This window comes from Eptesicus fuscus, chromosome 17 (assembly GCF_027574615.1).
Source record: "Eptesicus fuscus isolate TK198812 chromosome 17, DD_ASM_mEF_20220401, whole genome shotgun sequence".
NCBI classification, from domain to species: Eukaryota; Metazoa; Chordata; class Mammalia; order Chiroptera; family Vespertilionidae; genus Eptesicus; species Eptesicus fuscus.
Window position 1 is genome coordinate 17,357,499 of NC_072489.1, and position 288,358 is coordinate 17,645,856.

General features: G+C 44.0%; 4 protein-coding genes, 3 long non-coding RNA genes, 1 other non-coding gene and 3 pseudogenes across 17 annotated transcripts in view; 8 read left to right on the forward strand and 3 right to left on the reverse strand.

Annotated features, from left to right (window-relative positions):
* The first annotated feature begins 668 nt into the window (after positions 1-668).
* Positions 669-182,597, forward strand: MICU1 (mitochondrial calcium uptake 1). Of its 3 annotated transcripts, none has more exons than XM_028151351.2 (13): positions 669-810; positions 44,958-45,119; positions 61,447-61,621; positions 66,753-66,915; positions 69,179-69,222; positions 69,799-69,960; positions 85,026-85,140; positions 102,066-102,148; positions 105,679-105,876; positions 137,715-137,852; positions 149,309-149,417; positions 176,830-176,919; positions 181,654-182,597. In XM_028151351.2, exons 2-13 carry the CDS (start codon positions 44,959-44,961, stop codon positions 181,812-181,814), a joined length of 1,599 nt encoding a protein of 532 aa, XP_028007152.1. In that variant the 5' UTR covers positions 669-810; position 44,958; the 3' UTR covers positions 181,815-182,597. The 3 variants fall into 3 exon arrangements, with proteins under 3 accessions (XP_028007152.1, XP_028007161.1, XP_054584667.1); XM_054728692.1 differs by lacking the exon at positions 669-810 and adding an exon at positions 1,070-1,174; XM_028151360.2 differs by lacking the exon at positions 69,799-69,960 and having other exon boundaries at positions 671-810.
* On the forward strand, positions 22,128-24,023 carry LOC103289586 (PC4 and SFRS1-interacting protein-like; annotated as a pseudogene).
* LOC129152076 (SPRY domain-containing protein 4-like) lies at positions 106,063-107,765 on the forward strand (annotated as a pseudogene).
* A 16,128-nt stretch (positions 182,598-198,725) lies between the features above and the next one.
* On the forward strand, positions 198,726-215,092 carry DNAJB12 (DnaJ heat shock protein family (Hsp40) member B12). 3 transcript variants are annotated; one of them, XM_008145402.3, is made up of 9 exons: positions 198,726-198,933; positions 205,887-206,070; positions 207,218-207,363; positions 208,583-208,768; positions 208,884-208,963; positions 209,880-209,989; positions 211,347-211,519; positions 212,046-212,143; positions 213,331-215,092. In XM_008145402.3, the coding sequence occupies exons 1-9, from the start codon at positions 198,801-198,803 to the stop codon at positions 213,358-213,360; spliced, it is 1,140 nt and encodes a 379-aa protein (XP_008143624.3). In that variant the 5' UTR covers positions 198,726-198,800; the 3' UTR covers positions 213,361-215,092. The 3 variants fall into 3 exon arrangements, with proteins under 3 accessions (XP_008143624.3, XP_008143625.1, XP_028007164.1); XM_008145403.3 differs by having other exon boundaries at positions 212,046-212,197; positions 213,331-213,395; XM_028151363.2 differs by having other exon boundaries at positions 212,046-212,191; positions 213,331-213,392.
* A 5,169-nt stretch (positions 215,093-220,261) lies between these two features.
* On the forward strand, positions 220,262-231,533 carry LOC114232898 (uncharacterized). 3 transcript variants are annotated; one of them, XR_008558720.1, is made up of 4 exons: positions 225,997-226,165; positions 227,019-227,159; positions 229,105-229,261; positions 230,534-231,533. It is a non-coding gene; the product is annotated as an uncharacterized LOC114232898 (long non-coding RNA). The 3 variants fall into 3 exon arrangements; XR_008558721.1 differs by lacking the exons at positions 225,997-226,165; positions 227,019-227,159 and adding an exon at positions 220,262-220,302; XR_003619011.2 differs by lacking the exons at positions 225,997-226,165; positions 227,019-227,159 and adding an exon at positions 227,489-227,617.
* An 11,073-nt stretch (positions 231,534-242,606) lies between these two features.
* On the forward strand, positions 242,607-253,700 carry LOC114232899 (uncharacterized). 2 transcript variants are annotated; one of them, XR_008558733.1, is made up of 4 exons: positions 242,607-242,732; positions 246,123-246,269; positions 250,347-250,519; positions 253,484-253,700. It is a non-coding gene; the product is annotated as an uncharacterized LOC114232899 (long non-coding RNA). The 2 variants fall into 2 exon arrangements; XR_003619013.2 differs by lacking the exon at positions 250,347-250,519.
* LOC103289587 (60S ribosomal protein L13a-like) lies at positions 250,950-251,659 on the reverse strand (annotated as a pseudogene).
* Positions 253,701-256,365: 2,665 nt separating the features above from the next.
* Positions 256,366-258,555, reverse strand: DDIT4 (DNA damage inducible transcript 4). Its single transcript, XM_008145404.3, has 3 exons — positions 258,396-258,555; positions 258,001-258,263; positions 256,366-257,710 (listed from the first exon to the last, which is right to left on the reverse strand). Exons 2-3 carry the CDS (start codon positions 258,200-258,202, stop codon positions 257,217-257,219), a joined length of 696 nt encoding a protein of 231 aa, XP_008143626.1. The 5' UTR covers positions 258,203-258,263; positions 258,396-258,555; the 3' UTR covers positions 256,366-257,216.
* A 4,961-nt stretch (positions 258,556-263,516) lies between these two features.
* Positions 263,517-263,623, forward strand: LOC114232942 (U6 spliceosomal RNA). The gene has a single exon (XR_003619056.2). It is a non-coding gene; the product is annotated as a U6 spliceosomal RNA (small nuclear RNA).
* A 3,867-nt stretch (positions 263,624-267,490) lies between these two features.
* The window catches only part of LOC114232901 (uncharacterized), a 25,173-nt gene continuing 4,305 nt past the window's right edge, over positions 267,491-288,358 (forward strand). The window contains exons 1-3 of the long non-coding RNA XR_008558808.1: positions 267,491-267,545; positions 274,268-274,450; positions 276,010-276,097. This is a non-coding gene — a long non-coding RNA (uncharacterized LOC114232901). The remainder of the gene's footprint in view (positions 267,546-274,267; positions 274,451-276,009; positions 276,098-288,358) is intronic.
* ANAPC16 (anaphase promoting complex subunit 16) overlaps positions 285,788-288,358 on the reverse strand; it is an 11,717-nt gene continuing 9,146 nt past the window's right edge. For all 3 annotated transcript variants that reach the window (XM_054729226.1, XM_008145405.3, XM_054729227.1), the window contains 2 exons: positions 287,300-287,374; positions 285,788-286,581 (listed from right to left, as the gene is read on the reverse strand). In XM_054729226.1, the coding sequence (XP_054585201.1) occupies positions 286,466-286,581; positions 287,300-287,374 (191 nt within the window). In that variant the 3' untranslated portion in view covers positions 285,788-286,465. The remainder of the gene's footprint in view (positions 286,582-287,299; positions 287,375-288,358) is intronic.

Genomic DNA, 288,358 nt, shown 5'->3' on the forward strand with positions numbered 1-288,358 from the left:
CCACCCTCACTTCTCATATCAACAATAGAGAAAAACATATTAGCTTAGGGCCTGGCCAGCATGACTCAGTGGTTGAGCATGGGCCTGTGACCCAGGAGTCACAGTTCTATTCTCAGTCGGGGCACATGCCTGGGGGGTGCGCAGGGACTAAGCGCTCCAATATACTAGTTTGCAAAGAGAACACTTGAAAAAACCGTACAGTAGAGGAAAGGATGAGGTTTCTAAATTGAAAAAAAGTTTCAAGGTCAGGAAATGAAATTTCTACCCGAAGCCTAAAACCTAAATGTAGTTCAAAAGGAACAATTCTCAACTCACTGTGGTCAGTTTTCTTTTTCACGGACTCCTTTTCCCTTAGTCAAACGGCACCAACGAGGTGACAGAGGACACAGTACAACTCTTAGATTTCTATAAACTCTGTGTGTGTGTGTGTGTGTGTGTGTGTGTGTGTGAGTGTGTGTGTGTGTGTGTGTCTTTCCCGCCTAAACACTGAGGGGGCGGGGCCGGGGCCGAGACAGGGGCGGGGCCAGAGAGCGGGGCGGGGCCAAGGCTGGGGCGGGGCCTGAGGGCGGGGCGGGGCCGGGCCGAGGCAGGGGCGAGGCGGGTTGTTTCCGCGTCCCCCGCCTCCCCCTCCTTCCCTCCGGGCCCCGCCCACACGCATTTCGCCACTGTCCCGACAGGCCCAGCGGCTAGGGGAGTCACCTGGAGGTGGGCGGTGGTGGAGGCTCGTCTCGGCTGCTTCTTCGTCTCTATGGTTCTCTGAGGTGGGAGGAGGATTTGACGCAGAAGCAACTGGCGCTTCAGCGTGGACGGGTGAGTGCTGAGCTCTGACGGGTGTGAGGAGACAGACGTTATTTATGGAAGGCAAAGTGGAAGGGGGTGCAAAACGGCTTTGGGGACCTGGTGTCCGGGGCCGGCCGTTTGTCTGCTCTGGGCTCAGGCGACTTCTCAGATCGGGCGGGGGTCGCCGTCTCTCCGCGAGGCGCCCGTTCGGGGGCTGGAGAGGAGTCCTTAGTCTTCCCTGCTTCGCGTCGGCCGCTTCTCTGGACTTCGCCCGTCCCCGCTCCTCCGTCCCGGGAGAAGTTCTCCGGGTGCCGAGTTCCCTCCCGGCCGCTGGGTCCACTCGGGCGCCGGCGTCCGTCTCCCCACGGGCGACCCGGAGACGCCGGTAGACTGGGTGGGTTCCCTGGTGTGTGTGGGTGTGGTTGGAAGAGGGTGGGGAGTTTACAGTTAGATCTCGGGTGGGGGGAAGTGTCAGTCATTGAAAGGAAACAAGTGGAAAGTCAGTGGGGACCCGAAGGAGCAACACCAAGTGCCGGCTTCTTGGACCGTTGAGTTTTGTTTTCTCCAGTGCCTTCCCGGTCCCGCTCTCTCCCAGGTTTCCTGCTCGCCATCCTATCCTCACCCACCGCACGGTGTTGCGAGAATGAGCCAGGTGTTAGCGACTCTGTGTGAATGTGGGCAGAGAGTTGAAAACGGACTGCTAAGCTGCTGTCTCTGTGATCTTCATGTGTAGGGTTTCTTTGCCTTCTCTTTCAGGTGCCTCACATATGTTGTAGGCATTTGAAATATTAGTTAGAATAGCCATTGTATAGCTAACGGGCTAAAGTAAAATGTTTTATTCTCCCTGTGGTACCTGGAAAGACCCATTTTCTTTCCATTATGTTATAAATAGATGTGACTATCACAGTGTTTTTGGGTGGGTTCTTGGATATATACCTTTTGTTTATGTTAAAGCATCCCTTTGGGTCATGTGTGCAAGTGACCTTACCGTGGAAGAAAGGAGTGTGCAGGTAAAGTGAAACCGTTTTGAGTTGATAGCAGTAGGAGACTTTAGATTTCATTAAAACCACATGACCAATTAGTAAAATGTCAGCATCTTAAAAGCATAGATGTTGACCAGGATGGTCCACCTGCTGTCTTACTGGTGGTGTTGGACAAGGTGATGAGCTTGTTGATTATCACCTTATCTTAAGAACTTTTAAGAACCTTCTACCTCTTGTGTGAGGGAAGGTGGCTTTGGCCTCCAGCCACTCTTCAGTGTCACCCTTCATAGGTCCCTGATTATCTCTTCCACTTAAGAACATCACTCTGGCTACCTAATTATGGCAAGAAAGTGTCATTAACACCTTCTAAGTGTCCTTAATTACTGAGCATTATAAAACACAGAGTAATACTGGCAATAAGCATAGGTTCAGGAGTGGGTTGTATGTCTTGGGAGAAAGAATTAGTTAATAAAAACTAATAAGCAAGAGTAAAAAAGTGTGTATTGCTGTCTTTATAATCTATAGAATATTTACTGTATTTAGTAAGTAGACTTTTTACATTCTCAAGGGGTTCATCTTGAGACTGACTTTCCTATGGTATCCTATATAATAAAAGGCTAATACGCAAATCCACCTAATGGCGGAATGACCAGTCGCTATGATGTGCACTGACCACCGGGGGTCAGACGCTCAATGCAGGAGCTGCCCCCTGGTGGTCAGTGTGCACCCACAGGGGGAGCACTGCTCAGCCAGAAGCGGGGCTCACCGCTGGCGAGCGCAGTGGCGGTGGCGGGAGCCTCTCCTGTCTCCATGGCAGCACTAAGGATGTCCAACTGCCAGCTTAGGCCCACTCCCAGGACATCCCCTGAGGGCTCCCAGACTTCGAGAGAGTGCAGGCCAGGCTGAGGGATCCCCTGCCAAGTGCACGAATTTTGTGCACTGGGCCTCTAGTTTAAGAATAAAACAATAGTATGTAATGTCTCCCATAATGCAATATTATGCAAAATAATTATAACTGAAAGATTTGACCCTCCAGACCTTATATTATTTAACATTATAGGACTAAAGTAATTGATAGTTATTAAACCTAATGTGGCCACTTTTAATCTTTCCTTTTACCTCTTTTATAAAAAAATTATCTTTATTGTTGCAAGTATTACAGATGTTTCCCCCCCCCCCTCGATTAGCCCCCTTCACTCTGCACCTGTCCCCCATCCTCCAGGCCTTCATCACACTATTATCTGTGTGCATGGGTTATGCATATATTCTATCAGTTCTTTGGTTAATCTCTATTCCCGCCTGCCTTCCCTCTGAGATTCATCAGTCTATTTCATGCTTCTATGGCTCTAGATGTATTTTGTTCATCAGTTTATTTTTTCATTAGATTCCACATATGAGTGAGATCATGTGATACTTGTCTTTCTCTGACTGGCCTATTTAACTTAGCATAATACTCTCCAGGTCCCTCCGTGCTGTCTGAAGGGTAAGAGATCCTTCTTTTTTATCGTTGCATAGTATTCCATGGTGTAAATGTACCACAGCTTTTTTTATCCACTCACCTACTGATGGGCACTTAGGCTGTTTCCAGATCTTAGCTATTGTAAATAACGCTGTTATGAACATAGGAGTGCATATATTTTTTTTCTGATTGGTGTTTCAGGTTTCTGATTGGTGTTTGAGGCATATAATTCTTCAAAGTGGGCTCACTAGGTCAAATGGCAGTTCCATATTTAATTTTTTGAGGAAACTCCATAGTGTTTTCCATAGTGGCTGCACCAATCTGCATTCCCACCAGCAGTATATGAGGGTTCCCTTTTTCCACACCTTCACCATCACTTGCCATTTGTTGATTTGTTGATGGTAGCCATTCTGACAGAGAGATTTGATTAGTGACTTTGAGCATTTTTTCATGTCTTAACCAGCTGTATGTCCCCTTTGGAGAAATGTCTATTTAGGTCCTTTGCCTATTTTTAATTGGATTGTCTTTCTTTTGTTAAGTTGTCTGAGTTCCTTATATATTTTGGATATTAACCCCTCATCAGATGTATCATTGGCAAATATGTTCTCCCATACAGTGGGCTCCCTTTTCATTGTTGATGGTTTCTTTTGCTGTGTGGAAGCTTTTTATTTTTATGCAGTCCCATTTGTTTATTTTTTCCTTTGTTTTCCTTTTGAGCAATTTTTACAATGGCTATAGCACTTGCTGAACATTAGCCATTTCTTCCCCATATAGAATTGTTTAATATATCCCTTTTTAAAAGAGAATCAGTTTTTAAAAAGTTTACTCACAACTTTTTCCCCCCTCAGAATAAAAATAGTTTGCTTTTGTGCCAAGAGGAAAAGTTAATTCTTTTAAAATAGATTTTCTACACACTTTGGTAAGTTATGAGAAAATTGTTAATGCTTTTAAGGTATTAAATATTGATTTCTGAGCATATATGAGAGGAAGACACATGGGCATATTTCCCATGTTCCATATTTCCTGTTATAAAAGTAATAGGTGTCTATTTTGGAAAATAGAAGTTATAGAAAATATAACATTGAAAGTCAAAAATCGTAATTTATCTTTTCCTCTGCCACAGCTAACCATTAGTTTCCTTGCATCTTTGGGAATCAGTGTGAAAAAGCAAAGAGTCTAAAGTCAGACTCTGTGGGAAAGATGGTACTAACAGCACTAGCCTTACTTCCTCTAACCTTAGAAACCCCAGAAGAGAAAGAACTTTCCTTTTTCTACTGTATGGGAGGGAGTCTCATTGGCTTGACTTGGGTCATTGTCCATCCTAGAGGCAATCTCTGTAGCTAGAGTGATAGAATGCTTTGTGTGGCCAGGATTGGCTCTTGTTCCTACCCTAGAGTGGGTTGTAGGGGGTATACAGTTTCAAACCACATGAATTAAGGGTAGGAGGCATATAATTGCTAAAGGAAAATTGAGGTGTTATTTCCCAGAGATGGGAGAGTTGCTGGAAAGGCAAAAATAACACATGTTATGTATTTGTTTTTTAATTAAGAGAACTTGCTTTCCTTTCCCAGTATAAATTAAATTATATTTTACAGTGTATATGTTGATTCCCCCCACCCTTTTTAAAAATATATTTTTATTGATTTCAGAGAGGGAGGGAGAGGGAGAGAGAGATAGAAACATCAATGATGAGAGAGAATCACTGATCGGCTGCCTCCTGCACACCCCCCACTGGGGATCGAGCTTACAACCTGGGCATGTGCCCTTGACTGGAATCGAACCTGGGACCCTTCAATCTGCAGGCCGACGCTCTATTCACTGAGCCAAATCAGCAGGGCTCCCCTCCCCCCCTTTTTTAAATCCTTACCCAAGGATATGTTTTTATTGATTTTTAGAAAGAGGAAGGGAAGATGAACATTAATGTGAGAGAGAAACATAGATCAGTTGTCTCCTGTGTGTGCCCCGACTGGGGATCAAACCCTCCTCCAGCTGACTGAGCCACATGGCCAGGATGATTTTTTCGTTTTTAATATCTGTTATTTTATTAATTTATAGAACTTAAACTCTTCAAGTGCCTGAGTTGGGTGCTCAATCCCCAGTGTGAGGCATGGTGATAGATGATTCTCTCATCATTGATGTTTCTGTCTCTATCTCCCGCTCCCTTTCTCTCTGAAATCAATAAAAACATATTTAAAAAATAAACAAGTACGCCCTAACCGGTTTGGCTCAGTGAATAGAGTGTCGGCCTGCGGACTCAAGGGTCAGGTTTGATTCCAGTCAAGGGTATGTAACTTGGTTGCGGGCACATACCCAGTAGGGAGTGTGTAGGAGGCAGCTGATCGATGTTTCTCTCTCATCGATGTTTCTAACTCTCTATCCCTCTCTTCCTCTCTGTAAAAAATCAATAAAATATATTAAAAAATAAATAAACAAGTAAACTCTTCAAGTGCATGTATTTTTACTCTTACTGTATCCTTAACTCTGGAGGATTCAAATTTTCTAACTTTAATATTATGCTTATTTGGCAGTTTGTTAAAATTGATTTTTGATAAATATTTTTACTACAGTGGATTAATTTGATTAACAAACTACAACTTATAAATAGTAAATTAACATGTTCTAAGTATTTAAGTATATGTAGGTAATATGGTTAGATACTTGATTCTCTTCAATTATTTCATGTGTTTATTTGTTTTAAATATATTTTCACTTATTTCAAAGAGGAAGGAAGAGGGAGAGAGAGATAGAAACATCAATGATGAAAGAGAATCATTGACCGGCTGCCTCCTGCACACTCGCTACTGGGGATCAAGCCCACAACCTGGGCATGTGCCCTTGACCAGAATCGAACCTGGGACTCTTCAGTCTACAGGCTGACGCTCTATACACTGAGCCAAACTGGCTGGGGCCGTGGTCGACAAACTGTGGCTCGCGAGCCACATGTGGCTCTTAGGCCCCTTGAGTGTGGCTCTTACACAAAATACCACGGCCTGGGCGAGTCTATTTTGAAGAAGTGGTGTTAGAAGAAGTTTAAGTTTAAAAAATTTGGCTCTCAAAAGAAATTTCAATCGTTGTACTGTTGATATTTGGCTCTGTTGACTAATGAGTTTGCCTACCACTGGGCTAGGGCAATTATTTCATGTTTTAAAAAGTGTAGAAACCACTTCACTTGTGTATTATATGAAAAATATATCACTATAATTGTCACTAATTGCTGTCACTGGGTATTAACTTTAAAACTGTAGTTAAGCCCTGGCCGGGTGGCTGGGTTGGTTGTATCATTGTCCTTTTGGTTCCAGTCAGGATACATACCCAGATTGTATGTTGGATCTCTGTGGTCAGGGCATGTGCGGGAGGCAACCAATTGATATTTCTCTGCCACATTTCTCTCTCTCTCAAATCAATTTTTTAAAAAAAACTGTAGTTAACATTAATGTCTGGTTTTGTATCTTTATGTATTATTCTGATGATTCATTGTATTTTTAGAGAAAATATAATTGAAGCAACATTGTTTACTCCACTGTCTTGTCTTTGTTGGAAAGAAATGTTAACAGTTCATTTCAATGAACATTGGAACTTTAATTGTTAACATTGGTGGCACATGCTTTAGTTTAGACAGATCTGTATTCTAAAACCCAACTCCATCATTTCTGGGTGTTGTGAAAATTACTTAATTTCTCTGAATTTGAGTTTACTCCATTTGCAAAATTGAAATGATAATACCTATCTTTGGGGTTTTTGCGAGGATTAACTTAATGTATGCCAAGTGTCTTGGATATAGTAGGTTCTCATTAAATATCCTAATATATAAAAACCCTGGGTTGTAACGACCAGTAATGACCAAGGCTCGACCAACCGGAAGTCAGTCCTGCAGTCAGCGCTTACTGCTTCCACTGCAGGTGTGGTGCTCCAGCACTGACTGCTGAGGAGCTGTGAATCAGGGTCAGAGAGAGGCCTGAAGAGAGAAGCAGGGACTGATCCATTGCCTCTGTGGCAGCTTTTGATTAGCACTTGCCTCTCTCTCTCCCAGTCTGGCCAGCAGCTGCGCCTCTATTTCTCTCCAGGCCTCCACCGGGGCTTCTGATCAGCCCCGACTTTCTGATCAGGCCCCATTGATAGGCCCAGAGACGCTGACTGGCATAGAAACCGACCAATCAGAACCAAATTGGCCGGCAGAGGAGGGCAGTTGGGGGCGAGATCAGGCCAGCAGAGGAGGGCAGTGGGGGCGAGATCAGGCAGGCAGGCAGAGGCAGTTAGGGGTAATCAGGCAGGCAGGCAGAGGGGTTAGGGGCAATCAGGCAGGCAGGCTGAGGCAGTTAGGGGTGATAAGGCAGGCAAGCAGGTGAGCAGTTAGGAGCCAGCAGTCCCAGATTGTGAGAGGGATGTCCGACTGCCGGGATGTCACTGGCTCTTGGATTTCCAAGGAGGTGCTAATTTAGCCTCTGCCTGAGGCCACCCAGCAGGAGCTATGGAGAGATCTGCAGATTCCTCTTCTTTGTTTGGGTTTTGGAGGTGCCCAGATGAGTCCCAACTGTGAAGCAATGCAAGCTGCTGTGGGGCCTTTGTCCTTATTTTGGATGTTCTGGGTCTCTCTGACCCAGCTGCAGTTTGTTAGGTAAGTTTAGAATTCAAAGGACCAGGCCATTCATATGCAAAAGCCTCTTCGCTTAGCTTGAATGGGGCAGAGTCTCAGGGTGGAGCAAACAGCAATGGCTTCCCGTCAGCCCTGCCCTAATAGGCCCCTGAGTCTCAGTGTCCCTTGGTAATCGCTGCAAGCACCTCTGAGAGAAAGCCGCCCTTGAGTTCTGCCAGCTGCCAGACAGTCCAATTTCTCCCCATATGAGTCTGGGTCCCCAGAGCCTCACCCAGAACTGGAGTTCAGAGCAGTCAGGAGCTTTTGTCTCCCTCCTGCTTGAAAAAGCCAGCCGCGTACTCAGTTGGCAGCCCTCTCCGCGCGTGCACGCCTCTGTACCTCTGCCTTCCGCAGCTCCTGTGAGTCTCAGTGTGCTTTTCTCTTTCCTTCTAGTTGTAGAATTTCCACTCAGCCAGTCTTCCTGTGGTTCTGGATGATGTCCATTTTGTCTTTTAGTTATAGTTTTGAAATTTTTGTGCAAGGCAGCAGTTTAGGTGTTTACCTATGCCGCCATCTTGGTTTCTCCAACTATATTGTTCTTCATTCAGTCTGTCTTGATATTGGCAGGTGTTACATTACATATTGCATATCTATATAATAAAGAGCTAATATGCAAATTGACCATCCCTCCAACACACAAGATGGCCACCCCCATGTGGTCAAAGATGGCTGCTACAAAATGGCCGGCAGGGGAGGGCAGTTGTGGGTGATCAGGCCAGCAGGGGAGGGCAGTTGTGAGGGACCAGACCTGCAGGGGAGGGCAGTTGGGGGAGACCAGGCCTGCAGGGGAGGGCAGTTGGAGGTGACCAGGCCTGTAGGGGAAGGCAGTTAGGGGTGACCAGGCTGGCAGGGGAGAGCAGTTTGGGGCAAGTGAGCCAGCAGGGGAGCAGTTAGGCGTGGATCAGGCTGGCAGGGGAGTGGTTCGGGGGTGATCAGGCTGGCAGGCAGAAGTGGTTAGGGGCAATTAGGCAGGCAGGCAGGTGAGCGGTTGGAAGTCAGCAGTCCTGGATTGTGAGAGGGATGTCTGACTGCCCGTTTAGGCCCGATCCCACCGAGGGACCCCAGATTGGAGAGGGTGCAGGCTGGTCTGAGGGACACCCCCCCCCCATGCATGAATTTCATGCACTGGGCCTCTAGTATAGCAATAAACTAGAAAACTTTGTTTAAACAAAATATTTATTAGTGTACTGCCAAAGTATTTGCAGATTGCCTAATTTAAGTACGGTAACTTTCATGCTAAGGGAATGTATTGAGAGGATTTTACACAAACTCTGAGCTCAGTATAGTTTAGTATTAAGTGGAAGATACACTATACGAGGATAACTAGGTGTTGGACATCTCAGGAATTCAGATTAGAATTTATGGTGACTTTTGGTAATAGAAATTATAAAAATGGATTTGTTTTTATTTTGAAGGATAAGTTCAGTGTTGAACTCCTGTGAAGAAGTAATGCTTTGAGAATATGATATGTTAGATACCTGCAGGTGGAAGAGAGAACAGTTTAGAATGTTTCTTGAAAAACAAAAAAAAAAGCAACTGTGTAATTGAAAAACTTGTGAGAAGTGATTGACATTAAATACAATTAATGATCTGGCATTGGGAAATTAAATATTGCTGCATTAGGATGAGAGGTGTTTTAGCCTTGTTTATGAGAAAAGAAACAACTAGAAATGGGTTAATCTTTATTTCCCCAAACTAAGAGTAATCAGGTTTTTGTTTGTTTGTTTTTTCAAATTGTAAACATTTTATGCCAACTTCAAGGTGGGTTTTACTGATTATGAGAAAATTGAAACTTTAGTATAATCTTTGAAAAATAGATCCTCATCATTCATGTTAGCTACACAAATAATAGTTGCATTTTTCTTCAAAGTGATTTAATGGTGGTTATTAAACTTAAAATGCCTACCCTAATAGCATTGCTTATTCAGACTTAAACAGTTACTTGATGTCTATTTCTAATCCCCAAGTTTTCAAGTATAATTTAAGTTTTGCTTTTTAAAGTTTGTTTCTTGAGTATTGGAATTAAATCAGCAAGCTATTTTTTTTCCTTTAAAAAATAAACATTATTTTGATTGTCTACTATCCAATTAGGATTAAGTGAGCATTTTATACCATAGCATAGAGAGGGCTTTAGAATTTAAGCTGTAATACATCTTTCTAATGTAGCTCTTATGTCTCTACCTTCCCTTCCTATTCCTTCCCCCATGTTCTAGTCACAGTGAACTACTTTTTGCTCTCCCTACAAGCCATGTCTTTTTGTGTCTTTATGCCTTTCATAGGCTGTTTGTTGTACTTTGAAAGCCTCTCCACCATCCTGACATCCTCCAAGTGGTGAGATACTATTTATCTTTAAACTAGGTTAATGAGTTCTCCAATTCATAAAACTTCCCTCCACTTGATAGTGGTTATTTTCCTTTGTGGTCCCCATAATAATTATTTTTACCTTTAAAAACTATTCTTTTTCTTTTGTGGAGCAATTGTATGTATTTTCTATGAGACTGGGTGTTTCTTGATGCCAGGAACTGAGTCTTATTCACCATCATATCCTGAACATCTGTCACACAGACAAGCTTAGTACATGTTTGGTGAACAAATGCGTAAATAAGATATTTCATCTGCTTTAAAAATCAGAGTAGAAACAGGATATAATCCAGTAGATTAAGATTGCATTCTGTAACCTTTATCAATCTGAGACATTCATATAACTTACTTGGACACATCTAGAAAATTCCATCTACACATCCTACCACACATCAATAAACATGTTTTATCTGTACGAAAGCACTGGAGAGAGAGAGGAAAATCATATTTCATCCCTCAAGGAGCTCATAGTCTAATGGTGGGAACAGACCAATGAATTGGTTATTACAATTAAATTTATGCTAAGTAAAATTTTAAATTAAGTTTATCAGTTTCACTAGACATATTCTAGGTGCTCAGTAACCACATATGGCTAGTGGTCACTGTATTGAACAGTGCAGATATAAAACCTTCTGTCATTATAGCACATTCTACTTGACAGAAGTGTTGTAGAACATTATAAATAGACGAGTCTATATTCTCTAGTTTCACATGATACTAGAGAATTTCAACCACATTCCTTTCTTGTTAAAATAAAACTTGCTTTTAGATTTGGAAATTATCAAGTAGATTATATTGCAATTCAAATAAAGTAGCATTGCTAATTTTTTCAGGTCTTTGATTTGTAATAGCATTTAAATTAAGTGGTTTTAGAATTTGATTTTCAACTTTAGTATTGATATCATCTAACTTTCCATCCTAATAATTCTCGAGATGGTAATGAAACATAATGGTTAGAGCAATAACTTTGGGATTGTAGAAATTTTCCTCTGCCATCTGCAGGCTATGACCTCTGGCAGATTTCTTAGAAGCATTGAGCTTTGGTGTCCTTCTCAGTTTTATTGGAGTAATAATAATACTTACCTCAAGGATCATTGATGATAAAAAAAGATAATGGATATCAGGCACTTGGCATAGTACCCCTCACAGATTAGTGTTCATTAAATGCTAGTATTAAAGGGAACTCGAACAACCAGTTGTATAAATGAAAAAACACTTTTTAGAGAGTTGGGGAGATTGGAATATGGACTGCATATTAGATCATATTAAGAAATATTATTAAATTTGTTTAGTGTAACAGTGACATGATTATGCAGAAAGAAAGTCCAGATTTTTAGTGACATACTAAATACTAAAATATATAGCTGTGAAATGATTTGATGTCTGAGGGTTGCTTTAAAATAATTCACAAAGAGAAAGAGGAATAAAAGGGAGGCCAAGGCAGCTGGAGTTTTCAATGCAGAATCCTCGACATTAGAGAGCTGAAAGGAGGGAGAACTCCTGAGATCTGCAAAGGCTTCCCCTCAAATATTCACATCTGATCATCGATGTGAGGAAACTACCCAAGGCTAGAAAAGTAACCAGTTGAAAAGATAAGAGATAACTATACTCAGAGTTCTTGTAGAGGCAGGAATAGTGTTTTTTTCCAATCAACCGGAGTAGAAATGTCTTAACAGGTCATCATGTAGATGTCGAGTCTTCAGAAGGGTTTTCTTTAGTAGTGCCATAAATTAACCTTAAACTATATGCTGCTCTGGCACAGCCTGAAAAGCTTAAAAGCAAGACCTGAAAGTGTCAAACTGTTTCCAGGTTACTGAATTGTGTCCTAGAACTAAGCTCAAGAATAGTTACAGGAATACAAAAGCATTCAGCACTCAACAAAGTAAAATTCACAGTGTCTGGCATCCCATCAGAAATTACTAGACATGCAAAGGAGCTGTAAAATATGATCCATAATCATGAGGAAAAAAATCAATAAAAACTGAAACAGAATAGAATTAGTAGAAAGATATGTTAAAACATTTTTATAGCCCTCTGGTTTGGCTCAGTGGGTAGAGTGTTGGCCTGAGGACTGAAGGGTCCCAGGTTCAATTCCGGTCAAGGGTACATGCCTGGGTTTTGGGCTCAATCCCCAGTAGGGGGTGTGTAGGAGGCAGCCAATCATTGATTCTCTCTCATCATTGATATTTCTATCTCTCCCTCTCTGAGATCAATAAAAATATATTTAAAAAATTTTTATAATTATATTCCATATGCTCAGAAACTAGAAGATTGAATATGTTAAATAGAAACACAGAAGATCTAGAAAAAACAAACAAAAAACAAACAAAAAAAATTGAACGGAACCTCCAGAGATGGAAACTACAATGTCTGAGTCTTAAAAAAACAAAAACAAAACATTGATGAGATTAATAGCAAATTAAACATTGAAGAATAAGACAAATCAAGGCTCGTGAAATAATCTATGAAGAGTTTTTGCTAAAAGTACTTAATTTGACTCCAATCAAGCTTTTAAATATAACTTCCAGATTACAGGAAATGAACGGATTAGAGAAACAATTTAAACCATGCTATAAGGAAGCAATTAGATAAATTTAGAATTTAAGAAATGCTATAATACATTGTTGCTCTGTTCTTTTAAAAAATTTAGGGTTGTGCTGTGATTGTACAACATGGTGAATAGACTAAATGTAACTGACTTGTATGCTTAAAGATGGTTAAAATGGTAAATTTTATGTATATTAACAACAATTTAAAAATATAACTATTTTTACCATTTTTAAGTATGCACTTAGGAGGCATTAAGTACATTTGTGTTGTTGTACAAACATTACCACCATTCATTTTCAGAACTTTTATTTCCTTTTCAAACAGAAAATTCTATACCCATTAAACAATAATTCCTCCTCCCAATCTTACTTTCAGTTTCTATGAATTTTATTCCTGTAAGTACCTCATATGAGTCAAATCATAAAATATTTGTCTTTGTGCCTGGCTTATTTTACTTAACATATGTCTTTAAGGTTCATCCATGTTGTAGGATATATCAGAATTAATTTTTTAAAAATTTTTATTATGCTAGAATACAAATATAAAACTTAACATCCTAACCATTTAAAGTGTATAGTTCAGTGGTATTAAGTACATTCAAATTCTTGTAAAGTCATCACCATCATTCATCTCTAGAACTCTTTTTATTATGCAGAAGTGAAATTCTACATCCATTAAACAACAACTCTTCATTACTCTTTTCCACCAGTTCCTGGCATCTGCTATTCTACTTTCTGTCTCTATGATTTTGAGGTGCTCTAGGCATCTCATATAATGTAGAATCATACAATTTGCCTTTTTGTGATTGACTTATTTCACTTAGCATATTGTCCTCAAGATTAATCCATGGTGTAGCATGTCTCAGAATTTCTTTCCTATTTATAGCTGGGTAATATTTCTTTGTATGTATAAACCACATTTTTTAAATTCATTCATCTGTTGACAGACACTTGGGTTGCTTCCACCTTTTGGCTATTGTGAATAACACTGCTATGAGCATGGGTGTTTTAAAATATGTTTGCTAGTTAAGCTTTTTGGACTGGATAGTTTTTTTAATTATAGTAAAATACACATAACAAATTTTGCCATTAAAATTACTTTTTAGTGTACTATTCCATGGCATTAAATACATTCACATTGTTGTGCAACCATTTCCAGAACTTTTTCATCATGCCAAACAGAAACTCTGTACCCATTAAACAATACTTCTTTTTAAAAAAAAAAAAATGTTTGGTTTGGATCAACAACTATGCATTTTTTAAAATAAATCTTTATTGTTCAGATTATTACAGTTATTCCTCTGTTTTCCCCCCATAACTCCCCTCCACCCGGTTCCCACCCCACCCTCTGTGTTTACCCCCCTCCCCACTGTCCTCATCCATAGGTGTACGATTTTTGTCCAGTCTCCTCCCGCACCCCCCACACCCCTTTCCCCCCGAGAATTGTCAGTCCACTCCCTTTCTATTCCCCTGATTCTATTATATTCCTAGTTTATTCTGTTCATCAGATTTTTTATTCACTGGATTTTTAGATTCACTTGTTGATAGATATGTATTTGTTTTCATAATTTTTATCTTTACCTTCTTCTTCTTCCTCTTCTTAAAGGATACCTTTCAGCATTTCATATAATACTGGTTTGGGAGTGATGAACTCCTTTAGCTTTTTCTTATCTGTGAAGCTCCTTATCTGACCTTCAATTATGAATGATAGCTTTGCTGGGTAAAGTAATCTTGGTTGTTGGTTCTTGCTATTCATCACTTTGAATATTTCTTGCACTCCCTTCTGGCCTGCATAGTTTCTGTTGAGAAATCAGCTGACAATTGTATAGGTACTCCCTTGTAGGTAATTAACTGGTTTTCTCTTGCTGCTTTTAATATTCTCTCTTTGTCTTTTGCTCTTGGCATTTTAATTATGATGTGTCTTGGTGTGGTCCTCTTTGGATTCCTTTAGTTTGGGGTTCTGTGCGCTTCCTGAACTTGTAAGTCTATTTCTTTCACTAGGTGGGGGAAGTTTTCTGTCATTATTTCTTCAAATAGGTTTTCAATATCTTGCTCTCTTCTTCTGGCACCCCCATAATTCTCATGTTGGTACGCTTGAAGTTGTCCCAGAGGCTCCTTACACTATCTTCATATTTTTTTATTCTTTTTGCTTTTCCAGTTGAGTGTTTTTTGCTTCTTTGTATTTCAAATCTTTGACTTGATTCTTGTGATCCTCTAATCTGCTGTTGGATCTCTGTATATTATTTTTTATTTTAGTTAGTGTATGCTTAATTTCTAGTTGGTCCTTTTTCATATCCTCTAGGGTCTTAATTTATCGGCAGTTTCTAGAAAATTCTTGAAAAACCTTATAACTGTGGTTTTGAACTCTATATCTAGTAGTTTGCTTTCCTCCATATCTGTCATTTGTGACCTGTTTCTTTGTCTCCACATTTTGGCTGCTTCCCTGTGTTGATAGAGTGGCTTTGTGTGCTAGGTGTCCTATAGGGCCCAGTGGCCCAGTAGTTAAGCCTTGATTGTTGTTGGTATCACTGGGAGGAATTGGCCTCCAGGCCAGTTGGCTGTGAGAATCAGCTGTGTCTACGATGGGAGAACTTCTGTGCTGGAGACACCCTTATGGGGCAAGACTTGCTTCAGTGGGGCTTTGGTGCTCACTGAATCTGCCCTTGAGTGTTTCCCTTATGGATCTGAGTAGTTGTGATCTGAATGTTCCCACTCTGACCACTGGGTACACTGGCTCTTGGATCTCTAAGGTGGTGCTAATGTAGCCTCTGCCTGAGGCCACCCAGCAGGAGATACAGAGAGATCTTCAGATTCTTCTTCTTTGTTTGGGGTTTGGAGGTGCCCAGATGAGGCCCAGCTGTGAAGCAATGCAAGCTGCTGTGGGGCCTGGGGCCTTCTTTTGGATGTTCTGGGTCTCTCTGACCCAGTTGCAGTTTGTTAGGTAATTTTAGAGTGCAAAGGGCCAGGCCATTCATATGCAAAAGCCTCTGCACACAGCTTGGGTGGGCGGGGTCTCCAGGAATTAACAGGGTGGAGTAAACAGCCTTGGCTGATCCTCAGCCCTGTCCTAAAAGGCCCCCTGGTCTCAGTGACCCTCAGTAATTACTGCAAGCACCTCTGAGAGAAAGCCACCTTCGAGTTCCGCCTGCTGCCGGACAGTCCAGTTTCTCCCTGTATGAGTCTGGGTCCCCAGAGTCTCACCCGGAACTGGAGTTCAGAGCAGTCAGGAGCTTGTGTCTCCCTCCTGATTGAAAAAGACAACCGCGTACTCAGCTGCCAGCCCTTTCCATGTGCGCGCCTCCGTACCTTGGCACTTTACTTCTGCACCTCCTGTGAGTCTCAGTGTGCTTTTCTCTTTCCTTCTAGTTGTAGAATTTCCACTCAGCCAGCCTTTCTGTGGTTCTGGATGATGTCCGTTTTGTCTTTTAGTTGTAGTTTTGAAGTGGTTGTGCGAGGCAGCAAGTTCAGGTGTTTACCTATGCCGCCATCTTGGTTTCTCCCCAACAACTGTGCATTTTTAAATTTGGTTTTAAAGAGAGGAAGGAGCGGGGAGAAACATCGATGTGAGAGAGAAACATCAGTGGGTTACCTCCTACATATGCTCTGACTGAGGATCAAACCTGAAATCTGGGTGTGTGTCTGACCAGAATTGAACCCGCCACTTTTTGGTGTAAGGGAGGATGCTTCAACCAACTAAGCCACACTGGCCAGGGCAAACAATTTTATTCTCTCCTCTCTTCAGTCCCTGGTTCCCTATTAACCTCTATTCTATTTTATATCTCAAAAACTTTGCCTATTTTAAACACCTCCTATAAGTAGAATCATACAATTTTGTTCTGTTGTGTCTGGTTTATTTCACTTAACATAATGTCTTCAAGCTTCATCCTTGTTATAAGATGTATCAGAATTTCATTCCTTTTAAAATCTGGGCACCTTATTTTTAGTATTTTTTATTTTTATTAAATCTATTTAGGTGACATTGGTTAATAAAATTATATAGGTTTTAAGTGTATGTTTCTATGATATATAATTTGTATATTGCATGGTGTGCCCACCACCCAAAGTTAAATTTTCTGTCACCATATATTTGGCCCCCTTTATGCTTCTCTAGCTCTAACCCCCCTTCCCTGTGGTAAGTACCATACTGTTGTCTGTGTCTATTAGTTTTTGTTTGTTTTTCTTGTTTGTTCATTTGTTACTTTCAGTTTTATATCCCAATATGAGTGAAATCATATGGTTCTTAACCTTTTCTGACTGACTTATTTCACTTAGCATGATATTCTCAAGGTCCATCCATGTTGTCGAAAATGGCAGTATTTCATCTTTTCTTATGGCCGAATAGTATGCCATTGAATATAGGTACCACATCTTCTTTATCCAATCATCTATCAAAGGACACTCATTGTTATGTCTTGGACACCACTAATAATGCTGCAATGAAATAAAGGTACATATATCTTTGTGAATAAATGCTTTCAATTTTTTGGGGTAGGTACTCAGAAGAGGGGTTGCTGGGTCACATGGTAGGTAACTATTCTTAATTTTTTTAGGAATTGCCATACAGTTTTCATCAGTTTACATTCCCACCAGCAGTGAATTTCCTTTTTAAGGCTGAATAATATTCCATTATGTATGCATGCACACATTTTTTTATCCACTTTTCTATTGATGGACATTTCAGCTATTCTACCTATGGCTATTGTGAATAATGCTGCTATGAACACTGGTATGCAAGTATCTACTTGAGTCCCTGCTTTTAATTCTTTTGGATATATATCTAGGAGTGGAATGCTGGATCCTGTTGTAATTCTATGTTTAACTGTTTTCCATAGCAGCTGCACTATTTTACATTCCCACCAGCTGTGCACAAGGGTCCCACATTTTCTCCAACAGTTGTTATTTTCTGCTTAAAAAAAAAGCCATCCTAATGGGTGTGAGGTGGTATCTCATTGTGGTTTTGATTTGCATTCCCCTAAAGTTGAGCATCTTGTATTTATTTGTATATCTTCCTTGGAGAAATGTCTAATCAACTCTTTTGACCATTTTTAATTGTATTTTTGTTGTTGTTGTTGTTGGACTAGATAGCTTTTAAATCAAAATATAAGATTTCTTAAAAATGGCAAATTGATTCCATGGATTTGAAATGCTATTTAGGTTAGAAGAAAAGGAACAAAAATGTCCATTTCCATGATTAGAATAGCAAGGATAGATAATAGATATGTTTATGATTAGAGTATTACTTTGCATTTTAATGAAATGTTTGCATTAAAAGGAAGCATTTAAACATTTTATATTTATGTAATATTTTAGTGAAATTTATATTATATTGTACAGTTTTTATTTGAATTATCACCATCACCAGAATCCTCTTATATTACCTCCCCAGCAAACATTTATTCATAATTTATTGTGTGTAGGCACTGTGCTCAGCATTTTACAAGCATTTTCTTATTTAATTCTCTTTATAGTCATTTGCAGTGTTATTATTCCTGTTTTATGGAAGCTCTAAGTTGCCAAGTCTGGAATCACAGGTTTGACTGATTTCAAAATTAATAGCCACTAAAGTCAAGTTAGTAAGGTCTGGTATCTAGATTAATTAACTAGATTACCTTGAGTAAGACACTTAACTTTCTGGGTCTCAGTTTACTAAAACAAAACAAAATGTACAACAATATAAACTTAGCTACATGTTTAGTACCACTTTAATTTGTGGTATTCTAATTTTGGCTTTCATTAAATCCTAAAGTTTAAAATATCTTTATGTAAGCAAGGGAAATCTTTTTTAGAAGTACCTAGAAAAATAGAGAACAGACTGACAGCTGTCAGAGGTGAAGGGGTTGTTTGCAGGGGCTGAGTGAAAAGGTGAAGGGATTAAGCAAAAAAAAAAAAAAAAACCTCACAAAAATACACACAACAAATTCGCAGGCACAGACAATAGTGTGGTGATTACCAGAGGGATAGGGGGGTGGGGGCAGATTAGAAGAGGATATAGAGAGGATAAATGGTGATGAAAGGAGATTTGACTTAGAGTGGTGAACACACAATGCAATGTACAAATGGTGTATTATAGAATTGTACACCTGAAACCTATATAATTTTATTAACCACTGTCACTCCAATAAATTCAATAAAAAATAAAAATAAAGAAATAAAAGTACCTGGATAAATAAGTTGGAATAAAGGTTTAAAAGGAAGTAAAACATTCTATGAAATATCTACTCTTGCTGTCAACCTAGTAGGTTTGTTTTTAGAGAAAACATAAATATAGACAGGTTGTTATAAAAGAGTATCTATAAAGATGTACGTTGCTCTGAATGCTAAAAAAAAATTCCACTGAAATTGTTATTAAGGCAGAAAGAGACTTCATTTGCCAGAAATATATGTTATTCTTACAGATTGGCCCATAGTACACTCAATTCTTTGCTGTTGAAGGAGACTGAATAACATGTCATATACCTACGCTTGAGTTCTGACATGGAATTGTTATTATATTTTAATACAAGTGCCCAATTTTCTATATCTGGAAATTGAATATAATGCAAATGAACATTGGAGCACTTATAAAATACAGAATTCTCGGCAAATGCAAGGTGGCATCTTATTAAATATTGATTCCTTCATTCTGTTTTCACATATCATTTCTATATCACAGTAGGATTTAGAGGTTTTAATTTAATAGGGAAGCCCATAAAGTATTCTGTGTTCTACAGTGCATATAATGCATTATTGTTGATCAGTATTTTACATTTTTTTCCTTTTACCCTGAAGTGTGTGTGTGTGTGTGTGTGTGTGTGTGTGTGTGTGTGTTTTAATTTACTCTTTCTAGCTCTGGCTGGTGTGGCTTAGTTAGTTGAGCATCATCCTGTGTACCAAGAGGTTGCTGGTTCAATTCCCCGTCAGGGCACATGCCTGGGTTGCTAGCTCTATTCCTTGTAGGGGACATGCAGGAAGCAGCCAATTAATGATTCTCTCTCATCATTGATGTTTTTTATTTCTTTCTTCGTCTCCCATCCTCTCTGGAATTAAAAAAAAAAAAAGAAAAGAAAAGACTTCTAAGTCCAGTGTACTTTGTTTTTTTACACAGCATTGTTCCCTTCTCTCTTTTTGTGTTAAGAAATACTTTCTCTTTATAGGAAGGGCTGGTGAGGGCTGAATACTAGGGAAAGACAAAAGAAGGCATTTAGATTACCATCTGTGTTGACTTACTGTTAAGCAGAAGTTCTGTATGGGGATAAAGACTGGGCATTTGTGTTTTCTCTGACTTAGAAACTTGACCATGGATGATGGAACAGGAAACCCAATTCTTATTAATAGCTCTCTTTGGTCTTGAGAACTGTCAGGCTAAAAGCACCTTGGAATGACTTGCAAATTTAAGGTATGGATAGAAGAAGAGAAAAAAAAATAAGGAAAGCAATAAAGAGAAAATAAACAGGGAATAAAGTTGCATTTCATGAAGCTGGCAGAATGCTCTGAAACCATTGTTTCAGATCCTAACCTATTTGTAAATAAATTTTTTTAAAATATATATTTTATTGATTTTTTACAGAGAGGAAGGGAGAGGGATAGAGAGCTAGAAACATCGATGAGAGAGAAACATCGACCAGCTGCCTCCTGCACACCCACTACCGGGGATGTGCCCGCAACCAATGTACATGCCCTTGACCGGAATCGAACCTGGGACCCTTCAGTCCGCAGACCGACACTCTATCCACTGAGCCAAACCGGTTTCGGCTGTAAATAAATTTTAAAGTGGTATTATTTTAATACTAGAGGCCCGATGCACGAAAATTCATGCAAGAGTAGGCTTTCCTTCCCCTGGCTTCTAGCACAGGCTTCCCTCTGGCACCCAGGACCCAGGCTGCCGACACCGGCTTTCCTCTGGCACCCAGGACCCGGGTTGGCTTCCGTCCAGCCGCCCACAGGCACCCGGAATCCAGGCTGGCTTCCCCCTGGCCCCGGCTTCGTCAGGAAGGACGCCTGGAAGACGTCCGGTCTAATTAGCATATTACCCTTTTATAATTATAGATTTTATTTTTTAAGAGCTTCTTGTTTTCAATTCTGGTCAGAATAATTCTGGTCTTATATTTCCCTCAGGATTTGAGTATACTCATTTTCTCTTGTGAGGATTATATACTTATCAGGAAACTATTAATGGTTATGATGCATTTGATCTGTAGAGTTTAGCAGAAGCAGCTTAAGAATATATTTTGAAAGATTAAGTTAAAGTAGTTTCTTTACAGGTCTTACCCAGTGTTACATATATGTTTTTGTTTTGTTAGCTTCTCTTGTCTGTACAAAATAGGAATGAGATTACTGAGTATTAGCTACTCTTAATGTTGTAAGTTAGTTTTGGTTAGTTTTCCATATCTCTAACATCTTTCTCAACAGGGTTTCTCATCTGAACCACAGAATTATATATATATTTCAGTGATTACTTTCTCAATTTTCCTCCTATTTGGCACAAAACCACTACCATTCTAGACATGTAGGATAACAGTTAGTTCATTGCCCAGTAGATGTCTTTGTTCTCTCATGGAACACCTGTTGAGAAAGGCTGCAAGAGTTCCGTAACTGTTTTGTCCTTAACTCCCCACAGATGCTACATAGGGAAAGAGCAAGTTGTAACCGATGAAAGAGTGCAAGTAAGAAAGACAGCAGGGATTTTTATCTGTTTTATACTGTTTGGAGAAATATTGTGAGCAGTCATATATGTAATTGAGTATTTCCTCAAGGAATATGAGATGTGTAGTCATTGTGATTGAATGTAGGCAAATGATATTTACAAATGGAAAATGCCTTATAGTAGGAAATACTGTTTTAAACTCGACTCTTTTTTAAGGAGTTTTAGGTTCAAAGAAAAAAATTGAGTGAAAAATTCAGAGTTCTGTATACCCCTTCATTCTTTCCCCGTTTCCCCTTTTTTAACATCTTGCTTTAGTGGGACACATTTGTTACAACTGATGAGCCAATATTGATATATTATTAAGTAAAGTACAGAGTTTACATTAGGGTTCACGCTTAGTGTTGTACATTCTATAGTTGTTTTTTATTGTGGTGGAAAACACAGAACATTAAATTTATCATCTTAAATTCAGTAGTGTTAAATATATTCACATTGTTGTATAACAAATCTTTAGAACACTTTATCAGAAATAACTTTTAAAAATGTATCACAGGTGTAATATATATGAGGCTGGTAAAATTATGGGTTTATTTCCTTTTCATTTTTCAAACTTTCAATAACATTAAAAGAAAAAGCCTCTGTAAGAAAGAGCTGGCCAGCGGCTTGCCTGGGAGCCTAGAGGCAACCCCGGATTTTGACCTTTGGGACTTTGAACCCCTGGAATCACCCCTCGAGAAACATGACTCTTAATTTCAAACCTGGAGACCTTATCTTCAAGATGAAAGGTTATCTTCATTTGGTCAGCTCAAGCATATGTGTCATCTGATGTTGAAGTTTCAAAAGAAATAGACTTCCCACAGACAAACTGTCCATTTTCTTTTTTGGAACTCACGAGACTGCTTTTTTTTTTAGGACCAAAGGATATATTCCCTTATTCAGAAAATATGGAAAAGTATGGAAAAACAGATAAATAAAGGGTTTTAATGAAGGTTTATGGGAGATAGATTGTTGTATCGCAAGTTGGCAAGCTAGACAAGACGCCTAATGAGCCAGTTAGTTAGGAGTCATCTTTATTGCGCGCAGGTTCAGAGCATATTACCTCTGTCAAATTCTGAACTAACACAGGAGGGAGTATTTTCTTTTTTATATCCTTCTAGTTCTTTGTGTAAGACAGCTTGTAACCTTGAATACATATTATATCTAATCAACACCTGTAATATCTATACAGACAACTTGCAACTTTGAGTATATATTATATCTAATCAAACACCTGTAACCTTGGATGAACAAACACTTGGCAGAATATGGGAATTAATATAGTGTATCAGCCCCTTTAGACGGCTAGCTTGCAAGGTCAGACAGTTAAGTTTATCTTTTCTATTATTCAAGCTAAAAAACAAAGTTATATTTTATAGAATAAGAGACTATCTAGCCCTAACCGGTTTGGCTCTGTGGATAGAGCGTTGGCCTGTGGACTGAAAGGTCCCAGGTTCAATTCCGGTCAAGGGCATGTACCTTGGTTGCGGGCACATTCCCAATAGGGGTTGAGCAGGAGGCAGCTGATCGATGTTTCTCTCTCGTCGATGTTTCTAACTCTCTATCCCTCTCCCTTCCTCTCTGTAAAAAATCAATAAAATATATTAAAAAAAGAGATTACCTAAAAATAGCAGAGTAGTTCAAACAGCAGTTTTCCAAAGGAGGGACCACCATGCTTCAAGATAACAATCCGAAAGTGAAATTTTCAAGTCAACAGGCATCAGCTAAAGCAGTGGTCGGCAAACTCATTAGTCAACAGAGCCAAATATCAACAGTACAACGATTGAAATTTCTTTTGAGAGCCAAATTTTTTAAACTTAAACTTCTTCTAACACCTCTTCTTCAAAATAGACTCGCCCCGGCCGTGGTATTTTGTGGAAGAGCCACACTCAAGGGGCCAAAGAGCCGCATGTGGCTCGTGAGCCGCGGTTTGCTGACCACTGAGCTGAATGATCAAATGTGTCATCTGATGTTGAAGTTTAAAAAGAAACTAGTGTTTCAAAGAATGATAATGACCATGAAGTAAAAGGCAGCAATGAGGATGTGAGTAAAGCAATTGACATAACCTTTCCTAAATCTACCAGAAGAGGAATGAAGAGAAAGGCAGAGAAGCAATAGAAACCAAGGAGGCAGGAGCAGTGACTGCAGCAACAGCATCTATTAATCTAAAAGTGAGTCCTAAAGGAGGACGACCTGCTGCTACAGAGGTCAAGATTCCAAAACCAAGGGGCAGACCCAAAATGGTAAAACAGACCTGTACTTCAGAGAGCGATACAGTGACTGAAGAAGATAAAAGTAAAAAGGGGCAAGAAGAAAAAACAACCTAAAATGCAGCTTAAAAAGGATGAAGAGCGCCTGAAGGAAGATTAACGAAGGAAAGAGCCAGACAAATAAAGAAGGGAAGGAAAAAGTTGAGTCAAAAGTGAAAACTTTAGCTAAAATGGGTTACATCAACCTCTGATTCTGAAGAGGAAGGAAATGATCAAGGAGGGGAGAAGAGAAAAGGTGGAAGAAACTTTCAGACTGCTCGGGGAAGGAATGTGCTGAAAGTCCAACATGAGAAAAAAACAGCAGGTAGAAAACGCAAGCAAGAATAACAAGTGGAGAGAAAACCAAGATGGCGCCATAGGTTAAACACCTAACCCGCAGCCGGGCACAACAATTTCAAAAATACAACTAGAGGTCAGAACGGTCATCGTCCAGAACCACAGGAAAGCTGGCGGACTGAAATGCCCACAGCTGGGGAGAAGGAGAAGGCCACGGGGACAGTCGGGGGAGCCGCAAAAGCCTGAGGTATGGAGAAACGGACGGAGACACGAGCACGCGCGCCTGCGGGGAGGATAGAGCCGGAGAGGAAGGGGCGGCTGACGGCCTGGCCGGCGTTCACTGGCAGGAAGGAGATAAAGGCTCCGGATTGCGCTGAGCGCCGGCTCCGACTGCACTGAACCCCGTTCCGGGCGAAACCCTGGGAAGCCAGGCGCAGGCTGGGGGAATGAATCTGGGCTGTGGGGCGCAGGCACAGAGGAGCGGGGGAAGGCAGAGCTCCAGAGGCGCGCGCAGGAAGGGGCGCAAAGGACGGACTGTTGCCTGCGCCACTGAACTGCCCTAGCGGGAAGGAGACAAGGGCTCCGGACCGTGCTGAACCCCAGTTCCGACTGCACTGAACCCCAGTTCCGGGCGAAACCCTGGGAAGCCAGGCACAGGCTGGGGGAATGAATTTGGCCTGTGGGGCAGAGGCACAGAGGAGCGGCGGCTCCAGAGGCACACACGGGAGGGCGCGCAGAGGAGGGACTGTTGCCTGCGCCACTGAATGGCCCTGCTGGGAAGGAGACAAAGGCGCCAGACTGCGCTGAGACCCAGTTCCAACTACATTGAAACCCAGTTCCAGGCAGCGGGCGAAACTCCAGGGCGCGTTTCTCTCAGAGGTGTTTGCAAGGAATACAGAGGGACACAGACACAGGAGCCTCATGTCTCCTGCACAGCAACTCTTCCTATATAGACAAAGAGGGTCCTCATGGACAATTGGCCTGGAGGACAATTCCTCCTAGTGACACCAACAACAATCAAGACTTAACTGTAGATACTCACTCAGTTTCGCAACTGCGCCGCCCCCGCAGGCCGCCCGGCCCGGGGCACTGGGGACGCCGCGGCGGCAGCGGCTTCCGGAGCCCGGCGGCCGCCCAGCGCCCATCCCCGCCGCGAGGCCCCCCGCGCGCCTGGTTCCGCGGGCCGCGCGCCCCGCACAACGGACGGAGGCCCGGGCGCCCTCTCCGTGCACCTCCCGGCGCCACTAGACCTCAGTAGAGTTGACTGAATTCAAGGGATTAAGAAGAACAAATTGGGGAATTCGAAAAAGATGACGGCGGAGGTGAAGGCTGATGTGTTGCCTCACATGGCAGTTTCGGAAATACAACTGGAACATGGACTAGTGAGGGTGGCGACTGCTGCTCGCGTCTCCCCAGACCGGGCGGCTGCTCCTCTCAGTCAGCACCGCAGCCGGGGCCATGGGCTCGTGGGCGCCGCAGCAGCTGCTGTGGCGGCGGCCGCGGACTCGGCGCAGCAGCTCTCTGTGAAGGAAGAGACCATCTTTCTGCAGGAGGGGCGCATCCGCGCCACCGACCTGGCCGAACTGCGCAGTGAGATCCTCGAGGCCCCGGAGGCCGCCAACACCGATTTGGAGGATTCTTAGGAGTTCTCATCTTACATTCAAGCCCTTTAAGCCATTTTGACAGAGGAGAATCAAGAAGGCGGCTAAGTTAAACAAAGGAACTGCGAACTCCACCGCGCACAGCAATTTCAGGGGCACGAATGGAGGACAGAGCCTCTGCCATCCAGAACTACAGGAGAGATGGCTGAATGGTAGATTTATAGCTAAGAGGGAAGAGGAAACCAGCGAAATCGGAGGGGATGAGGTGTGGAGGCGCGTGGGTCTGGTTGGTGGCGGGGGAAAGGGGCTTTTGTTCCAAACCTAGGGGAGATTAGCTCTCCATCACACTGAAATCCAGCTTCTGGGGACCCGTGGGAGACCCAGATGCCTGCGGGGAGAGGCGGGACTCTTGCGGAGGTGCCAAGCGCCCCTGGGTCTGGGGGAGGCCGCGCTCCCCTGGGTCCGAGTGAGGCCAGGGGTCAATAGATCCAGTTGAGGCCTCGCGCATCTAGGCCCGGGTGAGCCCAAGTGGCCCTGGGTCTGGGAGAGGCCAAACATCCCTGGGTCCAGGTGAGACCATGTGTCCCTGGATCGGGTGAGGCCTCGTGAACCTAGGCCCGGGTGAGCCCAAGTGGCCCTGGGTCTGGGAGAGGCCAAGCGTCCCTGGGTCCGGGTGAGACCATGTGTCCCTGGATCCGGGTGAGGCCTCGTGCACCTAGGCCCGGGTGAGCCCAAGTGGCCCTGGGTCTGGGAGAGGCCAAGCGTCCCTGTGTCCGGGTGAGACCATGTGTCCCTGGATACGGGTGAGGTCTCGTCCACCTAGGCCCGGGTGAGCCCAAGTGGCCCTGGGTCTGGGAGAGGCCAAGCGTCCCTGGGTCCGGGTGAGACCATGTGTCCCTGGATCCAGATGAGGCCTCGTGCACCTAGGCCCGGGTGAGCCCAAGTGGCCCTGGGTCTGGGAGAGGCCAAGTGTCCCTGGGTCCGGGTGAGACCATGTGTCCCTGGATCCGGGTGAGGCCTCGAGCACCTAGGCCCGGGTGAGGCCACGTGCCCCTGGGTCTGGAAAAGACCAAGCGCCCCTGGGTCCAGGTGAGACCATGTGTCCCTGGATCCGGGTGAGGCCTCGTACACCTAGGCCCGGGTGAGCCCAAGTGGCCCTGGGTCTGGGAGAGGCCAAGCGTCCCTGGGTCCGGGTGAGACCATGCGTCCCTGGATCCGGATGAGGCCTCGTGCACCTGGGCCCGGGTGAGCCCAAGTGGCCCTGGGTCTGGGAGAGGCCAAGCGTCCCTGGGTCCGGGTGAGACCATGTGTCCCTGGATCTGGGTGAGGCCTCGTGCACCTAGGCCCGGGTGAGCCCAAGTGGCCCTGGGTCTGGGAGAGGCCAAGCGTCCCTGGGTCCGGGTGAGACCATGCGTCCCTGGATCCGGATGAGGCCTCGTGCACCTAGGCCCGGGTGAGCCCAAGTGGCCCTGGGTCTGGGAGAGGCCAAGTGTCCCTGGGTCCGGGTGAGACCATGCGTCCCTGGATCCGGGTGAGGCCTCGTGCACCTAGGCCCGGGTGAGCCCAAGTGGCCCTGGGTCTAGGAGAGGCCAAGCGTCCCTGTGTCCGGGTGAGACCATGTGTCCCTGGATCCGGGTGAGGCCTCGTGCACCTAGGCCCGGGTGAGCCCAAGTGGCCCTGGGTCTGGGAGAGGCCAAGCGTCCCTGGGTCCGGGTGCGACCATGTGTCCCTGGATCCAGATGAGGCCTCGTGCACCTAGGTCCGGGTGAGCCCAAGTGGCCCTGGGTCTGGGAGAGGCCAAGCGTCCCTGTGTCCGGGTGAGACCATGTGTCCCTGGATCCGGGTGAGGCCTCGTGCACCTAGGCCCGGGTGAGCCCAAGTGGCCCTGGGTCTGGGAGAGGCCAAGCGTCCCTGGGTCTGGGTGCGACCATGTGTCCCTGGATCCAGATGAGGCCTCGTGCACCTAGGACCGGGTGAGCCCAAGTGGCCCTGGGTCTGGGAGAGGCCAAGCGTCCCTGGGTCCGGGTGCGACCAGGTGTCCCTGGATCCAGATGAGGCCTCGTGCACCTCGGTCCGGGTGAGCCCAAGGGGCCCTGGGTCTGGGAGAGGCCAAGCGTCCCTGGGTCCGGGTGAGACCATGTGTTCCTGGATCCAGATGAGGCCTCGTGCACCTAGGCCCGGGTGAGCCCAAGTGGCCCTGGGTCTGGGAGAGGACAAGCGTCCCTGGGTCCGGGTGCGACCAGGTGTCCCTGGATCCGGATGAGGCCTCGTGCACCTAGGCCCGGGTGAGCCCAAGTGGCCCTGGGTCTGGGAGAGGCCAAGCGTCCCTGTGTCCGGGTGAGACCATGTGTCCCTGGATCCGGGTGAGGCCTCGTGCACCTAGGCCCGGGTGAGCCCAAGTGGCCCTGGGTCTGGGAGAGGCCAAGCGTCCCTGGGTCCGGGTGCGACCATGTGTCCCTGGATCCAGATGAGGCCTCGTGCACCTAGGTCCGGGTGAGCCCAAGTGGCCCTGGGTCTGGGAGAGGCCAAGCGTCCCTGGGTCCGGGTGCGACCATGTGTCCCTGGATCCAGATGAGGCCTCGTGCACCTAGGCCCGGGTGAGCCCAAGTGGCCCTGGGTCTGGGAGAGGCCAAGTGTCCCTGGGTCCGGGTGAAGCCAGAGCCTGGGTCCGGGTGAGGCCGTGTGCCCCTGGATCCATCCGGGTGAGGCTGGGTCCCAGGCCCGGGTGAGACCACGTGCCCCTTGGGTATGGGTGAGGCCACGTGCCCCTTAGTCCGGGTGACGCCGTGCCCCTGGGTTCGGCCGAGACCAAACCAGAGGGAGTCGGACCTCCGTTACCGCCATTTGTCCACCATCCAGAGCTGGGGGGTCAGTGCTGACATGTACACATAAGGAACTACTGGACATTGAAATTGAGTCTCAAAAGAACTGTTGGTCCAGGGGGAAGCTCGCTACAGACTGATTCATTTGCCTGTCAGCATAACTATTATTGCTCGTCTCACATTCAGTGCTTATTAGTATATATCTAGTGACATATGATCTCGCTCATCTAGGGGAAATGATGAACAACATAGACTGAGGAACAAGAACAGAACCAGAAGCAAGGAGGCATCGATCGGACTATCGGGCCTCAGAGGGAGGATAGGGGAGGGTAGGGGGAGGGTGGGGGGAGGGGGAGAGTTCAACCAAAGGACCTGTATGCATGCATATAAGCCTATCCAACGGTTAAGTTCAACAGGGGATTGGGGCATGCGTGGGGAGAGGAGTGAGATGGGAATGGGGGGATGAGGACAAATATGTGACACCTTAATCAATAAAGAAATTTAAAAAAAAAAAAAAAAAAAAAAAAAAAAAAAAAAAATTTGCTTCAAAGACTGAATAAAATTATGCCCACAAAAAAAAAAAAAAAAAAAAAAAAAAAAAAGAATAACAAGTGGAAACTGAGCTCCAAACAGCATGTAATCTACAGTAATGAAAAATACTAATGTTCAAAGCATTAATCCAGCTACTGAATAGAAAATACAAGTAGAGCCAATAAGAGATGAAGATCTTGAGACACACTCGGACTGAATATCATTCCTCCTTTGATGAAAGAATGTTCCAGATTCTAAATTGAGTACTTCATTAATGGCATTATTACTGTGTGTGATTTTCTTTGTTTGTTTGTTTGTTTTTAAATATGTATTTTTATTCTTTTCAGAGAGGGAGGGAGAGGGAAAGAGAGAAACATCAATGATTACAGAGGATCATTGATCGGCTGCCTCTTGCATGCTCCCTACTGAGGATCGAGCATGTGCCCTTGCTCGATCACAACCTGGGCATGTGCCCTTGATGGGAATCGAACCTGGGACTCTTCAGTCCACAGGCTGACGCTCTATCCATTGAGCCAACCGTCCAAGGGTATTACTGTGTTTTGATTGAAATTTCCTGTAAGGTACACACTATATCCTAAGGTTAGTCACTATTCCTGTTGAAAGTTTTTTTCCAAGCTTAAAATTAAGTTTTGTGTTTGAAAATTAGCATAAGCACAGATTAAGATGATGATTGTACATTGTTTCATTTAGAAAATATAAAAAATTAATTTTGTTTTCAAGTTAGGTATTAAACTGGAATAGCTATTATATCCTAGAGCAGGAGTCCTCAAACTTTTTAAACAGGGGGTCAGTTCACTGTCCCTCAGACCATTGGAGGGCCAGACTATAGTTTAAAAAAAACTATGAACAAATTCCTATGCACAATGCACATATCTTATTTTGAAGTAAAAAAACAAAATCGCAAAAAACACCCGCATGTGGCCCGCGGGCCGTAGTTTGAGGACGCCTGTCCTAGAAAATGGGGCAGTTGTTCCCTTCCCTTGACATTGCTTTGTTGTTTAAGTCTTTAGAATTTTATTCTTTTTTTAAAAAAATAAATTTTATTAATTTTCTACAGAGAAGAAGGGAGAGGGATAGAGAGTTAGAAACATTGATCAGCTGCCTCCTGCACACTCCCCACTGGTCATGCGCCTGCAACCAAGGTACATGCCCTTGACCGGAATCGAACCTGGGACCCTCGAGTCCACAGGCCGACACTCTAGCCAGTGAGCCAAACCAGTTAGGGCAGAATTTTATTCTTTTTAATCCTGAGAGACGTAGCCTTGTTAAGAAAACAAAAATGAAACTATAACCAAAATTTTAAAATAAAGCTTTTTTTAAAAAGAAAAGAGCTGACCAGTGGTAGTATGGGAGATCATCTTTTCCAGAAAATGGAACATCTTTCTTGAGCTTGACCAGGCCTGTGTGGCAATCCATGAGTATAGATAAAGATAAGCAAAAAGTTTAATCTCTCTGATAGCAGGAGCAGAGCTTTGTTTTTGTGATGGTAGTGCTTGGAATGTGGAAGAAGTGGTTGTTTAAATTGGTATGGATCAGATAACATTATTATAGCCATTTCTCTACATTCTGCCTATATTTTTGTTGATCATTATGGCATTATTCCTCCAAATACTGCTCTTATCTTAATTATATGGTTTTATGAAATTAGAGTTATAGGCATGATCCATGTCTACAGCTAGCTCCCTATTTTTGGTTTTGACACATGGGAGAATATAGAATCTCAGCTTGAAGAAGAATGCTTATACACTCAACAAAGTGGGTATGCAGGGAGTGTACCTTAACATAATTTAGGCCATATATGACAAGAAGGCCATAGCTAACATCATACACAGTGGTGTAAAGCTGAAAACTTTTCATCCAGGATCAGGAACAAGACAAGGATGCCACTTTATTCAACATAGTATTGCAAGTCCTACCCAGAGCAATTAGGCAAGAAAAAGAAATGAAAGGCATCCAAATTGGAAATCAAGAAGTAAAACTACCACTGTTTGCAAATGGCATATTATATATAGAAAACTCTAAAGACCACCAGTAAACAGAACTAATAAATTCAGTAAAGTTTCAGGATATAAAATCAATATACAAAATCTGTTGCATTTCTCTACACTAACAAACTATGATAAAGAGAAATTAGAAAATAATGTAATTTACAGTTGCATCAAAAATAATAGAATAGCTAGGGTTAAATTTAACCAAGGGGGTGAAAGACCTGTACACTAAAAACTGTAAGACATTGATGAAAGTAATTGAAGAAGACACAAATAAATGGAAAGATATTTTGTGCTCATGGTTTGGAAGAATTAATATTATTAAAATGTCTATATTACCCGAATATAGCAGATTCAATGCCATCTTTATCAGAAGTTCAATGGCATTTTTCACTTAGATAGAACAAATAGTCCTAAAATTTATATCCTACCTAATAAAAAGGGAATATGCTAATTGACCCTCACACCATCGCAAAGATGGCAGCATCCATAGCCAATAAGGAGGGAATATGCTAATTGACTGTCCTGCCCTCAAAGATGGTGGTGCCCACAGCCAATAAGGAGGGAATATGCTAATTGACTGCCCCGCTCTCAAAGATGGTGGTGTCCACAGCCACAATATGGTGGCGCCCAGTCCCCTTAACCCCGCTGGAGTGATAGGCATGCGGCAAGGCCAGGCCCACCCCCAGGCAGGCCTGGCCTTGCCGTGCACCTGCCTCCAGAGTCCCCCAGTCCCCTCAGCCCCCCAGCCTCCCAGGGCAGGCCTGAGGCACAGGCAAGCCTCAGATGGCAGCTGCCCAGCCACCCAGCTGCCCAGGGCTGGCCGAGGCTTGTGCTGTCGGCAATGGAAGCAGCAGAGGTGTGATGGGGGCGTCACCTTCCCCTGATCGCCGGGTCGCCTCCTGACCCTGAGGGCTCCCAGACTGAGAGGGGGCAGGCTGGTTTGAGGGACCTCTCTCCAGTGCATGAATTTTCATGCACCGGGCCTCTAGTAGAACCATAAAAGACCTTGAAAGACAAAGCAATGCTGAGAAAGAAAAAAGAATCTGGAGGCATCATGCTTTCTGATTTTATACTATATTACAAAACTTTAGTACTCAAACAGTGTGGTATTGATATAAAAACAGACATAGATTGCCCTAACTGTTTTGGTTCAGTGGGTAGAGCATTGGCCTGTGGACTCAAGGGTCCCGGGTTCGATTCCGGTCAAGGGCATGTACCTTGGTGCGGGCACATACCCAGTAGGGAGTGTGCAGGAGGCAGCTGATCGATGTTTCTCTCTCATCAATGTTTCTAACTCTATCCCTTTCCCTTCCTCTCTGTACAAAATCAATAAAAATATTTTTTAAAAAACAAACAGACATAGATGAATGGAACAGAATAGAGAGCCCAGAAATCAACCCATCCATATATGGTCAATTAATTTATGACTAAGGAGCCATGAATACACAAAGGAGGAAAGAACAGTCTCTTTAGTAAATTGTGTTGGGGAAACTGGATAGCCATATGCAAAAGAATGAAATTGGGCCACTATCTTACACCATACACAAAAAATAACTTACAAATGGATTAAAGCCCTGGTAGGTGTTTCTCAGTGGTTGGAGCAACATCCACACACTTAAGGGTTGTGGGTTCCATCCCAGGTCAAGGGCGCATACCTGGGTTGCAGGATTCATCTCAGCCTCCAGGTCGGGGGTGTTCGGGAGGCAACTGAAACTCCTAAAAGAAAAACATAGGGAGTAAGCTATTTGATGTATTTCTTGGTAATAATTTTTTTTAATCTGACTCTAAAAGCAAAGGTAACAACAGCAAATATAAGTGTTTGAATTAGTTTTATCATTAATTAGAGGCCCGATGCACGAAATTCTTGCAAGAGTAGGCCTTCTTTCCCTGGCTGCCAGCACCGGCTTCCATCTGGCACCCAGGGCCCGGGCTTCCCTGCAGCCTCAGCTTCGTCCAGAAGGTGGTCTGGAAGGACGTCTGGTCTAATTAGCATATTATGCTTCTATTATTATAGATTATTTAAGGCATTGGTTTTCAACCTAGCTCATTGTATCCTCTATGCAAATTTGTTAATGTCTGAAGACAGTTTAGGCCCTAAACTTTAGGTTGTCATAACTGTGTGAGGAATGTGCTACTGGCATCTAGAGCGTAAAAGCCAGAGATGCTGTTAAAACATCTTACAATGCATGGGACAGCCTCCCCAAAGCAAGAATTATGTCCCCCAAATGTTAATAGAGCCTTGATTTGGGAAACTATGCTCTTTCCAGGTATTCTAACATATAATTTTCAAATACTAATAATTTTACTTCTCTACCAATTCTTTTGTGTAGTTGCATTTTCTTATCTAATTGCACTAACCAATTTCTACTGCACTGTATTGAATAGTATGGATATTCTTACACTAGAAGCCCAGTGCACGAAATTCGTGCATGGAGGGGGGTTGTCCCTCAGCCCAGCCTGTACCCTCTCCAATCTGGGACTCCTGGAGGGATGTCTGACTGCCCACCAGGATCGGGCCTAAACGGGCAGTCGGACATCCCTCTCACAATCCAGGACTGCTGACTCCCAACTGCTTGCTTGCCTGCCTGCCTTCCTGAATGCCCCTAACCGCTTCTGCCTGCCAGCCTGATCACCCCCTAACCACTCCGCTGCCAGCCTGGTTGATGCTTAACTGCTCCCCTGCCAGCCTGTTTGCCCCCAACTTCCCTCCTCTGCTGGTCTGGTCACCCCTAACTGCCCTCTCCTGCAGGGTTGATCACCTCCAACTGCCCTCCCTTGCAAGCCTGGTCCCTCTCAACTGCCCTCCCTTGCAGGCCGGGTGCCTCCCACCTGCCCTCTCCTGTTGGCCATCTTGTAGTGGCCATCATGTGTCCACATGGGGGCAGGATCTTTGACCACATGGGGGCAGCTATATTGTGTGTTGCAGTGATGATCAATCTGCATATTACTCTTTTATTAGATGGGATAGAGGCCTGGTACAGGGGTGGGGGCCAGCTGGTTTGCCCTGAGGGTGTCCCGGATCAGGGTGGGGGTTCCCTTGGGGCGTAGGGCGGCCTGAGCGAGGGGCCTGTGGTGGTTTGCAGGCCGGCCACGCCCCCTGGCAACCTAAGCGGAGGCCCTGGTATCTGGAACTTATTTTCCTTCTACAATTGAAACTTTGTAGCCTGGAGCGGAGCCAAGCCTCCTGCTCCTTCCGGGGTGGCAGCCATTTCTGTTGCAGTTAATTCACCTTCTACAGTTGAAACTTTGTAGCCTTAAGTGGGTGAGCCCGGCCAGGGTGTGCGGAAAGCTTTGCTTCCCCTGTTGCTGCCGGCAACCCTGGCTTGCTCTCTCAAGCTCCGTTCTGCCCATTTCTGTTTGAATTTGTTTACCTTCTATAATTGAAACTTTGTAGCTTGAGTGGAGGCTTAGGCCTGCAACGGCTATCGGAAAGCTTGGCTTGCTCTGTTACCTTGGCTTGCTCTGTTACCAATGATGGCTCTCTGTGGCTGTAGCCATCTTGGCTGGGGTTAATTTGCATACTCGCCCTGATTGGATGGTGGGCTTGGCTTGGCTGGTGGGCGTGGCTTATGTAGTGGAGTGATGGTTAATTTGCATATTACCATTTTATTAGAGAGGATTGTTCCCATTCTTGGTGAAAATACCTCTGGTATTTTCCCATTAGAGAAGATGCTAGCTTTAGGACTGAAGCATATATAGTTTATTTTATTATTAAAGGAGTGACAATTTATATTCTCTTTTGGTGTGTTTTTTGTTTGTTGTTGTTTGTTTTGTTTTTTAATCAACTGAGGTACAGGTGCCCTTGACTGGAACCTAACCTGTAACACTTCAGTCTGAGAGCCCACGCCCTAACGCTGAGCCCAACTGGCCCAGGGGTAGTGGTGCTTTTTTAAATGAGGTAGTTCAGTTGACTTTCTCTATGTAAATTTGCCTGTTTAAGCTTTATTATCCTAATGATGTCAATTTTGTTCATCTTTGTTTTCCCTAGGTAATTTCTACTTTACCAAGGTCTTCAAATTTATGTGCAGCAGAGAGATCTGCAAAGTAGTGTCATGATATTTAAAATTTCTTTTGTTTCAAAGGTTATTTCCCTATTTGTATATTTGTGTCTCCCCACTTTTTCTTAAGCTAGCTAATTGTTTATTTTATTATTTTTTAAACACGGCAGTTTGTTAACCAGAATTACTGCTTTTCTCCTATTTACCTCACTTATGTGGGCTTTTATCTTTATTTCTTTTTTATTCATCTTTTGCCTTTTTTATTGTTCTTTATATGTTTTTTTAGCTTTGCAATTAATTCATTTATTTTCTTTCGGTTCTAACTGATAAAAATATTAAGTTCTTTGCATTTTTTCCAGACCATTGTTTTACATATATCAAGTGGATCCTGATAGTGTATTCATTATTATTTTTAAAGTAAATTCTTTTTAAAATTGAGATATAATTGACATAACATTATATTCATCTTAGGTTCACAGTGTGATGATTTGATATTTGTATATATTGCAAAATGATCACAGTAAGTCTAGTTAACATTCATCAGCACACATAGTTACTAACTTTTTTCTTGTGATGAGAACTTTTTGGATTGACTCTCTTGCCCTTGCCGGATTTGCTCAGTGGATAGGGCATTGGCCGGTGAACTGAAGGGTTCTGAGTTTGATTCTGGTTAAGGACATGTACCTGAGTTGCAGACTCAATACCAGCCCTGGTGGGGGTGCATGCAAGAGACAACCAATCGATGAGACTCTCTCACATCAATATTTCTCTCTGTGTGTCTCTCTTCCTCCCTTCCACTCGCTTTAAAAATTAATGGAAAAATATCCTTACGTGAGGATTAAAAAGAAAAAAAGGTCAACTCTCTTAGCAACTTTCAAATATACAATATAGTATTACTAACTACTAGAAGCCCGATGCACGAAGATTCGTGCCAGAATGGGCCTTCCTTTCCCTGGCTGCCGGCACCGCCTTCGCTCTGGCCAGAGCCGCCTTTCCACCTTCCTACGCTGTTCAGAGGACAGGAGCAGCCACACATGCAAATTAACCCACCATCTTTGTTGGGTTAATTTGCATACTCACTCCTGATTGGCTGGTGGGTGTTGCAAAGGTACGGTCAATTAGCGTGTTGCTCTTTTATTAGGTAGATGTTGCACATTACATCCCCAGGATTTGCTTATTTTAAGACTGAAAATTTGCACCTTTTGGTCACCTTTACCTATTTGCCCACACCTCATCTCCCACCTCTGGCAACTATCAATCTGTTTTCTTGAGCTTTCTTTTTTTTTTTTCTTTTTTTGATTTTACATAGAAGTGATATTTATGATATTTGTCCTTCTGTGAATTAATTCAGTTAGCATAAAGACCTCAAGGCCCATCCATGTTGTTGCAAATGACAAGTTCCCTTTCTTTTTTATGGCCAAATAACATTCCATTGTATCTACCAATAAAAATATACCAAATTTTCTTATCCATTCATCTATTGATAGACATGTAGGTTATTGACATGACTTGATTATCTTCTATAATAATAAAAGGGTAATATGCTAATTAGACCGATGTCTTCCGGACATCATTACGGATATCCTTCCTGACGAAGCCGGGCAGAGGGAAGTTAGCCGGGGTCCCGGGTGCCTGCAGGCGGCCCGAGGGAAGCCAGCCCGGTCTCAGGTGCCTGCTGGCGGCCAGAGGAGAGAAGCCTGGGTCCCAGGTGCCGGAGAGAAGCCAGTGCCAGCAGCCAGGGAAAGGAAGGTCTACTCTTGCACAAATTTTTGTGCATCGGGCCTCTAGTTGTAAATAATGCTGCAGTGAAAATGCAGGTGCCAATATCTCTTTGAGATAGTGATTTTGTTTCTTTTGGATAAATCCCCAGAAGTGAAATTGCTGATCTCAATGCATTAACTCATCCTAGAGGTTTTAGAAAATTTATATTAGTCATCATTGTTTCTGTAGTTTCCTGGGCAGTTTGTTTGTTTTTTGTTTTTTGTTTTAAATAGACTGTTTCTTTCGTTGATTCCCCCCTCTCCCGCTCCTTCTCCTCACTTTGTTTTTCAGTGCAGTATTTGGGAAAGGAAATTGCCACTCTTCATTTCTTCCTTCACCAGCCATAAGTTTCAGGTTTTATTATTGCATTAAAAAGGCTCTATGGTGTGTGTGTGTGTGTGTGTGTGTGTGTGTGTGTGTGTGTGTGTGTGTGTGTTTTGAGAATTTGAACCATGAAGGTATCAGAAAGTTGAGTCCTGTAGGATATTGACATTTCCCATAGCCTATTCATTTAGCACAAATATGTACAAAAGTTCTGTGTCAAGCCCAACATTTCTATGAGATGATTCTTGTTCCTATAGTAATTGTTTTTTACTGTTAAAGACTTATATAACTTAAATTTACATTCTCACCCAGATTATTTTAAAAAGTTCTGAACAGAGTTAGCTAAAGTGTGAGTTTTCCTCATTTGTTCCATCAGTAATGTCACTTTGAAGTATGAAAATGCATCTTTTCTAGATGTGAACATTAATCTTTGCTGTATTTTGGCAGTCATCCTGGTGTCTTCAATGCAGAACTTTCAATCTGATTAATTTCATCTAAAAGAAATGTATAGGGTGTTTTAAAAATTATTTGGCGTAATTAAAGCTTAAGACATTTCCAGTAGCTTCATTCCTCAGAAAAAATGACAAAGCAAAAAAAATGACAAACTCTTCTAAGATAATGTGTTCAGCCAGACTCGTTTGTGAAGAATGCTTAGCTTTTTCCTATCCTAAGTAAATCTTCTTCCTTGGTGTTTTTCTTGAGCCCTTTCCAACTTTCTAACCTAATGTAAGAGTTCCTTTCTTTGAATTCCTGTTAATAAGTTCTTGTAGTTCTTATCTTTTCCCCTGGCTTGCCTTATTGTTATTTGAGTAGTTGTTTTGTGTTCACGATCAAATTATAAGGTGTTTGTAGGTCTCTGTTTTGCTCATATTTGTGCCTCTTGCAGTGTTCTCACAATACCTTGCTCAATAAATAGCTAATTAATGACTTGAATGAAATAATGGCAGTTGTACATTTTGGATTATGTGCAATTTTCTTAAACTAGTGAGGCCAGTGTAGCATGCTATCTCATTGAAGCATTCAGGATGACTGTCTTCTAACAAAAAATGCAAAATATTTTTACATTTTGTTTTTCTGAAATGAACTCTTAAAGCCAGAAAGGACTTAGACATAAGTACCACTTGTGTTTTGTATCTGCCAGAATAGTCTTAGGTAAGGCTTTTACTGGTTACATAGTTGGCTAGTAGTGGAGCTAGAAAGAGAACCTAAGTTTTTTTGTATCTGCTCTAGTGTAATTGAACAGTAATATTTGTTATTGCAGTTAATAATAATTTCAAATTCATTAATTGGCACTGAGGAGACTAAAAAGCCTAAAGCATACTTCTTATTTTTTCATTTGTGATCTCCTTGGCAAGTTGACAGGTATACATTAAAATGATTTAATAAAAAAGTACCATAGTAGTGGCTCAAAATGCTAATTCTATAGGAATTCCGAGGAAGAAATTAAGAGTGCTGATGACTTTATCTAACTCATACGGATGAGTTGGAATTTCATTTGAGCCTTAAGGAAGGGTCAATTTGAGGAATACTACAGTATATTATGCTAAGACACTTCAAAACAATGATAAAACCAAGAGAGAAACTTTACTGTATTTATTTCTAGTGTAATAACCTATCTATTATATAGTCAATTATTTATAATTATTTAGCATTATTCAACTTATGATATAATATTTAAATCAATAAACTTTTGAATGTGTTTAATGCCCAAAGTATTGTGTTAGGCTTTGTATATTGTATTAGACTCAGTACTCATGTTTCAGCTTTCAGGCAGATACTAGTACCTAAGCCCAGTTTAGTGAATCTATGGGGTTTATAAACTATGAATATGAATTATGCCAATGTGTTAATTATAATAATTCTTATAGTCTGCACAAGGAATAACTTGGCCAGCTAATCTATAGCTACTTAAACCTGCTCTCAGAAGTCCATATCTCTTAAATACAGCAATAGCAGGTGCTCATTTTTTTCTATTCTCCTATGTTCTGGAAACTATTGTTTTCATACATTGCACACATTTGGGGGACAACTCACATCCTTTGCAAAAAAAAGCATTGCAAATGTCATGAAATAAACACACTTGTTTATGTTTGTATTACTGCCTACTATGTACTTAATAAGTTGTTCTAGGTTGTAGCCTTGGTAAAATAGATTAAGAAAAAAGTATATTCATCTGTGTTGTGAAACACTGACATAATTAGGTCACTAAACTGCAGTTTAATTGGGCATACTGTAATTTTTCATATGGATTTTTGACATGATTACCATTATAATTCATTTAGAATGTCAAGGTTTTTGGGGGGTTTTTTTGTGTGTGTGTTGTTGTTGTTGTTTTTTCTGTTTTCAGAAGGGTAAATATGATGGCAGAATGACATGTAATCTTGTTTTCCAGTAGTGTATGAAGATGAAACACTTCTGGGATATTTTTGAGAACTTTTTTGCTTTTTAGATTAAATCATTCTTTTCAGTAATAAAATGAATGAATAATCTATTCAAGTCATTAGAAAGCAAAACATTGGATAAAAAACAAAACAAAACTCTTCTTAGTCAACCCAGATAGAGCTCAGTTACTTAATAAGAACATACAAATGTGCATTCTTATTTCTCCTTTTTACATAGGGTAGCACACTATATATGCTATTCCACACCTTGCTATATTTATTATTTTTTAAAAATATATTTTATTGATTTTTTACAGAGAGGAAGAGAGAGGGATAGAGAGTTAGAAACATCGATGAGAGAGAAACATCAATCAGCCGCCTCCTGCCCCCTCCCCACTGGGGATGTGCCCACAACCAAGGTACATGCCCTTGACCAGAATCGAACCTGGGACGTTTCAGTCCACAGGCTGACGCTCTATCCACTGGGCCAAACCAGTTAGGGCCACACCTTGCTATATTTAGATAATAGTATCTCTTGAAATTCTTTTCAAATCTATACATGCTATTGCTACATGGTATTGCCTTGTATATATTTATCATTTAACCAGTCCTCTCTTGATGAACATTGGAATTGGGTTTTTTCTTAGTTTTTTGCTGTTCCAAACCATGATGCAATGAATAACTGTGGCGTGTATATAATTTCACAGGTGTGCAAGTATATCAGCAGGCTATTTTATCAGAAGTGGAATTGCTGGGTCAATGTATGCAGTTTGTATAGGTGCTTTTGGTGGATGTTGCCAACTTATCTCCCATAGAGTGTACCAATTTACACATTCCTCAGCAGTGGCATTTCTACAGCATTGCCAACAAGTATGTTTTCAAACTTTAGGATTTTTGCCAGCTTGATGAGTGGAAGGCAGTATCTCAGTATAGTTTTAATTTGTATTTTCTTATTATGAGTGAGATTAAGTATCTTTTCATAGTTTTTAGAGCCATCCTTATTTTTTCAACTTTTTATATCTTTGTGCCAACTTTCTGTTTGTGAAATAATATTTTAATAGTATTTTAAGATTATCATTTTTTATATTTATCTCACATTGGATTATATTATTATACCATTCTTTATCTTTCTGTAATTGGGCATTTCATCTTTTGGAGTGCGCCTATTACATTTATTTTGCTGAGAAGATTATTAAAATGTTTCCCCTTTAGGTTATTTCTTTGGAAATCAGGAATTCTAAGATTAATTGTACATTTTTGAATTAATTAGCTATGAGTAAACCACATAACTTATCTGGATCTCAGTTCCTTCATCTGTAAAATAAGGATATTGAATTAAATGATTTCCTATTTCTGTGACCCTTTGAAATTTACCAAAAGCAATACATCAAGTTTAATAGCCCTAAAATAATAGATACAGAAACAGGGCAGTAATATACTATTGCAGGTTTTAAAAAACTTATTATAGATAATGCTCTGCTTTAGTAACAAAACTATCTTTCACTTGCCTCCTTGACATTTGTTGGTTAGAAATACCTCTTCATCATTTTCAGCTCACATCAAAGCTATGTTTTAGAGGCATGTGTGTGTGTGTGTGTGTGTGTGTGTGTGTGTGTGTGTGTGTATGTGTGTGTACTGTTAGGGAAGAAAAATACACTGCTTTTGATTTAATTTCATCTACGTCATAAATTTGCATGTTAATCTTCATTATTGCATAACTGCTGCCAATTCACCCATTCAATTTTCTAGATTCAGTTGGAAAGCTGATCATAAATCTGTTTAAGTGGTTTCTCATAAAAAATTAACACATTCAACTACTTACACTATTTCTTCACTACAAAGCTAGGGATCCTACCTAATAATAGAGTAATATGCAAATTGACTGCACCTTTGCTGCGCTTAAGCCACGCCCACCAGCCAATCAGGAGCAAATATGCAAATAAACCCAACCAAGATGGCTACAGCCACCGAGAGCAGGAGGGAGGCTTGGGTTTCTGTGGTAACAAAAGAAGCCATCCTGTTGCCGGCCTAAGCCTCCACTCAAGGCTACAAAGTTTCAATTATAGAAGGTGAATTAACTCCAACAGAAATCGCTGCTGGCCGGGGAGCAAGCAGCAGGCTTGGCTTTGCTCCAGGCTACAAGGTTTCAATTGTAGAAGGTAAATAAATTCCAGATACCAGGGCCTCCTCTTGGGTCGCCAGGGGGCGTGGCCGGCCTGCAAACCACCACAGGCCCCTCGCTCAGGCTGCCCCACGCCCCAAGGGAACCCCCACCCTTCAGGGCAAACCAGTCAGCCCCCACCCATGCACCAGGCCTCTATCCTATCTAATAAAAGAATAATATGCAGATTGACCATCACTGCAACACACAATATAGCTGCCCCCATGTGGTCAAAGATCCTGCCCCCATGTAGACACAAGATGGCCACTACAAGATGGCCAGCAGGGGAGGGCAGTTGGAGGCAATCAACCCTGCAGGGGAGGGCAGTTAGGGGTGACCAGGCCGGCAGAGGAGGGAAGTTGGGGGCAAACAGGCTGGCTGGGGAGCAGTTAGGCATCAATCAGGCTGGCAGCGGAGTGGTTAGGGAGTGATCAGGCTGGCAGGCAGAAGCAGTTAGGGGCAATCAGGAAGGCAGGCAGGTGATCAGTTGGGAAACAGCAGTCCTGGATTGTGAGAGGGATGTCCAACTGCCTGTTTAGGCCTGATCCGGGATCGGGCCTAAACGGGACAGGCCTGATCCGGGATCGGGCCTAAACGGGCAGTCGAACATCCCTTGAGGGGTCCCAGATTGGAGAGGGTGCAGGCTGGGCTGAGGGACATGCCCCCACTCCGTGCACGAATTTCGTGCACCGGGCCTCTAGTTAAATTATAATAGAACCTGTTCTCAGTGGGGTTTTTCAGTTTACTTGGCATCTATAAAAATGGCACTAAAGAAGGCGAATAGAAATAGCTTTTAATGTGTACTTTGGGGGAATGAGATTAGAACAATTGAAGAAATGACATGTATAATGGAATGTAACAGGCCCTGTGCTAGACTATGTGTTTAAAAAGAAGAAAAAACCATACTTTTAACCTTAAAGGAAGCTCAGAGCCAAGTAGGGGAGGAAAACTTATATGTAAACAAATATGTTAATTACCATAAAGATCCCTACTAAGTGCAAAATGATTTAAATTAGAAAGCAATGAATTATGCTTTGAGAAAATCAAATGGGAGGAGCATGGATACTTTGATTTGAAAGTCATGTAACCAGAAAAAAATGCCTCTTTCTCCTTCAGTCTGCCTGGTGGAATAAGAGAATTAGGGACTTTGGCCTCAATATCCTTCTATTAATTCTCTGGACTGAGATACCAGAGATGATCCTAAGTCTTTTGGTATGCCCCTGACATTTCTATCTCTGATCAAAATTCTACACCATTCTGAGGCTCAACACTAAACAAAAGCCTTTGCTGACTGACCCAGTCTTATGCTGGTCTTAATTTGTTTTTTAATTCTCCAACATCTATACTCAATATATTTATATGTATTCAGGATGGAAATGTACCATTTCAGAAATGTTTAATGTGAATCTTGTCCAATTAAAATGTAAAAATTTGGGGACCTTTTAGGTATCATATAGGGCTGAATAATATGAACTTAATTTTGTTGTGTTAGAACTTCCCAGTACTTCTCTTAAATGCTGAATTAGTCAGCTTTTGCTGTGGTAGCAGGCAACCCCAAAATTTTCAGGGCTTACAATAACATTTATTTCTCACCAGCATTTGGTAGGTTGGCTATGCTCAGCTGGCTCAGCTCGTCCTGATGGTGCCTGCCTCTCTGCTGAGATCTGTTCATTATGAAACCCAGGTTGAAGGATTAATGTCTTCCTGGGACATGATCTATTGGGTAGAGTGAAGGGCACAAGAAGGCTAACAGAAATAGCTCTTAAAAGAACTTCATGGAACTGGGCCACATTTCGTTGGTCATAGCAAGGCATTTGGCAAGGTACACACCCCAAACGAAAAGAATGGGGAAGTATTATTTGCCCACCAGATGGAAGAGTGAATGTTTATTGAATAATATGACCTAATATAGATATTTCTGAATTAAAACAAAAAGTTAAAGGAACAGGTGAAGTTATAAGTATGAAACAAAAGAACTTAGTTGGGGAGAGGGCTTCCAAGGCCCTAGGAGTGAGAAAAGATTTACTGTAATTAAAACTTAAATTACTTTAACAAAAGTAATATTAACATTACAGGTAGGGGCAGCAAAGTGTCCTGGTTAAAATCCGGGCTCTGGAGTCAGTCCACTCTTGGTTCAGATTCTGGATCTACCACTTCTAGCTATAGTGACTAGTCTTTAGCAAGTCACTGTATCTCAGTATTCACATATCTGTAAAATGGATGTGCTACTTATCAAACTGTTGATTTTCAGCTCTAAACCCATCTTTCATTATCTTATTTGTGATATTGGAAATTTCTTCCTTTCCAGCTTTTGTTAAGCTTTGTCGGTAGAGGAACTAGAGGGAGACTGGAGAAGGAAGAGGTGCTATTTCCTGATCCTAGTGTGCTCCTTGTATGCTGCAGTGGCCAGCAGCATGTGGGACACCCAGTGGCACTCAGCTCCTAGGGACTTTTAGTGGCAACACTTCTATATGCAGTTTCCAAATGAGTTTCATACTATGGCATCTCCTTCCCATGGACACTTTCTCGAGTTCTACTGACGTGAGCTTTCCTAGTAGATGGCTTTACTGTGAGTTCTGTTGATGTCGCACTTTAGTAATAATTTCTCGGACATCTGTGGCTGTGTCCTCACCACAGGTCTGGAAATTCACCCTGTTAGGAGTAGCCTTTTTATATATTTACTAGAGGCCCAGTGCATGGATTCGTGCACAATGGGGTCCCTCGGCCTGGCCTGCGCCCTCTTGCAATCTGGGACCCCATGGGGGATGTAGGACTGCCGGTTTTGGCCCAGTCCCACAGGCCAGGCCGAGGGACCCCACTGGTCTGTGCACCGGTCCTCTAGTATGCATATAAGGTTTTTGGTTAATCTCTTCCCACCCTCCCTCTCCCTCTTCCCCTCTGAGATTCATCAGTCTGTTCCATGTTACCATGCCTGTGCATTGAGCATCTGCCCCCTGCTGGTCAGTGCGTGTCATAGTTACTGGTCGAAAGGTCAAATAGTCGAATGGTTGCTTAGGCTTTTATATATATAGATTTTCTTGTTGGTCTGCATTGGCCCTTGAAGTAGTGGCTGCCCTCTTTATCTGCTGTCTTTTTTCCCTTTACTATCTAGTCTCCTATTGTAATTAATAATGCTTTATATTAAATTTTCTGTTCCAATTACCACGTGGTTTCTTATCTTCTAATTGTACCTTGACTGATATATCAGGTTTATAAGTCGTACTTTTCTATACAATTGTTCTGAGGATTAAATAAGATAATGCATGGTATTGCAAAGTGTTTAGAATGGTGTCTACCACTAAGTGCTTACTAGTATATTTGTTTGTGGAATTGATGTAATCATCATCACCATCACTACCACTAGTTAGGAGTAACATTTCTACTTTTTGTTCACAGGATGTTTCGTCTTAAGTCACTTTCTGCATTGGCAGGACTAGCCCTGGGCTCTCGATGGTACCATGGAGGATCACAGCCCACCCAGGTCAGGCGGCGACTAATGGTAGTGGCTTTTCTGGGAGCATCTGCAGTAACTGCAAGTACTGGTCTTTTATGGAAGAGGTGAGTGTTAGCTGAGCATCCTGTTCTTACATGTACTTTCATTCTTCCAATTCTAAAAAGAATTGATTTCTGGCTTATCTTTATATCAAAACTTCTTGCACAAATAATTTGGCATTGATATTATTTGTCTATGAAATAAGATGTTTCAGAGAATTCTGCTATCATTTCAAAGCAACCAATAAGAAGCATTCTGTTTCAGTATCTGCCTGTCTCCTTTGCTGAACATTTTTAACTAATTTACCAATTTAATAACTTTAATACACTTATAATAATTAATATAATAAATTTAATAATCTAACAATTTAACATGTAAAATTAAGTGGTTTTAAGTATATTCCCAAAGTTGTGCAGCCATCACCAGTATCTAATTCCCCAAAATTTTCATCACTTCATAAGAAACTCCATACCATTTAGCAGTCACCTTCCACTTTCTCCATATTCTCTGGCCCACGCAACCACTAACCTACTTTCTGCCTATAGATTTGCCTATTCTGGACATTTCACATGAATGCAATCTTATCATCTGTGGTCTTTTGTGATAGGCTTCATTCACCTAGCGTAATGGTTTCAAGGTTCACCTATGTGGTACCATGAATCACTACTTCATTTCTTTTTATGGTCACATCATATTCTGTTGTATGGAGTATACACCACCTTTTATTTACTCACTTACCTATTGATTGCTGTTTAGGTTGTTTCTGGTTTTTAGCTATTTGAGGAACTGATGGACTTTTTTCTAGTCTCGCTAGTGATGCATGAGTGTGTGCACTCGTGAGTGTGCATGTATGTGCTTAGATTTCCTTGTATGTAAAATGGGGATAACCTAGTGAAGGAAGTAGACATACAAGTCCAGGAAGCACAGAGTCCCAAAACGATGAACTTAAGAGGCCTACACCAAACCACATCATAATTAAAATGCCAAATGTTAAGACAGAATCTTAAAAGCAGCAAGAGAAAAGTAGTTAGTTACCTATAGCTCCCATAAGGCTGTCAGCTGATTTCTCAACAGAAGCATTTTAGGCCAGAGGGATTGGCATGAAATATTCAAAGTGATCTACAACCAAGATTACTCTACCCAGCAAAGCTATTATTTAGAATTAAAGAACAAATAAAGAACTTCTCAGACAGAAAAACCTAAGGGAGTTTATCACTATCAAACCAGTATTACAAGAAATGTTAAAGGGTCCTCTTTAAGAAGAAAATGAAAAATATGAATAATAAGAAAACAATAAGTACATATCTATCAACAATTAATTTTTTATTGAGTTTATTGGAGTGACATTGGTTAATAAAATTATATAGGTTTGAGGTATTTAATTCTACATTACCTTATCTATATGTTGTGTTGTATATTTACTACCCCAAGTCAAGTAATCAATAATTACATTATATAAATGTCTAATCACTGGGTTATACACCTGAAACTAATATGATGTTGTACATCAATTATAAGTGAAAAGTAAAATGGATTAAGTACTCCAATCAAAACAAATATGGTGGCTGAATGGGTAAGAAAACAAGATCCTTCAGATTGAAAGACACACAGAATGGAAGTAAAGATATTTCATGAAAATGAAAATATAAGCAAAAACAGGGGGGACAATATTTATACCAGATAAAATAGACTTTAAAACAAAGGTTATAACAAGAGACAAAGAAGGACCTAACAATTCCACTTCTGGCTATTTATATGAAGAAATCCAAAACACAAAATTTTAAAAAATGTATGCATACATTCATATGTTAATTGCAGCATTATGTATAACTAGTGGCCCAGTGCATGAATTCATGCACATTGAAAGGGAATTAATTAGAAGAAATATTTTAATATCACTATTTGCCAAGTCCTGGGGCAGGTATCCAGCTCCCTCCTCCCTCCTGTCAGAGTCTGTGAGGGCGCCCATGGGTACGCAGCATCAAAGTTGGTGCCCCGCGGGGCTGCAGGACCCCCCCAAGTCCCGGAGTCCCGCAGCCCCGCAGCCCTGCAGCCCTGCGGGGCCAGTGCCCCAGGGTACACGGGGCTGGGGAGGGGGATGAGAGTGGTGGCCTGGCTCTAAGAAAACTGCCCTGGGCCTCCCTGGGTTACCTCTGGGTTCCCCGGTGAAAAGGGCCAGAGGTGTTGAGGCTGATTGCGGAGTCAGCAGTGGCAGCGGTGGAAGAAGCTGTTATGGCTGGCTCTTTGCCTATCATGGCAGCGGGACTGTGGCAAACAGCAGAACAGGCCTTGGTGGAAATGTCTCTATCAAATGAGCTGGGTAGGGGCTGTTTTAGAACGTGGCTGCTTGGCTACCAGGGTTCCACGTTCTGTTGGGCTCCATCGTCAAGAAATGAGGTCACTGCTCTTGTCAGGAAATGAAATCACTGCTCTTGTGTGGGGAGAAGCTCAGGGTAGGGAACCAGGCAGTGACCAGGGAGGTTTTCTGTCATGTTCATACCCCAGGTCAAGGCTGGGTGGTGGATGTGGAATGTGGGCAGCTCCCGCTACCCCAGGTTTATCCCAACACTGGAGCTGAATCTCATTTCTCCCGGGTGGAGGTGGAGTGGGGGTGGTGCCCTTTGCCCTGATGTTTAGCCCCCATGGGGCTACGGGACTCCCCCGAGTCCCAGAGTCCCAGAGTCCCGCCCCATGGCCGGTGGCCCGCGGGACTGTCCTGTTGCATCTCCTGGTCAACTTCCCTCCAGCACCCTCACGCTCGCAGCATCAAGCCCAGTCCTGCCCACCTGCTGTGCGTGCAGCCATCTTGTGACAGCGTGAGGGCGTAAGGACCACCTAGGCTTTTATTAGTAAGACTAGAGGCCCGATGCACAAAATTTGTGCACTCAGGGGGAGGGTCCCTCAGCCAGGCCTGCACCCTCTTGCAGTCTGGGAGCCCTCAGGGGATGTCTGACTGCCATGGAGGCGGGAGAGGCTCCCGCCACCGCTGCTGCACTTGCCAGCCATGAGCCCAGCTCAAGGCTTTTGGCTGAGCGGTTCTCCCTCTGTGAGAGAGCACTGACCACTAGGGGGCAGCTCTTGCGTTGAGCATCTGCCCCCTGGTGGTCAGTGCACATCATATGACTGGTAGTTCGTCTGTTCAGTCTCTTTGCATATTAGCCTTTTATTATATAGGATAGCCAAGATATGGAAGCAACCTAGGTGCCCATCAATAGATGAATGGATAAAGAAGTGGTAGATATATACAATGGAATGTCATTCAGACATTAGGAAATGAAATCTTGCCATCTGCAACAACATGGATGGACCTAGAAGGTATTGTGCTGAGTGAAGTGGGTCAGTCAGGGAAAGACAAATGCCAGATGATTTCACTTATATGTGGAAAAAACAACAACAAAATGAACTAACAGGTAGAACGGAAACAGATACCAAGTACATTTTGACAGTTGCCTGATGGAAAGGGGCATGGTGGAATGAGTGAAAAAGGTGGAAGGATTAAGAAGTACAAATTGGTAGTTATGGAATAGTCATGGGGATTAAAGTACAGCATAGGGAATATAGTCAGTAATATTGTAATAACTGTGTATGGTGTCAGATGGATGTTAGATTTATTGGGGTGACCACTTTGTAAGTTATATAATGTCTAATCCCTGGGTTGTACACCTGAAATTAATATAATATTTTACATCAACTATAAATGAAAAATAAAATAATAATTTTTAAAAAAGAAAGAAATGTTCATGGGAGCATAGACTTTAAAAATAATGAGGCCCTAGCTGGTTTGGTTCAGTGGGTAGAGCATCAACCTCTGGACTAAAGGGTCCTGGGTTTTATTCCAGTTAAGGGCATGTACCTCAGTTGCAGATTGATCCCTGGCCCTGCTCAAGCACGTGTGGGAGGCAACCAATCGATGTGTCTCTCTCTCATTGATGTTTCTCTCCCTCCCACTCTCTCTAAAAAAATCCATGGAAACATATCCTCAGGTGAGGATTAATAACAACAACAAAAGTAATGAGACTGTAGGCCAGAAAATAATTTTAATGCCAAGTAGAAGGACCAATTTACTTTGTCATTTTCCTTGCTCTTGCTGTACAAACTTCTTCCTATGACTTTGAGAAAGTGGAAGATACTGGCTGTGTTCTAGAGTGGCTGTCCATATGGGAAAGAGTCCCTCGTATTGATAGCTTGCTCCCAGATATGGGGGAATGTTAGTGTCCTTTAGATCTGGAAGAATATGTGAAACAATAAAATAATTTATATGTGGTTTAAAGAAAAAGGTACTATATAATTGTTCATTTTAAAATTTTCAAACTTTAAAATTCATAAATTTAAATTACAAAAGAACAACATATTTGGTTTAAAATAAAGTCAAACACAGAAGTAAAGAATAAAAATCTCTTTTTTCAGCCCCAATCTCTTTTCCTTAACATAAAATAAATATTATATATTTAGTGTATGTTGTGATAGATACTTTTGAAATATATAGGTCAATAACAGAGTATATAATTTGAAATGTTTGCTGGCAAACAAAAATGAATGTGTTCTAGGATATAGAGTTAAATATATGTAAAGACCAGATATACAGAAACCAAGATGGCGCCATAGGTTAAACACCTAACCCGCAGCCGGGCACAACAATTTCAAAAATACAACTAGAGGTCAGAACGGTCATCGTCCAGAACCACAGGAAAGCTGGCGGACTGAAATGCCCACAGCTGGGGAGAAAGAGAAGGCCACGGGGACAGTCGGGGGAGCCGCAAAAGCCTAAGGTATGGAGAAACGGACGGAGACACGAGCACGCGCGCCTGCGGGGAGGATAGAGCCGGAGAGGAAGGGGCGGCTGACGGCCTGGCCGGCGTTCACTGGCAGGAAGGAGATAAAGGCTCCGGATTGCGCTGAGCGCCGGCTCCGACTGCACTGAACCCCGTTCCGGGCGAAACCCTGGGAAGCCAGGCGCAGGCTGGGGGAATGAATCTGGGCTGTGGGGCGCAGGCACAGAGGAGCGGCGGAAGGCAGAGCTCCAGAGGCGCGCGCAGGAAGGGGCGCAAAGGACGGACTGTTGCCTGCGCCACTGAACTGCCCTAGCGGGAAGGAGACAAGGGCTCCGGACCGTGCTGAACCCCAGTTCTGACTGCACTGAACCCCAGTTCCGGGCGAAACCCTGGGAAGCCAGGCACATGCTGGGGGAATGAATTTGGCCTGTGGGGCAGAAGCACAGAGGAGCGGCGGCTCCAGAGGCGCACACGGGAGGGCGCGCAGAGGAGGGACTGTTCCCTGCGCCACTGAATGGCCCTGCTGGGAAGGAGACAAAGGCGCCAGACTGCGCTGAGACCCACTTCCAACTACATTGAAACCCAGTTCCAGGCAGCGGGCGAAACTCCAGGGCGCGTTTCTCTCAGAGGTGTTTGCAAGGAATACAGAGGGACACAGACACAGGAGCCTCATGTCTCCTGCACAGCAACTCTTCCTATATAGACAAAGAGGGTCCTCATGGACAATTGGCCTGGAGGACAATTCCTCCTAGTGACACCAACAACAATCAAGACTTAACTGTAGATACTCACTCAGTTTCGCAACTGCGCCGCCCCCGCAGGCCGCCCGGCCCGGGGCACTGGGGACGCCGCGGCGGCAGCGGCTTCCGGAGCCCGGCGGCCGCCCAGCGCCCATCCCCGCCGCGAGGCCTCCGCGCGCCTGGTTCCGCGGGCCGCGCGCCCCACACAACGGACGGAGGCCCGGGCGCCCTCTCCGTGCACCTCCCGGCGCCACTAGACCTCAGTAGAGTTGACTGAATTCAAGGGATTAAGAAGAACAAATTGGGGAATTCGAAAAAGATGACGGCGGAGGTGAAGGCTGATGTGTTGCCTCACATGGCAGTTTCGGAAATACAACTGGAACATGGACTAGTGAGGGTGGCGACTGCTGCTCGCGTCTCCCCAGACCGGGCGGCTGCTCCTCTCAGTCAGCACCGCAGCCGGGGCCATGGGCTCGTGGGCGCCGCAGCAGCTGCTGTGGCGGCGGCCGCGGACTCGGCGCAGCAGCTCTCTGTGAAGGAAGAGACCATCTTTCTGCAGGAGGGGCGCATCCGCGCCACCGACCTGGCCGAACTGCGCAGTGAGATCCTCGAGGCCCCGGAGGCCGCCAACACCGATTTGGAGGATTCTTAGGAGTTCTCATCTTACATTCAAGCCCTTTAAGCCATTTTGACAGAGGAGAATCAAGAAGGCGGCTAAGTTAAACAAAGGAACTGCGAACTCCACCGCGCACAGCAATTTCAGGGGCACGAATGGAGGACAGAGCCTCTGCCATCCAGAACTACAGGAGAGATGGCTGAATGGTAGATTTATAGCTAAGAGGGAAGAGGAAACCAGCGAAATCGGAGGGGATGAGGTGTGGAGGCGCGTGGGTCTGGTTGGTGGCGGGGGAAAGGGGCTTTTGTTCCAAACCTAGGGGAGATTAGCTCTCCATCACACTGAAATCCAGCTTCTGGGGACCCGTGGGAGACCCAGATGCCTGCGGGGAGAGGCGGGACTCTTGCGGAGGTGCCAAGCGCCCCTGGGTCTGGGGGAGGCCGCGCGCCCCTGGGTCCGAGTGAGGCCAGGGGTCAATAGATCCAGTTGAGGCCTCGCGCATCTAGGCCCGGGTGAGCCCAAGTGGCCCTGGGTCTGGGAGAGGCCAAACATCCCTGGGTCCAGGTGAGACCATGTGTCCCTGGATCGGGTGAGGCCTCGTGAACCTAGGCCCGGGTGAGCCCAAGTGGCCCTGGGTCTGGGAGAGGCCAAGCGTCCCTGGGTCCGGGTGAGACCATGTGTCCCTGGATCCGGGTGAGGCCTCGTGCACCTAGGCCCGGGTGAGCCCAAGTGGCCCTGGGTCAGGGAGAGGCCAAGCGTCCCTGTGTCCGGGTGAGACCATGTGTCCCTGGATACGGGTGAGGTCTCGTCCACCTAGGCCCGGGTGAGCCCAAGTGGCCCTGGGTCTGGGAGAGGCCAATCGTCCCTGGGTCCGGGTGAGACCATGTGTCCCTGGATCCAGATGAGGCCTCGTGCACCTAGGCCCGGGTGAGCCCAAGTGGCCCTGGGTCTGGGAGAGGCCAAGTGTCCCTGGGTCCGGGTGAGACCATGTGTCCCTGGATCCGGGTGAGGCCTCGAGCACCTAGGCCCGGGTGAGGCCACGTGCCCCTGGGTCTGGAAAAGACCAAGCGCCCCTGGGTCCAGGTGAGACCATGTGTCCCTGGATCCGGGTGAGGCCCCGTACACCTAGGCCCGGGTGAGCCCAAGTGGCCCTGGGTCTGGGAGAGGCCAAGCGTCCCTGGGTCCGGGTGAGACCATGTGTACCTGGATCCGGATGAGGCCTCGTGCACCTGGGCCCGGGTGAGCCCAAGTGGCCCTGGGTCTGGTAGAGGCCAAGCGTCCCTGGGTCCGGGTGAGACCATGTGTCCCTGGATCCGGGTGAGGCCTCGTGCACCTAGGCCCGGGTGAGCCCAAGTGGCCCTGGGTCTGGGAGAGGCCAAGCGTCCCTGGGTCCGGGTGAGACCATGCGTCCCTGGATCCGGATGAGGCCTCGTGCACCTAGGCCCGGGTGAGCCCAAGTGGCCCTGGGTCTGGGAGAGGCCAAGTGTCCCTGGGTCCGGGTGAGACCATGCGTCCCTGGATCCGGGTGAGGCCTCGTGCACCTAGGCCCGGGTGAGCCCAAGTGGCCCTGGGTCTGGGAGAGGCCAAGCGTCCCTGTGTCCGGGTGAGACCATGTGTCCCTGGATCCGGGTGAGGCCTCGTGCACCTAGGCCCGGGTGAGCCCAAGTGGCCCTGGGTCTGGGAGAGGCCAAGCGTCCCTGGGTCCGGGTGAGACCATGTGTCCCTGGATCCAGATGAGGCCTCGTGCACCTAGGCCCGGGTGAGCCCAAGTGGCCCTGGGTCTGGGAGAGGCCAAGCGTCCCTGGGTCCGGGTGCGACCATGTGTCCCTGGATCCAGATGAGGCCTCGTGCACCTAGGTACGGGTGAGCCCAAGTGGCCCTGGGTCTGGGAGAGGCCAAGCGTCCCTGGGTCCGGGTGCGACCATGTGTCCCTGGATCCAGATGAGGCCTCGTGCACCTAGGTCCGGGTGAGCCCAAGTGGCCCTGGGTCTGGGAGAGGCCAAGCGTCCCTGTGTCCGGGTGAGACCATGTGTCCCTGGATCCGGGTGAGGCCTCGTGCACCTAGGCCCGGGTGAGCCCAAGTGGCCCTGGGTCTGGGAGAGGCCAAGCGTCCCTGGGTCCGGGTGCGACCATGTGTCCCTGGATCCAGATGAGGCCTCGTGCACCTAGGTCCAGGTGAGCCCAAGTGGCCCTGGGTCTGGGAGAGGCCAAGCGTCCCTGGGTCCGGGTGCGACCATGTGTCCCTGGATCCAGATGAGGCCTCTTGCACCTAGGTCCGGGTGAGCCCAAGTGGCCCTGGGTCTGGGAGAGGCCAAGCGTCCCTGGGTCCGGGTGAGACCATGTGTTCCTGGATCCAGATGAGGCCTCGTGCACCTAGGCCTGGGTGAGCCCAAGTGGCCCTGGGTCTGGGAGAGGATAAGCGTCCCTGGGTCCGGGTGCGACCATGTGTCCCTGGATCCGGATGAGGCCTCGTGCACCTAGGCCCGGGTGAGCCCAAGTGGCCCTGGGTCTGGGAGAGGCCAAGCGTCCCTGTGTCTGGGTGAGACCATGTGTCCCTGGATCCGGGTGAGGCCTCGTGCACCTAGGCCCGGGTGAGCCCAAGTGGCCCTGGGTCTGGGACAGGCCAAGCGTCCCTGGGTCCGGGTGCGACCATGTGTCCCTGGATCCAGATGAGGCCTCGTGCACCTAGGCCCGGGTGAGCCCAAGTGGCCCTGGGTCTGGGAGAGGCCAAGTGTCCCTGGGTCCGGGTGAAGCCAGAGCCTGGGTCCGGGTGAGGCCGTGTGCCCCTGGATCCATCCGGGTGAGGCTGGGTCCCAGGCCCGGGTGAGACCACGCGCCCCTTGGGTATGGGTGAGGCCACGTGCCCCTTAGTCCGGGTGACGCCGTGCCCCTGGGTTCGGCCGAGACCAAACCAGAGGGAGTCGGACCTCCGTTACCGCCATTTGTCCACCATCCAGAGCTGGGGGGTCAGTGCTGACATGTACACATAAGGAACTACTGGACATTGAAATTGAGTCTCAAAAGAACTGTTGGTCCAGGGGGAAGCTCGCTACAGACTGATTCATTTGCCTGTCAGCATAACTATTATTGCTCGTCTCACATTCAGTGCTTATTAGTATATATCTAGTGACATATGATCTCGCTCATCTAGGGGAAATGATGAACAACATAGACTGAGGAACAAGAACAGAACCAGAAGCAAGGAGGCATCGATCGGACTATCGGGCCTCAGAGGGAGGATAGGGGGGGGTAGGGGGGGGGTGGGGGGGGGGGGGTGAGTTCAACCAAAGGACCTGTATGCATGCATATAAGCCTATCCAACGGTTAAGTTCAACAGGGGATTGGGGCATGCGTGGGGAGAGGGGTGGGATGGGAATGGGGGGATGAGGACAAATATGTGACACCTTAATCAATAAAGAAATTTAAAAAAAAAAAAAAAAAAAAAAAAAAAAAAAAAAAAAAAAAAAAAGACCAGATATACTACCTAAATTCACTAACATGAATTGACTTAAATATAATCCTTAGAAACCATATTAGAGTACTTTTAGAGATCATTTGTGACATTTTTACTTTGTTTTTATTTTCTCAATCTCAAAAAGATAGAGAGATAGTAGTAAGGATTTAGAGTTTGGAATCTGAACATATGGGGTTAAATTGGTTAAATCTAATATTCTTTTTTGGGTTTTTTTTGTTTTGTTTTTTGTTTTTAGTCAATTTCAGAGAGGAAGGGAGAGGGAGAGAGAGAAACATCAATGATGAGAGAGAATCATTGATCGTTTGCCTCCTACACATCCCCTGCTGGGGATGGAGCTGGTAACACAGGCATAAGCCCTGACCAGAAATCGAACTGTGACCTAGTGTTTCATATATTGACACTCAACCACTGAGCCACACCGGTTGGACTCTTAATATCATTCTTGTTCAGCCTAAAGTACTTCATTTGGGATGGATCCTGTCAGCTTTTGTCTAGAAATGCTTAATTTTGCCTTCATTTTTGAAGGTTATTTTCATTGGATATAGAATTCTAGGTTGACTTCGTTCATTCGGGCACTTTAAGTATATATTTTATTGCTTTTAGCTTTATCTTTGATTTTACTTTTTTTAAGTTAGTAGCCTCCTTATATCCAAGTATCCCCTTTATGGTGGTAAAATATACATACCATAAAACATACCATTTTAGACATTTTTAAGTTCTGTGATATTAAATACATTCACATGATTGTGCCACAATCACCACCATCTATCTCCAGAACTTTTTCATCTTTCCAAATTTAAATTCTATACCCATTAAAATAAACTTCCCCATTCCTCTCTCCTCCTTGTCTCTGGCCACCATCTATTTTGTGTCTCTATGAATTTGACTACTCTCTATTCCTTATATAAGTGCAATCATATATTATCCTTTTCTATTTTGCTGATTTCACTTAGTAAAATGTCTTCAAGGTTCATCCATGTTATGGCATATGTCAGAATTTTCTTTTTATATTGTGTATCCAATAACTTATTTTTATAAGTTCTTTTTAAAAAAATATATTTTTATTGATTTCAGAGAGGAAGGGAGAGGGAGAGAGATAGAAACATCAATGAGGAGAGAGAATCATTGATCAGCTGCCTCCTGCATGCCCCCTACTGGGAATTGAGCCTGCAACCTGGACATGTGCCCTTGATCGGAATTGAACCCGGGACCCTTCAGTCCGCAGGCCTATGCTCTGTCCACTGAGCCAAATTGGCTAGGTCTTTAAGTTTCTTTTATACTTGTTCTTTTAACTTCTGTTATAGAATTTAAAATGATTTACATATCACCATTTATACTTGGTCTTTTAACTTCTGTTATAGAATTTAAAGTGATTTATATATCACCATTATACTGTAACTGTATCCTGTATTTGTCTGTTTATTTACTTTCACCAGTACGCTTTATAAACTTTCATCTCTTCTCATATAACAGTGTAGTTTTTTCTTTATTTGTTTGTTTAGCATTTTTTGTAATGCATATTTAGTGGTGATGAACTCCTCCAGCTTTTATTTATCTGGGAATGTCTTTATTTCTCCTTGATTTTTAAAGAATAGTTTTTACCAGGTATAGTATCCTTGGTTGGCAGTTTTTTTTTCTCTGAGCTCTTTCTATATATCATTCCATATTTTATTGGACATCAAGGTTTCAACTGAGAAATCTGATTATAGTCTTATGGAGTCCTTTTGTACATGATGATTTACTTTATTCCTGCTGCTTTAAAAATTCTCCCTTTGTATTTGATTTTTGACAATTTGGTTATAATATGTCTTCATGTGGATTTCTTTGGGTTTCTGCTATTGGGAGTCTGTTGGGCTTCTTCAGTCTGGATGTCTGTAAACTTCCCCAAATTCAGGAATATAATTTCTTTAAATAAACTTTATACCCCTTTATCTCTCTACCTTTTTTTTTTTCCTGGAAGTCCCACAGTGTATACATTGCCCTTCTTTACTTTGTGCCATAAACTTCTCAGGCTTCCTTCGTTTTCTTTTGTATTTTTTCCTCTGAATGGATAATATCAAATGATCTCTTTTTAGTTTCATCAATTCTTTCTTCTGCTTGATCAAGTCTGCTATTGAAACTCTCTAGTGAAATTTTCAGGCCAGTAATTGTATTCAATGCCAGAATTTCTGTATGCTTTTTTACATTTTTATCTCTGTTAATACTCATTTTTTAATGCATTGTTTTCTTGAACTTATAGAGCATCTTCATGATGCTTATTTTTCAGGTAATTAATATTCCTTTTTTGGGGGGATCCATTTCTGGAGATTTATTTTGTTCCTCTATTTAGGCTTTATTTCTTTGGGTTTTTTTTTGTGTGTGTGTGTGTCAAGAATAAGTAACTTTATCTTGAGGTCTGTGTTTTTGAATAATCAACCACATATTACAGTCTTTAAAAACCCTCAGCAATCAACCCAACTATAGATTCTGGGTACTTCTGAAACTTTTTTGGGGAAAATACAGCTTCTCTGGGTTTGGGTGGGCAATTTCTCAATTACAGAGGCTTGCCACTTTCTTTTTCAGGAGTTTGTAATCTCTTGCTCTCTCTGGTCTGTAGCAGAAGCCATCCTACTCTCTGTCTTCTCATTAGCCATGAGGCATTCAAAATATGCCAATTTCCCATCAGCACCCAAAGTCAGGGGGGATACATATCAGTTTTTCATGGAGTACTCTGAAGAGTTAGAAGCAAGACACACATTCCACTTCTTTCCCTCCCATTTGAGGGAGAAACCTCAAGTGGTGTGCCTTTTCCCAGTTACTCCCAGATATGACAGCTGCAGCATGCTACCTCCTGCTCTTCTTTGTTCTCAGTGGCCCCCAGGGATGCAAACTGTACCAATTCTATCAGAACTCTAAGTGAGGTGAGCAGAAACCAGCCCCTTGGGTAGCCTCTGAGTAGACAGAATGTTGGACATCCATTCAATTTTCTTTCCTCCCTGTGGGAGAAGTTGCTAGCTGGGCTGTTTACTCTTAGTGCTCAGCTGTGTCTTGCTTGTAGGAGAGGCTCACATAAGTAAAGTGCAATTGCTCCTCTTACTCATTTCAGTATTTCCATTCTTGGTATTATTCTTTCATGGTGTACAGCAACTGGATTTAGGAAATTTCATAAATGTATTTTGATCATGTATATCAATGTTAAACCTATGTTTCTATGAGTGACAAAGATTGGAATTTTCTAGTCTACCATCTTGTTGACATCTGTATAATTACTATTTTATTGGATATTTTACATTGTGAATGTTACATTGTTGAGTGTCTGAATTTTGTTGTTTTTCTTTAAAAGTATTGATTTTCTTGTTGGCAGGCAGTTAATTTATTGCAAAACCTGCTTGATATTCCAAAGATTTTTTGTAAGCTATTTTTTTTAAGCATTGTTTAGGGTATCTTTTTCTCTAGGGCTAATTTAGCCCCATTAATAAAACATGATCTGCTCTGGCTGGTATGACTTAGTTGGTTGGAGCATTGTCCCATATACTGAAAGGTTGTTGGTTTGAATCCTGATCAGGCACGTACCCATGTTGTGGGTTTGGTCCTTAGCAGCCCATTGATGTTTTTCTCTCATATCGATGTTCCTCTCTGCCTGTCTCTTTCCCTCTCTTTTTTCCTCTCCCTCCCTTTCTCTAATATCTATGAAAAGCATATCCCCAGCGAGGAGGGAAAAAAATGATCCTCCTACAATGTTTACTAAATATCTTGAGTGTTCAATAATTTGTCATAACTTGAACATTTCCCACTTTTGAGTTCTAGAAATTATTTGGCCTACAACTCCTTATTATTTGCCCAAGTTTGTATAGTTTAATCCTAAGAATGCACTTACTTAATGTTAACTCAAGGAGACCCCATGTAGACTTATGGAACTTTTTCTTTGTTAACTTTCTCTCTCTGGTCCTCTATTCCCTACCAATTCCAATCACCTTGGACTCTTCAAACTTTTATCTGTCTTCTCAACTTAGAATAATTACTATATTTTGCTTGGGATCCTGCTTATAATCTAGAAAATGTCTCTAAACGACCTTCATGGCAATTGTATGCCTCACTTTTCTCAGAGAGTTGCTATTTATTGTTCAATATTTGAAGACATTTGTTCCAAATATTTTGTTCAATTTTCTGTATTTTTTCCCTCTGCAGAAAGGCAAGCCTATTGCAGTTACTCCGTTGTGGTTGGAATGTTACAGTATTTGTCTTTTTTGACTGGCTCAATTCACTTAGCATAATGTCCTCAAGGTTGATCCATGTTATAGTATACTAGATCAACCTTGTGCACGAATTCATGCACGGGCGGGGGGTGGGGAATCCCACAGCCCAGCCTGCAGCCTCTCCAATTCGGGATCCCTTTGGGAATGTCCAACTGCCTCTCGCAATCCGGGACCGCTGGCTCCTAACCACTTGCCTGCCTGCCTGCCTGATTTCCCCTAACCCCTCTGCCTGCCTGCCTGATCGCCCCTAACTGCTCCCCTACCGGCCTGATTGCCCCTAACTGCTCCCCTGCTTGCCTGATCGCCCCTAATTGCCTCTGCCTCACTCTGCACCCAGGACCCAGGATTCCCTCCTCCAGCTGGTCGCAGACACCTGGGACCCAGGCTTCCCTCCCTCTAGCTGACCGCAGGCACCCAGGACCCGGGCCGGCTTTGCCAGGGCCACCCGCAGCCACAGGGGACTGTGGGCAGGCGTCTTCGCCCGGGCCACAGCCACAGGTGCCCGAAACTGTGAGGAGGGCGGCTTGTCCCTCTCCCAGGCCGCAGGTGCAACCATAGGCGCCCAGGACTGCGGGCGGCTTGTCCCTCTCCTGGGCCGCAGGTGCCCAGGACCATGGGGTGGGTGGCTTGTCCCTCTCCCAGGCTGCATGCCCAGGTGCAGCTGCTGGCACCCGAGACCACAGGGCATGCAGCTTGTCCCTCTCCCAGGCCGCAGGCACAGCTGCTGGCACCTGGAACTGTGGGGCAGGCGGCTTGTCCCTCTCCCAGGCCCCAGCCCCAGCTGCTGGTGCCTGGGACCGCGGGGCATGCGGCTTGTCCCTCTCCCAGGCCAGGCTGCAGGCGCAGGTGCAGCCGCTGGCGTCTGGGACCGTGGGGCATGCAGCTTGTCCCTCTCTGGGGCCACAGGCACAGCTGCTGGCACCTTGGACTGTGGGGCGGGCAGCTTGTCCCTCTTCTGGGCTGCAGCCTGGCTGGGCTGGTCCCTATTCCTCTCTCCCCAGTGTTGAGTGTCTGAGCTGTTAAGGCGTGACGGCATGAGGGCGTGATGACCATTTGCATGTTAGCTCTTTATTATATAGAATAACAGGATTTCCTTTCCTTTTTTGTATTTTTCAGATTTTCCTTTTTAAAAATTTATATTAAAATTTTTATATAATTAATTCTTACAACTTGATGAGTTGGAGATAAGTATACATCTGTGACCCATCACCACACTCTACTAGTATGTTATAAAAATCTCCCATGGCTTGCAAATCTCCCCTTCCCCATTCCTTAGAAACCACCATTTCACTCTCTGCCTCTTAACATTGGTTGTTTTATATTCATTATAGGTATAAGTGGTATAATGTAGTATTTGTCCTTCTGTATCTGGCTTATTTTACTTAGCATAGTGTTCTCTAGATTCGTCTAAGTTGTCACAAATGACAGGAGTTTCTTCTTTTTTTTAACATGGAATAATATTCCATTGTATATACGTACCACATTTTCTTTATTTGTTGGTTGATAGACATGTCTTGGCTACTGTGAATAATGATGCAATGATCATGAGAATGTAGATCTCTTTGTGATCCTGATTTTAATTTATTTGGCTATATACCTAGAAGTGAGATTGCCGAATCATATGGTTGTTCTATTGTTAGCTTTTTGTGGATCCAACATACTGTTTTCCATAGTATTTGTATTAATTTACATTCTACCTACAGTATATCAAGAATCCTTTTCTCTACATTTTCACCTACACTTGTTATCTGTGGTTTATTTATAAAACTACCCTATAAATTGAGATAATATCTTGTTGCAGTTTTGCTTTGTATTTCTCTGATGATTATTAATGTTGAGCACCTCTTCATGTATATGTCAGCCAATTATGCATCTTTTTTTGAGAAATGTCTATTAGTTCCTTTGCTCATTTTTTAATGAGTTATTTGCTTTTTGTTGTTGTTGTTGTTGTAAAAGCTCCCTATAAATATTTAATATTAACCCTCTATTATAAAGTATATGGTTTGTGAATACTTTCTTCCATTTCGGGTATTGCCTTTTCATTTCGTTGATTGTTTCCTCTGCTGTGCTGAAGCGTTTTAGTTTCACGTAGCCCTGCTTGTCTATTTTTGCTTCCATTCCAGGTGTTGCCTGTGCTTTTGGTGTCATATCCTTTACTTTTAAGGCTGAATATTCTATGTATATACCACATTTTCTTTATCCATTCATCTGTCAGTAAACATTTGGGTTGCTTCCACATTTTAGATATTGTGAGTTATGCTGCTATTAACATGAGTGTGAAAAAAATTTCCTTATTACACTGCTTTCAGTTCTTTTGGATATATAACCAGATTGAGATTTCTGGATCATATGGTAGTTCTATTTTTAATTTTTTGAGGAATTTCTTCATGTAAACTTTTTACAAATTTCATTGCTGTTGCTCCTCCTGAGCTGTATCTGTAAATCTTTATTTGGCTAATATGATGGACCTTCATGATTAATGTGTGTGTGTGTGTGTGTGTGTGTGTGTGTGTGTGTGTATTTATTTATTTATTTATTTATTTATTTAATCTAGAGCCCTTGCAGAATCTCCACCATCTGTAAACAACCTAAAGAATGAAGTTGGTGATAAAGGAAAGAATAAAGATGAAGGGGAAGTTTGTAACCATGAAAAAAAGGCTGAAGATACTTGTCCTGAGCCTCAACCGGAAGAGAAAAAGAAGAAACGCTCTGGATTCAGAGACAGAAAAGTATGAAACACAGTTATATAAATGAATCAGAGCTATAATTAATCCAAGATTCGAATAATGCAGTTGAGTCTCTTTTATGATATATTTCAGATGGTTCATATTTACTTTGAAGTTATTCACCTCTTCACTATTTTCCATCATGTTCTAAGGCAAACATACTCTTAGAATGTAAAGTTAATGGAGTTAGGAAAAGGACCTAAGATTACTAATCAGGATTAGAATATATTTTCTTCATTCTTTCAATTTAGCTACCTAACATTGATCTTGCTTTCTGGATCTTTCTGATGTTGTACGTTCTCATATATGTTAATTGAGTCCTTGTGGTAATACAGATTTATGATGTCAAGTTGTAAAGGTAGAATAAAACATCTTGGGAAATAAACAGATATTTCCAGAAAATCAAATAAATTTGAGGACAGCATAAACTTCAAATGACTTCAACATTCTATATGTTTAATACAACCTGCTATTCTATGCCTTTTCTCAGAAAAGTTTCAGTTTCACTATAATAATGCCTATATATATTGGGCATTTGAATTCAGCAGACATGAGTGATGAAAAGTCAAAAGGGTAAATTTATTAGATATTTTGCATGTTAACATTAAAATACAGGAAATTGCCTTCACTTGCTAAAATATACCTAATCAATGCAAGAAGATAATTTGACTTATTTATGTAGTGTGTGTGTGTGTGTGTGTGTGTGTGTGTGTGTGTGTGAGTGTGTGTGTGTGGTACATATTTGCAAGAGGAATTTCTTTTAGAAATTTGGATTTTCTGTTTGTCTGTTTGGATGAAGTTATTAATAAGTCTTCTCGTTTCCTAAATTCATTTCTTACTGAGGTGAATTTGAACAAAAGCTATGTATCACAAGTTAATTGTCAACTATCCTAGTGTTTCCATGATACATTTATTTAAATCTTTTGCCCTGAGTGAATTCAAGGAAAGTTCAAATTTTTCTTACTCCGGTAGTTTTATTTAGAGTTAAACTTTTACAAAGTAGAGCTAAAATGACCCATATAAGCATTTATTTTGAACCTTCCACTTTCTACTCCCGCTGTCTGCTCAACAGATGACCATATCTCATAAGTCAGAAAAAGTGAAAGCTATCGATGTAATTAATTTTTAACTCCATACCTATAAAAACCTTTCTTGTCTCTGTTTGAAATAATTCTGTTTTCTTTCACTGAAGTCTCAGTGAAAGAGCTATTTTTTTCTGTTCAAGCATAATCATTCCACATGTTATCCTGTCTCACCAAGAACTTTTGTCAACACTTATTCTTTCTTTATGCTGTTTTTTTCCCCAGTTACTCTTTGTGTGTGTGTGTGTTTTTACATAGTCTATCTACATAGTCATATTCAAGATTCTTCTATCTTTAATTAAACAATAAACTGCACTTATGATCAGTTTTTTTCTAGCTACATCTCATTTACATTTTTTCCCTGTAATACCAAATTGCTCCAGTATCTACATGCTGTTTTTGACATCCCCAGTTTTCTTTTAAACTTTTTACTTTTGTTCCTTTATGTTTTCTTGATTTTCATGTAATACTTCAAATAGCCAAGAAAATAAAGACTACTAGAATGAACATACATGTACCCAACACTTGGTTTGTCATTTTAACATTCTTCTATATTTACTTCAGTTGTTGTTTTTAATCCTCACCTAAGGAAGTGTTTTTATTGATTTTCGAGAGAGAGAAAAAACATTGATGAGAGAGAAACATCAATCGGTGACCTCCTGCACACACCCAACTGGGACTCAAACCCACAACGTAGGTTTTATTTAAATTTTAAAAAATTCACAGGTGCAAAGAGTTAGGAAAATCGTATCACTTAATTTGTGGATGCAGTTTTTGTTGGTTTGTGCATGCTTCTTTCATTTTGTTTTGTTTTATTTTTAATTTTCAAAATTTTTTGTCCCTTCTGAAACCTCAAGTCCTCAATTCTGAAAAATTCTCAGACATCGCCTCAATATTGCTTCACTGTCATTTCTTTCTTTTGGAACTCCACTTGGATTTAAAAGAACCTATCCTTTGTATCTTTTAACTGCTCTTTTATGTTTTTCTCATTAGTTGTTTTCCCACTCCTCCAGGGTTTCTCTTTTCTTTCAATTTTTTTTATTGTGATAAAATACATATAACATAATATTTATCATCTAAACCGTTCTTAAGTGTACGGGTTAGTGGTATTCAGTACATATTGAAAAGAGTATATAGCAATGTACAACCATCACCATCATTCATCTCCATAACTGTTTTCATATTATAAAACTGAAAATATACACCTATTAAATAATAACTCCCTACTATCCCTTTCTCCCAGCCTTGGAAACCACCATTTTACTTCCTGTCACTATGATTTTGAATACTAAAATAATGTCATACAAATGGAAGCATACAGTATTTTCATTTTTTGGGGACTGGCTTATTGCGCTTAGTATAATGTTTTCAAGGTTGTTCATGTTGTAGCATATATCTGATTTTTCTTCCTTTTTTAGGGCTGAATAATATTCTGTTGTATATGTATACTACACATTGCTCATCCAGTTATCCCTTCATGGATACTTGGGTTGCTTCCACATTTTAGCTCTTGTCAACAATGCTGCTATGAACATGAGTATATAGATATCTCTTTGATATTCCACTTCCCATTCTATTGTACTAGTATATGTACCCAAAAATAAAACTGCTGGATCATATGGTAATTTTATTTTTGTTTTGTTTTGTTTTTTTGTTGTTGTTAATCTTCACCCAAGGATACTTTTTCCATTGATTTTTAGAAAGAGTGAATGCTGTATTCTGACCCCTTTATTGTTTGTGCTCCTTTTAACATGACCACTTAAAAGGAGGCAATTCCATATAAACTGATATGGAATGATCTCCAAGATAACACTGCTAAGTGGAAAAAAAAACAAAATACATACTATATAGTATGTCTATATGAAACTCTACCAATACAGGAATGCAAAAAGTGTATTACTTTCCTTGACCTGTTGTTTCAAACTAAAACATTAATAACATTAAGCAGCATAATTTAGTAATATTGTAACAACCAAGGAATCTGATTCTCAGTCTGAAAATCATTAACTTTTAAGTTCTCTTTCTACCTTTGTGTATGATTGACTCAACTATTTTTGGTTCACAAAGCCATCTTTAGCGGTAGCTACAACTTATATCTTAAATGTTACAAACTGATTATTGTGTTGTTGTTACTCAGAAGAACAAACATATAGAGGGCCTAAAGAAAGTAGTTTATTCTCTAGCTAGTATTAGCCAGCAGATAGTTGTAGTATAATATAAAATGCCTTTGATTTAAGACTTTTGGCTAAGTCTTAAGGTCACTAAGGGGTCGAAAAGCTCCTTAGTGTGTTTGCCACATGCCAAATCTTTTTATAAAATCTCTGAAATTAGTATTCAGATTTTTATGAAAATTAGCATTAGGAAGACTCTTGTCATGTATAGTTACAAATTAGCAGTCCTTTCATAGTTGCTGAAAGCACATCTGGTAGTGGAATTAAAACCATCGTTAAACAGCTGCTGTCAGTGACCTCAAAGTGGCCATCTAGCCAGGACTGACAGTTATAGTAATAGCTGTGTAAATATGGCAAATTAAAAACATTAACAGTGTTTTTCTTAATATTATGTATTGCTTTTTAGACATTGAACTGATGGGATTTTAGATCGTATCGCCTTGACACATTTTCTAACCAATTATTTATAAGATACTATTTATTGTTGACTATCTCAACATATAAAATTCAGGTCTGAGAGAAATCTCTTTACCAAAGTACTATGTATTTGGTATTTTGATGGAAAAGATTTCTCTCATACCAGAATTTGTAAAAAAAATGCTATGCAGAAGATTTTGTATGTCCCATGCACAGAATGGGGATTGGGATCCCAGACAAGGAAATGAGTTTTCATATTAACATTCTGATCTTTTGTGATTTTGTTCCTTTTCAAATATTTGCTTGTGCTCTTCTGCTCTTTTCTAAATATGCTATAAATAGAGGACCACTGGCAGTTTGCTTAATTTTATAGAAAAAGTAGAAGTCTTATTGTTTGAGACCTGTTAATAATTGAGTTTCCATGGTATGTAACTTTACTATTTTTTGATGCTATCATTTTATGTACTTTGTATTTGAAAGACTATTAGCTGTTCAAACCTATGAAGTCCCAAGTCTGTGTTTTTTTTAGGATTCAGGAAATTTTATAGAACTAAAAACGGGAAATCTATTCCTTTTTAAAGACTTGGTAATTAAGAACCTGTAGGCTACCATATATATGGAATTATACCCTGTTACTGAGATATATGGCATTATACCCTGTTACTGAGATATGGCATTATACCCTGTTACTGAGATGTAGGCTACCATATATATGGCATTATACCCTGTTACTGAGGCATATCTCAGTAACAGGGTATAATGCCATATATATGGTAGCCTACAGGTTCTTAATTACCAATGTTCTTGTATGGTAGCCTACAGGTTCTAATGCCATATATATGGTAGCCTATATGTCATATATATGGTAGCCAAGGTTCTTGTATGGTAGCCTACAGGGTATAATGCCATATATATGGTAGCCTACAGGTTCTTAATTACCAGGTTCTTGTATGACATTTTTCAATTTTGCTAGCATTCAATGATTTAGAAAAATAAGAAAATTCTTCAAAAATTTCTAAACAGACATTACACAAGTATTGCCTCAAATGAAGTATGAAAGGTATATTGGAAGAAAGTGGTTCAAAAGTTTTTGAAATTCAAGTTTATTTCTAACATTTTAAAAATCTAGTAATATGCCGAAACCGGTTTGGCTCAGTGGATAGAGCGTCGGTCTGCGGACTGGAAGGTCCCAGGTTCGATTCCAGTCAAGGGCATGTACATTGGTTGCGGGCATATCCCCAGTAGGGGGTGTGCAGGAGGCAACTGGTCGATGTTTCTCTCTCATCGATGTTTCTAGCTCTCTATCCCTCTCCCTTCCTCTCTGTAAAAAATCAATAAAATATATTTTTTTAAAAATCTAGTAATAGAAAAAAGTGATATAATTTAAAGTTCCCTAAAAATAAGATATAAAATGTATGAAAATGAAAACTGCTTAATAATAACACCCTGGATTTCTAATTTTAGGTAATGGAATATGAGAATAGGATTAGAGCATATTCTACACCAGACAAAATCTTCCGATATTTTGCCACCTTGAAAGTAATCAGTGAGCATGGTGAATCTGAAGTGTTTATGACTCCACAAGATTTTGTGCGATCCATAACACCCAATGAAAAACAACCAGAACGTAAGTTGTTAATGTGAAAAATGAGATTGTGATATTTCTTTTTGTTATATGCTACTTTGTTTCTTTCTGTGTATTGCCTAAACTTTATAGGTCCATGCAATAATTATATATATGTAGCTACTATATGTCTGGCATCATGCTAGGCTTTGGGAGTACAGAAGAGGAGCCTACAGTCTAATGTGGCAATCCTCAGCCAGGTTAAAGGATTGAGAAAAGTGTACTCCTCCGGCTGAGGTTCATTGCCTATAATGAGAATGTTCCTGAAGGCAATGCATTACAATGTGACTGCTATCAAGTTGCTCGTTAGTGAGGGAGATAGAGACAGTAATGAGAAATTTCAAGAATGTAGTGATCTGTTAAAGAAGGATGGTGCTGTGGCAATATAACAAGGAGCACTTAGTTAAATCTGAAAGGTGGGAGAATGATTTCTAGAGAATGCATCTGAGTTTGGATAAAAGCCTATCTAAGCATTGTACTTACTTCACAGAGACATTAAATCAACTATCTTAAATATGCTCAACGAGTAGTGGAAAGGATGTCTCATATAGAGGAAACAGCCTGAACAAACAAGGTGTGATGAAAGAAAATAAGTGGCTTAACACTTTAAGTTAAATGTAACAATTTACAAATATATTTGGGAAACATGGTGGGGAAAATGACAGAGTTGAGAGCTCTAAGAATTCCACTGATGCAACCATTAAGGTTCCAAAATGGACAGAAGTAACTGTAGTGGACCTCTGGAATCTAATAAAAAATGTACAGCAACCAGGGAGTGCTTAATGAAGAAAGAGGCTGCTAAATTTTGGTAAAAAAGTGTTGTGGCCTTTTGCTCCCTGAGGGACCAGCGCAAAGTCTTGCCCTTTCTTTCACTCACCTCAAGCTGGAGTGGTGTTTCCCACTTGTCATCCACTGAAAAAATTTAAAACATATACTACCTGCAGCTCCCAGGCTAAGAGAGGGCAGATGGGACAAGCAGCAGGCAGACTATGAAAAGATAAAATGAAGCATGTTCGCTGTGACTGTGATATCTTTTTGAACATCTGCGAGGTTTCAGATTAGATTTGTTTTTAAATGTTTCCTGACTTATCCTTTCTTTTGCAGTCAGTGGTTCATTTTGTTACGGTGGATGTCTAGAAAGTGAAGCACCTCTATAATAATAAAAGCGTAATATGCTAATTAGATCAGCCGTCCTTCTGGAGGAAACTGCGGGGGCCAAGGCAGAGGTGGCCGCTGTGGCGGGTGGGTGGGGCAGAGGCAGCCACTGTAGCAGCGGGGCGAGCCCCTTGCATGAATTTCGTGCATCGGGCCTCTAGTTTTAGATAGAGAGAATGTATAACCAAATGTGTGGAAGCAGAAGTACAAAAAGTTTCCTCTGGGAGGGATGGTAATAAAATCATTGTTGTGCTCTGGGCATAGGAAGATAAGGCCTGAGCTAGAATGAATGCTGTAAGAACTGAAAGAAAAGAACTAAGTAATTATGCAAGAAAAAGTAAGCATAATTGGGAACCGATTTCTCCCCTCTAAAAACTTCCACAGCACCCTCTTATTGAACCAATTGTATGTTCCCTTGTAATGTTATTATATGCATATGTCTTTCTAAATTTTTTTATTCATTTGTTAATAGACATTTATTGATCAAGCACTATTCCTGAGATAAAGAAGTAGGCAAAGACAAAAAAATACCTGCCCTCAAGGGCACTTAATATATTTACTTATATCTTTCACAGTGCTTAGAACTCAACGCTATGTATTCCCAGGGTAAATATTTATTATTTAACCCAATTTTAAAAGGTAATATTAAGATGGTCTGTTTGTATCTGTTTATATGTGTTACACAAATTCCTTTTGATATTAAACTGACCTTTCTTTAACTTGATCCAAAAAAAGTATTATGTATTCAGATTAATCTAATGTCCCTCAGTTTATTTAGAGGTAATTAGTTCTTTGATGTAATGAAAAGAGCATCACCCTGGGAAGAGTCCTGGATTCTAGTTTGGCTCTGCTGTTGAATAGGTTTTCACATGAACCTTTACCCTCTTTATCCTCTCAGAGCCTCACTTCTCATATGTAAAGTAAAACGTTGGTATCTTATAGCAGTTACACTTTGAGTCTGAAAGTGGGACAAAATTTTCGTTCTTGTTACCTTGGAATAATATTGTAGCTAAACCATCTAGTACATTTAATTGAATGATTGGAAACAAAACTGAGAGCTGTCATTTCATGTTTCATTTGAGTTGATTGAATTGTTTTTTCTCTTTCACAGACTTGGGCCTGGATCAATATATAATAAAACGCTTTGATGGAAAGGTGAGAAAACTATGGCATGTGTATATCCTGTTTACTAAGAATATTTTAAAGTTCCTCCAGTATTATTTGTGAGGGATTTCTGAATACATGCTTATCTTATCAAAAAAGAGTGTTGCTTAGGTTGGGAGGCCTGTAAGTGCCTTCAGATGCTTCTACAGGAAGAGCCAAGCAGAAGTTTCTTCTATCTTTATCCACACAAGGTAATACTCGGGACTGCCTGCTGTTTATATTAAGGCCTAATTCAGTGTATGTTGACATTTGAGCTTTAGTTCAAAAGCCACAAAAGTTAAGCCCCCAATATTGCATTTGTTTTACAAACACCTATCTGATTTGACCTTCCTCAAACTATGATAGTATATAGCAGTAATATTAAGAAAATTAGGGAAGTCCTTCCTAGTGCTTTTATAATAGTTATGAAGACCCCAAATTTACATATGTTTGCATTATACTTACTTTCAATTCTTTATTTTATGCCTGGAATAAATCATTTATAATAAATCATTCTTTAGTATAGAAAATGAAACTTTTAATTTTATTATCTCAAAGCAGTTAGTTAAACATGTTTTTCCCTTTCAGGCTGAATTCTCCAAAAAGAGAAAGAACGTATTACACAGGGTCAGAAAGAAAAGTAAAAGGTCAATTTTAAAGAGGAGGAAGAAAGAAGAAAGAGCCAGGAGTGGTTCTACAAAGCCTAAAGTGAAGGAAATCAGGAGGAAAATCATGCAGTGGCTGGAAAAGGCAGGATCACAAAAGAGGGTCTAGATGGGTAGAGGTCAGGGTTAGTAGCAACTGATCTTGCAGGAAGGTGTCCATCCTGCTTCATTATGTAAACTCCACATACTGGTAAGGTGAAGATATAAGTGCTAAGGTCTTTTGTGCAAGTGGAAATGATGAGTGGCTGACTTAAGAATTGAGAGATCTCAGCCAAGGCTTCCAGCCTAAAAATTACCTTTCTTATTCAGGTGGCACAGTGCCTCCATCTGTATCTTCTTTTTAAAGTCACATAATCTAAGAGAAACAGTGATTTTAAAAAAGAAAAGGCATTGAACTTTTTGTTAGGAGACCTAGGTTCAGAGTCTAGCTCTGCTTTGTGACAGCCACATCTTCCCTCTGATCCTTGGTGTCTGCTTTATGTATAACAAAGTACCATATCCATGTTAGCGGTTATTTGCAGACACTGATGTCATGGTCTGATTTCAGAGTCTCTGGCAAGTTGGGCCCCTGGCTTTTCTGTTTTTGTGTCACTGAGAGTCCAACATATGCATAGCACACAGGAGGTGACCTGTAAATGTTTGATGACTTGGGAAAAATCAACTGGTCAATGCATATTTCTTGGAGGTATGACTCACTAAGTCAGTGATATCTTAAAGCAAAATCAATTTAACAAATCACTGTTTTGGTCACTGAAAGAATCCAGAGTAGTATGAGAATTCAATTCTCTGTTGTATATACGTAAACCTGAAAACATGCAAAGAGTTGAATATGTGCAACTTGAACAGTAAATTTATGAATTATCTTTTATTTCAGATGAAGCTAAGAAAGTAGCTTTGGTACTGTTTTCAAGTCTTAATTATAATGAAGAGTGCAAAATTTATTGTTTAATCACTTTAGAGGTTTTTCCAGGGATTTTTGCCATGCATAAAAGCCTTTGCTTAATAACTATAAGGGTTCGACACTTATTTAACTATCAGTCTTCTTATTTATTTTCCTTTGCATCTTCATGACTCTTTTGTTGTCTCAATCAGGAAATCTTAATTCTTAAGTAGCAGTTTCTAGAGTATATAAATCCTAAAACAATAATTGAATTTTTGAAAAAAAACAACAACACACAAACAGATTTGTGTGGTAATTTTAGTAAATTTCATACATGATAGCCAGAAATTTAGTAGAAATCTAACATTCTAGAGCCATGGTCGGCAAACTGCGGCTCGCGAGCCACATGTGGCTCTTTGGCCCCTTGAGCGTGGCTCTTCCACAAAATACCACGGCCTGGGCGAGTCTGTTTTGAAGAAGTGGCGTTAGAAGAAGTTTAAGTTTTAAAAATTTGGCTCTCAAAAGAAATTTCACTCGTTGTATTGTTGATATTTGGCTCTGTTGACTAGTGAGTTTGCCGACCACTGTCCTAGAGGAATTTCCTTTTAAACTTGCTTTGATTTTTAAATGGATCATTTTCTCTTTTTTTATTTTTTAACTTGGAAGATAAACTAGTTATGAACTGCTTAGAGAAAGAATATTAACTCTCATTCTCTGATTCCCCTTTGTTTTAACTTTTGACCAGTAAGAAGCACTAGCTTCTAATTGAATTGCACTTTAGCCTTTTTGTCATTGAAAGCAGGCAAATGTAGAAGTAGTATTATTTTCCTGGGGTCTCTTCTCATTTATACTTGAATTTCGTACAGTCTCCAAAAGCAAAGTAGAAAAGAATGGTCCAACTGATATGGACAAATAATTGGAGAGTTATTTCTTTAATACTTATCCTCTTTTCTCCTATTCTGTTTGACGAGAAGTAAATAGAATTCCCTTTAGATGTAAATAAAACATTCTGGTTTCAACTGATAGCCATTGAAAGTGAATTTGATAAAGCGGCTTTTGAATTTTGGGGAGGATTATTTTCCAGAGCCCATCACTACCTTATGTTAATGTACCCTTACTCTAAGGATACTGGCAATTTCCTTTGTACAAAAGTCATGAAATACATTATTATTGGTAGTTGCATCATTTATGCTTTTCAAAACTATCTACTAACACAGGCTATGTATAAAGAAGCTATAGTCAATGGCCTTTAGTTTTAAGAATATATTTTGTAGACAAGTGATATTTTTAAAATATTCAGACTAGATTTAAAAGGTTAAAAATCTCAAACCTGGAAAGAGTTCATATTTTATTAAAGGATATTTTAAAATCATTATAAATAGCATATCAACACCATTATGCAGATGCCATACTATAAAATATGGTCTGGCTTTTGTTTTGTTTAGATTTAAAAAAACAAAAAACCCTTCTCCCCCAGCAGTGCACAATGTTCATACATTTTACTTTTGTTAATGCAGTTATTTCATGAATTTTGAATTATTTCTTTAATGATAACTATTTTTTCTGGGTTTAATTTTTATCATCTAATAATTGGCCTGTGAAACAAAGTATATTTCTAAATGGAGCCTTTATATTATGTAATTGTCAAATATTTCTCTCATTTAATCATTTAGTAGCTGTCTTTTATTTGTGTGGTTTATACCCTCCCTTTTCCAGGTTCTCTTACCTCTCCTTTTTTTTTTCAGCATACCAAATATGGAAATTATGTTTTGTATTTTCTATTTCTATTGCATGTAAAAGACAACTCTCCATAACAGATACCACGATGGTTTTTTGTTGTTATTTTTTTAAGTTACAGTAGGAAACTTCACCATCTAGGCAAAATTGTTTCTTTAGCTAATAATACCAATATTCCAGGGTTTTAATGTAATCCTCTCATCTAAAAACAGTAAAGTTTACCCTCTTTTTTTTCAAGTAACAAGTAATTGCTCATTGAAACTAATTGCCCATTATCATTCCACCTTGTATTTCTTTTTCAGAAAGTATATTTTTTATTCTTTCCTCCTTATCAAGTTCCCTTTTTACCCCAGCTCTCCTGAACATTCCAGAAATGATGCCTCCAGATTGAGATTATTTAATATTTGTAATTACAGCCTCCTTAGAATCTCTCCAATTTGGAAGAATTAACTAGTGTTTTATTTTTATCTTCTTTGTGATATATACTAGATTATTTGTTCACAATGGAACAGGAAAACTCTTTATATCAAATTAAAATAAAAATTGTCCACATTTAGGTAAAAGAAATAAAAGTATGGTTATAAAAATCAAAGTTTTAATATAACTGAATGCTTTTAATTGCTTACTAGGTAAAGGTTATTTTTGAAATGTTAATAAATGAACTTTAAAATGCTGTTCCCTTTAGGGGTAAGTCTTGATTCCCGGAGGGGAGTGTGGGCACACATTTTCCTCTTAGTTCGTTATTCAAGTTGTGATTATTTGCTTCATATCACAGATAAAATATGAGTCTGGAATAAGGTAAAGTATAGTATTACTCCTTGACACATATAGTAAGTTATATAAGGGATTTCCTGTCTTCTAAGAGTGAAAACTAGTGCAGATCAAGAAAATGTAAATTAGGAGAGAGTAGACTGAAATTCTCATGAGACAAAATTTGATAAATCTTAACATTTATTTGAACTGCTGCTCAACTTTATATAGGAGGTTATGATGTTCTTATGAATTCTGAAGTGTTAATTAGCTCTCTCTCTCTCTCCTTTAGCTTACAGAGACTTTAAATCAGTCAACTCTAAATTCTAGATGAATTGATATATTTTTTCTGGTTTTCCTATTGCTCATTTTGAATATCTAGGCAGAATTTTATTGTTTTTGCTCCCATTTTTTCATTTGCCCATCAATCCCATTCTACTTATGTTCTCTTTCTTTTATAATAGGGACATTCTTGCTTTAAAAAAAACTGTAACAGATTTCAAGAGAATGGATAAAATACTTCAGTTCCTTGAAGACTAAAGTTCTCCACAATTATTTCATAGTCACGTATTATTTTAGGGGTAATGATTTAGCCAGGTGGTCGGCAAACTGCGGCTCGCGAGCCACATGCGGCTCTTTGGCCCCTTGAGTGTGGCTCTTCCACAAAATACCACGGCCTGGGCGAATCTATTTTGAAGAAGTGGCATTAGAAGAAGTTTAAGTTTAAAAAATTTGGCTCTCAAAAGAAATTTCAATCGTTCTACTGTTGATATTTGGCTCTGTTGACTAATGAGTTTGCTGACCACTGATTTAGCCTTTTTAAAAAACACCATTAACCTCTTCACTCATTGCTGTCAGTGTTTTATTTTGCCAGTTTAAAGTAATCTCAAAATGACAAATGCTTGACTCTATTTGTCTCTTGAGGTGAGTATTACCAATAATAATATGAAAAAGAATAGTTAGGGCTTTTTGAGTGCTTAGTATGTGCCACGCACTGTTCTAAGTGCTTACATGTAATAACTCGTTTAATCTATACAACTATTCTTTTAGGTAGCTTACTATTTTTATTATCATTTTACAAATAAAAGAAGTACAGAAAAGTTAAAAAAATTAACTTAACCTTTTTTTAAAAAAAATAAGATCATACAGCTAGTAAGTGGTAGAGCCAGAATTTCAAACTAGTAGTCTGGCTCCAAAATTCACCATCTTAAGCACTATGCTATGCCATCTTTCATACATCTAAGCTATTTGTTTATATAATCTATTCGTAAATAGAAATTTCTCTTGTCAGATAATCACTTTACTACCTTAATGCTGTTTGGGAAAAAAATAAAACTTATTCTTTTACCTTCTTTTTGCTAAGACTGCTAAAATTAATTTTTCTGCTGTGATAAAGTACAGTTGGAACCCATAATTACTCTGAAAAATCACATAGTTTCATTTTAATGAAAGAAAATAAGAGGTATACAATTTTTAATAGCTAAAAGTAGAAATCAGAATTTCAACTTTACTGTTATTCTGTTATTTGCTCCATTATTTTCTCATATGCCACAAACACCAATTGGCATTTTGAAAAATGCTTTTCATTCTTTTTTTATTTTTATTCTTTTTATTACTAAAGCCATCTCTCTTAAGTAACACTGTCATATGTATTTGAAAAATTGGGTCTTAGCTCATTGTAATCAAGATGGTAGAGAGAATAATGTTTTAGCTATAGCTAAACTATTTGCTCTTTCAAATATTGATTAGTTGTGTGTCAGATGTAGCACCATTTGAATGGTGCTACTCATTAGAGTCGGTGTTTAGACAAGCAGAAGTTTAGAAAGTAATTACATTAACAGTGAATGCAGAAACTGACTCAGCATTTCAAGAAATCCTTTGATACCTGCTGCAATTTTCTCTTTTATTTTTAGTCTCAGATTTTTTCCTCTTCCTCTTTATCATACAAGGTCTTTAAATTATTTTAAAACAGTTTCTCATTTTCTCTCTTCTTACAAATTAGCAATTTTAGTTCTTTTGTACACACCACAGCCCTAAGAAAATCTGGCTTTAGTGTCTGAAATATTTTTTAAGGGATTTCCATTTTGAGAATCTCAGTATTTACTAAATGTAAATGGTTGAGAGATGTTACAGTATGCTGAATTGAGGATGAAAAAATACATTATGGAATGCTGAACTCAGTGGATAGTAAATAGCACAGGGTGAAAACAGTGTGACTTTGGATATAGACCATCCTGTGTTCATATATGGACTCTGCCATATAATTGATGGGTTACCTTCGGCAGGAGACCATTTACTACTCACCCTCTCTCAGTGCCAGTTACCTTCTCACTGAAATCAGGACAATGAGAAAAGTACCTAGCTCTACAAATTATAGCTACTTTGCACGACTTTGAGCATTTTATTCAATCTATGAATGGAGCTGGCTATTTTATATATATATATATATATATATATATATATATATATATAATCTTCTTTCTTGGTTTGTATGAAATGCTGCAGAATAGCATACCCTGTACATAATTACTCTCTCCGTGGTTCTTTCCTTCCCAGTTAGATCGGGTATAAAAAATCTACTTGTGCTATCTCTGTAATGACCAGTTGGCTGGGATTAAGTAGTTAGTCCATGAACTGAAGAGAGACCTCTAGTTTGATTTCTCATATCTGAACTGTCCTGTGTTTACAGTGATTCATCTCACCCCCGTCATACCAAACTTAGCCTTAAGCTTGTAAATTGCTAAAAGCCAATGTTTTTTTAGTCAAGAATTTTTTTCATGCTACTAAGCTTGGTTTAAGAAGTATGATAAGTTTAGGTCAAATTTTATTTCACAGCCAGTGAAGTTTATGTATTGAAAAAAATCTTTAAAATTATTTGATATTTGAAGATATTTTAGAGTGGTACTCAGCTAAATTAGCAAACGTAAACTGCTTCATCAAATCTTCAAGATGGCATGTGAATAGTAATTTATTTAATGCAACATAATTTGCAGGAGATCTGAACTGATCCTTAGGGTAATTACTAATTCTCTGAACTTATTTGAGTTTGGTTGCCTATATGTTAATATGAATGGTAAAGCAATGAATTTGCCATGAAGTTCAAAAATATTATATCCATAAGGTGATAGTGAGACATCCAAATGGAAAACCTTAAAGAAATGGTTTGACTATCCATGAAAAAAAGAAGTGTTTGCTTTCCCTTTTTTTTAAGATACAGGTAATTATTTGTGTGTTTCCTTTTTATAGTAATATGAAGTTTTTCTACAATTGTATGTTTCACTTTTAGGAGGTTATATTAAGTTATTGGGGTTTTTGCTTTTTGTTTTATTGTACCTAGCAGATTGGTCCTCATTTTCTATTTCCAGGTGTTCATTGATTTTATTGCAGTTCTTAATTGGTCCTTTATCTGTTATATTTTGTGATGTTTATATATATAATCAAAATGGGAGTTTGCTCATATAATCAAGCAATGTCAATTTTTTTTCTTTTTCTCATCTTCTGATCAGGATTTCTGGCAGGTACTGACAGCATGTGCTTTAACTTAGTTAATGTTCCAAACCCATAGTAACGCTTCAGGGACAAAGGTTCAGTTCGGTGCATGTTCATGTCCTTTCCCTACTCCCTTCAGAGAATGATTCATTGCTCTCACTTTAAATTTATGTACTTTTTCTTTAATATGCCAGTTCAAACACTGCATAAGTCCTTGAGACTATAGTACCTACTATAATTTAAAAGGAAGTGGTTTTCTCATTTATATTTATAAGATTATTTACATTTATTGTAATAAACTTTATGAGGTTCATTCCAGAGTGTGTACTTACAACTATAAAAACTATAACATCACTCAAAATAATCACAACTTCATAAAACCATTAAAAAAAAAAACCAAGACAGGAAAATTTGGCTAGTCCATTTTAAAAGGAAGTTTTAACATTATGTGTCACACAAAAGGTCAACAAACTATTTTAAACATTATATTATATGAGGGTTATTCAGTATATTGGATCATTTAAATAATCTTAGTTGGGATGCCATGCTCCTAATTGAACTGTAATAGTAACTTCAAGTGAAAAATCAATAGTTTTTTTTCTTTTAAAATTTCTTACATAACAAATATAGATAAGCTGTTGCTTAGTTGCACTTTGCTCAAAATGGCTTCAGGGGAAACAGAACATTTAGAAAGACTTTATTATTTTGTTTTTTTTAAGCTAATCAACAACTTTAACTTTGTAAAAGCTAGAAAATATATGGAGAAAACCATGAAAAAAGGAATATATAGATTGTAGGCTGATAAAAGAGAATTTCAAGGACATGTGTCCTTTTCAAGGACATTTTTAAATTGATCTTTGAAGGTTTAGACTCTTTAATTATAGCTTATAAATTATTAAAATTTATTCATTTTTAAAAAACATTACTCTTGCATTTCTTAATAAAAATATAAACTAAACCGAATTAGAATATCTTTTGGTTTAAAACAATGATATAATTAATGAAGATCATAGGGTGCTCTTTATTTTTATAGAACATTTTTATGTGCTTTCTTGTTTTTAAAATGGGATATATTTTTAATAGTCCCATTACCAAACACCAAACCAGTCATCCTATCATTAATGCATAGACTGTCTTATCTTTTTGCCTTTAACTGCATTGTGAAACAAACCAACACACACTTACATAATTATGTCAAAAAATGTATTAGTAACCCCAGAGATTCTATTTTAGAATAGCTATAGCAAAACCATAGTGCTATGGAGCATAGATCAGATGGAATGCTAACACCTGTGATTGAGGAAATTGACTTCCTGTTCTCTAATTCAGCACAACAGTTTGTAGGAGCAGCTAAAAACTTGACAATTGTATGGTTTAAGGCTTGAAGATTTAAAATGACTTGATTCAGATAGGTATCTTTCCTAGGAAGTTAGAAGAGGGAAGAGATACCTGCTTGGAAGTCTGGAATCTATAGCATTACTAAGTAGTCAGCCACCATAGATGACAAAAGAGCACCAGTCTTCTTTAAACTTTGACTATTGAAAGTAATATTCTTTGTTGATCAAGGATTCAAAATCAAGTGTTACTGTATTCTTAAGGATATCTTATTAGTAAGCTTTATGTATTAAAAATAATGAACTTTTTTCTTAGAATTGGTAGTGGGGGAATTGTTTATCTCTGTTAGGTTCTATAAATATCACTCATTTTGGTGACATTGGTATAAATCCTTTAAGCTTCCAAAGATAATGAGCAGCCACTTCATAGCAGAGGGCTTTCTTGCTTGCTTCCTTACAGGGATTTGTCCTTTGCATGCTAAGTTCTGATTGCCTGTGGGAAGGCTGGATTCCTTTTGTTTTCCTGTTAGCATAGAGTGCCTCTTCAGATGCAGCTTATGAATAGTATCAAATACTTCCTGTATTGCTGCAAGGAGTATGCATAATGTCTCTTTCCAGTCTCTGAGTTCTACCACTAACTTAAGTCTGTTGTTTAACATGTGTTTGATTATTCAGGTTGAAAAAAGAAACAATATGACCATTAAGGGCTCCCAAGAAGGGTATAATTTACTTGGTTGCCCCAAATATTCAGACTTCTTTTATGATGTTTTTTATTACATTTTAATTTTATATTCTATTGTGTTTGAATTTGGGGTCAGCTTAACCCATTTGACTTATCATTATTGATTTGAAAACATGAACATGACTAACCATTGCATTTCTAACACCTTCATATTTTGTTATTTGTCATGAAACAAGATTTGAAATTCACTTTGACATGAGAGGACTTGGTTCCAAGCTAACTTCCTTTTTCTTATTTTAGCAGAAATACTGTAGCATGTTTTAAAGTTACACAAATGAAGTTCTATGAAAGCTTCTCAAAGCAATTTATCCTATTCTGGTAAAAATGGGTTCTCAGCCTAAATATCTACTGATGTGCTTTGGTTGCAGAGAAAGTGTGAGGAGAGTTCTTGCTTTGCATATTTGTCTTTGCCATGATGCATTTTTAAAAGTTTTAAATTTAAATCAAAAGCTTCTCCAATTACAGGTTAATCTAAGATTTGTTAATGAAGAAGAGTATAAAGAGCCATTACATTCTTAAACTGATACTTATTTTGAAAATGATTAGAGTATATATTTGAACAAGTCAAGGCATAAAAATATGATGTGTACCTACATCATTAACTAAACTTTGTTTTTAAGATAACTGAGCTGATACAAGTTAAGCCCCAAAGTTAATATTTTACAATAGTGAACAGTGTTTTGCTCCGAAAATATTCAGTGCCCATTAACAATTTCAGAAATTGCAAACAATGTAGAAACCTGGTCCATTTCTGTGTATTTGATACACTATAACATGTAATGTTTCATGGCCTAGGCTCGGGAGTCAGACCATGATCTGTCCTGCCACTTCATAGCATTTGTCACTTTGAGCTACTTATTTAACTTCTCTAAGCCTCACTTTTCTAATCTGTAAAGTGCTGATAGTGTCTCCTCCCTCATAGAATTGCAGTGAGGACTGAAAAAGCTCATGCAAGTGCTTAGCACAGTGCCTGACATAGAAATGCAAACTATAATTTTTTAATTCTTGGTATATCTTAAAGGTCAGTGGTGTTCAAGGGATATCTATAAACGTTCGATTTCAAAATGATTTAGAAATCTTCAAATAAAGGGTTTCCTGGGGGACAGTAGTTCTAGAACAGTGTGAATCAAGGGTGTGAACGATGATCCTCAGAGTGAAACTTTTTTGTTTTTATTCTTATGATGCATTTTTATAATATTTTTTCCAAATGGGAGAAGATGAAATACTATATTAACATATTTTTCAAAACTGGTCTGAGATTGTGTTTTCATGAAGTGATAGGGAAGCCTTTTGTAAGCCATGTGACTAAAACCATGACTGCTGCTGAGCTCAGGACAGTTCTTTTCAGCACTGATTGATCTGAGTGACCAAAGTTCAAAATTAATTTTTAGATCAGGTAACAGACGATAAATAATGGTAAAACATCAATTCTTTCATCCAGAGAAAGAATGTGCACACTTGGAAGCAAGTGTGCAGGCTTAATGGGTAGAATTGATGACTTTCTCCGTCTAGGGCTTTAATAACACCTCATCAGATACTGAGACCTGGAATAAATCACTTCAATAAAGTTGTATAATTCCCTTGAAGTTAATGCTGTTCCAGTGGACTCTCGAATCTTTATCATAGCTTTAATCAAATCTTCTGCCACTGTTTTTTTTAAGCATCTTCATTTGTATTCATTTTTTTCTATAGCCATGTAGGCAATGAACTAGAAAAGCATTTGCATTCTAGGCATTTGGAACAGTGCTCAGAGCTATGAGAGTGGTTGTAATTGGGACTGAAAAGAGAATGGCTTTCTGGCAGAGGGAGGCTGACAGTATCTTCAGCATTCACCTTCCACATTTTGTTGCACAGTAATTTATGTTTGTTGCTAAAGCAATATTATCTCTGAAAAGATTGGAAACTCTGAGTTAGGAGAAGAAGAAATCATAAACTATTCCAAATTATAAATGTCTTGCTTTAATTTTTATATGACATATCCCCAAATCTACCTTCTTGCTAATTCATATATGTGATGGGGAAGAAGAATAACACATATTAACTGTGCAACATTTTATTTTTTATTTGGAATAGTGTGCTTGTTTAAGATCAGTAGCTTACTAAGGCTTTGGCATCTGTCTATGTACCAACTAAATAATGATGTATGAGCATTAATTGCATGGGAAAACTGTTGAATTTCCTCTTTCTAATATTCTAGCCTTCCCTGCCCCAACTATTTATTATTTGGAAATGATATGCCAAAATTGTATTTTCTGGAAGAATATATTATTCTCATTAATTTGTCTTTGAAGTACAACTTCAAATATTTCTTGAAGGATTTAGAGAGACTTTGGAATGTATTTCAGCAATATAGAGAAATGTTAATATTAAAATAGTCCAATTATTTCAGTCTCATAAAGGATGACCTCTTAATTAAATTATAAAAGTGTGTTCTTTATCAGGTTTTCTGTGTACTAGGAATATTTTAAGGTTCTAGATTATATGGTGGCACCTATTTTAAAGTATGTTTTTATTGATTTTAGAGAGAGAGGAAGGGAGAGGGAGAGAAAGATAGAAATGTCTATGAGAGAGAAACATCATCAATTGGCTGCTTCCTACATGCCCCCTGGGGATCAAGCCCACAATCTGGGCATGTACCCTGACCGGAATCAAACCAGAGACTTCTTGGTGCAAGGGTTAATGCTCAACCACTGAGAACACTGGCCAGGCAGTAGCACCAATTTTACTATCATAGTCTATCAACTTCTATTTGATTGAAAAAGTTTATTTTGGACTATAGAACTTGAAAAGTGGGTCTTATCTAGAATAAATAATGACATTAAACTCCTAGATAAGATTTTTTTTCTCTTTGGCTTCATCCAGTTGAATCCCAGAAGGCAAAATTATTGCCCCTATTTTGATCAACCCTGTAATAGGATTTACTGTTTGAGCACAGTATTCAGGAGTTTGAATCATATCTGGAAATCCCGGTCCCAGAGCTCCTAAAGGCATCTGCAACTTTAAGCAGATGTTTTATAAGTTTATGACCTCCTGGTCTCTCAAGCTGCCTTTTAAAAACCATTTACATAATTCCATGTTTATTTATACTTTGAAAAATAATCATATACTTTGCTAATAATCATAAGACCTTCCAAAGAAAATGGGCCACTCAAATCAGAGAACATCATAGAAGAGTAGATCCATACTTAACCTGTCAATTGATTTTCAGCAAATGGTTTAGAAACGACTGTATGTCCATATTTTTTAAAAAAATAAACCTTACCTCTATGTCACTATACACAAAATTGACTTGAAATGGATTACAGGCCTAAATGTCAAATCTATAACTATAAGTCTTCTAAAAGAAAATCTGAAGTTTAGTGGCTTAAAACAGCAATAATCATTACTTGTCTCCTGTGCTTTCTGTGAATAAGGAGTTTGGCTTGATGGTTCTGGCTCAGGTTTTTATATGAGGTTGCAGTGAAATGTTGGCTAGGACTTTAGTCATTTAGCCTGCCTGAGAGTGCAAGATTCATTTCTAAGGCATATACACCAAATAATTGAAAGCTGATAGTCAAACAAATATTTGTACAATGTGCATTGTAGTCCTAGGTGAAAACAACCCAAATATCCTTCGTTGGATGAATGGATAAACAAATTTGAGAATATATACATATATATATATATATATATATATATATATATATATATATATATATATATATATATGGCAATAAAGAGAAATACTGATTGATGCTACAACATGGATAAACCTAGAAAACATGTTATTTGAAAGAAGCCACACCATCTCATATGGTTAAAATAGTGAATTTTATCACAATAAAAAATAAGCCTCCAAAGGGGAAAAGAAAGAAAGGAAAAGAAAGCTGTTCTGGATTAATGGATATTAAGAAGACATGACAACTAAATGCCATTCATAATAGTGTATTACATCCTGGACTGGGGGAAATAGCTATAAAGGAAATTAATTGGGAGAGTTGACTAAATTTGAAAGTAGACTGCGGATTAGGTAATAGTATGTATTAAGTATCCTGGTTTTATTAAATTTATACTGTGGTATGTAAGAGAATGTCTTTGTTGGAAATATATACTGAAGTATTTAAGTGTTAAGTGTAATATAACTTCAACTTTCAAAATAGTGCAAAAAAATATGTCTGTATAAAATGATAAAACAAATAGGGTAATGTGTAAGCTGTAGGTGAATCTGAGTAAAAAGGATACAGAGTTCCTATATGGGTCTTTCCACTTTTCTGAGTTGAAATTGTATCAAAATTGAAAGTTACCAACAAAACTAGATTTGTCTTTCTGTATCTTCTGAGTAGCAGCATTGTCTAGATGATTTTTAGAAAAATAATGTTAGATATGCTTCTGTGACTTAGCTGCCTCTGCCCTTCGATTTTTGTCTTTGTTTCTCAACTTCTGGATCCCAATATGTTATTTATTTTTGTTTGCTTATAGCATTATCTCCATAAGATTATTACATAATATGAAGTACTCAGCTTCTGTACACTTATTGTTCTGCCTAGTAATGGTATAACTTTGGAATACGATTCTCATTATGTATATTTTTTCTTATTCATATGCTTTGTTTTTGCAGTATCTTGAATATTGTAAAAAAAATTACTTCCTTTATTTTGAGAAATTAAAATATTACCTTCCCGGTGAAAGGCTTTGCTGGTCCTGTTTTCATCCAGCAGTATTTTTTTTTTTTTTACTGTAATTTGTGTTTAATCTCTTGGTAGAAGGTCCAGTGTGGTATGAGATCTAACCTTAATTTGAGCAGATTGGGCTATGTGCTCATTTTTGTTGTTGACTCAAAGAAATAATCTCTAAATGCTGTCAAGCAGGACCATACTTTCTGTCCATCATAAATGGGTCAAAGAAGCCCTTTCCTAAGTGGGATCTGCCATCAAAACCTGGTACTGCTTTGTTGACATTTAACTATGGATTTTAACCTTTCTGTGGTTACTGTTTCATATCAACAAACAAATATTCAGTAAAAGCTATCAGTGGGTTTACTAAGAAGATCATGGTAATTCACTTGGTACTTGTGTTTTCAATTGGTTAACTAGTTTTCTTTCCTTTGTGGTATATGATGGGATCTTCACTAGACAGAGGTAACCTATCGGATAGTGTGTACCTGGATGCTGGTGTGGTGGTGCTTGTTGGTTTAGTTTTCATGGTATTTCTACCAAGGTTATGTTTGCAATGCTGCTTATCATTTTGCACTTGCATGACATTATTACTTTGATCGTACTTTGTTGCTTTGGGTTCTTGAAACCTCGTCTTACTTTTTTTTTTTTTTTTTTTTGCACCAGAATAATTCCTTAAATATCTTTGGTTGGCCCAGAACTTATGGAAATGAGTTTCAAGTCTTAACACTTTATTGGATCCTTTTCAGTTTTTGAAAATATCTCCAATGTTACTACTAAGTTTATAATTCAGCTAGGAATTCAGAAAACGGAGTAGGTTTGCTTAAGCATCCAGGAAGAGACCACTTGCCAGACAGACTATTACTGAAGCTGGTAATCAACTCTCTTTGAATAATAGCTGCGTTTTAGGAGAGTTTCATCAAATAGCTGAAATTAAGAGCTTCTACCAAGGTAACAATAAATATAATGAAATAAACTGATGTCTAAAGCTTGGCGTGCATGTATTTTAGAGATGCTGTTTACTCTGCAAGCTCATCTACATTCCGAAACTAAGATTCTTGGCGGTCATAAGGAAAAATTAAAATTAGTATTTCAGAAATTAATTTTCTGAACATTTATGTCAGGCTTGGTTGCTTACCTCTTCATTTTTAATCACTAATAGTATAGTTTCTTAGTAAATTGAAACTGACTTCACTTTAGTTTTTTAATTTGTTTTGATTTTTTTTTCATATACTTCTATAGAAGAAGATAATTTTTAAAACTAAGAAACAAAATTAGCCCTGAACTGGGTCTGTATATGCTAAATGGCAAAAGTTCATAAAATTGAAATTAATTTGCAATGTTCATATTGAGCCAGTATTGAAACAACAAAATTATCTTTTGTCTTATAATTTTCATCATCTTGAAAACTGTAAAGGATCTATTAATTTGGAATGGCCATCAGAAATATGCTTATGATAAATACCATAAAATTGTCAGATAAATGATGATTCATCTTTAGCTATTTATGTTCTCATTCTACTGTATCTTCTTTTTATCTTTTGCTGGGACCCATATATTTAATAGAAAATTGCCCAGGAACGAGAAAAATTTGCTGATGAAGGCAGTATATTTTACACCCTTGGAGAATGTGGACTCATATCCTTTTCAGACTACATTTTCCTTACAACTGTTCTTTCTAGTAAGTATAAACTTTTCCTTTTGTGTGTGTGTGTGTGTGTGTGTGTGTGTGTGTGTGTGTGTATGTGTGTGTGTTGTGTGTGTTTTGTTTATAGGGAGCACCAGGACTCTAAAAAGAATTAGATTGATTGGAGGGCAGAACAAGACATGTTCATAAAGTTAATTGATTATGTTATATAAAATTCACTTATCTGGAATTCTCTGTAACTTGTATATAGAACCACTCGAAAAAGAAAAAAAACTAAAGTATTCAGGTAAAGTTTAAAAAAAAGGCAATTATGAAATTATAGCTACCTTTAACTGTTTGAAGCTCTGTATTCTGTTGCCTTCTCCTATATAACCTTTGTTAATGTTTCAACTTCCCCAATAAAACACATATTGATCCATTATTTCTCCCACTAAAGAAGAAAATTGGTTCAGTTGTTTTAATTGTGTTTAATATTCTTTTTTAATCTTGGGGGATTACTATTTAAGACACAAAACTCAAGTTTGACTCATTTTGAGCATTGATAAATTTCAGATTTTTTTAAGCTAAACAATTTTGTTGATCAGTATGCTCTCTCTCTCTATATATATATATTTATATATATATTTTTTTATTTCAGAGAGAGGGAGATAGAAACATCAATGATGAGAGAGAATCATCATCCTGCTGCCTCCTGCATGCCCCCTCACTGAGGATCGAGACTGCAACCCGGGCATGTGCTCTAATGGGGAATCAAACCATGACCTCCTGGTTCATGGGTTGGCGCTCAACCACTGAGTCACACTGGCCAGGCTCTATGCATTTCTTAATTTTACTTCCCTTTAGTGTGATTTTTTTTTAACTATTAAGAAAAACTAAACAAAATGTATGTTTCTAGCTCTTTGTGTACACTCTAATAAAATTTACCTAAAATTGAAATTACTTCCCAATGTTCATATTAAGCCAGTGTTGAAACAAACAAACAAACAAACCTAAATTGAACCAAAGAGATCTGGTTTGCATGTTGAAAAGAGGGTATTCCCAGTTTTTTTCCATCTGGGACATATCAAACAAAAATAACTACCCCTTCCTTCCCTTTTCTAAGCTAGTCATCTATAAATATGAAACTATAAGACAGTTTTTAATAAATGACTTGTATAGTTCTTGTCATGCCTGTGACTACTTTTATCCTTTTCCCTCTGATTGACAGGAAAATGAAGAAATATAGACTAGGATACCTTACCCCATCTGTCTGTGGGGTACCAAAGTGTCTGAATAAATTCATGTGGTAGACCAGTGCTCTAGCAATGTAAATATACATTGATTTGTTATGAAGATTCAAAATAGTAAACCCACTAAAAATGCATTGTGATCTTAAATATGTAGTGTTAGTTATTATTTTAAGGGCATGGGTTTTCAAAACAGGCTTCAGTTCAGATCCTGGCCTCACCAGTTCTTAGCTTTGTGATTAGGAGCAAGTCAGTGAACTTGTTCATCTGTTTTGTCTGTAAAATGAAGAGAGCAGTAATACCAAACCCAAATTATTTATTTGAGGATTTGGGGATCATGAATAGAAATAGTACCTAGTTCAGCCCTGGCTGGTATTGCTCAATGGTTATAGCATCAGCCCATGCACCAAAGGGTCTCGGGATTGATGCCCAGTCAAGGGCACGTCCTGGGTTGCAGGTTTCGATCCCCACCTCCATGGGGATATGTGCAGGAGGCAACCAATTGATGTGTCTCTCGCATGGGTGGTTTTTTGTTTTTTTTTTTCTCTCTCTCTACCTCTCTTCCTCCCTTCCACTCTCTAAAAAATCAATGGAAAAAATATCCTCGGGTGAAGATTAACAAAAAACACCAGCAAAAAGTAGTGCCTAGTTCAGTGCATAGTATTTGGTATACTTGCAATTTGTCTGGATTTTTATTCTTGATATCATGTCACAACCTGTTATTTCATATCTAATTTTATTTTATTTTTCCCTTTTTTATTAAATTTATTGGAGTGACACTGGTTAACAAAATTATAAAGGTCTCAGGTGCACAATTCCACAACACATCATCTGTACACTTATTGTGTGTTCACCACCCCAAGTCAAGTCTCCTTCCATCACTATTTATCCCAACTGTACCCTCTCCACCTCCCCATACCCCTTTTCCCCCAACAATCACACTGTAGTTTGTGTCCATGAGGGTTTTTTTCTCTCTCTCTTTTTAAAAATATGTTTTTATTGTTTTTAGAGAGAGAGGAAGGGAGAGGGATAGAGAGATAGAAACATTGATGAGAGATAAACATCAATGGGCTGCCTCCTGCATACCCCCTACATGTGCCCTAACTGGGAATTGAACCAGTGACCTCTTGGTTCATTGGTCAACATTCAACCACTGAGCCACACCAGCTGGGCTTTTCTCTCTCTTTTTTTTTTTTCTTTATTGTTCAATACCTCCAACTCCCTCCACACATTCCCCCCTAAGAAACCTAATCAGCTATCAGCCTGTTCTCTTTCTATGAATCTGTCTTTGCTTTTTAGTTCACTAGATTCCATATATGAGTGAAATCATATGGTACTTGTCTTTTTCTGACTGGCTTATTTCACTTAGCATAATGCTCTCCAGGTTCATCCATGCTGTTGCAAAGGGTAAGATTTCCTTTTTTATTATGGCCAAGTACTATTCCATTGTGTAAATGTACCTCAGCTTTAAAAGATCCAAAAATCTTGTCATTAAAAAAACCTAACAGAGCCCTAGCCAGTGTGGCTCAGTTGGTTGGAACATCATCCCATACACCAAAAGGTCATGGGTTCAATTCCTTTCAGGGCACATACCCAGATTGTGGGTTCAATCCCTGGTCTGAACCCTGATCTGGGCACTACAGGAGGCAACAGATTGATGTTTCATTCCCAAGTCAATGTTTCTCTCTCCCTCTCCCTCTTCTTCTCCCTCTCAAGTCAATAAAAGCATATCCTCAGTTGAGTTTCTTTTAAACAACAACAAAACCTAGCAGAATTGGTAGGGATTTTTAAATCATTTTTATGACTTAAGATAGAATTAAAATTAAATAGGCATGATGTGGCAGAAAGCGACTAACTTGGAAAATTGCATTGCTGTATGATATGTACTGGAATTAGTCCTTGTAAATGTTTGTTGAGCTGAAATGAGATTTTAACTTATACAGAAGGATTACAAAGCAGAACCTTCAGAAAATCTGGCATGTATTATAGCTCCCTTAAATGAACCATTTAAAAGCAGGTTTCAAAAAAAAAAGTCACATTGGCCCGTGAGTTCTGGAAGCCTTACTTTTTGGTTCTTGGGTCCTATCTTAAACATGTTTTATAAACATAGTTGTTTATAAAAGTGCTTAGTATTATGATGTCAAATACTTTGTTTTTGTCAGGAATGAGAAAATATAATAAGGATATGATTTTAAGATTTTCTTTTTATCACTGGTTTTAAGCATTTTAATCATTATGTGCCTTTAGTGTTTCTCAACGTTAGTACTACTAACGTTTGGGCAGGGCAGTTCATTCTTGTGAGAGCTGTCATGTGCATTGTAGCATGTTTAGCACCATTCCTGACCTCTGCGCAGTAGATGCCAGTAGCGGCAACCAAATGTGTCTTCAGGATTTGCCAAATGTGCCCCGGGGGGTGGGGGGGATCATTCTCGGTACACAACCAGTGATGTAGTTTTTGGCACATTGGTTTTTTTGTTTTGTTTTACTATATGCCTTGATGTAGTGTTCTTCATGTTTTTTGTCTTGAAGTTGTTTGAACATTTTGTATCTGTAGGTTTATAGTTTCCATCTAATTTTTAAACATTTCAGCCATTGTCTTCACATACTTCTTTGCTTTTCTGTCCTCTCCTTTGGTGATTCCATTACAATATATTTTCCTTACATCAACCTGATAATGCTTACACTATTATTACCTTCATTTTACAGATGAGGAAATGGAGACATAACAGAGGTTTACATATAAAAAACTTGCCCTGAGTCCCACAGTAAATAGGTGATGCAGGGTTTGAACCCAGGCCAACCACAGTATCTGGGCTCCTGTTGCTTTGTTTTACTGCTGTGGTCACATTTTCAGCAATGATAAGCCATAAATTAGCATAGTGCCTCTAAGGTTGGACTGTGAAGAGACTAGGCATTAACTCTTCTGTAGATAATGGGCATGTTGAATGTTACACACTGCATTGTCCACTTTCTCTAATAAGCCACAGGGGGAAATGTACCACAGAAATTACACTGAGGTCAGTTCCTTCCCATGTCCAAATTGCTGCTAGGATGATAGGAAGTGAGGTACTCAGTGGATCAACTTCCTGTGAATAACAAGGGATCATTACAGTCTAGATGCACTAAATGATTCCCAGGTCATCCTGCAAGAGAGAACGCAATTTTTTAAACACCAAAAGCGTTGTTAAGGAGTGGCTTGAGACTGGTAGAGGTGCATTTGTGTCTTCATTAATCTCTTGTCATGGTGGACAACAGGGTCTGTCCTTGAGATTTCCAACCAGCCAGAGCAATGTGAATGGCATAACCCTGATAATGCAGGACTGTCATATTTCTTCTTAATTTACTTTATTTTTTAATTGATTTTAGAGAGAGGAAGAGAAAGATAGATGTGAGAGAGAAACATCGATCGGTTGCCTCCCTCACATGCCTGGCTGGGGATGGAACCTGCAATGTGGGTTTTTGCCTTGACCAGGAATCAAACTCACCACCTTTTGGTACACGGGACGACATTCCAACCAACTGAGCCACATCAGCCAAGCAGGATTGTCATATTTCTGATTAGCTGTTTTTTTGCAAAATTAATGGACTCAATGTTCAAGAAATTGCCATCATGTTGAAGAATATGAACATTCTGCCCAACTGGATTGACATTTGGAAACTCAAAGTACTTTCAAAACTACACTATATTGTCAAAAATAAAATTTGAGGAATATATATACATGCATATACACACACATATATAGAGTAAATCATTAAATTCCTTTCTTGACTTATAACTACCTCTCCTGAAAATAAAATTAACAAAGCTGCTTCTCTGAAACATTATATATATATATATATAAGCCTAATATGCAAATTGTCCCCTCGGGAGTTTGACCAGGAGACCGAGAGTTCAATTGCTCGCTATGATGTGCGTAGAACACCAGGGGGAGGTGTGGAATGAAGGAAGGCCCTGGCTGGCAGCTGGGGAAGGGAGGCCCTGGCCGGCAGCCAGCAGCCAGGGAAGGGAGGCCCCGGCCGGATCCTACCTGTGCACAAATTTCGTGCACCAGGCCTCTAGTATAATATAATTTCCCCCATTAAATAGAGCTCATTCTTCTCATTTAAACTTTTTAGAAGTTTGATTTTTAGCTAAACAAGAATTTCTTGGACACACATTAAGAAGAACAATCAATTTGGCAACAATGTCTTGTGCTTATAATAAGCAGTGGCATATCATATCACTCTTCTCTGTGTGTGCTTGGGATAATGAGGGCCTTCTTTGAACCTAAAATTTTAAACACCGTCTCACACTCACACACACTTATACATACATATCTCCTAATTCCCTTTCCTGCTTTGTTTTTTCTCCTTGGCAATTATCACTGTTCAACGTTCTATATCACTGATTGATTGACCTTGTTTATTACCTAGAATGTAAACTGCATGACACTGATCACAGGTTTGTGACAATATTCACTACAAACATATCTGGGATATATAAAGCATTGTGGCCAGGTAACAAAGCAAGACTATAATTTTTTTTTCCAATTTTCTCCAAAAGAAACTTTAGCAAACATAAGACTTGACTTTGCTGTTTATATTCCAAATTGAGATATAAGTTGTTGTGTCTGAAGCTGCCACTGGGTATGTTGGTTCTGGGGCCTCTTGGGAAGGACTCTGTTGCAGGCCAAATTTGATGTTTTCAATCTGCAGCCAGTACCAGTGGAGAGAAGAATGTGTTTATTAATTAATATATTTTCAAACAAGCTTGGTTTCTTATAATTCAGAATTTACATATTTGTATCCCCCCTTATTCTTAAGTCATAAATTATATTACTTTATACCTCATCTCCCTGATCAAGTTTGATGGAATAACTTGAAGAATTTTCAACATTGGCCATAGCATTTGTATCAAATAGAATATTAAGTATTTACTAAATAAATACTCATTAATAAAATAAATTCAGATTCATTCTAGGCAAGGTAAAGAAACTGTTAATATAGAGTCTCTAATCCTTAAAGTAATTTTATAGGATTTGACTGAGACTATAGAAGAATGGTTATTAATGACTTAATTCTCAGCACTTACCGACTGCAACATTAGCTGCTGGTCTTAAATCTAATAATAGAAGTCAGAGATTTTTCTCTATAACGTGGTACAGAAAAGGGTCATCAAGATTTATCTAGGATGCTACATATTATTTATTGATTTGCATCTCTTTGCTAATGCTAAGTTTTACTAGATAATTATAATATAATTTAGACTCTGGATTTTGGCCATTGACAATTATGAAATATTTATGTTGTGCTCTTTGTCTTCATATGTGTCCTAACTAATGTTATTAACCCTGTGGGCTAATAACATAAAAACAATCCTAGAGAGAATAATATTCATAATAGATGAATATTAAACATCTTCCTTACTATTTACTATTAATCTTTGAAAAGCTGTTAGAAAAATCTAAAGCAAAAAAATGCTATAGCATGGATTCTGCTCTGATGTTATCTGAAGCTGGCCACTGGGTATGTTGTTTCTGAGCCTCTTGGGAGGAACTCTGGTGCAGGCCAATGTTACACACTGCCTGTGACTGGCCCTGTTTGGAGCTACAAAGCTATCCACAGTTTGTGGCTGCCCCTGCTGGTTTGATTCTAGTCTGCTCTGCTCTGGGCCTGGGTGTGCATGGGAAGGACCAAGCTGTATACCAAGGCCAGCTTTCATCAGCACTGGGCCTGGGAGCAGGTCAGCTAAAGACCCAAGGCATCCCCGATCTGCCTCCCTCTGCCTCTGCCTGCAGGCTGCCTATTAGGCTTAATTAGTGAAAAGGCCTCTGCAGTCCTGGAGTTCATGAGGTAGCTTCTCAGTGAGTCACCAGGTAAGGGCGAATGGTGTTCACCAGATTGACACAGGTTCACACTCAGTGCCAGTGCAGGGTGGGAGTCCACTTAGCAAAAGTCACCAGGTTGACCAAGTCTAGCTGACACCCCCTGGGTACTCATACATCTTTGTGTTGGGGCAGGTTCTCAGGGAGTCATCAGGTGAGGCCAGCAGAGTTTATCAGTCCCAAATAGAGCAAGATTTGGCCATGTGAATGGAGAGCTCTGCTCCAGTCAGGTGTACAAGGAAAAAATGGCCCCATCCTAGAGCCACACAATTCAGTCTGTCTCAGATTCTGCCAGGAGCCAAATCTCAGTAGGGCAGGGCCTCTGGGAGTTGAGAGGGCACTAGTGGCTCTTCCGTGAAGGGTAGGTGCTGGTCAGGCTTAGGCGAATGTGGGATGAATGGCCTCTGTCCCTTGTCCCTGAACCACACAACTCAAATTGTCCCAGATTCTGCCCAGACCTTGGCAGGACGGAGCCACCAGGAGTCAGGAAGGAAGCGGATCTCCCATGAGGGGGAAATGCCAGTCAGGTGTGCAAGGAAAGTAAGAGGAATTGCCCCTGCCCCAAATCCACACAACTCAGTTACTAACACTCCCTGAGTCTGCCCAGGTCTCTACACCCCAGCCTAGGCAGCTCACTCCTCAGCAGGGTACAAGCTCCACAGGGTGGGGTGACAGGGAGTCCAGAGGGTGGAGCTATTGATCCCCCAGGCTGGCGGAGAGTTCTACCCAAGAAAGGTGGCATCTGAAGTGTGGGAGAGGGCTCGGCACTGGGATCCTGGCGGTTGTTCCTTCAACTCTCTCCCCAGAACCACAAACACCAGTTCTCCTGGTGTGATTCTAGTCTGCTCAGCCCTCCCTACAGGAGCCAGGGGGCAGTGGCTGTGAATGTGGTCTTGTATTGGCCCTTTAAGAGGGAACCTATCTCTAGCTGACTCTGGTCTCTTTCTAGTAGACAGACTCCCTGCCTATTTTCACAGCCAGATGTTAACTGGGCACCTCTTCCCGGCTCTGGTGCTCTGGACTGTGGAGCCCAGCTTGGGGTTGAGACCCACTCTTCTTAGAGGGAACCTTTTTGCAGCTGAGATATCCCTCCAGGATCTTAGCCGCCGCCTGTGGGAATGGGGCCGGCCCTTTTTGAGTCTCCACCCTCCAGTCTCAGTGTGGCTTATTCTGTAAATCCTTGGTTATGAGACTTCTCTTCAGCTGGTCTTCAGTTGGTTATTCAGGATGATTGTTCTGTAATTTAGTTGTAATTCTAGTTTGGTCCTGGGAGGAGGTGAAGGTAGATTCCACTTATTCACTGATATCTTGGATTCCCTATAAAGAATTTCTTTTAAAAAATATGCTTTGTATTGATTTTTAAGGAGAGAGGAAAGGAGAGGGATAAAAAGATAGAAACATCGATGAGAGAGAAACTTCAATTGTCTGCCTCCTGCATGCCCCCTACTGAGGATCGAGCCCATAACCTTGGCATGTGCCCTGACTGGGAATCAAACTGGTGACCTCTTGGTTCCTGAGTGGATGTTCAATCACTGACCCACACTGGCTAGGCTATAAACTACCTTGAAGTAGGAATTTTATCGTGTGGTTTTGTATCCCCAAAATATCTGACACCATATCCTACTAATAGTCATTTTTAAAGTATTTGAAAGAAAGGATATTTGAGATGTGGCTTCCCTGAGTTTCTTCTAGTTAGAAAGGAACCTAGTTCATCTCCATATCCTTGACTGCAGTGTCAGAAGAGCCTCAGTTTGCTTGCTGCCACAGTCTTTCCTTCATGTCCCTAGAACAAGTGGTAGAAACTTTCCCAGATTCCAGCCTCCTACAATTCTTCTGGTAGGAATTCAGGCCTCAGTAATTGATGATGTTTCAAGACCTTTGCTTATGGTCTACAAGCCCCATTTTTTTACATCAAATGTATTGGTCCATCTACTAGTATATAGCTTACCTTTCCCTAAAAACCAAAACTTAATAATGTTTGCTTATGCTTAGGCTTCATTATGTGTTGCTTACCTATTCCTGAAACAACGTTAGAAAATTCTTATGTGTTGTCCTAGGGAATTTGAGGTTACAAAAAGGAAGTTAAGGCAAAAAATAGTGATTTTTGATGGAATGGTTTGCCTAATCGCTGCCCCTTCTAGAGAAGATATTCAGCGCAGTATCTGGCACTTAATAAGTATTCCATGTATATATTTGTTTGATAAGTAAATATCCAATAATTTTTCTGAATAATGATTTTAGTATGCATACTAAAATTTTATATTGCTCCAAATATCCTTTGCCTTCTGCCTTGCACTTAAAACGGTTTTGAAGTAGTATTCTCTATGTATATAGACATGATGAAAGGTAGAAAATTTTGACAATACCTACATTTTTCTATTTGAACACTAAACTGAAAAATAGATTTTGGGTGAATGCCAAACCTAGTCACATGTAAAGAGGTGCCTTCAATTTAATGTAGATTAAATAAATATCCAAGCTCTTTATTAAAGTATCTATACAGTAAGTTGTATCTTGGCATAAGCTGTCACTTTGCCTAGTATTGAGCACATGGAATGGAATGAAACTACATAGAATGAAATGAAAGCAGATGATTATGGTTTCAGATCTGTGAAGACAGAGGTGGGGGTCTGTCACAAAGGTATATGTCAATTGGCCATAAAAATAGTAACATGCATTTGAAGAAAATAAATCCTAAAGTAGAACATGACCTTAACGCAAGGGTAAAGCACTGGCATTCCTTTTAGAATTGCTCTCCTGGGAACTCTTGGGGAATCTAAGCTTTTTGACATCTCTGGCATTGAATACTCTTCCTTAGCACAACTGTCAGCAGTGTAAGGAAGAGCAATTTAAATGAAAGACTGTTTCTGGCGGCTCTCAGAAGGTCATCAGTAACTGAGGATGAGATACAGCTCAAAGATGAGTTATGCACTATGGACTAGAAACATCAGCTATATCTATTTCTTTTCTTCAGGTGTTAAATTATAAATCTTTTGAGACTCAGGGCTGAAATGTATTTTCTGGAATACATTTCTGAAATTTCCTTCTAAGTACAGCAGTACTTAGAAGGAATAGTGTTCCGTGAAAACCTTGCTAAACGAATTCAGAAAAATTTCAGTTTTCTTATGAAGTATTTAAACTCAGGTTCTTGACATTTAGTGTTCTATATTATTTAGAAAACTTTGCCAACTGACATTAAGTAAATAAATCACACTGACAGGCAATAAAGAATGGAGCCCTCTTTGTAGCCATTGTAGAGTCTATATGTAATGATAATTAGCTCATAGTACCTGTCTCATATAGTTTCTTTCATTGGCTTAAGATTTTCAAGTAAAAACAAGACTAAGTAACTCTGAATTTTAAATGTGTTCTAAGAAAATACATTTAATTTCTCTGTGCCTTTTTCTTATGGTAAGAATTTGTCAGAGTAGAGACATAGGTCTTCTAACCAGATCCTTCCAGTAAGTGCTGTTAGGAATAGCAGCTGAACTCCTTATTCCCCACCCACACCTGTTCTAATGGGGTCCTGGCTACCCTCTGACTGACCAGTAAATCACAGGTTATGGGTTTGTCTAGGAGCAATACAGAGTGTATGCATCATGGCTGTACCTTGCATTATGGGCAGCTTTACCTACTAGGTCTGCCCTACAGTTATGCTAGCTTAGCTACAGTTAAACTTGGGCTCAAAACTACATGAGGTGATCAAAGTCTTTCCTAAATTTAGATCACTTTCAAAGGTCTTAAAGGACTCTAAGAAACTGGGATAAATATTAGAATCGATGACCTCTTTTAAAGGGACAATTAGCTTTTTCTTCTCTCATTTGACTACCAAATCCATATTGTATCTAAAACCATTTGTGCATCAGAATTAACTATTGGAGCCTAGCTGGCGTGGCTCGATGGTTGAGTGTTGACCTATGAACCAGGAGGTCACGTTTCGATTCCCAGTCAGGGCACATGCCTGGGTTGCAGGCTCAATCCCCAGTGCAGGGCATGTAAGAGGCAGCCGATCAATGATTCTCTCTCACCATTGATGTTTCTGTCTCTCTCTCCCCCTCTCCTTTCCTCTCTGAAATCAATAAAAACATATTTTTTTTAAAATTAACTATTGGAGTAACACAAATTTAATTGCCTAGATAGTATTGGTGAGAGCATATATTGTCATACCTTTTTAGAATCTTGACCATGTTTATCAAACACTTTTGTAAGTGTTTACTCTGGCCCAGCAATTCCATTTCTATAAGTTTAAGCTAATAAAATTATTGTGTGTATAATGATGCTGATGATTAAAAAATAAATTGGAAATAACTCAAATATCAAACAGATGGCTAAACAAATTACAATAAATTTTGCAATGAAATGCAGTGTAGCATTTAATGTATGTAATGCAGAGATTCATTAGCGTAGGGAAATGTTCACATGTATCGATGAGTCAAAACATACATGTCTTATTTCATTTTGGGAAAAGAAAAAGTGTATGTGTCCTGTTATTTGTAGAAAGGATAACTCATTCCACAATTAACTATATTTAGGATACTGTGCTTAGGGGAGTCATTAGTTATCTGAAGTACCCCAAAGGAGGGCTATTAGGATGTTGAAGCCTGGAAATAAGCTCTAAGAAACTTAATAGACACATGAGAATATGTTTTTATGTATTTAGAGAGCTATCAAATAAGTGAGGAAGCAGATATATTTTTTTTATTTCTCTAAAAAATTAAACTATGAGATGTGTAAGAGCTGCACAAGTTTAGATTTGGGCTCTCCATGAGATAAAAAGCTCAATTAATAATCCCAACCATGGTTAGACTTCAGAAGTGATGACCTTCCTCTCATAAATAACCAAAGGCTATGTGATCATCCTTAGAAATTCAGATTGAGGTTGATCATTGACTAGAAGTTCATTATGTTCTAAAGTATTTTTCTAATTCAGAGTTCTCTAATAATGCATATTAATTACCTCATTTGTCCTATAGCATCATTTTAAAACAGGAATGGTGCAGGTAGGAATTCTGTGATGGTGTTACCGGGAAACCCCCAGGTGGGTTCGGGCTGCCTTCGCAATGTCCAATAATGGAGGCAGGGTTGACTCATATATAGTATTTATTGAGAGGGCCAGCCAACCAAGAAGACAGGGAGATTACAAGCATCCAAAGTCTGTTTTACAGCAAGGTGCAGGGGACAGGATTATATAGGGAAAATGGACTGGGGTGAGATTGGGAACAGAATGCAATTACATTCAGTCCTGGGGGCTAGCAGAATTCAACTATTGTTCTTAGTTGTCAGGCAATGAGATGATGTCTTGGCTCCTGTGGGGTTGGCCTGACCATGCTTAACAGTTCTGCTTCCTTGCTGGGTACAGTGTACATTGTCCAGAAATGAATCACCTCCTCAATCACTTTGCTCGTGATTAAAGGGAGTATGCAAGTGCACCAGCCTGAGAAATGAAACTTAGAAAAGAGAAAAACAACCCTCTGTTCCCATATATGAAACTTAACCCTCTATTCCTATATGTATATGTGTTTCAGAATTTCAAAATAATATGACTATCTTTCAGATTAATTCAGATGCTCTATCAGATTATAAGTCTCCCCCCCCCACCACCACCCCCAATCATTGGGAGCATCTAACCAACAGAAAATAAGAATCTAACCTATTCTTTTTTTTTTTTTTTAAATTCTCACCTGAGGACATTTTCATTGATTTTTAGAGAGAAGGGGGAGGGGGAGAGAGTGATAGATGTGAGAGAGAAACATCAATCAACTGCCTCCCACACTTGCTGGGACTGGGGATTTAATCAGCAACCTAGGTATGTGCCCTGACAAGGAATTGAACCTTGACCTTTTGTACAGACGACGCTCCTGCCAACTGAGCCACCCTGGCCAGGGCTAACCTATTCATTCTATCAATACTACCAAAAAAGAATTTAAGACATAATGACTCATTATATTGTTGGAAGAGCCAAAATTAGAGTCCTACTCTGCATTTTCTATTAAAGAGCAAAGTAGAAAAATCTGTGCTTCAAAAAACAGTCTAGAGTTGTTACTGTTGTTAACATAGAGTAATAAAAAAATGACACTTAACTAGAACAGACCCTACTGTATCTCCATTTCCTATAGCAAAGATGGTTGTGGAATTCTGAGTAAAAGCTGTATAGTAATGAACTTTGCATGGAATCTTACTGTTTTAATCAGTTCTTACATAGGTTACGATCATTTTGGGATCACTGCATAGAGGTAGATATGTTGTTAACACGGAGGGGAAAGCTTCACTGTTCTCTCTGTAAGTAGCCTGGGATTCAACAGGATTCCTTTCTCAGTACCTTTCTTTGGAAATAGGTTGTTAGTGTAAACACAAGACACTGAAAGCTCTCCAGAACAGCTGGATTTCAGAGTTATTCTGAAATATTACTAACCAAGAAGGGATTTCAGAATTATCCTAAAGAGGAGATTGGGAAGTTCAAGAGAATTGCCTAACGGGATATTCCTGTGCAGCATATTTCACTTAAAGCAAGCTGGTTTTTTGCTTGTTTATCTTAAAATACTTTGACATGATCAGCAGATGAAGACTGAATAGGCTGAGAGAACTACATTGGGAAGAAGGGTGTTCCCTGATGGCTGGGTAAAGCCTAAATAAGAAGGTGTAAGCTGCTCCCTTGACTTGCCTTATCAGTGACCAGTGCATAGGGGCTCAGCCTCTAGAATGTCAGCACATATACTTTACTAAACACTCTGAGTAGCTCCACATAAAGCAAATACTCTGTTTGAAAGTAGTTAAGCCAGGACAAAAAGATAAAGAAACCTAAAGCAATACAGGGTGTGTTTTTTTTTTTTTTTTTGTAAACTGAATTGTATATAATTATAAGAGGATATATGAACTATGATTTGCTAGAGTAACCCATTCAGTCATTTAAATGATACAGGCACATGCCTTCACAGAACTAATAGGACAATTATGATAAAGCTAAAATTTTAAGTACTCTGTGTAACCTCTGTAATCAGTGGAGATAGGAATGAAAATGCTGCTTTAATTCATAGGTAGCAACATACTGACTGGCTCTTGACAAATTTTTTCCATTTCTATTCATTTGGACTGAATTCTTCCCAATGTTGTGATGCCACCTCCTCTGTCACTCCTTCCTTTCTGTTTTCTTTCAACTGCGTTCTACCCTTTCTTTATCCTCCTCAACCTTCAGTCCTCCTTGGGCAACTCCACTTGAGGCTCTTTGCAGTTCACCACACTTATGCTAATGACTCTCAGCTTTAATCCCTCTCTTCCAACTACCTCCTGAACATTTTCATCTGAATATGCTATTGACCCCTTAAATTCAGCAGGTCTGATCTGAACTCATTTTATTTCTCAAACCTTTTACATCTCTTGTATCTCTTGGTTAATGATGTGCCTAGGCCAGTAGCCTAGGCCAGTCATGCCCTCATCCTTTTTCACTCTCAACTCATCATAACTGATTATAATCAAGTTGTATAATTCCTGCCTTGCTATTTCAAATTTGTTTTCTCCTCTCTACTACCATTGCCATCAGCTCAGAACTATTTTTAACACTTATAAGACTTTCAATGGTCTTCTCTGCAGATGGCTCTTGTTTTCCAACTCATCCTTCACTGTAGCCAGGGAAGTCCTTCAAAAATGCCTGCTTGATTGTGCATGCCTCTGCTTAAAACTTTCAGTGGCTTCATATTGTTTGCAGTTGTTATAGTCTCGGGTATCTGCAAGGATTAAGCAGATAATGTGTGTGAGTGAAGTGGGCCAAATGTGAGACAGTGGGGGAGAATAGGAGAGTGTATTCCTCTCTAAAGAAATTCATATTCAGAATTTTTTGAAACGTTTGACAATCCTGTCTGAGAATCTAATGTTGCCTATAGGTCTCCAGTTAGTGCAGCCAAGTCTAAACTGCTGAGCATGGCATATGCAGTGTTTCTTTGATACCAGGTATATCTTTGAGATGAATAACTTGGAACTCTCAGCTATTGCAGAGAATGATATAACCAGTGAGTCATGTTTGTTGTTTTTTTCTAGGTCAGAACATACCAGAATAAAGAGTGTGTTTGTTATTATAAGTACCACTGTCTTCCTTCATATTGGAAGCCGGGGAGCATAATGAAAAGTCTATGGCCTTTGGAGTCAGCCTTGACCTAGGTTCACTTGCCAATTCCGTCACATATTTGCTGTATGACTTTGAGCTAGTCATTTAATGGCTTGGAGCATCAATTTCCTCCTCTAGTTAAAATATAAAGAAATAAAGCCTTGCAGGATTGAGAGTGCAGTATCAGATTCTCAACCGCTTTAAATTTTCCAGCTCAGTGTTTGGCACATAGTAACTCTTCAGTAAAGGATAGCATCTAGACAGGTAGAGAAAATTTAAGAGGCAGCAGTGAATAATATAAAAATCTAATTCCCCCGGCTGGATCCTTCTTAGTAATTATACTTGTGGCCTAAAGAAGAGCAAACCAGTTGCAGGCCATTATCAGGTGAGGCAGGCAATTGGAAGCAGACAGACACATCATTTACCCATGGAACTAAAAACCAGGAGCTTGCCAGCCTCGCTGGCTATCGAGCTGAAACTGGAATTTAAGACTAGAAGTTCAGTTTTCTGTTGACAAATTCCTAACCAAGATGGGGATGTGGACTTTCTACAACTATGCATAATGTCTTAAGCTCTTTTTCACTTTTTTTGTCTACATATAATCTTTAAATTTTTTAGTGAAAGTTATATTAGCTAAAAATTTACTTCAATAGCATGAGGATATTTTATTTTGGTTTGTTCTCTACAGCTGTATAAATTTGAAGTACCAAAGGAATTTTTCTTTATAAGAACCTTTTTTGTTGTTGTTAATCTTCACCCAAGGATATATTTTCCATTGATTTTTTTATTTTTTTTTTTAGAGTGAATGGAAGGGAGGGGAAGAGAGAGAGAGGGAAACATCCATATACGAGAGATACATGGTTTGGTTGCCTCCTTAAATGGTTGAGTATTAAGCCTGCAACCAAGTTATGTACCCTTGACCAGAATCGAACTCTTGACTCTTCAGTCAGCAGGCCAACGCTCTAACCATTTAGCACCCTGGCTAGGGCTATCAGAACATTTAGCATGGTGAGGAAAGAGGGCTGTTGTATTTACATATTATTCTAATGCTTAAGTACATTATGTTTTCATTGATCTAGGGACAATAAGAAAGTCTTCAAGAGCTTTCATCATTTACTTAAGGGAAAGAAAATACACCATCTTTTCAGGCTCTAAAGTTTAGCATAAATTTAACATTTAAGTATGTTTTACTCAATAATTTGTATACCCGGCTTACATGGTTGAAATAGGGGGCTGAACAACTAACAGTATATTTTTCTGCCTTTCCACCGAGCTATCGTGATAATGAGTAAAGTAGTACAGATAATAACCTGTTGCAGAATGACATCCACTGAACTTCTTGTACTTAAAATGGAGAGGCTAGAAAGCAAGACAAAGAGCATTTCAGCTTCTTTGCAGCCGTATGTCTCACCCAGACAGACTTTCATGCCCAGGCAAATGATACTAAAGTAACAGAGCAACGACATTAGTATTACACAGCTAAGAGGATTGTGTCTAAGGAAGCAAAGCAGAAGTAATTAAGAGAATATTGAAACACAGAGATAGACAAGTGCTGTCTTTACTGGCTATGCTAAAATTCTCTTTTGGTTTTAAGGAGTATCACAAAATGGATGATCTAGATAAATAACGTTGGTATTCTATGACTTGATATTTTTTAGTGTTCATCTGCTTTTCTTAAATGACATTTTTTTTGTCAGTGCCATCTAAATATTGGTTTTTTTTCCTCCCTCTCTCTCTTTTCTTCCTTCCTTTCTTTCTTTCTACTTGCAGCTCCTCAGAGAAATTTTGAAATTGCTTTCAAAATGTTTGACTTGAATGGAGATGGAGAAGTAGACATGGAGGAGTTTGAACAGGCAAGTTGTCTTGGAAAGTTCCTTTAAATACATTCATATTTAACCCAGTTTCATGTGCTTTGGAGTTATTTTGGCCTTGGTCAGTAGATTCAGATGCTACCCAATTTTTGAAGTACCTAATGTATCATTTTTCAAAATTACTAACTTTTAACATGTGGGTTTTCTTCTTTTAACTCTAAACATAACGAATTATTTGAATATACGATTAAGGTCAAGATTGCTCTGATTTCCCAATATGAATTCAACTATAATGCTTAGAGGCTAAGTTATGGATATTCAATCATATATTCAGGCCACATTTATCAAACAGCTACTCTTTGCTAGGCAGTTTCAGAATACAAGGATGAATGGCAAGTAAGAAATGCACAGAGACAAATATTTTAAAATACCTAGAGACATGTATTCAAATTTGCACCCTATGTCCATCATACATTTTTAAAAATAAGTTTTTATTGATTTTTTTAGAGAGAGAGGAAGGGAGAAGGATAGAGAGATAGAAACATCAATAAGAGAGAAACATAGATTGGCTGCCTCCTGCACACCCCCTTCTGGATCGAGCCCCCAGTCCAGGCATATGCTCTGACTAAGAATCGAACCTGTGACCTCTTGGTTCCTGGGTCAGTGCTCAACCACTGAGCCACACCAGCAGAGCAGTCCTACACTCTTATATATACACAGTCTACTTAGAATTCGTATTTTACTATGGCACATAAAATGTAGAAACTTTGCAACTATGTACCATTTACCCCTTCTCCATTCTTTCTGCCATAGTTGTCCTATGTATTATATCTGCACAGAATAGTCCTCCCTTATCCGAGGGAGAAGTGTTCCCAGACCCCAGTGGATGCCTGCTACTTTGGATAGTACCAAACTCTATACATACTGTGATTTTTCCTAAACATACATACACTTTGTGGCTTCTCTTTGGCATATCCAAATTGTCCACACCATACTCTTGTGCTTTGGGACTATTATTAAGTAAAATAAGGACTACTTGAACACAGGCATTGTAATACCGTGACAATAGATCTGATAACTGAGATGGCTACTAAGTGACTAATGGGTGGGTATCAGATATAGCATAGATATGCTGGACAAAGGGATGGTTCACATCCAAGTGGGATGGAGCAGGACGGCAAGAGATTTCATCACACTGCCCAGAATGGCATGCAATTTAAAACTTATGAATTGCTTATTTCTGGATATTTTTCACTTAATATCTCTCTCTCTCTCTCTCTCTCTCTCTCTCTCTCTCTCTCTCTCTCACACTCTCTCTCTCTCACTCACACACACACACACACACACACACAAACACACGAAATCTAGTGATATGTACTTTTCAATAAAGTTTTTAACGAAAGAATACTTATAGTTATTAATAGTTTACACATAAGTGTGACAGTATTTGGACTGTGTTATTGTTAATTATTAATAAAGATGCTATAAGAAAAAGATGCTATAGTATTAGTTAATTTTCCCTAAACACACTTTTTCCCCCAGTCACTTATACAAATACTCTGAGCACCACTTTTGAAGCTAACATACAGTTTCCACAATAGCAGAGCTATAAGCTATAATATTTATAGCCACAACAATCATGGTAGGTCCTAACACTGACTCAATATTGGTTCACTGCTATTGGAAAAGTTCTCACTTAGATAAAATGAATTATATATTGCCTTCAAATAGAAGAAGCACTTTTCTGATTATCCTGTATTTCAATTTAAAGTCTAAAAAACTATGCCCAGCCAGTTGCTCAGTGGTTGAGCATCAACCCATCCACCGATTCACTGGTTCAATTTCTGGTCAGGGCACATGTCCCAGTTGTGGGCTCGATCCCCAGGCGGGGATACGCAGGAGGCAGACAGTGTCTCACTCTCAACATTGTTGTTTCTCTTTTCCTTCCTCTCTGTGAAGTCAATAAAAAACATTTTTAAAAAATAAGAAAGTCTAAAAAACTCCAATTTAAATAATTTTAAAATCTATTACATACCTGGCTTTTAAGTCTCCATGTGCCTGAGAAACAAATGTCAACCAATCTGGGCCCTGGCCAGGTAGCTCAGTTGGTTAGAGCGTCATTCTAATAAAACAAGGTTGTGGGTTTAATGCCCCTTTCTGGACAAAGGAATGAGGGCACATACAAGACTCAGCCTATGAATGCATAAATAAGTGGGACAATAAATTGATGTTTATCTATCTCTCCCTTCCTCTCTATCTAAAATCAGTCAATGAATAAAAATGCCAACCAATCTTATTTACATAAATAAAATATGAACCCAGAAAAAATCATAATCAAAACCATTTATGATATTAACCTAGAGTTAGAAGAAAACAGCAATAATGTGCTCTGCAAACAATGAGAAAAATAAGGCTTAAAGAGGTTAAATGATTTGCATAAATTCTACTCTCACTACAGATTAACAGAACCAGACCCCATGTCTCCTGACTAGTCTTTCCATTATACTCTTCCACCCTTTATAGAGCCTGAGACTTTTAAGTTGTCTTAAATAAATATTTTTATGGTCATAGATAACAAGTAAAATAATTAACATTTAACTAAGGTAAATTTGTTGTTACAAATCTTAAGTTTAAGTATTATGCTTTTCTAATTTGGCTATTTAAACGTCAAGGCTACATATATTGTTTATTTCTGTAACATACTTTATTATTTACCCTTATGTATCCAATTTTAGTTATTCTGAATAGCTGTGTTTTTTAGCTTGTAAAGAGGTAGAAAAAATGGCAGGAACTAGAGGGGGCAAAAAAGCTATAGCAATTACCAACTTGCCTCAAAAAACTCTTTATATGTATCATTAAGCCATAGTGTAGTCCCAAAAGTTATCCTTTCTCAAAAAGCTCTTTTAAAACTTCTCAGAGATTGAACTAATCCCCCATGTTTTCTTGGAGAGTTATTTCATACCAATTTTTCATTTTCACATATCATTCTAATAAATGTTATCTCTCTTAGATGTTAAGTATTTATTTGCCTATAATTGTGCTGTCACTCTTCACAACTAGAGAATCAGTAGTGAAAATTGTGGGATTTTAAAAATTTTCCTGAGAAAAGGAAGGTATTACTGTGAGGTTGATGATTATTTATTGTGAGAGAGGTTTTGAGCCTCAAAACAAATATATACTCTTTTCTGAAGAGAGATTTTTAGGAGGGTCCCAATTATAAAAGTATCAGGCATCTGTGTTAGAATCCTGGTGCTGCTACTTGACTTTGAGCAAATTGTTTAACTCTGTGTGTCCCAAATTTCTCATCTGTGAAATAAGGATACTCATAGGACTTCTCTCATAGGATTGTTGTGAGCATGGGGTGGAGAGCTGGTGTGTGCTAGAAGGGGTCAATGGGGGGGGGAAAGAGAGACATCTATAATACTTTTAATACTAAGTAAAGTAAAACAAAAGAAAGAACTGTAGCACAGTGAAGGCAAAGAGTAAACAATCAATAGGCAGTCATTTTTCTTGCTTTTCTCTAGTTTTTCCCTTTGTAATGTTTTTCTGGATGGGGGTTTGCTTCTCTTTAGGTTCAGAGCATCATTCGCTCCCAAACCAGTATGGGTATGCGTCACAGAGATCGTCCTACTACTGGTAACACCCTCAAGTCTGGCTTGTGTTCAGCCCTCACAACCTACTTTTTTGGAGCTGATCTCAAAGGGAAACTGACCATCAAAAACTTCCTCGAATTTCAGCGTAAACTTCAGCATGATGTTCTGAAGCTAGAGGTAGGTATTTCCTGGTCTTCAGGGGATCAGGCACTGTCCATCCCATGTACACAGAGAGCCGCTGAGGTGGGAGGGCTGCATTATTGGCATTCTTTCCGTCTATCTCCAGCTGTGAGAACTGATTGCTTTGAACCGTGTCAGTGATTTACTGTCTGACAGCAGGTTGGAAATCATGTGTTCTGTGAAATGTCTTGGAGTCAGGTGGTTCTGGGCCTGAAAGCAAAAGTGTCTAAATTGAACATCTCAGTTGTCTTTGGATACTCAGCTTGAGGAAAAAGAAATGCAGGAGTCAGAGGTGCTCTCAACCTGAGCATGTATCCCCACTTTTATATTATTGTGTAGAAGGCAACAGGTAGTGGAGATGAGGGAGCATCCCACTTAACTCAGTTGAGACAGTTTGAAAAATCACAACTGAATTCCCATTATTAACCCTTTGCACTCTCTTGCTTTTTTCTCGATTCCTTTATTCTACTCGGGACTTAATTTTTTAAATACCCCAGATTTTACAAAGCGCGGCAGTAGAATAAAAAACTGGAGTTTCTTTTCATACAAACTTATTTATTTGGATTTTTTTATATTTCAAATTATTGATACATTCAATACAATTCGACATTCGAGCTGCTACCGATGCTAACGATGTCGAGTCACACTCGACATCCGAGTGCAAAAGGTTAATACATGTTAGTTTATTATTATTTTGTTGTTATTAATACTTAACTGAGGGTATTTTTTTCTATTCATTTTTAGAGAGAGTGGAAGGGAGGGGCAGAAGGGGAGAGAGAAATATCAATGTGAGAGAGAGACATCGATTAGTTGCCTCCCCACACTCTAAGCCATGCCAACCAGGGCATTAATAATACATGTTTTAAAAATACATTTTTAAAAAAGAACACTCTTATTAAATATTCATGCTGTAGTAGAAGAGAAGCAGAAGTAGAATAATACTTCTAAAAATCAGATCAAACTTTGAAATGTGTCTGTGTACATGTTTTCTGGGTTTTTTTTATATATTTTATTGATTTTTTACAGAGAGGAAGAGAGAGGGATAGAGAGTTAGAAACATCGATGAGAGAGAAACATCGATCAGCTGCCTCTTGCACACCCCCTACTGGGGATGTGCCCGCAACCAAGGTACATGCCCTTGACCGGAATCGAACCCGGGACCCTTGAGTCCTCAGGCCAACGCTCTATCCACTGAGCCAAACCGGTTTCGGCTGTTTTCTAGAATGGTATAATTGATATTCAAAGAATTTACCTAAAAAAAAAAAAAAGTACCCTTTGCACGTTCGCCTTGCCTGTGCCACTGGGGAGCCAAACGATTGGGGGTTGCTGCCGCAGAAGCCCACAGAGGCGTCCGTTTCAAACTGGAAGAGAAAACTGCCCACAGCAGCCTTGCATTCTTCAAAGATGACACAGGTGTCAAATATGGCATGATGGGATTGGAGCCCACCCAATTGGCCCTGAATGTGGAGCGTTTCCGGGAGTGGGCAGTGGTGTTGGCAGACACAGCGGTCACCAGTGGCAGGCACTATTGGGAGGCAACAGTGAAGCGCTCCCAGCAATTCCGGGTAGGAGTGGCAGACGTGGACATTTCTCGGGATAGCTGCATCGGTGCTGATGACCGTTCTTGGGTGTTAACCTATGCCCAGTACAAGTGGCAAACCAAGTTGGCCAACAAGAAAGCCCCTATTGAGGGCATCAGGCATCCAGAGAAGGTGGGACTGCTGCTGGAGTATGAGGCCCAGAAGCTGAGCTTGGTGCCTGTGAGCTGGGTTGCTGTGGTCCACATGCTACAGACAGATTTCCAGGGTCCAGCGGTGCCTGCCTTTGCCCTTTGGGATGGAGAATTGCTGACCCATTCAGGGCTTGAGGTACCTAAGGGCCTCTAGTGTGTCCATCACTGGAGTTCCCAATAACACTCTTGGCCAGCCTCCTTCTGAAAGTGCCTGGGACCTTTTAACTTTGCCTCAAGCAACCTCTAGCTCCCCCAATTCAGGTCCTCTGTGCAATATCTTAGTCATTTTCTCTCCCCTATCTGTGAAAGCCAGGCTACTGCCCGTTTTCCTAGGCTGCCATGAATGTATTTTCCTTGACTTGCTTCCTTGGGTCCCTCTGTCTTCCTGTGCCCAGGCCTTTCTCAGACTGTATTCAGTCCTGGGGTCTTTCCTTTCAGCTTTGTTTGGATTTATCATCACTATGATACCTTTCTCTCCTTTTGCCCATGTGTAACTTCTGTTTGTTCTTGGTGTTCTAGTGAGTCTCTCCACAGTAAATCTTTTCCACCTCTGGCTGGAGGAGTGGTTCAGTGACTTGGCCCTTTCTCTAAAGCTCATACAGAGCCTGGGCTCTGGCTCCCTCAGGAAATGCTTTACTGACTGTCAGAGTGAGAACAGAGCCCTCCTTCCTTGGTACCTCAAAGCTGGACTCAGCCCCACACAGCTGCAGCTATCCTCACCTGCCTTAATCTGCATACCTCTGACACCTGGTCAATCCCTAGTAATCATCGGGCCAGTTACAACCACTACCAAAGGGAAAGACGCACTTGGGGGATATCAAGGGCATTCGTGCTGGAAACTTTATTCTTGAGAAGTTCTAGCTTCATTTCTGCTACAGTTGGAACTTCCAGAGGGAGGAGAGAGACCCGAGGTCTTACACAATACAGTTTTGGGCCTGCTTAGATCCAAACCCTCACCCTCCCACCCCAACCTTGACAGCAGAATACTCTGAACCTAAAGCAGTATTAGGGGTTGAGGGAAACCTGGTGGGATGAGCATGTATGTGAAATATGTATTTCTCTGTTTGACCCTGTGGCTCCATCTTTTTTTTTTAAAATATATTTTATTGGTTTTTTACAGAGAGGAAGGGAGAGGGATAGAGAGTTAGAAACATCAATCAGCTGCCTCCTGCACACACCCCCCACTGGGGATGTGCCCGCAACCAAGGTACATGCCCTTGACCGGAATCGAACCTGGGACCCTTCAGTCCACAGGCCGACGCTCTATCCACTGAGCCAAACCAGTCAGGGCCCTGTGGCTCCATCTTATTCTATCTTTATGATGGTGATGCAACTGAATGCCTCTAAGGGAGAAAGAGGACTGGGTTTAGCAAAAATAATTATTTGTGTAATTAAAGTTTATTTGAGCACACACACAAAAAGTAATGGGTTTCTACAATTCAGCCTCCTTGAGCACCTATAGTAAGTGATATACATATATACAAAAATCAGATTTTAGATGTGCATGAGAACCCCCACAGGATAATGAAAGACCCAGAGAAGTAGCTAGGCCGAAGTGTTTATATGCTGGGTTAAACAAAGAAGGGCGACCTGCCTTAATGAAGTTTGCATTCTTATCACCAGAGAAGGTGAGTCTAAGTTGAGAGAAATCTGTAAAACAGACCTTGTTAAAATAATTCTTAAGTCCTTTAGTCTCCCCATGTATGTTAGCTATTTTTCTACAGTTGCCATTTTTTGTTTCTTTCCTGCTGGTAGAGGGAGGACATCTTTCACACAGGAATTTTACTCCTGCTTTCAATTTTGAGTTGTTATGAGGCTCAAAACTTCTCTCACAATGAATAATCATCAACCTCACAGTAATACCTTTAATATCTCAGGATAATTTTTAAAATTTCACAATTTTCACTACTGATTCTCTAGTTGTGATAAAAGATAGCACAGTTATAGGCAGAGTTGGTATGTATTAGAATTCTAGACATATGCCTTGGCCCCTGGCATGCATACCTGGAGTGGTCTTCTGTGGAAACGTTATAATCTGGGAATGTAAATTATTTAATTTATTGATTATGTAATTATAATTTAACACAGAGTATAGATCCATAAAATGTAGTTAGAGAATAAAGCACAAACTAAATAGTACTTTAAACAACAATATGGCATCATTCAGAGCATGGAGCAGGTGCCACAATCTGCCTAACATTCATTCCTAGACATCCAAGTGGGAGTCTCAAGAGACAGAGGATGAGGCTTTTGTCTTTCACCCTGAGATGCTATCCAGCTGAAAGCCCACTATAGATTGTATAGATTGCCAATTAGGTAGAATATTATAAAGCAGATCCGGGATTTCACACATATGTACTGACACATAGCCTACACCCAAATGCAGAAGAAAAGAGATCTACTAGACAGCCTTATCTAAAATACTTATTCTAGAAAGCTATTGGCTTAGCCTCATCTGTAGGCTTTGGGCCAAGATGTACCGGGACTGTTATTGTTTGCCAGTCAGCAATTCCCCATGTAAGGAGAGTCAATTGACTCTTTTGTGAAAGAACGCAGCCTAACATGTAATAAATATTCTATAAATGTTTATTAATCCTGAATTAATTCTATAATAGCACAAGTCCAGTGAATAAGTGGCTCCTTATCAATAAAACCCATTATGTCTTCCCAACTAGATTTGTAATTTTTCGAGAAACTGTGAATAGCAAAAAGAGCATAGATTTTGATGTTCTCATAATGAGACCTTGATTAAAATTTTATTTCCACCACTTAATGGCTATGTGACATTTGATGAGTTATTTATTCTCTTAGAGCCTAGCTCCTCAGGACAACATTTAAGTGAGATGATGTTTCTTACTGGCTGGATTACGTTCCCCTAGAATTCCTATGTTGAAGCCCTTAACCCCAGTACCTCAGTATGTGACTATACTTGGAGACAGGCCTTTAAAGAAGTGGTTAAGTTAAAATGAGGCCTTTAGGCTAGGCCCTAATCCAATCCTACTGGAAGAGAAAATTTATACTCACACAGGGAAACACTGGGGGTGAGCATGTACAGAGGGAGAATCATGTGAGAAGACAGCAAGAGGGCAGCCAACTGCAAGCCAAGAAGAGAGGCCTCAGAGAAAACCAACCCTGCTGGCACCTTAGACTTCCAGCTGCCAGAACTGTGAAAAAAACAAATTTCTGTGAAAAAACAAATTTCTGTGAAGTTACCTATTTGGTGGTAGGCAGCCCTAGCAAACTAATATACCACCGGGCATATACTATGCCTTTAATAAATATTCACCTTTTTTTGTATACCCTCTGCCATTTAGTGTGGTAGTTGGCATATAGTGGGCACTTAAACAGGTCTTTTCAGATAAATGACCAAAAGGCCTTACTTTCATTTTGAAAATAGTTTTCTCATAAGACATCTGGAAAATGGAGCAATTTTTGTTTTTATGAAACACTTTTAATTTTACTATTCAAAGTTTAGGTAATTTCTCTCCTCATTAAGTTTGAAGTATGTCATCATCACAGCCAAAAGGAAATTAGAAATGATTACTATTAGCTTTCATATGGGTTTTATCATTTCCTCATTCTTTCTATTTCTTATTGGTTTTATTTCTTTACTTACCTACTTTAAAATTTTAGATCGAGGAGATTTATAGTTTCATTTAATTATTTCTTTTCCTTTCTCACCACAGTAGCTTTGAGAGTGAAAAAAATACCATTTATCTGTCAAATTTAATTTCCAAAGGAGTCAGGAAAGAGGGAAATGTCCATGAACATTTATTGAATGCCTACTACGAGCCAGGCAATTTACATATATATTATATTCCTTCTTTGTTTTAATTCCAGCCAACCCTGTTGGTTTTATACCCATGTCACAACTGTAGAAACTGAAACTCAGAAAGATAAAGTCACAGAGCTATTAAATGGTTCAGTCAGGATTCCAACTTAAATCTTTCAGAATGAATTATTTTCTATTCTTTATCTAATTACTAGTGACCCAGTGCATGGATTCATGCATGTTGAAAGGAAATTAATTAGAAGGTAGCCGACGGGGTGGGATTGGGCGAGACGGACCAGACACGCCCTGGAGCCAACCTCCTGCAATTTCTCCCCGGCATCTGCAGAGTAAGCAGGGTCCCTCCAGCAGGTGTGGTCCCTCGGCCTGGCCTGTGGGGATCAGGCTGAAATTGGCTCTGTGACATTCCCCGAGGAGTCCTGGAGTGGGAGAGGGCACTCTGCAAGGTTATTGTTGTACAGTATGTGGAACGCAAACGCAAGTGTGCAGTAAACCAGATTCGGGGCAACAGTGCCCCAGCAACAACATAGTGATGGCTGAAGGTGGAATCGCACAGCTCTGTGAATCGGGCTCACTAGTCTCTGCTTTCAGGGTGTGTCACCTGAGAACCTCCGCTGCCAAGTCACTGCAGCTTGGCAGCTCCTGTGTTGAGCATCAGCTCCCTGGTGGTCAGTGCATGTCATAGCAACTGGTTGGACAGTAGGAGAGACACTTAGCATATTAGCTTATCTACACTAATAAAAGAGAAAGATCAAAATTGACCGTACCTTCGTGACGCCCACCAGCCAATCAGGAGTGAGTATGCAAATTAACCTAACAAATATGGCAGGTTAATTTGCATACACAGGCGCCCAGCGGCAGGGGGCAGAATGGGAAGGGGGAAAGGTGGCTCCTCCCCAGTTGCTCCGGGCCTCTGGGCAGCATGGGAAGGGGGAAAGGTGGCTCCAGGCCAGAGCAAAGGCTGTGCTGGCAGCCAGGGTAAGGAAGGCCCATTGTGCATGAATCTTTGTGCATCGGGCATCTAGTATATATATAGATTATTACTTTTAGTTTGAGATGAGATTTCTGTGTGTGACTTATTTGGAACTCTAAAGAAAAACAAAATGTTTTGAAATTTAGGAACAGGAAAAGACCAAATTTCTTGAATATCAATAGACTTCTTCAGCATCATTGTTTCTAATTTGTTTGCTCCTCAATTTGAGTGTTATGACTAAGAAGAAATAAACTATCTTTTTGTGTTTAGAAGATACCTAAACCAGCCATTTCTTTTCATAAGAATCATTAGCTTGTTAGATTTTTTAAAAATGTTTTAATGCTCTTAATTCTGGTCAGATTTGTTTAATTCTACCCTTAATTCTCTGTTTGGGAACTCAGAAAACATAAGTTTGAAGGAATAACTTAAGAATACACAGTTGTTTTTTAGAAAATATATTTTGAAGTTATTAAAAACTCCATCTAAGGCTACAAGAACTTGAGTTCTTTGGAGACAGGTGCCATGTCTAATTCTAGTTAATATATTCATTGGTTTCCTGAGGACTACCACAGTAAGATGTCAGTCAAAAATGAAAGGTAATTGAGAACTCTTTGAAAGATTATGATTAATTTTAATTTGGGGGAAAGGGGAAATGACAAAAATGTCATTATGTCAAAGAAAAGCAAAAACTAATTTATACAAGAATGAAGAAGCCAACTCTAGAATACAAAACAAGGAAACTGAAATAGTATCAGCTAACAGAATTCTAGTCTACAGCATGATTTTTTTAATAAGTTTTGGGATTCATATGCTTATTGCATAACCAGATTATCACATTTTAAAAAGGTGTGACTATCAATTATCTGAAGGCAAATTAGATATAATTCAAAGAATAACAGTGATAGTTGTCCAGTCTTCAAGAAAAAAATATTAAGTTAAATAGATTTGTTCAATCAGGAAGAAAGGTAAAAGGGAGACATAAAGAACTATGCTAGAAAAACCAAGATGGCGGCATAAGTAATCACCTATACTTGCTGCCTCTCACAACCACAACTAAACTGCAGACAACTACCACCCAGAACTGCAGGAACGCAGGAAAGCTGGCTGAGTGAAAATTCCACAACTAGAGAGGTGACGAAAGCTCACTGAGACCGGTAAGAGATGCAGAGGTGCGGAAAGTGCTGCACCTGGATGTGCTGCTTTTTAAACCAGGAGGGAGATACAAGCTCCCGCTTGCTCTGAACTCCAGTTCTGGGCGAGACTCTGGGGGACCCAGACACATATGGAGAGAAACAGACTGGCATCGGGACAGGAATGCGAGGGTGGCTTACAATTAGAGGTGCTCTCAGTGATCATTGTTCCTGCATGGGGGGCGTGGGACGTGGAGAACCAGGGACTTCTCTAGTTCAGGGCAACCATTGCTGTTTGCTCTGCCCTGGTGATTCCCAGAGACCCCTCCCCACCCAATTTCCAACCATACCCAAGCTGTAAGCAGTGACTTTTGCATATGAATGGCCTGGTCTTTCGCATAAACAAACTGCAGCTGGGTCAGAGAGCCCCAGAAATTCCAAAAGAAGGCCCACTACTTGGCAGCAGCAGTAGCAGCCTTGCTTCATAGCTGGGCCTCATCTGGGCACTTCCAAACCCCATACAAAGAGGAGGAATCTACAGATGTCTCGATAGCTCCTGCTGGGCAGCCCCAGACAGTGGCTGACCTTGCACCTCCTTGGAGATCCAAGAGCCAGTGTAGCCAGTGGTCAGAGTGAGACCATATTGGATTACATCTCTTCACATCCATAAGAGACACAATCAAGGGGCAGACTCAGTGAGAACCAAAGCCCTACTGAAGCAAGTCCTACCCCATAAGGGTGGCTCCTGCTCAACAGATCTTCCAGTGTAGACACAGCTGATCATCTCAGCCAATTGTCCTGGAGGTCAATTCCTCCCAGTGATACCAACAGAAATCAAGGGCTAACTACAACAAGGCTGTGCAAACAGCCCTCAAAGGGGTGCACCAAGAGCGTCCACCTCAGGTGACTGGGGAGGCTGAGACACTGGGCCATATAGGACATCAACCACACAAGGCCACTCTATCAACTCAAGGAGACTTAGCAGCTACCCAGTACATAGAAACAAATACAGGGAAGCAGCAAAAATGTGGAGACAAAGAAACAAGTCACAAATGAAAGAAATGGATGAAAGCAAAATACTGGTTATAGAGTTCAAAACCACAGTTATAAGGTTACTCAAGAATCTTCTAGAAACCTCCAAGAAATTTAGTGAGACTCTCAAGGATATGAAAAAGGACCAATCAGAAATTAAGCATACACTTACTGAAATAAAGAATAATATACAGAGATTTAACAGCAGACTAGAGGATCCCGAGAATCAAGTCAAAGATTTGAAATACAAAGAAGCAAAAAACACCCAACCAGAAAAGAAAAAAGAATCCAAAAGTATGAAGATAGTTTAAGGAGCCTCTAGGACAACTTCAAGCATACCAACATCCGAATTATAGGGGTGCCAGAAGAAGAGAGAGAGCAAGATATTGAAAACCTATTTGAAGAAATAATGACAGAAAACTTCCCCTACCTGGTGAAAGAAATAGACTTACAAGTCTAGGAAGCGCAGAGAACCCCAAACAAAAGGAATCTAAAGAGGACCACACCAAGACACATCATAATTAAAATGCCAAGAGCAAAAGACAAAGAGAGAATTTTAAAAGCAGCAAAAGAAAAACAGTTAGTTCACCCCTGCTGAAGGAGATCTCCTGCCCCCATGGCTGCTCAGCTTCACATGCTCAGCTCAAATCGGGACCCAGGTAACAGAGACTTGGCCAACAGCAGATGCCCCCTCACCGCAACAAGACTTGATGGAGATGTCTTGCACCCATGATCCGGGGAACTGGGGTCTAGGATATCTAAATCCAGCCTAGCTCCAGGAATGCTCAGGGCCTACTCAAGAAGGCAAATAATCCTCTCCACTAATAATTACAGGGTAAAACAAGGTGGTTGTTAGAGTATTAAATTTGACAGTAAAATAGTAGTCAAGTTTTCAGACTAATTTAAATTGGCCAATCAAAATAAGCAAATACTCTAGAAAAATCAATTGTACTGGACAAAAAAAGCTGTTACTAAAGTATTAACTAAAATTTTTATTGGTAGTTCATCTCATGGTAAAATTGCATAACATATAATGAACCTAAAGCAGTCACATTTTAGTGCAAAAAAGTAAAATTTAAAAGCTATCAAGATTACAGCATAAAATTTCCAAAAGCCTCCCAATATTTAAACCAAAAAAGGGGGGATAGTAGAAGAATATCATGTAAGGAAAAATATCCTGCAAGTAAATTACATCTAGAAAATTTTTACTTTAGAAAATTAACTTTCATTTGTAATGCTAACAGCAAGTCACCCAGGTAAAACATACATGATGTCAAAACAAGCCAAAGGAAAATCATTTGGGCAAAAAAAATGAAAAAGGATCGCAAGTCAAATTGATAGAAAATATTCCTTTATTAACTTTTGGTCGAGAATATGTTTGTATATTTTCAGAAAACAACTCCGAGACATGTGGATTCCTGCAACAGAGAGGAATTGACAGGAGTGCTCCAGCCATGAAGTTAGAAGAGAAATAGTCCAGAGATGGAAGACGCTGACGATGCCTTGCCATACTAGCAGTCAGCAGATATGCGTCACTGCAGATTGCCCAAGACCAAACCAGAGAGGGTCGGACCTGCAATACCACCATTTGTCCACCATCCAGAACTGAAATATCATTGCTGTTATGAACACATAAACAACTGTTGGACATAGAAACCGGGACTCAAAAGAACTGTTGGCCCAGAAAGAAACTCACTATAGACTGATTCATTTGCCTCTCAGCATAACTATTATTGCTTGTCTCATTTTCGGTTCCTATAAGTGTATTCCTAGTATCACATGAGCTCACTCATCTAGGGGAAAAGATGAACAACATAGACTGAAGAACAAGAACAGCATTGATCAGACTGTCAGACCTCAGAGGGAAGGTAGGGGAGGGTGGGGACAAGGGAGATAGATCAACCAAAGGACTTGTGTACTTGCATATGAGCCTAACCAGTGATCACGGACAACAGGGGGAGGGGGAGCATGCGTGTGGGGGGGTTTGGGAAGGGAATGGGGGGAGGGGGTTGATGACAAATATGTGATACCTTAATCAATGAAGTAATTTAAAAAAAAGAAAAACAGTTAGTTACCTATAAGGGAGTACCCATACGACTGTCAGCTGATTTCTCAACAGAAACTATGCAGGCCAGACAGGAGTGGCAAGAAATATACAAAGTGATGAATAGCAAGAACCTACAACCAAGATTACTCTACCCAGCAAAGTTACCATTCAGAATTGAAGGTCAGATAAAGAGCTTCACAGACAAGAAAAAACAAAGGAGCTCATCACCACCAAACCAGTATTATATGAAATGCTGAAGGGTATTCTCTAAGAAGAGGAAGAGAAAGGTAAAGATAAAAATTATGAACAACAAAGTGACAACAAATACATATCTATCAACAAGTGAATCTAAAAATCAAGTGAATAAAAAATCTGAAGAACAGAATAAACTGGTGAATATAATAGAATCAGGGGCATAGAAAGGGAGTGGACTGACAATTCTCGGGGGGAAAGGGGGTGTGGGGAGTGCAGGGAGAGATTGGACAAAAATCTTACACCTATGGACGAGGACAATGGGGGGTAAGGGCATGGGGTGGGGTGGGAACTGGGTGGAGGGGAGCTATGGGAGAAAAAAAGAGGAACAACTATAATAATATGAACAATAATAATATGAACAATAAAGATTTACTTTAAAAAAAGAACTATGCTAATCTCATCTGTCAAGAGTAGAGAAAAAAATAAAAGGATTAATATAAGTTAAATATTAAGGAATTTTAAAAATATTATAACTACACTAGAGGCCCATTGCACAAAGATTTGTGCAAGAATAGGCCTTCCTTCCCCTGGCTTCACTCCTGGCTGCCCGGGAGCCTGCAAGTCCTCACTCTCGGCCACCCAGGAGCCTGCAAGTCTTCGCTCCCTGCCAGAGTGCCGCTCCTGTAGCTCCCTCTGCCTCGCGCCCTCCCCCTCACAGCAGGCGTCCCGTGCCACTCCACGCCTGCATATGCAAATTAACCCACCATATTTGTTGGGTTAATTTGCATACTCGTGATTGGCTGGTGGGTGTCATGGAGGTACGGTTATTTTGCATATTTCCCTTTTATTATTGTAGATGATTAAAGTGCCTATGGAGGCTGGGCCAGTGTGACACAGTGGTTGAGCTTCAACCTGTGAACCAGCAGGTCACAGTTCGATTCCTGATCAGGGCACATGCCCTAGTTACCACTCGTTCCCCAGGAGGGGGTGAGCAGGAGGCAGGCGATCGATGATTCTCTATCATCATTGATGTTTCTCTCTCCCTTCCTCTCTGAAATCAACAAAAATATATATTCAAAATTCCTATGGGTATTCCAGAATCACCTACTCTTTACATCATTAAGCTGACATCTTTGTGCTCATCTCTTTGAAGTCCTTAAAATAGAATTAAATTTTGTCCTGATGCAAAGGACCATATTGAGAAACAACCTCAGCACTTTTTCTGGCTAAAAGATTGTGGGAAAGGAGGCCAGATGACAAAAAGGCTTTCTATCACTTTCTGGAACTAGAATACTCTTGGCAAAACAGATTTCTTTTTACTTTTTAATAACCAATTTGATTTTTTTGAACTGGGAAACTGATTTATATGTAAACTCAAAGAAGACAGTTGATTCTTGATTTAATTAAATCTGCAAAGCAAAACTGAAAATGTTCAATGGGGTTTCCTTTTGTTTATTCTTCCACTTTTGCCTCTACAAAGCAGAATATGTATAGTGACAAATCTATAGTGTTTTATTCCACCTTTAGATGTTTTCAGCTTGAATTTCCAAAAGTCATTAAAAAAAGGGTACCAAAGAATTCTTGTCTCTTTTAAGTATTTATAACTTTAAGGAGCCAAGTATATATATTTAAAGCTGTAAAAAAAAAACACCTTTTTAATCATTGATGTTTCTATTCCTCTCTCCTTCTTTCTTCTGCTCTGAAATCAATAAAAATATTTTTTTAAAATAAATAGAAATATATAAAAATAATAGAATAAAAAAATTTTAAATTTCTTTATTGATTAAGGTATCACATATTTGTCCTCATCCCCCCATTCCCATCCCACACCCCTCCCCACGCATGCCCCCACCCCCCTGTTGCCCTTAACCGCTGGTTAGGCTCATATGCTTGCCTACAAGTCCTTTGGTTGATCTCTCCCCTTTATCCCCACCCTCCTCTACCTTCCCTCTGAGATCCGACAGTCTGATCTATGCTTCCTTGTCTCCGGATCTGTTCTTGTTCATCACTCTATGTTGTTCATCATTTCCCCTAGATGAGTGAGATCATGTGCTACTAGAAATACACTTGTAAGAACCAAAAATGAGACAAGCAATAATGGTTATGTTGAGAGGCAAATGAATCAGTCTGTAGTGAGTTTCTTTCTGGGCCAACTGTTCTTTTGAGTCCCAATTTCAATGTCAAACAGTTCCTTATGTGTACATGTCAGCAATGATATTTCAGTTCTGGATGGTGGACAATTGGTGGTAATGCAGGTCCGACCCTCTCTGGTTTGGTCCTGGCCAACCTGCAGTGATGCACAGCTGCTGACTGCTAGTATGGCAAGGCGTCGTCAGTGTCTTCCATCTCTGGACTGTTTCTCTTCTGTCTTCATGGCTGGGGTAGTCCTGTCAATTCCTCTCCGTTACAGGAATCCACATGGTTTCGGAGTTGTTTAATAGAATAAAATTTCTAATTTCTTCAACAAGTCTTTATATCAGTCACCAATGACTTGATGTCAGTATTTTTACAGCTAATTATATTTTCTCTCTGTACCACACATTGTGAGTTAAGTCTAATATCTTGCCCTGATGAGAACAAGTTAGCTCTCAAGATGAGTTAGTTTAACAAGGAGATATGTAAAATCCAAAGACAAACTCTGATTTAATTTCTTACAAATCCCTTTATGTCCTTTAGTTCAAGTTTGCTATTATTTGTGGCTTAGAGGTTCTCTGACTGTAGAATGAGACTGAAAATACTGTGTAGGGTAGAATTTACATGGTGATAGAAAGCTCTTTTGATGTTGTCAATGCAACCTTGGTAATGATTCTGTAAAAAATATACAAAACAGTTTCATATCTTTTGAAGAATGAAGGAAAAAGTTTTGAGTGATACATTGTTACTCAAAATATTGATGTTGGCATGGTTTCTATTTTATTTTTTTTTAATAATAGTTTATTGATTTTTAGAGAGGAAGGGAGAAGAGAGAAATATCACTGTGAGAGCACAACATCTATTGGCTGCTTCCTGCAAGCCCCTGACTGGGAATTGAACCAGCAACCTTGCAGTACATAGATGACACCCAGCCAACTGAGCCATACCAGCCAGGCCTGGGCATGGTTTTTAAAAGGTGTCAATCAGCACTTCTGAATCTGACCTTTCAGATTGATAATGAAAGCACAGAAAACTGTTAGACATTGATATTTTTCTTTGATTTCCATATGGCTTTGCAATTCCAAAATCAATGATATGTTAGTGATACCTTTGAAATACTTTGCCTTCTCCAGGATTTTCCTATCATCAAATATTTTTAACTTTACATTCTAAGTTAAATTTAAATTGGCCACAAGAAAAAGGAAATCATGAATAAGTCATGAAGATTTTATCTTTCTCCAGTGGAAATTTTTCCTCAATCTATCATTCAGATAGTCTTATCAACCATTCTTTAGTCAAACACAAGTGCTTCTTAACTTATAAATGTGCTGTGTACCAATGTATCAAAAGTTCATTTGGAATTCAGAATGCAGCAATAATTTTTTACTTGAACACACACCAGAATATTTAACATAGAATATAGTTTAATGCAATACAGTAAAGTGAAAAGGATTGTTGGCGAAGATGATTGTGGATTTGTAGTTCAGTGTTTACTGTATACCTACGCTAATAGCTGCAAGCAGTCTGTGAATGTAGACCTCTAGTAGCATCAAGTGTTTTAATGTTTGAGTTCATAATACATAATAAAAAATACTAGTCAACATTCTTGTGAGTTTACCATGAGCCAGACACTATTCTAAGTGCTTTATGTACATTATTTCATTTAATCTTCACAATGCTAGGGGTTGGTATTATAATTATCTACATTTAACAAATGGGAGAACTGAGGCACAGAGAGGTTAAGTAACTTGCCTGTGCTCTCACACATAGTAAAGGAGGAGCTGAGCTGTGATTCTAGGCAGGCTGCCTCTAGATTCTACTCTTAACTATTAACTTACACTAGCTTTCCAGGAGTTGTGCTAAATACTCAAGGTATAAATATGAACAAAACATTGCCCCTGCTTCCAAGAAGCTTATGAAAGTGAGCTGAACAAACCAGAAATTCTTGTACAGTGTTATAAGTACACGAGAGGCACGGTGTACGGATTCGTGCACCAATGGGGTCCCTTGGCCTGGCCTGTGCCCTCTCGCAATCCACGACCCTTCGGGGGATGTCGGACTGCCAGTTTTGGCCCGATCCCCACAAGCCAGGCCGAGGGACCCTGCTGGTGCACAAATCCATGCAACGGACCTCTAGTATGCATATAAGATCTTTGGTTAATCTCTTCCCACCCTCCCTCTTCCCTCTGAGATTCATCAGTCTGTTCCATGCCTGTGCATTGAGTGTCTGCCCCCTGGTGGTCAGTGCGCATCATAGCTACCGGTCAAACAGTCGCTTAGGCTTTTATATATATAGATTACTAGAGATATTCAGATAGTGCAATAAGAATAAATCAGTCTGCAAAGTAGAGGGCAAGAGACTGCTCAGAGGAGTTTTCCCAGAGATAGCAATATTTGGGTCAGCTCTAACTCTGACATTCACTCTATCTGATGAATGTGGTGGTTAATTTTCCTTCGCTCTTTGTTCTGGTTGTAGAGCAGATGAGAAGGGACAGGGAGGCCGTGACTAACACTGGGACTAGAGCCAAGAGAGGGTGACAGAGAAAATGACCTTTGTTCTCAAGTGTGTATGTCCCACACCAGGCTTAAGTTAATGTGTCTCCTAGGTGTTTTCATGTTGTTCTCAATTTTGAACCTGAAGAGTAGAGGGCAGGATAAGAGAAGAGAAACTCCTTAGATTTCTCTTAATAGTTAGCTGTGCCTATAGGCAGATAAAATTTGGCCTCTCAGTCAGACTTAGAATAAAGGTTAATAAATAAATTATATCTAGGATCTCTGAGCCTACTTTTCACTTTTATCCCTCTTATAGCCACTTTTAGCTACAGATGCCTTTCAGAATTATGGTCTGTGGAATTAATGGACATTTTACAATAAAGAAAGGGGGCTTTAAAGAATGACAATTGTGCTAATGAGTGAAAAGAAGCTTGTTTGTCCTTTTTTTTTTCTTCCTTCTTTTAAGTGATTTAGCCTCAACTAACTCTGGTAGATCTATTTTTTCTTTTTCTTTCTTAGGAAAAAAAAAGACTTTAAAAATATCTTTAGCATCTAGCCTGCATACAGCCTTAGGAGTCTAGGAAGTCTAGACAATGTTGTAGGAATCAGAGCCAGCTTTGCACTAATTTGTGAATAAATAATGCATTACAGCCTGTAGAATTCAGACTCTGGGAAGATGTACTTTAGAGGGTCATATATCAAGTTATTATTCTATGAATTCAGTTAACAGCACAATAATGATTTTTTGTCAAGTCTCTCATTACTCGTTATTTTTCTTATAATAATAGAATGCCTCTTCTCTCTTCCCACCCACATTCTCACTATTTGTTTTGTATTAGTCTGCCTCAACATTAGCATAAATGTTTTTTCTTATTTAAGCTATTTGCATTAATGAAATATAAACCACTTCAATAAATTTTTTCCATTAAAAAAGACTTTAAATAAAGTGATGCCAAAAAGTTTGGGGGGTGCCCCTTTTCTTCATCAGTCTTTCTTTAAGATCTGATAGCCTATCTACCTAGCAGAAAAATAAAAGCCAAAAGTATAAAACTTACTCAGTTTTTTGACAGATAAATTAAAATTATTGAGGTTTAGGTATGTGCCAAGCCTGTGTTAGATACTGAATATACAAAGCAAGTAGACCCTGGCTCCTGAACTTAAGGCATTATGGTCAGACTGGGAAGTAGGACAGTTATTACATTACAGAAAGAAAAGTGCTGTGCTGGAGGTGTGCACAGAACGGGTACACAATAAATATTTGTTCAAAGAATAATCAGTATGCAATACTGTTATTTAAATTTTAAATTTTTTTCTGAATTTTAATTTTTCTTCTTTGGCCCTGGGAGCCTTAAACTCCTTGTATGAACAATTGAGACAATAGCTACCTCACAGACTTACAAGGAGGACTTTCTAAGGTAAGAAAGCGCAGTGCCTGGCACCCGTCATGCACTCCAGGAGGGTTTGTTCCTTGGTTCATTCATGATCATCCATGTGTGGTTTCGGCGCTCCGCATTGGACTGCTGCACAGAGCACCTTCCCAGAGAGGTCTGTGTCGCCCGAACTTGTTTCATTATCAGAAGAGGAAGCAAGGGGAGAATCAGGGACCTGTGCTTCCTGACATCTCTGTCCAGGGACCCATCTTGATGTTTTTGGCAGCTTTGAAGCCTTTAATGTTTGAAAGGATTCCAGAATATTGCCAACCTTACAGTCATTATGTTGATTAACTTTTCAATTCCAAATCAGTGATTTCTAGTATATCCAACTAGAAAAATAAGGGAGGTGTGCTGAATTTATTGTGCTAGAAGATGTTGCTCAGTGAAATGTTTGATAATATTTTTCAGATTTCCATGTAGGTATATTTGTGAAGCGTGTTACCAGATATTAAGGAACTGAAGTAGTTTCCTTGACCATAAGATTGGCCACTTTCTCTCTATTCGACATCATATACAGAACTTTTTGATAAAAAGTTACTGCTATCATAATTGCTAAGAATATTAATATACTATTCTTTTCCTTCTAATGTAAAAACACCTTTCTGTGCTATTAAGGTTGGCAGAGTGCAAACAGAAATTCTGGAAGCATCTCATTTGCTGTAGTGGAATTACCTTACCCTCTGGTGGTTTTTATTATGGTGGTGGTAATTGTTTCTCTCTCTGTCTAACAAAATGACACTTGGGATAAATCAATGTTAATAGGGTTAATTTAACAGTTGCTCCTGTCCAAGTTAATGTGTCTTCTGCTGTGCCTCCAGCTCTGCTATTGGTGTTGTTACCACTGCTAGAAAGATCCCAGCTCTTTGAAGCTAGTGGTTCTGCAAAGTAGGAGGATAGTTTCTAACCATTCTCTCCATGGAGCATTGCAACTCTGTATTTGTTAGCTATCTATAATAATAAAAGTGTAATATACTAATTAGACCAGACAGCCAAACGACCTTCCGGACACCCTTCTGGATGACCTACAGCGGCTAGGGCCAAGCCCCTTGTACGAATTTTGTGCATCGGGCCTCTAGTTATTGCATAAAAAATTACCCCAAAATTTAGCAGCTTAAAAAAACAAGCACTTATTATAGCACACAGTTCCTAAAGGACAGGAATCCAGGAGCAGCCTAGCTGGGTGGTGCTGGCTCTCTCGTGAGGCTGTAGTCATGAGGTCAGCCAGCGCCACAGTCCTCAAAGCCTGGACGAGCTGCGGATCCTCTGCACCACTCACTCATGTGGTTGTGGGCAGGAGGGGTTGATCTCACCCTGTACACCTCTTCACAGGACTCTCATGAGACACCAACCGCCTTCCTGTGCAGCAAGTGATCCAAGAGAGAAAGTGTGACCACTGTGGAAGCCACACTGTCTTTTATAACCTAACCTTAGAAATGATACGCCATCACTTCTGCCATATTCTTCTGGCACACAGGCCAGTCCTGGCCCACTGTGGGAGGGACTGCACGAGAGTGTGAATATTGGGAGATTGGGAATATTGGAGGCCGTCTGTATAAGGGTTCTCACCACCTTCACCTGGTGTAAGAGGAATCTTTGGAGGGCTGTGTCAAGAATAGTTCCAGTGACTTGCTATCTCCTGTTAATGCTGTCTCATGGACCAGCACCATCTCTCCCTTTCCCAGACATTGTCTCACTATAGAAGACGTCCCACCACTTTATCTTTCTGCCCTGTGGTGATTTTATTTCAGATGCCTCATTGCCTTTCTGTGTCACCTGGCATTGCTAGAGTCACCACAGCCCTCCCCACATGTTTCATTAGCTTCTAACCTAGTGATTAGACAGTTGCAGCCTCCTTCCCTTCTTCCCAGAAGACACTTGCTTCCTACTAGTATTCAAGGCACTGTGTGTCAGTAGCTTCTCTCTGCCTTCCCAGACACCCATCTGTGCGCTCTTGTGATTCAAACTCTACAGTCCGTTTCATCCCCAGAGAAGTGTGCCAACTCTGCCACTTTTGAACTGAATGAGGAAGACTCTTCTAAATCTCTAGGATATCATTTATTTTTTTCCAATGGGTGGGCCTTAGTTCCTTTTCTGTGATGTATCATGGTTTATTGCTCCCAGTAGTGACAGAAGTATTGGACATTTTAAACAGGTGTCATGTTACATCCAAAACAATATGGTATGTCTTAGTTTCCAAACTTACAATTTGTTCTATCAATTTAAGGAAAATGTTAAGATCGCTTTGAAATTCAGTACCCATTATGAAATGAGTTTGTAGGTTTTTTTCTGTGATATTTTGTAATCAACTTGGCAAATTCCCACTGTGACATAACAATAATGTGTTAAAAAATGTAACAGGTTCCTTTTTTATTCAAGATTTATGGACTTCACTCTCACAGATGCATTGACTATAAACACTTGGATAGTATATCACTTAGTGATGCCTTCTTGGTGTTTGAAAATTTTAATTTCTTTAGTCTAATGAACTTTGAACTTTTAAGCAGAAAGTAGCTACTATTTGGTTATCCGCTTACATAATTTCCAATTTTTCACTTAGATGTGAACTCTTACCATACCCATCTGTGATATTAACTAAGAAATGGGAACAAACTGTTGTACATTAGGAATTCACCTGTCAGCTTAAATTAAATAGGCTTTCTAGAGAACTCCTAGCATTTCTTTTTTTGAAATTTTTTCTTTTTTTTTTAATATGTTTTGATTGATTTCACAGGAAGAGGAAGGGAGAGGGTGAGAGAGATAGAAACATCAGTGAGAGAGAACCATTGATCAGCTGCCTCCTGCACACCCCCTACTATGGATTGAGCCCAAAACCCAGGCATGTGCCCTGACCAGGAATCCAACTGTGACCTCCTGGTTCATGGGTTGACACTTAACCACTGAACCACACTGGTGGGGCACTACTAGTATTTCTTGTTAAGTAAATGTGTGTCAGGCTGAATATGATTGAGACTAGTTTTTAAAGTTGCATCTAAATTATTCCTTATATAAGTTGGTTTACTGATTTTTGTCTTATTTTGACTTCAAAGAGGGCTTTTTCTCTTCTCTCTCTTACCAGGAAAGGTTAATTAAACTTTCCTGATATAAGATCTCCACAGATTGCCTTTAAGGGTATTGTCATATATTCTTGTGCTAACTGGATTTGAATTAAGATTTATTGCTTACTTTTAATATGTATCTTTATTCTCTGACAGGGTTATGGTAGCTTGGGGAACAATCTTTTTGGTTTTCCTCACTTGTGAGTATGAATAACCTCAAATGTGATGTTAATGTGGTTTTGCATTCCATTTGTGCCAAAACAAAATAATAAGTTGTGCAGTTGGTTGATCCGATGAGTATACAAAGTCCATTTATTTGAACATGTAATCATTAGCTCACCAAAGCTAATCAGACTTTATAAATACTTTGTCAACTGTGCCCAGGAGCCTGTTCTGCCTAGTGAACATAATTAATTTCAAACTGACACAATGGGGCATCACCTTCCATTCCTTTCTAAACCTAGTTATAGAGGGCATCCAAAAAGACTCCCCTTCTCACTCAGGTATTTCAGAAGTCACCACATCTGTCTGCCAAAGGGCTCGGCAGAGCAGATCATCAGAGCAAAGTAAAAGCAATGTGATTTTAACAAATTATTATTGCTAGGATGTAATTTGTGTATGTCAACCCTAGTAACTAGATAGCGTCAAGTACTTGAAATACCTTCCTCTACCTGCCAATATTTGCTGGTAAATATGTGACAAAAGTATGTGCAATATTCCTCACTATGTTAACCATGGTGGCATAATTTTAGTGTTGGCTATGATCTAAAATACTGATTAACTTATCTTTGCCTCCATGCTGAAAACTAGTAATATGACCTTGTGTTTATGTGGCAGACTTCCCTGGTATTGCAAAGGCATCTACAGCATATAATCTCCCTAGATAATTTGAGGTTATTGTTGCCTCTGAGCTGCATTATAGCCAGAGGGGAAGAGATGGGTATTTGAATTGTAGTAAAGAGATAGAAATGAAAATGAACAACTAATATTAATGCCTTTGTCTTCGATGTTACATCTAGTTCTTTAAATCAAATTCTGTAAAAGTAGAGGATCTACCTGTTCGTCTTTGGGAGCTGCAGGAGATTATGGGAGCAGCTTTTCTAATAGTTGCCCTGCCGTGTTACCTTGTATTGGCCATTCATATTGATATAGCCAGTGTTGCAAGTCTCCCAGGACCCCAAGAAGTGAAGATATTAAAAGCAATTTAAAGATTTAAGGAAGTATAATTTCAAACATAAACACATTTTGCTGGCCTCAGCAAAACAAAGACCTGCTAGGCCAAAATGACTTGCATTTCAGTAAAGGCTTAGGGTTAGTAGTGAGAAAGCCTATCATCCACAGGCTTTACAAGCAGCTAGAGTCACACTCAGAGAAATGTATGTGAAGCAGAAAAGAACCTGTTAGGCACAGATATCTTCCTCACACCCATTCCACAGTTGTCGTTGTCAGTAACATCTCCTCTGACCACTTCTGCCATCTCTACCGTCACTCTAGTCTAAACTAGTTATCATTTGCCTAGATTACTTTACTTGCCTCCTAACTAATCTTACTATAACCACTCCTGCCTTCCTCATATTGTTCTTAGATAAGGAACTAAACCCATACCCATAGGCTCTGTATAATTTCCTTCAGATTCATCTCATGCCTAAGAGCCCTTGCACTACTGATCATTTGCCTGGAACACTTCTTCCTTTCTCTTCCTCTATTGACCTCCTTCTTACCCCTCAGAGCTCAGTTAACCTCACTTAATCCAAGAAGCCTTCTCTGCCTCACCATCTCCCCACCACAAATTAGACCACATTTTAATGTTACAGATTTCCAAAGTACTATGTAATTTTTCTTCAGATCACTTAATTATATAGCTATGGAGTTGTTTATTTAATGGCTGTTTCCAAACACTCCTTGAGAACGTTTGAGAGAGTATGTTGGGCTCATCATTTTTTTCTTAGTGCCTGGCACAGTACCTGACACAAAACAGATGCTCAGGAAATAGTGTTGAATTAGTAACTACTTCATCAGCTGTAGACAAAAGCCTGATAAAGGCACACACATGCATACACCCTCTCTCTCTGGCATCATTATGGGTTAGTGTGTTAGGCACCTGGTGGCATATCTACTGAACTTCCAATCATTCCCTCTTCTCCAGGATTTGTCCCACTCTACCTCTCAAACACAGGTGTGGCTCCTGGAAGCCATGTTTATACTTTATGCCTCTCCCTTGCTTTCCCTCACATCACCTTTCCCTACCCCTCCATTAGCTAATTGGATCAGGAGTGGACCAGGATTGACCAATCATAATTTTGCCATAGAAAATTTGAAATTTGGACTAGGGACAGTTGGTCTCTTCTGGTAGTTAAATTATTTAACATGTAAACTCCAGAACTCCAGGGTAACTATGTGTGCCCACCGTGTAGACCCATATAGCGTGGAGGAAGAAAGGCTGACAGAAAACAAGGACTGAAACAGCTACACAGAAATGAGAGCAATGCCAGCTTTCAGCCCTGGCTCTCAGTCCTTCCCCACCATGAGCTGCCTTCATCTCCTGGGATCTCTAATTTTCTCTTTTGCTGAAGCTAGCTTGAGTTGATTTCCATTATGTGCAAAAAAAAAAAAAAAAAAAGCCTTAATATAACTAGGAAATCTAAAAATAATCTCAAAACATGCCCAAATTTTATTGAAGAACACCCTGTGATCACTGAACCCATATAGAACATGAACGAATTTCAAGTGATTTTCAGGTGCCTTATAGAGTATTAGTTAGTGGACCCTTCTAAATCATTGCTATGTTGAAGAACCCATATGCTTAAACATGAAACATCTAATTAGCTCTTTTTAAAAACTAAGAGGCTACTACATAATTGAAAAGTATCATCTGTGTCTCTTAAGTTGCACACACAAAAAAAAAGTATCATCTGTATCTCTTAATCTTGAATACAATAGAAATAGAAAGCATATTCTCTTTCCGTCTGTTTTTCACCTATGTCATTACAAAAATCTTAATGACCTTCCTCCATTTTCCTATTCTCAGGGGAAACATATATTTCCTTTCTTTCTTTCTTTTTTTTTTTTTTAAATGAAAGAAGGAATGACGAATGATACTGACATGTGACGTGTTCTTACCCACTAGGTAACTTTGTTTTCACCTGCCTGTGTTTGGACTCATCATTTCTTCCCACTTCCTGTATTAAAGCTTCAGGGAGCTGCATGTTTCTAAAATTCGGTCTCCCAGTCTTTCCTGCATTTATCTTCTGCTTGTTAGTCAGCTTAACCTAAATTCAAATTTCTGTGTATTGTGTTTCACTCTCTAACTCTCTATTTTCTGTTCTAAAAAAAAAAAATGGCAGTTTCCAACGTAATTTTGTGTGTATTGAAAAATATTAACAGTTCCATAGTACCGATTGAGAATGAGCTCATTGCCTGGGCAATGGCTTTCTGAACATCAGAAATAAAATGGGTGATAAGATTAAGTCAGTCAAAGAGGAGTCAGTCAAAGAGGGGTCAGTCATTCTAAGTGAGATAAACTAAGATGTGAGGCCCGAAGATAAAAAATATATATTACTAATTTTAAATATAGTGCCCTCAAACGATGTTTTTTAGTGTTATCTAAATAAGGTAGACATTTGAGAATATGCAACTTTATATTTGTTTCGTTTATTTGGGTAAAAATACATATAACCTTAATTGTTTTGTTGTTCTAGTATAAAAGACCTATGTTTCTCTTAGTTAATCTATCTAGCTTTTGCGGAGTGTAGAGAAAGTTGTCATGATAGATTCCTTGAACACCGCTATTTTTCTAACTGAGCTGTAATTGACTTTTCAGATCTTGAATTTGTGACATTGTTTCTACAGAAAACATCAAGCAATAACTATTTTTAATGATGCTGTCTTCTCTTGGGCATAAACTAATTGTGTAACATAATTACCTAACTACGTTATCTTTTTTTTAGGAATATATATACTTATATGTTCTTAAAGTCAGCCTCTAGTCATGGACTTGTGAAATCATTCATTTGTAGAAATAATATTATGTGAGTTTATCATGACTAAATTATGTCAGGAATACACACCTCAGGCCACCGTTCCTCTGACATGGAATAATTTTTTTAAATTTGATTTTATTTCTTTTTTTAAAGATTTTTCCTGATTTTTAAAGAGAGGAAGGGGGAGAGAGAGAGAGATAGAAATATCAATGATGATTGAACCGGCAACCCCGGGCATGTGTCCTGACTGGAAATCTAACTGTGACCTCATGGTTCATAGGTTGACACTCATCCACTGAGCCACACCGGCTGGGCTCAGCCAACTCTTAATTAGTTTAATCTTGAAATTATCCTGTATTGAATAAAATGAAATTAGTTGCATTTACTTTTTTCTGCTCTTCAAATATGAAAGTAGTATTCTGTAAGCAAAGACTTAGCAAGAACAATGATGAAAAGAGTGAGAAATAGTAATTGAACTTAATTTAAGACTCACTAAGAATGGAATAATCAATTGAGGCTTTTAGCTTCTAGGAAGTGACAACATGGTGGTAAAAGTATTATTATTACATTTATTGAATGTTAACTATGCACCAAACTGTGCTGATTTATATATATATATATATATATATATATATATATATATATATATATATATATATAGATATAGATATATATATATATATATATATAATTTCAGTTAATCCTTACAACACTTTGAGATTGTGAATATCATTTTCATTTTTTGGTGGGAAGATTTTGAAGCCTTAGAGTGAGTAAACCACTTGCCTAGAGTCAGAGCCTCAAGTAGAGGTTCAAGCCAGATTTCAGACCCAGGCCTTACTGTTTCTAAAGCCCATATTGTTGGTCACTTTAATGTATTACCTTCCATGGAATAAAACCAAAATTTATCAAACCTTGAAACCTCTGTTCCAGTTCTAAAGTGTTTTTCTCTGATGCCCTCAGTCAAATATACCCTGATTTATATTATCATGTAATAAGTTCATGCATCATCTTATTATCTTCCTGGTTTTGACTATCAGACTGAAAAGTAAACCTTTTCCTGGTCTAAGTAACTATAGTATTGGTCGCCTGTCATTTAGTAATTTGATTTGATCATCAGCCAGAACTTTCTTAAAAACAGTTTTTAAATGGAAAGTATCCTTGGATTTAAAGTAGAAAAGTCTAGCAGTTTAGTTTGGTCATCTATAATCCTATGGTCCCAGACTCTAATGGATTGTTTTGGCCCTAGCTGAGAAACACTGAACCATGTTATCTCAATTCTAAATTATGAGCCTTTTTCCTTGGCTCACCAGTTAACCAAAAGACAACCATATTAGTGTTGACAGTGAAGATACATCTTTTATTTAGAGATCAAAAAATTTCAGGCTCCAGGCAATTTGGCCTGGTGCTCTCTGATGTCCCCTGCCAATTGAAGACAGAGATTCATATTCAAACTAGTATGTGTATGTCATGCCCACTGGATGGGTTTGCAGTAGAGACCTGCCCCTGTAATCGTTTTTCCTTTTGATTGTCATAACAGACAGTTTCTCTGAGACTCCTGGTAATAGCAGCAGTGGCATAGCTAAGATCTCAAAAGCCAAATACTGTCAGATTGAAAAATAAATAGGTGTTCAGTAATCTCAAGGACTCGAATTGCACAGTTCAGAAACTAGTAAAAACCTATCAAGAAAATTATCATTCTGAAGATGGCGGCATAGGTAAACACCTGAACTTGCTGCCTCGCACAACAACTTCAAAACTACAACTAAAAGATAAAACAGACATCATCCAGAACCACAGGAAGGCTGGCTAAGTGGAAATTCTACAACTAGAAGGAAAGAGAAAAGCACACTGAGACTCAGAGGAGTTGCAGAAGTAAAGTGCAAAGGTACAGAGGTGTGTGCGGGGAGAGGGCTGGCAACTGAGTATGCAGCTGACTTTTTCAATCCAGAGGAGACACAAGCTCCCGACTGCTCTGAACTCCAGTTCTGGGCGAGACTCTGGGGACCCAGACTCATACAGGGAGAAACTGGACTGTCCGGCATCAGGCGGAACTCGAGGGCGGCTTTCTCTCAGAGTTGCTTGCAGAAATTACCCCGGGACACTGAGACCCGGGGGGCCTCTTAGGGCAGGGCTGACGGGAAGCCATTGCTGTTTGCATTGCCCTGAGACTCCACCCCACCCAAGCTGTGCGCAGAGGCTTTTGCATATGAATGGCCTGGTCCTTTGAAATCTAAACTTACCTAACTAACTGCAGCTGAGTCAGAGAGGCCCAGAACATCCAAAAGAAGGTCCAAGGCACCACAGCAGCTTGCATTTTCACAGCTAGGCCTCATCTGGGCACCTCCAAACCCCAAACAAAGAAGAGGAATCTGCAGATCTCTCCATAGCTCCTGCTTGGTGGCCTAAGGCAGAAGCTAAATTAACACCTCCTTGAAGATCCAAGAGCCAGTGTACCCAGGGGACAGAGTAGGATCATCCAGATTACAACTCCTCAGATCCATAAGGGACACACTCAGGGGGCAGACTAAGTGAGCACCAAAGTCCCACTGAAGCAAGTCTTGCCTTATAAGGGTGTCTCCAGCACAGACATTCTCCCATCGTAGACACAGTTGATCCTCACAGCCAGTTGGCCTGGAGGTCAATTCCTCCCAATGATACCAACAACAGTCAAGGCTTAACTACAATAAGACTGTGCACACAGCCCACAAAGGGGCACACCAAGAGTGTCCACCTCAGGTAACTGGAGAGGCTGAGCCACTGGGCCCTATAGAACACACCTAGCACACAAAGCCACTCTGTCAACTAAGGGAAGCAGCCAAAATGCGGAGACAAAGAAACAGGTCACAAATGACAGAAATGGAGGAAAGCAAACTACTGGATATAGAGTTCAAAACGACGGTTATAAGGTTTTTCAAGAATTTCCTAGAAACAGCCGATAAATTTAGTGAGACCCTCGAGGATATGAAAAAGGACCAACTAGAAATTAAGCATACACTGACTGAAATAAAAAATAATATACAGAGATCCAACAGCAGACTAAAGGATCCCAAGAATCAAGTCAAAGATTTGAAATACAAAGAAGCAAAAAGAAAAAAGAATCCAAAAATATGAAGATAGTGTAAGGAGCCTCTGGGACAACTTCAAGCATACCAATATCCGAATTATAGGGGTGCCAGAAGAAGAGAGAGAGCAAGATACTGAAAACCTATTTGAAGAAATAATGACTGAAAGCTTCCCCCACCTGGTGAAAGAAATAGACTTACAAGTCCAGGAAGCGCAGAGAACCCCAAACGAAAGGAATCCAAAGAGGACCACACCAAGACACATCATAATTAAAATGCCAAGAGCAAAAGACAAAGAATCTTACAAGCAGCAAGAGAAAAACAGTTAGTTACCTACAAGGGAGCACCCATACGATTGTCAGTTGATTTCTCAACAGAAACTATGCAGGCCAGAAGGGAGTGGTAAGAAATATTCAAAGTGATGAATAGCAAGAACCTACAACCAAGATTACTCTACCCAGCAAAGCTATCATTCAGAATTGAAGGTCAGATAAAGAGCTTCACAGATAAAAAGCTAAAGGAGTTCATCACCGCCAAACCAGTATTATATGAAATGCTGAAAGGTATTCTTTAAGAAGAGGAAGAAGAAAAAGGTAAAGATAAAAATTATTAACAACAAATACATATCTATCAACAAGTGAATCTAAAAATCAAGTGAATAAAAAATCTGATGAACAGAATAAACTGGTGAATATAATAGAATCAGGGGCATAGAAAGGGAGTGGACTGACAATCCTCGGGGGGAAAGGGATATAGGGGGTGCGGGAAGAGACTGGACAAAAATTATACACCTATGGATGAGGACAGAGGTGGGTGGGGGTAAGGGCAGAGGGTGGGGTGGGAACCGGGTGGAGGGGAGCTATGGGGGGAAAAAAGAGGAACAATTGTAATAATCTGAACAATAAAGATTTATTTTTTTAAAGTAAGCAAAAAAAAGAAAATTATCATTCTGAAATACTTGTATAAGGGCAGGATTTACTAAGAGGGATAGAGAGTCTCCAGAAAAGAAATTGTATAAAAGAGAATACATTTGTTGAAATATATTAACCTCAAAAGTATTTAATAAATCAAGACGTACTTGCAGACACTGATTTTTTTTTTTACTACTTTTCTAATCTTGTTTTGACTTTTTTTAATAATTCATGTTTTTTTTTCTCTTCCTGGTTTCCCATCTTCCTTAAATCATTTCATCTAGATTAGTGATTTTCACCTTTTCGTCTCATGGCACACATAAACTGATTACTAAAATTCTGCAGCACACCAAAAAATGTTATTTTTTTTTTTTTTTGCCGATCTGACCAAAAACTTAGGTATGATTTTGACTCACTAACACGGAGTGTCTATCGTTGTGTTAGCTGTTGTCATTTTTTAAATTTGACAATCTAAGGGAAAAGAGGTCAGTGCCCCTGACTAAATAGTCAGGTATTGCATGTTTTAAAAATTCTTGCGACATACCAGTAAAAAAAAAATGCTGATCTAGATATATGTGGACCATCTGTCCTTCCAAAAGGCAATGTCTTCTCTCAGCAAGGGGCAGGGGTGGGAACAAGAAGCACAATATGGACAGAAAGCCAGGGAAAATCTTGCAGACAGTTTTTTGGCTCCTCTTCCCTGGCCCCCTGTGCCTGCCCTGCAGCTCCCTGGGGAACAACAGCTTGTATCCATTTGAGAAAGTGGCAGGGCTGCAGAAGAGAAAATGCTAGGCTTCTCCTAGACACAGAAAAGCAATGCAAATGGTTAGTGGTGCACTGGAAGGGGGAGTTGCTGTGCCATAGTGTCAGATGGGATAGAGTCTCCTTCATTGCCATTGCAGTGGAACATAAAGAGGCTTTATCAGTGTTCAACTACTTAGAATACAAACCAGTCATTTGAATTGCTTCCAAATATATAATTAGAAGCTTTCTGCATTGTGATAATTTTGTAATAGCATATGTCTTTCCCCAAAGACCCTCTCATGACCTTGGGGATCACATGCATACTGTGCTCCAGGAATACACCCACAGGCTTACGGTACACGCTTCATCTCGAGCCACCCTTGAAAATTTTGCCCTAATGAAGGTCCTTGAAGCTCCCTAGCCTTAGTGTAGTAAGTCCTCAGTTAATAAATGTTGAATGAATAGCACATTAGATCATTTTTCATTAGCAGTTTTGCGGATAAAGAGAAAGAGCTCTCCCTGCCATCCCCAGCCATTTTGAAGACCTCAGAAATAAGGTCAAAAGAGCCTGAAAACCTAAGAGGAGAGGTGCTGCCCCAAATCAAATTACTGGGGAGGTAGTCAACTTTGCAGTGACCCACACTACATGGAGCTGAATTTTATAGTCTTTTTTTTTTCATTGACTTTTTTAGAGAGAACATTGATTTGTTGTTCCACTTAATTATGCATTCATTGTTTGATTCTTGTACCTGCCCTAACTGGGAATTGAACCCACAACCTTAGCATATTGAGACAATGCTCTAAATGAACTAACTGGCCAGGGCTGAATTTTATAGTCTTTAAGCCCTTTCAGGTTCCAACTACATCAAAATAGTAACAACTAACCCTAAGAGAAAAAGACATGTCTGAGTTTTCAAAGAACATTAATAAAAATGCTAACTTGAGTATGGCATTGTTACATGAGCATCTCCACTGCAAATGGTCTTTTCTGTCTTTGAAACACAATAGAGGTGCAATGTTATGCCCCTTTGGAGAACAGAAGAATTCAGGCCTTTATTTCCATAAGCCTTGAGCAAGCTGCTGCTGCTGCCAATGTTATAAACAAGAAACATTTCAACCTGGAATAAAGCTTAAAACGCATCTAATTCAGATATATGGGATTTCTCCTCTGCTGTGACATCTCCAGATAAGGGTGAAATGAGTGCCCTAAATTGTTAGAGCCCAGCCTGGAGGGCGGGACCACAGCCTGGCTCCACTTACCTAAAAGAAGCCCATACAAGACTATGCATCTTCAACTTTTGCCCGGGTATCACATTTCACTAAAATCTGATTTAGACATTGTAGAAAGTATGCCCATTAGCAAAATTAGTCCTCCATTTTGTTTCAAGATGGTAAATTGAATCATAAATCAGACTTCAATTGAATCCTAAAAACTTTTGGTGGTGTCAAAAATTAATCAGCTCTGCAGAAGTGATGCTATGACAAACTTGAAATATTGAGTGGCTGAGTTAAAAAAGAGACTTTCACTTAATATTGATGGTGTTGATTTCCTTGGAAATTGTTTTGCCTCTCACTTTAAATATGACTTAGCTCCCTGGTTGCATAAGTTTTTCCCAAACAACATGGTGCTGTTCTATAGGATGAATATGTGTTACTGCTTAGAAGGATGAAACAGTGTGATATTGAGGTACAGTCTTTGGTTCCAGACAGAGCTGAGTTTGAATCCCAGGCCTTCATGTTTCCTCAGTTTTCTCATCTGTAAAATGGAGCTGATAATATCTACTCCATAGGGTGTTATAATGACTAAGTGAAAGAATATATGGGTAAAGAACCTGGCCCATAGTACATGCTCAGTAAATGGTTGCTATTGTTAAAATGTAGTTCTTGTATATTGCTCACTGAATGTCTCACCAGTGAGGAAACTAATTAAGGTGTCTATCAACTTACAAGCTAACTGAGGAAATGAGGACCAAAAGAGAATTTGACTCTTGACTGTATACTTCCTTATTTTGTGACTCGTCTGTAAATCTTATCTCCCTACTAGATGGGGAAGTCCCTAAGCACAGAAACTGAATCATCTTTCCTTACCCCACAAGGCTAACACAATGCTAGACAACTAGCAGACACTTGGGAAATGTTTGAATGTTTGTTGATATGACCTTACTTAGCAATGTCTCTGTGTATACATACCCCTTTTATGAAAACAGGATTATGTCTCACCACATAGGAATCTGAAAGTTTCCTAGTAACTGTTATTTTCCAATAAATCCATGGGGAAATTTTACCATCTTCAAATCATTTGCTTTCTAAATTGTTTCTGGGCCCATCTTTAGCCAATTTATTATCTGTGCATTCATAAGTATCATTAACACTGCAGCTGGCATTGAGATAACTTTCTGGTCTCTGTTTTTATATTAAAATCTTAGATTTGTGATATTACTTAGATTAGCTGGAGGTCCTTTATACTTAACCTTTCCAGCTGAATATTTAAATACATTCAATAAATTTTCAGTAGCTTTATTGTAAGTAAGCATGTCTAATTAAGATATTCTATACTCTAGACATTTTTTTTTCAAGTTCTATTGATGTCCTAGCATTTGATTGCCATTTGGGGGAAAACTTGAAATTCTTAAAGGCCTGAATACAGACTAAAGAACTGATATGACTTTACATATGTATAATAAATCAAATATATAATAATTATATTTTAAGTCTTCTCTGAGTAGCAAAGATATAGATGGACCAAAGATTTCTTATTACCAATGATATTACTCATGAATTAGAATAGAGTTTTAACATTGTTTTGATCTCTGTAAACATGCTCCTGACCTGTAAGGTATATGAGATGTCACAGCAGCTGTACTTTATCTATGAGGAAATTGAGGCCCAGAGTGGCTGGGTTACTCTCCTGATTACATAAATATTCAGTGGCAGAGTTGGAGAAGAGGCCAGATCTTCTCTTTCTGATTAATTTTTTCAAATCTCAGTGAGAATTGTAGTTCAGAAATACAATCCTGGCCATCAACTATTTTCTGCCATCCAACACCGATGATCATCCCACATTCCATATCAAAATACTTTCCTTTTGACCCCAAGAACACTCTTTCTGTTTCCCGCTCAGTTTGAACGCCATGACCCTGTGGATGGGAGAATTACTGAGAGGCAGTTCGGTGGCATGCTGCTGGCCTACAGTGGGGTGCAGTCCAAGAAGCTGACTGCCATGCAGAAGCAGCTCAAGAAGCACTTCAAAGAGGGAAAGGTAGGTATCTTTGCCTAGAGGAAGAACAAGAGCCAAACCATGGAAACATACGGTGTCATGGACCAAAGGTTATGACTAATTAGTCTCTAGTACCTGAAAACATGAGCAGTGGATGAGGAGAAGGGGAGAGCCCAGAGTGACTGTAGGTTTATTATTTGGACAAAGGGTGACCCCGTGAACTGAGATAGAATTTAAAAAGAGAGGCTGGTTTATAGGGAAGATAAAGAGTTCAGTTGTAGCTATCTTGAGTGTAAGATGCCTATAGACATCCAAGTAGAGTTGTTTAGCAGGCAGTTGGATATTGAAATCTGTTTTAGAGGATGAGCTAGATTTGGGAATCATCAATCCTATATAATAAGAGAGGAATATGCTAATTATCCGTTACGCCGTGAGGCGTAACAACCTGATCACAGATCTGCAGGAGGGTGGGGCAGCGAACTACAAGTGGGTGGCGGAGAGCTACAGGAGAGGGCAGAGCAGCAAGCTATGAGCGGGGGCAAGGGGAAACTGTAGGAGGGCAGCAGTGACCTACTGGCACATGGATTCGTGCGCAGGGCTATTAGTACACAATAAGAGTGAAAGCAAGGAGAACAGATGAGATTACCCAAGGAAAGTATAATATAGAAAAGAACTGTGGGCCAAGAACAAAATCCAGTGAAACACTAACATTTAAGTAGCTCAGAAAGGAAATCTTGAGGAAATATTTAGATAAATACCTGGAGAAAGTAATGAAATCAAAGCCAAGGAAATAGAGGATGTGATGGACATGGCCCAGTAATATAAGATGATAAACATCCATTGGGCCCAGCCAGTGTGGTTCAGTGGTTGAGCATCAACCCATGCACCAAGAGGTCACCAGTTCAATTCCTGGTCAGGGCACGTGCCTGGGTTGTGGACTCCCACCAGGGATCATGTAGGAGGCAGCTGATCACTGTTTCTATCTCTTTCTCCCTCCCCTTCTCTCTAAAACAAATAACATATTTTTTTAAAGTCCATTGGTTTTGGTAAAATAGTAATAGGTGACCTTTGGGAGAGCTGTTTCATTAGAGTGGTCTGTTAGAGGACATATTAGAATGGGAAGTTAGGAAGTAGAGAAAGAGAAGAAGGAAAGGAAGAAGAGGGGAATGGAAGCTCCTAAAAGGAAACAGCATATGTTAAAAACTCTCAGGCACTACAGAAGTCTGCTTGGGCTGCTATAACAAAATACCACAGACTAGGTGGCTTAACCTTTTGCACTCGGATGTCGAGTGTGACTCGACACGGTTAGCATCGATAGCAGCTCGAGAAAAAGCAAGCGAGTGCAAAGGGTTAAACAACAGAAATTAACTTTTCTCACAGTCTGGAGGCTAGAAGTCCATGATCAAGACGCTGGAAAATTGTGTTTCTAATGAGGGCTCTCTTTCCCAGCCTGTAGACACTTCTTCCTGCTGTGTCCTCACATGGCCTTTCCCTGGTGTTTGCACAGAGAGGCAAGGAGCAGGGGAGTGCTCACACTAGCTCTCTGATGTGTCTTATGAGAACACTAATCATTTCAGACCAGGGCTCCACTCCTAGGACCTTATTTAACCTTAATTATTTACTTAGAGGCCCATCTCCTAATAAAACCACACTGAGGGGTAGGCCTTCAATGTATAAGTTTGTGGGAGATACAAACATTCATTCCATAACAGGAAGGAAAGGCAAATCTGGCATGTGTAAGGAACTGAAGAGGACTGTTGTGATTGGAACCTACTAGCAAGGAGAATGGACTGCAATGCGGTCAGAGAGGGAGATGAGGGCCAGAACATGCCGGACCTTCCAGGCATGGCATGAGTTTGGATTTTATTCACAGTGCAATGGGAAGCTATTAAAGGGTTGTGAGCAGTGAAATGGTATGGCTGTATGTATATTTAAAGAGATGATTCTGACTGCTTTATGAAAAATAGTTTGGAAGGAAGCAAGCATAGAAGCAAAAAGACTGATACTAAGATTATTAGAGAATTCAGGAAGAGATGATTGAGCATCTTTTGAGCAGCATTGAGATTGGGGACCATGGATTTCTAGTGGCACTCATCAACCCCACTCTAATGCCTTTCAACACTGGCTACGCCTAGAGCAAGAAGAGGCAGATGGTAGAACTGAGTCAGCATCTGGGGATTTATTTGCCAGGGAGTGGGAAGGACACATTGAAGCAGAAATTAGTTAAGAGGTCAGACCTCTTAAAGATCTCAGACACACACGCAGAGCAATGCCAGCACACCCATGTCTTCTCATTCTCAGCCCAATGCTCATTTCACTGGACAATGATTCCCAGTTTGGCCATGACCAGGAAACTGACCTAGCACTAAAAATGTCCCATGAGAGATTGCCAAGGTAGTGCAGTATGGGAGACATGGAGCTAGAAGACTTGAATTCAGGCCCTGCCTCAGAGGTTTCCATGGCCATTAGACAAATTGTTTAACCTCATTGGCCTCATGAACTGAGAAGCTTGTCCTAGATGTGCATTATAAGGACACTGTGGCTTTAAAGGCTGAATAACTGAAAATAAAAAATAGGATGGCTAGTACTATACTTGTCTGATTTCTTAGTTACTAGTTTTTGTGCAGGAAATATTGCATGAGTAGCATTGCCCCAACTTGGTAGAAAGCAATTCTCATCACCCAGACTTTTTCTTCCTTGTCTTGGATGGCAGGAAGCTGAAAGGACCTCTGAACCAGTCTTTGAGCTGCAACCGAGAGCAGCTGGGCTCTGAGAAAAAGTGTCAGCCTCTCTGAATTCAGTCCAGCCTGTCCCTAGAGCAGGTGTTCCCTTGGCTGGAGGGAAAGACTCATCATTAGTGGAAAGTGACAGATGACAGTACATATACCACTCAGATCTGCTGGAAATTAAAATTTCAGAAAATTGATTGCAAATGTTTAGGTGGATTTTTTAGTGCTGGTCCTGGAAGCATAGTGTTTGCATTAGGAAACACTCCTTTCTTTTAACCAGACTTATTTTTAAGTTTGTTCAGACATTGACTTGGCCTTATAATTATCGGGATAAGCTAATTCATGTTTTATTATAAATTTATATTTAAGAACAATAAATTGGGTGCTGGAGACATCTCCCTTGAAGGAATGGAGTATTTAGCTTTGGCAGGATAAGTTAATTTAGGACCTGAAGACCTTTCAAAAGAGCTCTGAAGTGAGAGGACACATTTTGTCAGATGGTAAAAATTTGGGGTGCCAAATTACTTCTGGCCCAGAATTCCAGCCTGCCCTTGCAAGAAGAATGAGATTTAATGTCCTTTCATGTTGGTTAAATAGTTGAGAACATAGTAATAGGTAACATGAGAGTGAATGAAAGACCTTTGCTCCTGTAGTGACCAGTCCATCTCTCTGGGACCATTTCCCATTAGAGGGGAATAACCATCTTTTCTAATTGCTTTTTTATTTTACTTTAGATAAATTTTTAGCATGAAAATGTGAGTTTTCATTTGGCTCATGTTAATTTTTGTGTGGGGGGAGTCCTGTACAAAATATCAAACCAGACCTAAAAGATTGAAGGTCCTAGTGGTGTATTAAATAAATATCTGTATAATACTGCCTGACCGTGCAGTGCTTCACAGCCATTTTTCTTTTTCTGTGTTTCTAGCAGCCTTGGTAGCTCTCATTTTGCCTTTGAAAATGTAGAAACATAGGGAAAGAGAAATTGATGACCCACCCAGAGTCACTGGAAACCAACACTTCCTATTCCAGATCTGTGGCAGCTCTATTTCTCCGTACTCTTCCTCGAAAGCAATGCTTCTCCACCCTGGTTGCCCAGTAGGATCACTTGGGGAATTTTTAAGAAATGTGATTTTTGAGGCCTGCTTCAAACCAATTAAATCAGAAGCTCAATGGTTGGGTCCAGGCATGAGAGTTTCCTAAAAGGGTTCTCGGGTGATTCTGAAATGAAATTAGGCTTATGAGCCGCTGCTCTAAAGAGGCCATGCTTCATCGGTGGCTCTAGCTGTTTTGTCTCTGAGTAATAGCTTGAAGAATTGGGAACCTGCTTTTCCTGGGAAATTTACTGTGTTCATACCCTGAGTAACCACCATGTTTCTTATTTAACAGAGTTTTCTTTTCTATTTTTAATGGGAAAACATGTTTTGTTTGGGTTTTATTTTAAAGATTACTCCCTATCCTCTACTAGATTTTCCCTGTTCCCCTCAATATTCTTTTTCCTATGAATGCTTCTAGGCCAAATCTGACAGCTCTAAAATTTCCTTTTTGTCCTCTAAATTGTTGTATTCTCCTCATTACAAAACAGCTTCTGAGACTTTATAAATTTGGTTTTTCTATGCTCAAAAGTGCAAAAGCTGCAAACTTTAATAATTTAGCAAATTGCCCTGGCCAGTGTGACTCAGTTGATTGAGCATTGTCCCATGCACATAAGGGTCACCAGTTCGATTCCTGGTCAGGGCACATACCCAAGTTGCGGGCTCGATCCCCCATAGGGGGATGTGCAAAACCAATCAGTGTTTCTCTCTCTCCTCTCCCTTCCTGTCTCTCTCTTCTAAAAAAAAAAATAAAAATGTGTTTTTTAAAAATACCTACTCTCTTTTAGAAACACAGGCCTGTGCCCTGACTGGGAACCAAACCAGACGTGAGCCTGGCTTCTGGCTGAGTAGTGCTCCCTCTGTGGGAGCTCACTGACCACCAGGGGGCAGCTCCTGCATTGAGCAGGCTTGGTCTGAAACCGGCTCTCCGACATCCCCCGAGGGGTCCCAGATTGCAAGAGGGCACAGGCCAGGCCAAGGGACCCCACCGGTGCACAATCAGGGTTGGGGAGGGACGCGGGAGGTTGGCCAGCCAGGGAGGGACCGGGGGAAGGCTCCAGGGCATGTCTGGCCTGTCTCACTCAGTACCAATGGGCCACATCCCAGCAGCAAACTAACCTACCGGTTGACTGTCTGCCCCCTGGTGGTCATTGCCCGTCATAGCGAGCTGTGAGTGGCCTTAGCATATCATTAGCATATTATGCTTTGATTGGTTGAATGGAAGACCAGATGACCAGACACTTAGCATATTAGGCTTTTATTATATAGGATTATAATAAAACTTAAATTATTAATTTCATGCTATCTGTGGATAATATTCACATGGGCTCTCCTATTCATTTATTCTTTTTTTTAATAATATTTTATTGTGTGTTTTTTGTTTGTTTTTTTACAGAGAGGAAGGGAAGAGGGATAGAGAGTTAGAAACATCAATGAGAGAGAAACATCAATTAGCTGCCTCCTGCACACCCCCTACTGGGGATGTGCCCGCAACCAAGGTACATGCCCTTGACCGGAATCGAACCTGGGACCCTTCAGTCCGGCAGACCAATGATCTATTCACTAAACCAAATGAGTTAGGGCAAATATTCACTTATTCTTGCAGATGTTTGAGGATTGAGCCACATGTGGTCATCAGATTCTAGACACATTGCTTGCAAAGCCCTTAAAAAAAAACCTCAGGTGATGGATTAATTAATTCCTGGCAGATGAATTTGCTATGACCAGTTAAAAGACAAGGCGAAGGAATCCATCCATTACAGTGTGTTTATACTCATCCTTGGCCTATCAGCACTAAATATGTGCCTTTATAGCTGACTCCAGATGAAGTCAAATTTTCCTTACCCAGCTTCTCATCTATTACAACTACTTTTTATTTCTTTAAAAGATTTATTGATATACAATTTATACACCAAAAAAATTAACCCATTTTAAGTGTACAGTTCAATGATTTTTAGTAAATTTACAGATATATGCAATCGTCACTGCAACTCAGTTTTAGAACATTCCCATCACTCCAAAAAATATCTCTCATGCCAGTTTACAGTCAATCCCTATTTCCACTCTAGCCACTGACAACCATAAATCTGTTTTTTATCTTTATAGATTTGACTTTTCTGGACATTTCATATAAATGTTTTCATATAATAATGTAGTCTTTTGTGTCTGGCTTCTTTTACATTTTTTAGGTTTATTCATGTTGTTGCTTATATTAATAGTTTGTTACTTTTTTATTGCTGAATAGTAAATAGCATTCTATTGTATGTATACTAGTGTACTGCACTTTGTTTATCCATTCACCAGTTTATGAACATTTAAATTGTTTCCAGTTTGGGGTTATTATAAGTAATACCTCTATGAACATTTGCATACAAGTCTTTATGTAAACCTGTGTTTTTATATCTCTTAAGGAGATTCCTAGGAGTGGAATGGTGGGTTGTATGGTAAAATTATATTTAACTTTTTTTTTTTTTTAAGAAATTGTCAAACTGTTGTTCAAAGTAGCTGTACCATGTTACATTTCCAGAGCAATGTGTGAGAGTTCCAGTTTGTCCACGTCCTCACAAAAAGTTGTTACTGTCTTTTTTTTTTTAAAGATTTTTCTTAATTTTTTTTCTTAATTGATTTTTAGAGAGAGAGAGAAAGAAAAATCAGTTTGTTGTTCCACTTATGGATGCATTCATTGGTTGATTCTTGTATGTGCCCTGACTCAGGATCAAACCTGAAACCTTGGCATATCGGGTGATGCTCTGATCAACTGAGCTACCTGGCCAGGGCCATTACTGTCTTTTTAATGGATGTGTGGTGGTGTCTCATTGTGTTTTAATTTGCATTTCCCAAATGACTGATGATTCTGAACATCATTTCATGTGCTTATTAGACATTCATATATCTTTTTGGTAAGAAGTCTATTCAAATCTTTTTTTTAATTGGGTTATTATTACCATCCATTGGGTTGTAACAGTTCTTTACATAATTCTGGATACAAGTCCTTTATCAGATATATGATTTTTAAATATTTTCTCCTGGTCTATGATTTGTCTCTTTTCTCAGTATTTTGAATCACAACGTTTTTTGGTTGTTGTTGTTTTAATATGTTTTTATTGATTTCACAGAAAGGAAGGGAGAGAGAGAGAAATATAGAAACATCAATAATAGAGAATGTCCCCTACTGGGGATTGAGCCCAAAACCCAGGCCTGTGCCCTGACTGGGAATCAAATCATGCCCTCCTGGTTATGGGTCGATACTCAACCACTGAGCAACACCAGCCAGGCAGGCGAATCACTTTCAGCGTTCGGTCCAGGGGTGCCTTTCAGGCCAGCATGCAGCATCTTTGCTTGTTCACATATCACTGCCTCCCAAATGACTGTCACTGGCTAACTGCTTTTCGTTTATCCAAATCAACAATTTTTCTACCTCTTTAATTGTCTGTAATCATTGTTTCTTTCACACCCTTAGCAACCTTAGCACTCTTGTTTTAAAACTGTGCTAATTGTTGATTTTGCCAGCAACAAAAGCATCTGTCCTTTGTTGCATGAGAGATGCTTTTTGTCATACTGAGGTGTTAGCTTGAAAGGGGTGCCAGACATTTGTTCTGTGATACCTTGGCTGATAACCACATTGTTCGAGATGGGAGACATTCAAGGTTTGACTGTAATGTGATTTGTAGGACACCGTTTTTTCTAAATTATCAAATGAATAGTCACTCAATTCAGATTGTTCTAGCTGTCTGTCCCCAAATGATTCTCAGCATAAGTACTCTGGTCTTGCGCTGTATTTTTTAATGTTTTGTGATAAATAAATTAACAAACATTAAAGGTTGTCAGAGTAGGGAGCATTTTCACTACCAGGCCTTTTCTCTTCTTAGAATTTTATGTTAACCTATTGGCCTTATAAAACCCTTTCAGTAACTCAGGTCCCTAGTGTCCCCCTGTCATAGAAATCCACACCTTAATAAGAAAAGTAAAAAGCTTTAGCAAGCCTTTTTTTAAATATACATAACAAAATTTAACATTAAGTGTACAATTCAGTGGCATTAAGTACATTCACACTGTTGTACAACCATCACCACCATCCATCTCCAGAACTCTTTTTATCTTCTCAGACTGAAACTCTGTACTCATCTATAATAATAAAAGCGTAATATGCTAATTAGACCAGACAACCGGACGACCTTCCTTCCGGACAAAACCTGTGGCTGAGAGGGCCGAGCCCCTTGCACAAACCTGTTGGCAACTGCTGCTCTAAATCAAGGCCAAGAAAATGACCTCAAGTTATGGAAAAATTATTTAGTGTAGGCCTTCCATTTCACTGCCAAATATTATGGAGCTTGGTACATAGTAGGTAGTCCATACATGTTTGAATTAATGCTTAAATACAGAGGCACTATTGTTCATAATTGCCCAAAACTAGAAACAGCCCAAATAGAATGGATAAATAAATTTTGGTATATTTACACAATGGAATAGTTATAGCAGTAAAAATTAATGAACTACATATGTACACAAAAATATGGACAAATCTTAAAGAGAAAAACCATATATACTATAGTCATGTGCCGCTAAACAACAGGGATATGTTCTGAGAAATGAGTAGTTAGGCGATTCATCATTGTGCGAACATTATAGAGTGTACTTACACAGACTTATAGCCTACTGCACAGGTAGCCTATATGGTACATAGTCTGTTACTCCTAGCCTAAGCTGTTATGTACTGAATACTGTAGGCAACTGTAGTACAATGGTAAGTATTTGTATATCAAAATATAACTAACCACAGAAACACATAGTATGTGCTATGCTATGCTTTCATACAATTGACAGCTGGCAGCCCAATAGGTTTGTTTACACCAGCATCACCACAAACATGTGAGTAATGCATAGCACTATGATGTTACCAAGGCTACATGGGATAGGGATTTTTCAGCTCCATTGTAATGTTATGGGACCATTGTCACATATGCAGTCATTGTTGACTGAAACATCATTATGCGGTCCATGACTGTAGAATACGTACTTCATGATTCATTTATAAAGTTCAAAAACAGGCATAACTAAACTCTTGTTTCTGTTAAGATGCATTATGGATAATATATAGTGCTTTTTTTTTTTTTAAGACAATGAAATGTAGCCCCTAAAAATCAGACAAGTGATAACCACTGAGAAGAGAAGAGGCTTATGGTTGGGAAGGGCCATGTTGGTGAGACAGAGGGAGGCTTCTTCTGGGATGCCAATCAGAGTCTGTTCCTTGACCTGAATGGAGGTTTTATGGATGTTCATTTTACAACAGGTTGTTAAGTTGTACATTTATTTCTGGGCCTTCCTTTTTTTTAAGATACTTTTTAAAAAATATATTTTACTGATTTTTTTTTTTACAGAGAGAAAGGGAGAGGGATAGAGAGTTAGAAACATAGATGAGAAAGAAACATCGATGAGAGAGAAACATCTATCAGCTGCCTCCTGCACACCCCTGACTGGGGTTGTGCCCGCAACCAAGGTACATGCCCTTGACTGGAACCGAACCTGGGACCCTTCAGTCTTCAGGCCAACGCTCTATCCACTGAGCCAAACCGGTTAGGGCAGTGATGGCAAACCTATGACACACGTGTCAGCACTGACACGTGTAGCCATTTCTGATGACACGCGGCCGCTGAGGCGACCGCATGCCGAGGATGAAACATTTGCTGCTCCTGAGGATGAAACATTTGCGAAATAATGTTTTTTCCTCAAAGTGACACACTACCTGAGTTATGCTCAGTTTTTTGGTGAAGTTTGACACACCAAGCTCAAAAGGTTGCCCATCACTGGGTTAGGGCTTAAGATACGTTTTTATTGATTTTTTAGAGAGAGGAAAGGGAGAAAGAAAGAAACATCGATTGGTTGCCTCCCACACACATCCTGACCTGGGATCAAACCCAAAACCTGGGTATGTGCCCTGACCAGGAATTAAACTGGTGACTTTTCAGTGCATGGGACAATGTTCAACCAACTGAACCATATTGGCCAGGGCTGTGCCTTTCTATATGGTCATCATATTCCACAAGAAAAAGTTTAAATTCTTTGATTCTTGGGAAATCCTACCTAATAAAGAGGGAATATGCAAATTGGCCATCACACCGTCACAAAGATTTCGGCGCCCAGTCCCCTCAGCCCCACTGGAGTCCCCCAGTCCTTTCACAGAAAATGGGTTGCCTCAAAAGTTAGTTAAGCTTCTTAGGACAAAAAGCATTCAAAATCTTTGAAAAGGGAATTCCAATATTTATAAAAGTTTGGACTAGACAATTCAAGGTTATTTCTACTACAGCCTTCTATGATTTTGTGATATTAACATTCTGAATTCACATAGTACCAGCTGTATTGTATGTAAGCAGATATTATTTAAAGGAATGGCCATTATTATTAAAACAACTCATAAAACCACACTGTTTGTATGTCAAGGACATTCTGTGTAATTTTCCTAATGGCTGGAGTTAATGCCCCTAAACTGGCAGTCGGACATTCCCCTAAGGGTCCCAGATTGGAGAGGGTGCAGGCCAGGCTGAGGGACAACCCCCCTCCCCCATGCACAAATTTCACACACCAGGCCTCTAGTAAACTATAAAAGATCATGTGATATAATTATATATTCAGTAATTTAGTTCTTAGTTTGGTTGATAAAATAATAAAGATAACATTGACCCAGTTTGGAGAATACCAGGTAAGTACTATGGATTGTCTATCTTAAGGTTTCCTTATTACTGAGAAAATGGTAGACTCCTGGGCTCTGTGGTTTGGGGAAATGGAAATTGGAAGAGCAGCAGCACTAACATTTGCAATCCATTAAGGACCTGATTTTTCATTAAAAAGCGTTGATCTCAGTGTCTCTTCAGTGTTATTTACTTCTTAGAAATTGTATTCATTCCATCACAGCATGATGTGTGAGAAGTGGGAAATGGCTAATAGGACAAATATTCCTCCCTGTGAGGGAATTCCCTGTCGCCCCTATTTATGTAACTACTCTCTCTTGAGCTTTCATAGAAAATAGAATTTGAGATCAGCAAACCTTTGACTAGCTTTTGAAAAGAATTTCTTCATTCACAGAACTTCATCAGATTAAAATTAAATGGCAAATTGCTTTATCCGTAGCTTTTAAATTGAGATATTGAACAGCTTCCCACATCCTTGGGTTCTACATTCTGAAACCGTTCCAATGTAAATCACTGATTTTGGGTGATTCTTTAATTAGCTGAAGCTTCAAAGAGCTTAGTTAGCCTGTAAGTAGATTATTTAAATCGAAGTCCTGACTCTAGTCTTACTTGTTAAGATGTATGACAGATCAAGTGGCTACAGCTCATTTAGGAATATCAAAATAGATAATTGTGACTAATTGCAAGGCACAGTTTGAAATATTTTCATTAAAGATATCCAGCCTCCACTGTAACAGTGAAAGCAATCATGTCATATTTTACATGTGAGAGGGAAGTAATTAGCCAGCTTTCCTTTCTTGGAGTAAAATTCTGGAGTTTTGTTCCCCAGTTGTGTACAAATTTGACATTCCTTGACTAATTTATTCAGTCTCTATTTTAGACATAGCATAAATTTCTGGTTGATAGACATGAATAACAGCCTAGTTTCTGCATTTTATGCAGCTTTTTGTTCGAGGTTCCTGCCTTACTCTGCTCTCTCTCTCTTCTTTCAGGGTCTGACATTTCAGGAAGTGGAGAACTTCTTTACTTTCCTAAAGAATATTAATGATGTGGACACTGCATTGAGCTTTTACCACATGGCTGGGGCATCTCTTGATAAAGGTAATGAAACCCAAAAGTTTTTTTTCTGTTTTGTTGATATCATATCCCTGAGTTTCACCTTGAGAGACCAAGCTCAGAAAATATATTTTCTTGTGCTAAAGACTAAAGTCAGAGCAGTATAGGGAGATAAATGGTGATGGAAGGAGACCTGACTTGAGGTGGTGAACACACAATACAGAGTACAGATGATGTGTTGTGGAATTGTGCACCTGAAACCTGTATAATTTTGTGAACCAGTATCACCCAAATAAATTCAGTAAAAATAGGGTGGGGTGAAGTTACTTTTTTTTTTAAATTATAGTCAAGACAGGTACCCATCTTTAAATGATTAGCCTTAGAAGTAGTCATCTAAGCTGAGGTACAGTGCATGAAACTTCTGACTTCTCCATCAGAGCCAGAGATTACATGTATAAGGTGAAGCTAAAATCATTCTTCTTTTTAATTCATTCTTTGGTGAGAAGGAATGGCTTGGTTTATGTCTTGTATTAAAGTTTGTTGGGGTTTTTTTTTTTTTTTTTAAGGTAAAATTATTACTCTGAAAATAGCACCCCCTATGGGCTTTATACAAATTCAGTTCCAGTTTGTACAGGCAGAGAGAGAGAGCTGGAGGAATTGAAAACACAATTTTCCTCCAATATTTTATTATGAAAATTTTCAGACATTTAGAAAAGTTAAAATAATTAACCAAAGAACATCCATATATATGGCTTAATTAACATTTTGCTGTATTTCCCTGATAGTCCTCTATCAATCTTTTAATTAATTAATTTATTTATTTATTTCGGTGCATTCAAAGTTACAGACTTAAGCGCATTCACTCCTGAATACTTCACCATAAATACTAACTGAAGTTCAGTATTTGTTTAAAGTTCCCTTGTGCTTGTTCAGTGTCAATTCTGCCTCCACTCACCAAGAAGCAACCTTAATTCTGTGCATTTCCCCACCATAATTTAATTTTGTTTGTTCTAGAACCTCATAAAAATGGAATTATAATGTACACTCTTTAAAGTTTTTCTTAGCCTGTTTTTGAGATCCATTCATATTGTTGCATGTACAATAGTTTGTTCCTTTTTTATAAATAGTAATCCATTTTATGAATACTCCACAATTTACCTTTTGTTGGACACATTGGCTGTTTCTAGTTATTGGCTATCTTGAATAAAGCTGCTATAAACAGTCTTCTGTTAGTCTTTATGAGGATATGTATTTTCATTTCTCTTGGATAAATAAGGAGAGAATTGTTGGGTCCAAGGGAAGTGAATATTTCTTTATAAAAAAACTATCAGACTTTTTTTCACAGTGTATCTGTTTACAGTCTCGCCAGCAATGTGCAGCAGTTCAAGTTGTTCCACGTTCTTATTAATAATTGGTTAACAACAGTCTTTTTTAATTTAAGTGATTTTCGAGTTTATATAGAGGCGTCTCGTTGTATTTTTAATTTGTATTTCCCTGATGACTTCTACTGTTAAGCAACTTTTTGTGTTAGTATTTATATATCTTTTTTGGTGAAGTGTCTGTTCAAATCTTTTGCCCATTTTTATTGGGTTACTTGTCATATTATTGAATTGTGGAAAATCTTGATATATTTTAGATGCAAATCCTATATTAGATATATATTTTGTGAATATTTTTCTAGCCTGTGGCTTGCCTATTCACCTTCTGAATGGTGTATTTTGATTAACAGAAGTTTTTTATTTTTTATTTTGATAAAGTGTAATTCATCCAGTTTAATTTTTTATTATTATTTTCTGGTCCTAATAATCCTTTACCACCAAACTATGAAGATTCTCCTATATTTTTCTCCTAGAAGCATTAGTGTTTTAATTCTTATATTTTATATATGATCCATCTCTAATTTCTATATACTGTGTGAAGTAGAAGTCAAGATTTTTTTTTATATAGATATCCAGTTGTACCAGCACCATTTGTCAAAAAGGCCCTCCATCTGTTTGCTTTGGCATCTTTATCAAAAATCAAATGACCTTTTAACTATAAATCTATTTCATAGCTCTCTACTTATCTATATGTCTCTCTTTATGCCCAGGTTCACTGTCTTGATTACTGTAGCTTTATAGAAAGTCTTAAAGTAGCAGAAGGTATTAAAAATCCTCCCAACTTGATTCTTCTTTTTCAAGATTACTTTACATATTTTAGTTTCTTTGTATTTCCATATAAATATTAGAATTAGCTTGTCACTTTCTATGTAAAAAAAGAGGCAGGACTTGTGATTACAATAACATTTAACATGTAGATTAATTTGGTGTGAACTGACATCTTAGTGATCATGAGTCTTCCTTCATGAGCATGTTCTATCCATTATTTTAGGTCTTCTCTCAGCAGTTTTTTAAATACACAAGTCTTGCACATATTTTTTAAACATAAATATTTTATGTTTTGATGCTATTATGGAATTTTCATTTCATTTCCCAACTGTTTGCTGCTGCTATTAAAATACAATTGATTTTTCTATTTTAAGCTTGTATTCTGCAGCTTGCTAAATTTGATTATTCTTCTACTTGTTTTGTGAATTCCTTAGGTTTTTCTATGTAAGAAATCATGTCATCTGCAAACAGTTTCACGTCTCCTTTTTTTATATTAATGCCTTCTTTTCTTGCCTTATTGTACTTGCTTCAGTAAAATGTTGAATACAAGTGGTGTGAGTGGTCATCCTTGGCTTCTGGCTGATTTTAGATGTAAAGCATTCAATATGTCACCTTTAAGTTGGATATTAGATTAGACTGTTCATAGATTAACGCCAGTAGTCTTGATCTGGCATCTAGAAGGGTTCAGGAAACCTCAAGAAGGGGCTGTGCATAAATTAAATAAGAGTTCAGAGACGAAACATAATTTTGAAAGGCATTTGTCGGGGGGCAGAGGAGCCTGGCTATAGAAACCAAGTTCTCCTTGTGTCAGAACCCCTTGCTTTTTATTAACACCATTTGTCCTAAGGCAAGGTGGAAATACATCAAAGGGTAGGGTTAGGTACAGAATCCATTGTCAGAATGGGGAATTGCCTACGACCTCTTCAGGTGTTTGGCCAGTAGGAGGCAATAACATGTAGATTAAGATGCCCTAAGCTGTCTGGCAGCAAGCAATCATCCTTTTCAGGTTTGGGGAAATGCCTTTAGCCATTCCCAGCAGGCGATAACATATGTGACTCAGCCCTTGTTGAGTCCCCAAGTTCCATTAACCTTTTGATGAAACTCTTGTAATTATGACATGCTGGAATTGGCTTCCAGCAGTAGATGCCCATTATCAAATTAAGGAAAATCTTTTTCTTCCTAATTTAAAAATGATTTTTATCATCAAATGGTGTTGAATTTTGTCAAATACTTTATATATCTGTATAAAATCTCCTTTATCTTCTTAATATGGTAGATTATATTATCTCTTATTGTCCTGAATGAAACCCAACTTTGTAATGATGTATTAGGTTTTTTATATATTGGTAGATATGACTTGCTAATATTTTGTTAAGTATTGAGGGATATTGGTATATAATTTTCTCTTTTGTAATGTCTTCATGTTTTGTATGAGTATACTATCCTCATAAACTGCATTGGGAAGAATTTTCTTCCTTATTTTCAGGAATAATTTATATATGATTGCTGTTGTTTATATACCTGAGAGTTGGTCACAGAAAGATAGTCAGGACATGAGGACTATGTCTGTTCATTAAATGAGGACTTTTAGATTTGTTTTGGGTTTACCATAAACTGGTTTCTTATTATCATCCTAGAACATAGGAAGAAATGTTTCCAAGTTAATTTTCCTGTTTTAACTCTGAAGTGGGCAAATAATTCAGGATTTTGAGGTGTTTTTCTGGTCAAGAATGAGAAAACCATGACTTTAGGAAGGTGATTTGCTTCCACTTTAAAATTAGCTTGAGATATGGAGGAAATACCAGGTTATGTTTTCAGTCCAGAACCTCTTCACACCATTTTCAGTACATATATGTATACAAAGTTGTAGGTATGCTCTGTCTGCTGTCTAGTGGGGAAGGCAGGGAAAAAAATTCTTTAATTCCTTATGCCTTTTCTTTAAGGGCAGGTCTGAATGGCAGATCCAATTTACATAGGATGTACAGTGTAGCCACTTCCCCAACCAACTACTTCAGAGAATCTGGGAAAGTTTTGTTACCCCTTTTTAATTTGGGTAAAGGATTAACCTTTCAGTTATAGCCAAGTTTCAGCAATAACATATCTCTATCATATGTATTCATACTTTTACATGCACATCTTTATTTACATCTATATGTACTAGTATACACCAAGTGTTTTATTATGTATCTTTTAAAAAAATCTCCAAAACATAATTTCAAATAATTTCATAATTTCTACCCTAGGTATGATGCACCATAGTTTAACAATTGCTCTCTTTTTGACAATTACATTTTCCTATTGTTAATATTATAAACAATGCTGCAATGTAACTTTGGGTACAGTTTTTCACAATTTTGTCAATGTAATTCAATGTATTTTATAACAGCTTATTAAGACTAAAATATCTCATCAAAATATCAAAAAAGTAGCAGTTGGCTTGCTTGTTTATTTGTTTAAAATAATACCACCTCTGACCTTGGTAGAATCTTTTGAGAAAACTGGATGATGACATGAAAGTTATATATGTGTGTGTAGTACCGCAAGGTCTTTTCTCCAGAATAGCTTTGGTTATATTGCTCTATTTTTTAAATATGTTTTTATTGGTTTTTAGAGAGAAAGGGGAAGGGAAGGGGAGAGAGAGATAGAAACATCAATGAGATAGAAACATCAATCAGTTGCCTCCTGCACTGGGGATGGAACCTACAAACTGGACATGTGACCTGACCAGGAATCAAACAGGTGACCTCTTGATTCATGGGTCGACGCTCAACCACTGAGCCACACCAGTCAGGCTATATTGCTCTATTTCACAAAACATATTTGACAGCTTCTTCAGATCAAAAGATACCAGATTTAAGTAATCACTTATTATAAAAGTAAAATTAATAAGCTCCTCTTTATATATACATACCTTTTTTTGAGAAGTCCAACTAAAGACAATAGAATTGCTTTAAAGAACAGTTATGTAGGATGAATCACTGTCCGTGTTAAAATTATAGGATGTACAAAATAGAATGACTCAAGGTAGTCGTGGCAAAGGAAAGTGCAACCAGGTGGGTTAAAAAAAAAAAAGACAAAAAGTGCTTCTTTCAAATAGCTTCAGGCCATTTCAGGGATGTTTAGTATCCAAATAATCCATGCCTCATTACCCTTGCCAAAGAGGCAGTGGTACAAATGTACAGTCATATCTGTTATCCAAAAATGTGTTTGACATTTGTTTTGACTTCTTAGTTAGGTATATCTGTATAACTTTGGATGCCCTGAGTGTAGAAGGGTAGATATCTAGGGAAAGTGGCCCAGATTCATGCTCAGTTACAGGGAGAAACCAAGTGTATTCATTTCCCAGAGCTACCATAACAAATTACACAAACTTGCTGATTTAAAACAACAGAAACAGTTGGATTTAGGGCCCAACTGGGTAATCTTTAACCCAGATCTCATATCAAGAGCCTTAACTTGATTACATCTGCAAAGACCCTTCTTCCAAACAGAGTCTCATTCACAAGTTCCAGGCGCTGAGATGGGGACATGTCTTTTGGGGCCACCCTTTAACCCACTGTAGCAAACAAGGACTAAGTATCCCTCACATGTAGTCCACAAAGTAAGGCAAAAGCAAACACCAAAAAAGTGAATTTAATGTACTGTGAGGATATTTGTATCGTCTGTTTAGAAAGTTTTCTTAGAAACTTAATTATACTCTTTACCTGGTAATTTTTATTTATCCTTCAGGTATCAATTCAAATGCCCCTTCCTCAGAGAGGCCTCTAGTGCATTCCACTGTCCTTCCCAAGTCCTTCGCTCTGCCAGATGTGCCTGTCTCCTGCAGGCTCTCCTTGCGTTCTCCCCTTTGCTCTTAAAACCCTCCTGATCCTGAAAGTCCTGCTAGTGATTTTTCCATTGGTTTGAGTCCTATACAAATTCTCCCTCCACAGAATTATGGAATTTTATTGCTGAGATGAATCTTACAAGAGAGGAAGGAAGAAAAGTGTATTGGTTAAGAATCCAGGCTCTGAAGTCGTATTGTCTGGATTTGAATCTTGGCTCCATCATTTACTAGCTGAGTAGCTTTGGGCAACTTCTAGTTTAGTTTCTATGCTTTTAAAATCAGGATAATACCCACATCATAAAGTATTAACCTTGTGCCTATCATTCGGTGAATGTTTAATAAATGTCAGCTGCTTCCATTATGAATGTTTAATAAATGTTGATAAACCAGATTTAGTGCAGTTCATCCATTTATTCAGCCAACAGTATAGGCACTGTTATAGTAGCTGGACACAGGGTTCTACCCTATAGACGCTCACAGTATACAAGCTGGTCAAGTGCTAATTAAATAAGAAGATTAAAAGTTGAGCCTCTTGCCCTAGTCAGCATGGCTCAATGGTTAGAGTGTCGGCCTGCACACCAGAGGGTCGAGGGTTCTATTCCCAGTCGAGGGCATGTACCTCGGTTGCAGGTTTGATTCTGGCCCTGGTCAGTGTGCATGTGGGAGGCAATCAATCAACATGTCTGTCTCACATTTATATTTCTCTCTTCTCTCCTCCTCCTCCTCCTCCTCCTCCTCCTCCTCCTCCTCCTCCTCCTCTTCCTCCTCTTCCTTCTCCGCCTCCTCTCTCTCTCTTCCTCTCTCTCTCTCTCTCTCTCTCTTCCCTTTCTCTCCCTCCCTCCCTTCCCCTTCCTATCATTCTCTCTAAAAATTAATGGACCCTAACCAGTTTGGCTCAGTGGATAGAGCGTCGACCTGCGGACTGAAGGATCCCAGGTTTGATTCTCGTCAAGGGCACATGCCCAGGTTGTGGGTTTGATCCCCAGTAGGGGGCGTGCAGGAGGCAGCCGATCAATGATTCTCTGTCATCATTGATGTTTCTATCTCTCTCTCTCCCTCTCCCTTTCTCTCTGAAATCAATTAAGTGTATATTTTTTAATTTCTTTAATCAATGGAAAAAAAGATCTTTACTCCTTGGGTGAGGATTTAAAAAAAAAAAAAAGTGGAGCCTCTGACCCATATTGGGGGTGGGATGGAGATAGAGTGGGGCAGGGGTAGAGACAGGAATACTTCTGTCTGCCTTCTGCTCTCAGTCTCAGCTGTCTTTATTTTTTCCAAAAGGTTAGGACCTTCAGAAATTGGCACCTTTTTAATGGCCCTGGCACTGTTTCTTCCTTGGCTGTTTTAAAACTTGCAAATAGACATAATTCAGCATAGAATTTCCCAAACAGCATTGTGAAGAACATTGTATACTGCAATATGTTAATGGTTCTGTGGGTTTTTAAAAAGTGTTCCATGATTCAAATACGTTTGGAAAATGCCAGGTTATACAGAATTTCTTTCTGCGTCACTACTTCTGCCAACGTTTTAATATGCTAATGTGCATTATTAATCTCCAAGGAAGCAATATAGTTCCCAAACTTGAATTGCCCTGAATGTCTTTTAACAACTTACAGAGTTAATGTTCCTCAGAACAGTTTGAGAACCCGGGCAGGTAGCAACTGCAGATTTACCATATTACAGCACAATGCAATCCCTCCAGAGTAAAAAGCCACATTTCCTTGGGGCTTGCTCTTTAGTTCTGCTTGGCCCAGGTGAGAAGGACAACTCTCAGGCAAGAACAAAATGTCCTGGTGAATTTTGACCATTTGGAAAAAAACCTTTTCCATGAAATATTGTGTGTTTCCACTCTAGGTTGTCTCTTGTTTAGCACTTAAGAGAAATGGGTTCTGCTGCTTACACACTGGCATAAAATTAGACATATGCCTCCCCAAGGGCTGTCTGAGTGATTCCCCTAGTTTGCTGAAGAAGGCAATAGAAAGTTGAACATGACTCCTTCCCCAATGGCATCCTACGATGGAAAAGTTAGAAATTATTTGAGTTGGAGCTGTGGAACGAGCTATGGCCTGTATAACTTAGAGTATTATCATCTCTGCCAAGAGAATGAAAGGTTTGCAGGGATGGTAAAGCCCCCATTACAAAATGCTGTTATAGATTTGGTAAACTCGAAGGTCCAGTTGTACTTTAAACTATAATCCAGGAAAATAACACCCAAATCAGGCCGTTTGTCCTCATGCCCCAGCACCAGCCTGCTTAGATTGAAAATCGTAATTTATAACATGCTTTGGTTTAAGTCTTTATAGTCATTCTATATGTACAGTTTGCCTTATTGTCAGACAAACCAAGAGAATAAATAGTTAAACCTGCAGCATAATTCCCACAGGATGCTCTCTGCAGCCCCGAGTATTTTTCTGAAGTTATCAGTCATACCCTCAAATGATCCCAGTTTCCTTTTCTCTGAAGTGGCGTGGATGACCTCTGAGAACCTTTGTGGTTTTCAAATTCTTTGAGTCTAATAATTATGAATGAGTAAAGGAGTTTCAGCCTTTTAGTATTTAGCCCCTTCTGGGTTGTTGGGGGAATCAGAAACTAGTGATGGAGTAATTTCTAGCACACAAAAACTCTTGTATTCTGAACAATCACTCATCTTTAACAGACAAGCTGCCACTCTCTCCCGGGCCTTGGGAATCCTGTAGCATTGCCCTTGGGAGTGGTGAAGCTGTCACACATCTGGAACACTAATAGCAACTGTTATTTCATAGGAGCTTCTATATACCAGGCATAACATTAGGTGCTTAATGCACATCCTCACTCTTAATCCTTAAAACTTTAAGGTATTATCCCCTGGATTATGGATGAGGAAATATAAAATGAAGCAACTAACTGGCTCCTGGTTACCCAGCTCTGCAGTGGTAGAGCCAGGATTCAAGCTCAGGTCTCTCTAACCCCAAAGGCTGTATTCTTTCCACACCATTACGTTGCTTCGCAGTATATCCTGAAATGCTGCTGAAATTTGAAAATTTTTGCTGAAATATAACCCAGGAGGTAATGCAGGTTTGCCATTTTGTGTGTGTTTTTTTGTTTGTTTTTTATTTATTGTTTAAAGTATTACATATAGTAGTACATATATCTCCTTTTTTTTCCCCATTGACCTTCCCCCAGCCTCCCCTATCCCCTGTCGTATGCCCTCATCCCACCCCCCAGTGTCTTGTGTCCATTGGTATGCTTATATGCATGCATACAAGTCCTTTGGTTGATCTATTTCCCCCCTCCCCAACACTCCCCAGCCTTCCCGCTGTAATTTGACAGTCTGTTCGGTGCCTTACTGCCTCTGTATCTATCTTTTTATTCATCAGGTTATAATGTTCTTTATTTCCCATAAATGAGTGAGATCATGTGGTATTTTTCTTTCATTGCCTGGCTTATTTCACTTAACATAATGCTCTACAGGTCCATCCATGCTGCTGCAAATGGTAAGAATTCCTTCTTTTTTATAGCAGCGTAGTATTCCATTGTGTAGATATACCATAGTTTTCTAATCCACTCATCTGGTGATGGGCATTTAAGCTGTTTCCAAATCTTAGCTATGGTGAATTATGCTGCTATGAACATAGGGGTGCATATATCCTTTCTGATTGGTGCTTCTAGTTTCTTTGGATATATTCCTAGAAGTGGGATTACTGGGTCAAATGGGAGTTCCATTTTTAGTTTTTTGTGGAAACTCCATACTGTTCTCCACAGTGGCTGCACCAGTCTGCATTCCCACCAGCAGTGCACGAGGGTTCCTTTTTCTCCACATCCTCGCCAGCACTTGTCGTTTGTTGATTTGTTGATGATTGCCATTCTGACAGGTGTGAGATGGTACCGCATTGTCGTTTTGATTTGCATCTCTCAGATAATTAGTGACTTTGAGCATGTTTTCATAGGTCTCTTGGCCTTCCTTCTGTCTTCTTTCGAAAAGATTCTATTTAAGTCCATTGCCCATTTTTTTTATTGGATCATTTATCTTCCTTTTATGAAGTTGTTTAAGTTCCCTGTAGATGTTGGAGATTAAACCTTTATCAGTGATAACATTTGCAAATATGTTCTCCCATACAGTGGGCTTTCTTGTTGTTTTATTGGTGGTTTCTTTTGCTGTGAAAAAGCTTTTTATTTTGATGTAGTCCCATTTGTTTATTTTCTCTGTAGCTTCCATTGCCCTAGGAGTGGTATCGGTGAAGAAATTGCTTCAGCATATGTCTGAGATTTCTCTGCCTGTGGATTCCTCTAGTATTTTTATGGTTTCTCGTCTTATGTTTAAGTCCTTCATCCATTTTGAGTTTATTTTTGTGTATGGTGTAAGTTGATTGTCTAGTTTCATTTTTTTTGCGTGTATCTGTCCAATTTTCCCAACACCATTTATTGAAGAGACTGTCTTGACTCCTTTGTATGTTCATGCCTCCTTTGTCAAATATTAATTGAGCATAGTGGTTTGGGTCGATATCCGGGTTCTCTATTCTATTCCATTGGTCTATGTGTCTGTTCTTGTGCCAGTACCAGACTGTTTTGAGAACAGTGGCTTTGTAATACAGCTTGAAATCTGGTATTGAGATCCCACCTACTTTGTTCTTTCTCAGGATTGCTGTGGCTATTCGGGGTCTTTTTTTATTCCAGATGAATTTTTGGAGAGTTCTTTCTAGGTCTGTGAAATATGCTGTTGGTATTTTGATGGGAAGTGCATTGAATCTGTAGATTGCTTTGGGTAGTATGGACATTTTAATAATGTTGATTCTACCAATCCATCTGTTTACATCTTCCTCTATCTCTTTTTTCAGTGTCCTGTAGTTTTCCGTGTATAGGTCTTTTACCTCCTTGGTTAAGTTTATTCCTAGGTATCTTAATTTTTTTGGTGCGATGGTAAATGGGATTGCTTTTTTTAGTCTCTCTTTCTGTAAGTTCATTATTGGTGTATAGAAATGCCATAGATTTATTGGCATTAACTTTGTATCCTGCTACATTGCCGAATTCATTTATTAAGTCTATTAGTTTTTTGATGGAGTCTTTCAGGTTTTTTATGTACAAAATCATGTCATCTGCAAATGATCTGAAGATGTCAATTAATTCCATCTGCAAATACGGACAGTTTTACTTCTTCTTTTCCAATTTGGATGCCTTTATTTCTTCTTCTTGTCTAATTGCAATGGCTAATACTTCCAGTACTATGTCGAACAGGAGTGGTGAGAGTGGGCATCCCTGTCTTGTTCCTTTTCTTAGGGGAAATGGTTTTAGTTTTTGCCCATTGAGTATGATGTTTGCTGTGGGTTTATCATATATGGCTGTTATTATGTTGAGGTATGATCCTTCTATTCCCATCTTGCTGAGAGTTTTTATCAAGAAAGGGTGTTGGATTTTGTCAAATGCTTTTTCTGCATCAATTGATATGACTATGTGATTTTTATCTCTTAATTTGTTTATGTGATGTATCACATTTATTGATTTGCGGATATTGTACCATCCTTGCATCCCTGAGATAAATCCTACTTGGTCATGGTGTGTGATCTTTCTGATGTACTGCTGGATCCGATTTGCTAGAATTTTGTTGAGGATTTTGGCATCTATGTTCATGAGGGATATTGGCCTATAATTCTCTTTCATTGTGTTGTCTTTATCTGGTTTTGGTATTAGGGTGATGCTGGCTTCATAGAAGGAGCTTGGAAGTGTTCCTTCCTCTTGGATTTTTTGGAATAGTTTGAGGAGGATAGGTTTTAGTTCTTCCTTGAATGTTTGGTAAAACTCTCCTGTGAAGCCGTCTGGCTCCGGGCTTTTGTTTGCCGGAAGCTTTGTGATGACTGCTTCAATTTCTTCTGTAGTTATTGGCCTATTGAGCTGTTTAGATTCTTCCTGGTTGAGTTTTGGAAGGTTGTATTTTTCTAGGAATATGTCCATTTCCTCCAGGTTGTCCAGTTTGTTGGAATAGAGTTGTCCATAGTATTTTTTAATAATCCTTTGTATTTCGGTGGGGTTTGTTGTTATTTCTCCTCTTTCATTTCTGATTTTGTTTATTTGGGCCCTCTCTCTTTGCATCTTGGTAAGCCTGACTAGAGGTTCATCAATCTTGTTTATCCTTTCAAAGAACCAGCTCTTGGTTTTGTTGATCTTTTGTATTGTTTCTTTGGTCTCTATGTCGTTTATCTCTGCTCTGATCTTTATTATCTCCTTCCTTCTGCTTACTCTGGGCTTTTCTTGTTGCTCTCTTTCTAACTCTTTGAGTTGTAGGGTTAGGTAATTTATTACCATTGTTTCTTGTTTTTTGCAGTAGGCTTGTAGAGCTATGAACTTCCCTCTCAAGACTGCTTTCGCTGTGTCCCATAGATTTTGGATTGTTGTGTTTTCATTGTCGTTTGTTGCCATAATGTTTTTTATTTCTTCTTTGATTTCTCTGGTAACCCAGTCATTGTTTAATAGTATTTTATTTAGTCTCCATGTGTTTGATTTTTTGGATTGTTTTTATTGTAGTTGATTTCCAGTTTTATGCTACTGTGATCTGAGAAGATGCTTGATATGATTTCTATCTTCTTGAATTTGAAGAGACTTTGCCTGTGACCCAATATATGGTCTATCTTTGAAAATGACCCATGTGCACTTGAGAAGAATGTATATTCTGTGGCTTTGGGGTGAAATGATCTGAAGATGTCAATTAATTCCATCTGGTCTAGTGAGTCATTTAGGATTGATGTTTCTTTCCTGATTTTTTTGTTGTTGTTGTTGTTTATGAGAATTTATTTTTTTTTTTTTAATTTCTTTATTGATTAAAGTATCACATATTTCTCCTCATCCCCCCATTCCCATCCCACACCCCTCCCCACACATGCCCCCACCCCCTGTTGTCCTTAACCGCTGGTTAGGCTCATAGGCTTCTTTGCTGATTTTTTGTTTAGAGGATTTGTCCATTGGTGATAGTGGGGTATTAAAGTCTCCTACTATGATTGTATTGCTGTCAATCTCTCCCTTGATATCGTCCAGGAGTATTTTTATGTATTTGGGTGCTCCTGTACTGGGTGCGTATATGTTTACCAGAGTTATGTCTTCTAGTTGGATTGCTCCCTTTAGTATTATGAAGTGGCCTTCCTTATCTCTTTTTATGTCCTTCACTTTGAGATCTAATTTGTCAGATATAAGTATTGCTACCCCAGCTTTTTTTTTTCATTTCCATTCACCTGAAAACCTTTTTCCATCCCTTCACCCTCAGTCTGTGTGCATCTTTTTTTCTGAGGTGGGTTTCTTGTAGACAGCAGATATATGGGTCATGTTTTCTTATCCAATCCGTTACCCTACGTCTTTTGATTGGGGCATTTAAACCACTTACATTTAAAATTATTATTGATAGGTACTTGTTTGTCGCCATTTTTATTCTTTACCCCTGTGTTCCTTCTTCACTTCCTGTTTCTGTTTTTTTTACAGCAGACCCTTTAGCATTTCTTGCATTGCTGGTTTGGTGGTAATAAACTCCCTTGGTATTAAACTCCTTTTTTGTCTGTGAAGCTCCTGATTTCACCTTCAGTTTTGATTGATAGCCTTGCTAGGTACAGTATTCTTGGATTCAGACCCTTCCTTTGCATGACTTTGTATATTTATTTACATTCCCTTCTGGCCTGATGTGTTTCTGTTGAGAAATCAGTCGCCTGACTGATGGGGGATCCTTTGTAGGTAACTTTCTGTCTCTCTCTGGCCGCTTTTAATATTCTTACTTTGTCGTTGGTGTTTGCCAATTTAATTATAATGTGCCTTAGCATCGGTCTTTTGGGGTTCATTTTGCTTGGGACTCTGTGAGCTTCTTGGATTTGTGTGGGGGTTTTTCTTCCCTATATCAGGGAAGTTTTCTGTCATTATTTCTTCAAACAGGTTTTCTGTTCCTTGCTCAATTTCCTCTCCTTCTAGAACCCCTATTATGCAGATGTTGTTTTGTTTCATGTTGTCCCAAAGTTCCCTTATGCTCCCCTCCTGCTTTTTAATTTTTTTTTCTAGAAGCTGCTCTATTTGAGTATTTTTTCCTACCTTGTCTTCTAGCTCACTGATGCAGTCCTCTGCTTCTTCTAGTCTACTCTTGATACTTTCTATTGAGTTCTTTACAGCAGCGATGTCATTTTTCATTTCTTCTTGGTTCTTCTTCATTTCCTCTTGGTTCTTACACATATTGTCAAATTTGTCTTCCATTCTTTTCATCCACCTTATGACCATTTCTCTGAATTCTTTCTCTGACAGGTTGCTTGCCTCCATTTCGTTTACTTCCTTTTCTGGTGAAGCCTGCTTTTCTTTCATATGCAGGCTATTTCTTTGTCTCCCCATGATCTCTCTTCTCTGGGTGTCTGGTTATGTAGTTCTCTCTCTCTCCTGTGTTGATTTAAAGGCACAAAATACAACACAACAAGGTGCAACACACAAGGCACTGAACACAAATGTATTCACAATATTAATAACCCCAAATAAAGGTGACCACCAGAGAAAGGTGAATTAGAGGATAGGAGAGAAAGAAGAAGAGGAAAAAGAAAAAAAAAAAGAAGTGCAAAAATTAAATTGGGAAAAGGAAAAAAAAGTAAGAGAGAAAAGAGAGAGAATAAGAAAGAAGAGGGGAAAAAACTATATATATGGTGAGAAAACTCCAATAGAACAGCCACTAATCCCAACAAATATCAAGCAAGGCGAGGGAAAACAGAAGCAAAAAAACAAACACAAAACAAAAAAAAAACAAAAAGAAAAACAATCTCACAAACAAGCATTAAAAAATCAATATAATCAACAATCAAGCAAACAACAACAAAAGGACAGAGAGAGAGAAAAAATTTGGATAGTGAAGAAAGAGTAGAGAGAGGTGTGTATGGACTTGGAGCAGGGGATTGGAAATTAGATATATAAGTAGGGTGAAATTTTAATAGGGGGTAAAAAGAAAGAATAGGAAAAATCTAAAGCAGGAATAGGGTAAGAGAAACAGGACAACAAAAGGGGGAAAGTGAGAAAGAGAGTGTTGGCATAAAGGTAAAGTTGAGATAGAGTAAAATGATGCTAAAGGAAAGATGAAAATAGAATGTAGAACACTAATCCCAAAGTAAAATAAAGAGAAAATAAAATGACACTTAAAAAAAAAAAAGGTAAGCCGAAACCAGTTTGGCTCAGTGGATAGAGCATCGGCCTGCGGACTCAAAGGTCCCGGGTTCGATTCCGGTCAAGGGCATGTACCTTGGTTGCGGGCACATCCCCAGTAGGGGGTGTGCAAGAGGCAGCTGATTGATGTTTCTCTCTCATCGATGTTTCTAACTCTCTATCCCTCTCTCTTCCTCTCTGTAAAAAATCAATAAAATACATTAAAAAACAAACAAACAAAAAAAGGTAAAATAGTAGTAGTAATAATACTGATTGAAAATAAAAATGTAATAATTAAAAAGGTAAAATCAAGTGAGGAAAAAAGAAAAAAATTAGTTTCTTAAGTAAAAGATTTTTTTAAAAATGTGCAGTAATAAAGATAATTCACTTCCTCTGCTGTTCTGTTTGACATGCCTGTTTCCTAGTCAGGACAGTATTGAAGTTCCCTGCGTTCCGCTGCTCCTCAGTGTTGTAAGCCAGTCCTGATTTTTAATCAGGCAGTATGTCTCTATTTCTTGTTTTCCTTTATTTGTTTTTACACAAGAGTCAATTTGTGATTCAACTCCTGGGTGGCAGTGTTTCTGGATTGACCTCCGGGTCTATAGGTTCTCTCTAGCTAGTGTTTAGATTTGTTTTCCCTGTGGCACTTAATATTGGTTTGGTGGAGTGGGTTGCCCCAGAGCTGGTTCTCTGATGGTTATTCCCTGCTCTGATCCCCAGGTTCCAGAAAAACAACTTTACCCTGCAATCTCTTAGAGTGACCCCAATTGGGTGATCCTATGTATTGGGCTTAGTAATCAGAAGCAAGAATTTAAAGAGAAAAAAATAAAAAAGAGCCAGAGTAAGTGTGTGAACTCCAGGGCTGCATGCAAGTGTGCGCAGTCTTTTTTCCCCTTGGGTTTAAGCAGCCGGGACACTTTAAAAATTTTTAGGCTGTCCTTTTGCGCCCAGATCAAAATGGGTTGCTTTTTAGAGTTCCTTTCTGTTAGCAGCTCTGTGGACCCCCTTCCACATTCATGGATCACGCCATCCCCAACAGCCACGGATTTTCCTAGGCGCAGACTTCCCCAGGTTCTCCAGCTCCCGCAGTGTGCGCGTTTCTCTCTCCTGCCAGGACCAGAGACCTCAACTCATCCCAGGCGAAATCTGACCTTTCTGTGGTGGAGTGTAGAGCTCCTCTGAATCAAAGTGCTTGCACCACTCAGGGACCGGTGTTCTTGGGTTCACAGCTGTTCGGTGGGTGCCATAGTTGTAGATTCCCCGGGCTTTTCAGGCAAACGATAACATCCACTTTCCCCTTCAAGACAGTGCGGTCTCTGCATCTGATCTGGTCGCTCCAGGAGGGAACCCAGCAGCAGTGGGGGCCGCCTGATCAGGGGAGCCCTGTCCAGCAGTCCCCCACAGTCACTTGTAGTATAGCTGTCCCTCAACTCCCCAACAAACACTCCCCGTGCAACCCTCAGCTGTTCTTTCTATCTGCTCTGGGACAAGGCTCAGGACACGTCTGTCTAACCCGCCGCCATTTTGTCTCTCTCAGGTTTGCCATTTTGAACCATGTTTCTCAGGATCTGAAGAAAGACAGGCTCTAGGTCAAGCATGTCAAACTCAAAGGCTAACATGGGCCAAATAAACGAGGCATGCAGCCCATGGGCCACGAGTTTGACATGCTTGCTCTAGGCTGTTTCCTCTGGCTAAGCGTTCACCATTTGCAGGGGGAGAATAAAGTCCTTTTGGAAATTATGGTGTTTTGAAGTTAGTACCCTTCTCGTAAGTATAAAATATGTCTGACATCTGTAGTGCACATTGTACTGTGACTTAGACTCTTGGAGTTGTTGTCTAATCTACTGTCGTATCCCACATCTGAACGTCTCAGTGGACGCATCTGTGTTCTTCACCTTTCTGAACATATTACTCTTCAGTGAAGAAATCAGTACACAAAATCCCCAAGAAATGTAAATAAGGTTGTATAGCATGGAAAGTGGGTATCCCTTTAAAAGATACTACAGAACAGCCCGGCCGGTGTGGTTCAGTGGTTGAGCATCGACCTATGAACCAGGAAATCACAGTTTGATTCCCGGTTGGAGTACTTGACTGGGATGTGGGTTCCATCCCCAGTGTGGAGCATGCAGTAGGCAGCCGAACCATGATTCTCTCTCATCATTGATGTTTCTATCTCTCTCTCCCTCTCCCTTATTCTCTGAAATCAATAAAAAATATTTTTTTTTCAAAAAAGAAATACACAGATATGGACTACTCAGCTTCTAATAACCAGGGTGTTCTTCACCACTTCTGCTCATTGGAGTGGCAAGGATTTGTTATACTTTTAAATACTGTTCTAACATCTAGCATTTATTGAGCATTAACTATATGCAAGGAATTGGTAAGTATAGATTTTTGTTTTAAACTCAGACCAGAGTCCCAGTGCCTGCTACTCACTGGCTTTGTGACCTTTCCTCTGCCTGTTTATCTTATTAAAGAGCCAGCAGGCTGGAAACAACCTATCCCAATGTGAAAACTCTGCAAAAGTGATATAATTTTTTTTTAATTACCCTAGGGTCAAACATGTCAAGCTCAAAGGCTAACACAGGCCAAATATATGAGGCATGGAGCCCACAGGCCGCGAGTTAGACATGCTTGCCCTAGAAGCTGATGAGACTTACTTTTGTTCTCTTAGGAAGTAGTAATATCTACTGTTTTTGGGTTTTTTTCATTCACTGTTGAGATTCAAATGATTTTAGAAGTTTTAAGTTGTTAGCACTTATTAATGAGGAGGATTGGAGCTTTTAGCTTTCCTAAGTTTCCTCATTCATCCAAAAATTCTTGGAGCCCTGGTTGGGCAGTTCAGTTGGTGAGAGCATCGTCCTGATACACCAAGTTTCGGGTACAATCCCAGTCAGAGCACATACAGGAATCAACCAATGAATGCATAAATAAGTGGAACAACAAATCAATGCTTCTTTCTCTCTCTCTCTCTCTAAAACCAAGAAATAAAAAAAGAAATCTTAAAGAATAAGTAACAAAAATTAAAATAAGAATAAGGAATTAACTTTTTTAAAAATTCTTGGAATCATTGCTTTCAGAAAACATTATCATTATTTAAGTTCTCTGTTCCTAGGAATAGCTAACCCCCCTCTTACTATCTCTAATATCCTCAGCATTGAAGGGGAAATTTTCTACTAGACTGTAAATTCTCGAGGACATGAACCATGTGTTCCACATCTTTATATTCTACTCTGAGCCTAGAACCATTCTGCATATACAGTGATATTCAGTTAATGTTGAATAAGTTAGATAATTAATTGTAAACATGATCTGATCCTGGGAATATGGTGAAATGCTCTAATAAAGACCTAGGGTGAGGGGAAGATGATATGACTATGATACCTTCCCAGGTCATTAATTTTCTTGACACCAAGAGCAAGTCACTTCTCTGACCCTCGGGTTAGAGTTATATTAAATATCTCTAAGGTTCTTCCATATTTGAAATTCTATGACTATAACTAAATCAGCTTTTTATGTAATGTAGTAATGTTTTAAGGGACATGTTACAGCCTAAAGTTATATCCAAATCTGTGTGAAAATGAGCTAACTTATAATTATAAGATACATTTGAAATCAGAGCAAAGCTGTTGAATTCCCAAAAGAAGGATGGAACTTTTATGTTCTTTTTCAGAAATTTAAAATTTAATTAGACCTTGATTAGTGCCTCTATAAGATCTAATTAATGGAGCTTGGTTTAGTAGTTGCAGAAGAGTGACCATTCTTTGAATATACCTAAAGTGAGAACACCTACATATAAAGTATGATTTGAGGAACTTCCAAAGGACATCCCAACCATAAATACCTTCCTCACTTAGCTTTCTTACTGTATAACAAATTACTACAAATTTAGCAGCTTAAAACAGTTTATTATCTCAGTTTATTAAACAAATTTAGCAGTTTATTTTCTCAGTTTCTATAAGTCAGAGTCTAAGCACAGCATAGCTGGGTTCTCTTAACAAGGCTGAAACCAAGGTGTCAGAATGGCAGCACACTCATCTGGAGTTTAGGATCCTCTTCCAAGCTTATTTGGGTTCTTGGCAGAATTTTGTTCCTTTCAGTTATAGGACTGAGGTCCCCTTTCTCTTGCTGGCCATAGACTAGGGATCACTCTCAGCAGGTCACCGCAAATCTTTACCATGTTATTCTCACAGGCCCTCTCACAGCATGGCAACTCACCTCTTCAAAGCCAGCAGGAGAAACTCTTTCCCCAGTGTGCTGAGATGGATTCTTATGTTATACAATCACTAGAGGCCCGATGCACAAAATTCGTGCAAGGGGCTCAGCTCTCGCAGCCGCCCCAACTGCTGCCTCAGCCCTCGCGGCAGCCCCGGCTTCGTCCGGAAGGTCGTCCAGAAGGTCGTTTGGGTGGTTGTTCACTGTTTGGCCATCCGGTGTAATTAGCATATTATGCTTCTATTATTACAGATAATCCTGGGAATGATTATCCCATACTTTCTCCATGTAAAGTAACCTAAATCACAGGAGTAGTATCCCATCAGATTCACAAGTTCTGCCCAGATTCAAGGAGAGGAGATGATACAGGATGCGTATACCAGAGGGTGGAAATGGGACCATCTCAGAATTCTGCCCACCACACCTGCCATAATTCCAGAAATTCCCACCTTTAGATTTTCATTGAGGACTTCTCAAGATATGGACATTTTAACTGATTTAAGCCATGTTATCCTATATAATAAAACCCTAATATGCAAATTGACCAAACGGTGGAACTACTGGTCGCTGTGACGTGCACTGACCACCAGGGGCAGATGCTCAACACAGGAGCTGCCTCCTGGTGGTCAGTGCACTTCCACAGGGGGAACGCCGCTCAGCCAGAAGCTGGGCTCACGGCAAGCACAGCAGCAGTGGCGGGAGCCTCTCCCGCCTCCACTGCAGGCAGGCAATAAGGAGCGAGGGGTCCCAGACTGCGAGAGGGACTCCCTTACTCCCCTCCCCCAGTTCACAAATCTCATGCACCAGGCCTCTAGTCTAAAAATAACAACGTGTCACCCTGGCCAGTGTGGTTCAGTTGGTTGAGCCTCGTCCCATACACCAAGAGGTTGCTGGTTTGATTCCCAGTCAAAGCACATGCCTGGGTTGCAGGCTTGATCCCCAGTAGAGGGCTTGCAGGAGGCAGCTGATCCACGTTTCTCTCTCATTGATGTTTCTCCATCTCCCTTCCTCTCTCTAAAATCAATAAGAAAATAAAAATAAAATTTTAAATAAAAATAACAACATGGCAGTCATAAAATTTAAGGCTGGAATGGAGCTTAGAAATCATAAACCCCTACTTTATTATTTTTAACCTCTTCATTTACACATGAAGGAAATGACTTGCTCAAATCACAGCTAATGTGATGCAAAACAGACTGGAGATTCAGGCTCACTGCCTTCCATGCCACTGTTTGGTACATGGTACACTACTGCTAGAAGAACTTAGAAGATGATATAGGGACACAGTGCTTATATGTGAAGGCAGAAATAGGGGGAAATTCACAGTAAGACCATGGGAGAGTACCCCCCCAGGACAGCCATAGCATAAAGGCAGGAGGCAGGAATGCCATAAGGATGTGTGGGGAAGAAGTGTTGGGGGAAAGAGTTTCCATTTTATAAATACTTTTAAAGTTTGTGGGAGGCATGCCCCAGTTCTTCAGTTCATCATTTCATTTTGTAAAAACATTTATATCTGAAGAAGAATGTTTGCCAGGATTCCATTCATTTATGACAAAGTCAGCCTGGCCGTGTAGATCAGTGGTTGAGCATCGACCCATGAACCAGGAGGTCATAGTTCAATTCCTGGTCAGGGCACATGCCTGGGTTGCAGGCTCAATCCCCAGTAGGTGTGCAGGAGGCAGTCAATCAATGCTTCTCTTTCATCGTTGATGTTTCTGTCTCTCCCTCTCCCTTCCTCTCTCTGAAATCAGTGTGTGTGTTTAAAAAAAAAAAAATTTAAAAAAAAGATTTTATAAAAAAGACAAAGTCATCCATCTTTAAAGTAAAATTATTCATGATGTAGACAAGAAAGCTCCAATTCTGAAAGAAATGTTTGCTTTATGAGGCATTTTCTCTGTAGAGACCTGGTTTATTTCCTCACATTTAAAGTGGCTTAGCAATTCTAAAGATTGATTCTGACTTAACTATATTGCTTTGAATATATTGTTTTAGTAAAATTTTATAAACGATCTTGGGGAGAGAGAGTGAACTGCTTCAGGGATTCGTGATTACCAGTGGGAGAGAGAGGAGGCAGAGGGTGGGATAAACTGTCAAAACATCCACATAAATAGATAAGCAGGGACAAAATCTGCCAACATTACATCCTACAGAGAAAAGGATCAGAAAGGAATTACACCAAGTGGGGAAGTAGAGTGATTTAGTATTTATTGCAACTACTGCTTCTTTGGGGATTTCAAGGTTTACTATTCTTCAAAGCTTCTGAAGCTTTCATAAGACACTCATAAATGTGAGGAGTATTTAGCCTTCATATAACTTCAGCAAACTGACTTTAAATATGTCAGTTGCTCTTACTTTAGCTGTCAGAGATTCAGACTCTGTTGAAGTTGACAATTATAGACCACGAAGGAAGTAATTTTGTAAAAGGGGAGATAAAAAGTACTTCCTCTTTAAGATTGAGGTTAGAATAAACTAAAAATTGGTGAATAAATAATAATACATCCTGTTGGTAAAATACTATGCAGCTGTTAAAAAGGAACTGTTGCCCTGGCTCCTGTGGCTCAGTTGGTTGAGCATCATCCCTTGCACCAAAAGGTCACAGGTTGATTCCTGGTCAGGGCACATACCCAGGTTGCAAGTTTGATCACAACCATTGGATGTTTCCCTCTCACATTGATGTTTCTTTCTCTGTCTCTCTCTCTCTCTCTCTCTCTCTCTCTCTCTCTCTCTCTCTCTCTTCCTCTCCCTCTCTCTTCCTCTCTCTCCAAAAAAATCAATAAAAATATTTCTTAATGGAACTGTTTATGAACTTGTATGAAATTATTTCTCAGATATGTTATTAAATGAGTAAAGCAAAGCTGCATATTTTGGTATACTACCATTTTTTGTGAGAAGAAATGAATAAATATTTCATTTTATATCCATAAACTATTTCTGGGGAAACTGGAGATACTGGTTGCCTCTGGATGACCAGATGACAACTGGAGTGTAAGGTGGGGAGGGAGACTTTAACCCTTTTGTACCATTTGAATTTTAAAACAGGAGAATATATTGCTTAATGAAAAATAACTTTTTAAAATAAAAAGAATGAAATTTTAAAGAGTCTAAGAGGGAAAGCAAATTAATATGGGAAATTGGTCTCCAAACAAGACCTGGCTTCATTATGAAGATGTCCTTGCAAGGAGACTTGACTAGCCCTCTGTAAAGTCTATTCTAACCGTCTCGTGTGCCCTCTCTCCACCCCCCATCCTGTCTCCTGTACCTGTTCTAGCTCTAGCCAGGCATTAGCATCCCCTCCTGCTTTCAGTACTTTATTCAAGCTGATTCCCCCAACCCCACCCCATATCACCCACTACCATGCATGCCCACATCTGGAGCAGTCTTTTTAGTCCTTAGGATTCAGATCCCAAATGTACCTCCTACCCAATACAGACTATCCTACTGTAACTCAGATGGGTTGTTAATATGTCTGATATTTTCTCCTGAGTATTTCTCAATCTTAATGGCATGTATGATTTCTCCACTAAAATCGATTGCCCTCTTGATCTTGGTGTCAGCTGGAATCACTGACTACCTAATGGTGCTAAGCAAGTAAGCCCACTGAAGCATCAGCTCTGAGGTTCAGAAACCTGACTGCAGGTTTTCTCCTCAGCATGTACAGTGTTTAGGAGCCAGGACCTCTCTCACCATTGGCAGCCTGAGCACAGAGGGACAACCTGCCTGTGGCTCGAAAGCACCGTGCAGAACAAGGGCTGTTATAATTGTCATTATCAGTATACTGTATTCCTCCTGGCTTCTTAAATTGCTAGTTCTCCTAAATGCTATCTTCTACCCCACCCCCAAATCAGGTGTGTGTTATATTAGCCAAAGTATCCCGGAAGAAGAAGATAAAAAAAGAAAGGCCCGCCCGGCCAGTTTGGCTCAGTGGTTGAGCATTGACCTATGAATCAGAAGGTCACAGTTCGATTCCCAGGCAGGGCACATGCCCGGGTTGCAGGCTGGATCCCTGGTAGGGAGCGTGCTGATTGATGATTCTCTCATCATTGATGTTTCTCTCTCTCTCTCTCTCTCTCTCTCTCTCTCTCTCTCTCTCTCTCTCTCTCTCTGAAATAAAAAAATATATATGTTAAAAAATAAAGAGAAAGGCAAATACCCTTTAAGTGAAAATCCTTCCTTCTCTCCCCACACCTCCCCCCAAAGCCATCTAGGGATGGGCTGAAGAAACTAAGACATTTGCATCATAAGCCTTTCCAGGGCTGAAGCAGCAGTGTCTCCCCACATGTAACCTTGGCAGTCACAAGCCAGCTCTTGGATCTCTCCACTGCGGAAATAATCACATGGCCACACAGCTAGAGACTGTCAGCCCAACTTGGCATATCACCTCTCCAAACACCTTTGCGTAGGAGGAGGCGGGCAGCTCCTAACTGGGTCATGCTGCCCATAGCTGTGTCTGTGCCTCAGAGGCAGCTGTGGGAAATGCTCCCAGGCCACCTTTATTTCACATGCTTTTCATTGGGTTGCAGTTTAATAAACCTTTTCAGTTGTCTGTGAAATTGTCAGTAAGTTACAAGGGAATGTTTATGTCTTCCACTGGATATATCTGTGGTCACACTATAAAGCTGCCTCCTCACAACCCCCAGCTAATCAACCCTCCTCACTAGCACTCAGGATTTCCCAATTTGGCTTTTCTCTCCTCTGAGCTCTTTCTTTTGTTTAGGGTAATAGTCATTGAGGAGAATAGTATTGTCCATATAAGGGATCAAGTAGACCCAGTGTGTATAGGGGAAAGGTCATTGGTTTGGAGGTCAGGAGACCTAGATCCTAGAGCCAGCTGCTACCAGCTAGCTTTGTGACCCTGGGCAAGTCATTTAACCTCTCTGGATTTCACATTTCCTCTGAGGTCTCTTCCAATTCTAAGATTCTCTGATTCCATGTGGATATGTGGGCTCTTGTCACTTCAGAACTCTCCTTTCTTCTGTTTGGCTACTGTGGTAAATAGTTTTATGTATTACTAGAGGCCCAGTGCACAGAATTTCATGCACTGGGAGGGTGGGGGTCCCTCAGCCTGGCCTGCACCCTCTTGCAGTCCAGGACCCCTTACTCCTTACCACCCGCCTGCAGCAGAGGCAGGAGAGGCTCCTGCCACCACTGCTGCGCTCTCCAGCCATGAGCCTGGCTTCTGGCTAAGTGGCGCTCCCCCTGTGGGAGCGCACTGACCACCAGGGGGCAGCTCCTGCATTGAGCATCTGCCCCCTGGTGGTCAGTACGCATCATAGCGACTGATTGTTCCGCCGTTTGGACGATTTGCATATTAGGGTTTATTATATAGGATCGCTTCTAACATTATAGTCACACAAATTCTGCGTGTGTTTCTCTCTACTGTTGAATTGTCCAGCCGTGGAACATGCCAGAGAGTAAACTTGGAACTTGGCACAACTCAGATTCTGTTTGGACTTTTTGGAAGGCCAGATGGTACCACATTTTTGAGTGCCAGTTGAGCCCACTTCTTCAAATTCTCCCCTGTCCCAATCTAGTAGAAATCACCCAATCTTGTGTCCATCTATTATTCAGGCAGCTGGACCAAATTTGTACAAAAGGAGTACATAGGCCTTGGAAACCTAAGCTTTCTCCAGGGTGATTTCATGCTCCATGTAGACATCTTTCAGATTGGAAACTGGAATTTCAGCCATCAATCAAACTCCTCTACCAACAGCTGGTCTGCATGGGGAAGTCGGCTTCTGCAGGGGAAGGTGGGGAGTTCTGCTTACTGTGATTTAATTACGACTTAGTGATTTATTCAGGGATGTGGAAGCAAATATGAATGAGCCAACTCTCAGGACCGGCTGTCGAGTGCTTGGCTCCTAATCTGCTGTCATCCCACTTGTCCCGAGCACTCCCGGCTTGACAGCTCACCAGCTAGTTAAATGTTTGTTTCCTCCTCTGCTCTGATTCATATCCTGGGGGCCTATGGAAGGGCACCCCCACCAGGCTGTTTGCTGACTGGTAACATCCCAGTGGTTTGAGTTGTGATGCCTTAGCGGCCCTGGGTTTTCCTCCTGTAGCACAGTGGTGTCGGAGCCCGCCATATGAGATGGAGAAGAATCTGTAGCTGCACTGTCACAGGATGGCATTTGTGAGGAGGCATTCCTGCTGGTGGCCTCCAGAGGTCCCTCTTCCACAGCCACTTAATACTTTCATGAGCTTTCACTCACAGTTCTCAAGAGCTTGCACTGACATTCTTAGATACTGTTTTAGTTCATGGTTTTTTAGAGGAAAGGGCCCATCTTCTTGGGGAGAAGGATGGGCACCCGGAATGTCAAGAGGAATTGGCAGTAGGCACTGTGCCCTGAGAGAATGGAGGAACTGGGGAGGAGACAGAGAGGATACTTATCAGTTATGACAGAGTGAGAGATTGATGTGAAATGCAGAAAAAAGGGATGGTTAACAAAAAGCATTCATGTTTATGTAATACACGGATACAGAAGTCTTGATCTGCTTCTCAGAACATATTTCTGTAGCCATGGGGGCGATCACAGTTTGAGAGCATCCAGTGTTTTCACTGAGCAGTCTTCTGAGGTGAACTGAGTTTCCTGAGTCTAGTTTCCAACTGAGAAGTATAATAACCAGCTGTTACCAATTTAGTTCTCTATCTAGTTACTATTCCCATTGTCAATTGGCCTATGATTTCTGTTTCTTCCCTGAGCAGTTGAGTTACCAGGAATCCATTCTTCCTGGGCCAGCTGACAAAATCAAGTGTCTAGACCCAGGAGGCTACGTTTCTAAACCCTGTAACTTGTGCAGGCATGAGATGCCCCGCTCCCCTTTCAGCAGTTAACCACAGCTCATGAGCATCCACCACAATAGTATTTTTTGCTTAAATCTTTTATTTCCAAGGGGCATTGGTTCCTCCACCCTAACTCACATCTGAGAGAGAGGGCAGTCTGAATAGTAACCCAAAGCTGCATGGAGGAGGAAGCTGGCTCTTCCCACCCTCCTGAGCAGCCTAGTGCCCCTCAAGCCAAAGGCTTTGAACACTAGGGTGTAGCCTAGCTTGTGGCTAATATTACCTTTCCTATACCCTTTGCCACAGAGATCCTCAGCTATATCTGTATACCTCCACCCCAACCCTACCCTCAGATTCTAGAAAACACCAATGAACTCTTTTTGCATACTAAACCACCTCAGCAGTTATCTTGTGACATTCCCTCATTTGAATGAGAAAATTAAATCTAAAAAGGTTAAGCTACTCCATTCACACAGAATGTTGGTGGTGGAGCCAGGATTGGAGCTCAGGTCTTTCGACTTCAAGCCCATCCTTCCCACTGCATAACCCCACTCCCTGCATTGCTCTGGCATTTGTATCTGCACTGAATAGTGGAGGTGACAGAGGTGAAGTGAAAGACCAAATGTAGGAAAAAATGACAAGAAAGAACTGAAGTTATAGGGATTACATAGGCAGAGAAGGCACACGACTCTAGTTTAAGTTCACGTTGCTTCTGGGTAAGTATAAATTAATTCTTTCCTTTCCTCCATGTTTTACCTCACTTAAGAGTAAGTGTGTCTAGAAGCAATAGCATAATTAATGCATATATAAAATTTATAGATGTAGGTAGATCTCGATAAATGGGATAAAAGGCAGTGGAAACTGCCTAGTCCTTTCTGGCTTATTTTTCATGAGAACACACTTCTCACATGATTGCTAGTGTTTAACAGTAAATGTCAGAAAAAGAGAAAATGGCATGAGAGAAAAGATTTTCTGGAGGTCGGAAAAAGACAAACAAAAAAGGCTGCATCCTGAACTAGTGAGATGGGCCACCCCTTATCCCCAGGGCTGAGTTAGAAAGGATGAGGCGGCTGGTGGGAAACCTGTAGGGAGGAGGGGCCAGGAGGTCATCCATGCAGGTACTTACTGTCAATCAGGAACTGAAGGGGGAGCCTCCTCATTTCCCACCTCCCCTTCCTTTTGCTACCAGGTATTTTCTTTACTTTTTTTTATCATGTTCTTTCCAGTAGGTTATGGATTAAAAACTATCATTTTCTTAAATACAGTTGAAAACTCTTTATTATGACTGAGTAGTTTTATCCACTTCATTTAGAGAAAGCAAAATGCAAGTCCCTCTGCTGTGCTAATTGAGCATCTTCCTTTCTTCTTCAGTGACCATGCAGCAGGTGGCCAGGACAGTGGCCAAAGTGGAGCTCTCAGACCATGTGTGTGATGTGGTGTTTGCGCTCTTTGACTGTGATGGTGAGTGGGGCCCTCTGGAGTCAGGCGGGAGGACTCAGCCAACTGCCCTTGAAGGGGACACTGTTTGGAATGGAGCCTTGCAGACAGCTGCATGCAGCAGCCCACACCTCTTTAGCCTACCCCTTCCCCACATCAGTAGTTCAGCCCTCAGCATCATGACATTGAGAAATATAACCCCTGGTCCTGATTTCTGTTTTCCAGTTCTTCCTGTAATTCCAATTTGCTATAGACCTAAATTAATTATGACCATAAGAACCTTAAAAATGGAAACAATTCAACTGTAGAAGTGTTTTAAAAGTTAAATAAACAATAAACTCAAATAAAAAAGATGAAACAAAAATATTGGACCCAGCTTGCTGCTTAGTAGATTGAGAGCACTCGAGGACTTGAACGTCTAGGAAGATGATGCTGCGTCTCCACCTCCCGGGGCGCATTCCAGGCATCCACACTCCATCATGGTGCCCAGCTTGCAGCCACCTGGGTGTCTGTGACCACTCTGTAGGAAGTCCTTTAAGAGATTCCGCTTCTGCTCTAGCATTATTTCTCAGCTCTGTTAGCTGACATAATAATGCTACTAATATTCACAATGGAGGCTCACACTTTTTTTCATGCTTACTGTGCTAAGCTGCTCATTTAATCCTCTGACATAGGATTATTACTAACACATTTTACAGACCAGGAAGCTGAGAGACTCAGGTAGGTTGAGTAATTTTCCCAGGATCACAAAGGTAATAGTAGACGGCAAAACCAGGATCCGAATCAGAGCTCAGTGATGCCACCCTCTATACGGTCTCCCCTCCATTGCTTGTCTCCCCTCCATTGCTTGTCTCCCAGCCAAGGTTCATTGTTCATCTTCCTTTAGGAAGCAAGGCTACGGGAATTCAAGAACCAGCCCAAAAGCATCTGCCTATGTGAAATCTTCTGTTTTGGTCCCAGCAAAATGAAAATCTCTTTTTTTTTTTATTCTTTAACTTGAGTCAATTTATGCACATTACTACATGTTACACTCTATCTCTGTATATGTGGCCTTGCTTCCCTACTAAATTGTGAACTTTTAAGGTTAGTTACAAGTCCTGTTCACCTTTAGAAACCCCACATATACAAGGACCTTAGATAGTACTTTACACATAATCTCATTAACTTATTTGTTATTAAGTTGAGCTCAAGTTATTTAAATCTACCACCGGCAATCACAACTGAGGTCTGAGTCAAAGGAAGTCTCAGAGCTAGGACAAGGAAATGGCCCCGTCCTCTAGGCTGCCCTGTCCAGTATGATACCACAAGTTACATATGGCTATGTAATTTAAATTAATTAAAATTGAATACACTCTAAAACTCAGTTCTCTGGTCTCGTTAGCTACATTTCAAGTGCTCAGTAGCCACATGTGGCCAGTGGCTACTGTATTGAATAGCACCGATTTAAAAAAGCATTTCCCTCATTGAAGAGAGTTCGAGTGAATAGCATTACTGTAGAGAATAGCATTACTGTCCAAAGATTTTTTTATAATATATTTTTATTGATTTCAGAGATAGGAAGGAAGAGGGAGAAAGAGATAGAAACATCAATGATGAAAGGAAATCATCGATTGGCTGCCTCCTGCATGTCCCCTATTGAGGATCGAGCCCACAACCCGGGCATGTGCCCTTAACTGGAATGAAACCTGGGACTCTTCAGTCCACAGGCTGACACTCTGTCCTCTGAGCCAAACCAGTTAGGGCTCCAAAGATATTTTTTATTGATTTTTTTTAGAGAGAGAAATGGAGAGAGAAACAGAAACATTGGTTGCCTCGCACATGTGCCCTCGAGCCCACAATCTGGATATGTGCTCTGACCAGGAATCGAACCCACCACCTTTTGGTGTACGGGACAATGCTCCAACCAACTGAGCCATAACAGGCCAGGGCCCTTCCCCAGATATTTTTACTCTAATCATATTCAGGGGGCTTGTTGTTTTTTAAGAAACATTTATTTTTGTAATATTTGAAGCTGATATCCTAGAGCTGGTCTGTGAGGTGAATCAGAGAATAAAGGCAACCAGCCTCACAGTTCTCTACTCCTAGGAGGGCCTGGGAAATTAATTTGATTTTCCAGCCTTTCAGAAGTAGGCTCTGCCAGTATCTACTTGAGTCACCTTTAGAAAATCATTTAACATCTCTGGGGCTTATTTTCTTAATCTACAGAAAAAGGAAGTACATATTAAATTTAAAAGCCATTATCATTACAAATTGGTAGTTACAAAATAGGCTTGAGGAGGAAATAGGGAATACAGTCAATAATATTGTAATAACTATGTATGGTGCCAGTTGGGTACTAGCATTATCAGGGGGATCACTTTGTAAATTATATAATTGTCTACAGTATGCTATACACTTGAAATTAATATAAAATAATATTGATTATCAATATTACTGTATTAAAAAAAATAAGAAGACATTGTTATTTCTACCAGTGCAAGGTCTTAGGTCAAAATGTCAGAGGACAGAGGACTTGTTCAGCAAAGAATTTAGAGTTGCACTCACAGGTCTCACACACACACACACAATGACATCGAGTCATACACCTGGTTCAGAGGTGACAGAACCATTCAGACTAGTCAGCTATGGTCTTAGGGAAGCAGGAAACTAATCCCACATAATTTGAATGAAATGGCTTCAGATTTTTTCATCTGAAGCTTCATTTTATATACAAATATTAAGAATCTTGTTTAGACTTTTTGCTCTTTTAATTACATTTTTAGTAAGCCATATTATTGATTGCTTCAGCCCAGCCAGGCTACTTTTAATATTGAAATATACATACAGAAAAGTGTAAATATCGTAAATGTATAGATTGATGAATTTTTAACCTTTTGCACTCGAATGTCGAGTGTGACTCGACACGGTTAGCATCAGTAGCAGCTCTTTTTATACTCTTTGAATGTATCAATAATTTGAGATATTAAAAAATCCAAATAAATAAGTTTGTATGAAAAGAAACTCCAGTTTTTTATTCTACTGCCACGCTTTGTAAAATCTGGGGTATTTAAAAAATTAAATCCTGAGTAGAATAAAGGAATCGAGAAAAAAGCAAGCGAGTGCAAAGGGTTAAAATATATTTTTATTGATCTCAGAGAGGAAAAGAGAGGGAGAGATAAAAACATCAATGATGAGAGAAAATCATTAATCGGCTGCCTCCTGCACACCCCCTACTGGAGATGGAGCCTGAAACCCGGGAATGTGTCCTGATTTGGAATCAAATCATGACTATCTGGTTCATAGATTGATGCTCAACCACTGAGCCACACCTGCGGGCAGACTGATGAATTTTTAAAAGCTGAACATACCTATGTAATGACCATTGTCCAGATACAGCACATGACTTGGACCACAGAGGACCTCTGCTGCTGCCTTCCGGTCACTTCCACTCCCAGGGGCAGCCACTCTCCTGACTTACAGCACCATAGACTCGTTTGCCTGTTTTTGTTTGTTTAATCTTGCTGTGAGGTATCTCTGGGGTATCTCTGTGGTTGCCCATGCTCTCTTCAGCCAGAAACAGGCTGTTCAGGTTTTCAGGTACTCCGTACAAAAGTAAACCATCTAGTCCCTCTGTGCACTCTCTTCCCAGACCGGTCATTAGTAGAAAGGTCTGTTTGCTGGTTTCCTGTGCTTCATCACCCCCAGTAAGGCAGACATTTAGTCCTGGGCATCTAGTCAAAGATTAACTGCCTTCTACTGTTGGAGTGGTTACTGTTCCGTGTGACTTGAGAGGTGACCTTTGGTGAAACCAGATGCTCTCCAAGTTCTCTTCCAGACCTGAGCGTCTGCCACGGGAGAGGGTGGATGGGAATCCTTGAGAAAATGGGCTCAACCCAAAGCCAGATAGTGATTTTGGTTTTCAACATGAACAACCCTCATCTCTCATCTGGACTGTTGTAACAATCTCCTAAATGACCCCATACTCCAGTTGTGCCCCTCTCTGGTTCCATCCCCATATATTCAGCCAGAAAAATCTCTCCAAATGGAAATCTAACTGCACTCCACTCTCCTGCTTCCAGTCCTTTCCTGGCACTCTACCACCCAGAAGATAAAGTGCAAACCCTTTAATGAAAATACAAGATCCTTGGGGACCTGTCTCCTGCCTGCCTCTTTAGTTTACTTGCCACGCCCCCCACCCCACCCCTAAGTCCAGCAATACCTACCAGTAGCTCCATCAGCCTGCTGCTCCCTGCTGTACCTTTGCTGATGCTACTACCAGTACCTGGAATGCTTTCCATCTCACTCTCCTTTACTTGGCCAATTCCTGTTAGTCTTTTGGGATTCAACTTAAGAATCTCCTCCAGGAAAGCTTTGCTGACCTGTAGTTGTACCACCTCCAGCTTGGGTTAGAGAGTCTCCCTCTGCCCCTAGAGCATCCTTTACCCCATTATGGCATTTACCACGCTGTTGAGATCATGTTGGTCTCTCCCACAACCTGTGAGTATTTCAAGGGACAAAGGTTTATTTGTCTCCTTATTCACAACACTTAGCACAGGACCTGACATAGAATATATTCTCATTTAACTTTGGTCACACTAACCTGTCACAGTTGCATGCAGCCAGAAACATCAAGAACAAACCAGTTCATTTCAGGTCAAGAGAATTGAATCTGGCTGTGAGAGAGTACTGGGCTTTACAACTCACATTGTAAACAATGGAATTTTCTGTCTTTGTTCCGAGGCCTCCTCTTACGCCTGTTGTGTTTGCCTCTTACTCTAGGCAACGGGGAGCTGAGCAATAAGGAATTTGTTTCCATCATGAAGCAACGGTTGATGAGAGGCCTGGAGAAGCCCAAAGACATGGGCTTCACCCGCCTGGTGCAGGCCATGTGGAAATGTGCACAGGATACTGCCTGGGACTTCGCTTTGCCCAAACAGTAACCCAAAGCAGCACGAGGGGGCCACCTCCTTACCCCACTACCCTGCCGCTCAAGCAGAGCCTTGGCACGGGCCTTCCTGCTGCTGCTTCTGGAAGTAGTGCTGCCTTCCTTTGGGAATGACCTCGGGATTCAACCCGTTTCCCCTCTCCATCCTTCCCTGACTCTAGGCTCCGATTCTGCCCAGTGACTCTCCCCATTGGTTCTCAAGAACATGAAGTCCTAAACACTCAGACGTTCGGCACCTTCAACAGCGCTACCCATCCAAGCATAAAGAATGCGGGACATTCACAGATATCCACCCACCCTGGGAAACACCCAGTTCTTGACTCATTTTTGCTGTGGATTTATATTAACAAGAACATTCCTTGCTTTTTCTCCTGCTGGTGCTTTTAAGCTCCAAATTGGGGAAAACCTCTGGCAGCAAAAGGAAGTCTATGATGAATGATAGTGAGGTGCCTGGGCCGCCCTGAGCTGGCAGGCAGCCGGGGCCAAAGGAAGAGTCTGTGCCCATCCCCAGCTTGGCTCTGAGGCCTGCTCCCGGGAGGTGATGTCACAGTGGGAAGGCAGCAAGATGTGGAATCTAAAGCAGCTGCTTGCTGGCTCTCCCTTCTTTTGCCCTCAGGCTCCGTAAGAAGACTCCACCGCAACTCTGTGTAGTGAGCAGCAGTGACTGAGTTCATGTTCCCTGCAGGTGCCATTCCCCCTCCAGGACTGTGCCTCTGAAGCTGAGGCCTGCTCGGAACCCTCTGCCCTCCACACTTTAATTATAACAGTTTGCAACAAACCCTCAAAGGCTGTTGTCTCCTTTATTTTAGGACCCTCTGGGGCCCTTTCATTTCATTTCCCCACTGGGTTTGAGATCCTGCCAGACCTGTGTTCTTCCTACCAGAGTCTGGTTCTTCCTGTTAAAGGCAACTTTAGGCAAAAACAAGAGGTGAGGGCATTTGGAGGTCAGTGGTGGTGTCAGTGGTGAAAATGGCACCAGGTATTAGATCTCGGTTCAGCAACCTCGGTACTTGAGTTCTAGCTGAGAAAGAATGCAGAGCCAAGACTCAAACTTTTAAGAGAACATTTATTTAGAAAGTCACAGAGGTAGGAGTGAGCCGTAGAAGAATGGGCTCAGAAAACAAGTTACAGAAGCAAAAGAAGGGCCCTAGGAACTTAGGAGAGAGAGGCAAGGAAGACATACACGGAGTGAGGGGTGGGGAGAGGCTCAGGCTCAGGCGTGCTCCACAGACAGTGTCTGCTGTCCTAAAGGTTGTCAGGGTGGGGATTTTAGGGGAGTTCGAGGGGAAGATCTCAATAGACTATTCATCAGCTTTCCAGTGTGTCCTTTCAGGGTCATGGTCTTCACTGATTGGTCAGCGTCAGGGCAGGGGTTAATCAATACAGCTGGTCCTGACGTCAGCCATGGTTTGTCTGGTTTTGCTGCTTTTCTGGGCCTGGAACTGAAACACAACTGAGGCCTTGATGTACTTGATGCGGGTCAGAACCTCATTGTCTTGAGGGCTTCATGCTTAAGGGCTATTCTCCAGCCCCCTTGTTCATCCTCCCTCTAAGGAGGTCTAACTCATATGACCAGCAATATGCTAGGGGAGGAAAGGCTACTGTGGGGTGAAGTCCTTATTTTCCCAGTTTTGCCCATTCCACCCTGGTGACCTTCTGTACCTGGCCTACCGTCCTTGCTCTGTTTGTCTAACTGCCTACCACAGTGGCATTGTTCCAGCATAGTGTGGACAGCTTTTCATCCTGGGCAAATGTACAGAGTCTTTGATTACTCATACCCCACAATAAGGAACTAACATGGGGTGGTGGAGTATATGAGAAATCCTCTGGTACGACCAAAGTTGTAAGAACCATAGCAACCAGTGTTTTATATGGACTCGACTCTGCCACTGACTCAGTGTGGCCTTGAGGAAGCAAGTAATTTTCCATCTGTTTCCTCCACTGTGAAAAGACAGATAGGGGTGAACTCGATGGGCTCTGAGGTTTCTTCCAGGTCTAAAAGCCTCTCCTTCAGTTCTCCTCCAGAATTCCTGCCGTTTTCAGAACCTCCAGCTAGTGCCTCCTGGCATGACAGTGTTTCAAGTCCAATGTCACAGAACCACCACACCAAGGCCTGGAAGTTGGTAGGGAGTGCTTACCAGGCCAAAGAGAGCCTGGGTCTTCTCCAGTGGCTCCACAAGGATAGTCCCAACCCAAGCATTTTCTCCAGAGTAATTTAACAACCTCAGTCTAATCCTTTCTGGGAGCAGATTAATTTCTCTCTCCAAGGAGTTCGCCACTCATCTACTTCATCTATCTTCCACTCTTTTCTTTCCTGGGGTACGTATTCCTGACACCCACATGTAGCCTTTGCCTTGCTCATTGCCCAGGGCTGAGGCATCAGCAAAATGTGAGCTTTTCTTAAAACTGTCCCAGAATCCCAAATCACTCTTTTCCCAGGTTCTTGTTGTTCCAGCCTGGAAGAGAAATTCAATGCACACACTTCCTGGGACATTCATTCCCCTACAAGAAGAGATCTGCTGATTGGCCTGGTTCACTGAAGCTGAAAGCCAGAGCATAGCAGGTGAGGATAAGGAGCTCACCTGTAACATCTTGAAACCCCGGTCGAAGGCACCTACCCCAGGTACATGGAATTCCAGCTGAACTCCATTAGCTGCTAGCAGTGCCTGAGGAAGCAGAGGAGGTCCAGGTGCTCAAGGAGACAGCGGCCACACTTGGGCACAAGAGGGTAAATGTGCAGGTGAGTCACCCAGAAGGGGCCAGGGTTCCCAGGAAGTCCTTGGGCAAGGTGGCATGAATAGGCTGAGAGGATTTTAGGCAGAGTTTGGGGGTAGGCTAGATGCATTTGGAAATACAAAAGGCTGATTTGTGCTTCTCTTTTTATTCAAATTGTTTCTTCCACCTAGACAGAATAACCCTCCCCTCCTCCTTCAAGACAGCTCAGACTGTCCCCTCCTTAAGAAACCGTCCTTCATCCTCTTCCAGACAAGACTGGTAGCCTCTCCTTTGCCTCCCAAGGATCACTTGCCCACCCACAGCAACACTGCTGCAAGTCAATGTCATTCTTGTGAGACTGTCACCACAAAGTTCAGACCCAAAGCGGTAACATGATCAAACAAACAGCCTCAAAGCTAATTTAAAAATAGCTCTCGGACGATGTTAACGTGATACTAGCAGTGCCTCAATAAGTTCCTCCCACACACCCACAGCCATTCTCTACTGTTGTTGTTCTCTACTTCTTTAAAAACAAAAATAACTTTCTCCAGTTCTAGCCTTTAGGCTTCGGGAGGCAACTCAGAGGGGACCCAGGCTACCTCCTTGACCTGGAACTCAGCATCATCCACAAGGACACACAGGAAGAATATGGAGAGTTATAAAAACATGCATGCTCTTAAAAAAATAATTTTAATAGGTTTCATTGCCCACCTAGTTTTTGGCTCTAGTTGGAACATATGCACTTGAACCAAATTAGAATCTAAGACAAAGGAGAAGTCTAGGCAATGGCTGCTTCCAGACAGGCAAGAAGGAACAGCAGCCCGGAAGCCAAGAACCAGATCCCCACCAGAGCATCCTCTCCAAGCGGCTCAGAAAAGGGAGGGAGCAGAGACAGTGTTCAGCTTTCAGGCTTCAGTTGCCACCTACTGGCAAGAAGGCTTAGTGCAGGGACTCACAGCTTAGTGCAGCCTAGCCCCAGCTCTGCACCTGAGAATAGCCTCCCCGGGGCCTGGTGACATGATGAACCATAATTGTGAAGAGAGACTCTATAGGTATCATTAATACTGAGGTGAAGAAAGGAGGGATGCCTCATATTGTTCTTGGTGACTCTAGAAAAGGGTCTGAGTTACTCCATTCTACATCTTTACTAGGCACTCAGCAAGGTCTTCAGGGAATTTGCATTCTAGTGAGGGAAACTGAGAAAAGAAGCAATAAGGTTAAGTACAGGCTGCTATGAGATCACACGGAGAAGCAGAAGGGCCATGTAATCCAAATTTAGGAATTCAATCAGATTTGTCGGGCTTGCAGAGGAAATTACTTCTTTTAATATAAAAACAAAAGAGAGACCTGAGCGTTGAGCAGGAGTTAACCACTCGGGAGAAGGAGTGTCCAGGCAGAGGGTAATGACTGTACAAAGAACAAAGGCCAAAAAGCATGTTTCTGGGAATGGAAACTCTAGGGAGTGTCCAGTTTTTGATTGGGGTGATTTTGGAACCCAAGAACTAAGTTGGCATTTCTGTTAGTTAAACAAACTTGTTTGGAATACAGTGGTGGTTTGACTCAGTCCAAAGGTTATTTTGCCCAGTTCTAACATTCCAAAGGTTTGAGGAGTAAGACATGCAAGGCAGTTCCTCTGGTAATTGCTCCAATTTTATTTTTATGTGGTTCTGTTTATATCATTTTTCACACCTTTTTGAGCTTTATAAGTGGGGTTTTCGTATAGTTACTTATTTACATAGGGTTTCTGTTATGTATTGAACAAGATTATTACAACATCTGGTGGTAATAAATCTCTGTTAAGCTATGTTTCCAGAGTGATGTTCTGATCATGCATAGGTCAGCCTTTTCCTTTGGTCACTAATGGACAAGGAGAAAGTAGACATTTTCACAGGTAGGACTAACAAACTATCAGTGAAAATATAAACTTACAGGTTCTAGATCATTTTGGGCTGGTCTCTTGAACATGCAAGTCAATTATTGCAAAAGAGTACCCAAAATCAACAAATGACAAGTGCTGGCGAGGATGTGGAGAAAAAGGAACCCTCCTGCACTGCTGGTGGGAATGCAGACCGGTGCAGCCACTGTGGAAAACAGTATGGAGTTTCCTCAAAAAGTTAAAAATGGAACTCCCATTTGACCCAGTAATCCCATTTCTAGGACTATATCCCAAGACACCAGAAACACCAATCAGAAAGGACATATGCACCCCTATGTTCATAGCAGCACAATTTACAATAGCTAAGATTTGGAAACAGCCTAAGTGCTCATCAGCAGGTGAGTGGATTAAAAAACTGTGGTACATCTACACAATGGAATATTATGCCGCTGTAAAAAAGAAGGAACTTTTAACATTTGCAACATCATGGATGGAACTGGAGAACATTATGCTAAGCGAAATAAGCCAGTCGGAAAAAGATAAATATCACATGTGGGATATAATGATCAACATAATTTGATGAACAAGAATAGATCAATCTAGGAGAGAAACCAAGATGGCGGCATAGTTAAACACCTAAACTGCAGCCTCGCACAACAATTTCAAAAATAAGAGAAAACCACAAGGAAAATCAGAGGAGCTGTAAAAGCCTGAGGTACGGAGACAAGGGAGCGCGCGCTTGTGGAGAGGATGGAGCCGGAGAGGACGGGGCGGCTGAGTGCCTGGCTGGCGTTCTCGAGCGGGAAGGAGATAAAAGCTTCAGACTGCGCTGAACCCCAGCTCCGACTGCACTGAACCCCAGTTCCGGGTGAGACCCTGGGGACCCAGGCTCATACTGGGGGAATCTGGGCTGTAAGGCAGAAACTCAGGGGAGCAGTGAAAGGCAGAGCTCCGGAGGCACGCACGTGAATGCGCGCAGAGGACGGACTGTTGACTGTGCCGCTGAATTGCCCTAGCAGGAAGGAGACAAAAGCTCCGGACTCCGCTGAACCCCAGTTCTGACTGCACTGAACCCCAGTTCTGGGCGAGAATCTGGGAATCCAGATTCATTGGGGGAGAGACTAGGCTGCTTGGCAGCGGGCGAAACTCCAGGGCGCCTTTCTCTCAGAGGTGCTTGCAGTGAGTACCGAGGGACACTGAGACCCAGGAACCTCATAGGGCGGGGCTGATGGGAAGTCAAGGCTGTCGGCTCCACCCTGAAACTCCGCCCCATCCAAGCTGAGCACAGAGGCTTTTACAATTTTGCAAGTCTAGTCAAATAAGGCTGTCTCCCTGCATAGACACAGCTGATCCTCACAGCCAATTGGCCTGGAAGTCAACTCCTCCCACTGATACCAACAACAATCAAGACTTAACTACAACAAGGCTGTACACACAGTCCACAAAGGGGTGCACCAAGAGTGTCCACCGCAGGTAACGGGGGGGGCGGGGGGGGGCGAGCCACTGGCCCATATAGGACAACTAGCACACAAAGCTACCCTACCAACTCAGGGAAGCAGCGAAAATGCAGAGACAAAGAAACAGATCAAAAACCAAAGAAATGGAGGGAAACAAATGACTGGAGATAGAGTTCAAAACCACGGTTATAAGGTTTTTCAAGAATTTCCTAGAAAAGGCCGATAAATTTAGCGAGACCCTCGAGGATATGAGAGAGACCCTCGAGGATATGGAAAAGGACCAACTAGAAATTAAGCATACACTGACTGAAATAAAAAATATTATACAGAGATGTAACAGCAGACTAGAGGATCGCAAGAATCAAGTCAAAGATTTGAAATACAAAGAAGCAAATAACACTCAACTGGAAAAGCAAAAAGCAAAAAGAATCCAAAAATATGAAGATAGTGTAAGGAGCCTCTGTGACAACTTCAAGCGTACCAACATCAGAATTACGGGGGTGCCAGAAGAAGAGAGAGAGCAAGATACTGAAAACCTATTTGAAGAAATAATGACTGAAAACTTCCCCCACCTGGTGAAAGAAATAGACTTACAAGTCCAGGAAGCGCACAGAACCCCAAACAAAAGGAATCCAAAGAGGACCACACCAAAACACATCATAATTAAAATGCCAAGGGCAAAAGACAAAGAGAAAATATTAAAAGCAGCAAGAGAAAAACAAGTAGTTACCTACAACAAAGCACCCATATGACTGTCAGCAGATTTCTCAACAGAAACTATGCAGGCCAGACGGGAGTGGCAAGAAATATTCAAAGTGATGAATAGCAAGAACCTACAACCAAGATTACTCTACCCAGCAAAGCTATCATTCAGAATTGAAGGGCAGATAAAGAGCTACACAGATAAGAAAAAGCTAAAGGAGTTCATCACCACCAAACCAGTATTATATGAAGTGCTGAAAGGCATTCTCTAAGAAGAGGAAGAAGAAGAAAAAGGTAAAGATAAAAATTATGAACAACAAATACATATCTATCAACAAGTGAATCTAAAAATCAAGTGAATAAAAAATCTGATGAACAGAATAAACTAGTGAATATAATAGAATCAGGAGCATAGAAAGGGAGTGGACTGACAACTCTCAGGGGTAAAGGGGTGTGGGGGGTGCGGGAAGAGACTGGACAAAAATGGTACACCTATGGATGAGGACAGTGGCGGGGAGGTAGGGAAGAGGGTGGGATGGGAACCAGATGGACGGGAGCTATGGGGGGGAAAAAAGAGGAACAACTGTAATAATCTGAACAATAAAGATTTATTAAATTTAAAAAAAAAAGAATAGATCAATCTAGAGACAAATGGTGGGGGGCGGTGGTTAGAGAGCAACCAAAGGACTTGTATGCATGCATATTAGCATAACCAGTGGACACAGACACTGGGACAGTAGGGGCTTGCCTGGGGTGGGAATGGCTGGGGGGGAGGGGTCAATTGGGGAAAAGGAGACATGTGTAAAACTTTAGACAATAAAAAAAAGCAAAAAAACCTTTTACAAGTACTATATACAATTTTTTTTACTATTTAATCATTTTTATTTTATAAAACACCATTTGTAAATAACACATTATTGTGTTAACTTAATGGCATTCACAAGTATATAATAAAGTAATAAACTAGAATACTAAAAAAAAAAAGAGTACCCAAATTCCATTTGCATTGTGATTTCAAGAGTAGAGGGAGCCTTACAGAGAGAGAAGAGCAGATGTGAGAAAAAGATAAATTTCTGGTGTTTAAATTCTTTTCTCTTTGGTCTTCAGTGCCTTTCTGAAGGCTACACCTGTCCTTAGGATCCAAAAGTACCCTCACTGGAAAGCTGTAGTTTCAAAAGCTGTATATTTATGTAAATAAACTTATTCATTTATTTATTGTCTTTTTGTTTTTAGAATGTAAAATGTAATGTTGAATCAAAATAGATTAAATGTAAAGAAGAGACTATATGTATGATCCATGCATCTATGCAAGGAATGTGTTTTATTAATAAAACCAGCATTGGCTACATCATGTGCTACCTTAATAATTACATACTTTAAAAATCAAGATATACTCAGCCCTGGACGGTATGCTCAGTGGCTAGAACGTTGCCTGAGCACCAAAGGGTCATGGATTTGATTCCTGGTCAAGGGCCCATACCTGGGTTGCAGTTCAATCCCACCCCAGTCAGGGCCAATGTTTCACATTAATGTTTCTCTCTCTCTCTCCTCCTCCTCCCATTCCCTCCCTACCTCCCTTCCACTCTAAAAATCAATGGAAAAATTATCCTCGGGTGAGGATTAATAAAACAAACCAAAAAAAATCAAGATATACTCAACTATTACTATATTAAAATATTATCTCAATAAACATAAAAAGAATTAAGATGGTAGTCATTCACAAGAAAAAAGATAAAAAATACATATGGACATTTTAAACATACTTAAAACTCACAGGTTAGAAAAACTCATGATGGAAATTTTACAATGTTTAGAGCTGAATATAGTAATGAAAATACTAGATATTAAAACTTGTGGGACACAAATAAAGGGAAACCTATAAATTTATTAACAAGTTCCATACTTATTTACAGAAGATGGGCTGATAATTAATAAGCTAAGCATCTGCCTCAAGAAGTTGGAAAAAGAACAACAGATTAAAACAAACAAAGAAAAAGAGCAAAAATAAGTAATATAAAATTTTAAATGCACATAACTAGATACAAAAGCAGTTTTAAAATAATATTGGCAACAACTTATACCAATAAATTTGAAATAGTTTCCTAGAAAATGTAATTTGCCAAACAGACACAGGAAAAAATAAAAAATCTGAATAGACTATAACTATAATAAATTGAATCAGTGTTTAAAATCTACTTACACGAAAAATATACCAAACCTAGATGGCTTGATCTGAAGGAGAAAAAAAAAAGAGAACCAATTCCTGTAAGACCCTGTAAGCCCCAATAAAGAGTTTGGATTTTTATCTTAATGGTAATTAGAAGCCACTAAAAGGTTTTAAGCAGGAAGGTGACATAATTGCATTTTGGAATGAAGACTTGACCTGCAGTGAAGTGGGATCAAGGTTGGAGACTGCTATAATAATTAGTTAAGAGATGCTAAAAGCCTGGGTCAGGAATGGCTGCAGAGTTGGAGAGTCAGTAACAGATTTGGGAGATGTTTAGGTCAGGCTTAGGGGTAGGGATGGGGGCATATAAATGGAAGGATGATAAGGGACTGGGAATAATGAAGGATGAAACCCTGATTTCTGTGTAGGTATCTGGGTGCGTGGTAGTACTCTTAGTGGATTGGCAAGCTGAGTGAACCATGTTTGGGTGGAGGAGGAGGAGGCCATTTTTTAACATGTTGAGTTGCCTGAGAGACATCCTGGTGGAACCATCTCGTAGGTAGATATAAGAATCTGGACCCAGGAAGCGGGTTTAGGGTGAAGATATGGTTTGGAAATTTCCTGAAAACCTGGGTTCTCCAATTTCAAGGCCAACTAACCATGACACATAAAGTCTGAGTCAGTTTCCCAACTGTAAAATACTACCACCAGCTCCATCTCTTCCCCAAGGGAAGCCGAGAACAGAGACCATCAAAGTGAAAGGACTTTGTACGTGGTGGGATCTCTGTGAGACAGACAAATTTGGTAGGAAGGGCTGCAAGTACCTGTGCCCTTATCTCTCCAGTCTCTCGCCTCTGGCCTCCCTAGGTGTCGAGAGGTCCTCCTCTAGGGAGAACAAGAGAGCAAAGGACTAAAATGAAGATTCAAAGATGCTATGGGGAAATATTCATTCAATAAATAATTTATTGAAGCTCAAATTGAAAACTGAATTACCTATCATTCATTCACACTCTTGGGTGAATTTTCATCTTCATTGTGAGATTTGGGTGTGTTTTTTAATAGGTAAACATTCACATTGGTTCCAAAATCAAGCTTACATAAAAAGGCATACATTGGAAAGCCTCCCAACCATTCCCAAGGCTGCATAGTATTCCATTGTTTAACCTAGTTTCATCAATAAGGGTAGTTTCTTCAGGGAGATTTTGGAGCCCGGAGCTCTCTAAAAGGAAGGCCTTGGTGTGTTGGAAGCCACCCATTGTCTTCACTAGCAGAGAGGTGTGGGCAAGGAACCTGGAAGGCTGGTCAACCTTGAAGCTCTGAAAGGTCAGAGCCAACCACCCACTGTTTAGTTGAGACAATGGTAGCTAAAGCAACTTCCACCTTCTAGTTTTATGTAAATTCTTGCTGATTGGCTATTATTGGAATTGCCTGCCTAAAGGCTATGGGTGTATCCCATAGTCTTAATAAAAGGGATAGCAAGGCCAGAGCGGGGTGGAGTCCTTCCCCTTGAGTTGGGCTCCCGCCTGGCCCCCAATATTTCCAAATTAATATTTTCTAGTCTCTTTCATTTGCATGCGGCCTCCTCCAGAGCCCGAACCCTGAACCACGTGGGACGTGAAAGGGGTTCACTACATTGGTGGGTCACATTTGGAGGCAACAAGGGACACTGGGGAGCCAGGGAGCAAAAGACAAGTGGTGGGGGATACGCCCTTGTCTTGGAGATACTTCCGAAGCTTTAGAAAGGAATTTACCCCTCGGGCTAGCCCAGGGAAACTCCTGATAGAGTTTGGGGAGAAACCTGTCTCTGGGATTCATTTAACAAATATGTACTGAGCCCATATTAGGTATCAGGGCCTGTGCTCAGGCCACAGGGAAGATGAAGGCAAGATCTCCACTTGCCTTCACTGTGCAGGGCAGTGAAGATGGGTGTCCGTGGGGAGCCAGGCTTAAGTGCTATGGGGAAATCAAAGCTGGGAGAGCTCATGGAGGATGAGGCCCTTTCTCAGACTCAGGCCCTGGCCCAGATGTCAAATCCCCGGGCTTTTATAGTACTACTGGCACAACCAGCACCCCTCTTCTGAGCCTCCTCTGGTTACACACAATCCCACTGTAGTACTCACCACACTGTCCTCTAATCCTCTCAATGTCTCTCCCTTACTAGACTGTGAGCTCCCTGATGGCAGGATCTGTCCTTTGTGGTGCATCTCTGAATCCCTAAAGCTCTGCACAGGGCCTGGCTTTCAGGACAGACTATTGAATGGATTCTACCTCATCACAGGGAAGATAAGAGTTCAAGCTGAGTCCTAGCTGGCTTGGCTCAGTGGATAGAGCAGCAGTCTTCGGACTGAAAGGTCCCAGGTTTGATTCCGGCCTAGGGCACATGCCTGGGTTGCGGGCTCGATCCCCAGTAGGGGGCACTGAGGACATGCAGGAGGCAGCCAGCCAATCAATGATTCTCTCTCATCATTGATATTTCTATCTCTCTCTTTCTCCCTTCCTCTCTGAAATCAATAAAGAAATATATATTTTTTTAAAAAGCTGAGTCCTGAAGAACAAGTTCAACTTGGACAGATGGAAAAGGTCATTAAGGAGGGTAGGCAGACAGACAGGGGTGGGTGAAATGTGTTAGTAGAGATGGGGAAGGAACTCCAGCAGATTAAAGCATGCCGAGGTCAGACTGAATTCTCGGTGTCTCCAGAAGAGAGAAACCTGGAGACTAGTGGTCACCTAATACAAGAGTGGTTGCAGCTCTAGGAGCAAAATGAGGAGATGCTGTTTCATTTGAAGATTCATTTTCCCTGTGACTTCTCCTGGGTACCTGTGGGGGCAATTAAGGATTTTGTCTCTTTTTGAGCCTCATCTTCCCACCATGACTCCAGCTAGTCAAATTAGAAGTTTCCAACTTTTTCCTTAGATTAAAATCATGACATCTCGCCTGGCCAGGTGGCTCAGTTGGTTGGAGTGTTGTCCTGTACACCAAAAGGTTGTGGATTTTATTCTGGCCAGGGCACATACCTAGGTTGCGGGTTCAATGCCTGGTCAGGTCAGGGCATGTATGGGATGTCTGTCTGTCTGTCTGTCTGTCTGTCTCTCTTTTTTCTCTCCCACTTCTTCTCTCTCTAAAATTAATACACCTTGCATGAGGATAAAAAAAAAAAAAAAGTAGGGAATGATAAATTGAGGTTGGTCAGACCAGCTTTATATTCCCTTCCAAAACAACAAAGCCTTTCTGAATTGAAATAGTTCTGAGACCCAGCTCAGCAGCCGAGGGGATGGAAGGAAAAAATAGGCATAAAGAAGTCCTACCACACACACTCACTCAAGATTTAATTAAGACTTTGTCATTTACATGCACTGAGGAAAATGAAAGGAGGCTCTCCAGCCAGTAGCTGGGCAATCACAGTCCAATTCCTTAACACAACGAAATGACAGGCCTCCTTTACATGAGTGCCTTCTTCACAAAGCAAAGGCCCTGCAGTCAGCCAGGGAGGAGGGGCCTCAGAATAGTCAGAAAATGGAAGAGGTGACCTCATGATACTTAGCAGTGTGGACAAAAAGGGGTCACTGTGATAAATCTATCTGAAGAAACCTCTCAGAGGGATCTGATCATAAATTCCTAACAAAGCAGGTCATGATGGGTAGTCACACCTCAGGCCTCAAACTTCCATAATAAAAAATGTTATTTGCTTTAAGAAAGCCCTGTCCATTGTTTTGTGTACCTAGGTTTACACATTTTTAAAATACCTCTTTTTGCCCAGCCGGCATGGCTCAGTGGTTGAGCATTGGCCTGGGAACCAGGAGGTCATGGTTTGATTCCCAGTCAGGGCACATGCCCAGGTTGTGGGCTCCATCCCCAGTGTGGGGACATGTAGGAGGCAACCAATCAATGATGCTCTCTCATTATTGATGTTTCTATCTCTCCCTCTCCCTCTCCCTCCCTCTCTGAAATCAATAAATATATATTAAATAAATAAATAAATAAATAAAAATACCTATTTTTCAGCAGCCCATCAATGTTTCTCTCTCTTCTTCTTCCCTCTCTAAAATAAAAAGAAATAAAATGCCTTTTTCAGACCTCTAGGAAGTTAACCACCCTCAAGAAAGCATAGAATCTTAACTATCCTGTAATCCAATTCCTGCTTGCTTTCTCCCACTGTCATATAATATTCCTTACGTTCAAATGCATAAAAGAAACTGCAAAGCTATCATTCTCCAGAGCATTTGAGATTTTGTTTCTTGGCAATGTTACCAGTTTGTCTCAAATAACCTCTTATAAAAACCCTCTATAGCCCTAGCAGGTTTGGCTCAGTGGACAGAGTGTCCGCCTGGGGACTGATGGGTCCTGGGTTCGATTCTGGTCAAGGGCACATGCCTAGGTTGCAGACTGGATCCCCAGTAGAGGGCGTGCAGGAAGCAGCTGATCAGTGATTCTCTCTCATCATTGATGTTTCTCTCTCTCTCTCTCTCTCTCTCTCTCCAACTCTGAAATCAATTAAAAAAATATTTTTAAAAATCCTCTACAGTTTTGGACATTTCTTACATCAACAGCAAGAAAAAGAAAAATGAACGTTGCAATCCTAAGTCAACAAACTTCAGAGAGGCTGAAATGAATCCCAGTGTTTATTCATTAAGGACCTATCAATTTTTGCAAAGTTTAACTTTCTCTAAGTGTAAGGCTCTCTTGGTAAAGGGGGCAGATTTCTTCACCACCAGGATACTGTACTGGGCCAGCTTGGAGTCGTGAGTTTGCACTGGGAAGGGAATAGAAAGGAAGGCTGAATGTAAAGAAATGTCCAAGGAATAGCATGTGTAGCCAAGGAGGCCATGGCCTTGCTTCTTATTACACTGAGAAAATAAAAATTACCTGAAAAGAATTTCCTCGTGTTCCCACTTCCAAACTTACCAGCTGGCCTGCACGTACCTAACCCACACACTCTTCCCTCCTGAAAAATCAATGAGTTATTTATGAAGCTATCTAAGATCAACCCCTCACTTATCCCCTGGATCCCACCTCTTCTGTCTACTCCTGTAATGGTCTCCTTTCTTTTCTGCATTACCAAAATTTCTTTCCCACTCAAATAATTCCTATTACAGAGTACTATAATATATCTCACTTAAAAAAAAAAACAACTTTCCCACATTCCTCTCCACTACCAATCCATTTCTCCCTCACTCTCTTGAATCCATTCCCATAGGGTTTTTTAATAGTTTTTTTTTTTTGGGGGGGGGGGGGTAGTTTTTATTGATTTTAGAGAGAGAGGAAGAGAGAGGGAGAAACGATGTGACAGCAAAACATTGATTGGCTGTCTCCCACATGCCCCCACCGGGGATTGAACCAGCAACCTTGCAGTGCACGGGATGACACCCAACCGAGCCATACCAGCCAGGGATATTGTTTATTGATTTTTAGAGAGGAAGGGAGAGGGAAAGACAGAGAGAGAAAGAGAGACAAAGATGTGAAAGCACAACAGCAATATTGATCAGCTCACCACTGACCTCCACATTGTCAAATCCATGGTCATTTCTGAGTCCTCATATTGCTTGGCCTCTCTGCATGGTTTGCAAAACTTCAACCCCTCCCTCCCTCTGGAAACATTTATTTCACTTGGCTTCTGAAATAACTAATTTTCTTACCTGGCAGAGCTGCTTCTTCATTCTCCTTTCCTGGATTCTCTTCTTCTTCTAGACCTCTAAACAGTGGGTGTGGTAGGGTTCAGTAACCAGACTTCTCCTCTTCTCTATTTACACTCACTTCCTTGGTGCATTTAGTCCCATCGCTTTAAATACCATTTTATATACACTGATAATTTCCAAAATTATATTTCCAGCCCCACCTTCGTCCCTATGGGCAGTTCTACTCTATCTTCACTTGATTCTAAAAGACACCACAAACCAAATCAAACATTTAATGGTCTCCCTACGAAGGTGCTGCTCTCACTCAGCATTCCCTGTTTTGGTAAATGGAAACTGTGTTCTTCCACTTATTCAGACCAAAAATCTTGAAATCATCCCGACTCCTTTATTTCCCTCATATCCCACCTCCAATCTATCAGCAAAATTATTTTGTGTCTATAATTTGACTACTTCTTACCACCTCCACCATCACTCTACCCAAGTTACCATTAATTTTCACCTAGATTATAGTAGTAGCCTCCTCACTCTCACCTCTAGTGGCCTCTTACCAAATCCTGCTTGAGAGGCCAAACAATAGAAGGACTGAGAAACAACCAATGGATTTGGCAATGTGGGTCATTGGTAACTTGCTTTCACTGGAATGGTAGGCATGAAAGCCTGACAGACCTGAATTCCACTCTGTGGTGAAACCCTGCATGTCCCCTAGAGGGTATTCTCCTTGTTGCTCCTATAACTCACCACGTAAAGTTCCTGATTCAGAGCCTTTGCATTTGCTCTTCCTTTTGCCTGGACCACCCTTCCTCCAGAGAGTCGCATCTGGAATACTTCCTTTCTCTCCAGAATTCAACTTTCTCTTTAAAACAAAGCTTCTGGTTTAAACACACACACACACACACACACACACACACACACTCACACACACACACACACAAACAAACCTATGACCCTTCATTTGGCGGGCCAATGACAATGCTCTATCCACTTATCCAAACTGGCCAGGGCGATTTCCCTTTGTTATATAATACAGCATAGCCACATGCTCCAAGGATTAGGATGTGGACATCTTTAGGGAGCCTTCTGCCTACCATAAATAAGTAATACGGTTGAAATAAAATCAGAGTAACATAAACATGTTTACAGAAAAAAAGTCTTACTCCTTATTCTTTCCACCTGATTCCTTACCTATCCTTATCAACTATTTTTAGTTTCTTGTGTATTCTTCCAGAGTTGGTTTTTATAAACATAGTATGAATATGAATATTCTTCTTCTCCCTACTTACATTGAAGGTATGCTATTGCAGCTTGCTTTTGGTTTTTAATTGAATGTCACTTGAAGATGTCTTTCTTACAGTGCATAGAGCAAGTTCTTCATCCATCTCTATAAAGCATAGTACTCCATAAACGGGTACTATCATTTACTGACCCTGTCTCTGTTGATGGGCTGCTGATCTGTTTCCAATATTCTGCCACATAATCACTAGCTGTCAGTGACTAACTTCACACATTACTTCTTCCATGTGACCACTGATTGTTTTTTAATTTTGTTTATTTTCATTTTAGTTCTAACATCTCTAAGGCTAGTGACAAGTTGGCTTGGTGGCAATCTCTTACTGACACCCATCTTGCCTTGGTGGCCCAGGAAATGGAGGCTTTAGCTTGAATTTGTGAATCTGAACAATTGCTGTACCTGGCTAGTCTCAATTCCTCCAAAAGCATCCTCAGCTTTTCTGACCATCCCATATGTACTTCCATTGCTCCACCATACTATCCAGCCCCTGGGGGAGCCATTAGCCTCAAGGTGATGTGAGTGGTACCCCCAGAGGTTATGCCACCAGGAAGTGTAAGCTGCCACTAAACAAACAAACAAACAAACAAACAAACAAATTAAAGCTTCTGGGAGAAACAATGCCACTTATCAGCCCATTTAAAATAGTACCTCCTACTCTCTATCCCTTTATTTTTCTTCACAGCATTTGTCACTACCTGAATGTATGTATTTATGGGACGTCTCCCCACTCCCCTACACACTGGAACGTAAGCTCCGTGAGGGCAGGGGCTTTGCTTTGTTCACCTCTGTACACCCGCCATGGCCAACAGGGGGTTCTCAATGAACACCTGTTGAGTAAATAAGTTACCTTCGTCTCAAACGCACAGCCACCTCAAGAAGGTACAAGCATACTCAACAGTAAGACCACTGACTCTGACCCTTCGGCCTCCAGAAACGTGGGCATGCACCCTCAACCCTATCTCAAACGTCGCCCTCTTCCAAGACGTACGGCAGCGCTTCCGCCCTCGCTCAACTCTCGGAAAAGGAGGGGCGGCGGGTTATGTCATCACCCTGCGCCCGCCTGCCCAGCGACGCGCCGGCGGCTGGCGCAGCCCTTCGCTCGCCCGGCCTCCCCCTCCCCGGTTCCGCGCTCTGGTTCCGCCATGGAATCCAACAAGGATGAAGCCGAGCGCTGTATTAGCATCGCCCTCAAGGCCATCCAGAGCAACCAGCCCGACCGGGCACTCCGCTTCCTGGAGAAGGCACAGCGGCTGTACCCGACGCCGCGCGTTCGCGGTGAGTGTGTGGTGCCGGCGAGACGGAGGGGACATTAGGACTAATGGGGGGAATACGGGAACGGACCGACGGGAGCAGTTGGAGGAGGGGGAGGGGTGGCGAGGCGCGGCTACGCCTGCGCACTGAGGCGCGCGGTGGCTGCTGGGAGGTGTAGTCTTTCGACCCCACGCCTCTCCGGGATGCTGCACACCTGCTGACAGGGGCTACGGGCGACCTCAGCTTTCCGGGTGCTTGCCGAACCCTCTGAAATTTAGAGTTCCCAAGAATGAGAGGCGCTGGCAGACGGGGCGAAGGGAACTTACCTGAAGTCGAAATCGAACTACTTTTCCCAAGGGGCCATTCGGTGGCCCCGGGCCAGGTGCCGGCCTGGGAAACATTATAGTTTAATAAACATAACTACTCTGACAGAGAGACTGGGTTCTAGAGAGGGGAAGAAGACTTCCGATCTTCGGATGCCTGCAAAGGCGACTTCATATCTTCGCTCTCTCGCACGTTTCCGGTTGAATGCCAGGGACTCCCTTCCCAAAACTAGAGCCTGCCCCCTCCGTCCCTGCCCCTACGCCCCACCCGGGCACCTTGACGGTCCGTCCTGAGACCTGGCTTCTCACTCGCTCGTGGAGCCTCTTCACTCGTTGGTGACATCCGGAGCGGACTGTCTTGTTGGAGACGCTGGCCCCAGCCACCCCCTCCCACCCGCACCACCGTCGCCTCCAAGAGCCCAACAGTGGCTGGCCGCCGGGACGGCTGTACAGCACCAGGCTGCCCTGCTGTGTGGCCCTGGGCTGAATGAAGTCTTCCAAACCAGGGAGGGAAAGTAATTGTCTCAACTGCTCAGCCTGTCGCTGTGCCGGGAACCCTCTTTTTTCTTTAACCTAAGTCTTCAAAGAAGTTTTTCTCTATACAAGGTGGAAGAGAGAAGAGGTAGTCTGTTAAAGATTAGTGCCTGCAGTTACCACTTAGTGAACCGCCTGGCATATAACGGGTACTCAGAATCAGAAGACCCGAGTCTCACCCTGACTGCTACCATGTGACTTTTCTGAGCTTGGGTTTACTCACCTAGAAAATTAAAGGGTTGGCACAGATAGTAAGAATAACAGTGCCCTGACCGGTTTGGCTCAGTGGATAGAGCGTCGGCCTGCAGACTGAAGGGTCCCGGGTTCGGTTCCTGTCAGGGGCATGTACCTTGGTTGCAGGCACATCCCCAGTAGGGGGTGTGTAGGAGGCGGCTGATCGATGTTTCTCTCTCATCGATGTTTCTAGCTCTCTATCCCTCTCCCTTCCTCTCTGTAAAAAATCAATAAAATGTATTTAAAAAAAAAAAAAGAATAACAGTGATACCCATGGAGCTTTTCAGTTTAGAAAGCTCTTTCGAATGCATTTTCTCACTTGAGCTTGACCTATCAGGGAGGCAGAGCAAAGATTATCTTTGTTCTGTAAATGAAGGCATATCTCAGAAGTAAGGGACTTCTCCAGTATTACACAGCTAGAAACTGGGAAGTTCCGTGACCCTATAAATATTTACTAAAGAAACAAAGTGAAACTGGCGAGCAGCAGTCAGCCTCCTAATCGTTCTTGCCCACCTTATGAAATTGAGAAAGGGGACGCTAGCAGAGAGGCGGCCTGGAATGCCTGCATTTTCCTGCCTCCTGACTGCATGTTGATCTTTTGCCCTATTTGCCAGGACTCCTGAGATAACCCGCTCCAGGAGCTTCTCTAGGAAATCACGCTGTATAAGAGGAGAGCAGGGTGGGGTAGGGCCCCCCCAGCTCTCAGAACTCTGTCGGACTCTGATGCCTCTGGGGGCTCAGGAGCAGGCAGCCAAGAATGGAGGGTAACAATACAGCTTGTGGAGATCTTCCTGTCAGCAGGCCTCCTGGGCTAGGTCGGGGCTTTGATGAATGTCCTTCCTGAGGCTCTGGCACTGGAATTTGCTCAGGCAGAAGAGTCCCCAGCTGCATATTTGTAGTATTGGTGATATTCTGGAAAGAGTATATGCCTCATGCTTCTCTGTAAACATCATCTTGTGCCCTCTATGGCCCTGCACACTGAGCTGACAAGAACCTGGGGTTAATTTTGGCCAGGGATGGGGAAATCTTGGTTAGAAAAATACTAGGTAGTATTGTCCACACTCGCTGTGTGAGGTTTGAACTTATTCCAGATGCTCATTCAGTGCAGCTGACATTTTTGTTTTGTTTTCAAAGTCTTCTGCTTCGTACTAAGTGGTTTAGCAGGATTGGTAAGAAGTGATCCTTTGCCTCAAGGAGCTTACGATCTAGTGAGGGAGACAGATTATAGAAAAGATAATACTGTAGGCCATAAAACAATAATTGTGCCTAAACAAAAATTAAGCACAGTGTCAGATGCTGAGGGCTTACATGTTTGAACTGTACTTTGGAGGAGGGGAGGAGGCTTGGAGAAGAGCACACTGGAAGACATGGGGCTGGAAGTTGGAAGGGCTGGCGGAAGGGATTGCGTGTAGCAAGATTTGGAGGCTGTGGGGGTAGTGATTTGATTATAGAGAGAATTAAGTTTGGAACATAGAATGGGGCCAGATTGTGGGAATCCTGTCCTGCGCTGCCTGGGGTATTCACTCTGTAGTTAGTGAAGAAACCATTGACGTTTTAGATGGCAGGAAGACGATACAGGTATTTTTCTTAATGGAGAACAGGGTGAAGTGTCAATAAGAGGAAGGAGAGACTCCAGCAGAAACTAGTTGGAAGAGAGTTGCACTGAGTAGGTGAGGAGCTCCGAGGGCCTGGCCGTCTGGAGGAGGAGGAGGTCATTGGGCGGAGCCACCAAGCCTGTGTGAGAGAGGGCTGCCAAGGAGAAATGGGCGCTCAGAATGCCTCTGTGCCTGGACAGACAGTAAGGCCAAGGAACATGGGTGGGAAGAGATGGGCAGAGTCTGAGGTGCTGGTGGATTGTTGCTGGTGGGCTGTTCCGAAGGAGCTTATAGCTTGGAGCTCAGGAGAGAGAGCTTGAGGTTCTAGCTGAAAGGCTGGTCTCAGTGTGACCGAGCTTATTGGGGTTGTGCTGGCTGAAGTCACTGTGGGAAAGTGTGGGACATGTAGAGGAGGTTGCTGCTGGCACTCCCTGAGCCACAGAGTGAGATGGAGCAACAACAGGAGGGGGCGGTCCCAGGAGAGAGCAGCTGCCAGGTAGCCATGGAGCAGTGTGCGAGGAGGTGGTGAGCAGCACTGCCAGTTGCTGCAGAGGCCACGTGGGAAAAGGACAAGTTGAGAAATGAAAGGGAAGGATCAGGAGCATGGAAGGGAAGTGGAAGGACAGGAGGGAAGGGTTAGGGTGAGGAGGCTCAGAGCAACCTTGAAGCGTCAAAGGACATCACGGCGAAAAGCCACGAGGGGCCCTGGCCGGTGAGGCTCAGTTAGTTGGAGCATCGCCCCATGCATCGAAAGGTCTCGGGTTTGATTCCCGGTCAGGGCATGTACCCAGGTTTGGGGTTTGATTCTAGTTGGGGCATATGCAGAATGCAACCCATCAGTGTTTCTCTCTCTCCCTCTCCCTTCCTGTCTCTCTAAAATCAGTAAAAACATATCCTCAGGTAATGATTTAGAAGAAAAAAGATATGAGGGGACTTGAAACTCGTGCTGCAGGAAGTGGGATGGTGAGGCACCAAGGGCTGGACACGTACTGAGGAGCAGTAGCCAGGCCCTAAGCTGGGATGCCACAGGGCAGGGCTAGTGGAGTAGTCAGTCCCTTTCTGGGGCTCTCTATTCAGTGCCTGGCACCCTCGTAGACATTGGCTTTGCCTGAGGCTTAGCAACCATGGTAGAAGGTACCAGGTTTTCCAGGAAGCTGATGAGAACATCCGTAGGCCTCAGTTTCCCCAGCATGCAAAGCAAGGGTGGGCCTGAATGACCTTGCAGCTCAGGCTGCCTGAACTTCTGTGAGATGGCTGGCTCTGGGTCCAGGCTAAGTCAGGAGGGCCAGGTGGGAAGGCCCACGCAGGGACAGGGGAGGACTTGTTGTCGAGAGATACTGGCCCTCGGTCTAGGACAGAGATGTTCTAATACTGGTGAGGTCTAGGGTGGGGTTGTCCATTCAAGTCGGTCAGCCATCATGAACCTCACTGTGTGCTCAACGCTTCCATTCCCCTGATTTCACTGAGTCTTTTTACCCCTCAGAGCAGCCCTGAGAAGGTGGAGATCCTATCTTCACTGAGGAATTAGAGAACCTGGCAAGGCTACATGGTAATTAGCAAAAGAACCAGACTGCCTAGCTCCATTCCCAGACGCTCCCTGCTCTGGCCGCCCTTTCCCAGTGCACTTTGAACACTACAGGTGCATAGAGCCTGGAAAGAAAAGTAACAGGTGACACTTAATATTGGCTGGAAGTTGTGCAAAGCTCTTTAAATGCATTCACTCACTTCCCCTATTAACTCTCTCGAGGGAGATGCAGTTTTACAAGGGGAAGCTGAGTTAACTTGTCCACGGTGACCTTGCTAGCAAGTGGCAGAGCCAGGTTTGAACCCAGGCAGCCTGACTCTCCAGTCTGGGGTTGAGGTGGGGCCACTGCTGGTGGCTTTGGCTATGGAAATGCTTTCACCTCTACCTCAGCTGCCCCCTCTCCCAATTGGTTTCTTCTACCAATTCCCTTCTTCTTAAATGTCTGCTTGCTTTACTGGGAAAGGGCAGACTCGGGATGGGGACCCAGCCATGTCTGTCTAACTACAGATTCACATCAAGCTGTTCTCTCTCCACTCTTCTGTGACCTCCTCCTGTAGCACTGTGCCAGTGAGGGATGGAACGGCGAGTCAGGAGGAGCCAGTCACAGCCCCCGGGCCTGCGGAGGTGGCCGGGCCACCGAGAGGCCTGCTTGTCAGCCACCAGAAATCTTTCATTGCCAACTCAGGCAGGAACCTTCTGTCTGACCCAGAGCACATCTGCTTCCCTGTGGGCTCTCTTTCCGCAGCATAGAGAAATTAGAGTGGCTGACTCCATGCAACTGCCCTGAAAAGCTTCCAGAATCTTCCCTGAGAAGTACTAGAGAGAGTTCCATCTCCTAGTTGATTAGCCTGGACCACTGGGGCTTCCAGAGAAATTGAAATAAGCAACTTCTTTAAAAGCCCTAAAAAAATATCCCTAGCGAACCAAGCTTCCTCCCTCCATCCATCTTGATCAGCATCTCTTCCTCTGTTGGTTTTCTGCGTGGCCATTCCCCTGATGCCTGGCGTGGACCTGGCATCTGGGACAACCTGAAACGTCCTGGTTACGTCTGGTCCAAAGCCTGCTGAGTGCTGAGCTGCCTTCCTACGCCTTGGGACCCCCAGTCCCCACCACCTCGGGCCCCTCATCTTCCTGGCCAACCAGCTCATCAGCCCAGGTCATATTAGCAGCTACTCATTTTGAACGGTTACTCTGTGTCAGTCTCCGTGCCGGTGCTTACACACATGATCTCATCTCATCTCACACCCCACTGTGCGGAAACAGTCAGAAAGGTCTCGCAGGTGGGCCGGGTCACACTGTTAGGACTTAGCTGAGCTGAGGTTTGAAGCCTGGGTCTTTCTTTTTTGGTTGTTTTAATTTATTGATTTTAGAGAGAGAAACTTCTTTAAAAGCTGCCTGTTGTTGTTCCACTTATTTGCCCTCATTGGTTGATTCTTGTATGTGCCCTGACTGGGGATTGAACCCATAATGTTGGCATATGGAGACAATGCTCTAACCAACTGAGCTACCAGCCAGGGCAAAACCTGGGTCTTTCTGAATTTAACTTCTCTTCTGGAAGGGGCTCCCCCTGCCAGGTCTGTGTGGTCCGGGATAACAGCATGTGAAGAGCAAGGTCCCATGAGCTGGACATCCTGGGGTTCAAGTGCTGCCTACCAGCTTGTGCAGCCAGCGGCAGGCTGATCAAATACACAGCCCCTCCTTATAGTGGGGCGGACGGGGGGTGGTAATCAGACCTCCCGTTAAGGCCGTTGTGAAGACTAGGTGAGCTAATACAAGCCGAGCACCGCGTCCGGTCCTGCCTGACCCAGTGAACACGCGTTCCCATCGCTCCTCTCGGAGTGCGCACTCAGGTTTGCCACTGGAACCCTGCGCCTCCCTCCTGTGGGCAGGCTCGGCTGTCAGCTCCTGTGTGTGCATTTCGCAGCTGCTGACTCGGTGAGATCGTGAATTTGCGCAACTAAGGCAGCGGCGGCTCAGGGCTCACTGGCACACTGAGTCCTGGTGTCCTGCTCCGGCCCCTGGGTGAGACCCGGTGCTGACAGCCAGCACGGTGCCCTGAGCCCAGCAAGGGTCCCTCCTCAGCACAGAGGTGCCTGGGCCCCTGCGGTGGCCGATGCCTGGTTTCCCAGGACACTCCCCCGGCTTCACAGGGGGTTCAGAAGTGGTTTTGTGCCTGAAATAAATGGGCACAGGGGACTTCCGACTTGAGTGTGAATAACCTTGACCCTGTCTGAGGGAGACGGTTGTGCCCTCTATAGACTCTGAACACTGATAGGACATTTGACATGGCCGGCCATTTGAAAATGGAAAAACAGCAGATGTTTATCCTGACCCCCCGGGCACGCTCATTGCCCCCACTCCTTCCTCTTCAGGGGTAAGCACAGGCCTCCAGGAGGGTCCCCACTGCCAAGGACTTCGCCATCTCAGCCCTTAACAGAGGATGGCTGTTGAACACGCTGCTTTGGGATTTAAGAGATCTGAAGTATTAATAGTTTATTTTGGGAACAGGAAAAAAGAAAAAATAGTTTGTTTTTATGCTGAGTTTAAAGTGACCTATATATACCCTGCTGGCTCCGGAGGACTGGACCCTGAGAGGGCAGTGGCCCCCCACAGGCTGAAGTCAGGCAAGAAGCCAGCGGCTCTGCTGGGAGAATAAGCGGGCGGCGGGTGCGGGACCCTGGCCTCCCCCGGGTCAGGCGGCCCCTCAGCCATGACATGTGGCCTTGCTGGAGCAGGAGCCCTGATTGGTGGCCTTGCCTTGCACAGGCCTGATCGAGTCCCTCAACCAGAAGCCACCGTCTGCCGGTGACCAGCCCCAACCCACAGACACGACCCACGCGACCCGAAGGAAAGCAAGCGTGTCGGACGCCCCCTCGGCCAACGGCGAGGCTGGAGGAGGAGGAGAGCCCACCAAAGGCTACACTGCGGACCAGGTGGCCGCCGTGAAGAGGTAAAGGCGGGGCCTGGCGGGCGGGGCGGGCTGGAGGGGGGGTTTTCAGGTCTAGAGCAGCACCTCACTTCTGCCTGTGGTCCGGGTGGGCCCTGGGACGGCCTTGGAGATGGAGCGGGTCCAAGTGGTGGGGCTCACCGGGCCCGCTCCTCATTTCCCACAAGGCCCTGGAGTCCAGTGTGGGAATCCGAGCTCCGCTGTCCCCTCCCAACAAGACAGCCCACAGCAGGGGCTGGAATGCTGACCCGCGGGCTTCCTGTGCTGCTGGCCAGGCGGGCCTGGCCTCCTCACACAGCTCTGTTTGTCAGACAGAGAGGAGGCGTGGTCTCCCCAACCCACAGCCCCACCCCCAACAAAGACCCTTTCAGACCAGAGCCTGTGAGGGGGAGACGAGACAGGAGACAGGGATCCCTCCAAGGCTGGGGCAGGCCTCGGAGCAGCTCGCATCCAGGCCGAGCTGGCCCAGCCACGCTTCTCAGGCTCTTTCCTCCGGCCTCCCCACCCGCTGGCCTGGGGTCCTCCGAGGCGCTCCCACAGTCCTGGCTGCAGTGAAGACATCAGCCAACCTCAGCACTGGGTGCAGCCTGCGGTGCCGTAGCGTGATTGTAGTTTGTCATAAAAACATGCCAGATTTACATTATTCTGACCAAACAGGGTTTTGCCCAGACAAGCCTATTGGTTGTAGCAATAGAAACTGATTGGGGAGTTACGGGTGCCTGGAAAAGTGCAAGAATCCGGGTCTCTTCGGGGCCCTGAGATGGGGTGAGCTGACCTGCCATGGCCTTTGTGTTGCCCATTCAAGACTCAGATTGCAAGGAGAGGACATAGCTGGCCAAGCTTGGGGCACACCTGCCCTTGGGCAGAGGCCCGTGATTGACAGTCCTTATGAGGTCGCCTGCAGGGAGGGTGCTGTTAGCAAAGAGAAGGGGTTCCTGGTCTGGCAAACACAGCAGCTGCCCCTCTTAAACCCTAACTGTATTCTTGGTGTTTCTCTGGGCCCTGCCCAGATCCCATCCCAGTCGGCGCTTTCTGAGGCTCCCTTAACCCCACAGTCTGACAGCGTGTGCCCCCGAGCCTGCTCAGCCCACCTCCCCTCATGGCCCCAGGCCCGTGTGGAGCTCCCACCACGCCCTGGTCCCTCCCCCAGGGTCAAGCAGTGTAAAGACTACTATGAGATCCTGGGCGTGAGCAGAGGGGCCTCTGAGGAGGACCTGAAGAAGGCCTACCGCAAACTGGCCCTCAGGTTCCACCCAGACAAGAACCACGCGCCTGGCGCCACGGAGGCTTTCAAAGGTAAGCCAGCCCCGGCGTCCTGGCGTTTCGGTGTTTTTGTCTCATCCTTGGAAGAGAATAAGGGACTTTTCCAGGAGGCAGCCTTGGACCCAAGTCCCACGGCTCAGGGGCTGCTCCCTGGAAGCAGGTCCTAGTAGCCACCTCCAGCCACAGCCTGTCCGAGCTCAGAGGGCACCCCCCTGCCTCATTCCCTGGGGTTAGCGGAGGGGGCCGAGGTGAAAGGACCAGTGGCTCCTTGGGGGCAGTCCTGCATGGAACAGTCTGCAGGCTGCACCCCCTGCTGCCGGTCAGTCAGCCCAGAGGAAGAGGGCGAAGGGGAGTAGGGAAGCGGGGTGGCTGTGGTTCATGTTTCTCCAGCCCCACCTCTGCCTGCCGCCTACCCCACCCGGCCTGGGAGGAGGCGGCATTCTCCTCATGCTCAGGCTCAGGTTCTGAAGCAGATGCAGCTCTGACCCGCTCCTGTGAGAGAGTGGCCGCTTGAGCGGGAGCAAGAGACTCAGGAGGGCCCGAGCTGGGCTCTTTGGAGCCCAGGCTTCCCACCTGGGGAGCTCACTGGGAGGCCCGGTGCCAGGCAGAGGAGCGGCGCCAGGCAGAGGAGCGGCAGCTGGGCCCGGGACCCGGACCCCAGGGAAGTGAGGGCTCCTCGCCCGCCACACTCCTCCACCCGGAGCCTTTCCCTGCAGTTCCTGTGGCTCCCAGTTTGCAAGCAGGCATCATGTATCTGCTCAGCCCTGAGGTCGCACTGGGACCTCCTCCAGAGAAAGGGCCCACCCACGGGCAGAGAGAGAGAGAGAGAGGGAGAGAGAGAGAGAGAGAGGAATGGGGGCGGGGACAGAGCGGGCCGTTTTCATAAAGTCAGAGTGGACTTGAAGCCAGACCCCTGGTTTGCCTCCCGGCTCTGCGGCATTGGAGTCGGTGACTGCCCCTCGGCCTCTAGCCTGCTGGCCCGCTGAGAGAGGAGGGGGGCTGCTGCTAGGAGTCACTAGGATAAGGCCCGCAAAGGGCCTGGTGTGCGGACAAAGTTGCACTCTCCTCCGGAGGTGGCGAGCGGCGAGCCTGAGTGTGAATCCCCAGGCTGCCCAGAGTCCGCCACCCCCACTCGGGCCCAGGACCCCGCTTCCTCAGCAGCTCCAGTACCTGGAGGAAGCGAGTGAGGGCTGCCGTGGGAGCCGTGTCACCCCCAGCACCCCCAGACCTGACCCTTCGCCCTCCTTCCTAGCCATTGGCACAGCTTATGCAGTACTCAGCAACCCGGAGAAAAGGAAGCAGTACGACCAGTTTGGTGATGACAAGAGCCAGGCGGCCCGGCACGGCCACGCGCACGGGGACTTCCACCGTGGCTTTGAGGCCGACATCTCCCCGGAAGACCTCTTCAACATGTTCTTCGGCGGTGGCTTCCCGTCTAGTAAGTCCCCCGCCTCCCTCCCCACAGCCAGGTCTCCCCAGGGTGCTGGAGGGAGACCGGATGCCAGCCTCTCCCCCTCCCGGCAGCCCCCCTGACTCAGCCCCTCTGACCGCAGGTAACGTGCACGTCTACAGCAACGGCCGGATGCGCTACAACTACCAGCAGAGGCAGGACCGCAGGGAGAACCAGGGCGACGTGAGTGAGGGAGGTGCTGGGAGCCCAGGGGGGGCGGGCCTGGAGGGGCCCTGGCCTGCTCAGCTGTCTGTTCTGGGTGGCAGCGGTCCCACAACCCTCGGCGGAGGAGCCATCTTGGGCCTCCCTTGCCATTCCTCTGAGCGACACCAGAGGGAGCCACAGTCCACATTGCCCAGAGGAGTGGGGACTCCTCGGCCTCTTGGAGAATGCAATGCGGAGTGTTTTCCACCTCCAGGCAGGTTCCAGTGTGAACAGCCTTTGTGCAGTTCATGTTGGTGCTGACTCTTGTCTTTTCTGCACTGAAAAATGTATGGAAAAGCGATAGCAAGACGGTGCTTCCAGCACGTTTTGGGTGCCACAGCACAGCCAGCTAACTAAAATTAAAACTGTGGACAGCTGCGGGGCATTTAAGATGATGACAATGTGGCCTTATGTTTTTGTTTATTTATCTTTAAACTTTAATTTCGTGTATATTTAACATACAGAAGGGTTTTTAAATTACAAATCATCACACAGTGAACAACTTTATTTTTATTTATAGTTTTTTAACTGGAAGTTTGTAAATGGGTAATATATCCGTTTGGTTTAAAGTTCAGAAAGGTCTGTGTCGTGAAGGTCTCCCTCCAGCTCCGCCCCCCATTTCCGGAGGCAGCCACTTTGCTCATTTTTGGCATTCTTTCCCCAATGTGTTTGACACCAGTGGCTGTTTGGTTTTTATCTGGGGAAGGTGGCAGGTGGAGGGGCCTCTGTGTTGGGGGGACTCTCGGGGACGGAGAGAGTGGTGTCATGGCCTGTTTGGTAGTAACTGCCTCCCGCCACCCGGGCTCCACTGAGCTGGGGGAGCTGGGGGTGATGGTGGCGGACACCGGACCCCCACCCAGGGCTGGCTGGGGTGACCATTGGCTCTTCCCTCCAGGGCGGACTGGGGGTATTTGTCCAACTGATGCCCATCCTCATCCTGATCCTCGTGTCGGCTCTCAGCCAGCTCATGGTCTCCAGTCCACCCTACAGTCTGAGCCCAAGGCCGTGAGTACCTGTCGCTGCCGGGGAGGCCCGGGTGGTGGGCGGATGGGGACTTTGTGGAGTTTCAGTCACCATCAGGGGCCTTCCTTCCCATCCTGCAGGCTCTTGATCACAAAGCAGGAAGCTGGGTTACATCAAGAAAATACATTCCCCTGTTGAGCAGAAGTTCTTGATCTTTTTAGGATCAGGGTCCCCTAAGAAAATGCAGTGAAAACTGCAGATCTTACCCCTAGAACCTTCACATACACAGTTTTGCATATCATTCCACAGGCTTCATGACTCCCCACCCCCACCCCCCACACCCATCTTATCTGCTGACCCTGAGATAAGAATCTGGTTCGGGATGAGACTTTAGAGTCAGACAGAGCAAGGGTGGCTTTGAATTCCAGCTCCTCTACTAAGCAGTTGTGTGACCAGCGGCAAGTTAAGTAATTTCTCTCAGCCTTGGTTTCCTCATCTGTAAAATGGGAACAGCATCTGCCTGCTTGTGAAAATTAAATGAGTAATACACACAAAATGCCGGGCTCGTTGGAAATGCTCAACAGTATTTGTTGAATAAACTTATGGTCCCAACTGCCAGTAGTGAACTTGGGCAACTTATTTGACCATTTAAGGTGTCAGCACCCCTCACTTATTTCTGGTACCTGACAGTACTGATCCCGAGTGGGTACTTAGGTTTGATTGGTGGAAGCCCTCTGCTCCCATCTAGCGGCTTGGCCCTGGCAGCATCCTCTCGGCCAGCAGGGGGCAGCGTCGGGCCACTGGGCCCACACCAGCCGCACAGTCCTCTGGCCGATGGCAGGCTTTCCTCTGCAGCTGGAGCGATGCCAGGCCGCAGTGGGCAGGCAGGGGCGTCCTCCCCGGAGCACCGACTCCTGTCTGTATTGAGGCTCTTCCCACAGCCTGTGAGCCTGCACTTGGAGTTGGAATATAGAACCCAAGAGCTGGAAAGATACAACTCTTTGGAATCCTTCCTGTCATTTTGCTTCTAAGCCTCTTAACTCTAGGCTAGGAGCTTCTGGATAGGCAGGCAGGCAGGCCCTCAGGCCACAGCTCGTCAGAGAGGGAGCCCAGACTCACTCCAGGTTCCCTGCTTCCCTGACGGGGCCTCTCGGAAAGGGACTTCTCCCCAGCGTCCCCCAAGTCCACAGGGGGTAAACGGAGCCTGGGGAGGGCTGGCCGTGGGCTGGGCAGTTCGTGCAGAAGGACACCCACTTTGAGCGTGTGCAAGTTCCTGCGCTAGTTTGGGAGGGAGGTAACTACTCCCGTGGCCTGGGTGCCCCCTCAGGGGCCTCGCCACCCCCAGAGCTGCCCTGGGCCTGGGCCCGTGCCCACACGGTGCCCGGTGTATTTCCGCCAGGTCGGTGGGCCACGTTCACAGGCGCGTCACCGACCACCTGAACGTCGTCTACTACGTGGCCGACACCTTCTCCGCGGAGTACACGGGCTCCAGCCTGAAGACGGTGGAGCGGAACGTGGAAGATGATTACATCGCCAACCTCCGGAACAACTGCTGGAAGGAGAAGCAGCAGAGTGAGTGCGCATGTCGGGCCACAGGGCTTGAGAACAGAGAAGGAGACGGCCCTCCTCGCCCAGGGATGTGTGGGCCCAGCACCTGGCACTGCCCTGTGCCAGCCACCCCAGCCACCCCAGCCCAGAGCTAGCTCCACCCCGTTTCCCTGGAGATTTCCTCCAGGTCCTGTGAGGCGCTGCGGTCCGCCTGTCGTTGGGCTGCCAGAGGCGCCTCTGTCGACAGAGATTGGAGCAGATCTCGGGGCACCCACTGATTGGACGTCGGCTCTACCTGTGGACCTGGGGGAGGCCTGACCAGGAGGACAGGCTCTGACCTTGGCCGGCCTCACCCCCACTCTATAGAAAGGGGCCACTGTCCCTGCCCCGAGTTGGGACCAGTCTTTGCTCCTTCAGGGTCCTCCCTAAAGGTCCTCTGTCCCAGCTCCTGGGCCGGTAACAGCCTTCCCTCTGTCCCCAGACCAGACAGGTGCCCTAGCAGGCTCCAGGAGGTGCTGGCTGTGACCTAACCCTGCCCATTGCTTTGCAGAGGAAGGCTTGTTATACCGGGCCCGCTACTTCGGCGACACAGACATGTACCACAAAGCACAGAGGATGAGCACCCCAAGCTGTAACCGACTGTCAGAGGTGCAGGCCTCCCTGCATGGATAGTCCTGGGCCAGCCACACGACCGAGGTCCAAGTATGAGCCAGGGCCTCCTCTGCCCTGCAACTTCCAGCTGCTCTGGCCCTGGCCATGAGGCAGAGGAGGTGGGGAGAGGGAGGGGGAGCCTCGTGTGATGGCACAGACTCCTTGTCCCCAGCCTGACCTCCAGCTGCAGAGTTGGGGCAGCTCTGGGGTGTGCTTGGAAACTGAGGTCTGCTTCAGGCCTGTACTCTTCACCCCCTCCCCCTACTCCCTGGCTCTGGGGCTGGAGCTGGAGCTGTGGGGTACCCAAGCAGAAGGGGAGCCCCAGGCTGCTGCTGAGAGCCACTTGTGCCTCCTTGGTCTGCTCCAGCCATCTGGCCACACGCCCTCCCCCAAGTGCAGCAGACCATGTCTGCACCCTGGTGTTTAAGCCACAAATACCCCTGGGCCACGGGAGCCCCCACACGGAGAACCATGTGGGAACCCTTCCTCTTCCCCTGCCCTTCTGGGCAGTAGGACGTGGAACAAGATGGGAGCCCAACAAAGGGCGGGGAGGAGCCATCAGGCTGGGACAGGAGAGGTCTATGCACCTGACCGCTCCCTCTGGCGGGATCAGAGGCTGGCTCTCTGTCTGTGTCTCTCGTCTGTCGGTCTCTCACTGTCTTTCTCTTGTCTGTCACTGTCTCTCATGCGACTGCACCTGCCGCCTGGAAGCCACAGGTATCCGGCCGCCCAGGCTGCTCACCTGTGGTCTGAAAGGGGGAGCAGGAGGCCATGCGGTCAGGGCCGAATGCAGAGCCCCAGCACAGGAGGGGTGGGGATGAACGTTGCTGGTATCAGACTACCTGCCTCCTTTGCCCCTGTGTGTGGGCAGTGGGCTCTGCTTCCAGCATTTGCCAGAGGGGACACGGGCCAGGCCCAGAGGAGTGTGGGCCGGCCGGAAAGCTCCTTTTCGTGTCGGTGCCTTGTCCATCCCTTGGTCTGCGTCCCCTCAGCAGAGACCCAGGGACAGACTCTCTGCTCTGAGGCCATTGGCTTGTGCCTCCAGGAGAGGGAACAGACTGCAGGAGGGCAATCGGGGCAGCTCAGGAGGGAAAGACAGTGGCAAGGAGGCTGCCTGTCCGTGTGGCTAAGCTAGAGACCCTGGACACGTGACTGCGCGCTAACTGTCCCACTCTCCTCCCCAGACCATGAAATCCCTGGAGAATTTTTGGTGACATGCACTGAGCCAAGGTGATGAACTGTATATTTCAGGAAAGACATAAAAAAGGAAAAAAAAAAACACATTAAAACGGATTGGAGGCCGAACGCCACACAACTGTCCTCTCTCACCCAGTCAATGCAGAAAGCTCTAGGACCGCCAGGAACCTGCCAGGGCTGCTTCCCTCCCTCCCAGCTGGCCGAGGCGCGGGCTCCACATCGCTCTCTCCTAGGATACAGAAACCATGGCAACAGAAGCAGAATGTAAAACTTAGCAAATGTCTCCGGGAAGGGCTGGGGGAGGGGACCCCACTGCCTTTCTCCCCTTCCCAGGAGCCACCACCAGTCACCTCCGTGGAATCCAGTCAGAGGCGTAGGCCAAGGATAGAGAGGAGGAGGAGGAAAGAACTTTCCAGAAATGTAACTTATAGATGCGTGTATATGTATATATATCTATTTATATGTAAATAGCACATATAAAGATATATATAGATATATAGTCTACTTTTTAAGCTGCAGGGATTTGGTGAATTGTTTAGCTGATTTCTTCCCTGATTCAGAAAACGGACTGTTGGGGAGGCAGCCTGGTCCTTCGCAGGCTAGACATCGGCCACAGCTGACGCGGAAGGAGAGTCGGCCAGAGCTTCTACCATTCCCCTCCCCCCAGCCTGGCTTGGATGGCAGCAGCAATCATGATCGTGTGAATCCTAGGACGCTTTTGAAGAGGCCAGGCTTGTGGTTAAGCTGGAGGGGAGAAGGTGCCCTGAGGGCCGGGGCAGGTCAGTGTGGAGTCGTGGGAGAGGCCCCAGGTGGCCCTCTGGGGTGAGACCATCCACCTCAGGCTTTGGCCGGCTCGGATGGGCTCTGTCCTGGTGCCCAGGAGCCCCTGACCTCCTGCCTCAGAGAGAGCAAGGCTGGGAGAGGGACCAGGTTCTGCCTAGCCGCCCCCTCACCCCCGTCCCCGAGTGAGTCTTGCCTTATAGGTGCCACACGGCACAGCTCCATGTTGCCACTGGTTTTTCCTGAGTCGCACACCAAGGACTCCGGAAGGCTCTTCCTCCAAGAGTCAGCCAGCTGGTCCAGGACCCCCAGGCTGCAGCTGACTCCTGAAGAAAGCCAGAGCCTGTGGCACCTCTGTCTCCGCCTCCGCGGACAGGATGCCACCCAGCCTTCTGCACCTGGGACAGAGGATGCATCCGAACCGAAGGGTTCCTTGTCCTCACCTTCAAATGAGGATTTTTTTCTCTCCAAACAGCAGTTGCTGCCAGGGAGAGGGAGGTTTTATTTATTCCCACAGTTTCAGCTGGGCCTTTTGGAATTGCCATCTTCCTCCCGGATTGTCCTCTGGCGCTGGGTGTACCGTTGAGCCTGCCATCTTCCAAAGCCTTACTCCCCCTCTGCCAGCGAGGAGGCGATGACCGCCCCCCCAGAGTTCCTCCCGGCTCCTTTTATCAAGTCCCCCAACAAGCAGGATTCTTTCTGGGAAAGGAAGCTGGGAAAGAAATGTCAGGTCTGGTTTTCGAACAAGATCCTGCCCGTGACGAAGCGGCCACCGGCCCGGAGAGAGGTTAAGAGCTGGACGCAGCCCTGGTGCTCTGCCCACCGTCCGGCGGCTGGTCCCGGTAGCCGTCCCTCGCGGGGCTGAGCCATGTGCAATAAGAACACAGATCCTAAAGGATCCCCCGAGAAGCTGTATTTCTTGAATTAGAATTCTGAAATTGTACATCTATAAATATGTTTATTATGTGATTGGCTGTGGTGGGTCTTCATTGAGCAAGGGGGCTAATGTTGGGGGTGGGGAGGGTTCCACAAGCACCTGTTGCTACTGACATCCTACAGGGAGGTTTGGGTGACAAGCCTGAAGGTCTCCTCACCCCTGGCCCCAGCTGACAGCCCCTTGGGTCACCAGTGTTCCAGGGCTGACTCCATACCGGCAAAGGGTAAGGGACTCAAGCCAGCACCCTGGGGTCTCCCACGTCCCTGGGCTGGCAACTGGGACACGATCACGGCCTCTGCTTCTCGCTGGCCTTGCTTCCTCCCGCCCTTCGAATCCAGCAGCCTCCTGTGAGCAAACCGGTTCCGAATCTCCCTTCTCAGCCCGGAGCGCCAGCCCGCTCCGCTGCAGGGCCCGGGAACGGCTCTCCCAGTTCCTTTCCCTCTCTGGCCGCAGTCCTCCCAGCCATCCTTCCCACACCGCCCCCACGGCCTGCCCTCCTCCCCCAGAAGGTTGGAAAAGTTAAAAATGAGGCCGCTCCAGTGGGGCTTCCCGTGAATGGAACCGAACGGCAGATCTGCCCGGGCCTCCCAGAAACAGGGCCCCGCGCCCTGACTGGCGGCCCGAGGCCCCTCCCGCCGCTGCTTCAGCCAAAGGCAGGCCGGCCGCCCGGTGGTGCCACTGCAGCCGGGGCGCTCATTGGCTGTCCCGCTCGGGGTCACCGCAGCCTGCCCTGCCCGGCCTGCGAGCTGCCACTTGTTAACGGCAGTTGGCAGGGGCGGTCCCTGCCGCCCCCATGTACCCAACCCATCCCCCTGCCCTCGGCGTGCCGCTCCGCCAGCCAGAAGGGCGGGACAGACTCCAACTGTTTGCTGCAAAAAAGAGCCTTTGACAAGTGTCCCCACCCACTGTCAGGTGGCAAAGCCTCCCGTCCCTCCAAGCTCCTGGGACCTGCCAGCTTATCTCCTCATCCCAGGCTGCCCCCGGGTCTGCAGGAGCACGCATCCCGGCCCCACTGTAACCTCATTCCCACCCAGGTGCCTGGGCAAAGTCACCCGGCTTTCCAGTGCCAAGGCTCGGCAAATAGACTGGGACACAGTGTCAGTTCTGGAGCAACTCGGACCGCTTACGAGATGTCACACCATGCGACCTGGGCGAGGCTGCTCCACAGCAGGAAGCAGGTGTGGGGTGAGGGGGAGGCCACGACCGCGGCTCTCCGTGACGCTGCGCTGCTTGTCTTTGGGGGTGTGTTTAGCAAAGCAATCATTCTGCAAACATTCGCCGAACAGCCCACTGTTCTCAAGCAGCTCAACCCCATGTGTGCCACGTAGAGTGGTGGGAGCCCTGAGTTCAAAAGGGGGGGAAAGGGCACGCCGAGGAAAATGGGACTTAACCGGGGGGCGTGGGCTGGGGGTGAGCTGCCCGTAGAAGCGGGGTGATGGCAAAGGTGCCCACCCAGGTGTGCAGGACAGCGTCCCTGAGTTGGCATAACTTCCAACAGGCAGCCCAGGAGGTGGGCCGGTGTCCCTGTGGCTCCCACAGCCGCCCTGCCTGGGCCGGGTCCGTTCCTGGCTGGCCTTGGGCCTGTCACTCAACCTCCCTCTGCCTCAGTGTCCTCGTCTTCAAAATGGGAGGAACAAAACCTGCGCCTTCCCGGGCTGTGAGGACAAGAAGGGGTACCACTCGGTGTCTGGTACAGAGGAAGCTCACTGTCTTCAGTCAACAAAGATGAGCTGATCCACCAGCTAGGTGGCCAGTCCCATTCCAGCACTGAAACCAGAGGTGACTGCGACCCGGCCGGCCCCGGAGGGGCCATGAGGAGGGAGAGAAGCCAGAGTTCAACGGACCCCAGAGCACAGAGGCCGGACATAAACATCCCGGGTGTGGCCGGGAGCAGGTGCCAGGTGCCAGCAGCTCTGGCTGGGGACTCTTTTTTTTTTTTTTTAAAATATGTTTTTATTGATTTTTAGAGAGGAAGGGAGAGAGCTAGAAACATCGATGAGAGAGAAACATTGATTGGCTGCCTCCTGCATGCCCCCTGCTGGGGATCTAGTCCGCAACCACATGGGTCTACTCTCAACCACTGAGCCACACCGGCAGGCTGGCTGGGGACTCTTGATAAAGGAACTGGCATCTGGGAAGGAGGTGGGAGTGAGGACAGGGCTGGGGGCGGGTGGGTACTCTGACCGGAGCGGACAATGTGAGCCACGTCCGGGAACTGGGGACGTATGGAAGTGACCGCGTGGAGGGAACAATACCCAGGCCAGGTCCCCAGTCTATAGCTGTCACCTTGCCAGTCACACCCAGTGGCACGAGCAGAGAAAGAACTTCACTGGGAAGGAGTGGACAGGGAACCCTGTGCTCAGAGAGGCTGGCAGGACGAGCAATCCTGTGAGGCTGGGTGTGGGCACGTGGGGGTGGAGTGGAAGGGACTGGCAAAGCTGGGGCCCTGGGTGCAGAGTCACAGTCGCCCTCCCCCGGGTTCTCGGGGGGATGTTGCCCCAGGAACAGGGCCCGGGCCTCCTGTTGCTTCCATAGCCCCACAGCCATCTGAGTGGGAAATAAAGGACCAGAACCAGACAAGACAAGGGGTACGGGAGACGCATTCTCTAGGACCCCCGTGGCCAAGTCGTCCCCCCTAGAGCCCGGGAGTTGGGGTTTGCTTGGGAGGAGAGTGTGAGGTCTGACTGCCACACCTTGTCCGCCTTCCTCCCCTTCCCCTTGGGCAACATGGTCTAAACAGAGCCCCGGGGGATCGGGGCTGCCCTTTACAGCTCTGCCTCGCTGCCCGCGGAGGGCAGGGCGAGGTCCCTGTGGAGCTGGTGCTGGCCAGGGCACGTGCTCAGCAGCCCCACTTCCTTAACTGGTTGTTGCCCCCCCCCCCCCCATGCACACAGTGAGGGGCCCAAGAGACAGGGTCTGAGCAGCACAGAAGGATGCTGGCGACCTCTCTTCACTGATGGGGAACGTGGGGCCCGAGGGACACGGCGAGGTCCTTTTCCTGGTTCCGGTGGCTGGCAGGGCCTCCTGCTCTGACCCGCTGCCTACCGGAGCTCCTCCACCCAGTGGCCCCAGTTCCTTCAGCCAGCAGCCTCCCTGCTGCTCCTCCACCCCCACCTCCGCGGGGAGCCGGCCCGGCTCCCAGGGCCCCGCCCTCAGTGTCCTGCTGGAGATGTCCCTGCAGCTCTTAGAGGAAGGCTGCCCGCCCTGGAAAGCAAGGCCTGTCGGGCCGCCTGTCTTTGTTCCGTGCTGCAGCCCAGGGCCTGGACACGGGGGGGGGGGGGGGGTGCTCCATGAGCACTGCTGAAGGAAGAAGGTGCCCACCCATTTGTGATGGCCCCTCGCGGCTGTCCCTCCGCGGCTTTCTCCACCTCCCCGACCCTGCCCGCGGCAGCCCTGGAGAGGGTTTTGCAGCCATAAACTCGCACAAGGGGCAGGGACACTCCTCCCAGACCTGAGAGGGCTCATGTCATGTGAGGTGTGCCCATCAGGGGCATCCGGCTGGACAGTGGGAGGAGGTAGAGTCTCTTGTGGGATAAGTGAGCACTGAGCGGGGCCTGTCCCTACCTCGTGGGGGAGGCAGAGTCCTGCTGAAAATGCCCGTCTCCTCTCCCCGCGTGAGAACCATAAACAGTGCTCACCCGCGAGGCGACCTCTGATCCTGGTTCGAAGCCGTCGCCGCCCTGATGAGTAGAAGAGGATGCTCTCTCCAGCACTCAGGCCTCTGCCAGGTGGCACCACCCACTCCTGGACGCAGCCAGCTCTGTCCCTTGGCTGCCCCACGCTGCCCTGGCCTCGGGGTTACTGCTGGCAGGCTTTGCTACCTGTGGCTCTGGAAGCGGAGGATGGCATTCTGGCCCCGAAGGTCAGCCAGCCTTCCACGACCACCACTAGCCTGACTGCAGGTGCCACACGACACGGGCTGAGCCGGCTGGGAGGGGTCACAGGCAGTGCTCAGGGCCATTCTCTCTGGGCCTCCGCCTCCCTGTCCCTTCAGCACCGAAGCACCGGCCACAAAACCCTGAGATCAGGCTGCAAGCCTCAGCTGCAAAGGACATTGTTTCCTTTTTTTGTTATGATTTTAAAATTATGCATAAAGAAGCAATTTTCATGTGTATCATTGACCGTTTTTTATTATAATTGCCATCAGCCTTACAGAACTCAATTTAGTCTTTAATGTCGCCCCTGTCAACCGTGGAGTCTACGGGCTCTTAGCCTGACTGCGGTGGGCTTTGAACAAACAGGTCCCTCCTGGACCCAGCCTCACCCCAGGACCCCAGCACTGGATGGAGCCCACCCCTCTGCAGGCCTGGGGTCATGGGGTCAGGCAGGATTCAGGCCAGGGGATGGAGTTGCGTGACCCACATCTGTTCATATTATTAGCTCCGGAGCTGGCAGGCACGGCTGTAACACAATTCGAGGAACTGTTGACGCTGCTCAGCTTGTGTTTCCAGCCCAGTGACCGGGAGGGACGCAGAGAATGGGGAGCCAAGGCCTCTGGCCCCTCCCCACTCCCTCGGCTGTTGTGGTGAGAGCCCGGGAAGGCTGTGTGAAGACAGCACGTCCCTGCCGGGCACTGATGATGTCAATGCAGACTCCGGGGCCTTTGGATGACCCGGGTCAGCTGCCTGGCTGTGGCATCCTCCCCTACCTGTTCCCGGGGTCCCAGCTGCTGACGGCCTGCCCTCCCTGCCCATCCCTGCCCCTCTCCAACTGAAGCCAGGAAAGCGACGGGGTGGGGCGGTTAGTTGGGAAGAATCCTCTCTGGTTAGCTGGGAAGACGACTGCCAGATCCCCAGGATGAGGAAGGAAGTTTCCCTCTGCCCTGCCTTCCTCAGAGACTCCCGCCTCTTGTTGTCTTGGCGCCTGCGGATGACAGCACCCAGGGATAAGCTAGGGAAAATCTGGGCCGTGGCCAGGGTTCCTGGCAAGGTGCCCAGCTCTGTACCCACAGGCCGGGGGGGAAGGATCTTGAGCCAGACTCCTGAGGTCCAGGAGCCCCTTTTCCTCATCTGTGAACTGGGGTTCTCAGACCTGTCCAGCAGGCTGTGGGGAGGTCGGGGTGGGTGGGGCACGAGGTGAGGTATGTGGAGTCCCTGCCAAGCCCAGAAGTGCGCCACAAGGTTAGCCGGCGCACAGAGTGTTTTGGTCCTGGAACTTCCCTGAGGAGGGACAAGAGTCTGTGGCCCCACTGAACTCGGTGACAAGGGCTGAGGCAGACGTCAGTGTCCTCAGGAATCAGGAGGTAAAGAATCTGAAGATTTCTATGCCTGGTAGAAGGTGCTGGGCTTGGGGTCTAATTACTGGGCTGCCTGGGAAAGGCAACAAGGACATCCTTGCCCTTGAGCCACAAATAATAACGTTAGAGGTGGCGGGCACCCTGAAGAGGGGTTCTCACACTGTGTCCCCTCCAGCCCTTGGGTACCCAGGGGTGTGAGAGTTATCTCTTTTACGTAGTGTAATTAGAACTTGGACTGAAAAAGAGGTGCCACTACGAAAATAATAATTTTAAAACCAGAGACCTAATCTAACCCCACAGTTTTACCAGTGAGGAAACTGAGGCCCAGAAAAGGCAATGGCTTGCCGAAGCCACCCCGTTCGGTTGTGTCCGAGCTGCTGCCTGGCCACTAACCCCTGGTCCGTGGGGAAAGAGCCAACACCCTAAGGATGAGTCGGACGATGGAAAGGAAAGGGGTGTCTCCATCTAGGTCTGGGCCTCAGCCACAGCTCCCCTCGCAGGACCCCAGAGGGGAGGCCTGAGGGCCAGGAGCTATATTGTCCCAAGGAAGGCAGCCTCAGATGGTGATCCGGGATGGACAGGAAGGCAAAGCCTCCCCGCCCACTGCCCTGACCAGCCAAGAGCGCAGCCCCAGCAAGGCCTCCCCAACCAGCAAACTACCCAGCCCCAGCGGGCCAGTTGCCACCCACTGGCCCAGGCCTTCTCTCAGATCTCTCACTGCAAGTATCTGAGCGGGCAGGCAGGTGGCCCTCTTCCCATTTCACAGCCGGAGACACTGAGGCACTGGCAGTAAGTGGGCCTGGAACCACGCTTCCCTGGTGCAAACCCCGTGCTCTCGTCATTGTTTCCTGCTATTCCGGTGTTTGTCCCCAGCTCCCGCCAAGGTGGGTGGCTGCCCTCTCTCCCCAGCACCAGCTCAGCCCTTGCACCCAACACTATGCTAAAGAGAGCTGCCCCAGCCCAGGTGTTTCTCTGGTCTTTCAACCAGCCCAGAGCTCTGGGCCTTTTGCATAGCCTGGGCCCAGGCCCCCTCCTGTGGAGGTGAACACAGCTATCCCCTGACCACAGAGCGGCAGGACTAGGCCACACCGGCCCTCGCCCTAGGACACAGCCTACAACTCAACGCCAGGGTGACCAGCTGTTGTCACTTGCCCGGACCCTCTTGGTTAGCACTGGACGTCCCAGGTCCCAAGACACATATACCCAGGGTCATCACCCCTTCCCTTCCCCCACCGAACAGGGTCATTCTCTCTGTAACCCTGGTCTCCACTAATGAGTAGGACCACAGTCAGTCCTCTTGACCTGTCTGGCCCCCTCAGACTGGATTGGGGCCTACCACAGGCCCATAGCAGTCAGAGGCCTGAGTCAGCTCAGAGGTGAGCAGAGGGCCTACAGCCTGTTGGAGGTCTGGTTGTACCTAGGTGCTGTGGTTGTACCTAGGCGCTGTGGTTGTACCCTAGGTGCTGTGGTTGTACCCTAGGCGCTGTGGTTGTACCCTAGGTGCTGTGGTTGTACCTAGGCGCTGTGGTTGTACCTAGGCGCTGTGGTTGTACCTAGGCGCTGTGGTTGTATCTAGGTGCTGTGGTTGTACCCTAGGTGCTGTGGTTGTACCCTAGGTGCTGTGGTTGTACCCTAGGTGCTGTGGTTGTATCTAGGTGCTGTGGTTGTACCCTAGACGCTGTGGTTGTACCCTACGCGCTGTGGTTGTACCCTAGGCGCTGTGGTTGTATCTAGGCACTGTGGTTGTACCCTAGGTGCTGTGGTTGTACCTAGGTGCTGTGGTTGTATCTAGGTGCTGTGGTTGTACCCTAGGTGCTGTGGTTATACCCTAGGAGCTGTGGTTGTACCTAGGCGCTGTGGTTGTACCCTAGGCGCTGTGGTTATACCCTAGGAGCTGTGGTTGTACCTAGGCGCTGTGGTTGTACCCTAGGCGCTGTGGTTGTACCCTAGGCACTGTGCTTGTACCCTAGGTGCTGTGGTTGTACCCTAGGCGCTGTGGTTGTACCCTAGGTGCTGTGGTTGTACCCTAGGCACTGTGGTTGTACCCTAGGTGCTGTGGTTGTACCTAGGCGCTGTGGTTGTACCTAGGCGCTATGGTTGTATCTAGGTGCTGTGGTTGTACCCTAGGTGCTGTGGTTGTACCCTAGGCGCTGTGGTTGTACCTAGGTGCTGTGGTTGTACCCTAGGCACTGTGGTTGTACCCTAGGTGCTGTGGTTGTACCCTAGGTGCTGTGGTTGTACCTAGGTGCTGTGGTTGTACCTAGGTGCTGTGGTTGTACCCTAGGTGCTGTGGTTGTACCTAGGCACTGTGGTTGTATCTAGGTGCTGTGGTTGTATCTAGGTGCTGTGGTTGTACCCTAGGCCTGTGAGATAAATAGCAGATACAAGAGAGTCCAAGCGAGAGGCCTAGTGAGATCCGGGGCCTTGCTCCCAACCCAACTTGTCCCCCTCTTTGGAGTGACCCCAGGGGGGGTAATCCTCAGGCTGGAGCCAGGCAGGGCCTGCCTGGGGCTCACTGAGGCTGCCTCTACCTGTCTGAGTTTGAGGTGAGTCATTTCCTTCCTCTACTGGTATGAAGCTGGGAGGGGAAGGGAGGGGGTGACATCTAAAAATAGCAGGGCCCAGACTTAGTGATACCCAAAGAGCTTCTCCTTGGGCAAGGGAGGAGCCAGCTTCTCATCCAAGCTGACACCAGCTCTAACCCCCAGACACTCGCCTACCCCAGCCCAGGAGGAGCATGACCTGAGACCCCTGCCCCTCCCCTTCCCGGGCTCAGCATCCGGTGCTGAGATGTGGACGAAGCATCTTGAAGGCTGAGACACAGGAGCAGTGCTGGGGTGGGGTGGGAGTTTGAAGAGAAGAGAGGCCTCCAGCAGGCAGGGCCTGGGCAGGGCAGGAGGGTATGTAGTTTGAAGGCTTGACCCTCATTGAGGTTAGCAGAGGGACAGGGGCTAGACCCCTCCCACATAATCTCCACAGAACCCTGTTGACTCCCCACCCCAGCCCCACACAGACTCACTTGGGGACACACAGACACAGCCCTCACACTCAGCCTGCCTGTGTGAATCACTTCCTCCTAATAGGACTCATCTCCCTCCTCAGAGGGACTCAATTTCCCTACTCAGCAACATAGACTGAGGGCCTACTGTGTGCTGGAGCCACACCCTGGAAGCCAAGGAAGCAATGCTCATGACTGCCCCTGGCCTTGGGGACGTCTTCGGAGGCCCATTCAGGAAAGGACAAGACAACACCCAGAAACTCCAGCAGCAGGAAGGCCCTGTGCGGCGGGACAGTGTGGAATCAGACAGACATAGGTTTAAGTACCCGCACAGCCACTTTCTACCATGTGACCTGAGACAAGTTATTTGGCCTCTCCCTGCCTCAGTTTCCCCATCTATAGAATGGATATCATGTAAGTCTTTCATCACATGTCAAAGACAATAATCTCCCAAAGCAAACAGAGATCTTTACCTGAATGCTCATGGTGTGAGGCTATCAACTTTTTAAAAAATATTTTTAATGTGTTTTTCATTGATTTCTGAGAGGAAGGGAGAGGGAGAGAGAGATAGAAACATCAATGATGAGAGAGAATCATTGATGGGCTGCCTCCTGCACACCCCCTACTGGGGATCAAGCCCACATCCCGGGCATGTGCCCTGACTGGGAATCTAGCTGTGACTGCCTGGTTCATAGGTCGACGCTCAACCACTGAGCCACACCGGCCAGGCCAGGCTGTCAGCATTTAACAAACAAAAGGACCCTGAAGATGTCAGTACGCATCTCTTTCTTCTTTCAGTACATTTCTGTCCCAAAGACCCAAGACAATAATGTTCTACTTGCCCCCCCCCTCTCCCCCCCTGAGACAGGTAAAGGTGAGGGCAGAGGGGGCAGGAGCTGCATTTTACAACAATGACCACTGTTAGAGCACTTCATGTTCACCTCGTCTTCTCTCCTCTTCACAACCGCCTTATACAGAGGCATCCCTATCCCCCTTTTACACGCGGAAAAATGGGGGCCAAAGACAGTAAGTAACTTGCTCAACATCATATAGCCAGCATGTGGTAGAGACCGATTTGGACCCAGGTCTGAGGGAACGCTGTGAAGTGTGGGGTGTCGGTGGTGGCTGTTACGTCTGAAGTTGGATGAGGGCACACTGAGCTCTGACTGTCTCGGGAGGGGCCTTTGGAGACTCGCCTGGGTGCCGAGAAGATGCCAAGACGTTGAGGGCTGCCTTCCTTCTGCCTCCTCTCACCCTGAGCCCCTACCAGCCGTCACGGCCCCTCTGATTTGGAGTGGGGTGGGGGTACATTACAACAGCCCAGTGAGGGAAATGGCATGACCCCCACTTGACAGAAAAGGCAGACAGAGCAAAGAGATGGAAGCCTGCTGGTGGTCCCAGAGCTGGGGGCGGCAGACCCCGGGCCAGCCCCGGCCTCGCAGACTCCTCGGCTGAGGCTGTGTCCCCACCCCCCGCTGTCCGGTGTGTCCGTGGAGGGGAGGCGTGGGGATAGGCAGTGCTCTCCCTGCTCGGCACGCGTTCCCCGAGCCGTCCCGCTCCCACTGGCTGGGTTACACGAAAAACCCAAACCTTGCATCAGCCAGGCAGGCCCTGGCTCTAGTAAGAGCCTCTTTCTGCTTCTCCGGGCTTTCCCCGCCGTTATCTGACTCATGCCTCCGCCAGTCCCAGGCGATGGAGAGGAGGCCTCTGATCCCCATCTACAGACGGAGAGACTGAGGCAGGAAGCGACTTACTCCAATGAGTCAGCGGCCAGAGCGGGCAGGGGCCCAGGCTGGCAGGGTATAGGTAGGGCTGGCACCACCTGGGCAATGTTCCTGGGGTGTGGCATACTCGGTGAGTTTTTAATGCCACACAGCAGCCACTGATATCAAGATTAGTGTGGGATGAATGCATGTCGCAGGCTCTGAGTGAAGAGAGAAGGGATGATGGTGCAGAAAAGATGAGGATGATAGAGGGAAGGAAAAAATACCAGAAGCCCAATCTTGCCCCAGTCACAGACTCCCCGAGCCCAGCTGGGGCGTGCAGGGCGCTGTCCTCCCCACGCTATCACTTTTGGGTCAGTCCCAGTGACCCCTGGGGCTTAACCCTTGGCAGCCACTCCCGGGTTTAAACCAAAGACAGAATATGCGATCAGCATCCCCGTTGGACACATGGCTGGCTTATCCGAGGCTCAGAGAGTTTAAGCGACTTCCTCCAGGGACACACAGCTCAGCCCTCGTCCCAACAGACCTGCTTGGAATCGCGCTGCCAATCCAGCGGGGCCGCTGGGCCCGGCGCGTGCGGCCCCACGTGGGCTGCCAGGTGTGTCTGCGGGCTGGCACCGGGCGCTCGCGTGTCTGTGAGCGCGGAGCGGGGGCGGAGGGCGGGCAGAACAGAACACCGATCGCCCGGGGGCATGAACCGGGGAGCCCGGGTCGTCCGAGGTTCTCGGGCACGGGGAGCTTCTGGTATGCTGTGAGCACAGCCGCGGGCCGGCCTGTGCAAGCGCGAGGGGCCGGGAGAGCCGGGGGAGGGGTCACCGCTGGGAGCCGGCCCCGCCGGGGCTCCCCACCCCCACCCTCACCCGCCCGGCGCCCGCAGACGGCCCCGCCCGCAGCACGTCGCCCACGATTGCCTCCTGCAGCCGCCGCCGCTTGCGCTGTCCCGCACGTTGCACACACCGCACTCGGCGGGCGGGGCCGCCCGGGCTACCCCCTGCCTTGGCCCCCAGCCCGGCCCTCTCTCCCTCCCCGGGTCAGACTGAGTCCCCAACGGCCCATGAACCCGGTGGGGGCCGGAGCCTCGGCCCAGACACCTTTGATGGTTGCCCTTTGCCCCCTCCGCTCGGAGCAGACAAATGAGGGAAATTGAGTAAGCCAGCTTCGCAAGGCAGGAAACTCCTGGCCACTGCGTTACGATTTTTCAGCAACTTGTGGGGGGTTGGGGAGGAGGGGAGAGACAGGAGGGGGGGCTAAGGGGACTTGGGAGGGGACCCCTGGGGGCGGGGTTTCTGGAGTTAAGGAGATTGGCGACTAACTCAGTCCTCTAGCTCTCACTGGCCTCTGTCTCCCGGGTCTGGTGGGTTTAGGGCTGGAGCTGAAGGCTGACATGTGGGGCCTTAGCTTCTGCCTTTGGCATGAGCTGGCTGCTTCCCTTGAGCTGCTCCCCTGACGTCTGGGGCTGCATTTCTGCAGGGGAATCAGGAACAAGGAACTCCGCTTTGGGACTAACCCTAAAGCTCAGGACAGGCCTTGAACTGCTAGCGAGCAGAAGAAAACACCTTCCATTTTTTGAAACCGCTTCCTCCGGAACATTCATTTTCTCCTGCGTCTTTCCAGGCCGCAGCCACCATGTTCTGTGTCGAGGCTGAGTGTAATGAGTGGTTCTCTGTTGCCTATAGAATCAAGTCCAAATTCCTTGGCTTGGCCTTCGAGGCTTTCTAACATTGATTCTACCCTCCCTCTTCAGCCTTACCCCCAAACATACCCTCACACTGTAGCCTTAGGAGGAGTCTTCCCCCAAAACACACCCCACAATATTCATACTTCCATGTCCTTGCTCATGGCTGTTCCCTCTTCCCAGAATGCTTTTCCCTACACCCCTCGAATGATGGCTCCTTCTCATCCAGCTCTCCACTTAAATGTCAGCGGAGAGGTCTTTTCGGGGTACCCAGTCAGGAGCCCTATTAGTCCTTCTCAGAGCTCCTTGTTCCTTGCCTCTTCAGCTCTTCCTGCATCTTGGGGGAAGTTTGTCTCTCCCAGGAAGATTGGAAGGCCCGAGGGAGAGGCCATGTGCATTTTCTTCATCTCCATATACCCAGCGCAAGAACATGCACAGGGAAAAGTGTTCTTTCTCAACAATGATGGTAATAAAGTTCTTAGATCAAGTTCCTTTTAGGCCTTGCTTAAAAAAAAAAAAAAAAAGTGTTCTGGATGCCTTGAGAAGTGAAGGAAGAAAGCTGGCCCCTTTCTAATTAAAGAAGCAAGGAAGCTGGGGTGGGCATGTATGTAGATAAAGGCATCGATATGCGTGTAAACATGAGCAAAGCTCAGGAGGGTGTGCACCAACCTGAGCACCCCGAGGAGGAGGATGCAGCCGGTGCCATGTTCCTTACATAACTGCACCTGGATTAGACAGCATCTCCTCCGGAAGCCTCCTCTGCCCCGCCCCTGTGTTGGAGGCGCTGCTCTGAGCACGCAGCCCGGCGCCCTCAAGAGTCCAGTCCAAAGGCTGAGTGTGGGAGCTGAGGGCAGCCCAGAGGACAGCAGCTCTTCTGGGGGTGTGTTTGCCCCCTCGGGCCGGTGCAAACAGCTGGTGAAGACGGTGAGGAGCAATGATGAGTGTGGCACTGACCCCAGGCAGCCCCCCCACCCCCAGGTGACATTCCTGCAGGTGGCCTCGGGCTGTCAGCAGAGCCAAACGGCGGCAGGAAGCCTGGCCTTGGTGCAAAGCCGGGCCGGCTGGCTCACTTCCAGGCTCGGGACACTCACCCTCCGCCCGTCCGGGAGGCACACAAGGCCGCCTCTGTGCCCTCGGGGTGCCTTGGAGTTGAGAAGGGTCAGATGCAACGTGGAGTAAGCAAAAGGCCTCCTGCCCGCCGGCCCACTTGCTGTCGGTCCCACAGCTCCCACGAGACCCGCAACAACACAATTCAGACCAACTGGGCCAGGGGAGAGGAAGGAAGAGCGGCCGCGGGCTCGGGGTCAGATGTCTGAGCCTCCATTCCCACGGGTGCCTCTCGTTATGCTTGTCGGGAAGGGGAAAGAATGCAAACCTTCGCCCTCGCTTTGGTCTCACCCTGGTTCCTCTCCCCCCGTGTCTCAGAACACGTTCCCCATCTGGAAAGTCATGGGGTGGTGCGGGGGTGGGCCTCCCTTCCGGAGCCACCCAGTTTCCAGGGGTCTCAGGCCCACACCTACCAGCCGTGCCCCTGGGCCTGGCCACTGCCTTTGTCCCTCTGTGCCTCGGTTTCCCTAGTAAGTTAGTTAATGCAGGGCAAGTGTTTAAGGAGCAGGCCTGATGTGTGTGCGTGTATTTGTTAGCTGTGTGTGTTAGCGATGATCTGGTTCATGGCCAGGAGAGATAATAACAGTTCCTACCTCACCGGGCTGTTGTGAGGGTTAAATTAGATAATGCATGCCCAGTGCTCGGCTGTGTGGACTGTTTACTTGTCGTGGTAACGATAATAGTATGGGAGCGCAGCCCCTGGTCCCTGAGATGGGGGGAGATTAGCATGGCGGCCGCTGGTGGCTCCCGAGGAATGGAGCGCAGGGCCTCCCAGGACCATGAAGGTGTTACTGTGCTGCATGTTGCTGAGCTGTCTGGTTAGTCAACTGCCTGCTCCCTCAAACCCATTTAAACCAGCTCTGTCTGGCCTGGCTTTCTCAACACCACCCTGGCAGCTGCCAGGGGCCCAAAGCACTGGGCAAAGTGTCAGGACGGCTGCAAAATACATTGGAACTTTATCTGACCCCTGGCTCCTGTCCCAACCAGAAATACATCGGCTGGAACTTGCAGCCAAGCTCGAACAAGCCTGGGGGATGGAGGAGGAAGGCAGCCTTGCATCACAGCCCAGATAGTCTCCCCACCCCACACCCTCCATCCTTTTGCGCCCCCCCCCCCCTTTTTCTGTTTGTACAATTCTACCCATTAATGCTGTTTCTAGTTATGAAGTGGTTTTTAAAATCTTGAGCTTAATCTTGAGCCCTGGATTTGCAGAGGAGGAAGAGAAAGAGGACTATGCCCCCCAAACTCAGTCAAGTTTACTGCATAGCTTTTCTCTCTTTTCCATCGGTGTTGATCTGCGGCAGCCTTTTTAAAGGCCAAGACAATCCTCTGTGTGGTGGCGCCGTCTGGAACTCCCCAGAAAATGCCCGTGACAATGGCAGCAGGCAGCCAGGCCAGATTGGGATCTGGCCAGCTTTGGAGGGAGCATTGCTCAGTCTGGGAGTCTCTGCCCCAATCCAGGTGAGTCTCCCGCCCTGCCCTGCTCCCTTTGGTGACTCCCACAGGGAGGTCCTGGACCTAGCAGGTCCCAGGCCAAACAGGTACCCTCAAAAGGCCATTGTTTAGAATAAAAGGCATTCCAGGAGCACCCCACCCCAAGCACTCATTTGAGCATTCAGAAGAGCTGGTGAGAGGAAACAAGGAAAAGAAACAATGCGTGGCGGCCCGGAAAGCTTTATCATTAGGTCACGTGTTTAAGAACTCCGAAATCTCCCTTTGCACAGGTAAGATTGTCAAGACCCTAAGCCTCACAGATTTGGGAGTCCTTAGATTAAGAATTTTTGAAAAGTCAGCCTGGTCAACTTTGAGTGGGTGTGAAATAATACTATGGAACTGCTGTTGGCTTTCTCAGATGTGAGAATCACAATGTGATTATGTAGCAGAACATCCTGTTCCTAGGACATTCATGTTGAAGTATTCGGGGGTGAAACATCATAATGCCAGCAACTTCTTTCCAAATGGTTCTCTCTCTCTCTCTCTCTCTCTCTCTCTCTCTCTCACACACACACACACACACACAAACACACACACACACACACGCCAGGTGAAGAGGGTATCTAAGTGTGCATTGTGACATTCTTGCAACTTTTCGGTATGTTGGAGGACTTTCTCAGTAAAACAGTAAGGGGAAAACATTTAAATAAAACAAGCTGTTCACATGCAAAACAAGTCGGTGCAGACTGCAGCTTGCTCTAGCTCCAGCTCCCTCTTCTCTGAGGATAGAATAATGGAAACGAGGTGGCCTCAGGGCTGCTGAGTTCAGCCAACCAAAGAACCATTTTTAAAGAGTTTATTAAATACACGTCTGGAAACAATACTAATCATTAATCTTTCTAGTTCATGGCCAGGAGAGGACTCATTGTGGAAACTGGGAGATTCCAGCCCTCTTAGCTGCTTGGAACCAGATTTAACACAAGTCAAGAAACACATTGTTAAGACCTACTATGAGCAGTGCCCTGAGACTTCACAGAAGGTGTCTTTCCCCCTGCCTATAATCTGATATTGAGTCTGAGTACAAGGTAGCCACAATTTACTTTTATTGTGGTTGTTTTATGTTGAATTGTAACCCTCCTCCCCTCCCCACACACACACACACCGACTCACATGTTGAAGCCCTAACCCCCAGCACCTCAGAATGTGACCTTAATTGGGAATAGGGTCGTTGCCAATGTAACTAATTAAGATGGGGTCAGTACTTCTAAAATTCACTCTGACTGTTGTACTTCTAAAAAGGGGAAATTCCGGCACACAGAGAAACTCACATGTCGGAAGAACACCAGGTGAAGATAAAGGCAGAGATCGAAAGTTGCTTCTACAAGCAGGAATGCCAAGGATTGCCAGCAGACCAGCAAGCAGGGAGAGAGGCCAAACTAGACTCTCCCTCACAGCCCTCAGAAGGAACCAAGCCTACTGACACCTGGATTCTGGACTTCTAACCTCCAGAACCGAGACAATACATTTCTGACGTAATGGCAGCCCTAAGCAAATTAACACAGCAGTGAAATACACATACCGTAAAATGTACTGTTTTAATCATTTTTAAGGTGTATAGTTCGTTGACGTTAAGTGCATTCACATTGTGCAGCTATGCTTTGTCTTTAGCTGGGGCAAACCCGGGAAGACGATGGGAAGGCTGGAAGACCTAGCTCCATATCTGCTCTGCTCAGCTGAGTGGCCTGTGTCATCATGTGTGCAGTGAAGAGACGGGCACACAACTTCCTGCCCTGATGCTATCGCTGCCCATGTGTGGAGAAATTATAATAACGTAATAGCTCACAGTTTACTGAGCAATTATTATGTTCCAGGTCCATGCAAATAGCTTTACAGGGATTATCTCTTTTAATAAGTAACTTTATCAAGGAGGTATCATTAGTCCCATTTGACAGATGGGGAAATGGAGCCTCAACGAGATGAATGAGATGGCTCAGTCTTGGCAGCCTTGGAAGATGCAGGGGTGGAGGTCTTAACCACTGTGTAACACTCGCCTTCAATAACCTTTGGGCACACTGGCCTGAGAGAAAGTAAAAAACATAAGATATTGATCAGATTGAAAGATGTTTTTGCCAAATCAGCCAACTGCCCTAGAGACCCCATTGCACACAGAATCATACCACCATGTCCCCATGTCCTGGGGTGGGACTCTGAAGAGTTCAAAAATTCTAAATTCAAACTTGGCTTTCCGGGTCATTTCTGAAGGTACATTTATGGAAGTAGGAAAATAAAACATCTTATTTGACAGCTTATTAGCTTGATGTATACATTTTGAATATTCAAACATGTGGTATATGGGTTTCCTTTGTGCTCCTGCCCAGTGCCCCAAAGGTTAGAGGCAGGCCATTCCTGGTTTCCCTGAGCCAACAGATTCCCAGTGGCCTCCCAGTGTGGCAAGAGCTGAAAGCTGGGAGTGAAAGGAGCCGCCTCAATCTGTCAGCGCGGACCAGGCCAGCTCTGCCCTCCGGCACTTTCACATGTTGCCATCAAGGGGCAGGAAGTACGCTGTGACAGTGGGGGGAGAAGTCCCCTCCCCCAGGTGGTCTGACTTGACGGTCCACCAGCTGCAGAACCTGCTTCTCTGTAACCCTAACCCACCGCTCGGCCCAGATTGTCCTGTCCTCCAATTACGCTTGTTTTCTTTCTCTTCCGCATACACCTGTCTCTCAGCATAGAAAAGGCTACAGCAGGTTGGCTGCCCAAGGAGAAGGGAAGACAGGGTTGAAGAGATAAGACAGAGCAGGGGACGGCTGGGCAGGGTCCTGGTGAAGGGGCCCCATGGAGGGCAGCACGGGAGAGGGTAGGGACTCAGCCTCTGGAGGGAGGAGAGGGAGCAGGAGCCTGTGCGGAAGCCAGAGGGCTGGGCACCCGCAGGGTGTCCTGTGGGAAGAGCTGCAGTGTCTGATGGAAGGGGTGGCTGGCTGGGCAAGGGCCCCAGATGCAGCTGAGAAGGGCAGTGCAGCCTCGTGGGGGAAAACTGCAGCCCCCCACAGGGCCGAACCAGAAATGCCGACAATGGCTGAAGATTGACTGAGGACATGAGGGAAGGTGGAAAGTGGCTAAATATGCCTAGGTGTCATTCACACCCCATTGTTCCATAAGGCCCTGCGGTTGGGGCCCAGACAGGGGCGGGGGGAGGATGGAAATTCCCCCTTACCCTTCTAGGTTCTTCTGGCTGCTAAGTATTAAATTGACTTGAAACAGAAAATCAAATTTAATTTCACATTCATATGGGGAGAGAGGGAGAGAGGGAGAGAGAATGGTGGCTTGGAACTCCTGGGTTTAAAAGAGGGATTTTCTGCCCTTGCTGGTTTGGCTCAGTGAATAGAGCCTCGGCCTGCGAACTGAAGGGTCCCGGGTTTGATTCCGGTCAAGGGCACGTATGTACCTCTGTGGCAGGCTCCTGGCCCTCATCGAGGGCATGCCAGAGGCAACCAATGATGTGTCTCTCTCACATTGGTGTTTCTCTCTGTCTCTTCCTCTCCCTCCCACTCTCTTTAAAAATCAATGGGAAAAAATCCTCGGGTGAGGATTAAAAGAGGGATTTTCTGAGTGGAGATTTTCATTTGCATTCAGGGATGATTGACAGAAACTGTATTCCTTCTGGGCATGCCCTTACCCATAATGCATACAGAAAAACCCATTGGGGGCGAGGTCAAAACTAAAATGCAAATTTTTTTATAATTAGTCCAGGACTCTTGTAAAGTAGCATTGCGGTCAGGTCGCTTTCCTCTGAGTTCGCACCAAGAACCTGCTGGCTCCGAACCTGCCCGTTGGAGGTCTGCTAGCTGCTGGGCCGCCTAGAGAGGGGTGGTAGGTTGGAAGATAATGTTGGTCCGACCCCTGTTCCGGACACCAGGGCAGGCCCCACCCCAGCCACTCCAGTCTAACGTCCCACCTAACAGCTCCTTTCCTGCTACAGGCCCCTTTCCAATGCAGATGTAGACAGTTGAAGGGGAGATAGAGACCTTTTCCTGAATCTGCTGGGTTTGGGTTGCTTTTAGCTCAAAATAATCTTTATGCTAAAATGGCGCATTTCAGGAAGACTTGTTCTGAACACCTTCAATAGGCCTCCAAAGCACCACGGTAAGCTCTCCCCTTGACCTTCACAGCAGGCCTGTGGGCTCAGCCACCAGGGAGGACAGGCCTGTGGGCTCAGCCACCAGGGAGGACAGGCCTGTGGGCTCAGCCACCAGGGAGGACAGGCCTGTGGGCTCAGCCACCAGGGAGGACAGGAGGAGCGAGCAGGGGACTGCCTTGGTTAAGGTCACACAGCCAGGAAGGTGTGCATGTGAGCTTCGGACAACACCAGGCCCTGGGGAAGGAAAACCGAAGGCCGGACTCCAGAGAGGATCCGACAGCCTCATCATGACTCCCATCAGAGTTCCTCCCGAGGAGCCCGTACTGGATGTTTGTTTGTTCTCTTGCCTAACCCCCTGAGCCTATGGGAGAGGCCCTAGAAGGTCATTATCATTCCCATTCTATAGATAAGGCGTCTAATGACCAAAGGGGTTAAGTCGATTGCCCCAGGTCACACAATTGCAAGGTATGAGATTGACAGCCCAGGTCTGAGAACAGAGCATGTGCTGGCCTGGTCCCCAAATGTGAGCCTCTGCCATGAGTACACACGTACACGCAGGAAAACCTACAGAGAACACGCGGGAGAAGGAGGGCCCGATTCCAAGCAGCGGGGAACAGCTGTGCTGGCAGGAGCCCCGGGGAGTGTGATTGAGCCCCGCTTTGACGGTGGCAAACAGCATGTGGGAGTGTGTTGACGGCAGGGTGTGGGGTGGCAGCGCCATCGCCATGTGTGTTTCTGCTGGCGGCAGAATGTTCTGGTCCCTGTTGATAAACAACAGTTTGGGCAGGCGCGAGGCTGGAGCAGGGACAGAGGCGAAGCCCTGGGGGCGGGGGGCGGGCAGGAAGGAGGGGCATGCCCAGGGTGGAGGGAGGCCAGAGCCTGCAGCTCCCACAATGAGGGGCAGCAGGGTGGCAGCTGTTGTTTCCTTAGCTGACCTCACTGGGTGCGCATGCCTGGGCGTGGATCACTCTCCAAACCACCTGATGCCTCTGCACATGAAAAACAGGAGCCGGGACACACTGTGAGGAAGAGAGTGTTCTTCCTGGGGTGCTAGCTGCACGGGTGGAAGTTTAATCAACAGCTGAAGCCAGTGCAAACAATCGTGATTCCCACGGCCAGGCAGATTCCTCAAAAGCCAGCTTCTTGGAAGCGCTGCACCCCTGAGACCTGCCCGGCTCATGACTGTAATCAGAGCCCTTCCCTCTCACCCTCGCCTCTTGGCAGACACAGGTGCAAGCCTGCAAGGATATCTCAACCTGGGAGTCACCCTGCGGGAGACTTCTTGGGGCTCAGTCCCCGCCCCACTCCTCCCCAGCAGGTCTGCCCACCAGAATGCAGCCTCTACCCACTCCCTCTCCCTTAGCTGAACTGCATGCTAAGACCCTGTGTGTCTCTCGCCACCCCCCGGAAGCCTTCCCACCGCCCTGGGAGGACTTTAGAACGGCCTCCTTCAGAACGTCAGCTCCTCTTGTTGTCCAGAGCCCTCACACAGGCCTCACCATGAACATCTGTCTGTGCAGGGCAGTAAATTAAGCAAAATGGGGAGCTATAGAAACCCCGGAAGACCAGTAGCCGCCCTCAAGGATCTTATGTTGGGGTGCACAGAGGGCAAACACACAAATGAGGGGGTGATGAAGGCTGAGAGGGGATTCATAAGAAACGTGGTGGGACACCAGGGAGGAGAGTGAGCACCTGGGTTTGGAAAGGAGGGGACAGTTAACACAGAGGGGCAAGGGCGTGCCCCTGCTCAGTCAGTTTCAGCTCCTCAAGTTCAGGGATCTTTTGAAGCCACACAGGGTGTCCGAAAATTCCCAACCACCCTCTGAAATCCTTGGCTGACATCTGGAAGCTCCCCCTTCCCTCCTGCCCTGCCTGGGGTTAGAAGGCAGCACTGGCCTGGCTGGCCTGGTGTAGTGGCTGGCGCGGCTCCTCCCTGTTCGGCTGCTGTCGCCTTCCTGCCAGGGGCCCGGAGTCCCCATGGAGGGTCACCACTTTCCCAACTTGCTTCTGTGTCCTCACCAGAGTTCTCAGCTCCTGCTCAGCCCAAAGGCCAGGGCCGGAGAGGAACACCTCGGACGGAGCCTCCCACTGGGACAAGCACAGATGCCTTCCCCGGGGAGGGCCAGCCTGGCGCCTTGCTTGGCTGAGACGGTCAGCACACGGATGCCCGCCCTATGCTTCCCCTCACGAGGCCCTGTCAGGGGACAGACCCTGCCCTCCGCGCCCAAACGGAGTTCTTCTTAGTTTAATATTTTAGCAGGACCAACCTGACACAGAGCTGGCTGCTCTGTGTTTCTATTTGAACATCACAGGACCTTACCCCAAAACACCTTCCCCCTGGCCCATTGGCATGTCTGTACTCGCACGTTAGCCCTGTCTTCAGGAGGCCTTATAAAATACAATTCATGTGCACTTAAAAATGATTAGACAATACATTTTAGGTTATGTGTATTTTACCGTGAAAAAAAAAAAAATGGGGCAAGGACGTGCTCCAAGATTTCAATAGCACTGTTTTTCTAGATATAAAAATTTGGGTAATTTTGCTTTTTTTTTTTTTAATTTTTATTGTTGAGAATTTTACAGATGTCCCACTGCCCCCCTCCACCCGGTTCCCGCCCCACCCCAGGCCTTCACCACACTATTGTCTGTGTCCATGGATTATTCATATAAGCATATAAATTCTTTGGTTAACCTCTGCCTACGCCGCCCCCTCCCCCATTTTACTTTCATTCTTATACTTCTCTATATTATTTGATTTAAAAAAACACACAACCGGGCATCTATTATTGACATAATCAGAAAGGAAGGTAATGCTCTTTCTGCTTTGATAAATATACACTTTCAAAAGAAAAAATACAACTCATCCCCTGGAGAGGCAACACCTCGAGTCAGTGTGCATCGAACTTCTTAGCTGAGGGAGTTTGGAAAAGAATCCCCTGGAGAGGATACAAGACAGGCAGGGGCCCAGCCCGGGAGGCCAGGCCGGAGGCCGGAGGCCGAGCAGCCCAGTGTTTCTGAGGGCAGCCAGGCCTTGGCATTCCAGAGCGGTGGGCCGGGGACCGGGTAAGGAGAGCGCCTGCCCCTGAGTGCTCCCTCCCAGGGGCAGGGGCCAAGACAAGGTTTCCCCAGTTCCTACAAAGTGGGGCCTTCCCAGGCCTCTCCCTGTGTGATAGATGCTTTGGGGGGAATGGCAAGGATGGCCACCTGGATGGCAGGGTGCACCCAGCCTTCAGGGCTGGACAGACGGGAGAGGTCATCGGGTCCAGGCCGCACTGGAATTGTCCCGGCGGCGGGCGAGCCTTTATCTTGTTGTGAGGACGGCGGGAGCCGGGCCCGCCACACCCTTCCGTGGTCAGTCATTCTCGTGTCTAAACATTTCTAGCCAGGAAGTCCTTCCTTAGGTCTAATTCAGTTCCCTGCCCTTTGAGTTTCCACGCTGTGGCTCTTGTGGGTCTGGCTGGAGACAGACATGCCTCCTTCCTCCCTGCCTTCATCCGAGGTCAGGAGCCACCCGGGCCTTAAATCGGGACCAAAGTCCTAACTCGCTGCCAGACCCCAGACAAATTATCACTACTCTCTGAGCTTCCGTGGACCCGCAGCTTCACCCGTAAAACGAGGCCAGTGATGTCCGCAGTGCAGGAACTGAGACTGTCGAAGGAGACTGACTGTGAATGTGAGGCGGAGACGTGAAACGCACTGCTGACACGAGGCTATCGTTATTTTTAATAAGTAATATCCACCCATCCTGGAGGAACCATTGTGTAAGATGGTCTCCAATGAGGTGGTACACAGGATAATTTTAGGCGATACAGGAATAAATATTCTAAGTTAAAATTTAATGTGCGTCGTAAAAAATAAACCTAGCACAACAAATCCAGGGTTTCACAAGTATTATTGCTTAGAACAAAGGCATGTTAAAAACAACAACAGAAACTTAACATTGCTTGAAGGGAAAAATAGTGAGTAAATAATATTCCGGGTGGCACAAGGCCAGGGTAGAAGTCGTCGAGGTGGTTTAGAAATGCTGGCCGAGTGGAGATGGCAAAGGACAGAGGAGGAGGGCTCTTAAGAGAGGGCAAGAGTGGCCGAGTCAGGACGGGTGAGAACTGAGGTCCCAAAGGCGGGAGGAGACAGCTGTTGAGCAGCTGTTGCCGGTCCTGCCCACAGATGCCCTCTGGGTACTGGAACAGTCTGTCTCCCCCAGAGCGGGGCTATTAGCAGCTCCAGCAAGACCGGTGGCAGACAGGGCTGGGATTCCCTGTCCGTATGCGTGGTCCTCAGGGCTCAGAGCCCCCTCTGCAGCCAGCTCTCCCCTACCAGGGGGAACTGGACAACCCTAACCCCACCTTGAACCCCTCCTGCAACGTTGCCCATTCGCGGTTCGTGAACTTGTGCAGTGGCAGTCAGTGACAGGGAACTTACAACTGCCCAAACAGCCCCCCGCCCGCCCACTCCCAACGTGGGATTGGGCAAAGAGGCCCCGGCATAGAGGTCCTCTGAGACCCTCTGTGTGCCAGACCCAGGGACACAGAGGGAGTGAGCAACCTCTGCCCTCCAGGAGCCCACAGCGGAGCCAGGGAGACCCCCTCTCAGCTATGGCGGAGCTGGGCCTAAGCCTCCCAGGACCAGGCATTCGACTGGAAGAGGGCTCCACCTCCCTGTGCCCCGGGAAGAGGCTCCAGGCCCCTCATTGACCTCCATGCCGAGCCCCAGCACTGAGCACTGTAACGCCTCCTCTTGGGTCAGGGTTCCCCAAACTCTGGGTCTGTGCAGGGGCTCTCTGGAGCCTGGGAGATCTCGACAAGACTTTAAAATGTTTGTGTTGTCATTTTGGAATAATCTGAAAAAATCAACATAAACATATTCTACATCATCTGGATGCTTGGCTTACAGCCTATTATGTGATCCCAAAATTTTAGTGTCTATCTTTGCACTGATGTTTATGAAAAGCAGCTAACTTGGCCGAGGCTGGTGTGGCTGGTATGACACAGTTGGTTGGAGCCACGACCCGTGCATGGAAGGATCTCGGGGTCAATTCCCGGTCAGGGCACATAGCCAGGTTGCAGGTTTGATGTGGGTTGGGGCAAGGCAGGAGGCAACGCATCGATGTTTCTCTCTCTCTCTCTCTCTCTCTCTCTCTCTCTCTTCTCTCTCTCTCTCTCTCTCTCTCTCTCTCTCTCTCTCTCTTAAATAATAAAAACATATCCTTGGGTAAGGATTTTTTTTAAAGGCAGTTAACTTGTTTTAATTTACTAAAGTAGAAGCTACATACAGAAAAACACCCAAACCTTACATATATAGACGGATAAATTTTCACAAAGGGAACACATCTGTGAAGCCAACATGCAGATGAAGAAACAAATATTATTAGTGTCCCCTTCACCCCAGAGACCCTCCTCAAGACCTTCCATATCCCCACAGGTAACCACTATCCTGACTTCCCACCATAGACCAGTTTTGCCTGTTTTTGAACTTGATATAACTGGGTCATATCCCCTGTCCCTGTCCCCTTTAGCACAACATTATGCCCGTGAGGTTTATCCATGTTGTTGGCGTGTAGCTGAAGCTGATCCTCAGATATGGTTCTTGGGGCTCCATGAATCCACTGGTTGGAGAAAAGTGCATGTGGGTGCCTGCCGGCTCAGTGCTTCCTGGTGTTCACGCCACAGCGTAGGTCCTGCCACAGTCCCACTCCAGACTTGCTGTTTCCCCAATGTGCCATGCTAGCCAGGCCTCTAGGTCTTCGAAGATGTCCCTTCCCTGGGTGCCCGGACTCCCCTTGCTTATCTGCCTAGCAAAGGCCTACGTGTCTTGTGTTCTCTCAAAGGCTGCCTCCTCTGTGAAGTCTCCCCTGGTTTCCCTGGGTGGACTCAGGCAGCTCTTCTCTTGTGCTCCCACTTATCACACTGTGTGGTCTCTGGAGTCTGTCTCCCCATTAGACGGTGGGCTTTTGTGGAAGCGTGAGGGGATAATGGACTCATTCTCAGAGTGACTGAGGAGGGAGTCTTGCTGCACCTCCACCCAGGGCCATCAGAGGAAGGGGCAGGGTTCTCTGTCCTGGCTCACTTACCTTGTTAAACATGGGGTTCAGTTGGCCCCAGCACCCTTGCACAATCAGCAAGTGTGGACAGCATCAGAACTGTGGCACAGTGCTTTTTTAGACAAGCCACCACACCAGGGAATTAAAAGAGAGCCCCAGGGCCCAAGGGTGGGATACTTTACCAGGCAGGCATCCATTTCCTAACCTGTCAAATGGGGACAATGAACTTGGTCACCTTCCTCTTTCCTGACAAGAGTTCAAGGTTAATGAGTGTCCAAGACAGGATATAACTATACCTAAGACTGCATGCAAGCTGCCTTGAGGCAAGGGAATGGCCTTGGTTACCACTGGCTGTCTCTTCCTGCGGGACTGAAGGACAATGTGAGACCCACAATTCAGCTGTGGCTGCTCATCTGGGTCCCCCACCCTGCTCTGGGTGGATCTTGTCTTGGAAGCTCTAATCTGCTTACTGAGCACGCTAAGCACTTACCCTACTCATTCCTACCTAAATTTGCCCAGCCCTGTGCCTTGCCCTGCAAGTGCTATGTCCACTCCATTGCAGTAAGTTGGGTTTCTTTGTCTTTATTCAGAACGCCCCTCCTCTAGGCAGCCTACTCTAAACAACCTTGGGCTAAGCCGGGCCTCCTCCACACTGTCGGCATTTGTGAAGGGTTTGGGTCCTGGTGGTCCCCCAACTTCCGATCCCCACTCTATCCAGAGGTAGAACTGGGGCAATGGAGTGTGATCCTCAGAAGAGCGGGCTCCGCCCAGTGGGGAAAGCGTGCTGCAGCGCCCTGTTGCCATGGTAACCAATAACTTCTTCATTGGCCACGGAGATCGAGATCCCGCCTCCGCCACCAGACGAGACCAATTACAGGCCACCTGGCTGAGAGCCGGTTGGGGGATCCGTGCGGGTGTCGCGTCTCGATTCCCGTCCAGCAGGGAGCCCCACGGGCACGTGATCCCATCTCTCAAGGCCACGGTGCTGTGTCCAGCAGTCAGCGGATGGCGGGGGCGGCGGGGGCGGCGGGGGAGATCATCACGGGACGTTTCCTCAGCGGAGCCGGGTGGATGGTCCGGGGAGGAAGCCGTTTAGGCCGCGAGGGCCGGCTCCGTGGGGCTTCGGCCAGGTCCCCGAGGGCCGCCAGGCGGAGGCGGCCTTGGCGGCTCTGCCGGGCCGAGGAGGAAGCTGGGGAGTAAAAGTGTTAGGAAAGGGCGTGGGAAGGATCCCGCTGGCCAAAGACTGGAGCTCCTGGAGTGGAAGTCGGTGGCCTTGCAGGAGAGTAAGACCCCGGTTCGAATCCACACTCTGCCCGCATCCGGCGCGCCTTCCTCTCCGTTTGGTGGAGGGGGTCTGACCCCCGTTCCTTTGCGTCCATCCCTGTGCTGAACACCGTCGGAGTCATTCTCTCCATAACGCCCTCAAAACGGCCTGAAATGTGTGGGAGCCACTTTATTACTATGATTTTTTTAATTCTCACCAGAGGATATATTTTTTCCTTGATTCGAAAGAGAGAGAAAGGGAGAGGGAGGGAGAGGGAGAGAAACATTGGTGTGTGAGAGAAACATCCATCGGTTGCCTCCCCAGACGGGGATCGAACCCGCAGCCTTGCTAGGTGCCCTGGCCGGGAATGGAACCCGCGATCCTTCGGGAGGGGACACGCCCTCACCAACTGAGACACACGGGCCGGGGCTCTGGGCGCCGCTTTACAGATGAGGAAACTGAGGCTCCAGGAGGCGGCCCGGCAAAAGCCCCAGGTGAGCTCCGTCCCTGGACGTGAGAAGCGTCTGGCCGGTCGGTGGTTACCTGAAGGGAAGTGGGCGGTGCCGTTCCCACCCCACCCCGCCCCGCGCCCCGCCCCCTGCGCCCTGCGCCCCGCGGAAGGAAGGGTCGTGCCACGCGGGGGACTTGCGTGGTTTCCTGCAGCAGAACTGCGTCAGGCGCGCTCCGGGGGAAACCGCAGCTAACGGGTGACAGCGCCAGGCCTGCAGGAGGTCAGAACCGGGAACCCAGACTTCCCCGGAAAGGGCCCTTTGTGGGAGCCGGCGGGGTAAAGAGGACAGAGCCCGCCCTCTCCGGAAGGCGGGAGGGGGGTTTGTAACATCTTTCTGCCCTTTCATTATTCATGGGAGCCCTCACTTCACAGTAACAGACCGGTTTAACGTAGCCTGGCTGGGACTGAGACCTGGCAAGGAGCGGGGCACGGGAGGGCCGAGCCAGCAGCGTGGGCGCTGGATTTGGCATTACCCTGGGTCTCCGCTCTGGGTCTCACATCCCTCATCAGTGAAATGGGCTTGATTAGACTGAGAATGAGGAACAATAATCATGACACCGCCCCCTCCCCCCGCCCCGAGTATTTCTTGGTGCCACCTGTCATCCGGATGGGTCAGGCAGGCCTCACCCCCACCCCACACACACATCAGCGTTTCCTGGGACCCCACAGGTGGCCCTTGCAGTTCACCTCCAGGGGCCAGAGTCAGGGACAGACACTTAGGGAACACCTAAAAGTTGATGTTTTTTGAGTGTCTAACGTGTGTCAGGCTCTGTGTTAGTGCTGGGCCCTGATCAATCCTTTTAATCATCCCAGAACAACCCTTCCTTTCTCCTGAGAAATATCCCTTATTTTGCAGATGAGGAAGCTGAAGTTTACAGAGAGGTTAAGAAAGTTCACCATGTGGATTGCAGACTCTTTCTGATACAAATGACAAAAACCTGACTCAAACTGGGTTATGCTAAGCAGGGAGTTTACTGGCTTTGGAAACAGAAATCCAGGCATGACTTGATCTGGAGATTCAAAAGCGTCATAAAGAGTGAATCTCTCTGCTCGGCCTTCACCAACTTGGTGTCATATTTGAACTCTGTGAGGGGTTCATATCATTCCAAGTTCTAGTTCAGTAGAAAAGCGAGTCTCTTCTTGGTAATTGGGGCACAAGTTCCAGGATTCACTCTAATTGTACAGTTGGGGGCGGGGGGGAGGGGGGGGCGTCAAATGACTACTCAAATGACTACCTGGATAAAATCTGCCCAGGAAGATTCAGTGCTGATTGGCAGGTCTGGTCACAGGCCCCACAGCTGCGGCCTCACCAATGGGCTGATAGGGAAGGAGGGAGGAATGTTTTCTCAAAGGAGAAACGGAAGCGATGGGGAACGGGTGGCAGTTGCTAACTCCACCTTGTTATCACAGGTCTCACAGTGGAGAAGAGATGAGGCCTGGATTGAGCCCTGGTCGCCTGACTCCAGAACCCACGTTCTGAAATTCTCCGCACTTTTACTCCAGGTGCAGCCTGGTACGCACTTAGAGAAAACCTGGATGGAGAAGGTGAGGCCCTGCAGTGGGAGAGAACCCCCCCTCCTCCCTGGTCTCAGGTCAGTCCTCATCACATCTGGTGCCCATGCCCACCTCCTGCCGAGGCTGCTGTTCCGGAGGGTCCTGGAGCCTCTCCGACCGCCGGTCCGGGCTGTTGCCTGCCCTGCCACAGAAGGCCCTCCATATTTGGCTGAGGTGTGCTACTGTCCTGGGCCTACTAGCTTCCTGTTTCTCCAAGCAGAAGAGCGGTTCATTAGACACTAGGACTATGTTCTCCCTTTCCCTGTGGGTGGTCCCTCTCTGGACCAGGCAGGATTTGTGCATTAGGCAACATCTGTGGGTGTATGTTTTTTTAAATATATTTTTATTGATTTCAGAGAGGAAGGAAGAGGGAGAGAGAGAGAGAAACATCAATGCTGAGAGAGAATCATTGGTTGGCTGCCTCCTATAAGCCCCCCACTGGGGATCAAGCCCACAACCTGGGCATGTGTTCTTGACCGGAATCAAACCTGGGACCTTTCAGTTTGAAGACTGATGCTCTATCCACTGAGCCAAACCAGCTAGGGCAACAACTGTGGTTTTGAGGGCCCTAGGGAGCCCTTCTCTACTCCCTTTATACCTTCTTTTAAGATTCCATCATGAGATAGGATTTCACTCATTAACTTGCATTAATATTTAAATGCCCCTGGGAGAGGGAACATAGTAGGTCTTATCACTCATTCACACTTTAGTGAGAAGTAGTTCCTGAGGATTATTGTGGCCACTGATTCAAAAGCTTTTCATGCATTATCTCATTTAATCCTCACAACTCTGTCAGGTGGGAACTATAATTACCCCTGTTTTACAAATGAGGAAACTGAGGCTCAGGGTCTGCAAACTGTGGGATTTGATGGCGTGAAGGCTGGTTCCAGAGCCTACACTGCCTATCACTCCACCGAAATAACCTCTAATACTCTTCAGTTTACAAATGTACTCAGTGTATTTATGTACATCTTTTGGACCTCCCTACAATTCAGCAAGGTCGTTGGTATGATCATCCACATTTTATAGAGGAGAATGTTGAGGAGGCTAAGTTTAGTCAACTGGTGCGTGGCTCCAGGATTTAGACTCATTACTCCCATCTGAGATCAGTGCTCCTGGACCGCGCACAGCATGCAGTGAGAGAAGCCTTGAGTCGGCTCACTCTGGTGTCTTGGGGACAGAGGGAGAGTTTGGTAGGCATGGAAGCTAGGAGCTCCCAGAACAAATCTGCTCCTTCCTCTCCCTTCTTCCTCCCTTCCTCCCTTCCTCCTCTTCTTTCTCTCCTTCCTCCACTTGTTCATTCAGCCACCTGAGCACCTACTAAGAATGTTGGCTGTGGATAAGCAATGGCCAAAACAAGTGTCCCTTGTGTCCTCACAGGGCTGATAGTCTAACAAACTAACTAATAACAAAAATTTCTTAAGTGTTTATGGTGAGCTGGGCGCTGTGCTGAGTGCTGAACATGCACCATCCTCATAGCCTCTCTTTCAGGTAGGGGACTGGGCCTTGGGAAGGGCTATGTGCATTAACTCCTTTAATGTGATTCCAGTCTGACTCCAGAGTCCAAGCATCTCACCACAAAGCCGGACTGCCTCCCTGCTGGGGTGTAGTGGGGAACCAGTGGCTGCTTATGGAGTAAAGACTTCCCCCCTACACACACGCACACACACACACACACACACACACACACACACACACGCACACGCACAAACACACAGAGTGTTGGCTCACCCAGCACCAGAGGCAGCCATCTCAGTGTCTCCAAGACCCTCCCTGCCACCAGGAGCCAGGCCCCAACCCAAAAAGGAAGCTGAGTGGGGAAAGGCTATCTGCCAAGGCAGGAACAGGCTGGCACACTTGAAGACCTCTGGATGGAAACTCCCAGCGAAACTGAATCAGAGTGACCTAAGCAGAGGCGCTGTTCTGTTCTCCCGGGTCCGTGGTCGGCAAACTGCGGCTCGCGAGCCACATGCGGCTCTTTGGTCCCTTGAGTGTGGCTCTTCCACAAAATACCACGGCCTGGGCGAGTCTATTTTGAAGAAGTGGCGTTAGAAGAAGTTTAAGTTTAAAAAATTTGGCTCTCAAAAGAAATTTCAGTTGTACTGTTGATGTTTGGCTCTGTTGACTAATGAGTTTGCCGACCACTGTGACCCAGGTGGTCTTTCAGCATGATTTCCTTGTGCCTCAGTTACCTCTTCTCTAAGTTCATCTGCGCATGAGCTGCGTCTGAAACATTATCCATCAGACACTTGGTAGAACCAGCTGGGTGCTTCATCCTCCCTGCTTTCTGACCTGGTCCTTTTCCAGGACCTTCAGAGATTATGTTTCCCTCTCTGTAGATGTGGGAACAAGGCTCAGAGGCTGACCCACATAACGATGGTGAGAAATGCAGTGAGAACCCACGTAGGTCTTGAGTCTACTGTCTCAACAGGTATCTACGAGACATTCGGCTATATGTCAGCGTCTGAGCTGTGCCCAGGAGATGTAAGTGAGCAAGAGAGAGCCCTCCTACCTTTAGGAGCGCTAATTCCAGTAGAGGTTGACAGACAAGACAGGAAATGTTGGAAATGCGGGCAGAATGAGGTGACAAGAGCTAATTTGGCAGGGCAGAGGACAAAGGTCTGCTCCGGGCTGTCTCAGCCCTGGCACTTCTGGGGACCCAGCAGAGCAAAGGTTTGGGGGCTGGGGAGTTGAAGTTGGGAAGATTGGGGGAAGGCTCGTGTGGGGTGCTAACCGGGAGAGGGAGTTGGAGTTGCCCTACTCTCAAAAATACCCGGTCCAAGCTAACTTTGGCCTCTGCCTGCCTGGATTTTCCACGCCGACAGTTTCCTTGTCTTGGGTGGTTTCCAGCCCCACCTGCTTTCCTGGAGCCCAGTTCATCCGTCATTCCTGCCAGTCATATACCAGTGTCACTCTGAGTAACTCTAGGGACCCAGGGTGACCTCACCTGCTCCTGATTCAGTTTGACTCACTCTCCACATTTCTAGAAGGTGTCTCTTGGCCATTTTAATCCCATGTTCAGGCACCCAGGGCCTTTGGCACATCCCCCTCCAGACTCCTGATAGTAAACCAGGTCTGTGTTATGCAGGGGATGTGGGGCAGGAGGATTGGGGCGGGGGGTGGGGGGGGGGGGACGCGTGGCTGAGGAAGGAACCATCATCCACCTCCACAGTTCACTTTGGAAATCTTTCCAGTGATCATGAACATTCTCCAGTCTACGTTTTTTGTTTGTTGGTTTGTTTTTCAGCCTACGTTTTTGTTCTTAACAGAAAAGGATATTATCTAGGAAGAATAGCTTGTGTTAATTGATTGTTTACTATGAGCACTCTATAGACATTATCAGAGTCTCACAACATTTCGTTATTGGTTTTCATTTTCAAGATTAAGAAACTGAAGCTCAAAGGGGGACTTGACTTGTCTAAAATCACACGGCAAGGAATTGGTGGAGCTGGGATTGGAACCCAGGCATACTTGACTCCAGAGTTGTTTAACCAGAACCACACACCTGACCCCGCCAGCTGACCACAGGTAGGGAAGGGAAGAGGGAGATCATTCCACCCACCAAGCCTGAGCTTGCTTAGAGCCAGCCTCATGCACCCCCAGGATCCCTTGTGGTGGTGTTAGAGGGAATAGCAACTGTGAGAGGAGTCACCCAGCAATCTGAGGGCCACCACCACTTCCTTGGTGAAAGGAAGCCCAGACCTACAGAACACCCATAGGAGGCACTCGCTTGTAAGTGGGTCCAGCCTATGCTGGCTGGTGGGAGTCCTGGCTGGTCATCCCACCACATTTTACTAGTATGTGGGCCCAGTCCTACCACTCAGTTTTCCCTCCCACACCTGGTGTCCAGCCTGCTCTGGTTCCCTCCTGCTGGACCTCTCCCACCCACACTACCTTCTCGGCAGATGAACCTGTGCAGCCTAGAGCTGTGCTGTCCAGCACAGTGGCCACTAACCACAGGTGGCTGTTGAGCACTTGAAATGTAACGAATGCAGCGGAGGAACTGAATTTTAAATCTTATTTAACTTTAATCAGTTTTCATTTAAGTTTTAAAATTGATAATGTTGTTATTGCAAAACATTTAAATATGTGTGGAACAACTTGGGTATGTGAATCATTTTTTCAACTGCAAATTTTATGAAATCTAAATATAGATAATTTTCTAATGAAAACTTAGCAAGTGCTGTAAGTGTAAAAACTAGGCACCAGATTTTGAATACTTAGTAAAATAAAATGTAAAAGTATCATAATATTTTTATATTGATTTCATGTTGAAATGATCATATTTTTAATATATCATTTTAAACAAAATATATTGTTAAAATTAATTTCACCTGCTTTTTTAAAATGTATTTTTATTAATTTCAGAGAGGAGGGGAGAGGGAGATAGAAACATCAACGATGAGAGAAAGTCACTGATTGGCTGCCTCCTGCACGCTCCACACTGGGGATTGAGTCCGAAACCTAGGCATGTGCCTTTGACCGGAATCGAACCCGGGACCCTTCAGTCCACAGGCCAACACTCTATCCACTAAGCTAAACTGGCTAGGGCCCATCTGCTTTTTAAGGAAAAGTTTATTTAGCAAGTTACAGAGGTAGCCCTGGCTGGTGTTGCTCAGTGGTTAAAGCATCAGCCCACGCACTGACAAGTCATGGGTTTGATTCCTGGTCAAGGGCACGTACCTGGAGGTTCAGTCCCAGCCCCGGGCCATGCTCCTTCGGGGCAACCAATCAATGTATCTCTTTCACATCTCTCTCTCTCTCTCTCTTCCACTTCTCTCTCTCTCCACCCATCTCCCCCCTCTCCCTCCCTTTCTCCCTCCCCTCTACTTTCTCTAAAAAAAAAACCAGCAGAAAAAATATCCTCGGGTGAGGATTAACAACAAAAGAAAGAAAATTACAGAGGTAGTAGAAGTGAGCCAGCTGGGCTGCCCAAGCTCAGCAAACAAGTTACAGAAGCAAAAGAAGGGCCGTTGGAGCTTGAGAGAGGGAAAGACAAAGGTGACACACCTGGGGGAAGAAGAGGGGGACGAGGGTCTGCTCCGGAGAGGAGGAGTGCACCTCACCTGATTTTTTTTTTTTTAAGGTAGCTACTAGAAAAATCTTCAGTTACTTATGTGGTTCATATTGTATTTCCATCAGACAGTGGTAGCCTAGAGGTTAAAAGTGTGAGTTCAAATCCTGGTTCTGTGTGTCCTTGAGCAACCCAACCAATCCCTCTGGACCTCCGTTTTCTCACCTGTTAGGGATAATAGTAGCATCTCCCTCATAGGGGAATAAATGAGATAATGTTTGTAAAGCACTTACCACAGTACCTGGCATATAATAGTGCTCAGGGAAAAAACAACATCATTATGGGCTTCCTTTCATCGTAACACTCCAAGAGCAGTTCAGTTAAACTTAATATTTATTGAGGGCCTGCTATGTGCTGGGCTCTGGGGATTGGATGGAGACAAGCCATTCTGCTCTCATGGAACTCCTATCACTGGGAGGGAGGCAGCCACTAAAAGAAACAGGGTAAGTGCAGGTGGTGGCAAGTGTTGGGGAGAAAAGGAACGTGGGTAATTGCTAGAGAGTGGCTCAAGGCTGCTTTAGCAGGAGTGGCCAGGGAAGGCTCCCCTGTGGAGCAGGGGACTTTTGAGCTAAACCTGACCAACAGGTGAGGCTGTGAGGGAGGCATGTTCCCAGCAGAGGGAACAGCTAGTGCAGAGGCCGGAGCGCAAGCCCCTGCCTTGGCTGTATTGCTTCACCAAATTTTCCACTTCTTGCATCCAGCTCTCTCCTGGCCACTACACTGTCCCGTGCTCATGGCACCCTTTGCAAAGCGGGTCCACGTTATCTCCCTTCTCCTCTGTTCTGCATGCTCCTGTCCCCTTTGCAGGCCTCCTTCTCCATTGCCCCTCCAGCTCAGGTCTCCTGTTGTAGGAAGTTTCCCCTGATGGTTCCTGTCCCTGCTGGGCTCTCTCTCGGGTTCTTAATCTAGGCTGAATACTTTGTTCTATACCATCCTGGTTCCCACCCCACCCCCCTCCTTCATCTTCCTGGGCAGTTGTGCCTTCCCAACACACTTGCCCCCTTTTCTAGGGCAGGAACCAGAACCAAAACCAGAACCAGGTCTTACACTCACCCCAGCACAGAGCTGAGCCGTTCAATAACTCCTATGGATTGCCAGATCCCTTCTCTGAGAGACATGTCTGCCCAGACAGAATGGAAAATCCCTGGCTGAAGGAAGGGCCGTGGAAATTTCTTCTTAACGTTCCCTTTCCAGACTTGGACTCACCCCAGAAAGCAGTCAAGCATTTGCCCAGTGACCTGCAAGGCAGCTCTGTTCTTCCTCCTCCACCCCCACCCGAGGCTGGAACCCAGGGAGCAGTGATGAGTGGGCGGGGCTGGGGAAAAGCCATAGAGGCAGCAGATGACTGCTCTGCTCTGCCTCAGAGAATCACTCCCATGTCCTTTAGTCCCACCCCTTCAGTTTAAAGATGAAGAAACACGGGTCAGTGGCAAAATCATACTAGACTGAAGGTCTTTCCACTCCCACTCTAACCTTCTTACATTGCTCCATGTACCTGTTTCCTCATTGTAAAATGAGAATAATAATCATAGTATCTACTTCATTGAATTGGTGGTATGTTAAATGAGTTAACGATGTAAAGTATTTTATAGATATGAGCTCTATATCCTCTCGAGTCCTGAGCTTGCCCTTCCTTGTAGCCCCATGCTGGAGTGTGCTGTTAGCATTCTGCTGATCTCTTGGGGGGGCAATGGGGGAAGGCTTGAGTGAGGGCTTGAGTCATCACCAGAGGCAGGCAGGTTCCAATGAGGCCTGTCTTGTCTAGAGATTGTACCCATAGCATGTCTGGCCCATATTAGTCCTGCTGCTTTTTTAAATGTATGCAGATACAATTACAGTGAATAAAATACAAATTCACTTAGCATGGTTACTGGAGCACAGGTTTGTCTTAGATTAAGTCAATCAATGATAGCTAATGGAGGTTCAGAATGGGTTGGGGGCCACTGGGACAGGTGCCTCAATCCTTAGCCCTTCTCCCCTGGGAGGCCTGGGCTCCTCTCCTGTCCTCCAAGATGTGCTGGCTCAAATCAGCTCTGCTACTCTCCCCAGCCTCAGCCTTCCCCCAGAGGGTCTCTGACAGGGAATCGGAATGCCTTGGGAGAGGTCCTTGTGAGAGAATGAGGAGAGCTGCCCTCACATCTTTGGGGCTGAAGTTTCATCCTTCCTCCTCTTGGAACCTGTCCTCACTCTGTCACCCTCTCTCCTCCAGCTTCCTAGAGCATGTAGAGTACCGCAGATCCATAGCCCTCATCCAGCCCTTCACCCCCTTGTAGGGATGGGTGCAGTGGGACTTGATTGCTGGGCTAATTTGAACGTGGATGGGATGTGGAGTGGCATAAAAGTGCTTGGAATTTGTGCATTGTTGGTGGGAATGTAAAGTGGTGCAGCTGCTGTGGAAAACAGTTTGGTAGTTCCCCAAAAAATTAAAAGTAGGATTATTATATGATCCAGCAATTCAACTTCTGGGCATATACCCAAAAGAAGTAAAAGCAAGTCTCGAAGAGGTATTTGTACACCCATATTTATAACAGAATTGTTCACAATAGCCAAAAGAAGGAAGCAACTCACGTATCTATTGATGGATGAATGGATAAGCAAAATGTGGTGTAGACATGCAATGGACTATTATTCGGCCTTAAAAAGAAAGGAAATTCTGACAGTTGCTACAACATGGATGAACCTTGCACACATTGTGCTAAGTCAGGTAAGCCGGGCACAATAAGGCAGATACTATATGATTCCACTTCCATCAGGTACCTAGAGTCGTGAAATCCATAGAGACACAAAGGAAAATGGCAGTTGCCAGGGGCCCAGGGGAGGGGCAATGGGGAATTGTTGTTTAATGAGTACAAAGTTTCAGTTTTACAAGATGAAAAGTTTTAGAGAAAGGTTGCACAACAATGAGAATATATTCAACACTAGTGACTGTACTCTTAAAATGGTTAGTATGGTAGATTTTATGTTGTACACTTTACCACATTTTTTAAAAAAGTGTTTGGAAGTGGCCCAAAGGGGCCTCTCCAGGCGATGGAAGATTTGGGATGTCATGGTCCTTCGATCCCTCCTTTCTTCTACACATGTTCATTAGCTTGGTGTTTTGTTGTTTTAGGAATTAACAGTCAGTTTTGTTGGGCTCAGACCAGAAGACCAGAGGTCTTGAGGACCTCTGTGTATCTGTCAGTTTTCTTCTCCACCTTCTTTTTGGCCTGTTTCTGCATCTTCACGAGCTGCCTTTTCTTCCAGTAATGGATCTTGGCCCTCTCCTTCCCCTTCCCCTCCCGAGTGGCTGTGACTGCCTGGAACTTCCAGCCAACCTCATGAGCCAGGCGTCCCAGGTAGGCCAACCTCCGTGTAGGCGGCCAACCTCAGTGTAGGGTTCCAGCGCACAACCTTGGGGGCCGCGGGAACCATTGCTCTTTCATGTCATAGGCCAGCGGGATCCCATCAAGCACCTTGAGGTGGTCCAAGGGGTCCGGCCTGCTTGGCCTCACACTGTCTGCAAAAGATGCAGTGGGGGGTGGGGCTAGGAAGTGGTGAGAGCCGACGGAGGGGTTGGTGTTCACCCGCTTGCAGAGGAAGGCCAGGTACTTCGTTTTGTTTCTGTAGAAATTGCCAGAAATGTTATACCCTCACAGTGCACGTCCACCACCTTCCGGCCCCGCAGCACCTGCTTGGCCCCGATGGCCGCCAGGCGGCCCAGGAGATGCCTTCGCCATTCAGTACCAGGACCTGGCCCTCCGCCGCCTTCAGCATCTGCCTGGGCTCATTAGTTTTCTCGATAGGCCAGGCTCTGTTCTAGACATAAAAAATGTGGGCTGACATTCTACTGGCAGAGACAGACGATACATAAGTTTGATCCAAAATACTCAAGGCTTTTCTTTCGTTTTCCTTTTCTTAGTGAAAAATTTACCATATTTATTTACATGTGGTTCATAAGTTACCATATTTAATTGTGGAGCTATAATTTATTTTTAAAACTGATGGAGCTCCCCGGCCAGCGTGGCTCAGTGATTGAACGTAGACCTATGGACCAGTAGGTCACAGTAGGTCACGGCTGGATCCCCAGTAGGGAGTGTGCAGGAGGCAGCAGACCAATGATTCTCTCTCATCATTGATGTTTCTATCTCTCTTACCCTCTCCCTTGCACTCTGAAATCAATTTTAAAAAAAAAATTTTTTTAAAGAAAACAAACAAACAAAAAAACTACTGGAGCTCATTTTATATATTTTGTGTATTAAAACATTTTAAATTATTTACTTTTTATGGAATCTATTTGAATGACACTGGTTAATAAAATTATACAGGTTTCAGGAGCACAATTTTACAACATATCATCTGTACACTGTATTATATGTTCACCACCCCAAGTCAAGTCTCCATTCATCACCTTTATCCCTCCTATAGCCTCCTCCACCTCCCTCCTTTGCCCTGCAATCACCACACTGTTGTCTGTATCAATAAGTTGTTTTTTTCCTCTCTCTTTTTATTTTTTATTTTGAATAATGCTGCTATGAACATTCATATATAAGGTTTTATGTGGGTATATGTTTTCATTTATCTTGGGTATATACCTAGAAGTGAAATTGCTGGGTCAGATGGTAACCCTATATTTAACATTATGAGGAATTGTAAAATAGCTGCACCATTTTACAATTCCTCCAACAATGTATGAGGGTTCCAGTTTCTCCATATCCTTGTCAATACTTGACATTATCTGTCTCCTTGATTATAGCCATTCTGGTGGTATGAAATGGTATGTCCTTGAAAGTTGATTTACATTTTCCTAATGACCAATAATGTTAAACATCTTTTCATAAATGGCTTATAGGTCATTTGTACATCTTCTTTGGAGAAATGCCTATTCAGATTCTTTGCTCATTTTTAATTGTTATAAGAGTTCTTTATACATTCTAGATGTAAATCACTTATCAATATATGATTTGCAGCATATCTTCTCCCCGTCTGTGGGATTTTTTTTTTTTTTTTACTCTCTTGATTGTGTCCTGTGAAATACAAATGTTTTTAAATTTTATAAAGTCCAACTTGTTGATCATCTGTTTTATTGCTTGTACTTTTGGTGTCATATCTAAGAAATCATTGCCTAATCCAAGATCATGAAGGTTTATTCCTATATTTTCTTCTAAGAGTTTTATAGTTTAGCTCTTCCATTTAGGTCTGTGATCCACTTTGAGTTAATTTTTGTGTACATATACCTTTTTCAACAATTCATTGAAGCCCTGGCCAATGTGGCTCAGTTGGTTAGGCATTGTCCCTGTGCACCAAAGGGTTGCTGGTTGGATTACAGGTCAGGATTCAGGTCAGGGCACATGCCCAGGTTTGGGGCTCTATCCCGGTAGTGGGTGTGTGGAAAGCAGCCAATCGATGTATTGCTCTCACATCACTGTTTCTCCTCACTCTCTCTCTTCCTCTCTAAAAATAAGTAAAAAATTCATATAGTGAAGTGTAATTTACATTGAATAAAATTGATCAATTTTAAGTATACAGTAAAATTAGTTTTATCTTACATACTTTTAGTCATTCTATATTGTCGGATTTTTTTTCCTGGGAAGTTAGTGTGTGTGTCACTACCTAGTGGAGGGAGAGATAGAAAGAGAAAGAGAGAATCAGTTTCTTAGGGGTTCCCACTTACTTTGGCTTTCCCTTGCAGCCCCACGGATCCATTTAATTATGTATGGGTTGAATGAATGAATGCAGTAATCAAGTGACAGTCCATCAGTGTCTGCTTTCAGAGCCACTAGTACTACATGACCACAGTCATTGCCACAGTTGGAATGGGGATGAAGACTCCTCACTGGGCTCCTGCATGGATATGTCTGGGTTTAATGGGCTGTATTCTAATTTGTGATTCTTTCATAAAGCGTCCCCTTTCAGGATAATGACAGAGTCCTGTAATAATCTATTCATTGAGCCTGGTTTCTGTGCCTCATGTTTCCTCAGTTGGGCTGCCTCACCAGCACTTGGTCACCTCTACCAGCAAAAGTAGGATGTGGCTGACCCAGACACCCTGAGCTGGGGAAGCAGGAGGTCTCGGGGAGCTGAATGGAAGGACCATGAATTAGGAAGCCACACTTCCCATCTTAGGCCTGCAGCCCTGCTCACTGAGCCATTCTTGGCCTTTGCATTTTCTTCTGAACCATGGGGTAATATTAAAGGAACCCCCCCCCACACACACACACACACACACATACATACACACCCCTTGTACCCTGACCAGGGAGCAAGCAACCTTGGCGTATTGGGACAACACTCCAACCAACTGAGTTCCCTGGCCAGGGCTTACGAAAGGAATCTTTTACAGGGTGCTTAATATATGCCAGGCTTAGAAGAATACAGCTTAGAAGAACAGCTATCTGAGCACATTACTCCAAAATGATGTTTTTCACAAGAATGTATTAAGGTCATATGTTGACATGACTGTTGTTAAAATAATGGCTTTTGAAAAGATGTTAGAGAAAAGCAGGACCAGAGGGGAAGGAAGTCAAAGGTGGTCCCTGTTGTGCAGGGTGCTTGCTCTTCAGCCAGCACAGGCCTCTCATTTCTTGCCCAGCCACTAGCTTCCTCACTATCACCCCCATTTTACAGAGGAAACAAAGTGACTTGCTCAAGGTCATCAGCTTAGAAATGTCTGAGCCAGGATTCAAACCCACACTTCACTATCTTTACTGCATGGCGGTCTTAGCCACAAGGACACTACCTCTCTTTTAGGATCTCAGCCTTTAACATTCCTCTACACTAGGCAACAGGCGTAATCAAACCACAAAGTCTTAGCCCCATCTTCCCTTCAAAAGCCCAATGTCTGGGGCAGGGCTTCCTGTTGCATCTGAGGAGGCCCACGAGCTCCCACCTGGGAGCCCTTCTGTCCCGCCTGTGGAGGTTTACAAGCCTGTGACGGTGAAAAAAGCCCGTCGAGCTTCAGGAGCGGGTGTCTCAGCTGAGCTTTCTTGGGAACCCAAGCTTTCCTCTGGCCTCAGTCGAACCATTTAAGAAAAGCTGAGTGTGCTTGCTGCCTCCTAGTCCTGGAAAGGGGTTAATGGTTACTTGCCTCCAGCCTCCATGTACCAACAAGACTCTGCTCCGGAGCTATCCCCAGTTGTTTTCCTTGCTCCTCTCTTGGGGCCAGGGAAGCACAGCCGTGAGTGTTGGCACAGATCTGAATTCGTGGGAAAGTGACACCACACAGATGTTGAGCCTGCTTCACTCCCAATTCCTACCCTGAGGGGCCCAGTGGACAGGTCAGCCATGGTCAGAAGAAGATGGCCATTCAAGGGCTTGGGCCTCTGATTACTAATCTGTAAAACATTACAAACCCCCACCAGACCCACACTTCACAGGGTGGCTATTAGGAGGATGTGCTCAGAAAATGAGTGTGAGTGTGAGGGCTCTCCTAAAACTGCTCTGGGTACCCTCTCATTTGCTAACACCATTTTCAAATCTAGTTCTAACACAAATTCATCCATTGTGGGGAATAAGTCACTCAGTTCTGCCACAGAGATGCGAGTTTTCGAAACCATCCCAAAGTGCAGGACCCTGCGTCAGATCCCTGGCGAAAATTCCTGGGGCTCCTCTCCAGCGGCACTTGGCCAGCGCCTCCCCCGGTGCCCAGGGGTCTGTGTGTTCACTGGGGGCCCAAGGGATTTGACAACACACTCGAGTGGAAGAACTACCGTCTTACAGTTGGGCAAACAAGGCGTATCTGGGACCAGGAAGAGAAACAAGGGAGATAACAAGTCTCCAAAGGCCAGTGTGGGAGGACTGCCTGCCAGGCCCAGGGAGTGAGAAGTGGAGAAGGCCTTGGCCTTCATCTGGCCCAACCTCAATTTCACTGATAAGGACATTGGGGCCCAGAGAGTACAAGGAGTCCAGGTCATCCATGAAAACAGGTCTGCAATCCCCTTGCTCTCTAAGCCCTCACTTGTCCTTCCTTCCTTCACCTTCCTGTGCACGGGTATGTGTGTGTGTTTGTGTTCTGCACCTGCCTGGGCCACACCTCCCATGAGGTCATGTCCCTTTCTGAGCCCTATTTTCCTTGTCTAGTGAGAGCCTTGAAGGAAATAGTCTTTTTCAAAATCCATGGATTGATATCCCTGCCCTATAGCCTTTTTCTATCCAAAGATAAAATTTGTAATTTTCATGATTGCAGCACAAATAGAGCTTTTTAAACAGAAACAGTTTCTTGCAGTCCTTTTATTGCCTGTAAGGAACTTGGGCTTAGGGGCCCCTTGTACCTGGGCCTCGTAACCCAGGGGGCAGCCAGGTGAGCTCTGCCTACTGACTGAGGCTCTGTGGGAGGTCTGACTCACTCCTCACCTTCCAGTGATTCCCCCTGGTAGCCTCAGTCAGCAGAGCCAGGGATCCAGGGTTCTTGGCACAGATGGCACACAACCCACATACCTCCATTACCAGGCTGGCAGGCAGCCCCGGAAAGGGACAGAGAAACGCACAGGTGGCCTGACTTTGATTGAACCCACCTTTTAACAGTTCCCATCCCACTCCCTTCATTTCTTAGCACTAATAAGAGGCTCAACCAACTTTTAACAAACACTTTTTTTTATTAGAAAAGTACAAAATATTGCATAGGTCTTAATACTTGAACATCAAGTGTATTCATGAACAGGGAGTATCTTCATGTAAACAGTTCTAGATGGAAGACCCAGATGGCACTCCTCTGGGGCAGGGGTGCCAGCCCCCACCCCCATCAGCCCCACCACTCACAGATAAACTCTTCCGTACACTTCGGGGTGGGACAAGCGCAGCTCCCAGGTGTATTTTTTTCTCAAGTGTCAAAGATCCCCCGAGTGATCCCAACACCCACCCTTTTCTACTCTTACATTCATGCGTCTGTAAGATAGCTGCCTAGAACAGGTCAGTAGTGAAGCTCCGGTCAAAAAAAACAAAAGATGCAAAAACAAAGAACACACACATTTGGCCCCTTCCGACCATGAGATACACAAAACACCTCGAGGACCTCCCCCTCCCCCCAGGGCCAGCTACCTTGAGCACACACGGATTGCAATTGCAGAGGCCAGTGCAGCCCAGCTGCTCTCCTGGCCGTCACACCACTGTTGTCTTCACTGTCGGTAACAATAAAAAGAAGGTACATGCTACATACACATCCAGCCAGAAGCCCGGTCGGCCCCTAAACCTTTGTTTCATGCTACAGTACTGAGGGCAAGCCCGTGCCCACCAAGAGAAGCCACCTCTACACCTCAGTGAGCTTCCCGGGAGACGCTTCCTCCCCCTCCTCCCCTTCCTCCCCTCAAGGGGCTGTTGTCAGTTCTCTAACTAACAGGCAGCAGCTCCTCAGCTCCTGCCTGCCAATGTCCACCCCCAAAGTTCAGTTGTCTGCTGTGGGGTCGGTGTCGGCCCCCCAGACCCCAAGTTCAACATTCCTCAATGAGCAGCTGTTCGGAGCTGTACAGCTTCTTCTTGATAACTCGGAAGCCGGTGCTCAGCGTCAGGGACTGGCTGAAGCCAGGGACGAAGGAGGAGTTGGCGGAGCTAAACAGCCCCTGGATCTTGGGCCAGAGGCGTGAGTCCAGGCGCAGCACTAGGGTCAACTGGAAGGTGGGCACCAGGCTGGGGTCGAGGGCCAGCTGGCCTATGCTGTGGCAGCTCTTGCCCTGTTCGACGCAGACGTCCAGCAGCGCCCCCCGCAGGCCGCACGGCTCACTGTAGGCCAGACGCAGCAGTTCTTTGCCCACCTGGCTCACCAGCTGGCCGGGCATCAGCAGGCGCGCGGGGCGCCGCGAGCCCAGTCGTGCCTGGGCCAGGCTCTCCTGCAACAGCTGCATCAGGTTGGCACACAGGTGCTCGTCCTCGGGGTCGCTGAGCAGCTCAAAGTCAGGCAGGGACACCCCATCCAGGTATGCCGAGTCTGCAAGGGAGAGCACACAGGGGAGGGTGTCAGAGCAACTCGCTCGCGGCGGCGATGCTGTTTCCCGAAGAAAACCAGCACTCTGTGCCTCAGTTTCCACCCCACACTCGTGCCCTACACTCCAATCCCCCTCCCCCGCTCCTCCATCCCTCCGCAATCTGGGTTCTGGTGGGATAGGAAGCCAAGGTGGGTCTGACTCCTTCCGGCGCGGCGCTCCGCTCGCCTCCCCGGCCCCCGAGTCGCGGCCGCCCCCGCCCCCGCCCCCGCCCCCGCCCCCGCCCGTGGCTTACCGTCCTCCGGCCCAAAGCCGCTGTTGCTGCTGTCCAGAGACTCGCAGTCCGAGCTCTCCAGGCTCGCGCAGCGGCCGAGCCCCTCTTCTCGGGCCGCCGACCCCCAGGCTGAGCGCGGCGGCTGATCTGGGGTGGGCGTCCGGGACAAGGACGAAGGCGAAGAGGAGGAGGACGACGAGAAGCGATCCCAAAGGCTAGGCATGGTGAGGACCGACTCCGGGACGTTTGCAGATGAGCTCAGGATACGGCAGCGGCCGAAGACGCTGTTAAGACAAGAGGGGCACGGACCTGGCGTCAGTCTGGGGGCTGCACCCGCCGGGGGACGGGGAACGCTAGGACCCGCACGACTGAGGCCTCCCCGCGCAGGGATCGGCACATCCAGACGGGACACTTACCAGCTGGCGCGGTCAGCGAGAAGGGCTGGGACGGGTGCCGCTTGAATGAGTGCGCGAACTGGTGCCAATGCCCGAGCGCTGCCCGGACTTGTCCCCTCGGACCACGCTCGCCTCCCTCTCGGCCTGCCGCGGTCCCTAGCACCAGCGCCGAGAGGCTATAAGGACTGGCCCCGAGAAGCCACGCCCCGCTGGGGCAGCAGCCCAATCCAGACCCGGGAGTGTGGCCGGCCTCCGCCAATGGGTTCCGGGCGCACGTTCGCAACGTTCTCTCCTGCCCGGTGACAGCGGCCTGGCCCCGCCCCTGCTGAGCCCCAGCACTTCGGCGGCCGAACCCCGAGCTGTGGCCACGCCCCCTTTCTAGAACGGCTCCTCCGCGGCTGCAGCTGCCAAGGTCCCCGAGGGCGCTCGCGGCAGGGGTGGATCAAGGAAAGACTTGTTTATTATAGGGTCGTGTTGCTGGGGGATGGGGTAGCCGTCGCCGCGCGGGGGGAGAGGCAGGGGAACTTGCAGGGGCGGTGGGCCGGGAAAACGGTTGCCCGAGTCTGGGAACTTGGAGCTCAGCGGACAACTGGGCGCACGGATGGATGCCCGTGGGACGGCGGAGCGGGGAGCTGACTTTAACGTGGCCGGCCCTCCCTCACGTACCCCACGCTCACCCTGCCCTGCGAATGATCCGGAGATGGGGATGGGGTCCCCAAACTGGGCCGTTCCGGGCTCCGAGCTCCCCCTTCCCCGCAGCCCACTTGCCCACCCGCCAGTTACTCTACAGTCCCAGGGGATGGCTTAATGAGGGGGGTCCGTCTCCCCCCTCCCATATGCGCCTAGTCCCCATACCGTGTCCGCACCCATCTCCCAACTGCTCCCAAGGAAAGGGTTGGGGGAGGGTGGTTAAAGGAGTGTTGATGGGCTGGGGTTCCTAGCGCCTGGTCCTGGGGCTGAGAACTGGGACCCAAATCAGACGGATGCACTGAGCCACCCTTGTCCCTACTGATGTCCGCGGTGCAAAAGTGACTCTCGGGCCCACAGCGGCCCAGAGCCCTCGGGCGTCCGTCGGGTCCTAGCGCCCCTGCTTCCAAAGAGCTTTGTGTAAAAGACACGAAGAGTTGCATCAGGACCAAGGATCTCTATCTCCGAAAGCCCGGGAGTGCAATGGCCATCTCTTGTTTCATCATTCAGGTGGGGCCACAGGAAATCTGGCCAGGCAGCGGTGCTGGGAGACAAAGTGATTGCTGAGGGTGGGGGTAGATTAGGACTTCCTGGACCTTAATTTCTTTAAAGGTTTATCGGTCTGAAACAAGAGGATCCTGATTTAAGAGGGGAACAAACTTACATCAGATGCTTCAGCCCCGGGGCAGACGGGAGCCTAACCGGACAGGTAGGCCTTGCCTCCAAGCAGGGTTGCACGTGACTGACGTCTCCTGCTGGAGAGGTAAGGCCACTGCCATTCCCATTAAAAAAAAAATAAAAATAATAATAATAATAATAGTAATAATAATAATAAAAGGCTGATCCGTGGTCCATCCGCACAAATCAAGACTTAGAACTGGAAGGGACCAGAATTCAATCCCTGCACCCCACCCCCATTTTCCAGATGGGAAGCCACCCTTGGAAGCAAATTTATGGATAAAAAATAAATGAGGGTACTCAGATTAGGAGATATCTTCAAGACTGCAGCAGAACAGAGTAGTTAGTTCCTTAGCCTCTGGGGCTTGCAAGGCCTGAACTCTGCCCTTTGTCTCCTGTCCTCCTGTCACTTGCTGGGAACATTAAAGATATCAGGTCAGGGTAGTTATGTGAAGTGCTTGGAGGGCTGGGGGTAGATAACATCCTCTTGAAGTGAGAAGAAGAGAGTTGGGGGTTACCTGTATGGTTGTGTCTTTCTGTTGCCCAGGAGAGAAGGTCAGGAAATTAATTCATCAGAGGACCATTCACTCCTTTCACCAGACAGACTGAGAGCAGGGCAGGAGATAGACTTAGGGTGTTGTTGTTGTTGTTCTTGTTGTTCTTCTTGTTCTTCTTCTTCTTCTTCTTCTTCTTCTTCTTCTTCTTTCTCTCTCTCTCTCTCTCTCTCTCTCTCTCTCTCTCTCTCTCTCTCGGAGGAAATAAATGGGGGGGGGGAGTGTATTTCAGAAAACTGTGGAACACTAAGAAAAATGGAAATGTTTAAAAAGTGGATCTTCATAAGCAAACTAACCATCCAGAGCCAGTTTGGTAAGGTCAGTTTACTAGGAATCATTCATTCACTCAGTAAATACCCTCATAGAAGCAGTGTGCTAAGCACCTTTTTCATTCACTGTCTCATTCTGTTACTAAAACACCCTTTCTCAAATGGGAAGGACTATGTTAATGGACACTAAGTAATTTTGTTTCTTTTCCAAAGAAATACATTTGTTGCTGTCTCATTGTGTTCCCACAAAGTGATGAAAAAAGGACAGGCAGTCCTTTATCCCTGGAGCATTTTCCCAGAGTATAAGCAACTAGGGTACAGAGTGAAAAACCACCTGGAAGGAGGGAGGGAGAAGAACTCTACATGGCTTCCCCTCTGATACTCCTCACTCTTGTGATGGAGGGGGCAAATCCCCATACCTTTGTCTGCCAGGAGAACCTTTGGAGCTGGAAGGGGAATTTCCTGTTAGTCCCTCTGAGGAGCCAGGGTCAAGGGTCTTGGTTCATCCCTGTGAAATGAAGGGTAGGATCCCTTCCACCTGCCTGGAGATGAAAAAACTTTGTTGCTGTTTTGTACACCTTTCCCTGCATTGAAGCAGATGCGATGGGGGGAAACCCAAAAATGTGTCACTCCTGGGAGGAAGATCCTATAAAGCCTGCATTTGGTGTGCTTCTCTCCCCACCCCCCATTCCCCTGGGGCCTAGGCTGGCCGCAGGTCAAGGTTGCCTTGGAGACCCAGTTCTGGCATCCTTTCCTCCAGGAAGCCTTCCCCAGTGACTCCACTCCAAACCTCCATCCCTTAGGTGCCCACCCCCCGCCTTAGGGCACCCTTACACATGGTGCTTATCTCTGTTAAAAATTGTTTCCCCTTTCATCTTCCCACTGGACTATGAGCTTGTTGAGGGTGGTAGTCTCCTTTTCTTAACTTCCAGTGGCTAGCACTTGAAGAGGCTCAGTGAATGTTCCTTGGGTGAAAAAAATGAATGAATGAATAAATGGATGGCTAGATTAAGCAAGGTGGTGGATTTTCCCAGAATTGCAGACCATCTGGATTCTCAGCATCTAGGTGGGCCCTTCAGCAGTCTTTGATGCTTCTACCTTTCTTTCTTTCTTTTTTTAAATATATTTCTATTGATTTCAGAGAGGAAGGGAGAGGAGAGAGAGGTAGAAACATCAATGATGAGAGAGAATCATTGATTGGCTGCCTCCTGCACGCCCCCTACTGGGGATCGAGCCCACAACCCGGGCATGTGCCCTTGACTGGAATCGAACCTGGGACCCTTAAGCCCAGTGGTCGCCAACCGGTGGTCCATGAGGTCCAAAAGGTTGGCAACTGCTGGTTTAAGGAAACCTTTGGAACAGCTGTCGCCAACCAGACGCTCTATCCACTGAGCCAAACCAGCTAGGGCGCTACTACCTTTCTATCCCCTTTCTGGCAAGTGCTGCCAAGAGCCTTGGATGTATCTGAACATTTCCCTTCCTCTTCAGCCCAGGCCTGGGAGTGGGGCTTTTAAGGTAACCCAGTTCTTCAGGTTGGAATATTGTCAGCAACCCCCGGAAGCTGGGGAGAGAGGTGACATTGTACAGATGGCTGACTTGTTGTGGAAAATCTTTAAAAGCAATTAGTACTTTACCTTCAAATGCCTCAAAATACTTTAAAAAATTGAGATGAAATTTACATATAGTAAAACTAACAATTCATTGGCATTTAGTGTATTCACAATGTTGTGCAATCACCACCTCTATTTAATTATAAAACATCTTTATCTTTCAAAGGAGACCAAACCCATCAAGCAGTTACTCTCCTCAAGATACTTTTGAAGTTTATATTCCCTTGTTGTAGAGAGTAAGGCTGCCATTTGCATAACTCCCAGAGGGCACCATTCCCATTAGTCTCTGCATTTACATATGTCTTCATGAGAGCACTGGTCTCATAGACCAACACGCAGTGAGAATCTGCATCAAGACAACCCTGATGGGGAGACTGGTCATGGGCTAGTGTAATGTCCCCCGTAACTCAGGCCCATGGAGTTAACCAGGCCCCATATCCCAGTCTCTGTGGCCAGAGCCCTGACCATACAGACATTGTCTCTTCCTGGGCTCTGCTCCATTCCCGTGGGACCCACTGCAGCCTGCAATTTAAAGTCAATGAGCACTCATGCCTGGCCACCTGCCCCTCCCTGTTCAGGCGGTTTCTGTCCTGCGCATGGTTCCCAGGGCCTCCGTCTGGCAAGTTGCCCCAGTCGGGTTTGGGGAGTTAAACCAGATCTTGGGGTGGGAGTGTGATCCTGGGAACCCCAGAATTCAGGATGGGAACCCCTGAAGGCCAGCCAGCTTGCCTGCACCTCTCTGGCCTACAGCCCTTTGGAAACTTCTTAGTAAGGGAGTGTAGGTGGTAGGAGGAGCCAGTGGGTCAGGGGTCAGTGGGTGGGGGAGGGTAGTATGGTGGTAGGAAGTGGGACAGTGAAGCCAGCAAAAGTGTTCCCAGGACTTCTGTGAGTTTTTTACTTGAAAAACAACAAACAGGTTAGTCAAAATAGCAAGATTATAAGTGCACCTGGCTTACTTGGAGGGCTGTTAAGCTTTTGACAGCCCAGGGCTTCATGGTTGGATTTTCACAGTGCTATTAGAGGGAGAATTAAAAACTTAGTGGGGCGTCCTTTGCAAACAAAGCTACTTGTTGAAATGGAAATAGTAACAATACATTGTATTGTGCAGCCCTTCAAAGAAGCTTTTAAAATGTGTTATGTATTGCCCTACCTGGTTTGGCTCAGTGAATAGAGTATCAGCCTGTGGACTGAAGGGTCAAAGGTTTGATTCTGCCTTGACCCCCAGTAGGGGGTGTGCAGGAGGCAGCCATCAATGATTCTCTCTCATCATTGATGTTTCTGTCTCTCTCCCTCTCCCTTCCTCTCTGAAATCAATTAAAATATATTTTTTAAAAATGTATTATGGTGCTCGCTTCGGCAGCACAAATACTAAAATTGGAACGATACAGAGAAGATTAACATGGCCCCTGTGCAAGGATGACACGCAAATTTGTGAAGCATTCCATATTTTTTTAAATGTATTATGTGTTTACACCCTGAGAAATGAATGTAGTGCCATTCTACAGACGAGGAAACTGAGGCCCAGAGTGATCCTTCATTAACCAGTGCCTTTCAAGCCTGACTGGTACAATCAGAAACATCTGAGGAGCTTGTAAACCATAGATTTCCATCTCCCTAAGCCCATTCTGGTTTGTACACAAGCTCTCCAGGCCGTCCTGATGCTCTACTTTAGTAGGGTTGTCGGCTCCCCAGTCTATCAAAGGGCCTCTCTGTGGGTTGGGGATGGGTTAGGGCAGTGGTCGGCAAACTCACTAGCCAGCAGAGCCAAATATCAACAGTACAACGATTGTAATTTCTTTTGAGAGCCAAATTTTTTAAACTTAAACTATATAGGTAGGTACATTGTTATTAACTTAATTAGGGTACTCCTAAGCTGGCCTTTGCTAAAAACTCAAGGGGTCAAAGAGCCGCATGTGGCTCGTGAACCGCAGTTTGCCAACCACGGGGTTAGGGGCTAGTGAGATGGCATGCACCTGTGGAGACTAGGCCCACAGGTGATAGTGATGAGCTCACAGCCAGACAGTTCTGCTGGGCTCCTAGGTTTCACATGAGGCAGGATAGTAAGAAGTTAGGAAAATTTCCCGGCAAGTGGACCGAGGGAAACCAAGACAAGATAGTTAAACAAGGCCGAGCAATTAACAGCCTGCTAATAAATCACAAGATCTTATCTTCCCTAACCAAGGACACGTAGGAGCGGATGGTTTACACCTCTCCTTCCCAACCAGGGAGTAAGTAGCTTAAATCACCCTGGTCCGGGAGAGAGATAACAGAGACCCAGTTGGTGCCATAAGTGCCAGCCAAACTCCAGAGAATGAAGTCAGGGGAATAAATAACAAAAAAACCAATCAGAGCCAGACAACTCCAAGATAAAAGGAAAGCAGGAACGCTAACTAGGGAATGACCCCAAACTCTCCTATAGGCTCATTTGACGTATCAGCATATTCAAGAACAGACCTGGAAAACTGTTGAATATTCTGTTGAGACCCTCCCCTGAGATCTCTCCTGAAACTTCCACCTTTAGAAAACAGATAAAGACCCTCGAGACAGGTGGTGTGGCATGCCCCTCTGCGTGTCTGGACAGAGGTCCAAGGTCTGGTATGGAGAGCCCTCGTCCCTGAAAGGGGGCTGACCCCTTGACTGTCATGCAATGCACGTTTTCGGGAAACCTGATGCTAAATCATCGTTGACCTAACTTTCAACGTTTTTTATATTTTTTTTTATTTACAAACCCTTGTGTTGAAGGCTGACTTTCAATAGATCGCTGTGAGGCTGCTTCATATGAAACCCCAACCCAGAAGCAGGTTGGCCTTGTTTGACTATCTTGTAGATAACCTGCTTCTGGTCCGGGTTTCATATGTAGCAGAGCAGCTCCCTCGCTGAGATCCACTGAAAGTCAGCCCTCGACACAGGGTTTGTAAACAAATAACTTTATTTATTTATTTATTTTTAAATGGGAACATTTTCCTGTTTTTGTTTTTTTTTAAATATATTTTATTGATTTTTTACAGAGAGGAAGGGAAAGAGAGAGTTAGAAACATCGATCAGCTGCCTCCTGCACAACCCCCACTGGGGATGTGCCCACAACCAAGGTACATGCCCTTGACCGGAATCGAACCTGGGACCTTTCAGTCCGCAGGCTGACGCTCTATCCACTGAGCCAAACCGGTTTCGGCTAAACAAATAACTTTAAAAACCCTCTGACCCAGTGCACACTCGCTCTCTTGAGCACTCTTGTGTGCCCTCCACCCCCCGCTGCTCACTTTTCCTCAGGAGTGCACTTTTGCTTTCTTTCTCCTAAACCCTAAAGGTCCCCACGAGACTCTCAACCAGGGGAGCCGCAGGCAGCAGCAGCTTGTCCTGGGCTAACCCTCTGAACTTGTCTTTAAGGACTCGTGTGCCTCTGTAACTTCCTTTTTTGAATCCACAAAGCCCGGCTTGGCTCACTTCTGTTACTGTGACTTCCTTCCCTGAATCCAGGCGGCCCGGTCTAGGCTCACTCCTGTTGCTGTGACCTTGCCCCTTCTATCTTAACCTCTTCCTTGGTTTCACTGTCCCCAGCTTTAATAACGTACTCTTAAAGAATCACCTAGACTTGTGTCGTGAAATTTTTCCTACACAAAGTCAAGAACCCACACATTCCAGATTGTGCTGGGACAGACCTAACATGATCCTGGTCCCTCTCTGGTGACAACAAGAAATTATTTCCCCTGGGGACAGTGCAAGGGCAGTGGGAACCCCACAAAGGGTTGGCTGGATAAGCCACCATGAAAAGGGATGGGGATTTTGAGAACTAGCAGGATAGTCTTAGGATACTGACAGAACACCATGAACACGAGGCTCTGTGGTGAGAGGCACGAGGCCTACCAGACGTCCACTGCTTTCCACCTTGTTTCCCGCACACCCAGAGTGGTGCAGTGAGCTCGCTGTCAGAGGGACTCAGCCACCCTCCAGGGCACCATCTCTTTTCTCACGAATACACCCCACTTCTCTCAGAAAGGAATCCCATCTGCTCCGGGGCCAGCTTTCAGCCAGGATGCCCCTGTCTTCCTTGGCTTCTGAGCCCTTTTGAGAAAAGAAAGCAGAAGTAGAGGGAGGCTGAGGCAACATCCTGCTTCAGTTTGTACCAGAAGCCTAAGCACAATGGCTGAGTTGCCTGTGAGGGCCAGGAGTCAGCTGATCTGAGGTCAAGCTATTTGGCCACTAAGGATGAATAGGGTTCTAGGCTGTGGCCTGAAACAGCCTGTAGAAAATATAATACATCTTTGAAGTTCCATACTTTTATTACAAATAATGCAACTTTGCATTCTAGCTTTACATCCTGTCTGTGTTAAATTTTAGTGGCAACTTTTAAAATTATTTACTAGTTAAATTACTTAAACTTAGTAAAAGTTAAGTTTTACTTAACTTTAAAGTAAACATTTCTTACTTTAAAAATTTTAGCCCTGCCTAGCTGGTATGGCTCAGTGGTGGAGTGTTGACCTATGAACTAGGAGGTCACACACACTTTGATTCCCACTCAGGACACATGCCTGGGTTGCAGGCTCAATCTCCAGTGTGGAGTGTGCAGGAGGCAGCTGATCAATGATTTTCTCTTATCATTGATGTTTCTGTCTCTCTCTACCTCTCCCATCCTCTCTGAAATCAATAAAAATATTTAAAAAAAAAACTTTTTTAGCCCTGCAGGCTGGGTGGCTCAGTTGATTAAGTGTCATCCCGTACACCAAAAAAAAGGTTGTGGGTTTGATCCCCAGTCAGGATGTGTAGGAGAGGCAGCCAATTGATGTTTCTCTTGCACATTGATGTTTCTCTTTCTCAAAAAAAAAAAATCACTAAAAATATATATCCTCAGGTGAAGATTAAAAAAAAATTAATAGAGAAAAAATATACTGCAATTATCCTGTGTTGGGATTTTCATACTCCAGTTTTGAAAACCTAGACCTAGAGAATCTCAAAGGCCTCTTCGACTTCCATAGGGATCATACCGAAGGAAAGAAAAATCATGAGTTTCACGGAGCTATTTTGCTAAAAATCCCAGGCCAGGCCCGTAAGGGTGTGGACCATCTGGAGGAAGCCTGCCAGAGAAGGTAGAAGCAGACATTCCAGTTCCAGCCTTTCAGTGGTCTTGACCTTTGAGGGTTTCCAATTGCCATGTATCAAAGGGGAAGGTGGGGACAGGGTGGCTTTGCTCACCAAGCTGGGGGGAGTGGGAGAGGGAGAGACAAGGAGGATCAGGAGCTGCTACAGTGGAGACAGCCTGAATCCAGGCTCACTGCCTGCCTGCACAGCAAAATGAGGCCTATTTTTTTGTTTGTCCTTCCAGAGCAGGAAGACCAGAGGGCTTTGTCCAGCCTCTGGATGCCCCAAGGAGCCGAGGTGAGTGAGGCTGGATTAGACTGTTCAGCAGAGAGAGGAATCAGCCCTCTCACTTGTCAGAATTGTTCATTCAGTGGAATAAACCTTACAATCTTTGAAAGTTAGAGCCTGTGGGCCCTGGGAGAGCACTCCCCCGCTCCTTCCCCCTCTACTTTATGGACAGGAAACTTGCTGGAGGGCCAGGAGCCTTAAGAGGTGAGCTCCCCGTGATCTCTCACTCTCCTGGCAGTTAGGTCTCACTCAATCCCCAGGAACTTTCTTTTCCCAGACGTCCAACTGTTGGTTTCCTTGCCCCTCTGCCAAGTCTCTAGCCTCACTCAGAAGTGTTTTTTGTTGTTGTGTTTAAAAAAAATCTTCAGTGCCCGTAGTAGCCAAAGGCTTGGGAAACTCAGGTTTACGCAAAAAACAGCCACCCAGGGTCTCCAAGCTTCTTCTGGAACTCCTTGCTGGCAGGTGATGGAAGCTGCCAGTTTCACCTGGCAACTGTGCCACCTCTCACAAAGATCTTTAATCTTTCTGGAGCTCTTTATGGTTTTAAAAACACGTCCACATCCTTTAGTATTTTCATAACGCTGTCTATAAAAATAACTACTAACATTTGTGTAGTGTAGACTGGTCAGGCTCCATCAGTGTCATTTTGCAAGTAAGAAAACTGAGGCTCAGCCCTGGCTGGGTGGCTCAGTGGGTTGGAGTGTCATCAGGTACACCAAAAGGTTTCAGGTTGGATCTTGGGTGGGGCAAGTACCAGAGGCAACCCATCGATGTTTCTTTCTTTCTCTCTCAAAATCAATTTAAAAAACATATCCTGGGGTGAGGATTAAAAAAGCAAAGGAAACTGAGGCTCAGCTAGGAGCAGGGGCTTGCCAGTCAGCAGGCTGGAGCCATGTCTCTGGATATAGGCTCATTTCTTAATCCCAAGTTACTAACACTCTTAGTTGTGAGCCTGAATGGGGGCTGAAGGGGGCCAGTGCATGTCGGGGAGTGGTGGTGTGGGAGAGGTCGGTAGAGTGAACATCTGGAGTTGTTGACAAAAAACTTTCTCTCCCGGTCTGGCCCCCGTTTTATCTGATCAGGCTCTTCCTCCCCCTGCCGAATTAAGCAGCCCACTGCTCTCTCCCCTCCCCCTCCTCTCAGGGGGTTTTCCTTTAGCTAGACACCCACGGGCCAAAAGCGGCAGTGGTTCTGTCACCACATCCCTCCAGGTACCCTTCCTGAGAGCTCTGTCTCCTCTAGGAAGGCTCATTTGGGGGGCTCCATAAGAGGGACCTCTCCTTGTCCCCGTGTCCACAAAGGCAGACTTCGGATAGGAATCTAGGAGCTACTGCTGAATTTCTTTCTACAGACTTAAAACACAAACGCAGAGAGAAACAAAAATTCTAAGTTTCTAGAGTCTGCTCTGGGAAGAGGGGCCCAGAGAGCTTAACCGACTTCCCCGAGGTCTGTAGTCGGGCCAGCCGGGTGGGGGAAGGGAAGGCCCCCTGCTCGCCCCCCCGCCCTTCCCCACCCGCTGTGAGGTGCGCCCGTGGGGAGCCCGGCCTCGGAGGTGACAGATGCCGAGCAGCTGACTTGGGGGTGGGTCTCCGCGGACCCCCTACGGGGTTTGGCGGGGGTGGGGAGCTGGGACGTGACTTGGAAAACGTACATCTGGGGGGATGGGAGGAGGATGGAGGGACGGTGGAACTGGGGAGAAGGGCGGGACTTGCCCGGCCCCGCCCACACGGGAGGAAGGAGGCTCCTCCCACTGTCGGGGAAGGAGGCGCCGGCGCAGAGATGCTGAGCTCAGCGCTTTGGACCGGGGCTGCTGGGTGGGGGCAGGGCGGAGGGGCTGCGCCTTTCGGGTGAGCACCGAAGAAGGGGGCGAGGGGGAAGGGGGGAGAGGCTGAGGAGGCTCACAGCCCTGAGGCTGTAACTGTCCGGGGACCTAGTCTCCTAACAAAAGCGGTCTCTGTAGGGGTGGGGGAGGCCTCTTGGGTGCACGGAAAACCTTTTAGGGGTGGGCTGGGGAGAGCCTATGAGTCACCACTCTAAAGCCCCGATTTAGCCCCAAGACCTCACGTCAGAGAGGCCAAGCCGTTGTGCCCTCTGACCCCAGGATTTGTTTGGTGGAGGGAGTGCAGGGAGTAGTGCCCACCCCTGTATGGCTGCCTGCCAGAACTGCCCAGGCCACCTCCAGCCAGTGCAGGCAGGGACTTTTATGTAAGGCAACCGTAAAAAGATGCAGGGAAGATCAGCTTGAGAGGAGAGGGAAGAAAACCCTTTGTACCCACCTGGCACAAATGGTTACTCAGGCCGAATGGGTGGGTGGCTATTTTTGAGTTGGCCTACATACCTATTTGCCTCTTTATCTTTTTAATATCACACATGGTTATTATGGGAGCTTTTCTTGAGCACTTGGTGCAGCTGCTGCATTTGCTGAGGGCTGCACAATGAGGCGTGTTGCCTCACTCTCCCAGGAAGTTTTAAGAGTCTGGCCCTGGAAAGCAGGACGTCAATAGGCCAGCAGAAGCTTCACCAAGCTCTTTTCCCAAAGAATAGGATCCTAGCCCTGATGCACCAGCTCCAGAGCTGGCCAGCCCTGGAGGCAAGGACTGCCATTCAGACTTGATAACACGGTCACTGGGTTTTGCTGGGGCGACCTGAAGCCCCCAGGGCCTCTGGGCTTCTTGCTTGCAAAAGTTGACCTTGGGTCCTGCAGCCCCACACTGGCAGGCTTTCTTTTACACATGGAGAAAGTGAGGCAGAGAGGAGTTATGGACAGAACTGGTTTGGGATTTACTCCTCCGATTAAGTAGAAACAAGGAGAGTCTGGAACTTTCTATGTATTGTACCTAGTGTAGCCTCTCTAGGACTTCTGTGAACCTTTTAATAGCTCCCTGTTGTCTTTAATACATATCTGGCTCCTTATTTTGGCCCACCACGCCTCCAGGGCAGACCCTTGCCTATCCCTAGAGCCATTTCCCTTCCACAGCACAGGAGGGGGGAAATCACATATGGTTCTAATTACCTCTGAAACGCTCTTAAATTTTCCATAAAGTACAGTGTACATAGCTTTGTGTATACAGCTTTGCAGAGTAATATGTATGTAGATGTGCAAAATATATACAGCCATGTACAGTGGATCATAAAGAGGACATCAACAAAGTATAAGCATATAATTTATAGTATTTTTAATCACATAAAAGAGAAACAGACACATAGACCCAGAAGTGAGACTGTAGAGGTAAGAGCAGATTTCTGTCTTCTCCCATCTGGTGCCCTCTCTGGGGCATGAAATCCTTGGCCCAGGGGAAGAGAATGGGGGACGCTTGCGCTACTTAAACTGCTCTTTTTTGCTTGGATGTTTTTTCAACACTGGTATGACTGACTTTACCCAGGGTCCCCGCGACCTGTGGGATGCCTTTCCTCTATGGCCTTAAGCATCTTCTCTTTCCCCACGCTCCCATCCTCACAGTGATTCCTTTCCTCAGATGCCCTTCTCGCTCTGACTCACACTCCATGCTCGTCTGAAGCTCAGAGCCCTCCCGGAGCCCTCTTCCAACACACCTGGGAAGCTCCATGTTCCCCTGCCAGGTAGTGCAGGGCAGGGAGTCCAGCCCAGACCTGCTTGGCTTTGAAGCCAGTGCTTCGTTTGCATAACCATGACGAGTTGCTCTCTTCCCACTTGACATGGTATATTGAAATGATCCTATTCTGGGTCTGATGCCTCCTCAGACTGTAAACTCCTCCAGGAATCACATGTTTTAAATCTTTTAAGTACCCACCACTACCATCATCACAACTCCCCCCAACATCTACACATACTCTCACACACACCTGCTATATGTTCATACATCTGGTGTATGCTCAACAAATATTTGGCCCAGAATTGAATGGAATTAGAGCCCACGTGTGAATCAAGTGTGAATCAAGGTTAGTGTAAATCAGCAAGAAGTCTTCCGGACCCTCCCAGGCCATGGGGAACTCTAATAGCATGTATTATTGTCACAGTAAGTTAAAACTGGGAAGGGGATTTCCCTTCTTGTCAGATGAGAAAATTACAGGGGAAGTGTCCAGAGTGGACTGGAATGGGAACAGATCCTCTGGTCTGTTGACTTGCACTGGCCTTCTCCATTGCACCTCATCACGTCTTCATAGAGGCCTTCCCTGGCCCCATCCCTCCTCTGTCGTTTCCTTTCAAAGCACTTATCCCATATGTAATTATACTTGTGCTTATCTGTGTGTGTGTCCAATGTCTGCCTTTCCCACTGACTGTAAGATCCAGGAGGCCAAGGTCTATATCTGTTTCGTCCTGGAGCTCCAGTACCCTGCACAAAGTCAGGCTCACAGATCCCAATAAATATATGTGAAAACCAAGAATGAGTATTCATGTGGCCTGAGAACCTCCTTATGTTTCCCTTGGGCGGCACTGAGGTTGGCTGACAAGTTGCAGAGTTGACAGGACTAGAGTGCTCCTTGCCAGTAGCTCCTAGGCAAACACCCTGTCTTGAGGAGCTTAAGATGTAGGAGGGGAGATAACACACCTAGTGAACAACCCTAACACAAGGAAGGTGGCTGAGCTGGGTGCTAGCATTGAGCAGTGGTGTGGAGGGCAGACTGGAGGTGTGAGACCTGAGGCTGAGAACCAAGTAAATAGCGATTGCAAAAACTGAAAACCACCTGGGTGTCTGTGCCAGGAGAACAGTGAAATAAATCCCAAATCCTGGAATATTATGTGGGTGTTAAAAAGAGTGAGGTAGATTTTGGAAAGATGTCCAAGATACATTGTCAGGCGAAAACAACAAGTTGCAGAATAATGTGTATGCTATAATCTCATTCTGAAGAAAAAGCAGAGGACACGCCCCTGCAGACACATACTTCAGTGTGCAGAGAAAACATCCAGGAGGATACTGGGAACTGTTTACAGAGGTTCTCTCTGAGGGATCGAGGGAGGGGAGCTTTCACTTTTTCATTTTCACCTTCTGCACTGTTGGGTTTTCACCATGAGCTCATATCGCTTTCACAAGAGTTTGTGTTTTTGTTATTGCAGGATTGGGGGATGGGTAAAGAGGTGGGTGGGGCCAGAGAAGTGGAGACCCAGTGAGAAATGCTGCAGGGTGAGGGGCACTGACAGGGCCTGGAAAGATGGAGGAAGGGTCTTAGAAGGCCCTGTGGTTCCAAATGTGGAAAGGGAGACAGGGGCATCGAGTGGAGATGGGATGTGGGAGCATAGTGCAGTGTAGGACGACTCATTCAAGGTGACTGACCACAGTGCAGGTGACCCTGGGCAAGAGACTAGAAACCCAAGGCCACGGACCCTGACTCATAGGAACAAGGGCAAAGAAAGGAATAAGGTGGGCCTTTAGGACCCTACGGATGCCTTGGCCGGTTCACCATCCTTTGGGTACAGACCGTTCTGGCTGCAGCTTGGAAACAAATGAAGCAAGGAGGGGCCAAAGCCTAAGCCAGCAGAGGAGGTCTGCCTTCCCCTGGCTGGGTGTGCCAGCCTGGGTCTCTGTGCTCCTCCTGCTTGCTCTTCTGGGCTCTCAGCCAGGCCTGGGGTGAAAGACCAGGGCTTTTGGCCCCTTCTGGAGGCGAAGCCCCTTCCCAGGACCAGGAGCAAAGGAAGTCAGAACAATGCTGTTCATGGAGAGATTGGGGGAGAGGGAGCCGAGTAGGGGCAGGAGAAGTTTCTTGGCTCAGATAAGCCAGTAAACGACTGGAGAAGGTCAAAGATGAGGAATGTTCTGTGATTTCTAGACAGCAGCTCATTTATCTCGTAAATACTTGCTCTGAGCCCGAGTCCAGCGGTAATACTGCCCCCAAGCTGGATAAAGAACCCACTTTGAAGGGACTGTGCATGAAGTCTTGTCTCTTCACAAAAGCCCCGATGAAAGGAAGGAGGTGAACACCTGCCATGTGCCATGGGCACTTTCACAGGTGTCTGTTTAGTCTGCACTGCAACCTTCTCAAAGGCGGTATTCTTTTACAAGGCAGGAAACTGAGGCTGGGGAGGATGGTGCCTTGCCCATGACCACATGGTTAGGAAGTGTTAAAGCTGGGATTTGAACCTGGGTGTGCCCGTGTCCCACTTATAATTTGGTTGCTTGGAGCTCAGAACACATTTTCCCATCAAAATAATGCTGTAAGTGGTGGTTGGGTTGCCATAATGGCCTCGCTCACCCAGGGTATAGCCAGAATTAATTCTATGTTTCAGTGTGGTTGTGGATGAATCAGGCTTTTGCGGGCTAGCCTAGAAACCCACAGGAGAGGGAAAATGCACTTGAGGGTGTGTCCAAGCTGGGAACTGTTGCCCTTACTGCAGTACCTGATTCAGGGCAAGCAGGGAATATGGTGGCTCAGGGAGCACTTGTCCTTTCCCAGCCCTGGAAAGGCCTAGATGTTCACAGGAGCGAGGAAGAGCATCGGCAGGTTTGGGGTTTATAAGGCAGGGAGTGCCGCATGAGAATGTGCACTAATTTCCAGACTCTGCACATTTTAGTCCTTTCTTTTTCTTCCTTACTCTGCTCCCCAGCTCTTATACTTCTTCCTCTAGGATGGAGCACTCCAGGCAAGATCTAGGTTCACTTTCCCCACTAACTATGATGTCTGTGTATGAAGTGGCTGGTGATAATCACTGCACAGGAATAGGAGTGACTATAGGAGCTCAAAGCAAAGATCTGTAAATCTTTCAGAGTGACTTCAGGGAGAGCATTCATTCGTTCATTCACTCATTTATTCAACAGATACTCGTGGGTGTGCTGGGCACCATGCTCCTTCCTTATTGGCACTTCTTTTGCCAGAAGAATCCTGGGCAGGATTGACTGTGGGTCTTAGACCCAGAATCTTAGCATTGGAAGGAACAGATGGAAACTGCTGTCATTCATCAATTCAGGAAGGTCTGAGTGTGAGGCTAACACTGAGACTATGTAAGTATGAAACATGAAGTCTAGAGAGAGGAGGAAAGTGATTTGCCCAGTTTCTTAATCCAGGGTCCCAGTGACTGGACCAGTACTTGCTCTTTCTGGCCATACAGATGGCCTTCCTCCTTCCTGCTCAAGATGGGTCCCAGTTATCTTTTAGGATTCCTCTGTTTTCCCCAGGAATGGAGACTGGGGCTGGGGGGAGGCCACAGAGAAATAGTAGGATTCCTTTCTCACTGATAGTAGCAATGGCTGGGCTCTCCCCTGGAGTGAGAACTGGATTTCCTGTAGGGGGCGTTCAGGAAGACTTAGAAGACTTTTCTCATTCTTTCAATGAGCCACCTGCTTGCTGAATTCCAGGTCTTCACGAGCACCATTCAATCTGCATGTACCTCTGTTTCCCAACCTCCGTCACCTGGCTAATTCCCATTGGGCCACGGCTTAAAGGGCTCTTCCTCAATAACTTTGCTCACCCATAGCACTCCATGCTCCTTCGTAGCACCTTGGACTTTCCATAGGATGACCGTTGACCTTGGGATTGCTTTTGCTTATTTTTTTAAAAATATATATTTTTATTTATTTCGGAGAGGGAAGGGGAGGGAGAGAGAGATAGAAACATCAATGATGAATCATTGATCAGCTGCCTCCTGCACGCCCCCTACTGGGGATCGAGCCCTGCAACCCAGGCATGTGCCCTTGGCTGGAATCGAACCTGGGACCTTTCAGTCCGCAGGCCGATGCTCCATCCACTGAGCCAAACTGGCTAGGGTGCTCTTGCTTATTGAATGCGTTTCTCCTGGACCGTGATCTCTAGGAGGGGCAGTCACCAAGAATGCCTTTCCTTTGTGTACTTGTTTTTAGCAATTGTGTGCCCATGATCTCAGGCAATGCTTAGCACACAGAAGGTGTTCAATGTGCAGTTGTTGAATAACCTGTGATCCATAGCTAAAGGCAAGGCCTTCAAGTGAGTGACTTTGATTCAGGTCATCCAACAACTGTCTATCAAGGACCAGCACACACACAGGATATAAAGATAACTTAGAAACAGAGGTTTACAATCTAGTAGAGGAAATTTAAAAACTTTACAAACTGCAAAAATCTCTTCTCATCAGAGAGCCTCCATTCCCTACTAGTCCTCCCTCCCTCACTGGTAGCTCATTGGTTCTTGGCTACTTGAACTGGGGCCTAGCATATACCTGAGTCCCGGGACCCTCTACAGGCACAGAACAACCCGGGGCCTGGTGTGCTGCACAAAGGCTCCTGGAGGCAGTTCCAGGGAGCTTATGCACAGGACAGACAGGATTGCGAGGACTTGCCAGATTCTAGACAGGGCGGAGTTCGGGCCATGGCTCCTCTGCACAGTTCTGCACCACATGCCTGAGCTTTGAGCTGTTATGGAGAATTCATTAAGAATTCTCAAATTCATCTGCAGAGAAACTTTGAAGGCAAAGGCTCTTCTCGAAATCAGTTATCCCTAGAGCGTCAGGAGACCTGGGTCCCAAAACTTTGATACTGACCTTGGTTGGTCCTCCCAATATACAGAGCTTCTGTTTTGTCATCTGCAGGATGTTTTGTCAGGGGGGACATGAGATGCTACTGTGTGACAGTGCCAAGCACAATGAGGATGCTTCAGAAAGGAGGCTGAATCAGAAGGTAAGTGCTCACAGTCCGGTCACTGGGGGCCTCACTCAGTAGGGAGGACACAATGGAAATGGCCTCCCTGGGTCCTACAGTGGCCTTCATGCAGGTGCAGGCAGCTAAGGCTGAGGGTGTGAGAGAGGCAGCACTAGGACCCAGGGGCGGCGTCTGGAGCCGGCTCAGCTGGGTAAGTTCCCAGCCAGAACACAATGTTCTCAGTGTACCCACAGGAAACCCTAAAGAGGAGAACTGCACATGGCCCTCTGCTGGGTGTGTTCTGGTCCCAGCCTTTTATTCTCTTTTCTAACCTCAGTCCCCACTTTCACATCCTGTAACCTGCAGGGCTGCCCGTCCCACCCCGCTGGGCTGGTCCCAGGCCCTGGGAGAGCAATCAATGCAGGAAGCCCAAGGCCTCACTGACCTTAACCATTTTCAAATAAGACCATTTGCCTCTAACCTTGGCTTCCTGAATCGACCCTTTGTGATGGAAACTTTTCACAGTACAGAAGGCAGACTCAGGGGACAAAGCTGAGTTGCTGGCTGAGGCCAGGGTCTTGGCTCGGAGAAGGGAAACAGCTGATGCCGCTGAACCATCTCCTCCCTTCCTCTCTGAAGGCCAGACCCCACCTGGGACCGGGCGAGGGCCTGCACTGCTGCTGCATAAATCAGAAGGAACTGGGAGCTGCCTGGGGAACCAGGGCCAAGTTTGGAGCAGAACATCCTATGATGTGGTTCCGAGTTTTTATTTCCACGAATGCTAGAATACGTTGTCCCACCAAGCTATTTTTATTGAATGAAAATTTTTTTTTAAAAAAGCAAACCTCTGCAAAACCAACAGCCCTCTGTTACAGGGTAGGACAAGGTGAACTTTTCACTTCCTTCCCCTCAGCCTATCAATTCATCTGTGGTTTGGTGTCACCCACACTTCTGTGCTATATTCAATCTCAATTTTTGCCTCCTTGTTTTTGAAGCAGCAAGAGCCAGGCTCTTAAACCCGTGTTGCTCTGCAAGTTGCATGAGGCTTTCAAAACAACCTTTGAGTGAGTTCTCAAAACAGATTGCAAAATGGAGACCCACCAGCCTTCTGGGCAGGTATGGAGGCCAGATGCCAGCCTGTAGGCAGAGGCGGGCAGAAGAGAGTGAGCAGTGGGAGAGAGCGTGCAAGAAGCCAGCACCACCCAGCCATGTTCTGGCTAACTGCTCTGTTGGAGGGCTGCAAGGAAGGAGCCAAGTTCTGGGTGACACACTATGTATCTGCCTCCTTAATGAGGGGCCTGACCGTGGAAAAGGAACCTCAGTGCTTCTGTTAAGCTCCATTAATAGGGCTCCTTCCACTCTGACATTTTAGAGTCTTTCCAAATATTGTTTTGTAAGAGTTTTATGGTGTCCTCACCCAGGCCAGTAAAAAGATTCTATAGGTTCAGGTTCTATTCCCAGACTGGTTCAGGTTTAGGGATTCCTTTCTTGGAGAAGGGCCTATAAAAGCAAAGCAGTGCTGCTACTCCTGGGGAAGTCTGCTCAAGGCTCGGGGTCCCAAAGGACCTGGATTCTAGTCTTAGTTTTTTCAACTTGCTGTATGACCCTGTGCAAGTCACTTTCTCACTCGAGGCTTCGATATCCTCATTATTCAAAGGAGGAAGTTTGGTAGACATCACTGTTGTAAGTGGAGTTGTGTCCCTTCCCAAAGTTCATATGTTGAAGTACTAACTACACCTGCTACCTTAGAATGTGACCTTATTTGGAGATAGATCTTGACAGAGGTAATCACATTCTAATGAGCTCAGTAGAGTGAGCCCTAATCCAATATGGTGGTGTCCTTATAAAAAGGGGAAATTTGGACACAGAGACCTACATAGAGAAGAAATGATGTCAAGAGACATTGGGAGAAGATGGTCATCTACAGGCCAGGGAGACAGGCCTGGAACAGATCCCTTTTCTTGGCTTCCAGAAGGAACCAACCATGTCAACAACTTGATTTTGAATTCTAGCTTCTAGAACTGTGAGACAATTACGTTTCTGTTGTTTAAGCCACTTAGGCTGTGGTACTTTGTTATGGCAGCTCCAGTAGGCTGTTACAGCAGCCTTAGCCCAAACTGGCACAGTTGCTAAGGTCCCTCAGCTCTTGGGCTACAGGATTCTTTCCTGCCATCTTGGTGGCTTCCTCAGTCCCACATGGTCTTTCTCTTACCCTCTCCCATTGAGTAAAGGACATCATGTGTGAAAAGTGCTTAGCACAATGCCCCACATATGGTAACTTCTCACTATCCATTAACCATTACAAACATTACTATTAGGGTTCTCATTGTCTAGACCCAACCTGTACCTACCCTGAGACCCTCTGTGCCAAAATGAGAGGTGTGGGTTCTAAGCCCAGGCCCTCGTGATCAGTCAGGCCTTCATTATCGAAGCCTTTCCCACCCCCCTCGCAGCTTTTAAATCTAAGAGTATTAACGTGGCACCTTCCAGGAGCCTAATTCTTTTTAATGGAAAGCTTATTTGCCACAGAGCCAGTAGGACTCAAAGGAGGCTGCAAAGGCTCAGAATGGGAGATTATTTCTCTGTCCTTGGACTCGATGATCCCCAGGGTCATGCAGAGCTGCAGAACTCTAAGGCTAAGCCTCTGCTTTCCTGTTTGCCTAATGAGGACACCCCTTGACTGGCAGCGTTCTGGATAAAGCTTAACTATAGGTGGGGTCAGGGCTTGTGCTTCTGGACAGCAAAATGCTGCCTTCCTCCTTGGTCCTCCACCCCCCTCTGCTTCTTTTGAACGAATACTCCTCTGTACTGAGAGGTGGCATGGGGAACGTGTCCTGCTTTCTTCCTGACTCCCTGAGTCCACAGGTCTCTGAAGGTCAGAGCGCCTGGGACTCCAGCTGCAGTCTCGGGCTGGCCAGGAGAGTCCGAATTTCCTTTGCATTGTCAGGAGTGCTTTCAGAAAACACGCTGGCCTTGAGTTTGTTGAAGCGGGATCACCGAATGAACCTTGAGTCTTCTCTGGGCGATGACACTGGTCCAGGACAGCAAAGTGCTAGGTTGTCCTCCAGGCAGGGGGTGTTTGTTTGAGAGCCGAATTGCCCTGACGTCACAGGATACACCAGATTGACTATATTATAGAGTGTGAAGAAGGTTAAGTGGGCAGAGTCTGACTCGAACAGCCCCAAAACATGACCTTTGGGTTTGCTAAACAAATGAAGTGCCCGTGCTTGTGTGGTTTATCCTGAAACATATGCTGAAGATTTCTGAGAATAAGGAGGGGAGAGAGGGCGTGGGCGTCTACTTCAGGCTTTCAGGGCCAGGGAAAGGAGGAGGAGAAGCCGTTTGGGGGAGAACATCTTCCCACAATGCCCGTATACTTTACATTGGACCATTCTAGGCTGCCTCTTATCCTGGTTCCTGGCTCAGAGCCCAGAGGGAGGCTCCTTCCATAATTCTGTCTGAACTTAGGACATCTGCCTTTCCCTCAAAGTAAGTAAATAAATCCGAAACTGTAAACACTTACGTTTCTAGTCAGAACAAAAATACCGTTCACCATCTAGCGGCCTGCGAAGATCACATCTGCTGCCTTGTCCCAGCCTCCGGGTCTAACCTTCCAGGCCCGAGGAGCCTGCTTTCAAAGTTATTTACTGTGAGAGTCAGGATTCTTGGCCTCTCTCTTAGGTGCCCCTTGGCTGTGTCACACAAATGCTCTTTTGATGGAAAGTGGAGCACGGTGAATGAGGCTCGGAACAATCTGGTTCTTGCTTCCTTCTCCTGAGAGAGATGGCCACTCCCCTGTTTACACGCTTTGCTCCAGCCACCCCAAATGACTTGGAGTTCCACACATGCGGCCCTGCCTTTCACATGCTGTTCCCTGTACTTGGAGTGCTTATTTGGCTTCTTCCCCTCTTTGCTCGGCTGATTCACCAGTCACTCAGGGACAGGTTCCCCTTGTCTAGGAACATTTCCTTGTCACCCCCTCTGTATTCCCACCTCCAAGCCCTCTTGGCTGCCACAGCAGCTTGTATAGGCCAGAGTCATGGGGTTGTGACACTGTATATATTCCTCATGTCTGTTTACTTGTCTCCTTTTTCCTTATGAGCCCCCCAACCTGAGACCTATTGAACCCTAGGAAGGAGGCTAGGGAGTCTGTATGTTTATTAAGCTTCATTTGGAGGCACAGCCAGGTTTGGGAAGCCTTGTATTTCTGTTTCCCTACAGATGACTAGACCCTCAGTCAATGTTTGACCCTTCTAGTTTCTCTCCTCGCCTCTTCTTATTTCACTTCTGTCCCTGTAGCCCTAGACCAACAATTTGCTTATCCTCTTGCCCTTACTATGCAAAACTGTAACCGCCAACTGCTCATTTTTTTCCATTCCTACTGCCATGCCGTTAGGAGCTGTTGGTATACTTCCCCAAAGATTGGTGCCCTTGCAAGTTCAGGGACTCTAACCTCAACTGGCCCCGAATGTGGTTGGCAATCATCTGACCCTGGTCAGCTCTATTCCCTTCTTCACAGAGACTACTCCCAACCTCAGTGTTCGCCTCCTCCTGCCCCACAGACAGCAGACCAACCTGCTTTCTCCTTCACAGAGAAAATAGAGGCCACCAGTGGGAACTACTTCAACTTCCTGCCACCTCACCTCCACAGTTACCCACATCAGCACTATCCTTTTCGCTCTCCCTCCCTCTAAGAGTAATCACTCCTACTAGGCTCTGGATCCCATTTCCTCCCACTTCTTTTGGGCCCTTACATCCTCAATTGTCCTCTTTGACCTTTCCCATCATAAAGAAAAAACAAATGTCTTGATTGTGTGTCCTCCTTTAACTGCCATCCTCTCTCATTTTTGCCTCTCCTTCCATTGAACTCCTTTAAAATGTTGCCTAGATTTGGCCTCACATTTCACCTTCCCCTCAGCTTCCCACCCATGGCAGTCTGGCTTTGCCGCCACCACAACTCCTACGACGGCTACTCTTGAGACAAGGTCACCAACAATTTCCTTGGTAAAATCCAAAGACCTTCTCCATTCCTATCTCCTTTACTTGCTTGGCTACCCCCAACACTGCTGTTTGCAGCCTCCTTCTCACAATCTCTTTCTTCTTGTTTTCCCTGATGCCAAACTTCTCCTACTTTTCCAGCTCTTTCCTGCCAGTTGCTTTCCGAGGCCCCTCCTCCTCCTCTGCCTGTCTCTTGCATGTTAGGGTTCCTCAAGGATTCGATCCTGCTTGGTCCAATTATCTTCTCCCTCTATGGGCTCTCTCCCTGGACAACTCCATTCATGCTACATTTGACTTCCTCTAGGCTGGTGAGTCCCAAACCTAACTGTAGCTCAGCTCACTCTCCTGAGCTATAGACATAGTCACTTGCTTATTGGACATCTCCTTGAGCCCACTCCTCTTCTTGTACCTCTGTCTCAGTGAACAGTACCTGGTTTTCCTCCTTGAGCTCTCCAAATTTGACCAGGCATCAGGTCCTGTGTATGATACTTCTTGAGTAACTTTCAAATCAAATCCATCCTCTGCCTCCACATCTTTGAGTCAGGTTGCAGTTATCTTTCACCTGGACTTCCACAACAGCTTCCTAAAGGATCTGGATCTTACTGCCACGCATTCGTCATCATTCCCCCCAACTAGAATTTCTGAAGTGAAACTGGATGTTGTCATTCCCTTACTTCACAACCATGTAATGGTTTCCCACTATTCTCTGGTTGAAGTTCAGATTCCTTAGCGAATCCATGAGGTCCAATCCTGTCTCATCTATTGCCCTTATATTCTATGAACTACCCATGACAAAGCACCTGCAGCTCCACGAAAGCATGATGCCCTTTCTCACCCTTGGACCTTTGCTTATTTTTTTTCCTTCCACCTAGAAAGTCCTTCCTTCTCACCTTACTTACTTGTTCTTCGGGTCTTGGTCTAAACACCATCCAGTTAAGGAAGCCTTCTCTGCCTCAGCAGAATTAACTGTCTCATGTTTTCTCCTATCGGACAGTTTTTACACTTAAAATTACTCCTTTGTCTCCCTTAATATAGTTATAAACTCGAGGTTGGTGACTGTGTCTTGTTTGATAGTGTATCCTCAGTATCTAGCAGATGCTAGACACATAGTAAGTGCTCAATAGTTGTCTGTTGAATGAAAAGACATTTGGAAAGGATCATCACCTTTTGTTGCCAGTAGTAAACTATATGCTGTTTCATTACCTGCCCTAAAGAGCTTATAATATAAAAATGAAATAAGCTGCTAGGAAAACTTGACAGATTGGAGTAATTAATATATCTTGAGAGGTGGAGAAGAGCTTGTGGATGCAGACACGTGGCATTACCACCGGGCACATGTACAGGCCCAGGAGGAGGGCAGGAACCCACCAACTCAATTGGCCTTCGATCCTCATGAGGATGGGATCGTGTGAGACATGGCTGCTTTGGCACAGTTTTCACTTATTCCACAGCTTCCACCTGTCAGTGTAGCACTATAGAGAGGTCTGGGTTCTAGTTTTGGCCTGCTCACTACTTATCTCAATTACCTTAGGCATTACTCCACTATGGATGTTGCTCTGTAGATAACACAGCTTCTAAAACAGGGAAAACACACATCAAATTCATCCACTCAGTAAATACCTGTAACACACTTACTATGTGCCAGGTAGTGTTTTGGGTGCTGAGTGTATGAAGATAAACGAGACAAATTCTTGACATTGTATTTGTACACCGGGGGTGGGAGGGGGGTGAACTATATGATTTCTAAGGTCTCTTCCTGCTCTAAAATTCTGTCTCCCACTTTGACCAGTTACAAATAAACAAGGCAGACTAGTGGCAAAGCATTGTGCTCCAGCCTCCTTCCCGTTCTCTCTTGGTGCCATCTCCATTCCAAACTCAGCTCTGGGAAGCAAGAAAAGGTCGGGTATCTTTGTACTCTGCCTGCAACTCAAGATTTAACTCTCCAAAGGATCTGCTATTTAGGCTTTTCCCTTTTTGTGGGAAGGCTTTGCCTTAGTTGGACCAAGGAGACCTGGCAAGATGTTTTAGGTAAAGTTAGGTGCTTTGGCGAAAGCACAGGGAGAGGCAGAGCGGCCTTACCCTCCAAGTGCAGATTCTTTTAAGTTTGCTGAAAGGGCACCAGGTTATCGGACAGGTTCCTCCCTTTTCTCTGGATGTCAGGCATCCCCTGGTCCTATCTCCTTTCTTTTACCTCTGACTTGGCCTTAGGTCCACAGTTTCTACCACTTCAGTATCTGGTGTCAATCAGGAAGAAGGGATTCAAGGACTCTCAACCATGTGGGGGAAGGAAAGCCATAGGCTGCAAGTACCTGGACAAAGCAGAGAGGTCCTTGGGTCAGGAACATGACTTAGTTCAGACCACTGTCATTCCAGGTGAGCTGTCAGGCATGGGATGGCACTACTAAGTACCACACGTATGTATATCAGTGAAAAAGAAGGACTTTAATACTGATCCTGGATAATTAATTATGAAGTCAAAAAGTAAATTTTTTTGACTATGTAAAAGGTCTATTTATGTCTCATTAGTATGAGATAAATTATATGTAATTGTATAATAGATTGACATGAATAATTCTTTATTAACAGCAAATATTGCCTTCAAACTTCCTAGTATGTGATGAACTAGAAGGTATGGAGAAAAAGATTTGAAAGACCCCCCTTGCTTAACTATAATCTTGGTACCTTACCGTCTCTGTGCCTGTTTCAACTGTACAATGATGACTGCCTCATTTATCTCACAGGGTTGATGTGAATCGGCACTACTTAAAGTGAAAATGCTTTGGAAACTGCCAAGTGCCTTATGCACAGAGGTTCCGTGTTACAACCAGTGTTCTTAGGATGGCTGTGCAGTCCTGGCCATAGCTGCCCTCTCTCCTCTTGCCTTCCCCCTGGCTCACTTAGGTGTCCCTCAAGGACATAACTCCATTTTCATCATACTAAATCTTAGAAGATTATGCAGACACAAACATAAGCTAATTCCTATCAGTTTTCAAGGAAGAGGCTGTTCCTTCATTGTGCTTGAGACCCCTTATCACCAAGTATTGGGACAAAGGCTTCTTTCCTCCTGGTAGTTAACTCACTTACCATAAAAAAGTGTTAGGCTTTTTCTCTGTATAAGGCAGTGGGATGAGCTCAGTGGGATGCATCATTGTGCATCAAAAATAATCTCAGCTTTGGAGTCTGGCAGACTTTGAGTTCAAATCTGGCCTTGGCCATGTACTTAGCTAGGCAGCCTTGGCAACTAATGCTCCCTCTGAGCTTCAAGTTCCTCTTCTGTATCAGGGGATATTTCATATCTTGCAGTGTCACTGAAAGAATTATAATTAATGCCTGTGAGTGACTGGCACATAATGAGTGCAGAGATGACAGATGAGCAGCAAGGTCTGTCTCTAGGGCCAAAGCATGGTAATTGGAGTTGTGGATGATGAAACATAATAACCAATGAAAGGTGCAGAGAGGGAGGGGCCACTTAAAAACACAGTGAGGGTCTCTTTTCTGGCGGCACTCAAGTAGAAGCTGAATGATCACCGTGAAAGGTGCTTCAGAAAGCATCTCTGTTCAACCCTAGGATCTCTTCAGTTTCCAAGGTCAGAAAAAGAAATGTCCCATTTTTTTTTTTTTTAATCCTCACCAGAGGATATTTTTCCCACTGAGTTTTAGAGAGTGGAAGGGAGAGGGAGAGAGAGCAACATGGATGTGAAAGAGAAACCAAACACTCCCTGACCGGGGCCAGGGTACGAGGTACATGCCCTTGACTGGAATTGAACCTAGGACCTTTCAGTCTGTGGGCCAACGCTCTATCCACTGAGCAAACCCGGCCAGGGTGGAAATGTTCAATTTAAAGAGAAAAATTTTGTAAGTTCAAATACCAAAGGGCAAAGACGAGCTAATACAGTGTCTGTGTTGTACAATTATACAAATGAAACCAATGAGAGAAAATTAGTGATTGCTTCTAAACTGTCAATGAAACTATGATTTAAAGGTTTACTGCAGTCTTTGTATTTTTATTTTTTTTCTTTGGTAATAATTCACATGATGGATGCTAAGAAGTACATTAGGAAACTCAGTGGTTTTCAAATATGGAGCTTGTTTGGGTTGAGAAATTAATATGAAACAGATGAGCTGTTGGGGCTGGTAATTTTTGTGCTCTGAGTGCTTTAGAGACAAGAATAGTGGGCTGAATCACCAATCAAGTGGATCTCTTCCAGTTCCAAGGTTCTCTTCTGCCTGGGCTCTGTGCTCACGAGTAGGTCTTCACCTTCTCTGTGCTCAGATTCCTCAGTGACCCAATGAGGTCACCTCCTCCCTGTCAGGTAGTACATGTTAAACACTTTGAACTCCTGAGATTAGGGCCAATTGCTACTGGGATTATACTTATTCATAATTAAGCCACTCTAAGCAGGTCAGGTACAAGTTATTAATGAGGAGAAAGGCAAATGTTTCTGAGGCAAAATTTGCATAAAATCTAATAAAATGATTTTCTTAATTGTGCAGTATCGACCTGGGCTCTGTGAGGGAGAACAAAGGATAACTTTTAGCTTTCCAGATTTTCCCCTATTATAATATAAAAACCCACTTAGATACTGATAAGATAAATTCATGTATTTTGTAAAGACAAATATTCCCATTTGCTTAGGATAAATGGTTTTCAGATTCCTGTCTTATAAAAAATAATCTGACCTCTGCCCCCTGACCCCAATCTCTGAGACTTTGAAAGGATAAAGAAACCAATTTGGAGCTCGTTCAAAGGATTTATTTGCCACAGAACTGCTTGAGCCCACCAACAAGAGGAACTCAGGATTTCTGTGTTTAAAGGATTTTGCTCACTGCTTTATTCTTACAAGTGCTTCAACATTCAAAAAACAATTCTTTTGCCAGCATTTGGCATGTCTAAAAGAGGTTAGAAAAAGTTAGAATCTATAGAATTAAATGTCTAAAAATAGAAAAAACCCTAAACATTTAAATATGCCTCATTTAGACAGGTCCTGAGTAGAAATCACATTCATCAGCAAAACAGAACGTTTTACGTCAGAAGTGCTGAATTTTACAACTCCAGATCCTGACCTGGGCTTGACTGGTGAGTATTGCACCCACTGCACGAGTGTCAGGAGAGAAGCCATTCCGTTGGCTAATTCTGGCTTGTGACCTACCCGGCTTGCAAAGTTTTATAACTCTCTTAAACCCAAACCTCCTGGTTCTCTGATGCCGACTGTCAACCTAATTCTCAGTGTTTTTTAAAACAAATGAAGACAAATTTTCCCTGCAAGATCACACATTTAAATACTGTTGCTTGTGAATAGATACAGAGAAACTAAGTATTGATGAGAATTAACAATTCAGCAATGGAGCTGTGAACTCTGGCTGGCTCTGCACTTGCTGTGCACACCAGGGGTGACCGTCCAGGCAAGGTCAACATGAAGAGGGTGTGAACCCCAGCAGCTGCTCAATGGGTTTAAACCGCCACTCATCTGCCTCCAGCTCTTCTACCAAACCAGCTAGTTTTTCCATCCGAGCAACTTGCTGATCTGTAAAGAGTTAAGGAGGTTATATATAATACAACGTATTTCCCATTAGACAGTCACCAACTACCAACATGATGATTGGTTTAAAAGTAATTTCTACAAGGAGTTTTCCCCTCAATATTCTAGTAATGGAGTCTTATTCTATGTTGGTCAGAAGACTTAGTCTTAAACAAACAAACAAACAACTTAACCTGCATGCCATAGTGACGTGTACTAAAAGCCTAGGGTTACAGGCAATTGCAGCTTTCCCCCCAACATCATGCCTTCAATGGTGAAATGGTCTGGTCGGGGAACATAGTTCCCTGATGCATAAATGAAGGCCTGGTAAGGCATGATGGGACAGAGAAGGTGCTGCCAGGATCTTAGAGTCCAGTAGACCATGAGGTATTACATAAATACTTGAAAACGAAGATGATGGTAAACCAGTGGAGAATAACAGTAAAGGAAGTTTTCAGAGAGGAGAGGAAAAGCAATTTAAAAGTAGGAAGCATTAACTCCCCTAGAAAACTAACCCTTTTGACTTCAACTTTAAGCTTTAATGAGGACATTATGTCTGGATTATGGCTGTAGAATGTTTTTGTTGCAGGTAATTTAGAAAGTCCACTCAAACAGCCCTGCTGAATTTCAAGAGTTTGTCACAAAGTACACCAACCTTTATGAATCCCACCCCCGCCCTGGACATTTATTCTCATAGTTAAGTACACAACACTCATGTGCTTACCATGTTTTACCTGCTTCAGTGTAGATGCCACCTGATAGCTGAAAACAGATTCACAGAGAAATCTCTCAGAGCCATCTGCAAACGAGAGAATTAAAAAGTTTTAATCTGCTTCACGGGTTTTACGCTCCTGTAAACCAAGTAAACATGTCCCTTCTTTTCCCTGCTTTTACATTCAGGGTCTACTTTTCAGTGTTTACAAAGAGGGTTTCTGTTTCATTTAGAACTAACACTGCTCAGTTATAAAAGCTATTTCTATACCTAGAATATTAAAATAGTTCCTCTACTTGTTTAAGAATTTAAAAATAGTGTTTAAAAAACAAAAAACAAGAAACCTTAGTCTGACGTCCTGGTCAGCATTTCTCCCCTCCCAACCCAATCGTTTCCTAATGTTCTCCTGTTCTGTGTGTCAGGCAAACACTGACAGCTGACACATTTGGCCATGTAACCACTGTGCTATCAAAATACAAAGGTACACCAAAACGTGAACTAATTTTCATTCTAAGAAGTCAAGCTGAGGGAAAAATAGCTGTTGTTGTTTTTCAGTATATCAAATTACATCACTATGACCAGGACAGAACACTGCTGGGAAATTTCATTCTGTCAACGCAAATTGTAACCTTGATTTTCCCACTGAACCAAAACATTGCAATTTGGATGGCGATAAGAGTACAGTGCAATTTTAGAACCTAGCGCTGTACTGGTGCCAAGAACTGGCAACAAGAAGGTAGCTAACTCGGTCACCACAGCATTTGGAAGATGATTGTGAAATATAACTTAGTTCATGTTATTCCTTGTCAGGCAGGGGCTGATACAGCAAAACACACCCCAAAAGACATAGAGCTCATGTAGGAAAATGTGACATTTACAAGGGTAGCTCAAATCACTTGGGGAAAGTACTTTTTTGCAAAAATCCTAAAACAAATGGAGGCAGGGGACACAGTTGTCTTTTTTTTTTTTTTTTTTAATAGTTTATTGATTTTTTTACAGAGAGAAAGGGAGAGGGATAGAGAGTTAGAAACATCGATGAGAGAGAAACATGGATCAGCTGCCTCCTGCACC

Bases quoted from the DNA above. Each gene is read 5' to 3' on its own strand.
- MICU1 (XM_028151351.2), top strand. From the start codon at position 44,959: ATGTTTCGTCTTAAGTCACTTTCTGCATTGGCAGGACTAGCCCTGGGC. The intron at 61,622-66,752 runs GTATGAAACACA...TTCTAATTTTAG, and splicing joins CTGGATTCAGAGACAGAAAA to GTAATGGAATATGAGAATAG. The intron at 137,853-149,308 runs GTAGGTATCTTT...CTCTTCTTTCAG, and splicing joins AGCACTTCAAAGAGGGAAAG to GGTCTGACATTTCAGGAAGT.
- DNAJB12 (XM_008145402.3), top strand. From the start codon at position 198,801: ATGGAATCCAACAAGGATGAAGCCGAGCGCTGTATTAGCATCGCCCTC. The intron at 208,964-209,879 runs GTGAGTGAGGGA...TCTTCCCTCCAG, and splicing joins GCAGGGAGAACCAGGGCGAC to GGCGGACTGGGGGTATTTGT. The intron at 209,990-211,346 runs GTGAGTACCTGT...TATTTCCGCCAG, and splicing joins TACAGTCTGAGCCCAAGGCC to GTCGGTGGGCCACGTTCACA.
- DDIT4 (XM_008145404.3), bottom strand. From the start codon at position 258,202: ATGCCTAGCCTTTGGGATCGCTTCTCGTCGTCCTCCTCCTCTTCGCCT. The intron at 257,711-258,000 runs GTAAGCCACGGG...TCTCCCTTGCAG, and splicing joins CGGCTTTGGGCCGGAGGACG to ACTCGGCATACCTGGATGGG.